This window comes from Myxocyprinus asiaticus, chromosome 21 (genome assembly GCF_019703515.2).
Source record: "Myxocyprinus asiaticus isolate MX2 ecotype Aquarium Trade chromosome 21, UBuf_Myxa_2, whole genome shotgun sequence".
Taxonomy (NCBI): Eukaryota; Metazoa; Chordata; class Actinopteri; order Cypriniformes; family Catostomidae; genus Myxocyprinus; species Myxocyprinus asiaticus.
The window spans coordinates 12,703,279-12,962,446 of record NC_059364.1 but is presented as its reverse complement, the minus strand read 5'-3'; the positions used below and the strand labels follow the sequence as shown (position 1 = coordinate 12,962,446).

The window sequence follows — 259,168 nt, the reverse complement described above, 5'->3', positions numbered from 1 at the left end:
TGTATAGATTTTGCTGTTTTGGAAGGAAATTGGTACTTTAATTCACTAAAGTGGCATTCAACTGATCACAAAGTATAGTCAGGACATTACTGATGTGAAAAAACAGCACCATCACTATTTGAAAAATGTAATTTTTGATCAAACAGGCCCCATTTCCAGCAGCCATCACTCCAACACCTTATCCTTGAGTAATCATGCTAAATTGCTAATTCGGTACTAGAAATCACTTGCCATTATATCAAACACAGTTGAAAGCTATTTGGTTCGTTAAATGAAGCTTAACATTGTCTTTGTGTTTGTTTTTGAGTTGCCACAGAATGTAATGCAGAATGCAGCTTTCTCTAGAAACTCATCAGTCAATCATTGTTTTGAGGAATGAAGGCTATACAATTCTTGAAATTGTCAAAAAAAAAAAAAAAACACTGAAGATTTCATACAAAGGTGTACACTAAAGTCTTCAAAGACAAAGGACAACTGGCTCTAACAAGGACAGAAAGAGATGTGGAAGGCCAGATGTACAGCTAAACAAGAGGATAAGTACATCAGAGTCTCTAGTTTGAGAAATAGATGCCTCACATGTCCTCAGCTGACAGCTTCATTGAATTCTACCCGCTCAACACCAGTTTTATGTACAACAGTAAAGAGAAGACTCGGGGTGCAAACCTTATGGGAATAAATGCAAAGAAAAAGACAGTTTTGAAACAGAAAAAAAAAAAAAAGAAAAGTTAGAGTGGGCAAAGAAACACAGACATTGAACAACAGATAATTGGAAAAGAGTGTTATGGATCTTAACCCCATTGAGCTTTTGTGGGATCAGTTAGACTGTGAGGTGCGTGAGAAGTGCCCAACAAGACAGCCACATCTATGGCAAGTGCTACAGGAAGCGTGGGGTGAAATGTCACCTGAGTATCTGGACAAACTGACAGCTAGAATGCCACGTATCTTCAAAGCTGTCATTGCTGCACATGGAGGATTTTTTAATGAGAACTCTTTGAAGAAGTTTAAGAAGTTCTGAACATTTTTCATGTTATTAATATCCTGACTATACATTAGTTGAATGCCACTTTGGTGAATAAAAGTACCAATTTCTTTCCATAATAGCAAAATCTGTACATTATTCCAAACTTTTGGCCACCAGTGTGTATATATATATATATTGAACCCTGCTGTAAAATGAACATGTAATATTTACAATGACAACTATATACAGTATACTGTATTTATATATATATATATATAGCATTTTTTAAATAGTTCATTACAAATTATATTATCAGCCTTAATAATTTGAGTGAAAATTTGAACTGAACATAAATTTCAGAATTTCTTAGTATCCAGTTTGTACCCCTTTTGCTTTAATGAAGCTGGCATGGACTATATATACAGTATATCTTTTATATACTGTTTTCTGGTCTCAGATAATCAAGACAATATGAATTTAGTCCAGGATTAAATCCAGTTTTTTAGTCAATAAATTAATAAACATTAGCATTGCAGCTATTAGCATTAATGTCATAAATCTAAAGATCATCGTCATTCCCACCACAGTCACATTCATGATTAAGGAGTTGCATGTATCAACATAATCCCATCATAATGAACATTGTGATCTTGTGGAAACCGCTGTACTCATGAGTCAAATTTCCTGCTGTGAAACATGCTGCTTTGTGATTGGCATAAATTTTTGAAGGGAATGTATAGGCTACATTTTTATGAAAAAACAAAAAACAACAATCTGTACACAGTAAAATAACAGTATAGCACTGCATTGTTGGTTATAATGGTAAAATACCCATAAGCCTTTGCACTTGAATAAGTATGTATGCTTTGGCAAATGTAGTTAAGCTACATAAATTGTAAAAAAAAAAAAAAAAAAAAAAAAACACGTACAAAATAATTTATTCAGACTTAATAGAAGTCTTAGTTTAATTAGTGTTGTTGTTTTGTTATCAATAGTTGTGTTTTGATTGAAGTCACCATTGCTGTGATTAGTGATCTCTTGAGCTGGCACTTTAGACCTTCTTTATTATTATATTATGTTCTTCCAGCCAGTCAATTTACATTTAAGTAAAAGACAAGTTGTTGCACTGTGCTACTTGGAAGACAAAACTTAAGGTCAGCCTGAATGTCTGATCCTACCTTGCAAATGGCACTATATGAGGCAATAGTGATGCATTACACATAAAAGCAAAAACAGTAAAAGATATCTCAGCAAAATTATATCAGCAAATTAAGTGTTTGATGTTTTTGATGAAGTTATAGCATAACTCGAGATATCAAGACACACAGATATCAACTCTCAGCATACAAAACGCAACAGTGGTGACAATTAACAAACATACTTTTATGTAAATAAATAAGAGCTGAACATTAAAATCCAAGTAACTTAGACTACAACAAAAACATCGTCAAAATAAACCAGTAAATATTAAAAAATCTAAGTAATTCTTCATGTCACAGTGCATGCTGGGGACATAGCTGTTAATTTCAGCAACAGTAGATGCTATGTAATTTGACAGCTATATGCTGCTAAATTACAGTTGTATACTGTAGCTGTAAAAACAGTATCTAGCTGTTAATTTCAGCAACAGCAAGACACCGTTAATTTTACAGTAAGATGCTGGCAACCCTGCTGCCAGTTCTTTACTGTTTTTTTGACGGGAAAATTTTTAAGAGTGTACATGCATATTTCTGTTGCATTATGGGCAGTGTTGGGAAAGTTACTCAAAAAAAAAAAAAAAAAAGCAATCCACTACAAATAACTAATTATTTCTCTACAGTTGTAATCAGATTATGTGACTAATTAACTTAATTGAGAAAGTAATCACATTACTAATTACTTTACTTTCAAGTTACTTTCTAAAACACTTTCCTGCTCAATAAATTCAAAATAATGTCTATATTTCTTTCTTGTTCATTGTTACACACAAGTCATACACTCAGCACTCACATTTCTTCTTCACAATGACTCGTTACGGGGCCATAATTCATGTGTTCTACATAAATAATATATTACAATTAAGCATAACCCTATAATGTACTTTACTTTTAACTGAAAGTCAGTAACTATAACCTGATTACAATAATTTAAAATGTAATGCATTACACTAATTTTCTGACTTAAAAGTAATTTTACAGTAACAAGTAACAAATTACTTTGGATTACACCCAACACTGATTATAGGAAACCACCCAATATTTCCACTATTTGTCCCTCACTTAAAGTGTAAAACTTGGTTTGGACAAATAAGATCAAATGCATCAATAATATTTTGTAGAACATTGTCCATTCTGGCAGAAAATTTAAAAAACTGTCAATGATAACACAAACACACACATGCACATGGCCATCACTACATGTCTCCAAATGCACATTGATAGTAAACATTGCATGTTGTGTCCTGAATTACACATATCACAAATGCTGTAGAATTTCAACACCTGATAACATGATTTGACTGATTTGCAGTCCATCATAAAACAACAAAGCTTCCAATCAATGAGAGCCATTAAATGCAAAGTGTTATTTCCCCTTGAGCCTATTATTTTAATGGTAAGAGAGAAGCATAAATGATAAGATGAATTAGAGACCATAGCCTGTGTGTTGGGCCAATCTTACCTTGGGTTTTCCATGGTTGCTGAACATGATCTTCAGACCTGAACACACTGGAACACAACTTCAGCTGAATCAGACATATGGAGTTTAAACAGGACTGAAGTTTATGTTTCACATTTTCTTTCTGCCACATCAGTTGTACAGGTTACAGGGGAAACATGTTATATTACAATTGGATACATCTCATTCTTGCGTAACCAGGCAAAGAAAACAATAATCAAACAATGACTGTACAATATATTATGTAAGTAAGGCATGGCTTTCTACAGTCTAAATTTGAAGGATTGTTTTCAGATAAGAACATGTAGGGTGTGCAGAACAACTGGTAAAATAGAGACTCATTTACTTTTTTTACTTTACCAGTACATGTTATTATGTAACTCCTGTCACTTCACCTGTTTTAACAACTCTGCAACAAAAAGTAGAAATAGGATTGAAAAGCATTTAAGCTGAATTTGATCAAATGGTAGCATGAACATTTGTTATACATAAAAAAAATCAGCTCTGATATCCAAGACAGATACGTTTTCAGGAGCAAATACTTTCAGAATATGTCTCTTTGCCAATATTCCCCACTACTACTGAGTGGTTTTGTTGCTTTATGATAGAGAAAATCTATTAAAGGAATATTCTGGGTTCAATACAAGTTAAGCTTAATCAGCAGCATTTGTGGCATACAATTGATTACAACGAAAATACAAATTTGACTTGCCCCTGCTTTTATTTAAAAATAGCAAAAATCTGGGTTCCACTGAGACACTTACAATGGAAGTGAATGGGGCCAATCCATAAATGTTAAAATACTCACTGTTTCAAAAGTATAACCACCTGACATAAACAATATGCGTGTAAAAATGTATTTAGTGTGATAAAACCACTTACAAACCTTTTCTGTGTAAAGTTATAGCCAATTTTACAAAATGTCAACAAACCCTAAAAAAAAAAAAAACTGTAAACATTAAATTACAATTTAAACAACTTTACAGCTCAAATTATACATGAGTTTTTACAGAAGAATTAATGCAGATTATTTTATAAGATTATAAGCTTCATATCTCTGTCTTTAAACCCTCCAAAAATTGGCCCCATTCACTTCCATTGTAAGTGTCACACTGAAACCCAGATTTTTGCTATTTTTAAAGGAGGGGCAAGTCAAAATACATTTTGTGGTAATCAACATTATGCCACAAATGCTGTTGATTGAGCTTAACTTGTATTCTACCCAGAATATTCCTTTAATTTGTCCACAGAATAAAAATATAACTTGGACTGAAATGAAGATAATGCATTTGCAAATTCAATTCAATTTTATTATTTCTTTTATAATCAAGTACAACTCAGTACTTAACAGATTACACATTGACAGGAAGACTGTTTCCAGTTGAATGTATTGTTTCACAGAACTTTTTAGCCCACGTCCCCAGTGCAATCTCACTTTCCCTACAGAGCTGTAAATCCAGCAAACACTCACACATTACACTCCCTTTAAATCAAAGCATCAAGTCCTCAATTTTCTCTAAATAAAGAGCACTTGACATAACCCAGCCTGACAGACCGGCCATTGCGCAGAACAAACCTGCTTATTCAGTGCCCAACCTGCAGCTGTTTTTGAAAGGTGATCTCAGTTATTTAAGACTTTTCTTGTTCAGTATGACCACAGGCTTCAGGTAGACAGATTAGGTTGTATTATTAGTTTGATGTGTACATATTTAGTCAATAAATCAAAGTTTTTGTTTTGTTTTTATTAATGCAGTGAAATTGGGCATTGCCATTGCTTAGCTAAACAGCAGATAAACACAGTAAAAAAAAAAAAAATTAAAAAAAAAAATTAAAATTACATTTAGGACAGCACCACATCAAAAACGTGCAGCAAAATTTGAGCTAGTGTTTTTTTTAAATGAAATTTACTTTACTCTATTAACAGCATTTATTCTCCATTACGAAGAATCAAACCTCATTCATTGACAGAACATTGAAGTTCTTTGGTTTCCAAACTCTCCAAAAATCTTTATTAATGATTGTGACAGAAACTGATGTGCAAAACAATATGCCATGCAAATTTCTGTCATGCCATTCTGAAGATTTACTGCCCAGCCAAAATTCTGTTTGTCTCTTGATGATCGGGCATTTCAAAATAATCCAAAAACAATATAAAACAAAATGTTAACAACCTAACTAGTTTGTCAGGAGTCACTGGGCAGCATCTTAAAGCAGGCTTCTTTCTTTAAAACAAAAATAAACAACAGTAAAACATTCACACAAAATTTAAAAAACTGTGATTCCTCATAAAAAACACATTTCCAAAAAGATCAAAACAAAGTCTAGCATGACACTGCAGTGTTATACAGATTCCTCCCACAGTCAGATTCTTTTGTGCAAAGTAGTTCATCCACAGTAAAAGTCCCTCAGTGGCTCATGTTCACATGTTTCTAATTTCTGAAGTAACACACATGGTCCATTGCCGCTGTGATTCTGTGAGAATGGATGGATATTACAGGGTTGATTTCAATAACACAAAAAATAAATCTGATTTGCCCTTTTATTCACACCCCACAAAATAACTATTACCAGCAACTGCACACAGGGGGCGACATTTTATAATAGAAATACACGTCACAAGAGCTTAATTCCTTAATTGTAACAAATGTTTAAAGCTCAGCATTTAGACGTAAGAGAAAAGAGATGAAAAAGACAAGCAGGATTTTTTACCTGTGGGCCTGGTATCCTCCCTCACACAGGTTGACTAAAGCATACAGGTGTCTTAGAGCATACTCATACTGCAACAGAGAGAACACACGCACGCACGCACGCATTAGATTTTCATACATTTCCTGCAAGAAGAGCTTGCCCATGCGAAACATGCCGATACTAGGATGTTATATGGGGGTTGTCAGGGCATTGCTATGTGGTTGCTATGGTGTTCTCAGTGGTTTTAACCCCACCACCAAGTTTTTAATATGATATTCTAATCCTTAGCTATGGCTCAGGTGGTGGTTCGTTCCTATATTGTAAGTCTATGGTATTTTTGTCATCCGTTTTATTGAATGCCAGGCAAAAAAGTCTGATCGCTTACAAAAGTAACTGCACACCTCTCCTCAACAAGCCGCAAAATTTAATGTCTGTAGCACAAACGATGCAGAACAAGTTACATGTCAAGTTTAATACTTAGGGTTATGGGTTTAGAATTTTGAGCAATAGTAATAGTGAGGTTTGCCCTAGTTGTGCATGCTTATTTTATGGTGTATACAGTCTCTTTCCTAAATCATGAAGATTAAACAGGAAACAGAACCCCTGTTTGACTGGTCATACCTCCTGCTGGTGCCAGTTGAAGCAGTGTTGCTTGTAGTGGTTGACAGCAGTTTTATAACAGTCATACTGTGTCAGATCTTCACGTCCCTCCAGATAATCTTTCACTTCTTCTTTTTCCTGCACCACATGCTCCACAATCTTACGCATAGTGTTAGCAAGCAGCTCCCGCACCTACACACACACACACACACACACACACACATCATCAACATATGATTGTAAACAATACTAGGACACTGTATGCATGAATCAACATGAAATAAAAATTATCCCATGTACTTTCTTAATGCACGTTCCTGGTCATGCATGCACCAGTGCGTTATAAAAAAAAAAAAAAAAAGGTCTTCATAATCTTTTATCAAAATGTAACAACTAGCTCCACCAACATCAAAATTCCCTCTTACTTACAAAACCCCTCTCCTCAATCACCTAGCTCTATTCTGGTTGGAAATGCCCACTTTTCATGATCAAATCAATTTCCAGCAGATGAAATGAAGTCCCACTCTCCATTTTGTTCTCATCAAGTATACGGTTTCACTCGGAAATACATAAAATGGGCTGTGAATAGCGTTTTAGGTTGACTTATATAAAGTATTTACACAATTACAAGACTGCAAATCAAATTTTCTTGCTGAAGTAATATAACAATTTATCCTATTGCATGGTCTGATACAGAGCCACTTGATTGGGTCACTGTGAAAATAAAATAAATGTATACAGCTCTGTAGGTCCATACAGTGCAAGTGAATGGTGACCAGAGCTATCAAGCTCCAAAAAAAAAAAAGATCACATAATGGAAGCATAAAAGTATATTAACATATTTTAAACCACTGGAGTCGTATGGATTACTTTTATGCTGCTTTTATGCTATTTCTGAAGCTTGAAATGTCTGGTCACCATTCACTTGCATTGTATGGACCTTCAGAGCCGAGATATTCTATAACAAAATTGTGTTCAGCAGAAGAAACAGTCATATACATCTGGGGTGGCATGAGGGTGAGCAAATTATGACAATTTTTCTTTTTGGGTGATCTATCCATTTAATTCTGGTCAGAGAGAGGGTGAAAATGGTGATTTCATGATATGAGCCCTTTAAACAGACTGGTAAATGCCTCAAACCAGCATATGTGCATTGATCTTCTGCAGGTGCTGGTGAGCAGCATAGATGTCATTGGTCTTCATGAGTTTTCTCTTCATGATTGCAAGAGGCACATCAGGGCTTCTCATAAGGTCATGTTCAGTAACCACAGGCAAAGACACAGGCTCAGCTGCCTCAAGACCTTTTGAGTTACCCTGGAATGCAATCACCCTCATGTGGGACAGCGTCTGAAATATGAACAAACACAAAATTATTTTATATGGCAGGCAATGCAGACAATCCACATAACAGCATTTATGCTTTTGCCTTTGGCAGACAATTTCTCACCAAAGAGACAAAATATACATCATTGTAATGGAAACTCCTCACAGCAATGCATATAAATTAAGCCTTTAATTATGTTGCAATAGAACTAAAACATATCCAGGATTCCGCAGTACAAATTCTCACATAGTTACAGCTACAGTTTAGGCTCTCTAAAAATGAATAAAGACCATGAGGACATTTGAAGTAAATGTGATAAATTTTAATTTATTTTGAAATTAATAAATAATAATTAAATAAATGATAAAATAATTATAAATATATTTAATAATTAACTGTCATACCTGCCAACAGCTGGGAATTGAGAAAATGTAACTGTAGTTTGCATTATTTTTATTAAAATATCTATTTGGTCCTGACAATGTAATCATTTAGTCATTTTTCATTGCATCTTTATTACAAACAGTGGATGCCATTGTGTCTCTCATAGCATCATTGGTGAGATGATCAAGCCTCTGTAAAACTGCACCTGTCAAACAATTGGAATTGGATTGGACTCCAACAAGATTTTGTTCCTCATATTTTCACTTTGGTGGCTTTAATGCAAGGAATATTTCACGTCTGTAATCACATGGAGTTTTTTTTTTTTTTTTGGAGGCGGGGGGGGGACTTCCTAGATTTTCCACTGAGCTAAGTCACAACAGGTCACTGATGTTTTCTTTATTATATGTGACGCACACATCACTTACGTGAGCAATGGTCAGATTATCATTCCAATGCTTTGACTTCAAAAATATATTATGTTCCTGTTCACAGTATTGTGACTGGCCAAAGCAATTTCTTACTTGCATTTGGCACTTGGTGTATGTTAACTTTAGACCTTGCTTTTCATTCTTTACTGAATGTCCTTCACCTGTCAGACACTGTCTGTGTGTATTACCTTGTTTCCATACTGCATCACATGACTGGTGTTGGTTTTGGCCTTTACAATCTTGAACTGTTTGGCCAAAGTCTCTTTGCTCAGATCCTCCTATAGAAACAAACACACAACACCATATTAAAAAAAGTATGCGAGACACCAGCTCCTTTCATGACTGTTTTCAGGATACCTTCCTCTGAAGGTGATCAGACTGTTCATACTGAATAAATGATCCTCTCTTCTGTTTTTCTTGATAAATGTGTGAGTGTGTATGTTTGTAAACAAGGTACAAGTTCACTGTCAAATTTATGTATTCTAACCACATCCGAGTCCTCCATCCAGTTGACACTGTACCAGTCTCCCAGGTAGGTGTCTCTGGCCTCATCATAGTAACAGGCATATGAGGACTCATCAGAGTTGGCAGCAGTTGTGGCATAGACTAAGAAACAGAGAAAGCATTCATTATTTGTAGTGTATGATTTACACACAGTGTGTGTGTGATGATGTCAGAGAAACTTACCGTCAATGTCAACAGGCAGAGGTTTCATCATGGAGCCAGATTCGCAGGCTTCGATATAAAACACCATCTAAATGTGTGAGCGAGAAAAAGATTTATGAAAAAATTGGATTATAAAATTATATGGATTAGGGTTCTTATGGATTGTAGCTTTATAGTACAACCAAAATGATGAATAGCCATTTAAGAAATAGTTCACACAATATAATTTGAGAGCTCTGACAGAAGTGAAGATTATCAATGAATAATAGCTTAAAATTTGGTCTGTAATTCACACAAAGCTATGGCTAAAGCGAATGGCTTCAAAAGACTTGGAGACTACTTCATAATCCTTTTATGGTGTTTTTTTGTTGTTGTCCTTTTTATGGACTAGCAGCATAAGTCACCATCCACTTTCGTTGTATGGAAAAGAACAGTTCATTTTGCATTCCACAGAAGAAATAAAATTATATAGGGATGAAACATCATGAGGGTGAGTAAATGATGAATTTCATCAAGTCCATTTTTTGGGGGGTTAACTATTCCCAAAAATAACACAAGTAGTAACACAGTCACCTTCTTGTATTTATTGTTTGTATGCATGTACTTGATGGTGTTCATCAGGTCATCTACAAGAAGCTGAAAAAGAGAAACCGATACAAATTTACGTCAAGTTTCTTTAGAGACGACAGCAAGCAAAGTTAATTTTACAAAATTCCCCATCAACTCATCATCACATGTCATTTATAGAGAAGTGAAGCAATAACTCTCCCCAACCCCACTGGTCACCTTTCTGGAAAAGTTGTTGATGTAGCACCATTAAACTTATGAGTTAAATGTGTTACTCATTACATTCTTTCATGTCAGCTGACTAACTGCTGTCAGTACTGATTCAAAAAAAATAAAATTTTTTACTTTTTTTTTTTTTAAAGACACAAAATTAAAACTCTCTCGTGAGTAAGATAAACAGTACTACTGGGTTTGGAAAAAAGTTTATTTAGGATGCTTCAAATTTTGTATCTACTGTAGGGTCCAAAAGTCTGAGGCCACACTGAAAATCTGTGATTGTTTTGTTTTTTTCTTTTATTAAAACCTGGAAATTATTTGTTTTAGTTTTAAATGTTTCAAAATTGTGGAAAAAAAAATAAAATAAAAACTCTTCAAAATTGTAAAACTTTTAATAACTTATTTAAACCTGGAAATTAAACCCTTTGTTTTAAATGTTTCAAAATTGTAAAACTTTTTTTAATTATTATTTATTTAAACCTGGAATTTAAAGTTCTTCATCCCCCCCCCCCCCCCATTGTAAGACTTGCACTAATTAAATAAATAAAAATAAAATAATTAAGATTATGCATTATTTCTAATCTAGTCCAGTAAACAAATTTGTGACACTGGTCAGGTTAATTCCTTTGTATAAAACATCAGATTTTCTTGCTTCCATTAAAACATACAAGATGCTCTTTGGAGCATTCTTAAGTCATGCTGGGCCATCAGGTTTTGTGCAGTATATGTGCAGCTTGTTATTAAAGCAAAAGGGGGCAATTCTGAAATTCATGTAAACCTTTCAACTCAACTTTTCACTCCAAATTGATAACATTTGTAATGTAAATTGTTGTATTTAAATATAAAAATCCAAACGACAAACATTTTCACTGGTGATCTTAGAAATTTGGAACCCATTGTACATTAATTATAAAAACAGAAGTGTGTAGTGTTCAAGAAGAGCTCAAAAGGATCTGACACAGCTAAAATGACCAAAGGAAGTTGACAGTGCTTACGTCATCGTTAGGGAAGGCCAGCAGACCTGGGGCACCGTGATCAGTGAAATACACAAACACATGATCATTTGGACCACTGCCAGGAGGAAGAACCACAGAGAAAAATACTGAGACAGGTCAGTAAATCACAAGACCTGTTTTACTGCATATCTGACTCAGCAACCACAAACACAGATAGAGACAAACAGACAGAGACTTTACAGTAACTGGGGATAATAAATAAGGAAGATACAAAAAAATCCCTAAAAGCTAAATTACATTCCAACTTAAAGGTTTTAACTGCCTCTCTTACAGAAACACCAAAACACACATGCTCACGACCCCTGACCCCCCTCTGTTGTTATGGTAACTTGCCTTTTCAGCACTTTTCCAGATCCTCCCTTTACACCAGCAGCATCACCTTTCAACACCGCCAGGAAATTCTGAGGAGTCACATCCTGTATGACAAACATGCAGTATTAATGAATGGATGGCAAATATATGTTGTTTACCAGCTCAAATCTCAGATTCAGAAATAAATGACTCACACCACCGGTGTAGTCCTTCAGCACTCCTTTGTAAACATCAGTTCCATTAGGTCGATTTATGATCACTCCTGGAGTTGGGTTACTGGACAACACATACACAAAGTTATATTAACATCTGTACTGAAAGTCTGTTTGAGCAAAAGGTGACAAATGTACACTTAAAATCACAAACACTTTACTGCAGTGGGCTAATCCGCAAAAAAAAAAAAAAAAAAAATGTGTTAGATCATACAGAACACCTGACCTACATATACAATCATAAAGACGCCACTAAAACAATACATGTCACAGTTGTGCAACATAGTGAAAATTTCAAATAAGGCTAAAATCTGACCTCTTTCCCAAATTGTATAAATATGCACACACTGTTTTGTCTTTATACGAAATTAAATAATGTCACAATGCCACTTTTTATAGCCACAACAGAAAGAAACTGATGTTACAATTCCTGCATCCTTCCTTTTGGAGCACTTACAGCTTCTGCTGGTTAAATAAGATACTTGTGACTTCTGAAAAGGAACAGTCTCTAAGCTGTGTGTGTGTGTGGTAAAGCTGAACATTTAGTTTATTTACATGTGTGCTCTTGGAAGATACAGCTTCAAATTGACTTAGAAGAAGGAGCTCATATTGATGTTACTCAGCAGTTTATCATCTGAAACAGTTTACAGTACATTCTCTACAACGTGGTGTAATGTAGGTTAAATGCTTTGCCAAAGGGCACAATAGTGATAAAACAACACAGCAACCAGGTCATGGATCACCTCTTGTGAGACTCAAAACAAGGAATTTTGGGTGATCAGGCCAGATCTTAAACCACTTAATTTTAACCAGATTGATTAAGAATCACACTCACTTAGGATCTTTAGCGAGATCATCATACATCATCACCACAATCTGCTCGTCAGGGATGCCGTTCTTGTGGACAATCTGATACGCATGGCAGACGTCGGCCTATATACACACAGGAAAACTCCATGTTAAGCAAATGTTAAAGGGATAGTTCACCCTAAAATGAAAATTCTGCATTCATTTACTCACCCTCATGTTGTTCCAAACCCGTATTATCTTTTTTTACCCGTGGAACACAAAAGCAAATATTAGGCAGAATAACAGCCTCAGTCACCATTCACTTTCATTGCATCTTTTTCCATACAATGGTGACTGAGGATGTCAGTCCCTAAAACTCTGCTCATTTGTGTTCCACAGAAGACAGTCATACAGGTCTGCAAAAATAGGAGGGTGACTAAATGACAGAATTGTAATTTTTTTTCCATAAAGACAACTAATAGATAATCAGTCTGGAAAGCCCATCAACTTCCTCTTCCTCGAAGACCAGCTTTCCTCTCACCTGGTGTCTGTAGTTGTACCAGCCATTGGATCCGGCCACTATGACAACCCAGTTTTTCCCATTTTCTGGCTGTTCGGTGGGAAAACTGCTCACTACCAGCCCCAGGCTCAGGGCAAGGCCTAAAACTGCTACTGTCTGCGGGGTCATCTCTGCAGTCTACTGTACCAGTGAATGGAGAAGGAAAATAATTCAAAAACCATGCATGCTCTTCAAATTTTCATCAGAAAAATATCATGCATGCTTTCAAACTTCCTTGATATGGCAAAATTATCTGCATGTCTAGTGTGACAAAGAGCACAAAACATACTGGCACACAAATACACCATTTGTTGATATAAGGGGAGTATAACTCCCTTCCAAATATTTTTGTAATTATAAGGAAATACTGCTGTCTGGAATAACATAACATAACCAAACACTCAATGCTATACAAATACACTGACAACCACCTATATTGTCTTATTAATATGCTACTTTTGCATATATCTGCTTCAATGGTCTGACAATATTTCTTTATAATCATGCCAATAAATCTGTGTTGGCATTTGACTGGTGCACGCACGCGCACGCACACACACAGAGTGCATTATCGTAATGTCAACAGATGTCCTAAATAGAGTGTGTACAGTAAGACAGAGATAAATTAAAGTGCTAAAAGTTAAACCATGGAAGATGTTATTTAGTGTATGCCACCTAAAAGTTCCCACAGTAGTAAATATGTACTCCTGTGCAGTAATTCACACTATTGTAAAAACAGTTTCTGCTAAAACACCATAGTTACTATAGTTTGTTGTTAACAGGAGTTACGATATGAGACATGCCATTTTATTTAATTTATTCTGTGATGACCAATATCAAATGACTACATCTTTATTTTAATAACTAGTGTTCGAAACTAGGCATTTTGGCGAAAACTATGTTTACCATGGTACATTTTTGTTAAGGCAGTGAGTCCCATGATCACGAGGATATCAGGGCTACAATAACAACAGCAGGCCATTGTAGTATTTAGCTTTACCCCGACTAGATTAATAGTTGTTTTACCGTCTATTGATGTATTATACAAATACACAACGAACAATTTTCAACGATTTATCATAAAACAAAGATACCAGTAGTTTATTTGCGCTTACCTGTTGTTGTATGCGCTCCCCGAGCTGCCTGCGCTGGAGCGACGCGACGATTTATTACAAACTGTGCGATGCGGACGGATGCGTAGCAGCCAATCAGGTCAAAGCGACTCACAGCGCCCTCCTATCAGCGCTAGCCCTTTTCCGGATGGGCGGAGCCTGACTGGCCTTATGACTAGTCGGTCATGTGCCATGTTTCAGAATCAGAATCAGCTTTATTGACAAGTATGCTTACACATACAAGGAATTTGTCTTGGTGACAGTTTCGACAGAAAACAAAAAGCAGAGGAAGCGTTCAATGAATATGAAATTACAAAGCTGCGTTTGTGGTGGTCTGTCACTAATGTGACAATGAAAGTGACTTATTGTTGGGAAAGTTCAGGGGAGATGCCATATATTTATTAGGGGATTTAATAACTGGTTAGAATTTTTTTTTTTTTTTTTTTTTAGAATCATTTTTACTAAGAATCTTCACCATTGACACCTGTCCTCCTTTTTTATTATCACGAGGGAATATTTGACAGCACATGATCTGGTCATTCGTTTGTCAAATGATCGTTATCCACCCGCAAACATTTTATGACAAAAAACTGGCTGATATCACCTGTTTTTACAGGCATCGTTAGGGCAAAAACAGAACAGTGCATATCATAACACCGGTGTCTATAAGCAGCCATGTTTAGTGCTTATTGAAATTTATGGTGAAGGAAAACCAGATCTGAAATCTACTGTCGTTTTTGATAAATCTATAATAATCTATAGGAGGAAATTGTGTTTTCTGATGGTCCTCACTGATAATTTCCCTGCTACATCCTCTAAAGTAATTAACATAAGACTGACACCTTAATCTTCAAGCAAACTCATTGAGAATATGGCTTTCATACAGTCTAATTCCTAATTTCAAATCTGTAACTTAGATTAGACTTCTCTGTCCTGGTACTTAATCACTCACTATGAAACCTTTGACACCAAGTGTGCTTTTTTAACTTATTAATTTATTGCACAAGTATTAAGGTTATAATTGACTGTCTGTTAATCTTAGATTTTCAACACATCTGTTAATGGTTACACATGTTTGATATGTTCTTGAGAAATATCCCTCAGTATCCCACAATATTCTAAAAATACAATCTTACCTGCTGATAATCAGTGTTGGGTAAGTTACGTAAAAGTAATCCTTTACAATGTACTAATTACATTTCTAAAAACTGAAATCAGATTACTTCATAGAAGAAGTAATCACCTTACTAGTTACTTTACTTCTAAGTTACTTACTTACACCCTTTTGACAGAAAAGTTTTAGTTTTTCCACTCAATGAATGCATTGTCGCACACAAGTCATTCACTTAACCCAACATGTTTCTGCATTACAATGACTTGTTAGGGGGTGCGCGCCCTTCCACTGTCACAGAAATGCAAACAGATGTACATATGAACATAATTCATGTTTTAAATGCAGTTGACATAAATGTTATGATGTACTTAAAAGTAATCAACGTCAGTAACTGTAATCTTATTACAAGAATTTAAAATGTCATAAGTTACACTACTTTTGACTGGAAAAGAATTAGATTTCAGTAACGTATTACTTTATAATCGGATTACTCCCAATACTGCTGTTAATTTATATCAAATCTCTTTTATAAACAAAATATCTGGATAAAACCTACTGGGATGCAGCCTTCTACAGAATATTGTCTCTGACTATAAAACTTATAGCATGTATTACTCAAGAAAAGCTATATACACTCACTGAGCACTTTATTGGAAACACTATGGTCTAAGTAGAGTGCCAGACGTGGTCTTCTGCTGTTGTAGCCCATCCGCCTTGAGGTTCAATGTGTTGTGCATTCTAAGATGTCATTCTGCTCCCTACAATTGTACAGAGTGGTTATGTGAGTTACCGTAGCCTTTCTGTCAGCTCAAAGCAGTCTGGCCATTCTCCGTTGACCTCTGTCATCAACAAGGTGTTTCCCTCTGCAGAACTGCCGCTCACTGGATGTTTTTTTGTTTTTGGCACCATTCAGAGTAAACTATAGAGACTGTGTGTGAAAATCTCAGAGCTTAGCAGTTACAGAAATACTCAAACCAGCCCATCTGGCACCAACAATCATGCAACGGTAGAAATCACTGAGATAAAAATTTTTTATGTGAACATTAACTGAAGCTCCTGACCTGTATATGCATGATTTTATGCATTGCACTGCTGCCACACAACTGGCTGGCTAGATAATCGCATGAATAAATAGGTGTTCAGGTGTTCCTTATAAAGTGCTCAATGAGTGTAAGGCTGGATTGCATAGAAAACTAGACAATAAAAAGGTAGTCAATGTACATTTAAATATAAAGGTATATGAAAATTCTGTATGTGAAATAAAATTTCATGACATTTCATAAAATTTCGCTCATTAACTAATGATCTATGAATATAGTGTTACCAGTGTCTCACATAACAAACCCATCGATAACTATCTAGAACTTTACTGCATGTCTGGGCATGTGTAATATATTGTGAAATTACAAAGGAATTCAGATGTTTAGGTCCAACAATCAGTGTCTTACAGAAGAAATTAACAAAAGGTTATCCTACTGAAAAGTGTAAAATACATTAGTTAGAACAAGTTTAGCACACTGTGAGATGTTACATTTTCCCAAACGATTTCTCATCTTTTCAATTTGAAGATATCCATTTGATTTATCTGGTGCCTGTGGACTTATTTCTTTACCCTAAAAAGCTTGCAAGCAGGTAAAGTCGATATTGATTATGGCCTCCAGTGGTCACACCAGGTGGGCAGCCAGCAGGCCTCTGTAGCCAGCCACAGGTCAGAGCCAAAGCATTGAATAACTGCACTTATTATAAATCTACACATTACTGATCAACTAATGTGGGCATTCATTGGTGATCAATAACCATATAAACAGTATGTTTGGGTTTGCTGTTAATCGTCTGTGCCTGTGAACCAGCTGCTGGCTTGAATCATTTCAAGATGGCTATTTTAAAGGGCAGCAACCTTCATCCCCAGATCACATGTATATGAGCACACCCCCAGGTAAAATAATAATCCACTTAAATTTCTCCTCCTCATTAAAGAATGTCAACAGTCACTCAGGTGCAAGACTAAATCAATGTTTCTTCATATTTATGCATTGTCTTTATTTGTCCCGTAAATGAAAAACAATATAACAAAATGTAAATACATTAATAAATATTTAAAGCCAAATCTCTATATATATTCATACATAACTACATGTGGTAAAAACCACTTCTGTCCTCAAGCTAAAGAAAAACAGTCAAAATGGCAGAAAAGAATGTGTCGATGATTTCGCATTTTTCATTCCAAAGGCATCGGTAACCATGGCGATTCAAACCGTGGAGGAATAAATAACAAGTGATCTAAAGTATGTAGTGCACAGCTGCAAATCAGAAAACAAGAAGAAAACAAATCATAGTGCAAGTTAAAGTTTCCCATAACACCTGTCTCTGTTTTTTTAAAAGTATCCACAACAAAATAAAAGAGGATGAAAAAGAGGAATAAGATAAAAGAAGCACCTGCTTCCCATTTTATCATCATTCTCACCGTGATCATCTGTCTGTCTTGGCAGCTAGTAAAGCACAGTTTGTCACATGATTCACTGCACATCCAGGGCAACACTGTGCACCTGACTTAATTTGGCAGAAAATACAAAATAAAACTTAATTACAGCTGTAATAAAAAAACCTCTGTGTATATATTAAGCTCAGCTTAGTGTTCCCTGCATGTTTGCATGTGTTTACATACAGCTGATGAGATGCATTGAAACTAAAAAACAGAATGAGATCACCGCTGCTCATAAAGGAGACAGAGAGAGAAAAGTTTACAGGAGCTGATCTCTCTTGCAGCATATCCGAGCAACACAGAGCAAGGCAGCTTACTGTCCAGATTTAAGCAAGTGTGCTTCTTACTGGGTGTGGGTGTGTGTGTGTAATATCTCCATTTGCACGATTTCCTGGCTTCCTGCGCCCCGATCAGCATCTGGGAGTGTGGCCTTGTTCTCCCTCTGACACGTGCAGAGGTCTGACATTATAAGGGTGCGTAAGTGTGTGTGTGTGTATCGTCACACCTCTGCCCCCAGTTCAATCACTCCTGTCTCTATAATGGGAACCAGTTTATCATCCACCTGGACCAGCAGGATGGTCTTATCAATGTGAGACCGACTAACCGGGTCACGACTGCAAGGCACCCAACGATGAACCACCTACAGAGTAAAATAGAGAAAGAATGCAGTGGCAGAATTAACAGAGATGGAGAAATCAATTTCTATTAAATCTTTACTTAAGTGTCAATACCACTAAAGAGTTGCACCACTTTTGAGCGTGAAATTTCTGCACAAAAAACAATAACTAGTTTTCACTAAACACCTGCAATCCAGTTTAACCAAATAGCTTTGTGTTTTATTACAATTTATGCTTTGTCATTGTTTTCAATGCAAACAAACATGTCTCCTTACTATCTAATTATTCATAAAAATCCTATTTGTGTGGTGACGTTTGGTCTGCTAGGGGCAAGTTGTAAATGGAATTTCAGTTAGGGGTCATAACATGCATTTTTATTATTATTTTTATATGTTCCTTGAGGTTCACTTATAATATTAGTAAAGTTTTTTGCACAATAAACAGTCATATATTTGTAAAACATGATCATTTTCCACCCTCATTCTGACCCTCTGTCAGAAATGCTCTGATTTGGTGCTGCTTCTCCTTTAAGATTGACAGTACACGCCCACTGTTATGATTTGCTCTGTGCTCTTGAATGACCTGCTCTGTCTACTTGCCATCTCACTGCTCACCACTACTGCGCAAGCTACAGAAGTGATAAGGTAAAGTAGGTTTTGTTGTGGAGGCGATCAAATCCAAACAAGTAATATAATCAAGCACCCTTTGGTCAAAAGTATGTCAGATCTCGGTAGTTTTTTTTTTTTTCTCTCTCCCCTTTTCTTCCCAATTTGTAATTCCCAATCCCCAATGCACTCTAAGTCCTCATGGTGGTGTAGTGACTCGCCTCAGTCTGGGTGGCGGAGGACGAATCTCAGTTGCCTCCGCGTCTAAGGCCGTCAATCCTCGCATCTTATCACGTGGCTTGTTGAGCACATTACCGCAGAGACACAGCGCATGTGGAGGCTTCATGCTATTCCTTGCAGCATCCACGCACAACTCACCACGCACCCCACCGAGAGCGAGAACCACATTACAGCGACCACGAGGAGGTTACCCCATGTGACTCTACCCTCCCTAGCAACCGGGCCAATTTGGTTCCTTAGGAGACCTGGCTGGAGTCACTCAGCACGCCCTGGATTCGAACTCGCGACTCCAGGGATGGTAGTCAGCGTTTTTACTCACTGAGCTACACAGGCCCACCCCCATCCCAAACCTAGCACTCACTTGCTCATTGTGCTGTGCAAATTGTGTTAAAAATGCTTTTGCCAAATTACCTAATTTGCTTAATTTCTATAGTAACTAAGATGCTCAAACAACGCAGACAGCGCATGCCAATAAATGGCACTATCAGTGGGAGCGATTAATTTTTAGTGAATTCCCCTGAAGATAAGTGAGTGTAATGTACTCACATGACCCTCCATGCCCTCTAGGGGGTTCCACTCTCTCCAGAAATTGCGTCCAGCTCTCAGTCTCATGCTCTCATCCGGCCACACCAGCTCCTTCCTCTTGGACTGATTCATCATGTCCATCACCTGACTCACATCGACAATCTACACACACAAAAATCAAAAGATGCTTACATTTTGTCATAGCAACAAATTTTACACAATTAAAGGTGAAGTTTGTTAAATCTGCACCACTAACGTCACTTAATGGAATTGCAAAAATGACTGTTTACAAACAGGTTTCCCAACACCCTCGCCATCTGTCATTGGTCAAACAAATATATAGCCGCACACCAAACTGACGGCATTGGTTGAGCCAATGTTTCTATGTTAGGCTGGCTGGGATGTTCAAACAAACAAAGAAATGTTTTGATAGCACCACATAGCAACACTGCATTTACATCTATTAATTTAGGCACAGACACTTTAAAGTTGCTTGCAGTGCATTGTGGATATACATTTTATGAGTATGCGCATTCCCTTGGAATTGAACCCATGACCTTAGCGTTCATAGCGTTACTAGCTTCATAGTCAACCAGTTGATTTCCAGGAACACTGTACATTGTATTTTTATTTCAAGAATCACCCTACGAATGGTTTACTTAAAGTTGTCTCTACATATTAAGCTGGGATAAAACAAAGTATTGTAACATGAAAAAAATTATATAAATTATATATCACAATTAAATGCCATTGACTGTATGAGAAAGACATGCACTGCTCACCTGCACCCGGTAGGAGATGTCGTCCCTCCTCAGACAGGACAGCGAGGGATTGTGATGATGATGGTGGATTTGATGAAGATGATGGTGGGGGTGAGGATGGCGGTCCGTCCCCAGCCCTAAGGCCTCATTTCCCAGCAGACCTGCGAGCGTGTGGGCGTGACGTTTGCAGGGTGGGATGGAATGGGCGGAGAGGGAGCTGGAGGGGCCAGGCGGGTCAGGGGCGGCTGAGGCGTTGGTGCCCAGTCGGAGCTGCAGGGAGGTGGGTAGCGTGCGGAGAGACAGCTGGCTGCTGGAGGAGCGTCTGCAAGGCTCCAGACCCGTTACAGACGTGCGGAGTGAAGACTGGCGGCTGCTGCTGTAGCGATACGAGGACGACTGACTCACGACAGATGCACGAGCGGGAGACTGACGCACCAGACCAGACTGCACAGACTGGGAACTCTGACTCGTACCTGAATAAAGAGAGAGATTTTATAATGTTACTACCTTAATTTATTCAAAATGTAATTTAATTTGACACAATTGATAGACTGATGTACATCGGCCGGGCAGATACACTGGCTGATTTTTGGGCCACTTTGAAATTATGGACATAGCGGGCAGGCCGATAACCGAACCAAAAATAACAGAAACATCAAAATTCACTTGTGTCAGTTTGAAAATCTTCCAACAGCCAAGTCAATGGATATTTCACTCAAATTGTTTGTAAATTTAGAGTTCAATTATAAGTTTTCATCAGTGGTGTAGTAATGTCTGAAGACGTGGGCATACTGTGAACAATTAAATAAAATAAAACATGCACCCATTCTCTAAAATTAATATATTTACATTTATATACAGTACATATGTAAAATGTGTAAGAAATAAAAATAAAAAAAAGAATATTGGCTGTTGTAATTATAGTCCCACATGAACATGAAAATGTATATCAGGGTAAGTTTCTGGCTGGCATGGTGTACGGTACACTACTAAGAACCATGGTAAGGTAACTTGATGTTAAATATGTATTTAAATTAATAGGTGTCATTAATGTTCCTTTCATTAGGCTACTATGAAAATTGTTAATACTTCATAATACATACATAATACGCAATAAACTGTTAAGCACTGTATAGCTAACATGAGTGTAGTAATGTTCACGTTAACACATTATCTAGTATTACCATGTATAGCCTACATAAAAATGAATGGTTATTTGTTTTATTTGTGTCCTATAATGTGCTTTTCTGTGTATAGTGAAATTATTTTCCTACTTAGAAATATAAATTTAAATGATTTGATATCACAAGAAAGGGCACCACAAACAGCAGTAAAAGGCACACACAAAAAAGACAATTGATATAATTATGGGACACAGTTGTGCAAAAACTTGCAGTACTTTCACAAAGTTTAATTGCATACGTTAAATTTAAATGTATGTATTTATGTTTAGCAGGGAAATAAATTTACAGTGCAAATAACTCCAAGGATGCTTGCTGGAAATGCCCCACCCCTTACTAAAATGGAAAATATGACTGGTCAGCAAATATCCCAAATATCACGTCTGAAATTAAATTTCTGATTGGTGGATCAGCTTAGTCGGACTGTCTGTCTTGCTCGTGCCACCAGCTGTGCTCCCACAGCTCCGTGCGCGTTTAGAGATAAGCTCTGTACACTTTTTAAAATAAAATAAACAATTCACTCAATGGTGCTGCACCATCACGTTAGTAGATCGAAAGTTCCGGGTAAAAAGACTACTCGTTGTTCTGGCGGTCATATGTATCATCACTTTTTTTGGGTGGGCATATGCAAAGTCCTAAGAAAGATAGGTGGGCATATGGCTAATGCCTGTGTATGCCCTAGACTACACTACTGGTTTTCATGTAATTTTAGGAAAAGAGAAGATTCACATATAACCAGGTGAGGCCTCATTAGAACACAAAATGTACATTAGACATTTAGTAAAAGTGTCTGTGCAACTGTGTAAATGTGTTAGTGTGTGTTTACCCAGAGAGTGAGCTGTGTAAGCATGCAGCGCTGTGGGTCCTGAGCTGTGCTGGGAATCACTTGCTCCTGTCCCAGAATTTCCAGAGTTCCCACTACCACATGACAGACCTCCTGCATCACAATCTTCTACATTCCCACCACTGTTACAGCCGGCACCACAACCCTTACGCAGTCTAGAGAGAGAGAGAGAGAGAGAGAGAGAGAGAAAGAAAGAGAGAGATGATTATTATGACATCAAAAACAGCACTTTTTACACAGCTCTCTGGAATTCTGCAATCAAATATTCTTGTATAATGGCCACTTAAAACTTTATATTTGACCATTGACCCAGACAACAAATCTCCAACACTGTGCTAATAGCACTTCATAGTCTCACAAATCCAAATGTTATGTCCATATATTTAATTGGAAAGTCACTGTAAGCAGGACAATTTACAGTCAGCCGGTTATGACAACAAAGTAAAAATGTTCCCGATAATACAAGGGGTCCTGATAGCTCTGTCAGGATTTTTTTTCAGTAATGACTGTCTGATTGTACATTATCCCTTACATATACTCTCTCTTAAAACACACACACCTGTACCAAGTATTGACGAAAAAGTTTCGTATGTTGGCAATGCTGATTGGTCCTCCCAGTATGTGTCCAAGCTGTGGGTGTGTATTACAGTAAGAAGTCGTCAGGGGTGACACATATATGGGGTATCCGATTGGCTGGTCACAGGAAGAGTTAATCATGTTGCGTAGTGCTTGTTTTGCATTCTGGATGCTTCCTCGCTCCGGGTTTCTGTTCCGCAAAAACACCAATTCCTGCTGCTGTCCCGCCCACAGGCCGCGCACACACTCTTTATTTACCTGAGAACACAAACACACAGAAAGTCACTTAAATGGTAATAAGTAGAGCAGTCAAAATTAACGAGTTAATGCATGCGATTAAAAAAGTGTAATGTGTTAATTTTCCTTAATCGCAATGAACGCATTTACCGTTAATACAGTATAAACCAGCATAAACACTGGTTGGAAGGGCAGAACCTTTGTAATGTGTCTGCCCGGAGTCATTAAACTAATGTGCACACCACAAACACACACAGCAGTGATTCAGTGTCAGTGGTAAAGTGGTGGTGAAAGGAGCTTTTAACACTATTTGTTGCATAAAACTTGTGACAGAAATCAAGTATTTTTTCAATTTAAGTAAGGCTTATTTTAATTACCACAGAAGCGAGTCGAGTCTAAACTATCACCAAAACACAGATTGAGACGTTTTTGTCTGCAAGGGCTTTCCATGTGGAGTTCAAAGTGCTTGACGCTGACGCCCTGATGCGAATCATGAACGCGGCTTCATGATAGCTGTAACAAAGTCTGCTGGCTGATTAATATTGTGAAGGATGAGATTTTATGCCCATTGCAATGAATATGCAAACTATGTGGGGAATATTTCTTTCAGTTAGTCAAACTCCCACTTAAACTTTGGGAAATGTTTCATGTTAACTGAATTGGTACTATTTTAGTGCATTTATTCTGGTGAGTGTTTATATTCCTCCACAAGTGTGTGTGAGTGCAGCGCTGCAACAGCTGGCTGATCAGATCACAGACACAGAGCACTGATTGGAGTGTTTTTGAAGCTGCAGACCCCAATCTGGACAAGCTCACAGATCCTGTGACATCATATATCAGTTTCTGTGAGGATATGTGCATTCCTACTAGGACTTTTTTAATGTTCAACAATGACAAACCATGGTTTACAGCAAAACTCAGGCAGCTTTGTCAGGCCAAAGAGGATGCTTACAGAAGTGGGGATAAAATCTTGCACAATCAGGCCAGAAACACACTGACAAAAGAGATTAGAGTGGCTAAAAGTAACTACTCTGAGAAGCTGTAAAACAAGTTTTCACTAACAGCCCTGCATCAGTGTGGAGAGGCCTGAAAGACATTACTATCTACAAGACACCATCCTCCAACACTGTAGGGAATCAACAACTGGCTGATGACCTGAATGTGTTTTACTGTAGATTTGAAAAGCCCAGTCTCACACTCCACACCTGCTCTGACCTTCACTTCACACAAACATCAACACCTCCTGCAACCAAACCCACCCTCAACCTGCACTTAAGATCTATGAATATGGTGTGTGCCGGGTCTTCCGGAAACAAAAGACAAGGAAAGCACAGGGCCCAGATGGTGTTTAACCCCTTGTCTAAAATCCTCTGCTGACCAGCTGTTCCCCATCTTCACACAGATCTTCAACATATCACTGGAGCAGCGTGATGTTCCCTGCTACTTAAAATGCTCCACCATCATCCCTGTCCCAAAGAAACCCAAAATCACAGGACTTAATGACTACAGACCCGTCGCTCTGATGTATGTGGTCATGAAGTCATTTAAGAGACTGGTGTTGGCCCACCTGTAGGACATAACTGGACCCTTTCTGGATCCATTTCAATATGCTTATCGAGCAAACAGGTCTGTGGATGATACAGTCAACATGGGATTGCATGATATCCTGCAATGTCTGGACAGACCATAGACATATACAAGGATACTTTTTGTGGATTTCAGTTCAGCTTTCAACACCATCATCCCAGCTATTCTCTGGACTAAATTAAACCAATTCTCTGTTCCCACCTCTATCTGTCATTGGATCACCAGCTTTCTGACAGATAGGCAGCAGTTAGTGAGACTGGGGAAATTCCCTTCCAGCACCTGTACAACCAGCACTGGTGCCCCCCAGTGATGTATGCTCTCCCCACTAATCTTCTCCTTGTACACAAATGACTGCAGTGCCAAGGACCACTCTGTCAAGCAGAGATGAAGTTCGCAGACGACACTCCTGTTATTGGCCTCATCCAGGATGACGATGAGTCTGCTTACAGAAGGGAGGTTGAATAGCTGTCTGATGCAGTCAAAATAACCTGGAGCTGAACACGCTCAAAACAGTGGAGATGATAGTGAACTTTAGGAGGAACACCCCAACACTGACCCCCCTCACCATTCTAAACAGCACTGTGGCAAGCAGTGGAGTCATTCAGGTTCCTGGGCACTACCATCTCACAGGACCTGAAGTGGAAGACCCACATTGACTCCACTGTGAAAAAGGCCCAGCAGAGGTTGTACTTCCTTCACCAGTTGAGGAAGTTCAACCTGCCACAGGCGCTGCTGACACAGTTCTACTCAACAGTCAATGAGTCTGTCCTCTGCACTTCAATAACTGTCTGGTTTGGTTCAGCTACGAAATCGGACATCAGAAGACTACAAAAGGACAGTTTGGTGAATTACTGGTTGCCCCCTGCACTCCCTTCAAGAACTATATACTTCCAGAGTGAGGAAAAAGGCTGAAAAAATCACTCTGGACCCCACTCACCCAGCCCACTACCTTTTTGAACTGTTGCCTTCTGGACGGCGCTACAGAGCTCTGAGCACCAGAACCGTCAGGCACAGGAACAGTTTTTTCCCTCAGGCTATCCTTTTCATGAAAAGTTAAAACTGCCCCAATGAGCAATAATTATGTGCAATACACAGCTTAGTCTATTTATATTTATTCAACAAGTATTGTGCTCCACACCATCTTTTTCCAGAGCAGCCTGTATTTCTCCTCTCTTGTTGTTGTATTGTTTGTGCACTGAAAGCTTCTGTCACTAAGACAAATTCCTTGTATATGTAAGCATACTTGGCAATAAAGTAATTCTGATTTCTATCTTTATACTATGTAAGTCTTTACTTGGAAAATGTTAATAAAGCCTAACATTGTTACGTATTGGTTTTATGTAGTCTTTTGAAAGTCTTTACTTGGAAAATGTTAATAAAGCCTTACATTGTTACGTACTGGTTTTGTTTTTGTGTAATTTTGACAGGAAAATAAGTATTCAACATTTTCAAAATCTGTGATTAACTACGAAAAAGTATGTGATTACCTTTATGACCCTGAAGCTGAGGTGGCGTCTGTTAAGCATGATGATCTTGTATTCGTTGGTTCCCTCGTCCAGCACGTGTCTGAGAGCAAGCAGAGAGGGGGAGTTTGACAGGACAGCACTGCGCCAGGCCGGGTCACCCTCATGAGCAATTACCAAAGTCTGCTCATGAGAAGAGATTGCCTCAAATAACACTGATGACTCCTCGTATTCATCAGGGGATGTGAAGTGATCCTGCAGTGAAAGAGAGAGATTAAAGTGAACATGAAATCCAAACTGACTCTTTTTACCTTTGTAATACATAAATGTTTACTTGTACTTCCTGTTTCATTCAGAAATATGCCACACTACGGAAGTAAAATGGGTTGCGAACAGTTTATCATGTTGACATTAATCTGATTAAAATGTATGAAAAATTTAAATATGCTTCTCTTCAAGGTCCTGATCAACATGTCAGTGTTTATTATGTTATAATTGCCATATAATTACCGCTTATTACATGGTTATTTGCAAGTAAAAAAATTAAAAGCCATGAAGCATTGATGAAAGTTGAAACTTCTTTATTGTGTGAACAGCTATGTAGTCAATTATATAGTTTAGCGTTCGTTATATAAAGTATTCCAGAAAGCCATGTAAAAAGCCTTTATAAAAGATGACATGCGCTCTTGAAAAAACAACATCGCAAAGCATAAAATTTGAAACATTACATATGACAGAGAGAGAACAGCCAAAATACATCACAGATGACAACACATCTCACCTGGTGCAGTTTGAGTGACATGCGTATTCCAGGAACAACCACCTTTCTCAGCAATTCCATGTCAGTAAAAATCCATTCATCTCTTACGGATGAGATCCGGAAATCTCCCTTAAATAAGGCATGCAGCCCGTACAGGAATGACTCCAGATTACTGCAATAATGCAAAAATACATCAGAACAGACACATAAACACACAAACAAAAAAAAGTCTAAATGGGATTATTGCACCCCCACCTGGACATGTGGTGAGATGCAGTTCCCAGAGCTCTCCTCCCCAAAACACACAGACCATAACACAACAGAACCAACAAAGAGTCCTTCTCACTGTCCAGTGGCTAAAAGAGGGAGGGAGGGTGTGAAGACAGATATTTTACTTTACATTCAACAGTCTCACCATTGCCATCAGAGATACTTGTGTGTAAGAGTGTCATGATGCAGTATATGTTTGTGTGTGTGTGTGTGTGTGCTTACCTTCACTCTCCGTGAGTTGCAGTACTGGATCCAGCTGAGGTAGACTGAGCAGAAACTGTCTCTGGAGATTCCAGCCAGTCTGTGGTCATAGTCTTCATCAATATTGGGGTTAAAGGTCGGATCCAGGTCAACGTAGTTCCACTCTCCACAGCTCTTCAGGCCTTCCAGCAGAGCTTCATTCGCCAGCCACTCCTCCAGTTTAGGAGACGCAATGACATAGTAAATTATGCCCTACAAACATACGAAGACACAAAAACCCATGCACTTTTCAATACAGAACAGTTCGAATAAATTATTTGATTCACAATTTTAGGAGTTTTTCAAATTATTACATAACCATGAATCTCATAAATTCTGTCAAGTACATATACGTGTCACCACAAAAATAAATAAATAATACACACACACACACATGTACAGTATTTTGCTGTTTCAAAAGGAAATTGGTACTTTAATTCACCAAATTCATTCAATACTCATCCTTGAGTAATCATGCTAAATTGCTAATTTGGTACTAGAAAATCACATGTCATTATATCAAACACAGTTGAAAGCTATTTGGTTTGTTAAATGAAGCTTAACATTGTCTTAGTTTTTGAGTTCCCACAGTATGCAATAGACTGGAATGTCTTAAGGTCAATATTAGGTCAAAAATGGCAAAAAAGAAACAACTTTCTCTAGAAACTCATCAGTCAATCATTGTTTTGGGGAATGAAGGCTATACAATGCTTGAAACTGCCAAACAACTGAAGATTTCATACAAAGGTGTACACTACAGTCTTCATAGACAAAGGACAACTGGCTCTAACAAGGACAGACAGAGATGTGGAAGGCCAGATGTACAACTAAACAAGAGGATAAGTACATCAGAGTCTCTAGTTTGAGAAATAGATGCCGCACATGTCCTCAACTGACAGCTTCATTGAATTCTACCCGCTCATCACAAGTTTCATGTACAACAGTAAAGAGAAGACTCGGGGTGCAGACATTATGGGAAGAATTGCAAAGAAAAAGCTACTTTTGAAACAGAAAAACACAAAGAAAAGGTTAGAGTGGGCAAAGAAACACAGACATTGAACAACAGATAATTGGAAAAGAGTGTTATGGATCTAAACCCCAATGAGCTTTTGTGGGATCAGCTAGACTGTAAGGTGCGTGAGAAGTGCCCAACAAGACAGCCACATCTATGGCAAGTGCTACAGGAAGCGTGGGGTGAAATGTCACCTGAGTATCTGGACGAACTGACAGCTGGAATGCCAAGGATCTGCAAAGCCGTCATTGCTGAGCGTGGAGGATTTTTTTAATGAGAACTCTTTGAAGTAGTTTAAGAAGTTCTGAAATTTTTTTTTCAAATTGTAATAGTAATTTATCACATTATTAATGTCCTGACTATACTTTGTGATCAGTTGAATGTCACTTTGGTGAATAAAAGCACCAATTTCTTTCCATAAGAGCAAAATCTGTACATTATTCCAAACTTATGGCCACCAGTGTGTGTATATATATAAACACTGATCAGCCACAACATTAAAACCACCTGCCTAATATTGTGTAGGTCCCCCTCGTGCTGTCAAAACAGCGCCAACCTGCATCTCAGAATAGCATTCAGAGATGCTATTCTTCTCACCACAGTTGTACAGAGCTGTTATCTGAGTTACCGTAGACTTTGTCAGTTTGAACCAGTCTGGCCATTCTCTGTTGACCTCTCTCATCAACAAGGCATTTCCATCTGAAGAACTGCCCCTCACTAGATGTTTTTTTGTTTTTGGCACCATTCTGAGTAAATTCTAGAGACTGATCAGCAGTTACAGAAATACTCGAACCAGCCCATCTGGCACCAACAATCATGCCACGGTCCAAATCACTGAAATACATTTTTTTCCCCATTCTGATGGTTGATGTGAACATTAACTGAAGCTCCTGACCCATATCTGCATGATTTTATGCACTGCTGCCACATGATTGGCTGATTAGATAATCGCATGGATGATTGTTGCTCATTAGACTCTCATTACTGGAATACAGTAATACAATTATTTTTGTCATTAAAATCATTATACTGTACACTAAAGGTTAAACAACAAATACTAACATGATAAACGCATTACTAATTTAATAAAATACCATTATTTTTGCACATTACAGTAATGAGTAGGGGCGTTATGGTTTATCGTGGCATGATACATAGCGGTTAAAAAAAATGTGATGATGCGCATTGTAGAGACGTCCTAAGCCTATGTAACGCTGGCATACAAATGGAAATCAATTCATTGCACACAAGGAGCTCTAAAATACGATTGCACACTAGCAGCCACAGGTGTTTTACGATGAGTTTGGCTGACACTGTGGAAACTGAAACTTTAATCAGCACCGGGTGGGTGCTAGCGTGACTGTTCAGCGCGAGGGATCGAGTGTACGTTTGAAGCGTGAGAGTGGTCTGCTCGTGAGAAAATTTAAGTTTACAGAGGTATAATGTCTAGCGTCTAACGTCTAGCACCCGGCATTATTAATCTACTATATATAATGCTGAATATAATGTATAATAATGCTGTTGGGGAATATAATCACAATGTCAAATGTCAAGTCTGATTTGATTTCATAAGTAAATTGTAATTATTTAACATGCACGTCCACAAAATATGTATTTTTGAAAATAATTTTTAGATCAAAATATTTAGATAATCAGAGACAATATTATTTCAGAAAAATAGAATGTAAATTTCAATTTTAAATGTAACCAGTGACGTTGTGTAAGCAGAATATGTATCTAATATAATTCTGTATTTTCAGTAAGCAAAATTATTAGCTGATATTTCCATTTGGTGTCACCATTGCCCTGTTCTGGGCTGATATTTTAGTCCCAGTACATCTCTGTTGGATCATTTAGCACTTTTAAGAACAGTACTTTTAGCTTAAGTTTAAAGGAAAAGAACTGTTTTGCATATGTCTTTAAAGTAGTAATAATGAAAAAAAAAAGAAATGAAATCTTGACTTCTCGATTCAGGATAAGTTTAAAGAATAGTGAACTGAACCGAACCATGAGGTGAGTGAATCGTTACATCCCTGGTAATGACAATAACACTTCTTGCATATCTGTAATGAGAATTTTGGAGGAAGATGTGCTTAAAAGCCAAGAAAAAATGCCACAATGCAAAAATGCAATGGCCCTAAAAATAGATTTCTTTGCCTTTTAGCAACATATCGTATCTTATTTTTTTCTTTTGATTTGTGGGTGAAATAATTCCTGGACAGGTTTTGTGAGATTCACCCAACATAACTGCAACAGATTATCAGGTGTATCATGAACTAGCTGCAGAGTGTCAAAATCTGATCTGAAATAATTCCACCTGACATCTAGTCTCAAGCCTGAAACTGTTCTTTCAATAAATAGGGCAGCTTAGTAAAGAATAGAAAGATTGTCTGCTGACCTTTACGTAATAGGTGGTGAGGATTCGCCGCAGGTCAAACACCTGAAGCATAGATGCAGCACTGTTATCGGTGATGCTGTAGCCCTCCAGGGCATATTTATTTACCAGAACCTCCCAGGCCAACCAGCGCTGGCCAAAAGCAGCGTTAAAGGACAGCAGGTGGGGGAGATGACCAGGCTCACAACAACAACAGCTCTCATCCTCTTCAACTCCCTCCGTTATCGCTTCTACTTCTCTCTGCTGGCAATACGTCCCTGAGAAAGCGAGAACAAGAAAACAGCAAGAAATGAGAAAAGAACAAAAAGGAGGATCACTTATTTGCTTGATTCCTATCCTTACTAAATGAATCACAATGATAGTTTTAAAGGGGACATATTCTACACATTTGTAGCATTTTATTTTCAAACTTGTAATGTTAGTCAAGGTTTCTTACAGCACAAACAGTCATCATTTAGTTTAATTAAATCTAAATTTAACTAAAGCTGTTTTGCTCTCCTCACCCCTGAACTCCAGTCCTCGGAGCTGGAAAGTGACGAGTCCGTTGCCAATCTCCACGAGGTGAACGAGAGCGTTGAGGTAATCAGAAGCCAGGATGAAACAGTCTCCCATGGTGTAGTTTCCCCAGCGACCCAGCTGCAGGTCTCCACACAGAGAGTGCTGCAGGGAGCGTGTGAGATGCTCATAGAAGATGGAGTTTAGGTTATTGTCATCAGAACCTGATAAGATGGAAAAATTCCTTAAGTTTATAGAAATCATAAAAAAGTACATTAAAAAAAAAAGTGCATTCAAGAGGAACAGCAGATCCAGATCAGTTTAGATCTTCATGAGCAAAGTACAGAAATCAAAGTTGTACCTGGGTTTCTGTCAAGCTGAGAAGCCAGTCTAGTGTTGGAGTGATCCACTCGCTTAGTACTGAAACACACAAAATTACAATCTTACAAAAACCTCATTGCTGAGCAAAAAGGAAAAATGGAGACAACAGAAAATGAGTTTTTTTACTTGTATTCTCTCTCCCAGAAGCGCACAGGTCGAACATAGGAGCTGATGAAAATGGCACTACCAAGAAAAGGGTTTAACGGAGTGGAGAACACAGCAGACACGATGGCCTGCACAAACAACATAGCGGAGTCTGGAAGAGGCAGGGTCAAGGAGACAGCCAGAATCACTCATACAATACCAACACACGCGGCTGAATTTGACAAAGCTTGTAAAATATGTCAAATCTATAACACAGTGCATTAAGGATACGTGGTACTGCAAACGGCTGAGCGAAGGCATGGAAGGCGGAGCCCCAGGTGATCTGCCATGGTGCGATGTAGGTATAAACAAATTTCAACTTATAAAAGAGCTCCCATAACTACAAAACACAAAAACACAGCAGCTTGGTAATTGAAAAAACATAGAATGTTAATATAAAGTGTAATTTCATATTGTACCTTCTTATCTGCTATCTATTATCCAGTAGTCAATTTACCAGTTACTCTAACATTTTAATAACAATAATAACTAATGGAATCTTAAATAGTGCCTTTAAAACATCTTAAAATTTAGTCTGGAAAGACTAGACTCAGATAACGACTTCATTAGGTACAGATCTAGGGTATACTCGGCACAAGGGCTGACCTTGCTGAAGAGGATGGACATGATGAAGAGGTCAAGTAGCAATGTCTCAGAGAACTGCCGGTAATCAAATGTGAAGAATAGAACTGTGAAGAGGATAGTGACATACTGATATGTTGGACTACTGAAGGAGGAACGCAGCAGTTTTAGCCCAGCAATAGTTATCATTAGAGCCCCAACCCTGAGAGAGAGAGAGAGAGAGAGAGAGAGAGAGAGACAGAAAACTAATTGATTGCTTGTAAATAATGGTGTAGAGCAGTGGTTCTCAACTGGTTGGTTGCAGCCCAAAAACAAGTTGCAGGCATGTTCTAATAGGGTCATGGACAGCAGGAAAAAGATCATGCTAAATGCAAATAAGAAATTATGCAACTACCGATATAATAGTGCATAGTTATGGTATCAAAATAAATGGGTTTATCAACTTCTAAAAAGAGGAAGCTGTCCACTTCCAATATATTTTGTTGTTGATGTCTAAAATGCAGTCAAATCAAATTTTGCAGTATTTTGGTACAAATTCACCTGTGACCATGTAGAAGCTAGCTAAATTAGACAAATTAAAATGTAAAGAATTTGTGACATATCCTCATCACAGTATTATCAAATCATTTCATGGTTTAATTGACCTTTCTTTAAGCCCCGGTTTAAAGAGTTAGTATACCCAAAAATGAAAATTCTCTCATCATTTACCACCCTCATGCCATCCCAGATGTGTATGACTTTCTTTCTTCTGTCGAACACAAAAGAAGATTTTTAGAAGAATATCTCAGCTCTGTAGGTCCATTCAATGGACGTGACCAACATTTTAAAGTTACAAAAGCATATAAAGGCAGGATAAAAGTAATCCATTAGACTCCAGTGGTTTAATCCATGTCTTCAGAAGTGAAATGATAGTTGTGGGTGAAAAACAGATCAATACAAGTCCTTTTTTTACTATCAATCTCCACTTTCACTTTCTTTTACTTTTGTTTTTGTGATTCACATTCTTTGTGCATATCGCCACCTACTGAGCAGGGTGGAGAATTTATAGTTAAAATTGACTTATTGATATTGATCAGTTTCTCACCCAAAACTTTCATATTGCTTTTGAAGATATGGATTTAACCACTGGAGTCAAATTATTACTTTTATGAATTTTAAATATTTTTTTTTTTTTAACTTTTATTTACTTTTATTTACTTTTAAAATTTTGGTACCTATTCACTTGCATTGTATGGACCTACAGAGCTGAGATATTCTTCTAAAAATCTTTGTTTGTGATCAGCAGAAGAAAGAAATTCATACACATCTGGGATGACATGAGAGTGAGTACATGATGAATTTTAATGTTTGGGTGAACTATTCTTTTAAAAGTGTTTCTGATCAATCCTATCTTAGCTCTCCATTTCTCTGACAAGCGTTTGCTTTATTCCAACAATGGCAGTAATGTGTGTCTGAGAAGTTTCAAGTGGAATTTAGTAGAAATGATAAAAAAATAAAAAATAAAAAAACCTTGTTGCCAGGTCACTTATAACAGTGAGAGGACACATGCAGTGTTTTTTTTTTTTTAATCTTTAATCAAATCTCGAGAAGAGCATGCTATAGATATAATGGTGTCCACTCTCATTTCCAAATGAATATGTATAACATCAGCATGGACACAAGGTAAATTAAAACGAATAACTTAATAACGTTAATTCTTTCATGTATTGATTCAGGTCTTGGTAAATACAGCACCATAGTGAGTGTGTTAGGAGACATTAATGTAAGTAGTTCAGTTTACTTACACTAATCTAATCAGGTGTGTAATCACCATCAAATTATGCTTTTCTCTTTTCAAGTGACTGTTATAATCGTTTACCTCACTTCTGATTCACAGTATCCACAATTTTCAATCAAATTAATGTGTAATTTAAAAAGAAATTATTACAAAGAACATCAGATAAATCTGCTTTAAAATGTTACTCTTCATTCCAGCTGATGCAAGAATATTATCAATTCCATTTATGAGAATATTTAGCCAAAATCACCGTCATTCACAGCAATCTCTCATTCATTCCTATGTAGTAACCAAGGGGGGCGGAGCTTAGCAAAGGGTCAATTTTAACCTGTTGATGCTCATTGACCCCACCCATGGGTTTGACTTTACTTTGCTTAAATTAGTTCACATTTACCATATAGTGTGCTGTTCAAAATTGTTCATAATGTTGACAAATTATACATCTTTATAATATGTCAACATTATTAACTATTTTTTGACTTGACTATATAGTATATGTGAACTAATTTAAGCAAAGTGACATCAGTTCTGGGGGGGGGGTGCATGCACATCAACAGGTTAAGGACATTTTGGTTACTTTTGTATGCTTAACAATTCTGGTACTCTGTTGGGTCGCCACTTGATGTCCAAAGTAAAACCTTGGTCCTGAAGCAAAACCAGTTGAGAAGAACTGTTGTAGAGCAATATTTAGGTAATTCACAAAGAATGTTAAAGGCAGACAGACCATAATGTGCAGATGGTCAACCAGTTAGTTAAAAAAAAAGACTCCTCAAGACAGGAGTTCAGACAGAGGTGGTTATACTGACTCTGTGTTGAGCTTCCTGGGGCTAGCGAGCTCCTGAGCGCTGCCACTCAGCTCATTAAGCACAACGAGTGGATAGAGGATGTTCTTCTCCAAAAAAAGCAGCCACACATGGGCACGCTCAAACCACATGACATGGGCAGCACCTGCACACAACACACACACTTGAGTACAGTCAATTTTGACTGTGGTCAAGCAGAACCACAGTGATTTCTTTATCTGGAATTGTTTGATTGTACACATTAATTTGCGTCTGTGTACAACCTGGAGACTGACTCACCCCGGATTTCAAACTGATAGTACTCCCTGGTTTTGAGCAGCGGGTGTGAAAAACAGTACCAGGGTAACTGCTTCCTCATCTGGGGCAACAGGTAATGAGTTAACATCCCTACTGCGCCCACTAGACCGTACAGGACATAGCTCAAAAATGGCTAGGAGAGAAGAGAGACAGGGTGAGAGGGTAAAGATCAGTTCTAAACAGTGTATATACTTGCAGATTGGTACTGGTGTATTTGCCTAGCTGGCCAAGCTGGTTGTCCAGCTGGTTTTCCCAGTACAACCAGCAAACAGCAAAACAAACCAGCCTAACAAGCTTGCCCATGCTGGGAGAGGTATGTAGCCAATGTACTAGAAACGAAACAAGACAGTTTCGCATGGCAATGGACCTGACAACTAGTAAAATCACACGCTGTTTTTGTGCAGCCAAAACGGTGCTCGCATTGCGGTTTCATTGTGGTTAAGATCTTCAAACCAAGAACTTCATTGAGACAAGTCACCCACATCATGTCTCCCAATTTACTATAAACAACATATCCAAATTATATTTTTTGAAAAATAGTATTAATATTGGGCTATTGAGTTTTTTTAGGCATAATGTATAGACACATGTAGGATCATGTAGTCTCTTGTAGTCCACACAATTTTGTCAGCTTGAAATCGTCCATAATAGCTTGATAAATTGTGTAACTTTTTTAGTCGAATTTTTTTTTTTTATTGCTAAAATCAACATCAACTCTAAACAGATAAACAGCACCTATTTATTTTTGATTGACTATTTTCAAAGCATTTACGAGTTGCTTAAAATATGTTCTTTTACAGCATTTGTCCACCATTCACAACTTTCAACCATGCACAATAAAATATTAGGATATTTTGGACAGCAAAATGTTTTATTTATAATTTAATTATAGACTATAAAAAGTATTACTCGATGGCAGCGTGTGTGCATGAAGCTACATTTCATGTAACGAGTTGAATTTAGTTGGTTATGAAGTTTTGTTTGGGGGTGTTTTATAAACCACTGGGTAACTTATGCACATGTTTTTTTTTTGCCTATATCTCATATATATATATATATATATATATATATATATATATATATATATATATATATATATATATATATATATTCACTTTTTAAAAACAATTCTGTTAAACTTAAGACTCAATATTGTTATTCTCCATGTTTTTACGGTTAAAGATGAGTTCAGTGAAGTTTTCTTTGGTTGGTATTTAAAGATTTCATAATGACTGCAGATCAACGCAGCTGCCGCTCAAATATCAAAGCTGCTGCGAAACGCACACAGACGCATCAGGATTTTAGGTGCACGAGCAGCACACAGAACTGCCCCGAATTGTGCCGTTTTCCGCTAATTAACTATGTCCTTGTTAAATGGCCCTAATATTAGCAGTGGGCTTTGCCAGTGTTTTTGGATGTAGCATTTGCAGTCAAATCGTGAGATGTAACATTTTAGCGAGTGCTAATTACTACTGTGTTGACTCATTTGTATGTATTTTCCCAAACCAGTCAGCAGATAGAGACTCAAAAAGAAATCACAGAACAGAGTATAGATAGGGATAACTTAAGATAAAACTAAACTAAATTGAAAGGACATATTGAAAATTAAGTAGAAGTAAAAACTAAATAAAAATTTGAAACAATAATAACCCTGGCTGTAATGACTAATGCAGCTTTTACTTTCTTTAGTCTATGATTGATATTGTTTTTGTTACATTTACTGTATATCGAAATTGTTTTTCTTAGTTGTGAAGGTTAATAAGTTTAAATTATGATGTTGAGTTTACATTTACAATTTTAATTCAGATTCATGAACAGATTTGACCTGTTATGGCCTCGGTCTTGAGTCCAACTCAGCCCCATTTGGACTCAGACTCGATTGTTTAAAGACTCAGACTTGACTCGGACTCAACTAAGGTGGACTCGACCCCAAAACTAGACAATATTATATTTACCAGCAGTTTGATTATGAAGTGTATACTTGCAGTTTGATTTTCTTTTTTTTTTTACCTGTAAGGCAATGAAGACAGTGCTGACATGAATGGCAAAATACAGAACAGCAATGACGACACACACAATCACATCTGACTGCAGTCTCTCGTTCTGTAACAGAGAGAGTGACAAAGATGCATCATTTAGGACAGAAAAGTCCATGTGTGTCCATTTGTCTATGCTGTCGGTCTACATTTGTGAGTAAAGTGTGAGAGATCTATGAACTGTATGTGTTGCTCACCACAGAGCTGTGGAGTTTCTCTGGTAAAGGATCTTGTACTTCAGACAGTGGATCCTCTGGATTTTTCTCTTTCACATTAGGCAAGACCTTTGACTGCACTAAAGAACTACACACACACACACACACACACACACACAGGGGAAAATACACACACTAAAATGTACAAAGTACAAACTAACCACTGTGCAGTCAAACAATGAAAGTTTCTCAAACATCAAATCATGAGGGATTCATCATCTTATTCATTTTATCAGAGACACTAAATATTCAAACATATCAAAAATATTACAAGAGTTATTTGTCAAAAGCACAAACCCACACACACATGCAGAGAGGCTTACATGAGCACGGAGGGGTCACTGCTCTGCCGGCTAAGATGGTACGAAACAGCAACCAACAGCCCACAAAACACTGAGAAAAGCACAGGAATGTGCTGAGGGTCCCATGAGTCCTGGAAGGCACACAAAATATTCAGAGCACTGCAATAAAATAAAAAATCAGGGCAACACTTTTCCATTTGTTAACATTAGTAAATGCATTAGGTATCATGAACTAACAATGAACAATATACTTTTTACAGAATGTATTCATATTTGTTCATGTTAGTTAATAAAAATAAAATTGTTTATTTTTAGTTCATAATGCATTATACCATAGTCGGTTCGAATACTAGATTCTGATTGGCTGGAATGCGTGCGTTAAGAAGTAGTTCCAGTCAGTTTTAATCACTGTTCTATATTAATGTGCTGACTCTGCTGTCCTCCTTACTGACACATCGCGAGAGTTTTACACCTCTGCTCAAACGACCCCTGGACGCACTATAGTCACAGAGTCAGGATTAACCGACACACAGAAACACAGAAAAGACAACAGTGTTCATCAGCCCCATATTACTCACCCAAAGCACTTGAAAGGAATGTATGGTTTGACATCCAGCTGTTTTGCACAGAGTGGGAGAGAAGTTAACCAGAAACTATTAAATGCGTATTTCACTGTCCAGCAAGATGAGGCAAGACCATAAACATTATCTATTATAGCTGTCCTGCTCAACATGTGTGCCTATAGATGCTAGAGGGCGCCCCATGATAACGCACCGCTGACTGAAGCTGTGAATGGAGACTGTTTCATAACATGCAGCCTATTGCTGTTTTGTAATCATAAAAGGCCATATCATGATTTCATTCTCAATTCAGTCAATCACACAGCCTTAATGGATACCATATGAATGTCTCAGAGGTCAAATTCATTTTGGAACATTTTCCCCTTATCATGTACAGTAAGTGCTGAAAATGACATAAGAATAGGAATTAAATATTACATGTTCTGAGGAGTGCAAAACCTTCTACATTCTGTGGCTATTATTATTTCTGGATTGGGTTTTTAAATCACAGTTTTTAAAGAGTATTTGGTCTCCAAAAAGATTTGGTCTCCATTTTTCCAATTATTTGTACAGCTTTTTAATTAATTCATATAAATAAATGTGATATTTTCGCACTAATTCAGACACTCTCTGTGTCTGATTTAGAATCGGCAGAACTCTACATCTGACAACCAATACATAGAGTTAACCGTTATTGTTTTTCTTCCAGTCGAAATTTGCTGAGTAAAAATCAATGACAGCTGTAACTTTTTAATGCTGGCAAGTGACGCATGGTATAAGCGGGATAATCCACAGCTAGGTATCTGTTAAACGATTTCACTTCGCTTTGTATGGTTCTTCACCTTCACATCGTGCATTAAAATCGTTTAATGCACATCAAGGATTATACCTTACTTAACTAATGTTAACATATAAGTCTACAACTTTTGATCTAAAAAATTTATTATTCTATGTTGAAATTACTTTTCTATGAAATTAACATTAACCAAGATTTAAAAATGCTGTAAAGGTACTGTTTATTGTTAGTTCATGTTAACAAATGGAACCTTATTGTAAAGTGTTACCAAAATGGTATGCTACAAGTTCAACTGAAAGTCAAAGAGAATTAAAAAGAATGGAGAAAAAAAAAGGAATAGAGTGATGTATCACCTTTAAGGCTCCGTAACAGAACCCATAAAGCATCACTACAGTGACAACGCTGCGCAGAACGCTATAGAGAGCTGAGAGCAGACTGGTGCATGCTGGGAATGAGAACAGACAATACAATTACTCTAAATTACCAGATCTCATTACCAACAGAACACACAATTTCATAATTTAATAAAAAATGAAATATTACAGACTTTTTGGAGGTAATATCATGATTATGTCTGCATGTATTGCTATATCATGTCTGTTACGGAGTGTGTTTATTTGAGTGTATGTAAATTAGGGACATGAATGTGAATTCTTTACATCCATGCAAACATTATTTGAGAAGGTATTATACATTTGTGAGTCTATTTTTCCTCCAGGACTAATGTAAATATGTGCTTGTGTACGTCTGAACATCTTTTACCATTTCCTCCAAAGATGTGAATGTCAAGTTGCTCAAGAAGGTACATGACGAAGGTGTTAATCTGAGGAAGCAGCCCAATGAAGAAGATGACTGGAAAGCACAGCGTGAAAACTGGAGAGAAGAGAGATAGATTGTGAAGCTCAAGTAGTTCACTCCCGTCTCATCAGTAGGATTTTTTTTTTTTCTCAGCTCTGGAATGTCTTTTCATAGTTTCACAGTAATGCTGAGATAAACCTTACACTAAGCATATTTCTTAAAGAAGCAAACAAACACTGCTACATATATGCATCTACTGGGAATGTACATGCCATCCTGTGTGTCAGTGCTCACCAATGAGGAGATCTCGTGCCTGGGACAGCAGGACGGAGCTGGTGAGAGAGACTCCATACAAAGACACTGAACTGGATCTGCCGTTTACACTCCCATAATGCAACAGCCAGATCAGCCCACAACATAGACAGAAATAAACAGGCCTGCTGTAGGCGATGATGCGGTTATGACCCTACACACACACACAAATGAGAGAGAAAGAGAGAACCATTGCATCTCTGAATTTAGATCCCAAATATTTAATTTATGTTTCCTTTATCCAGTATGTTTTCATTTACGTATATGATTAGGCTCATGGTAATGGAATATGTGGTACTGCATTTGAGTGTGTTTGCTACTCACATGTCGAGGAGAGGAAGAGTCGGGTTGAACACTCTGAGTGACGAAGAGAAAGATACATTTTCAGTCTCAAGATTAGTGTGTATTTGAAATGTTACATTTTGTGTACCACTAGCATCGCCAATGAAATTGCAAAAACAATTACTTTAATTGGTTGGACAAATAGAAAGTCCTGCCCCAAATTCATGTCATTGATTGAGTCAATGTTGTTATGTCGGGCTCAAACAAAACGAGCAAAGTTTTGATAGATCCCCAGAGCCACAGTGTGCCACAGTTTACACTTTTTGCACTTCTTATGTTACTCTATGTATCCCTTGCATGTATTGTTGCTGTTGTAGTATTCCTCATTTATAAGTTGCTTTGGATAAAAGCATCGACTAAATTAATAAATGTAAATGTGAGTTTGTGTATGTATATGTGTTATTCTCACCTTGAGTAATGAGTACTGGCAGCTGGCGATCACAAGGCAGAACTGAAAGACCCAAATGTCAGTGAAGAACCCATGAACTAGCAGCACAGAACCCAGGAAGGCCACGAGAACCGCCAGAGCCACGGAGAGCACGTTCTCCACAACCTCCCGGTTCCTAATACACATATATGCAGCATTTTTAGCCTCAAAATCAATAACAATAACGCAATTTTCCCAGTTATTTGCAACAATTATATTGGCCACTGATATATTGTTAACTTCTAATTAATGTGTGTGTGTGTACCTGTCAAAGAGGGCCAGTAGTGTAAGTCTATCAAAGTGCAGCCCGACCCACAGGTACGGCAGCAGCCAGAAGCGGTAGTACTGCTTGGTTTTGTGTGCATGTGTGTGCGGGTGTGTGTGATTGTGTGCAGAGTCCTGCGTGCAGTGCGGCGCCTCCTGCAGGTCAGGACTGCCGTCCACATCGTGCTGTTCCAACAGCTCTGGGTCCATAGACAGCAGCCGATTTAGACGTATCTGACGAAACGAGAACTGAACCAGGGTGAGTTTACACACATAAACACACACACACACTGAGCTCATTGTCTCAGCTGTGCTGCTGCTCCAAACACAAGCATCATTGTGAGCAATACATAATCTCATATAGTACGTCTCTATAAATACACACACACAAATGTTATTTTCTCAGAGTATGCTTGTGAATTGTGTCTCACAAAACAAAACAAACCTGTCAGGGAGTGTTTGCAAAAAGAAAACTGTGTGTGTGTGTTTCATAGCACTCACCAGGTCATGAGGGTAAAAACGAACTGAGGTAGAACTGGAGAGATGTGAGTCTGTTTCCCTGCAGAGAGAAATAGATATAGAAATGTGTTGAATTGCTGAATGTTAAATTCATTTATTGCTAAATGAATTATTGTTAAATTTGCAGATTGTTAGTTTACTCATTAGACTGTACACTTTTCACTATTGTTATTTAATCTTATTTGTTAATAGAACATGTTTCAGTATAATTTCACTTTACTATATATTACATGTTTTGTAATATTTTCTTTCTGTATGCTGCTAAACTGCAAAAGCTATGGCAACATAAATGTACAGTTTTTGTCAAAAATATTTTTAAAGAAAAGGGAGTTTTTAGGTCCGTTCATTTAGGACACGTTTTGTCTGCATTCTGTTTTTTTTAAATATTGGGTTGTGTACACATGCCCAGATGGACGTCACTGGTGACTGTGCCCAGTCTCGCTGTTTTTAGAACACTGTTAAATTCAAACAGTTCAATTTTTTACACTAAACTCAGTGGATCAATGTCAGTTTTAAAACAAGGGACCATTTAAATGACTTTAGGGATAGGATAAGAATCTTGAGTGTATTATGTATATTAGCAATGGTGTATGGGATTTCTATAAACACCTATAAACAGAAGCACCTATAAACACTATAAACAATGTGTCCTTTATGAACGCCCCATAAGTCAGCATTTATTTTAAAAGACTCTGGATTATTCAGCAAAGGTTTTTGGGTTCTAGTTGTGGATAAACTGCAACTCACCAGAGGTTGTTGGAGGCTCGTCTGGTTGCAGGTTCAAAGTTCACCAGTGACACGTCACATCCTTCAACCTCATAGAGAGGCGGGGTCAGCTTCCCTGAGTCACACAAACACACAGGAGGTCAGGGGTCACAGAAAAAAAAATCCAGTGGGGACACTCTATTCAGACACTAAAGTAACTGCTGAAAACACTACAGATGCAAGTTACCACTAGTGTAAAAAAAATAAAATTGTCCATGACAGCTCTTTCACACATGTAGAACTCTTTAATTCGCAAGCTTAATAAAACATATATTCGCTGTCAGGACAATCACAGAGCACTGCAATTAAAAGATAAAAATCCTTTTTTAGTGCTCTAGACAGCCTGTAACAGTTTCAGGAATAATCTCACGAAAAATATGCAGTTCACATTCAACCCACAATCTGAAAACGATGAATAAGAAATAATATTTTGGGTAAAACGAAGCCTATTTTAGGACCACTGAGATGTGTGTGAATATTTTCATACAATTAAGCACACTTCCCCCTAAAATTCTCATTAATGTAAAATATCCAGATGCTTTACTTTTTTGTAATTCCTATTATTCTTAATAGGGATACTCATTACTGTAATAAAGTATTTTTTATTGAATGCTTTAAATTGTTATATTGTATGTCAAAAAAAAATTAATAGTCCTTAAATTAGGCTTCAATTTCTTTAAACAAAATCTAATTACTTGATTTTGATTTTGGGTTGAAATGACCAGGACATGTTCTGGACAGGTTTTATGAAATTCACCCATTAACTGTTATGGTTAAATTAATATCTCCTTCAGATTTGTGCACTATATTTGCTGAGATGAACATGTAAAAAAAATAAATCAAAAGACGAGACAGATATATAGACAATCAGATGGATTATTGATCCTGTGGGGGAAGTCATGTTTCCTTTACTGGGAATCAAAGTTTAATCACAGTGAGTCCTGAATCAATACCGTGAGACCACCCAGGAAGAATTCAATTGACTAATGACCACCACTTATATGAACACACATACAGAATGTTAATTGAGATCATGATGTCAGCGGTATAATCGAAAACATCATGATCATTAGCAAAGATAAAATCACACACACACATGCAAGAAATCCAGCAGACCGATTTGAGGTAAATAAAGGTTATTAACTCAAGCACAAACTCCCACAATGCAAACAGTCAATTGGATAAAAAGATACAGATGCACATTGATTAAATATTGATTCCAATAACTGACATGCAAATTTAATGAACAGACGTGGTAGGAGCAATAGACAGCATGCAAGTGTGACAGACAGCAGGATGATGTTATAAAAGTGTAATAGAGAGCATGCAGGTTTGATGGACAGATGTGACTGACAGCATGCTAGTGTGACTGATGTGTGCATTAGGGTGCATACCAAATTCATCCTGCAGGCTGGCCACGCCCACAGTGGAGGCCTTATCCGGACAGCCCTCTAGCTGCGCACTTCCATTTCTGACCAGCAGGGAGGCGCTAGTGCTCAATACCGTCACTTGAGATGGTGTGCGGGATGGCTGACCTCTGACCTGTGACCCTGCGGCTTGAGATACCTGACTCAGAGCCTCCTGCAGACTGGAGTACCAGAAATATAAATGATTCGAAGAGAATGAGATACCGAGCGTGTGTGTTGGGGGGGGGGGGGTATAAAGACAAGGCAGACAAAAATAGAGCAAGATCTTGGAAGGCAATGCAAAGTCACATTTGAAAGAGAAAAAGAGACAGATGGTTGTAGATAGAGGTGGGGGAGATGTTGTGAGAGACAAGAGGAAATGTAAAATGAGAGGGTGGCAGCTCAGCGAGTATTGATGCTGACTACCACCCCTGCCAGGTCTCCTAAGCAACCAAATTGTCCCGGTTGCTAGGGAGGTTAGAGTCACAAGGGGTAACCTCCACGTGGTCGCGATAAGTGGTTCTCTCTCTCAATGGGGCGCATGGTAAGTTGTGTGTGGATCGCAGAGAGTAGCATGAGCCTCTACATGCTGAGTCTCCGCAGTGTCACAACGAGCCATGTGATAAGATGCGCGGATTGATGTCTCAGAAGCGGCGGCAACTGAGACTTGTCCTCCGCCACCCAGATTGAGGTGAGTAACCGTGCCACCACGAGGACCTACTAAGTAGTGGGAATTGGGCATTCCAAATTGGGATAAAAATAAACAAAACAATTAACGGGATGATAAGACGACAAGTTTTCAGATTTCATAGCAAGAATGCAAAAGAGATTTAAAAATGCTTTTGCTGAGGTTTGTGTGTGCAGACAAAACTTTACAAGATTAGCTGTTTCAGAGAACTTTACTTGAGAAATTCAATGGTAAACTGATGACACATTTTTACCAACACGGTGCTAGTGCTGGTGCCAGAGTCCAATCTGGTTCTAAACACCTGCTGGTCTTGATCTAAAATCTGATAACGTCAGAGGTCGAGGGACATATTTTGTCTGAACCAAGTAATGTGTTCAGATGTCGCACCTGTTTAAGCAACAAGCTCCTCTTCATCATCTTGACTTGTTTTGGAGTTGTCCCGTTTGGAGATGTTTTGTTTCAGAGTAAAAAACATTATTTATTTTTTTACAAAATTACATTCCATTACAAAAATCATTACATTATTTTTGAAAACATCCTCAATATCGGAGCACCAACGCCAGCACGAGCACCATTTCTGTGAAAAAGGAGTATGTGAGGATCATGAGATAAAACACACTCTCATTCTTCTCTGAAACCGTCTGTGAAGGCGAGAATGGCTTTGTCTAGGGGTTACACACAGATTCCACAGATTTAACGTGTGAGAGGAGTACGAAGTGACCGTAACTCTCCAAGATATAGTGGCTGAGATTCAAGAAGCAGAATTTTCAGTTTATCAGAACAGGATAAACCAAGTGAAAGCACACAAAAGAAAGCACCCACAGAAAACATGGGAAAAAGTAAACTTACTAAGGAAAAAACTCAAGTAAGAACAACAACAACAAAAAAAAGGAATTAATTGCATGAAACAGGCAACATGCAAGAACGTTGGTTTCCTGTCTCAGAAGATTGATCAGAAATCAGCTTGGCCTTCTTTAAGGATGAGTTAAAAGTCAGTACAGCAGGAGGAAAAGGGTCATTTATAATCAGTAAGCAAATGCAGTGGGGTTAAATTTTCATGCAGTGCCCCACAGAAGTGAGGAAATGACAGTTAAAAGTGTGTAGGTAAGACAAGAAGCAGGTGAAACATGCTGATGAGAAGAATAATGAAGACCTCACATGCTGTTCCCCAACAAAATGGTTGCTCCTTAAGTGAGTCGTACCTGAGTGGGGATCCGATGAGAGAGGCGGGGGGTGTGGAGTTACTTCCTGCATTGTGCCGTCTACGCACTGCTTGTCGACGGAACGTACTACGCTCTCGACGAAATGTGACAGCATCATCATTCCCTGGGGCTGCCATAAGGAGAGAAAGGCAGGGGTCCATCATGAGGGGAGTCAACAATAATTTGTTTTCACTGAACTAGCAACATGTAATGTGTTCCTGTAGCTCAACTGGTAGAGCATGGTGCTAGCAATGCCAAGATCATTGGCTTGATTCTCAGGGAGCACACCTACTGATAAAATGCATACTAGAAACACACTGCAAGTCATTTTGGATAAACGTGTCTTCCAAAACGCATAAAGGAAATGTTGCAGTCGCATCACCAGTTTAGTCACAGAATTCATACCAATTAATCACAAATATACTGAAATATATTTGGTTGAGGCAAAACACAGTAGCTTGGAAGACATCTCTGATTGGTCAGATTAACACTCCAATATCATGTGTTCAATGCTATATGATATTAAATAAACGGTGGAAAAATTAGCTTTAAAAAAAAAAAAATACAGCGCCCATGGGAGATACAGATAGAACTGCTAAGAATTCAGCAAACTATACACCAATCAGCCACAACATTAAAACCACCAACCTAATATTGTGTAGGTCCCCCTCATGCCACCAAAACAGTGCCAACCCTCATCTCAGAATAGCATTCTGAGATGATGAGATGCTATTCTTCTCACCACAATTGTACAGAGCGGTTTTTGAGTTACCGTAGACTTTGTCAGTTCGAACCAGTCTGGCTATTCTCTGTTGACCTCTCTCATCAACAAGGCATTCCATCCGCAAAAACAAAACAAAAAATCCAGTGAGCGGCAGTTCTGCGGACAGAAACACCTTGTTGATGAGAAAGGTCAATGGAAAATGGCCAAGTCTGTGTTTCCCAAAAGCATCGTAAGCCTAAGTAGATCATAGAAACCACTGGTGCCAATGGCCTTTACGATCAACTTAAAGCTTGCAATGCTTTTGAAAAACGCAGCTCAGACTGGTTCGAGCTTACAGAAAGTAACTCAGATAACCACTCTGTATAATTGTAGTGAGCAGAATAGCATCTTAGAATGCACAACACGTTGAACCTTGAGGAGAATGGGCTACAACAGCAGAAGACCACACTGGGCACTTTATTAGGAGCAAAAAGTGGTTGGTGAGTGTATCTCCATATTTGTAAGTCCTTCTTGGTTGTTTTTACCATGTTGTATGTCAGCCTAGCTATGCACTATGTAGACCTATGTGTATTCTGGACTGGATAGGGAATAGCTTAATTTAAAGAAAATTACACAAAGTTGTCCCCTGCAAAGTCATTTACTCATCTGTGATAACTGAAATAGAAATAAAAATAAAAACGAAAATATATTGATAGACTAAAATAAAATGAAAACTAAAATTAATTGAAAAACTAAAAATAAACTAAAACTAACAAACACAGTTGGTGGGGCCTGGGTAGCTCAGCGAGTAAAGACGCTGACTACCACCCCTGGAGTCACGAGTTCGAATCCAGGGCGTGCTGAGTGACTCCAACCAGGTCTCCCAAGCTACCAAATTGGCCAGGTTGCTAGGGAGGGTAGAGTCACATGGAGTAACCTCCTAGTGGTCACCATAATGTGGTTCTCACTCTCGGTGGGGTGCGTGGCGAGTTGTTCGTGGATGCCACGCTCAACAAGCCACGTGATAAGATGCACGGATTGATGATCTCAGACACGGAGGCAAACGAGATTCATCCTCCGCCACCCGGATTGAGGCGAGTAACTACGCCACCACGAGGACTTACAGTGCATCCGGAAAGTATTCACAGCGCTTCACTTTTTCCACATTTTGTTATGTTAAAGCCTTATTCCAAAATGGATTAAATTCATTATTTTCCTCAAAATTCTACAAACAGTACCCCATAATCACAACGTGAAAGAAGTTTATTTGAAATCTTTGCAAATTTATTAAATAAAAAACGAAAAAAAATCACATGTACATATGTATTCACAGCCTTTGCTCAATACTTTGTTGAAGCACCTTTGGCACCAATTACAGCCTCAAGTCTTTTTGAGTATGATGCTACAAGCTTGGCACACATATTTTTGGGCAGTTTCTCCCATTCTTCTTTGCAGGACCTCTCAAGCTCCATCAGGTTGGATGGGGAGCGTTGGTGCACAGCCATTTTCAGATCTCTCCAGAGATGTTCAATCGGGTTCAAGTCTGGGTTCTGGCTGAGCCACTCAAGGACATTCACAGAGTTGTCCCGTAGCCACTCCTTTGTTACCTTGGCTGTGTGCTTAGGGTCGTTGTCCTGTTGGAAGATGAACCTTCGCCCCAGTCTGAGGTCCAGAGCGCTCTGGAGCAGGTTTTCATCAAGGATGTCTCTGTACATTGCTGCATTCATCTTTCCCTCAATCCTGACTTGTCTCCCAGTTCCTGCCGCTGAAAAACATCCCCACAGCATGATGCTGCCACCACCATGCTTCACTGTAGGGATGGTATTGGCCAGGTGATGAGCGGTGCCTGGTTTCCTCCAGACATGATGCTTGCCATTCAGGCCAAAGAGTTTAATCTTTGTTTCTCATGGTCTGAGAGTCCTTCAGGTGCCTTTTGGCAAACTCCAGGCGGGCTGTCATGTGCCTTTTACTGAGGAGTGGCTTCCGTCTGGCCACTCTACCATACAGGCCTGATTGGTGGAGTGCTGCAGAAATGGTTGTTCTTCTGGAAGGTTCTCCTCTCTCCACAGAGAAATGCTGGAGCTCTGTCAGAGTGACCATCGGGTTCTTGGTCACCTCCCTGACTAAGGCCCTTCTCCCCCGATCGCTCAGTTTGGCCGGGCGGCCAGCTCTAGGAAGAGTCCTGGTGGTTCCAAACTTCATCCATTTATGGATGATGGAGGCCACTGTGCTCATTGGGACCTTCAATTCTGCAGAAATGTTTCTGTACCCTTCCCCAGATCTGTGCCTCGATACAATCCTGTCTCGGAGGTCTACAGACAATTCCTTGGACTTCATGGCTTGGTTTGTCCTCTGACATGCACTGTTAACTGTGGGACCTTATATAGACAGGTGTGTGCCTTTCCAAATCATGTCCAATTAACTGAATTTACCACAGGTGGACTCCAATCAAGTTGTAGAAACATCTCAAGGATGATCAGTGGAAACAGGATGCAAATGAGCTCAATTTTGAGTGTCATGGCAAAGGCTGTGAATACTTATGTACATGTGATTTTTTTTCGTTTTTTATTGTTAATGAATTTGCAAAGATTTCAATCAAACTTCTTTCACGTTGTCATTATGGGGTATTGTTTGTTGAATTTTGAGGAAAATAATGAATTTAATCCATTTTGGAATAAGGCTGTAACAACAAAATGTGGAAAAAGTGAAGCGCTGTGAATAATTTCCGGATGCATTGAGTGCATTGGGAAATGGGCATTCCAAATTGGGGAGAAAATCTAAAAAAAATAATAAAAAAACTCAAACACAGTTGGTAAAATAACTGAAACTAAACTAAATAATAATTTGAAAATGAAAACGAAAACTAAATAAAAAACCCAAAACTATAATAACCTTGCTAATCACAGAAATTTTAGTTGCATAGTGAGAAATTTGGTCGCATAAGTGAGTGATTTACTCGCATTGTAGTGGGTTGCCGCACAGAGTAAAAGATCAATCTGGAGATTTAAGAAAAGATATTGAGTTCAAATGAAGATTGCGATGCATCAGAAAATCTATATTTTTACCCAGTCCTAGCCTGGAATACATTAAATTTACTGGCAGCATCTCACTTAAATTAACACCTAACAAGGGGCCTGGGTAGCTCAGTGGTAAAAGACGCTGGCTACCACCCATGGAGTTTGCTAGTTCGAATCCCAGGGCGTTCTGAGTGACTCCAGCCAGGTCTCCTAAGCAACCAAATTGGCCCAGTTGCTAGGGAGGGTAGAGTCACATGGGGTAAACTCCTCGTGGTCGCTATAATGTGGTTTGTCGCCCGGATTGAGGCGAATCACTACGTGACCATGAGGACTTAAAAGCGCACTGGGAATTGGGCATTCCAAATTGGGTGAAAAAGAAAAAAAAAATTAACACCTAACAGTTTCTATAGCTTCAAAGCCATTTTTTTTGGCAAACTATTTTTTCCCCCCATGCCAAGTACTGTGTGTGAACTGTGTGAACTAAATTATCAAATGTTAATATTCTCATATTTAATTAGATTCTCATAATAATTCCAAGAGAAGCTAATGCAAACTCAATCAAAGTGTCAAATAATAATTACATCTAATAAAAACCCTCCAAAGTCTTACCAAAAGTCTTGTGAACATAGTAAGCAGGCAAATACCTCGCATAAAACCTTATTTAAAAAGTAAAGTGTTTTTAAACTACCAGTGACAAACACATAATATGTTATTGGCTAAACTTTTTGAAAATGCTTTGTCATGTTCTGCCTCAAGAACAGTATTCTTTCCAGTCAGGGAGTGTTTAAGTAACTGTGTTACACTATTATTTATAGCTAAAACTCTTAAATATTGATGATTTCCTTTAGGGTACTTCATCTTCCAAAGTAAATGTTTTCAAGTGAATTCCTCAAAATTACTGTAAATCATTTTGGACTACTTTATTGATAGAGAGAGAATGCAGTTCTCGCACTTCTGCAGCACTCGCTTTGTAGTTGAACTTTGACCCTGTTGTGACTTGTGATGACTCTTCATCGAAAGTAAAACTTTATTACAACAATCTCACGCTGGACACATAAACCAGTTTTCCAAAACAGAGTGATTTTCTGAAGGGCAATGCTTTGTCAAGAACAACACAGACATCAAAAACACACAAACAGAGCTTACTTCGAACCCTCCAAGCATCAGCCCAAACACAGGAGAAGAGATATCATATATAAACACCTCTGAACATCACACACACACCTTTGTCTGAAAATCACACACTTCTGTTTATCATACACACTTCGGTGCTTCCAAACACAGAAACAAAGAGGGAAAACTGCAGTCTAAGAGAAGCTGATAACTGATTAACTATTAACCAGCAGTTTCATGACCAAACCAGACAACTAAAGTCCAAAATCCAAACCCTAATCTGCTGACACGGGACGGTGCATGTTCCTTCCTGTAGAACATGTTCTGGAATTTAACACGCATATCCCAGACAACCAGTTCATCATGATCAAAGAGGTGTGATACTCAAGTAACACAGTGAATCTGGTCATTCCATGTTGGAAACCGAAAACTTTTGCTACCTATCTTATTCTGATTAGGTATGCACCGATGTATTGGCTGCCAATATTTATCGGCCAATTACTGACCAAATGAAAACCATCTGCATATTGGTTATAAGCATAAAAACGCAGATGTGAAAACACGATGGTTTATTTATAATTAATTAGTAACACACTTTGTAAAAACTCTGTGAATTCAAATACACAATCCAGATCCATAATAAAAGCCACAGTAAGTAGAAGGGTTGGCACTCTTAAGAACATGCAATATTTAATTTGTATTCTTTCTTGTTTTTAAGTTGCAGAAAAACCACCATAAACGGACGTGACAGTTGTGAAAGCGACACTTACCTACTGACTACATCAGTGGTTCCCAACCCTGTTCCTGGAGGCCCCCCAACACTGCACATTTTGTATATCTCCCTATTCTGACACACCCACTTCAGGTCTTGGAGTCTCCACTAATGAGCTGATTAGTTGAATTAGGTGTAATTGATGAGGTAAACCATCCAAAATGCTTTGAAACCAACAGAGTTTGACTTCTGAGACATCGGTATGATATCCATTAATGCAGCATGATTCATTGAATTAAGATTGAAATCATATGGCCTTGTGCGATTACTAAACCTTAAAAGGCTGCGTTTTAAAATGCAGCCTGCATTCAGCACTTTAGTCAGCGCTGTGTGAGCAAGACCTCTAGCCGTCTGGATGGCATTATCCATTTTACCACTACAGTATATTACAGAATTTAAAAGGTGAGTTTTGTTCCTTTGGCTAAACCTTTTGACATTTCTGTGGAATTGCCCAGCATATGCATAGCATTAAATTAATGTTCTATCAAATACAGTACATACATGTAAAATGTGTTCTGTTGTTTTGAACAGCAAAAACAGAAGTACAAAATAACATTTTATACATATGTTATCTTTTTGTCTTCTATTTATCTTTCATTGAGGCTCTCTTTAAAATTTTGACCTGTTATGTGTTCAACAGATCCAATCCATGTTCAAAGAAAATTATTTATTGTTATAACAGTAAAAAAGCTTAAGTATCTCTTTGTACATTTTTAAAGCAAAATTCCTAAGTAAAACAGTGATCTGATAACAAAATAAGTAGCAAAATGTCAGTATCTGCCTATCTTATTATTTTATTTTTTGTTAAAATCGGCATCGGCCAAAAAAATTTATATCTGTGCTTCCCTAATTCTGATATATTATTCTCTATTGAAATGTGAAATGTGTGTGTTACTGCAAGACCACTAATAGACACTTCTTTACAGTAAGTCACTCTCACACAAGCAGTAGTGCACACACAGTAAATACTGAACGGTCTCTGTGGATCAGAGAACCGTATAAACCCTGCAGATCTCCCAGATATAGATTCAACAGAGTAATATTTCAGTAACACTGCAGGCGTTTCTTGGTCACAGCTGCACCAGCCAAACACATTGGGTAAATATCTCCTTGCCTCTGAGCAATAAGGAAAGTAGCTTATTATCTGACTGGGTGCACACTGTGTCGCACAATCTGTGTCCTTGTAAGCCCTGAATTACTGAGACCTTAAAGGGATAGTTCACTCAAAAATTTTAATTCTGTCATCCCTTACACTTACTTGTGCTGTTTCAAACCTGGTTTAAATATCTTCCACTTCAGACTGATTTAACCATGAGATCACAACTTAATGATCTCGTAGACCTAAATGAATAAGTGCATGTACAAGCTCTAATTACAGTAAAGGCAATAACGTATATTTATGCTCACCCCGTGATCCCGTCACTGTGTCTTGCGTGTGACTGAGGGTGATAGGGCAGGGCAGACTGTTTCTGGACCGGGTCACTGACTCAAGTTGAGACGCCCTTCCCAGCAGGGATGCCGCATCCAATACCTCCCCCTCTTTTGCCTCCAAGTCAGACTTGGAGGTGGTGAGAGGTCTGGAACTTGATGGTGCGCCCAAGTGATGTGGGTCATTAAGGCAGGCAGTAGTGTCCAGACTCAGGACCCGAGCGCGTGTTTTGGCACTGCCTGTACTCGGAGTGCGACGCGCAGCTCTGCGTTTACCCTTCTCTTTGTCTTTCTCCTTGTCCTTCTGACTGTGGGTTTGCGCACTGTGCATTTTGGCCCGTAGGGGTCCACTGCAATCCTCGGGGGAGGGGCATGAGTGGGGCGTGCTGGATGAGGAGTCTGTGCTGAGCTGGTGGGTAGAGTGTAGGCTAGAGGCACAACTAAGTTCACTCTGATCGCTAGAGTCTTCTTCTCCTTTCATGAATACTGCTGAGCGAGGCTTTGCCATGCTTCGTCTGCAAACGTAGTCCCGGTGCCTGCTGGCATCAAAACTGCTTGCGCGCTGCTTATCGCTTCGTTGACGACCAATACGGCTAGCGCCAGATGACGAGGCAGCCCGGTGAATAAGATTGCCTGTTTTGGGTCGCACTTTGTTAGGCTCCGCCTCCTGGTGCTGGTGAGAGTGACCAGTAGAAACATCTACACTAGTCCTTGAGCCCGCCTCCAGAGTGCCCTCTCCATGTTGGCCCTCTGAGATTGAGGGGTTGGGGGCATCACTGGTGGGCAGTTTGGTGGCAAGTTCGTTGGCGTGGGGGTTTTTATTAGCCTCCCCCGAGGCCAGATTAGAATTACATGGATCGCTGTGTCCTGCCGTCACTTTCTCATCCCCAGACAGTGACAGCAGACTCTCTACATGTGTGGAACTGGTCTGCTCACTGTGCAGGCTGCTCAGGGTGCTGTTGGTATCCCGGTCCGTCCCACTGCAGTAGCTCTCAGTGGAGCCGCTACTGCGAGTGCTTAAACTCTGCAAACTTTCAGCACTATGTCCCCCTGTTCTCTCCCGACCTGCCACAACACATGAAACACCCTCTAATTGGTACAGCCCAGATCCCCCTTCCCCGGCACACTCCCCTTCCCCCGTCTCCCGGGAGACGGACCGTGATATCCTGCGGCACTCTTTCGGATGATGTCTGTGACATTCTATACCTGAAGTGCTTGGAGTTCCAGAGTCTGCCTGCTGAGAACTCTCTGGTGCTCTCGGTGACCTGGTGGCCTCCATTTCGCAAACAGGGTCCAGTCCCCCCCTGCGGGGCGGAGGATACAGACTAAACTCAGGCAAAGAAGGATCTGGAAATGCAGATCCTGCAGAGCTTGAGGTGCGAGGCAATCCGCGAGGACGAGATGACTCTTTCCGGAAGGATTGTGAGTGGGTGGTAAGATGGGCGGTAATTTCTGTATCACAAGAGGACAGTGATTGGCTGAAAGGGTGGGGGGTGGAGCCATAGAGGTCCTGAGCCAATGAGGTTGAGGGCTGCATGGAGGCGAAAGAATCATTGGAGACGAGGCAGAACATCTTTGGGTCTGACATCAAATCTAAAGAGGGAAAGAGAAACATAAGACAAAGTGTGTGATTTAAAAAACAATGACTGTTATCCAACAAGTTTCCCAAACACTCTTCTGTCTGACATTAGTCAAACAAACAGATAGTCCTACCCCAAAATCATGCCAATGGTTGAGCCAAATCTGCTGTGTCAGCCTGGTTGGGACACTCGACCAAGAACCAACAAATACATTTTAATCTTAGTGCAACAGAGCCACAGTGTTTGCACTTTGCAGGGAAATAGCCTACAAATTGCTTGCTTATCATTCTATCCATATTAAGCAGGAATAGGAGAAGGTATTTAAACATTACAAAAATACTAACATATCCCTTAGAGGGAGAAAGTTAGCACTTCTTAGTTCTTATTGAATAAACACATGCAGTTTCCTGAGCGCTGACATACTGTAAAGAGCTGATGCAGTCATCTGCCAAACTCTTTTAGAACTGCATTACCAAGAATCCATTCACACTGCACTCTATCCATCTCTCACAAAAACCACATTGTTCAAAAGCCCCTTGTGTTTTACAAAGTCTGAGCCCAGAGTGCTATGCTGACGTTACCTCTCGTACTTATGAGGCATGTTAACAATGGACCATCTCACCACTATCTCATCACTCACAGAAAGCTTTTATAATAGTTCACGATCTTTTAGTTTAGAAAGGCACTACAGAGATACACTACCTATTTTTCATGTCACAGAATAATTTTGGCTCTATTTTAAAGGCTTTGTACTTTTATGAAACGCTTTTCAGTTGAACAAAACCACAGTCAGAAAAACAAGACGCAAATTTTGTCATCAGCCACCAGGTGGCAACACTCACATTGGAGTGGATGCTGTCTCGAAGAAGCTCTAGAAAAAGATATTATCGCCACTAAATAACACAATCCACAACAGTGGATGTGAATGTCAAAAACGTGTGTGTGAGGAGGTCATGAGATACCTGCATTTGTATAACTCATGTCTGAAGGAATATAAAAACATCTCACAGCAGTTGTAGCCCAAAATATATTTGACGAATGCTTTGCGTCTGCGTACAGTCGAATGCTCAGCCTTTCAAAGTATACTCCATCTGACTGTGTGCGCACACACAGGCAGTTGGCACCTGCGTGCTATGAGATACTGGACTATTCTCTCTCTTTTTTATAGAAAAATCAGGCCGTACGTGTTCAGTGTTTGTGCACTCTGCTCAGATTAAATTTGCTTCACGCATCCTGTACGCAGACGTCTAATGTTCACATCTGACCGAAGTTTTGGGTTTTATCCAATGCACCTTGGTTAAGATCCTGTGAACCAGTTCAGAGTAAAAAAAGGCCAAGTCAACATTATCAATCTCATACTGTTTCTTAATGTTGATATTTCTTAAAGGTGAAGTGTGTCATTTCTGTGCCACTAGCGGCACCAAACAGAATTGCGATCTGTTATGTTGAGTTTAACTGGGCTGGATATAACACCATTGACTCAATCAATGACGGGAGTTTGGGGCAGAAGGATCTGTCTCAATGTATCAATTGAAGACAGGTTAAATGTTTGAAACTTGGTTGAAAGCAGTCATTATTTTGCTAATTCTGTTTGGTGCCAACAGAATAAGCAGAAACTACAAACTTCACTTTTTATATTTATACCCAAACTACTGCCATACATTAGTGACTGTCTGGATGTGTATTGTGTGAAAAGAGTTTTGTTTGGCAAGGCTTTTAAGTGAGATAAAACCTGAACTTTCTGTAGACTAATTTGCATTACATTATACTGTAAATTATGTTACTTAAGATTCACACCTTGGTCCTGACTGCAACTCTGATCCAAACTCAAGCTGATGTCATCTGGAATTTTTCCAACACCTGCACCTGTAAAGACACAGGGAGAGGTCAAGTTTTTTCACTTATTCCTTAACATATCCTCTCTCTCTCTCTCTCTCTCTCTCTCTCACTTACCTTTTCATCTTTATTCCAAGACATCCCTGACCTGCTCTGTGCCCACAGTACTGCAGGTCTTCTAACATATCGCTGCTGTCTGCAGAAAACCTCTTCTCTCTGATTCTGAACGCTTCTATTTAAAGCTACAAAAAACCTGGTTCACACCTTTGTGTCCTCGGAGTATAAAACGACAAAAAAAAAAAAAAGTCATAAAACTTCTAGTGAACACAAGAAAACACCTTGTATCCTCTCTGCTGAAAAGGTACTAGGGGTGTGACACATCTTAGGACAAACTGGAGCACCATCAGAGTGGCCCTGGAGAGTTTAGCAGGAATATGTGTAGCCTGCAGGATATCTGATGACTTGGACTTTAAATCCTGCACATTTTATTTCATCCTCAATGCAAAACTATTTTATTGTCCTTCTCTTCTGTACACTAAAGTATGGTGCAGTTCAGGTGCAGTTACCCAGTTCCAGTATAACACTTGCCATTTGCATTGGATTTGTGTTAGGTATCATGATTTATAAGAAATATAATAATAAAGCGCAATTTCTTGAGTCATGACATGATGCATTTCATACTTCACATATCATTTATTTGGATAAGGGTTTATGTTTTAAATGGTTTGAAAAAAATATGGCCTCGTAAATGTAAAATTGCCCCTGTAAATCAAATCCAGGGGGCAAATATTGCCTCTTAATGTAAAAGTTAATTTCTGACACTGATATAGATATAGTTTAAACTCTATAGTCAATTTTCAGCTGTCTAAACAACAGAGGTATTATGAAACTGAGAAACGGCTATCACTTTATCCTGCTTTTATCCCAACATACACACTGCAGTGAGACAAAGACATTTGGAATTGCTCACTAGTTGTGCACAAACACACACTCTCCCTGTTAACACACAGTACAGCCATCAAAACTGCCTTCAAGACATAGTTCACCCAAAAATGATCTCAAATCTCATTTGTGCTTTCATATATTTTCAAATATAGTGTGTCAAGACACGGCAAAACAGATTAGATGTCAATGATGAATAATTTCAGTCAGCACCTAATACAAAGCTTATAAAAGCTGTATATAGTATATCATATGGAATACAGCATCTAAATCAAATATGGACTGCTTTTATGCCGCTTTTTTTTTTAGTTTAACAAAGTTCGTCTACATTAACTGTCACTGCATTGGAAAAGCAGCCAGGACATTCTGCAAAATATCTTCTTTTGCATACTCAAAAGAAAGAACATTTTACGAGTTTAAAACAACTCGAGGGAGAGTAAATGCTGAGAGAATTTTCTTTTTTGGGTAAACTAACCCTCTCAGTTTTATTTTATTAGGCAAACAAAACAAAAAAACAAAAAACAATGTCTCACGTTTGCTTGTGACTGGGCCTCCATGGGATGTTATCTGTAAGGAGAGGGAGGGAGAGAGAGAGAGAGAGTTATTAGATCGATGAAACAAGCTCTGGTGAGTCATGATGTCTGTAACTCCCAGTCACTTTTCCTAATTTAGCACACATACACAAACACACACCTTTGTAATTTAATCACATGACAACAAATTAGACCTCAATTCCAGCCTGAGTTTCTGCTCAGTAACTTTCTGATCCAACACACACCCCATCTGGGACAAGCAGTTTGTCAGCTGTACTATATGCCAGAAAATAACACATCAAATGCAGTGAAAGCCCAAGATTCTGCTCTTAAACTGATAGACTCTAAACCAGGAAATCTTCATTCAGCCAAAACACATATTCACACTAGATTTTATGAATTTGTAGAATCTACATATTACATGCAACTTATTAGGCGCACACTGAATCTGCACCTGCAGAAGCTCCGCTGACATCTGCAGAATTTGATCGCCCATCAAGTCCTGCACATTCCCTGCCCCCTTGCAAGTTTGTTTATTAAATATTTTGGCTAATTTGAAAATGCTTTCAGCTACCAATAACAGCGTAGTACTCTCAGTTCCGTTTAACACATTTTGGTATGTTTACATCTAGAGTTGCACCGATCATGTATTGGCCAAACATCAGTACTGGCCAATAAAAGTAACTATCTACACTATCAGACATTGTGCCAGTTGTTTAAAACTATAATTTAATGGTGCCTTTATGCTTAGTAACGGCTACAACACAATAACACACATTATCGGATCACTGGAAAACGCTCTTCATTAATGCGCTAATAACCAAGAGAGCAATCAATTCACTTCTGGGGATGTGGACTTAAATGTGCAATATAAAGAGTGATATATAGTGAGAGATATAAGAGGGTAAATTTTAAGGTAACTATTGCGTCCCATGCAACAGAGTATAGGTGTGTTTATTCTTCAACATTACTGCATTGAAATAATTTCAACCTTCTTTTTTGGATTTTGAAGAAAAATACCTTACAATAAGTTTATGCTAACAGCTTTGCATAAAAAAACTTCAAAAACATCATTACCGCCACATTTATGGCTGTGGTGGTACTGACATTGTACAGCTGTAATAACACATTTCTGAACAAACATAACCAATGTCAGTTTCATGAAAAAGTTTTATGAACAAAATCAGGTCAAAAGTACCTGTAGTTACAAAATCACTCAAAAACAAAAGAAGTACAAGGGGGTGCACACACCCCTCACATGCATGCAAATGAACATGAACACACACAAACCTGATGGTTGGAGTCAATTCCTACGTAAGAGTTCCGTGAACTGCAGTCAACCGGAGGCGTCTCCTGTCGTGCAAAATTAGACATCTCTATTCCACCTCCCGGATCCCTACACACACACACACACACACACACACACACACACACACACACACACACACAAACACACAGTTGAGGGTTAGTTACCTAGCAACACACTAACACTGGAATGGCCCCTGAGGGTTCGAGGATTTAACAATGTAATTTATGATCAAACTGCACAGGAGTCACAGTAGCTCTGACGCCAGTAGAGAGATCATATCTAGTCCTCTCCATCAAATGTCTGCCACTCATTTAGCAGAGATCACGTTGCCCCACTTTTAGAAATTACTAAATTCGGAAGATAATAATTATATTTTAAAGAGGTTTATTCTGCTTAGCCCCAGTGCAAAGGGGGAAACATTTTTTTGCTGGATGCGTAAAACAAACCTTCAAATGGCGAATGGTAATACTGCGGCAAGTGCTCATCAGAGCTCGCTTAATATTCAGAACTGTTGCAACACAGATTTTGGAATAAATATTAAACTTTATACTTTCAAATAATAGACTGACTGATGTTTTATGAAGTTTAGTTCAAAAAGCTTTCAAATAGTATCTCATAAGAATGGATCTGTTGCAAGTGCAACTAGGTACTTAAAACCATGTCACAGTTGTGAAGAGAAATTTTATTTCATTAAGTACTTGCTTCTACTTGAATCTTATTTACATTCTTAGGTTAATCGCTTGGCTGGTCACATCACTTTACAAATCTCAGAGTAGCAGTGTGACATCATAGGAAGTTACATCATAAAACAAAGGTATCCATAGTATCATTCATGAGATACAGTACATGCGGTTGTCTGGGAGAATTAGTAGCACATGAGCACTTCAGCTTAGGGCATTCGAGCAGAAATAGCAAATATTTTCCTTATTAGTACTGTCTTACATACAGACCCAGACAACCAGGAATGTCCCTCCAGATGTGTGAGTGTGTGCTCACGCCACTGTTTCTCCTTTTAAGAGCCTCTCAATTTCTCTCTCACATACACACAGGAATGTAAGAATAGAAAACATGTTTTCTTGTGTAATGCATGAAAAGTTGTTGATGTCTGTAGAAACTGTTCCCTAAAATGCTTGATTCATGATTTGAGTAACTGTGTTTAGTGTGTTCTGACTATGTCAGCAATGCTTGCTCTCACAGAAAATGTGCAACCTCAAGCAATCTTTTCACCTCTGATAGTTTGCAGACCCTTTCTGTCTCCTCTGAGCTTATGAACAAGGGCACCAGCTGTGTGTGTGCTGGTGTTTAAGGTTCTATTCTAGTTCCCCTGATTAACTCACCCCTTTCCCTCCTCCCTTCTCCTGTCTCTCAGTGGGTGATGAATGGATCCAGTATGACACCAGATTAGCTCTCATAAACATCTCTACCGCTGAGCTCCAGCTCTACTCCTTATTCAGAAATTTCCTGAGCAGAATTAGAACTTTCCTTAATGCAATCTGAACCTTTCCTGAGTGAAATCAGAACCATTCTTGAGCAGAATCAGAACCTTCCTAACAAGAATCAGAACCATTCTGAGCTGCTAAAAATGTACAGAGCTGAATATACATTTTCCTAAGCTGAACCAGAACTTTCCTAAACTGAATCAGAAACTTCCTGACGGGAATCAATACCTTTCCTGTGCTGATTAGAAACTTCCTGAGATTAATCTGAAACATGCTGAGATGAATCAGAACCTTCCTGAGCTGAATCAAAAACATCCTGAGTTGAATCATAACCATTCCAGAGTTTAAATAGAACCTTTCCATGAGCTGAATCAGAAAAATCCTGAGATGAATCAGCACCTTTCTGAGCTGAATCAGAAACTTTCTGAGGGAACCAATGCCTTTCCTGAGTTGATCAGAAACTTCCTGAGATTAATCTGAAACTTCCTGAGATGAATCAGAACCTTTCCAGAGTTTAATCAGAATCTTTCCTGAGCTGATTCACAGCCTTCCTAAATGATTGTGAAACTTCATGAGATGAATAAGAAACTTCCTGTGTTGAATCAGAACCTTTCCAGAGTTTAATCACAACCTTTCCTGAACTGAATCAGAACCTTCCTGAGAAGTATCAGACTCATTTAGATTCAGTAGTTCTGAATTTGGTGTTTTATCTTATGGGTTAGCCATATATGATTCTTACCCAGGCCCGTTTGAGTCCTCCTGCTGGGTGCTGGTACCCTCGTGCTGGCGCTCCACCCCTTGGCCCCGCCCCTCGCTCCCTTTAGCCCGCAGCTCCACCACCTCCCCTTCATCCAGCGTGGTGTGCAGGCGATAATTTACTGCCTTCAGTAGCACAAACATACCTGCTGTCACCCCACAGTAGATGCCTACAATCACCATGGTAGGGGGCAATGCCTACAGAGAAAGCGAGAAAAACAGAGTGAGATTTTTAACTGAGCAGAAAGCAAAAAAATGTTGTTTGTTTGAGTTCTTCTATTAGATCTACATATCTATTATTTTTCAAATCATGGAATTTAAAAAAAAAAACATTCAGACATAAAAGTAAACCATCAGTTCCTCAGAAACATTACTCCGAGGCACTGAGGTGTGATACGCTCACGTTTCCACCCTATCATACATCCTGCCATTGTCTATATCTTGAATATAAATATAGGACTCTGATATATAAAGTTACAAGGTTATGTAGAAAGGCAGCAATATTTAAGTTGCAACCGGAGGACAGCAGCTAAAAACAGCCTGGCACTGAACGAACATCTGTGTCTCCAACACAGCCGCCCAATACAATCTTACCCCAAACACTTCTACATATCTGACACACACTTATTCCAAAATTATATTCACCCTGTATGACACAATGCTGAAAGACACATAAATTGTTTGCTTGTTGATATAGCTAGAGATAATAGCGGTACTGCAGGGAAGGACTTAATATGGTTAGTTTTGTTTGAAAGGCAATAGAAGTAACCAATAAGAACCCTGATAGATGAATGAACTCCCTGGTGTATGCAGGAAGTGAAATATGCACCGCAGTCAGGCCGAAAACACAAAACCTGAGCAACTGAGTAACACCAGTCCCTCCATCTATACTAAAGATGGACCTTCCCTGACACCTCAGCCGGTGGCTATTACAAGTCAATTTTTTAAAATAGACTGCAAACAGGAGTATAATTTTTCGCTATCAAGATGTATTATGATATCCCAAATTTTTCATTCAATTCATACTTTCTTACCGACAGCTGAAAGCATGGTCAAATTAGCCTACATATTTAGGCTAATCAACAAACACACATGGGGAGGGACGTCTAGAACTTTCGGAATTTCAGGTGTTCAAATTCTGTGGAAATCTGCGGAGCTTTCTACGAAGTTCTGCGAGTACTGAATCGGTGTTCGCCTGGGCATCATTGAGGGTTTTAACTGAAAGAAGTTTGAAACATATGCGCTCAGTTTATTCTGGTCAGCTTAATCCACCTGACCCACTGTCAGATGTGGATGAGTCATAGTAATTATGTTGACCTTACAACGCCAGCATACTGTTATTCCACAGACTTTTTTCCTAAACAAAGGCAAACATTTCTAACACTAACTCCTCCTAGAGCTTTCAAGTAGGGATGCAATGATATGTATATGTATATTTTTGGCCGAAATCGATACTGACTTTAACAAAAACCTATAGGCCGACACCACAGTTTTGTCAGTTACCTTATTTTGTCATCAGATAACTGTTTTACTTAGGAATGCTTAAAAATGCATAAAGAGGTACAAAAGCTTCTTTCTTTTTTTTACTGTTCTAACAAGAAATAATTTCCAATATATATAATTTCCGATATCTCAGAAATCAAAGTCTGCTGATTTCAAAGCATTTTGGATGGTTACCCTCATCATGTAGGCTATAGCTAAGTGGCATTTTCACAATTGTCACATCCGTTTATGCCAATTTTTCCACATTAACAAGGAATGGAAAAGATGTAAATTAATATTACGTGTTTTTGGGAGTGCCAACCCTATACATATTGTGGCTATTAGCCAATTATTTCTGGATTGTGCAATTGAATTCACAGAGTTTTTACAAAGTGTGTTACTAATTAATTATAAATAAACCATCTGTTTTTCATATTGGTGTTTTCATGCTTATTACCAATATGCCGATGGTTTTAATTTGGTCAATAATTGGCCGATAAATATAGGCAGTGTATCCCTAATTTCAAGCTACATCTATCAAACTTGGTACAGACCTTCGGTCTGTTCTGATGCGTGCTATGTCTTATCCAACCGATCAGACTTTTGGTTTTTCTGTATCTGACCTTCAAAGTGGCCAAAATCCCATAGACTTATATTGGCATATCTATATGTCTCTCTGTCTATCTATTTGTTTTTCTTTTGGACCTATAAATCCTTCGAAATTCAAGCTTTTTAGACAAATCTTTTTCAACTTTCAGGCCAAGCTATATGATAAACTCATAATTTGTCTAGTTCAATAATAAGTACAGATTAGATTTAAGCACAATCCCACAAAACATGGCAGTCACAAGCAAAACCCACACCAGAACTAAACAGAAAATCCTGCATAAACAGTTAAAACCTAAACAAAGACTTACTTTTAAACAGAACTGAATTGATTCAGCTGTAATAAAGCTGTTCCTACACACAGATCACATAAGAAATACAGTGTAGAGACCAGCATAACTAACAGAGGGAGAGAGTGATAGAGCTGGATAAGAGATGAATAGAGAGAGAGAGAAGGGACAGATGGATGATAAAGAGAAGGAAGAAAAGGGATGGAGAGATGAGACATAAAGAGAAAGATAGTTTGAGTGTGATGGAGAGAAAGAGAAATTGTGGAGAGGACACGGATGGATGGGCAGAGAGGGACTGAGAAAGACAGACGAATGGAGAGAGCAGAAAGAGATGGAGAGAGGGATACAGGAGGGTTAGAGAATGTAGGTAGAAGGATAGAAGAGAAAGACGGACGGCTGCATCTCTCACCATATAGAGTGTGAATGGGAGGCAGAGCAGCAGCAGCCACAGGTAAAGGTGAAGCGCGTTCACGAAGGTGTTCTGGTGCGGGTCGTAGTACCACCCGCCCGTCACCGACGCCCACACGCCCTGCCGCATGATCTGCAGGGTCTGCGACCCCATATTTACCACCCTAACCCCTGTTTAGCCGTCTCGGTGCAGGACGCACGGCGCTGGCCCGTCGAGCCCCGTCGCAGCCATCTTCTTCTCTGCGGTCCTCCGGCTCTGCGCTGCCCGTCCCGTCGTGCTTCGCGCGCCTCCTGTCACTCGCGCACAGCTCGAGCAGAGTGGCGTTGCGCGTGCTGGAGACGCGGGTTATTCTGTAGCGCCTCCGCGTGGTGCACGCGAGAGTCGACCAAGAAAAACATCTGGGGCGACGCTGTTAAAAAGCGCTGTGATTTTTAACAACCTCTTTACCTAAAAATAATATTTAATAAATAATCTTATTAAAATCCTCTTAGTCAATGGTTGGTTATTTTTCTCAATTAAAAAAAAAAAAAAAAAAAAAGATATTTGAGAAAAATCAATTTTATTCATTTTAACGCACCGTTATGTATTCATGCATTGAATCCGGTTACTGTGCGCATTCAGGTGGAATAAATTAGGTCAAGCCTGGTTGTATTTGGGTCATATGCATAAAACTGAAACATTTGCAGAATTTATTTGTTGGGTGTAAATCTGTTTTTAGCGCACCAAAAACAGCGCTGTTCATATTCATGCACAAGCAAAAATGAAGCGCCTCTCCATCTGTCCACAAGAGGGCGCTGCGCACAATATAATCTCAATCGGAGGACCAAAACCCCAAACATCCTAATAAACAATAACATCTATCACAATTATAGCTAAGTTATTGTATCACAAAGGATGTGCAAAGACTGAGCTTTAATCAGCAGAAAAGGTCTGTGAAACATATGCATGAAAACAAATCAGACAGCACAAATGTTCTGAAAAACTGACACCGAATTTAATCACAGCTTCTCTCAGTAGTGTGTGTGAGAGCTCATGGCACAATAATAAAACTCAGCAACACTGAAATACAGAAAATGTAACACAGAAAATTCACTTCCCTTATTAGAAAAACAACTACTATTAAATTATGAAGAAAACTCATTTATTTACAGTAACTGTAACACAGTCCACCTTTAGTTAGCTGGTCTTGAGACTCGCTCACAGGAGTATGCGTGTTTAATCTTTGTGTGTTTTATGCAGTCCTTCAACACTACAGCAAGGCTGTAAGGAACCATCAGCGCGTCACTGCAGGCGAGCACGTTTCTCAGGGGGTGGTTTGTTAGTGTTAGGGTTGGGGTTGGGGGTGGGGGGGCTGGGCGAGCAGGGCCAGGTGGGGCTGGAGGTTTTGTCTCTCTCTCTTCTTGAGGCTTCGCTGTCTCAGGTGCCACTTCTGGCTCTTTCTTTACCTCCACTATGGAGAAAATGAGAAGGAGAGCTATTAAAAAAACTACGCATTTGCACTGAACGCAGGCTACATCTCATGTCACCAAATTTAAAACAAAACTTGTGTTAGTGACAAATGGGGTGGTCATGATAGAAAATGAATAATTGAGTGCTTTCTGTATGTGGTTTTATAGAAGATCCACCATCAAATTAAATTTCAAAACAATTCTATATGGCCTTAAGTTTAAAATGGCTTCCTGTACCTACAGCAATTTTTTGTCCACAGTAATGTCAGCTAGGTCAACCTCTACATGTATTGGGTTGGATATATTGCAAGTCTGGCAATATTGCAGCATGAAGAAAAGACTATCTGAAAATCCAATGCAATATGATACTGACTCATAGCTACCATAAATATGTAATGCCATCTACAATAATAATATAGCAGCTTGTTTCTCAACCCTACAAATAAACAACGTTCATTTTCCATGTGCTACAATGTATTGCTGGTGCGATTTTGAGACATGTTCTGCAAAAATATCCATCATCTCACTGACTTGACACTTTGCCTATAATTTACTGATTCGTTTAAAGGGGTCATGACAAGAGGAATCAAATTTTCCTTAATATTTTGACGTATAAGAGGTCATTGTTCTATAAAAAAACATACTGCAAGTTTCAGAACTCAAAACTTCCTCCTCAAAAACGACACGTCTTCTACTGCCTCCACATTGTGATGTGACATTTGCATCTGACCGCCTCCACAATAGGGCTGCAACTAACGATTATTTTGATAATCGACTAATCTAATTATTATTAGATTGATTATTCGACTATTCTGGCGATAACTGCGACAATTAATCATTTGCTCTTAACCGACAATTCAGCTTGTGCCTTGAGTTAAGAGGTTGTGTTAAACTTGTGCTTACTAAAAAAAAAAAAAAAAGAGGACAAAAGCATCTTTTAAAAATACCACTAAATTACAGGGAAGAAATACTTGATACTTTAATAAAAAATAATTGTATTATCTTCTGCAGTATAGCTCCTAGAGTAAATGTACCTTGTTTTAAAGGATTTTTAGATATTTATATTGGAAAACAAGCCAAAAAAGACTAATTAAAAACTTATTTTGCTTATATAAACTTAGTGTATAATGGGCTGTGATTACCCTCTCTCACCTTTTTGTTCACTTGATTTCGATCCATCTTTAACTAAAAAACAAACTCTCTCTTCTTAATAGAGCTGTGTATCACCGATTTCTTCACAATAAGATACACACTGCGACACATGTATTATGATTCAATATGTCGCGAGCCGTCACATTACCATCAGGAACACCTTAGGCTGTTTGAGTACTTTGGAGTGCACCTGGACAGTGAAACTATGTCTTAAACATGCACTCGACTTGAAGCGCTCCTCTCGCACGTCATCATTCGAGTTTCACGTGATCTCGTATTGTGTTAAATGAGATCAAACAACTATTCGACAACGAAAATTTTTGTCAATTTTTTTATTTTCTACGTTGTCGATAACGTCGACTAAGCTTTTTATCCCTACTCCACAACAACACATCAACGCCTACTTCACCGTTAATCACTTCTGTAGCGCCGCCCAGTAGGGGTTAGCAGTGAGATGGCAAGTAGAGAGAGCAGGGGCACGTTCAGCCCTGACAAAACATAGCGAAACGTTTATTTAAATGTAAACGGTGGTGCGTTGCACACCCTGTTGTGTTACGCAAGCGTTGCAACTATGGCAGCTGAGAAGGCCATTCTTTGCGTTCTTTTCAAAGAATTTTCGGAGCCTGATGAAATCGGTTTAAATACGTATTTAATACTACAAAATACGCTCGATGTTACAGTCACTGCCCTTGCTGTCCAGAATAGAGAGAACATCCCAATCGAGTGAAGTGATTTGTGGAAACTGTGGTTCCTAATTATGGTGATCCAGCATTTGCCTCACATTTGAGGATGACAAGGTAAACATTTCTTCTAATGTCTTCAACTGCTGCATACACCAAGCTGCAGTGGACACATTTGTAAAGGACTTTAGTTGGATCCATTGTGCGCACTGCCTTTTTAATACGGCGAGGTTTATATACACGCCGCTGCTGATTGGGTAACACCTCTGACACACCCACCAAATGAGAGAAAACACCTCAAAGCCCGTCACACACCGTTTCACACCATTTCGAGGAAACATGCTGTTCAATCCGGAAACCATAGCAAAATGGTGCACACCGTTTTGAGATTAAAAGTGCCCCAGGTCAGTCAAGAGCAGAGAGCCAATCATAACAGTGGGCATTAACTACCAAGTTTTTAAGGAGAAGCAGCACCAAAACCGAGCGTTTCTGACAGAGGGTCAGAATGAGGGTGGAAAATTATCATGTTTTACAAATATATGACTGTTTTTTTGTGCAAAAAACTTTACTAATATTATATGTGAACTTTAAGGAACATTTTAAAGTAAATACAAAAGCCATGTCATGAACCCTTTATGCATTTAGAAAATGTAAACTAATTTCCACTTGTAGTGTGTTACAAGGTGTGTGCGTGTATGGCTGAGTTAAGGCGTGTTTGTGTACCTGGAACGGGCTTTTCTCCTGGTTTATGCTGTAACACAGAGAGAGAAAATAACTGAAAGAGAGCTTAACCACAATCTGATGTCCTGACTTAACTACTTGAGAGACAACATTCAGAAAACTGTTTAAAATGTTTATAATACCTGATAGAAAGTTGGGGGAAATTTATTGCGTAGGTCCAGTAGCAGTGCGTCAACTCTCTGCCTCTGAAAAAATGAACTGGGCTCCTCTTTCCGCTTAGATTTAGGCTTTACCCTCTCTATAACCACAAACAACACACACATAGGTTTAGCACTTTTTTAGGGGATTTTCTCCCCTTTTCTCCCCAATTTGGCATGTCCAAGTCCTCGTGGTGGCGTAGTGACTCGCCTCAATCCGGGTGGCGGAGGACGAATCTCAGTTGCCTCCGCGTCCGAGACAGTCAATCCGCGCATTTTATCACGTGGCTTGTTGAGCGCATTACCGCTGAGACCTAGAGTGTTTGGAGGCTCACGCTATTCTCTGCGGCATCCACGCACAACTCACCACACCGAGAGCAAGAACCACATTATAGCGACCACGAGGAGGTTAACCCAACGTGACAATACCCACCCTAGCAACCGGGCCAACTGGTTGCTTAGGAAGCCTGACTGGAGTCACTCAGCCACCCTGGATTCGAACTTGCAACTCCAGCTGTGGTAGTCAGCATCTTTTCTTGCTGAGCTACCCAGGCCCCTGAAGCAGCTGTTCTTGAGAAATGTACCCTGCTGCTGTTTGTGTTCTCACCTTTCTCCTCCTGGTCTTTAAAGTGCCACCAGTACCCTTTGGATGGGTGGTATCTGCAGAAGGACATTGCCTCATCAAATGCTGACTGGATCCCATGAACAGCTGAGAGCTGGCACACATGAAAATAAACACTAAATATAAACATTCTTACAGGGAGAGGTTGAGTGGGGATAGCATTTGAGTACGAGAGACTGTAATCAGGTCAGTGAGTTTAAGTTATAAACACACCACTCTGGAATTGATGACTGATCCCAGGTCAGGCGCCTGATAAACCACTCCAGCTATGATGTAGTAGTCAGCAAGGGGGATCACTACAGGGAAAGTGAAGACAAGGAAACAGAATATAAAGAAGATACACAAGATATGTTTTACAATCTCTTAACATGAATTAAGACAAAAAAGAAGAGTGATTGCAGAGAGGAAGGACAAAGATGTCAAGGTAAACAGCAACAGCCACACAGGCAGTTAACAGAAGAAACAAATCAGCAGTGTGTCAGTGCACACCTTGTGTTGGCGACTGTCTCTGTTGCTTCCTGATGATGTACAGAATCGGTTCCTGAGCGTGAAGCAAAATATATTCCACACCTACCATCTGACTGCGCACACACACAGAGCAGAATTACACACGAAACACACAAACAGTCAGAACAGAAATCTACAAGATTTTCTTAATTGATTAGGGAATGTACCAAAAAAATTCAGCTGTAACAGAATACTACAGAGAAACATATGTGTTACATCTTCTGTGTCTGTGCTTTCAGCCTTAAATACTATTCATGTGTAACAGAGTATAGCCTTTATGCATGCTTGTTACTAATGACATTTATGCGAGTCGTTTTGCTTACTTGAGGTGATCCAGGGTTAATCTCTGCATCTTCACCACCTCGTTGTTGCAGGTGCGATCATAGAAAGGGTTGCTCCTCTCGGAGAAATACTCCAGCACATTACTGGGGTTCAGGATGGGCACCCAGCCACTGTCCACCCATGAGATGCCCAGCAGGTTATCTGACAAACAAAATAAAATCACATTCAAACGAGAAGCAAAGGTTATTTCTGTGCAAAGATGCGAAACATAAATACAACAAAAACAGTAAATTATACAAACTATACCATACAAATGCTGAATGTTTAGATGACACAGTGAGCCTCCGTCCACAACAAACCACAGCAACGCTGCTAAAGAAAATGTTTGCCTATTGCATTTTAATACACAATTTCCATTCGATAACGAAATGGATTCACCAATAATAAAGCGGTGAAAACATATACACACACACACACACACACGCACACACACATATATATATATATATATATATATATATATATATATATATATATATATATATGCCCTCAAAATATGTGGTAAAATACCTCTTAAATCCACCGACATTTTCCAGCACAGTCGCAGGCCGATGACGCAATGATCGTCGATGGTCTATGACAAATTCTTAAACGTTTTAATTGTATGATTCCTGATATTTATTTGAAATTTGTCAATTAAATTCTATGTTTTATACATTATACGAGAGAAGTGTCCGATGTTTTTTATTTAATCAATCTTGTCTTGCTTTTGTTTAAATAATTTTTACATAAGTGTAAATTATTCTTTTCCCCTCCCTGGCATATAATGTTTTGTCTTTTTGTATTTATGAAAAAAATCCTTCAGCTGTTTTTATTGTTTTTTGTTTTGTTTTGTTTTGTTTTTCTTTGCTTTGTTTTGTTATACTCCTATCACACACACACACACACACACACACACACACACACACACACACACACACACACAGAGAGAGAGAGAGAGAGAGAGAGAGAGAGAGAGAGAGAGAGAGAGAGAGATGTCTACATTACAACTAGACACAATATTTTTGATTTTAGGGAGATAATTTATTATAAAAAAAATAATAATAAAAAAAAAAGACTTATATTCTTAAAAAAAATAAATAAATAATAAAATAAAAAAATAAAAGGCCAAGTCAAGTCAACAAGACCATGAATACCATTTTTAGAACAAGGCAATGCTGGTTAAAGATCATCATCACAGTACATTCCAAACTGCAGGCAGTCACTGCCGGCAGACTTCTGCAAGAGTGCACTGCAGCGTAAAGCACCACTGGACTCTTGCAGATTAACAGGATTATATCAATTAAAAAAAAGATTAAGAGACCATTAAATTCCACTTCCACATGAGCCTCAGTCAAACCCTACAACCCCTATGTCAGTGAAATAAAAATGTCACAAAAACTAAGAGATGGCAATATACACCAGTAAGCTGGTCATAGTCAAGTCAAATTTCTTGTGATTTTCTCATTACAATATAGGTAGCAGTACAAATACAAGATATACCAAACAGTAATCTTCAAAGTAGTGCAATAACTGCAGTAAAAATATTTGACATATTTAGATGTTTAGACTTTTTTTTTTAGATATTTATATTTTATTGTTATTTTTTGACCAAATCAAATTATTAAACACACAAAAATAAAATACTGGCAGGACAGAAATAACATCAAAACAGAGAAAAAAATGAATATTATCCAGCCATAAACATAACAAAATACAAAGAATATACTAACCACTGTACAGTAGCCATATTTTGTCAGAACAATTGTAAATAATTGTTAATAAAAACAATGGTAATAACTGTTTTGTAAGGGTGCACAAAAACAAAGCAGCATTATAGAGTACAAAAGGGCTAAAGGCACACCTTATTAGGAAAATTTGCTTTTTTTGTCACAAAGTGTTTCAAGATTGAAATAATGCATTTCTTTTTTTATAGAATATTGATGGAGCAGCATAATTTGTGTGGGAAGAAAATAACGGATGGTTGCAAGGGAGCCTTTTACCCCACACTTGGGGTTAAAGACCCCCACATTTGGGGTAAAAGATAGTGATATTGTTTAAACAAAGTGTAGTTATAGGGCAAAATTTGTCAGCTTAGGGAAATAATTTTGAAACAATTAAGATGCTTTTTTGAGTAACAAATTAAGATAATAATTATTCCAAATAGCCACTTCAGAAAAGGATTAACAATTTTCTGTTCATTTCATTCACATTTGGCATTTTATAATATCTCAAGTATTCTATAAAAAAGAATCTCCATTGTGATTGGATCAGTCAATGTGAGCCCACTTTGAACACACTTTGAACATTTTTCATAACAATAACCCTGCTTAAGAAAAACAATATGTTTTATAGAGACAACAGGGGGGAAACTATCCTTTCCCTTATTTGTTTTAATACAGTTATTAAAAACTTTTGATTTAAACACCTTGAACAAAACTAAATATGTTAAATAAGTATTTTGTTTAAAAAAAAAACATAAATGTGATCATTTCAGGTATTCTCATATTTTACCATTTATTTCCAAGTACCTTGAATCAATAAGTAATTACATGCTTTCAGATGTCCATATTAATAATCTGTTTATATCAATGCGCCCGCATGAGTGTGTGTGTCTGTGTGTGTGTGCGAGTGTGTGTGTGTGTGTGTGTGTGTGTGTGTGTGTGCGAGTGTGTGTGTGTGCGTGTGTGGGTGGGTTTGGGTGGTTTACGAGGACTTTTTTTAGGTTACAAACTGGTAATTACAAGGGTATTATGCTATAAATGTGATTTATGAGGACATTTCTAGTGTCCCCATAATTCAAATTGCTTAAAAGCATACTAAACAATGTTTTTTTGAAAATGTAAAAATGCAGAAAGTTTTTTCTGAGTGTTAGGTTTAGGGTTAGGGGATAGAATCTATAGTAATATATATCTATAGTAATATATATAAAAATCATTATGTCTATGGAGAGTCCTCATAAGGGTAGCCACACCAATGTGTGTGTGTGTGTGTGTACATCTGCACATGTGTTTGTGTAAGTGCAAATTAAAGACTAGGCAAAGCAGAACTCCCAACTCAGTACGATTTACCGCAAACTGCATGACACACCCAGAAACACTCCACAACATCCGTACCAGCTAACCACACACACACACACACACACACACACACACACACACACACACACACACACACACACATACACACACATACACACACACCTGTGGGGGGAAAAGGTTTTAGTTGTTTAAGGAGCAGTTCACTTTTATTTAAATGCATGTGAGTAAACAATTACTTCACCATGGACATAATGAAAGAAAAGAAAACAGATCTGAATCAAGGGAGGATCAAAAAAGAAAAGCGAGATTCATCTGCTATTTAAACAGTGTCTCACAGCAGCTGTTTTTGTCTGTTGTGTGTGTGTGTGTGTGTCCTATGGAGATGGAATTGTTTCATATTAACATACGAATGGAAAGAGATTCACAAATAGAAAGTTGGTTCACAAATAAATTGAATGAGATTTATAAATATATGTTAGGGGTTTCACAATAATAAAGTGAATTCACAAAAAAAATAAAATGAGATTTGCAAATAAAAATATTATTTACAAATATATTTTTTGACTCACAAACACAACACTGTCCAGCATTTATTTGTGGATCAATTCCTGTGCATTTGCGGATCGCTACACGCATTTGTCGACTTTGAAACAAATCTAGCTCAAGATGTGCACACAAATTTACAAATAGGTAGACTCCACCCATCGTCTACTTAAGCCAATCAGATAACGGCCACATTACTCGGATCAGTCGTAGCACGTTCTATCTTCAACCAATCATGCTTCATTTTACTATCAGGACGGGATCAGAGTCACAGTGCTCTCATGGGCATGGAATCAAGCACTTACAGATAAACTCCAAGACCGCAAACGTTTAAAGAAACGCCATCAGAGGAATACTGTGACTTAAGGTTTGTATCATTTTCTCTCGGTTATAAACATGTGTAGTGTCTTGTTAAATGTCGACAGCTGAAAATTGCCCATTTGTAGAGTGTCCTGATCATTAGCTTTATAGCTAACCTGGCTGACTGTGTGAGTCTGCTATTTTAATTTTAACCAAGTTTCTTTACTGAAACTCCTAGCTACATAATGAAAAATGTATGTATGTGTTGTCAAACCCTTTACTTTTAATGTTACATGGCAGATTCTAACAGACACACTACTAGACACTACAAAAGATCAGTAGTACAGATAGTCAATCATATTAGATGATCTTAGGAGCACAAACTATAAATGAATACCCTATATTACGCAGTGTACAAGATCTGCTATGGCATTAATTTGGTTTCACATTATGTTAATGTATTAATTTTTTTTTATTGAAGTAATATTTCAAAGGATTTATATTTTTAGCAAGTAGTGTTATGGCAGACCAGTCCAATGTTACTCACAAGAAATAACCATGTTAACCCTGTAAAACAATGCAAGTTTCACTTATTTACTCAGGAAGTATATTGGCTGTGAGATACAGGAGGACAATAATAATAATAATAATAATAATAATAATATTAAAAGAGTTGCGAGGATACTGGAGAACTGGTGCTCTCTGCTCCACATCACAAAAAGATGGAAACAGTTGTGGGACTTTTGTGCTACTGGTGGCGAAACATCACAAAGCTCCACGGCCTAATCTTGTTTGTGTAACATGTTCATTCTATACAGTAATGGACTTGTTTTTAACGTGTAACTGTTATTTTATCCAATCATTTGTGCAGAATGCTCTTACCCTGACTAAGAGTATCCGTACCAGACAACTGATACAACACCATGATGTGGCAATGAGGATGTTCATGTTCAACACTCGAGCAAAATGCAAGCACTCCATTTGTAATGTTCAATTCCAGTGTTTGTGTGTGTAAATACATGTACACAAATGTATTGTCTTTTGCAGTTACATGCATGACATCCTGTAATTTGTAACCAAAATATCATACATTTTAGCCAACAGACTTGCATTAAAAAGTTTTTAAAAAACAAAAAACAGACACTCTTTAAAACCTGTTTACCTCAAAATGCCTTGATAGAACTCAATAAAAGATTTGTCAACTGAATGACAAAAAATATTTTGTCAAATGAGATGTCATCATTTATACTCACATTCATGTTGTTCCAAACCCAAACGACTGACTTTCTTCTGTGGGATGACCTCAAAAGGATATGTCAGGAATTATGATAGGGACTCATACTGACAGCCTCACTTTCATTTCAGCCTCATTAGCAGAATCTACATTTTACAATGTATTCTCATATTCCACAGAAGAAAGTCAATAGTACAGGTTTTAAAAAAAAGACATGAGGTTGAGTAAATGACAGAATTTTCATTTTTAAGTAAGTCAACCCAAAGACAATGTTACGGTTGATTTAAATTTTGTATTGCACTTTCATTTCAAAACATCACATTGTGACTTAAAAGAAATCAAACATAACAGAAAATAAAGAATCTCATATTAGACATTTTAAAAGGTAAGTAAAAGTAAGTAAACATTAGGGGTGTAATGGTTCGCAGAAGTCACGGTTCGGTACGTACCTCGGTTTTGGGGTCACGGTTCGATACAAGTTCAGTACAACAGGAAAAAGCAACAAATCCCAAATGCTAGTTTTTTTTTAATATATTTATTTTGAACAGACAGTAGTGCAAATTACAGTTTGTTCCACCTAGCGGCATTTAGTCCCCCCTGAGGTTGTTGGTACAATACAGCCTCCTTTAGTGTATTAAGCACTAAACAGTAAACAGAATGCACTCTTACATAGGTCATATTTTTTTGTAGGGCTGATAAATAACAAAAGGTATTTGGTCACAATCAGCTACAAAACTGAAAAGCATCTCTTTTGTTATAAAAGTACAAAAAAATTAGAATAATGAAAAATAAAACTTGTGCATTAGGAGAAGGAGTGTTACAATTTGTTCCACTTAAACTATATGTTGTTTGTGTATATGCCAATTGCCTGGGTAATGACTTTGGCCCTGTCTGCTCTCACATCTAGATGCTGGTTAAAAGCTGCAGGGATAAGTTTTTGCACTCCTGTCATCTTTTTCTGCCTAGCTCCGGTGATTGGCAAATCTGGGTGATGTCGTCTGATATTTGTTAGCATGTTGGACATATTTCCACTCACATACCGTACAGCTGCCTTACATTGTCGACACACCGTCCTCGTCCTATCTACCACTCGCACTCCACTGCTGCCGTATTTCACTGGGAACCCGAAACTTTCCCACACTGCTGATTTAAAACAAGTAGGCGGGTCTTCTAGCTCTTGCGTGTCATCTGAACTCACCATTCTTGTTTTGGGTTGGTGCATAGATGGTGTCTTCTTCTTCTTCTGCTCTTTTTCCTGTTGTGGCGGTTAGCAAAAAGTGTTGCATTAATGTGCGCCCCCTTCTGGATTGGAGTGTGGATTGCCTGTGACTGACTCAGATGTATTCTTCGTCTGACTGCATGCACCGAACCGTGACATCAGTACCGTGACGGTTTGGGACGAATACATGTACCGTTACACCCCTAGTAAACATTATTTATATAGCACATTTATACACAGCTTACACTGACCAAAGTGCTGTACAGAATAATGATAAACACATTATGAAATATATAATGCAATAAATCAATAATTAAGAAACAAATGTAACAACAGATGGGTAGCAAACAGACAACTTTATAATTCAATAAAATACTATTTTTAAAAAACCAGTGAATAAAAATGCATTTTAAGCCTAGGCTTAAAAACAGAGATAGAAGAAGCATTCCTTATGTCAAGTGGCAACTGATTCCACAAACGAGGAGCAGCGGCTGCAAAGCGTCTATCAACTTTAAGCTTTAGATGTGACTGAGGGACATGTAAAAGAGCTTTATCCACAGATCTGAGGGACTTATTAATTGAATATGGAAGAATAAGATCTTTAATGTATGATGGGGCCTGATCATTGAGGGCTTTAAAGAAAAACAACAGAATCTTAAACTGAATTCTAAAGTGAACGGGAAGCCAGTGAAGAGCATGTCCTGTATTGGAGCTGGAACCACTGAGTTTTGGAGCAGGTGAGTCAAGTGCTCAAAGTTGATGGGCAGTACAGAAGGGAAATATCTGAAAAAGATGGCAATAACCAATGAGTCAATTATCACTGTCAGAACATGATACTGTATTTTAGAAAGGGACCCCGTAATAGTACCTCCTAAAATATTCACACAAAAGTGCTAAAATGCAAAATTCTAGTAAATATTACCTTACAACTGTTTTTATTAAATACATTAACATAATGTGAAACCAAATTAATGCCATAGCAGATCTTGTACACTGTGTAATATAGGGTATTAATTTATGGTTTGTGCTCCAAAGATCATCTAATATGATTGATGTTTTATAAAGACACTATCTGTACTACTGATTTTTGTAGTGTCAAGTAGTGTGTCTGTTTGGATCTGCCATGTAATATTAAGAGTAAAGGTTTTGATGACACATTTCAGTCAAGAAACATGGTTAAAATTAAAATAGCAGACTCATACAGTCAGCCAGGTTAGCTATAAAGCTAATGTTCAGGACACAAATGGGCAATTTTCAGCTGTCGACATTTAACAAGACACTACACATGTTTATAACCGAGAGAAAATTATACGAACCTTAAGTCACAGTATTCCTCTGATGGCGTCCGTTTCTTTAAAAGTTTGCGGTCTTGGAGTTTATCTGTATATGCTTGATTCCATGCCCATGAGAGCACTGTGACTCTGATCCCGCCCTGATAGTAAAACGAAGCGTGATTGGTTGAAGATAGAACGTGCTACAATTGGTCAGAGTAATGTGGCAGTTATCTGATTGGTTTGAGTAGACGACGGGTGGAGTCTACCTATTTGTAAATTTGTGTGCACATCTTGAGCTAGATTTGTTCAAAATCGTCAAATGCGTGTAGTGATCTGCAAATGCACAGGAATTGATCCACAAATAAATGCTGGACAGAGTTGTGTTTGTGAGTTAAAAAAAATATTTGTAAATATTTTTTTTATTTGCAAATCTCATTTTATTTATTTGTGAATTCACTTTATTATTGTGAAACTCCTAACATATATTTATAAATCTCATTATTTTTATTTGTGAATTCATTTAATATTTGTGAAACTCCTTACATTTATTTGTGGATCTCATTAAATTTATTTGTGAACCAACTTTTTATTTGTAAATCTCTTTCCATTTGTATGTTAATATGAAACAAAAATAACCCCATACAAACCGGTTCTCGCGGTTTGAAATGCTGTCATCATCATCCGTGATGACAGCATTTCTTAAGGGCAGCGCAAGCACGATTGCATCAAGCCGCATGCTCACTCCCGTTTGAGTCATTCGGTAAGAGCAGGACGTGCCTAGCCCTGTGCGTTCCGTTACACAAAAAGGAGAGGTGGGGAGGGAATATACCATCAGGGAATCCATCTTTTACAGTAAAAGGAAATAGCGTAGAGCGCGCTGAAAGACGCTACACACGAGGATGCGAAGGCGCACAGAGCGGTAACAAGAAGCAGATAGCGAACTCGAGACATCTGCATCCCCATACAGTAGTTGGATCGGTGATGAGTGTGGACAAGGTTAGATCTGAAGCAATGCTCCGCAACAGAAACGGCGCGATGAGCGTCATGAGCAGCTCTACCGGTCAGTCACCGTGCGTCGTGCAGCCTCCCGGTAGCCGAAGCCGCGGAGACGCGCGCCACCCGCCGCACGCGCCCCATCAGAGCGGATCTGTGAAACCACAAAACGAGCCTGCAGAACTGGTGAAACGAGCGCTGGACTTCAAGACGCAGGGCACGCAGTGCTACAAGGATAAAAAATACCGCGAGGCCATCGGGAAGTACCACCGCGCGCTGCTGGAAATGAAGGGTCTCTGTCGCGTGCTAGGGGATCCGGACACCATCAAGTCCCCGTCAACCGTCCTGACGAGCATCAGTAAATCCAGCCTGACGGACGAGCAGAAAGGCGCGGTGGAGAACGCGGAGCTGGAGTGTTACAACAGCCTGGCAGGTGTGAAAGTACATCATAAGCATGCCAAGGGGACGCATTTGGACCATTTTGAGCTTTCCATTCCTGAATATGTGGTTACAGACTTGAATGAAACTAAGGAGTAAGGAGTGGGATTCTGTGTGTAATGTGTCCAGTTCTGCATGCAAATTGACGTCATGGCTCACGCTATGAGGTTAAATTGTGCAAAAATACCATGACTAAGCATAAACTATAATAATCCTAAACCTAAATTAGCAATGGAAAACAGCCCTGTTGGGAAAAACAAAAACAAATAACAAAAAAGCTGGTGATTTGGCTGATTTTAGGGGGGTTTTAGGCACTGTTCAGGCAGGGAGACAAGTTTAAAGGAATATTCCTGGTTCAATACAAGTTAAGCTTAATCGACAACATTTGCGGCATAATGTCGATTACCACAAACATTTATTTTGATAAATAATTTGTCCCTCCTTTTCTAAAAAAAAAAAAAAAAAAAAAAAGCAAAAATCTTGGTTCCAGTGAGGCACTTACAATGGAAGTGAATGGGGCCAATCCGTTAACGTTAAAATACTGTTTCAAAAGTATAGCCACAAGACCTAAACAATATGTGTGTTCATTTAAATATGTATTTTAGTGTGATCAATTCACTTACTAACCTTTTCTGTGTAAAGTTATATCTAAATTTAAAAATTTGTTACCATGACTTCATAACACGTAAACCCCGTATGCCCAGTAAACTACTATTTAAATAACTTTACAGCTCAAATAATACAAGGAATAATAGTTTTAACAGAAGAATTAATGTAAATGATTTTATAAAATTTTAAGCTTCATATTTCTCACTTTAAACCCTCCAAAAATTGGCCCCATTCACTTCCATTGTAAGTGCCTCAGGGAGACTTCAGTTTTTGCCTTTTTAAAGAAAAGGAGGGACGAGTTAAAACATTTTTTTGTTGTTATAAACATTATGCCACAAATGCGGTCGATTGAGCTCAATTTGTGTTAAACCCAGAATATTCCTTTAAACCATCTAATACCATCTTGGCTAGTTTTGCTGTTTTTTTTTTTTTTTTTTTTTTCAGCAGGGAGATCCCCATAATTCCTGTTGTGTGTAGCTTGTCTGTTGCAGATGGAGCTGGTAAATTATGAACGAGTAAAAGAATACTGTCTGAAGGTTTTGAGAAAAGAGGGCGAGAATTTTAAAGCTCTGTATCGCTCTGGTGTGGCGTATTATCACCTGGGAGACTTCAGCAAAGCCTTGCACTACCTGAAGGAGTCGCACAAACAACAGCCCTCAGGTTAGTCAGTTCACACACACACACACACACACACACACACACACACACACCACTACACAATCAGATCTCAAATTCAGTGCTTCTGCTGTAATTATACACTGCAGATTTATCTGTCACTACACTTCCTGTCAGCATTTTCTGTGTTAAAACAGCTGTTTCCTATTTGTCTGTGTGTTTGTGTGGAACAGACACTAATGTCATCCGCTACATTCAGCTCACGGAAATGAAGATTCGCCGAAATGCCCAGAGAGAGAAATCTGAAGTTCTGTAAACAACTCCTGCATTATTAGCTTTCTGCTACAGACACCCCACACTCCCCTCATCACACTCTCTGTGGATGATGTTTTGCATTTCATGGAAGACTTGATTCCAGTGAGGGTCTGTCTCAGCTGACTTCCTGTCTCTGAATTAGACTGAAGAGCTGAATCAGGTGTGCTGTGCCCTTCTGTAGACTGTGGAGACCACAAATGCCATTTACTGAACTTTTTGAAGGATTAATTATTAGTGGCATACAAAGGTTTAGTTATTATTGTTTGATTTTTTTCTTTCTTTCTTTCTAACAAACAAACAAACAGATAAAACTGGTTTTGGTCTCACAGGGTGATTGAAGTCTTAAGTTGTGCTCCACAGAACACACTTTGTAGATCTTTTTGTGGCTGATGTAACAGTTTCCATTTGTAAATGCAGCTTTTTTAGTTTTCATATTGTTTTTTGGATCATGATGATTCTGCTGTCATGATTCAGAAATTCTAAATCAGAGATTCTGATTCAGAACCTAACTGCCAACTAAACAGATGTCACCAGTTTTTCTGTGAACACATGAAGCTCCGACATTTGAAGTGCAATTAAGTGTCACTACCAGTGAACATGATGCCAACACTTATCATATACAGCCTACTCTTCACGTAAAGGAATAGTTCACCCAAAAATGAAAATTCTCTCATCATTTACTCACCCTCATGCCATCCCAGATGTGTATGACTTTATTTTTTCTGCAGAACACAAAGATTTTTAGAAGAAAATCTCAGCTCTGTTGGTCCTTACAATGCAAGTGAATAGTGACCAAAACTTTTGAAGCTCCAAAAAGCACATAAAGGCAGCATGAAAGTGATCCATAGGACCCCAGTGGTTTAATCCATGTCTTCAGAAATTATATATATAGTGTGGGTGACGAACAGATTAATATTTAAGTCCTTTTTTTACAAACAATCACCACTTTCACATTCTTCTACTTTTATTTTTGGCAATTCGCATTCTTCGTGCATATCGCCACCTCTTGGGCAAGGAGGAGAATTTATAGTAAAAAAGGACTTAAATACTGATCTTTTTCTCACCCACACCTATCAAATTGCTTCTGAAGACTTGGATTATACCACTGGAGTCCTATGGATTACTTTCATGCTGCCTTTATGTGCTTTTTGGAGCTTAAAAGTTTTGGTCACAATTGCATTGTATGGACCAACAGAGCTGAGATATTCTTCTAAAAATCTTCGTTTGTGTTCTGCAAAAGAAAGAAAGTCATACACATCTGGGATGGCATGAGGGTGAGTAAATGATGAGAGAATTTTCATTTAACACCACATTCAGATCGCAGTGGGAAAGATCTGTCATGCACAGTGTGGGCTTAGATGTACAAACACACACATACAGTGGACTTAAAGAGTGTAAGCATGTGAATCAAGCACAGTCTCATATGCACTCAGAAGCATGTAGGAGTAAAATACAGTAAACTGTGATCATTGTTATATTTAGGAGTGTGTGTTTTTGTTTGCTGTGATATATCAGTGATTCTGATTCAGTGTTGGGTGTAGTGTGATTGCAAAGTAATTAGTTACAGAACTCGTATGACTTTTTTTTAATAAAAAACCCCCTGATAATTAAGTTAATTACCTTAATAAATATTATTTACCTGTATATAAAACACATATAAAGAATTATGCTAATAATTCATACTTCTGTATGTGTTTCTGTGTCAGAAACAAGTGTATAACTTGCGTGCAAAAAAATAAAATAAAGGGGAAATAAAGACATTATTTTGAATTAGCTGAGTAGAAAATCAAAAACCTTTTCTTTGAAAGGTGTCTTAGAAAGTAACTTAAAAGTAGATTAATTAGTAATGTGATTACTTTTTCGATCAAGCATTCGGCAAAGCAATCTTATTTCAATTTTAGAAGTAATTAATAATTTGCTGTGGAGTGAAGACGTTGCAAGTAGGTGATTGAAAAATATCACTTGATGGACTCAAAATTAATGACCTTTTAAATAATGTTGACTGAGAAAGGACTGTTTTATCTTTAATGTTTTTTTTATATTTCTCTACTCAACTGCTTATTATGGGTTTTACTTGCAGCTAAACAGCAGGTACACAAAGTCCAATTCAGTGCTGGTTGCTATGGTGAGATTCCATGGAAATCATCCTTGGAGACAGATGGGTTGGTGTCCTAGACATGCTGGCTTTGAAACAGCTAGATACAAATCTGTGTAATGGAGAAGAATGAAAGCTTAAACTGTTGAATACATCTGAATGTCATTTCAAATGCTGTTCTTGATGAGGAAGCATTTACTAATTGTGTTAAATTTGCAGTAATGTGGAGCACTGAGGTTATTTTATTACAGAGCATAATCTCACACTGAATAATTTAAATTGAATGTTTATGTTAAGTGACAGAAAAAAACAAACATATCTGGTGAAATGCCAGCCTCCTGTCATTCACTTTGCTGTGATGTCATCATCTCAAAACATTAATAATACTTGCACATGATTTCCAGTATTAAGACATCATTCACAAACCACCACATTTCAGCATTTAAGGGCTTTAATTGAGCTCTTACACAAGTCTAATTTGCTTGGGTGCAATACAAGTTTCATAGCAGCAGTTTCAGAACCCAAAACACTTGCCCAGATCTCAGAGACAGCAGTGATTGTGCTGATAAATGACAGCAGATGCTCTTCATGTTGGCTACACATTCCTTCAAGCATGAAAAACAAAAATATACCACATTCAGAATGAAGCAAGTGTTCCTGGATCCAGAGTCAACTGGTCAGATATTTTAGGACTTTGTTTAGGTGAAATACATGAGAAATTATTTTGAAATTTGGTGTGTTTAATCAGGTTTTTGGCTCCAAATGTTGTTGTGTCTCAAAAGGAATGTTTGCCAGTACAGAGATGAAAGATTAAGGGTTGCGAGACACAGCAGACAACACTGCTGTAAACCCCAATCTAGACATGAGCATGTGCAAAAGAATGTTCGAGAGTACGTGTCTGAGCATGTTCAGAAAGCCAGACAGAAACATTTATCTTCATCAAAGTCTTTACAAAATAACAAAAAAGCAATGTGCAAAATACATACAAAAATAACTTAAATTAATAAATACATTCAGAAATTAGTATCAATGTGTACATGAAAATGTATATATTGCACAAAAGATATACACCTTATAAAATGGCAAAACAAATTTAATGCATCCTTAAAAATTCTCAAAGAAATTCTGTAGACAAACAGAATGGAATCCTCCAATTACATGGAAACACATGCATGCATGATGCATTTACCTCTGTCACTCTCTCTCGCTCTCTCTCTCTCTCTCTCTCACACACACACACACACACACACACACACACACACACACACACTGTACATACACCAAGACTGGAAGACTGCAGTAATACACCTGACTATTGTATAGTTACACATTTAGGGCCAATTAATTAATCTTAAAGATGTTCAATTCTGGTGAATGAGGTTTCATTAGTGAAGAAGTATTAGCATTGTTGTTAAACTAGCATATTATTTGTGAATGTCTATGTACTTCATGCTACAGTGAAAACTACAGAACAATTAGTGATCTTGGACGGTGTAAATATGAGAAATTTGACATAAATATACAGTACATTCATGAGACCAGAAAAAAAGCACTTCTAAAGGTATACAATCGCATCCATGTATGACAAATAATACCTGAAAACGGTCCAAAATTTCTCAGCTAGCCCAGGAGGTCCTAATTCTACCATAAACATGCAGAAATGTGTATATACATACTGACAGAAATTTAAAACTGCGCAAAAGGACACTCAATATGAATAAAACAACGAGTTTGAAATGCCTCTCAAGATCAAAGCTGCAGATCCTGTACTTTTCTAAAGGACTCGAAAATCAGTCCAGCCATTAATGAAGCATCTGGTTTGTATTTTTGAACAATAGCTTATTACATCTGGACCTTAGTGTTTAATGAAGAAGAGCTTATCAAAACTGCACTATTATGTTTATTAGGAGCTGCTATTGAAAACCTTGGTTTCACTGCTGAATCGATCAGCAAAGCACAAAACCAAGTACATTTGTGTGCATAACGTGCCCTTTTCAAGGTATCTGTAAAATGTAGTTATATTTGTATACTGAGAACTTTCCTGTAGGTTGTCAGGTTGACCCTTTATACCTTTCTATTCAGCAGTGGATGTCATTTAGATCAAATCCCTTTCTGAACCGATGGTCTACTTGCTACATCTGAAACCACGTGGGTCTGAATTTGTGAATCATTAAAGGAATAGTTCACCAAAAAATGAAACATTACTCACCATCATGTTGTCCCAAACCCATATGACTTTCTTCTGTGGAACACCAAAGAAAATGTTAGGCAGAATGTTAGTCTCAGTCACCATTCACTTTAATCTTTTTTCCATATAATGAAAGACCTCCGTTGGTGTTCCATGGAGAAGAGAAAGACAGATGGGTTTGGAGCAACATGAGGGTGAGTAAATGATAAAAGGAATTTAATATCCGTCACTGTGTATGAAGTTTTGTTTAGAGTGGAGTCAGGAGCAAAACCCTGGTCGCACTCTGTAAGGAGAGTCTCGGGTTACACTGGGGTCTGATGAAAGAGGCAGTGTACCATCCCTGCATTGTCCCTCATCTTGTTGGTCCAAAAGGCTGTCATTCACCCAAGGGGAACATGGGGTTGGTTCCATTGGAGTGGGCAAGATGGCCACACCTCCTCCTAACTCCACAGTGGATGGGGTTTCAGTGCTGGAGGTGTGAGCGGGAGATTCACCCCACTGGGATCCACAGCGAGCTCGTGGAGAAGGGCGAGGCCTAGCCAGGAAATCGAGAGTCTTAGGACGCTCAGGTTGGAAGCGACGACGTGGTGTAGGTGGAAAGACTAGATTTGGGTCAGGCAGACGGGGCAACTCCGAGGGGTCCTCACTTGAGCTCCACGGGTTCACTGCACAGTTATGTGGTGCTACAAAAACACATGAGCAAACTCAAGACATACAGCCTCATCAGAACAGACAGCGACTTATTTCAGACAAAACAAATTACAGTTTAAATAAATCAATTTCTGAGGCCTGTTTTGCACATATCGCATCTGCAGCATATTCATTTTTACACCCATTTTGAAAGCTTACAACAGTCACAAGCATTATGCATAAGCATTGTAGAGGCAGCGCTCCAAACTGAGTTTTGGTGCTGAGCCTATTTTTACTGTGCATTGACTGCTGAATTCAGAAGAAAATCTGGTTGTGAAAATGCACTATTGTGGCAGCGGGGGCGTGGTCAAGCGTCCGTCCGGAGAGAGAGAAAGCGGTAAGGGCGCTTGCACCTGAGCTAAATTATGTCTAACACCTGTCTCTAATTACAGTGAGCATAGGGAGAGCGGCATAAAAGTGCCACACCGCCAGCAGATGAGAGAGAGAGCCTGGGTCCCCAAAGTTATTATTGTGAAGCTGATTATTATTGTGACACTGAAGAGACTATTATTGTGAAGCTAAGAATTTATTATTGTGAAGCTGAAGCGATCAGTGTGTGGTCATTAAAAGCCTTACCTGTGAGTGGAGCAACCTGCCTCCCGTGTCCTCATTATCGACTGTCCTTACAACTATAAATGTATTTATCAACACAATCTTTTGCCATATAGGCTTTTATTAAGCAACATAAAGTGTTACTGGAGTGAACCAATAACCCATTGTTTGAAATACTGTAAGATATCTGTCGGGCATGATGCAACACCACTTTCTATTCAGTAAGTCTGACTGAATCCAGCCAATATATACTCTGCACTTAGGGGTTTTCTGTGTAAATTAATTTATGAATGTACATGTGATCCCCCTCCTTATGTAAATTAGCTTTCATGATGTTCAAGTATGTAAAAATGATCAATGACTCACTCCCTATAGCCATTTTATCACTATGGTGGTTTGACAAAGCCAACTTACTGTTACTCTACAGATATGGTTTTGGGTTTTTTCCAAATTATTAAAAGCAACTGCTCCTACAACTTTCAAGTTACATTCACCAAATCTAGCACAGAACTTTAGCCTGATTGGACACGGGTTGCTTTATATTTTCTAACTGATCATAATAATGGTATCCTGCAGGAGACGTAAATCTTACAGAATGTAAATCAAACTCCAACAGTGAAAAAATTCAAATGTAAACACATAAAGGCCTACCAAGTTAGCTAGCTAGCTATCTTAACCTTCAAATTTAATTTTAAAACTAACTTTCAGACAAGGCTTTGTCAAGTCAACACCCAAGTTTGTCTTGACAAACTTTACCTATCTAGTGTATCCACAGTTTTTCTAACTAACCAATGGGCACCACCATGATTCTAATTGCCAGTGACTGTTTTCTAGTTCCGGTCACCATAAGAAGCAATGTGAAAACTACCAATACCAGCGTTCCCGATGAAGAACAACCTGAATCATGAGTTCAGGCTCAACTCGTGAAGTTGTTGGCTGTCGTAACAATTGAAAGTAGTTAATGATATCAATGTAACTCACACTGGTTTATAGCTTCACGTCATCCAACCACACCTTAAACATTGACGGTTGAGGACTGTTAAAAAACGGTCATTGCGACTCTCTAAAGTATCGGCACTATGGAGCCACATGCTTTTTATGACAATTTTTACTAAATAAATACACCAAACATCACATTATCCACTAAAAACATATGCCGGTGTGAGAGAAAACACTAGAGACCAAAAAAAAGTTATGAATTGTGGAACATTTCCAAGTTTAGGAAAAGAGTTGATAGTTGGAAATTGACTCTTCTCAGATTGGGATGACATGCTTCCACCTTATTTAGCAGCGTAAATCTACCGAATGTTTTTCATATTTCCTTTCATTTTACATAATTATTTAGAGTATATTATTATTAGAACATTATACTTTTGTAATATTACCCTGGCATTAAGTGAAAACAAAAATAAACAAACTAGTCAACACTGCTGCGATGGGGTTTCAAATACAACTGCTGAGGAAGTGACAGCAATTTTGGGGTCTTTCTCTCTTCTGACTGCCGTAATCCATCTCTCTCAGTTTTTTCCTCTTTTGGTAAGTCCTAAAAATATAAAAGTGGATTTTCTCTTTTGCTGTTGGAACAAATGGTAACGCAAAAATAATGTTTGCTGTGCTCTCTTGTTAGTTAGGTTTCCATGCGAATTTCAGGGATATCGCATAAAAAATGCTAGATGGAAACACCAAAATGAGAATGAAATCTCCAAAATGCTCATTAAAAAAAAACATATACGCTTGTTTGAGGTGGATACATTTTTTATTCAGTAAGAAACACATTTAGCAAATAAATTCCCAGATGCTCATCAAAAAAGTCACCTGACTTTGCCTCAAGTCATGCGACTGAATAATTCACTTATAACTGGACTAACCAGTGGACCGATATTATCGCATAGCATCTCAAATGTTGTTCTGGTTATTCTGGTCATTCTCTGGCTCTGGAGCAAAAGCCTGTCATCAAAATGACTGGCTACATTTACGTCCTAGAACTGCCCGACATGCTTTTGTTCCCAGATATAAAGCACTTGCTGCCAATCGCAAGCAAGCATGAGGTTTATGAGAGTGATTTGTCTGCATGTTCTTAGCCGCAAGTAATGAGACACATTGGCTTTCTCAGTGGCAACAGCTTACATTTTAGGCTCTATTTTCATGAGCGTGCTGTGACGACCCCTGCTGGGCTTGTGGTTTTTCTTCTCCACGGTGTTTGTGGGCTGGTGCTTCGTTTTGAGTTGATGAGCCCTGCTCATTAAGCCTACCCAGATTCACATGTGGGGAGGGCGGTGAGGGCTTTTAAAAAACAGCTTTCTCATTCCTGGAGGGCCTCTCCCCAATCCAGACTTGTGTTGTTTGGCTTTATTCTTGTTTTGATATTATTTCATTTTCTGTACATATTCTTTCCCTTTATTAAATTATATTCTTTGAGCCTGTATCCAATGTGTAGTCTCCCTTATTGTTGCGGCTTACGAGCCTGCTGTGACAGTGCAAAGCGTGCACTACGTCTTATCCGCTTTTCGTGTGAACTTAAAGCACAAGCAGGTTTGGGTGGGTGTATGTGCGCAAACTGTGAGCGTACTGTATGTTAATGAAGTGTCACGAAGCGCAATTTGCTATTTTTTTCTGAGAAATAGGTCATTGCGCTAAGACGTTTGAAAAGGACGTCTGTTTTCAGAGCAAAGTCTAAACTCAGTTCCTGCATTTGCAGATTGGAGATTCCACCAGCAGGAGGTAATAAAGTTCATGTCCAAACTCTGAAAATACATTGGAACAACAAATAATGTCCCTGTTGTAGCCATTTTATTTGTGTTAAACTAACTTTAGGTCATGGTTTAATTTTCAATTATTATTATAATGTTTATATTTAACATTGTATGTATGATCTAATTTGTATTGATATTTTTCCACCTGTTGTCGCAGAGTGATTTTTAAATAAGAAGTTGGAGAAAATAAAATGTTTGGATTAGGTATGATTTTTTTGACCACTTCGTTATTTTGATTACATTTTCATTTTGTTTAAAGTGTAATTAGAATTTTAATATTTTCAATACATGAATTAAATTTTTCAAAATCAAAATCATCCGATAGAAGTTAAGAGTGTTCTGATACAATAACTGTTAATACTAGCCATGATTTGTGTGTCAGAAGATGAAAACTATTTTAAAAAGTCTACTTACATTCTCTATAATTTAACGCAGCGTACATCCAAATCCTGACGAGAACCACATTTTCCATGCGTATATAAGGATCGTGTCCTGATATTCAACAAGGAAGCAGTTAGTGCACAAAAGAACATAAGTCCATATTTCTATTTATCTAATTCATTGCATACAGTCCATTTACACTACCAACTTCTTATGAATGTTCTGTCTTTGTTTATATCTTTGGTGCTTGACAGGGAATGGACTATATAATAGGACCCAGGCAGTGCCGGAGAAGAACCTCAGAATTAAATTGCACTTGACCCAGCCCATTAGTGGACTATATAATAGGACCCAGGCAGTGCCGGAGAAGAACCCCAGAATTAAATTGCACTTGACCCAGCCCATTAGTGCTTTGCACGTGTAATTTTCCCAAACCCACTTGCGCTTAGAATTAGCACATTCTTGCACGAAAATACCAAAACTTTATGGCCATGCCCACTGACTTTGCATTGATGACTTATGGCATAGCGCTGCGCTTATTGCAAGCGCTCTTAAAATAGAGCCCCTAGTGTCAATTTCCTTTATTATTGAATTTCACTTTATTATTGAAATAGAGTCACAGCTCTGTTACACTGAAGACACAGGATTTATGAAACAGGCCCAGAAACGAAAATCAAATTACTGTTCTTGATAGTAAGAGGCTTTCATGAATTTCTCACCTGTGTTATCCTGCGTTGTTTTGGAGGGCGTGGTAGGGGTGTGATTATAGTTGTTACGGGCAGGTGGGCATCCCTTCTTTATCGCGCCATCTGAAGGTGTACGATGAAGCCTGCAGGTTGTACTGTGTGCAGATGGCACATGTGTAGGCGTGAGAGACTGACGAGGGTTCCGTTTAAAACTCTCCAGGTGGGTGTTGACCAGGGGGTTCAGAGGAGCTGGAGTCTGTCCAGGGGGCGTAGGTGGGCGTAGTACGAGTACCTCTTCGCTGTCGGAGCGGAGGAGAGAACGGGTTGAGTTACAGTCAGAAACAGAAGAGAGAGAAAGGAGTGTAAAAGAAGAGGGTGGAGGGGGAGGGCGACGAGGGCTTTCCCGTTTAAAGAGTTTGCGCGTGGGTGGGCTGGTCCCGCGACTTTGACCACCAGCACGGTGAAACAGACCTTCCCATCGTGTACGTACACTCTCCTCCACGTGTACTAGGTCCAGCAGGTTATGGCCCAAACCAATGGCAGCCAGAGCCGCCCCGCAGCCTAGCAACACCAGTTCTGATCTACGACTTCCGCTCAGGCTTCGTCGTGTATAACTGGGGGACACATCAGAAGCCACGCCAGTTGTGCCGCTCTCGGTGCCGTAGCTGTCCGCAGCATGTGCCTCCCTATGGAACGGTATGCAAAGGTATGATTGGCCGGGAGAATCAGCTGACTCGGATGGAAAGCAGCAGTCTTCATTTTCTACAGGGAGAGAGGAGGGGGCACAAAGATTTCACAATGTTGCAACATCACCCACTTTCCCATTGTCAGTTATAGTGTGTAGTTTTTGTGGTGTATGATTGTTTATCAGCTTTGTTGCTTTTATGAGAATGTAAATAAAATCTGTGAAATTTTTTACCCATTTTTTCCCCTTCTAATTTATTTGATAACTTTAAAGGGAAAGCTCAACAAAAAATGAAAACTCTGTCACCATTTACTCACCCTCATGTGGTTCCAAATCTGTATGACTTTCTTTCTTCCATTTAACACAAAGTGAACACAAAGTTAGGCAGTATGTTAGTCTCAGTAACCATTCACATTCATTGCATATTTTTCCATACCATGAAAGTGAATGGTGAGTGAGACTGTCCTTCTCCTTAACATGTTGGTTTGTGTTCCACGGAAGAAAATAAGTCATTTTGGTTTTGTTACTTCTAAAGACATTACGAGAGCATTAAGCTGTTTGACTCTGTGATGTGCGTCCAAAACAAAGTCGACATCCAAACAACCCACTTGTGTTTAAATGTTTCCTTTAATGTTCGTTACAGTTAATTGTTACTCAAAAATGAAAAGAAAAGAAAGAAACATCTATAACTAATCACACATGCACAGAAATGGTCAAGAAACCATGCACTTCCACTCTCCTATCCACTAAACTCCCAACACCTGTGTGCCCTGGTTGATGAGCTGTCACCTCTTAAAGGGCCAGTACCATTTTCAGCACCTGCTAAACAACTCAAAGCAAAATCAATGTAAATCTTGTAAATCAGTGGTTCCCAACCCTGTTCCTGGAGCATATATCAAACAAACATATATGAAAATGTGCAAATATATAAATATTTAAAGGGAAAATTATAAATTATGATATATATGAACTTCAAAAAATACTGAAGTATAATGATTTAACTACATATGCTCCTACAGATAACCGCTCTGTACAATTGTAGTGAGCAGAATAGCATCTAAAAAAGCACAACACGTTGAACCTTGAGGCGGATGGGTTACATCAGCAGAAGACCAGGTCGGGCACATTATTTGGACCATAGTGTTCCTAATAAAGTGCTCAATGAGTGCATGTCATCATACATTTCCACTGTAATACTCCTATGAACTGAACCTGGTTTGACTCTTGCACAATATTTGATCAATATTTTTCTGAGTGGAGAAATATATCTGAGTTGCCTCCCTGATGACACCTCTAAAATGACATTAATTTCGGAGGTGGGGGTGGGGGGGTCGATGGACCCCAGGGGGTCTGTAAAGGTACTGCAGGGTGTCTGTGGACAGATTTATAAAAGATAGAATAAAAAAGAAAAAGAAAAAAAAAAGCCAAATATTCTATAGATTTCAACATGTATTTCTAAATGTAGTACATTAATGATCTTTTCAGCATTATAGAAGGTAATAATGTTTCTTAATGTTATTAATGAAAGTTGTTATAATATAATGTCCTACTCCAAGCACCAGTCCATGGCACACCAGGGTCACAATTTCCCAGATTACAAAATAAAAGCCTCTTATGTGTTTCACCACAAGTTCAGTGTGTCAGTCTTCACTCAGTGCCACTGTACGATGCTAATGTGATTATGATGCATGTGTGATACTATGCCAGTGTTATGACAGGATAATACAGTGTGATGTGAGTGTTACCAGTCTCAGCCAGGCTGGACACTCCTGGTACTGCAGGACTGTGTCTGGGGGAGCGCCGCAGGTTTGGAGCACTGCAGGAACGCTGCCGACTGCCCTCTTTAGGAGTCCTCGAACTGAATAACACATACACACATATGCACACAGAGGTTTGTGATTACATGTGTTAATGCATTTGCTGAAGTATTATGCTGTGCTATGTACTATGCGCACTCATATACGCACACACCTCTCATCAGCGCTGTGCTCTCTGTGCGTTCTCCCTTTTTTCTGTAAAGTCTTCCTCTCCTCCTCTTCATCAAACTGGAAAGCAGTGTTACGACCCCAGGCTTGACCTCCTACTCCAGGGGTCACTGTCAAAATGAATATGAATATGTATTTGAACCTTGGGTCTGACAATGTATACTGTAGATGCGAACAAACATTCACAAATGCATATGCAAAATCAATAAGTTACACAAACATACTTACACTGGATTGCACGGAGGCGTGGCAAAACAAGAGGGCTGTTTGGGGGCGTGGAGTTACTGCCCAGGAGGCTCCGCCTTCTATCCAAAGATGGTGATGCTTGTACCGTGATCTTATGCTGGAAATCTGAAACACACACATAATACCATTATATACCTACACATACACAAGCTATTATAAACTGACACACACATATTTATTAAAGGAAAACTTCGCCCAAAAATGAAAATTCTGTCATAATTTCTTCCATGGAACACTAAATGTGAATTTTTGAAGAATCCAGGCTGTTTTTTTTCCATAATAAAGAAAATAAATGAAAACTGGGTCTGTCAAGCTTAAAAATGACAAAAAAAGCACCATTAAAGTATCTAACATCCATATGACTTGTGTGATGTATTCTGAGTCTTCTAAAACCTTACAATAGCTTTGTGTGAGGAACAGACCAACATTTTAGTCTTTATTTACTGAAAATCTTCAATCAAATATGGCGCCATTGACGTCAATGATGTTTGACCATGAGACACTTAAGAACCAATGGCGTTTGGCATTAAATGGTGTTGAAACTCAATTTTTGGTCCATTTCAGAGCTTCATTAAGGGAAAGAATGGAAAAGAACAACAAAATGTTTATAAAACATTACACACAAGAAAAAAAGTGAAACTTTTTGGAACAAGGATTAGTAAATAATGACAGATATACACAATAATATGAAATATTAACCTGAAGGCAGACTGATGCGGTTTCCATCACGCAGTTTAAGTCGACTGCGCCGGAACTTTCCGTGGCGGTGTTGCACACGTGGTTTCTCCTGGTACAGTTGGTGAATGATGACGTTGAGCTCTCGTTCCAAAATGTGAATCTCTCTTTCCGCCAGTTCCTGCTCACGCCGTCGTAAAGCCTCTTCCTGGTACTTCTGCTGTAGAGCCGCACGACTCAGTTCCTCCTCCCAGGATCTCAACTCCTACAGAAAGAAAGAGAAAGATCCAACTTACTCATCATTCTGCTCTATGTAGGGTGTATAATCTGGTAAACATATCTGACATCCAGTCAATATGGAGTTTGGCATCACCATAGAAGTGAGTTTAACATAGTTTTGACAGAATAAAATCGGTGTAACTGCAATGTTCTGGTAGTTTTTTCTGATTAGTATGAGGTTTCCTGCTGAAATAAAAGAAGTTTATTTATCTTGATTTAGTAAGTGTGTGTACAAACCTATAGTTTGGGGACAAATTTGTCCCCAGACATTAGCTAAATCTAACAAAACCCCCCTTTGAAGACATTTAGGGCTGTTTTAACTTGGAAAAGCAATTCATACATTAAGTAATGTTTATTTTTGTAAGGGTAGTGTTCAGTGTAGGGAGTATCAGATTACAAAGTAATTAGTTACTGTAATCTCATTACTTTTTAGTAAAAAAGTAATGTGTTACAGTACATTTTAAATTCTTGTAATCAGATTACAGTTACTTTCAATAAAATTACTTTTAAGTACATTACTTGCGCTAAAGTAATATGTATAATACATTTACATTAATTCATATTGACAGTACATCTGTTAGTGTTTCTGTGACAGCTGAAGGGTGTGCGACAATGAATGTGGAGAAAATGTCGACATTTTGAATTTGAATGGAAAACCAAAAACTTTTTTTTTAGAAAAAAGTGATTTAGAAAGTAACTTAAAAGTAAAATAATTAGTGATGAGATTACTTTTTAGATGAAGTAATCAGTACAATAATCTGTTTATAGAACTAATGTGTAGTGGATTACTTATTTTGAATAACTTATTTTGAATAACTGGTAGTGTTTGGGTTAGTCTATAGTAATTACAATTAGCTTAAAACAAAGGAAGTCTATGGTCCTAATTTAGATCGCCAAGTAAACGTGTATGTGTGTGTCAGGTTTTGCTAACATCGTGCAGACCAAATGTCCCCATAAGGATAGGAAAACCTGAAATCATCTACACTGTGGAGAGATAGTTGAATAAACATACTAAATAAAATCTTAATGAAAACGTAAAAATGCAGAATGGTTTGTATGAGGGTTTGGTTTAGGAAGGTTTAGGGTAAGGAGATAGAAAATCATCAACTCAGTGTAAAAATAATATAAATACATGGAAATTCCCCGCCATGATTTAAAAACAAACATGTGTGTGTGTTTTGTGTTTATGCAGACCTTCTCTTTGGCTCTGAGCTGGTCGAACATCTCCTGAACCTCCAGCTTCCAGTCATCCTGCAGGGATTGGAATGATTCTGCCGGCATCTCAAAGAAGCCAGACTCCTCGATAGCTGTCAGCTGGTCTAGAATACTGGTGAAGTGGGGGCGTGCGTGAGGGTCCACATTCCAACAGTCTACAGCAGGTGAAAAAAACAAACAACTGGTGTCAGCTGAACAGAATGTCTGGAGAGCACTTGGGGGGTCAGTTTAGCTATTTCAATACAATGAAAGTGAATGGTGACTGAGGCTAACATTCCGCCTAATACTGTATATCTTTTTGTGTTCAACAGAATAAAGAAAGTCATACGGGTTTGGAACAACATGATGACAGCATTTTAATTTTTGGGTGAACTATCCGTTTAAAACTGTAGTCATGCAAAGACTAAACTGCAATAGAACAGCAGTAGATGAGAGGTTTTCTTGCCTTCCATCAGTCGGGCAAATGGCTCGGGGCAGGTGGAGGGGATCGGTAGAGACAGTTTATTCATGGCCACACCGTAAGCTACTGCCAGACTATCAATGCCACGAAACGGCACCTCTCCTGTTAGCAGCTCCCACAACAAAACCCCATAACTGTGAGAGAGAGACGCAGAGTTTAAACAAGACTTTGTTGACAACCACAAGCTGTCATCAGCAGAATTTATGCAGGAAATAGAGGAATGCTAAAGGAAAACAGCCACTATAACAGTAACACAAACACAAGCTTATGAAACAAATGACTGGTATTGTGTTCCAAAGTAAACAAAACTCCATTAAATCTGTGCTTCAGTGGCAAATGGGCAAAAAATATGGCCTTGCTGTCAGTCTTGTGATGGACAGACAAGACAGAAAAACCATCATCCACAGTTTAAAAATGAAAGAAACAAAAACAAAGAAGAAATAAAGAGACAAAGAAAGAAGAATGGTTATACACAGGTATTTTACTGTAAATTTAAATGAGCAAGCTCTAGTTTCTACAGCCGTAAATCATACAGCCAACTGCCAAGTACCAAAAACACAAAGACCAGTGTCAGAAGACTGTGCTCATGGCACCATGTGTTAGTTAATGTGGTTAAAAAAAAACTTCATTTGATGCTACTGTACCATCTGTTATCTACAGTACGGTTTGGCCAACAAAACTAAACTCATATGTTTGTACAATTTGTGTTATCAACCAGCACAATTCGCACCATTTTTATATTTTATAAGACCACCTGCAGCAGACTAGCAGTTATACTGTATGAGAGAACAGACCTCAGTTTTAGCTATGAATTTCTATGAAACATCCTCTATCATGTCACATATATATGCTGTCTATGATATTTTTCTTAAATTAAGCTAATTAAAATGATTACAGACTAACCTTATCTCTAAGACTAAGTTTTTTTTTTTTTTTTTACTCAATTTGTCCTTTTGAGAATATGTTTTTAATCTTTTTATTTATTTTCATTTCACTTATTTTTGGAGATATTTTTTTAGCATAAAAAAAACAAAAAACAATAATAGCCAGGGACTTTAATAGCCATCTGGCTTTTAAAAATGCCTTTATTATATCATTGTAACTGGCCCTGCTTGTCCTGCTCTGAGCAGGATTCGAACCGGCATTTCCGGCATGGGAGGCAGGTGCATTAATGAGGAGGCTAAAGGCTACAGCCCTTAGCTTTAGTCGCTAGTACACCTCTTGAGGTCAGGGGAGTGAGGTTTACACACCGCACAGCTAACTACCAACTGGCTACCTTTACACTCACATATTTGAAATTTCATTGGAATATAATCTTGACAACAGTTTTGTACATTTCTTTTTAATTAAAATAGATATAAGCAATACTTACATGCCTATTGCTTAGATAGAATTTTCTGTAAAAATTGTGTCCCTGTGGAACTATAAAACTTTCTCTGTTTGTTTTTGAGCAACCTGTCCAGCCTGACACACCAATATTGACTCATCCAATGGCATGAGTTGGGGGTGGGGCTATCTGTTTGTTCAATGAATGGAAGACAGAGGGCATATTCGTGTTTAAAAACAAAAACAAACTTTTGGTGACGCTTTTGGCGCTGAAATTACACACTTCAGCTTTAAAGGAACTTTGTTATGGATTGGTCAGAAACAAACACATATCCTCGTGCCCACCTCCACACGTCACTGCCCTTGGAAAAGGTTGAGGAGCGGATGACCTCAGGAGCCATCCAGGCGTATGTCCCCGCTGCACTCATTTTTGTGGTCCGGTGCCACTCTCGAGCCAAACCGAAATCTGTCACCTTTAGCGTCTTGTTGCTCAGATCATCGTTCTCCACTCGTTCCAGAATCAGAACTGTGAGACAATTACAATAATGATGATTGAGTAAATGAAACAGTGGGGTGTCAATTCAATTACACTGTACAGAGATTGTGGTAGGAAATTGTATTAGGTTGGAGTTCACAACATCAGGAAATACAATTAATCAAAAATGAGAACCAGAGATAAAGGATCATGTGAAAATAAACAAGAAAAAAGAGAGAAGAAGAGACAAAGAGGGAGAGAATGAGACAAAAATCACAACCCATATACAAGGGTCCCAAAAAGTATTGGGCACTTGGAACTTTTGGACGCTTAAAGGGATAGTTCACCCAAAAATGAAAATTCTCTCATAATTTCACCCTCATGCTTTCCCTTGCGTATGACTTTCTTTCTTCTGCAGAACACAAACTCAGAGTTTTAGAAGAATATTTCAGTTCTGTAACCCATACAATGCAAGTCAACGGTGGCCAGAACTTTTAAGCAAAAAAAAAGCACGTAAAGGCAGCATAAAAGTAATCCCTATGACTCCAGTGGTTCAATCCATGTCTTATGAAGCAATTCAATCGATTTTGGGTGAGAACAGACCAAAATATAACTCCATTTTCACTGGGCAATGTTGCCATTGCAGTCTCTAGGCACGGTCATGATTTTAAGTTTGATTACACTTCCTAGGGCTTGACGCATTTGCAGACTGGTGCTAGGAAGTGTAATCCAGCTTGAAATCATGATCACCAAGGAGACTGCAGATGTCAAGTTTTATAGTGAAAAAGAAGTTAGATTTTGGTTTGTTCTCATCCAAAACCGATTGGATCACTTCAGAAGACATGGATTATATCACTGGAGTCATATGGATTACTTTTATGTTGCTTTTTGAGCTTTTTGGAGCTTCAACGTTTTGGTCACCATTCACTTGCATTGTATGGACCTACAGAGGTGAGATATTCTTCTAAAAATCTTTGTTTGTGTTCTGCAGAGGAAAGAAAGTCATACACATCTGGGATGGCATGAGGGAGTAAAAGTAAAAGAGAATTTTCATTTTTGGGTGAACTATTCCTTTAAGTCACACTTAAGAATACATTAATTATATTGCATTAGAAAACAAAATATCAAGGCATGTGTCATCTGCATGCAAATGACGCTACAGCTTTTCTCAGAACTGTATTCCCTTTTCTTAGCCATTTTTGCAATTATTTTAACCAACTGCTCCTAATATCACTTTTAGTAGATTCAGTCAGTTCCTTTCAAGTTCTCACATGTGTCTTATCTCAACCAAAAAAAAAGTATTAGTCTTCATTTTTAACAGTATATCTATTGTTATATAATTTGTTTATAACATGCCACTGGGTTTGATATTTTGTTACATAATGCAAAGACATTCATACATTTTTAAGTGTGGCTTAAGTGTGTGCAGATACTTATTTAAACCATTGTAAGTCAAAATCAACATGCTAAGATAGAGCAACAAAGTGAGTATAAGCTGGAAAACATGCTGCAGTCACTATTATTACAACAAAAACGCACTAAAGTCTTGGCTATTTCATTAACAAGCAACTGTGTGGAGGCGCTGTCCACCTTACTGGTGCTGAAATTATCAAACTTCTCACTGCAAAGTAACTTCACCAGATCTAATCCTCTTCAGGACATAACACATTCTCCTTGTGGTTTCATTATGATTTTTGTAGCAGCATGAATGGAAAAGATCATCAATCATATCCAATGATGCTTAAAATTTTAGCAGTTCAATATTAGATTTACACATATTAATTATTCTCTTGTAGAACATAGCCTGGCTATCTGATTCTCCATGTTAGTTTGCATGCGCAATAATGTTTGTGTTAGTCAAGTTTTGCCTACATTGTGGGGACCAAGTGGAAAATGGCTTAGTAAACATACTAAAGGATGTCTTGATGGAAATCTAAAAATGCAAAATGTTTATGTGAGGGTAAGGTTTAGGGTAAGGATTTAGAGCATAGAAAATATAATTTGCGCCATGTACAAAAACAATAGAAGTCAATGGAAAAATTCCTACTATGATAGAAAAACAAATGTGTCTGTGTTGTTAAAATTAGCTGACTTTGTTTACCCACAACACAACCAGTAAAAAGCCTTATAGCCTTATCTTTGAACTACAGCGACCAGTTGTCTGCAAGGTCCTATGATGATCATATCTGAGTGGCCTATCACAGACCAGGAGATGTTCTAAGCAGCCAATCCGGGAGTAGCAGGGAGTGAGGGTAAAAGCAAATCCTCTGTAATAGGCTTTGGGTTTAGAGGATCCAATCAGACAAGTCAACTGCCAAACACAGGATTACAACCCACTTGCACACTAAGAGAGCTGATTCACGAGCCAACCACTCCAACTCCATAACACACACCAACACACATTCCTTCCATGAACAATAGACTTTAGTCAGGGTAGAGGTCATATTAACAAACCACTGACAGAAAACACCTCACATACTGCACACAGGGAAGAATATGCTGAAAGAACAGCCTGTGAAATCAATGTCATATGGTCTAATAATGAAAGTTCTCTTACTGTTGCTGGACTTCAGGTCTCTGTGGATGACAGGTACAATGGCCTGGCAGTGCAGGTAGAGCATGGCACGTGCAATCTGTACCGCCCAGTCCACCAGCGTGTGTGGAGCAATGCGTTTCCCAGCTAGCGCCCGATTGAGAGGCCCACCGCGGGCATACTCCATGACCAGACAGAGGTTGGGCTCCTGCAGGCACACACCCAGAAGGCCCATAATGTTGGGGTGTGTCAGCATGGTGAAGAGCTTGGCTTCCTGACGGACACTCTCCAGTGTCTGAGACACGTCCTCATCCGGGTCCCGGCGAGCAGCCTTCACCGCCACCTCCTTGCCTTTCCAAATGGCACGGTACACCTTACCAAAACCCCCAACTCCAATCATTTCCTCAAGAGCCAACTCACTGAAGTCTATATGCAGCACTGTAGAGAGTGAGAGAATATATAGTGACCCCAGAAGTATCTGGACACTAAAGCCACACTTAAAATTGTATGGATGTCATTGCATTAGACAATAAAACATGAAACCATGTGGCATCTGGAAACAAATTGATGCTATCTCAAAACTAGCTTCACTTTCTGAGCAATTTTGACATTACTTTTAACTAACTGATCCCATGGTCATTTTAGTGGATAGATTTATTTTTTTATCATTTTTAAACCTAACAATCTGGTTTGATATTTGTTATCTAATTGAATTGCATTTTACATTTTTAAAGGAATATTATGGGTTCAATACAAGTTAAACTCAATCGACAGCATTTGTGGCATAATGTTGATTACTACAAAAAATTATTTTGACTTGTCCCTCCTTTTCTTTAAAAAAAGCAAAAGTCGAAGTTACAGTGAGGCACTTACAATGGAAGTGAATGGGGCCACTTTTTGGAGGGTTTAAAGGCAGAAATGTGAAGCTTGTAATTTTATTAAAGCACTTACATTAATTCTTCTGGTAAAACTCATGGATTATTTGAGCTATAAAGTTGTCATTTTTACAGTCATTTTAGGGTTTTAGGGTTTGTTGACATTAGATCATCATGGTAACAAAATTGTAAAATTGGCTTTAACTTTACACAGAAAACGTTAGTAAGCGATGTGAACACGCATATTGTTTATGTCCTGTGGCTATACTTTTGAAACAGTGAGTATTTTAACGTTTGCAGATTGACCCCATTCACTTCCATTGTAGGTGCCGCACTGTTACCCAGATTTTTATTCTTTTTTTAAAGAAAAGGAGGGGTAAGTCAAAATTTATTCTTGTGGTAATCCATTTTATGCCACAAATGCTGTCGATTGAGCTTAACTTGTATTGAACACGGAGTATTCCTTTAAGTGTCCAAATTCTTTATGGGGCCACTGTAGATTTCACATACTATCAAGAGACAGGACAAAACTGACAGATATGTGCCATGTTTCCCTCTCATATAATTATATGCTTCTACCCCTGAGATAAAGAAACAGTGTGAGTGGGCATTTGAAAGATTGAGGAAGTGTGTTTATTTGAGAAAGTTATTTAGAGATGGGTTGTTCATGAAAACAAACAGAAAATCATTCATATTTACATGCTGTTGATGCTACAGAGAAAGACTAGCATTGACTGGTTATTCAGTCTCACTTCAGGCAACTGTTACCGGAATCTTTAAAAATGAGAGAAAATCCAAAGCAGTAAAACAAAGGTGTGTGTGAGCTTGTCTCCTCTCCCCTGCTCTTGCGATTACGGTGTGTCTGGGCCACTGTGTCTCTTATTAATATTGCAGTTGGCAGTAACCACATGATATAAAAAAGTAGGCCAGCAGCCATCCAGGCAAAGCAGACGACCACCAGCAACATAACATGAAACTGACAACACATGGAAACACAGCAGCACAGGAGATATAAAACATAAAATAAGCACATTACACACACACCTCCACATTGTGAAAACAGCACATATCATTTTTAAACAGGTGACCAGACTGCATTTAAACAAAGAACATTCAGTGTCTATTGAAAATCATTATATCACTTTGGAATAGTCATTTATTTTTTTTATTTTTTTTTTTTTGTCTTACAGCCTGAAATCAAACCCATAAAAAATAAATAAATCCTGCTTTATTTACAAATTTGTTCTTATAACATTCAAGTAGCAAAGAAAAAGGCAACAGTTCCAAAAACTTATGACAGCCATCCGTCTGTTTGGATATGTATCTACTAGCTTTGCACATCTAGATTGAGGAATTTTTGTTCAGTCAAATCAAAGTCTTTCTAGAAAGTCAGTCCACTGTTTGCCATCTTTGGAATGCTCTCGGGAAGCTATTTCCAGTCATGACAGTGCAGCTCCTATCTACCTGAATGGGGGAACACCGAAATCTCAAAAACGGTTGGTCTAGATTACGATCAAATAACATTTATAATCAGCAGTCAAATCTGACAACACTGAAATCATAAATTGTGCTTCTTAACCTCAGATAACATTAAAAATGCACATTTCCTGGCTTGTATAGCTAATGCACATGCGCGTTCTTGAGTTGATTGAAATGTGATGTCTATATCTAAAAGGTGATTGGCTCTTTCACCTGTAAGGCGGGACTTCCTTTTGAAATCCGTTTACCGTTGGGTGTTCCAATTTCTCCCATTCATTTTAATAGAAGTGGCCCGTCTCTGCTAAACAGTCTCTGGTCAAATTGTGGGGTGAGCGGCGATGGACTGCTCCCTTCAAGTCCATCCACATGTTTTCTATTGAATTTAGGTCAGAGCTCTGAACTGGACACTCAAGGACTTTGAACTTCCTATGCTAAAGCCACTGCATTGTTTTGTTTTTTGCAGTGTGTTTAGGGTCATTGTTGTGCTGAAAGGTGAACCACCTGCCCATCTTCAGTTGTCAAGCAGAGGGCCACAGATTTTCCTTAAGAATTTGGGTGTACATGGCAGCATCCATTTTCCCTTCAATCCTAACCAATTGCCCAGTCCCCGCTGAAGAGAAACACCCCCACAACGCTTCACAGTAGGTATGGTATGTTCTGGGTGATGTGCTTTGTTTGGTTTTCTCTAAATATAGGCTAGCGCTTGGAGTTCATTCCAAAAAGTTACATCTTAGTCTCATCTGACCATAAAACCTTTTGCCAATGGCATCAGAATGCTCCATGGTCAGATGAGACAAAAATGGAACTTTAAGCAAGAAAGAATAGGCAAATATTCTCCAATCTAGGTGCGCGAAGGTAATAGAGACATACAGTGCTGTGCAAAAGTTTTAGGCACTTGGGAAAAATGTTGCATAGTGAGGATGTCTTCAAAAATAATGCCATATAGAGTTTTCATTATCAATCAACAACATACAAAGTCCAGTAAACATAAAAAAAGCTAAATCAATATTTGGTGTGACCATCTTTGCTTTCAAAACAGCCCCAATTCTCCTAGGTACACCTGGACACAGTTTTTCTTGGTTGTTGGCAGATAGGATGTTCCAAGATTCTTGGAGAATTTCCCACAGTTCTTCTATCTATTTCGGCTGTCTCAATTGCTTCTGTCTCTTCATGTAATCCCAGACTGACTCAATATTCAGTGGGGGGCTTTGTGGGGACCATGCTATCTGTTGCAGGGCTCCCTGTTATTCTGTTCTATTCTATGTGCAAAAGAAATTTTTGGGAGTCTAAAATGTATATTTCCTATTGACAAACTAAAGCTGAAAATATAAATAACCATCTTATGTGCTAAAAAGACTTTTGCACAGTACTGTATCTAAACAGACTGATGGCTGTCATTAAAGCAAAAGGTAGTTTTTCATCTTTTATACATTTTTGGAAATGTTGCCTTTTTTTCCATTTTTTGAATGTTGTAAGGCAAAATTTATAAATAAACTTAGAAACATTTTTTAAATTTTTTTAAGGGTTTTGATTTCAGGCTATAAGACACACACACACACACACACACACAAACACACACACACACACACACACACACACACACACAAAGACTATTCCAAAGGAGTATGATGATTTTCTATAGGCACTGTAAATGAATCCCTTTATACTTTTACTACATGGCCAAATTAATAGATAGGCTATTTCAGCTACATAAGGAGCTAAGAGTTTATGCATTTGTGTACAGTGTTTGATTGTGCATTTGACTCTGTAGGAAGTTCAGTGAAGGCCTACAGTCTGAGAGTGAGCTGAATTGATTATTCATCACCCTCTTTCACATGCTGGCATGTCTTAATTTGTGTAATGATACTTTTAGACCCTCTGACATCGAAGCTGCTGATGTTTCGTATATTTAACCCTCAACGCTGACAGGGAAAATATTTCCTGCCGGTTTTGGATCCATGTAATACATCTAAGCAAAAAAGAGCAAGTTAAAATGCCAAATAAAATGTTATCTGCCTAGTGAAATTGCATAACGTTTTATTTAGATAATTGGACGGTGGGGCACCACTCTATGTAAAAAATAAATAAAATAATAATAATAATCATAATAATAATAAATTATATATATATAGATATATATATATATATATATATATACACACACACATATATATATATATAATATATATATATATATATATATTGCACCAGTTGTTTATATATATATATATATATATATATATATATATATATATATATATATATATATATATATATATATATATATATATAAACAACTGGTGCAATTATTTTTAATTTAGCAACAAAAACTGCCCAGTTTTGCCAGATTTATGTAAATAAGCATTTTCCAGCCTAAAATGTTTTTAAAATGCCACCCCATTCCAATCAACGGGTTAGGCTACTTACAGTGTAACTGAGGCACCGAATAATCGTCGTAGTTCTCTGCCGTGTCCCGGATTTTCTCCGAGATGCCGTTACCGCCGCTCACGTAGTTACTGGGGAAAATACCGACCCGGTCCTCGATCATACCTGTCCACCAGCCCTCATCCCCTGACACCAGCGAGTCCTTGGACAACACCTCTACCCGATCCCCCTTCCGCAGACTGAGCTCATCCTCGGCGGTGGCATCATAATCAAACACGACGGTCCAGTATCCGGCTTTGGACGGGGTCGTCGCCACCGCCGCCGCCAAAGGGCCATGCCCGGTGATATGTGTTCCCGGCCGACTAGAAGGCTGTGCGGTTTCATCGCTGCTGTTAAAGGGGAAACTGAAAGCATCCATGGTGCCGATCCATAGGGGCGACCCGGCCCGGTTCAGCTTCTCACCTTACGCAGAGCTCAAATCCAGACGCGGAAAAACAGCATAAGTACCAGTTACTCCAAACACCCTCTCGCCTCACCGAGCCTCAGACCGGCTGCCCGCCTCATTTCACACGAACGGGACCGCTCGGGCTAGTTCAGTGATCATTCAGTCCCCAACATAAGGCACTTTTGTTTTTATTTAATTTGCTATAACATTGTCCTGCATCTCTCGTCTTTTCCTGAGCCAACACTCGCCCCTCCCAGCACATGATTCCAGCGGTTTAACGTGTTAACAAACCCCTGATTCGTGTGCTTTGATTGGCACAGTGAAGCATCAATCACATTACGCCTCTTCATAGGACCCGCCCTTTAAATCTCTGTCACAGCAAATGCGCGAGAGTCATTTCAGCACCACGAGACGGGACAGCGCACGGGCGCGGAGTTGAAAAGAAAAAAGAATTATTTCAAACTTAATCTGTAAAAAGTGGCTATAATTGATCTGTAGTTTTCTAAGAAGTATTTCCCCCCCACAGAATTTTTTAAAGGCTCGTCAGAAGATAGGCTAAATATGCTAATTAGCTGCAAATGAATTGGTAACACTTTATAATAAGGTTGTAATTGTTCACATAGGTTAACTACATTAGTTAATATTAACAATGAACAATACTTTTTCAGCACTTATTGTTCAGGTTAATGTTAATTTCAACATCCCAGCAAAAAATTTTGTTTCCCAGAACGTTCTGGGAACGTTAGTTTTTGGTTCCCAGAAAGGACATTCGTTCTCTCAGGAAAGTTTATTTTCCAAAAAAAAAAAAAAAAAAAGAACGTTCCCTGCCGGTTTGGAGAACGTTCCCTAAACGTCCTACTAACGTTCCCCTAACCTCTTATATACTGATATCGTCTCTGCAGCCCTGCTGTACGTCAATAAATCTACAATCCATGTCTTGTTTTGATCCATTTTTTAATTATTTAATCATTATAATAAGTTAAACACATAATATAGGCTACTAATGTATTTTTTAAAATGAAATATTAACATTATTAACATAGATGATGTAAACATTATAGTTAATACATTATGAACTCACAATAAACAATTCTATTTTGTATAAATGAACATTAATTAAGATTTAAAAATGGGCTATTGTTCATTGTTAATTCATAATAGGCCTATCTAATACATTAATTAATGTAAAACTAAATAGAACCTTATTGAAATGTATTACCAATTAATTAAATAACATGATTTAAAAAAAGGAATTAAATTACAATTCTGTTATCATTTACACACCCTCATGCTGTTCCAAACCTGCATGACTTAGATGTTAGGCAGAATGTTTTAAAGAAAGCTTTACTTACTTTCTTACTTACTCTGTCACCATTCACTTTCACTGCATATTTTCCATACAATAATGTGAAGGGTGACTAAGTAAAGAAGTAAAGCTTTACAGTAGCACCTTTTAAAACAGTGTTTACAAAGTGCTCTGCATAAAACATAAAAACTTATAAATGTCACGTACATAAAATGAACAGTAAAAAATACGACTTATTTATTAAAGACAATATAATTGTTGAAGAACTGAGAGTAACATTCTGCCAAAAATCTCCTTTTGTGTTCTGTGAAAGATGAATTAAAACATTCTTCCTAACATCTAAGTCATACAGGTTTGGAACAGCAAATGAGTTTGGGACAACACAATTGTGAGTAAATTATGACAGAATTTGAGGGTAATATATGCCTTTAAGAATAAACAATGTGGACTTTATATGTGTTTCTTTTTGAACAGGTAAACATCACGAACATTTAGCACAACTGACATCAGAGGGATTTTTCAAATATTTTTTATTTATTTTTCTGTTGACCAAAATAATCAAAATAAATAAATTAGCTGACATAAATTAATTAAATAAAGGTAAATTCCATGCATAATTTCCTGAAAATAAAACATGACTTTTTTTTTGTGAGAGTAAAAAACAAACAAACAAAAAAGAATGAGTGAAACAACAATAGATGAACATAATCACCATCTGCTTCATCATCAGGCTGAAGAGGAGTGTGTTTGTGTGTTTGTGTGTAAGAGTCAGCCCCCTGGTACGTTTGTAAGACTTGTGTGACTTCAAGATTATACAGTAAGTGACATCATCTGAAATCTCTTTTAAACAAGTTCACCTGCATCTAAACATCTGGAAGTGATAGTTGGCAGTAGAAAAGCTCAAAACTAGTGTGGAGGGGGTGTGCAGACAGCTGTCCACCATGGTCAACATCACATAACATGGAGGCCCACCCACGTCTTTTCATAACAACTCTCCCCAGGCATCATAGTTAACTAAATTGTGCATATGTATGTGTATGTAAATTAACCTAAGCAGAGACGGTAAGAGCAATGCAAAGTCGAATCACTGGCTCCAAAACGCTCTTAGACTGAGCCCAGTGTTGAGATGTAAGTGCCGTATGCTGAATGTAGTTTTGATCCAACCACAGACTTCAGCCTGGGTGATTCATACTCAGATGTGGTGAAGATCTACTATAGTTTAGCCACGCTAGGCACATTCAACCGCACCATAGACAGCTCACTGAAAGTCACTGAATACTGTTTAAATATATACTGGTAATCTTTTCATAAATATATTCTTTTGCCTGCATACAACTGGTTGCATGGCTGCTTATGGAGTGTGAGAGTGGCTATATTCCAAAACCTAGCAAGCTGCCTTGCTGTCTACTGCCTACTTAGGTATCTGCCTTAATAGGCTTTCTCCACTAAAATATGGCACAATAGGTGTCCCATAAGGCAGTGGTTCTCAACCAAGTGGTCGGGACCCACTAGGGGGCCTCAGCACACTTCAAGGGGGGCCTCATGATCTATTAAAATTATTTAAAATAAGGTAGATTATTATAATTTTTATATAATTATTATAATTCAACTTGTTAAATTACTCCCTAACTGTTTGCTTTTTATGAAGAACATATAGTTCTAGACATTTCTGGAATCACAAAATGTATCATGAGTAATTGTTTTAATCTATTTACGTTAGAAATTTCTTACATTAAAAAACTTTGAAAAACAAGCTTTGTCATCTTTACAGTAGAAGTATCTGAGGAAATATCTTATAATAGATATATCTTATAATATTAATATCTAATAGCCTACATTGGGGGCCTTCAAATATTTTCTCAGACAATGGGGAGCCTTGGAGTCAAAAAGGTTGAGAACTAATGCCATACGGGACGTTGTCATTTCGACCAATATACGGGATGTCGTGGCTAATACAGGACATTTGGAAACTCTACTTCTAAATAAGCATCCTAACTAAAATGAAATCTCACAAGTCAAACGCTCTACATAGGCAACAACTCTGTAGTGCTCCTCAGGACAAAGGCAACTGGAGACTCACAATTGACTTCCACTAAGCATAAAAATAATGTTCACACAAATATTGAGTAAAGATAAATCTATTATATGTTAAATGAACCACACGTTAAATAAACTACATTTTAAATGAAACAATTTTTTTGTACTGGATTCATTATATTTATAATCAACATTTCTCTCATTTCTGCCATCTTGGATTGCTTGTTGCAATACATTTGGGATTGCGAAAGATTTAATTGAATTATAAAATTCTCCATGCACCATTTAATATGTAGTCTTAGAATTTGGCCAAAACAAGTTATATAAGAAGGCCATTTACCTTAACAACTTTCGCATTAGGAGTGCACCTATTGCCTTAAAATGCTGTCTATGCAGGCAGCTCACTAGGTTTAGAACTGAGTGTGTGATGAATAAAGTGTGTTGTGTAGCTAATACACACTCCTGCCTCTGTACAGAGAGATAGAGAGGTGAAAGTTCTCACATTGTGTTTGGATCTGACAGTGCCTTCTGTACAAAAAAAGTTTAAAACACTAAACCTCATGAACATGTGCCTGTATGAGTCATAAAGAGTGTGTGTGTGTGCATGTTTTTCTGTGATTTCAGCAAATGGTTCTAAAATGTTTTTCTTTTAAACAGTTTAAATAAAGCACAAAGATTATGAACAAAGTCACTGGAAGCACATAGAAGGCCAAAGTAATGTCGGCATGTACATCTGCGATTTGGATCTCACTCTCTCATTCTCTCTTACACACATAGATTTACATGTATGTAAACATATATATATATATATATATATTTAAAAAGAGTCAATTTTAGCTGCAGGTGCTGTAATCCTGATACTGATAGCCAGGACACAACTGATTTGGCCTCTGTTTGTGATGAGGCAAGATATAAATATGCAACACACAGACACACACACTCGCACATACAGATTGCATGAGTTGTAAAAACATATAATTGTGGAACAGGGCTGTGGCCCCCCCAGTGGCTCAGAGAACCACTGCAGCTTCCGGGTGCCACCTAAAGGTTCTGTTCTTTGGTTCTGGCCTCTGCGTTTTATTGGCCCTCCTAAACAATTCTTTATTGACATCACTTCCCCTCAGATAATGCAGAAACCTCTTCCAAAACCTCCTTTTTATCTCACTACAGCAATAATAGGCACAAAAAACTCTTTAGTCAGTCAGATGAATTAATAATCATTCTTTAAACTGATCCACTGTAAGCTGACGTGTTGCCGATCTGCCCCAAAAACACTGCTCCTTTACAATACTGCTGTGCAAAGGCAAAATTCAGTAACAAACACATTTTATAACATTTTGTCAGGAATCTGGTCTCTTAAGACTATTATCTGTCCTGTGACAGACAGGTTTGGTGTGTTAAAAATAGCAGTAACTAAAAAAAATACACATTTCTTTATTTTATGGTTTTCTCGGTTTTGAAATTGGTTAACTGATAATTGGTTAATCTTACCATGTATGGTGAAAAATTGCATTACATTTAACAAGGTAATACATACAATTTTGTGGTAAAATAGTGTAAAAAATATGTCTTTTAGAATTAAAAAGTATGATTTACCTTACAGTTAACTGCGGAAAATTTAGACAATCTATGTATTTTTACAATAAACCAATAATTTGTTTCTTCTTATTTATGACACATGCATATAGTGAAATGTAAAATATGCAGGCACTAAAATGACATCCTGTAATGCCTTAAACATGGTTACTATATTTTTAATGGTGAATTTCTGGCAACCACAGCTGCCAGTTTTCCCCCATAAATTATACAGGATTTAAACTGTGTAGTTACTACATTTTGCCTTTGTAGGGCAGAATATCTCTCTGCTATTCCTTTAAAACTCAAAAACTCTTTTTTGCAGGTTAAAACAAAACTACAGAACAGTCTAGAGCTGTTTGTCAGCTTGTAATGTTCCATGCTCGCTTCTGGACTGAAGGCATGTAATCATTACAAACCCACCACCTACATCACTGACAGTTCAGACACTGTTTAGATGCACACTTAACGAACTCCTGGTCATGTAATTCTATATAGGAGGACACTCTGGGGTGAGGTGGTTCTATAGCCCCTTTCCCACCTAAAATTCTGGTTTTCACAAAAAGGGACTTTCTGGAAGGACAACTTTTTAGAGGAACTACATTTCACAATAGACTTTTTCCTCTTGCATTCGCACCTGTGATCACGTAATGTAGTGTCAACCGTTTTTCCTCTGACGTTGTTTGCACACGTGATACAATAGCAACAATAAAAACAACAACAATGGAGGACTGCAGGATCCGAGAAATGCTTTTGTTAGGGCTGTTTAACACAAACTGCGTCTGCAGGTTTTAATGGGCTCCTGAGCTGTGCGGTGCTGCGTCTAGGGTTTCCAACAGCAAGATGCATCGCAGCGGTCAAAGAGGACCATAGAGCATGTTTACACGCAACAAATGCATTCAGTTGTGAATGGCCCTCAGCACTTAAAATTAAAAATGCTTTAAACAACGATCAGGGAGAACCAAATGTCTATCAATCTTCACTTTTAATAAACATTACCTTTTGCCAAAAAGAATGAAGCTGCAATCAATGGAGACAATATTTGTCTGTTAAGCATTTTCTTCCTACTAATTATGCAAGCCTTTTCCTTTTCTAAAGCTCAACGAAACATGCTTTCTGTTTATAATTGGGGTCATCAGTATATGATGTGCTAAAAAATAGTACATAGTTAAAGTTATAGTAAAAAGTTATTAAACATGCACTGTATTGTACTTTTGTATTAAAAGTGCTGCAGTTTTTCTCAAAGTCTTTTGGCTGAGTCTCTTCCAGAACGAGCACTGACATATGAATATGTGTTTACTGGTGTTTTGGAATAACAATGGTGGAAAACAATTATCATGTTTTGAATGCTATATTTTAGACTAAATTCTCCCACTTTTGATGGAAAACACGACATGCACTGATTGTCATTAATCTTACTTGATCTTCCCCCCGCCGCTTCTGTCAAGTTGTCCATATAAAGCGACAGCCGATATGTCACACAACTCATGCAACAGGTGTTTGGGTTTAAGGTCCAATTCTCTCATTTTGTGAAATGATCTCAGCAGTTTGGGTGTGAGACACTTAAATACGGGACAAGTGACGGTCCATATGGATTCAATACGGAGCGGTTGGCAACCTTAGCTGAGTCCCTAAAGCCGCAGTGAGATGAGAGATGAGGAGCTTATTTTAACTACGAACTCAGCAGAAAACATGTTGGTGCACTATAAACCTATTTATCAACACAATCCTTTAAAATAAAGGCTTTTATGACTCAACATAAAATAGTGTACTGAACTACTCACTCATGGACTGAAAAAAAGACATCTTGATGCAAGTAAAACACACAGTAACAGGCACTTTCCTGCAACAGCTCACCCCTCGCACACACACACAATGTAAAAAAGGCAATATTCTTTGGATACTTTGTTTTTATGTTATTTCTGCTATGGGAATTCGAAAATTTGCTCAAATTTTTTTACTCGAACGTTTTTGACCAATCACAGGCTGCAGCATCTCCCACAGTTCCTCTTCTCCCAAAAAGTGCCTACCCCGGAGTAGGAGCTAAAAAAGTCCCTCTAAATGGCTAAGAGGAACTTTATTTCCTCATATGCAAAAATGACGAAAAACTAAGTAGTTCCTCAAAAAGTACCTTAAATAGGCTTTAGTTCCTGCAGTGGGAAAGGGCCTTATGTGGAACTCTTTGGGGTGTTTTTCAATGACACTGAAAGACTTAAATACAAACCGATTTAAAACAACAACTACTGTAATAGCGGATGCAGTGTGCTCTCCACGGTGTTATCAGAAAATACACTAGTGATTTGTTTTGATGAAAGTGTAGAGCTTTCAAATGCAAAAAGGCCTCATTTTCCCTCTCTATATACTGTTTTTTTTTTCTGTTCTGCAGAAACCCTCTGAAGCCCAAGTGATGCTCTAAATAACAACACTTGACAGGAAATACACACAAAAAAGAAAAAAAGATGGAAGCAGATTTTATCCATAAATATAAGGGAGAAAATGCAGTGTTCAGCCATAGTTCATGTTCATCTCTCTTCTCCACATTCTGTGTTTTCGAGCCACCCTCCCTAGTCGGGACTTTGGCCTCACGCTAAAAGCTGTAAGCTCATCATCTTCCCAAACTAAATAACGAGAAAATAAATAAACTTTATGGGTCTTTCAAATGTCACTCAATAACTGATTTCATGTAGTTATATATTTCATTTTTCTGTTGAAATATTACTTATTATCCTGGAAGCAGATCTGAAAATAGTCCTTTGAATCCTTTTTATTCTTTTTGTTGTTTTTTAATGTCTTTTTTTCCCAAAATACTTCATTAGAAAAAAGTCGTTCACAGCAGGTGTTGAGAAAAATATAGACTGTGAAAGCTCAGACTCCAGGTTAAGACTGTCCCTCCTTTAAGAGAGATAGGTCAAATAATTCACACTCTTCATCCGTTCATTCTCAGACTGAAGAGACTCAAATCCTTGCCTGTTTAAAACTTTTCAAAACAGTCTGTGTGATTTGTCCTTGGCTCTTACGCAGTCGTTTTTGACTAGAGGTTTGCTTGCATCCATCTTTCTCTCCCCGTCTCTAGCCCCTCACCCCACCCGACCCAGTCTCTGTCTCTTCTCTTCAGAAGCCCTGTATATGACAGTAAGCCTCCAGACTGGAGAAAAGGATGTAGAGAAACCAGAGACTGAAGAAAAAGAGTGAGGTGAAGATACGGTGACTAAACGGGCCACCCAGCTCTCCACCGATATGAGGCCTGCGTCGATACAGCAGGACACTCACAGCCAGGAAGGCAAAGATGGTGAAGAGAGTGACAGAAAACGCCAGGGACCCCGCTTGCACCTCAAACGCACGACCCTGCATGTGCCAATAGATGGCGGCCACCGTCCATGCCACTCCAATTCCCAAGAAAACGTTCACAGCGTTGCTACCTGTCACATTACCAATAGACGCATCTGCATAAGTGTCCTGCACCGCTGCGACTTTACTGGCAAAGGTATCTGGGGAGAGGTACAAAGATAATGAGATGTCATTTTATGTGCATACTATTATCATTTATGCTTCAAGGCCCAGATTCCACATTGGGTGACCCAACACATTTCCAAAATTGTTTACTATACCCAATCAAACAAAAATGTCCTTAAAATAAAATATTTAAATGTATTATTATTACTTTGAACTGCATAGATCAAACAATTTGCTAAATTGTTTGGTTTCTAAATGTCTCAACAATTCACTGTTCAAATAACATTATAGTTGGCACAAATAACTGTTTGGCAAGCAACCTATTACGGTTGACATCTGCCTAATTTGCCTAGAGATAGCTATTTTTCTATTCTATCTATTCACAATTTTATTCTTAGTTGTGTTTTATAATTTACATTTAGCAGGAAAATAAAAGCATACACTCACCAGGGATAGATGTTCCAAGGGCTACAAACACCACAGCAGTGACAGAGTCCTTCAGGCCGATGGTGCAACCAAAGTGACTGGCCAGGTCGCCAATCACAGCCGTCAATAGACCGATTATTACTATGGAAACAACAAAACATGCCCACCCATTCCAATAGTCCGTGGGCGGGACACAGGCGAACAGAACCTTCCAGAACACAGTTAGGAAGTGCATGACATAATCAACACAAGATGGCAGACGTTCTTCTCCACCCTCATCTTCATCCTCATCTCCTGAGGTAAAGCAGAAAGAAAGAAAGAAAGAAAGAAAGGCAAGAATGAAGAAAGAAAAGAAGGAAAGAATAAAGAAGGAAAGGAGGAAAGGAAAGAAAGGAAGTAAGGAAGTAAGGAAAGGAAGGAAAGGAATGTAAGTAAACAAGGAAAGGAATGTAAGGAAAGAAAGAAGGAAGGAAATAAGGAAGGAAGGAAGGAATGAAGGAAAGGAATGAATGCAAGAAAGGAAGGAATGGAAAAAAGGAAGGAAGGAAAGAAGGAAAAGGAGAAAGAAAAAGAAAGAAAGGAAGGAAGGAAGGAAGCAAAGAAGGAAGGAAAAGAAGAAAGAAAGAAAGAAAAAGAAAGAAAAGAAGGCAAGAAGGAAGGAAGGAAAGGAAGTAAGGAATGAACGCAAGAAATGAAGGGAAGGAAAAAAGGAAGGAAGAAGTTAAGGAAGGAAGGAAAGAAGGAAGAAAGAAGGGAAGGAGTGAAGGAAAGAAAGTAAGGAAGGAACACAAGAAAGGAAAGGAAAAGGAAAGAAAATAAAAGAAAGGGAAGGAAAAGAAGGGAATGTAAGTAAGCAAGGAAAGAAGGAAGGAAGGAAGGAAAGTAAGGAAGGAAGGAACACAAGAAAGGAATGAAAGGAAAGGAAAAGGAAAGAAATGAAGAGAAAGGAATAGAAGGCAATTTAAGTAAGCAAGGAAAGAAGGAAGGAAGAATGTAAGGAAGGAAGAAAAGAATGTAAGGAAGGACAGGAATGTAAGTAAACAAGGAAAGGAATGTAAGGAAGAAAAGAAGGAAGGAATGAAGGAAGGAAAGGGTGTAAAGAATGAACGCAAGAAATGAAGGAAAGGAAAAAGGAAGGAAGAAATTAAGGAAGGAAGGAAGGAAGGAAGGGAGGAAGGAAAGAAGGAAAATAAATAGAAAGAAAAGAAGGCAAGAGGGAAGGAAGGAAAGAAGGAAGAAAGAAGGGAAGGGGTGAAGGAAAGAAAGTAAGGAAGGAACACAAGAAAGGAAAGGAAAGGAAAGGAAAGGAAAAGGAAAGAAAGAAAAGAAAAGAAAGGGAAGGAAAAGAAGGGAATGTAAGTAAACAAGGAAAGGAATGTAAGTAAGCAAGGGAAGAAGGAAGGAAGGAAGGAAGGAAAGGAAGGAAGGAAGGAACACAAGAAAGGAATGAAAGGAAAGAAAAGGAAAGAAATGAAGAGAAAGGAATAGAAGGCAATTTAAGTAAGCAAGGAAAGAAGGAAGGAAGAATGTAAGGAAGGAAGAAAAGAATGTAAGAAGGACAGGAATGTAAGTAAACAAGGAAAGGAATGTAAGGAAGGAAAGAAGGAAGGAAATAAGGAAGGAAGGAAGGAAGGAAAGGAAGGAAGGAAGGAACACAAGAAAGGAATGAAAGGAAAGAAAAGGAAAGAAATGAAGAGAAAGGAATAGAAGGCAATTTAAGTAAGCAAGGAAAGAAGGAAGGAAGAATGTAAGGAAGGAAGAAAAGAACGTAAGAAGGACAGGAATGTAAGTAAACAAGGAAAGGAATGTAAGGAAGGAAAGAAGGAAGGAAATAAGGAAGGAAGGAAGGAAGGAAAGGAATGAATGCAAGAAAGAAAAGAAGACAAGAAGGAAGTAAGGAAAGAAGGAATGAAGGAAAGGAATGAACGCAAGAAAGGAAGCAATGGAAAAAAGGAAGGAAGGAAGGGAGGAAGGAAAGAAGGAAAAGAAGAAAGAAAGAAAGAAAAGAAGGCAAGAAGGAATGAAAGAAGGAAGAAAGGAACACAAGAAAGGAAGGAAAGAAAAGGAATGTAAGTAAGCAAGGAAAGAAGGAAGGAAGAATTTAAGGAAGGAAAGAAAAAGAAAGGAATGAAAGTAAGCAAGGAAACAAGGAAGGAAGGAACGCAAGAAAGGAAGAAGTTAAGGAAGAAGGGAAGGAGGGAAGGAAAGAAAGGAAGGAATGAATGCAAGAAAGGAAAAGAATATAAGCAAGGAAAGAAGGAAGGAAAGAAAGGAAGAAAAGGAATGCAAGAAAGGAAAGGAATATAAGGAAGGAAGTAAAGAAAGGAAGGAAGGAAGAAATGCAAGAAAGGAAGGAAAGGTAAAGAAATGAAAGGAAGAAAAGGAAGAAAAGGAATGTAAGTAAGCAAGGAAAGAAGGAAGGAAGGAAGGAAAGGAAAGAAAAGGAATGTAAGCATGCAAGGAAAGAAGGAAGGAAGAATTTAAGGAAGGAAAGAAAAAGAAAGGAATGTAAGCAAGCAAGGAAAGAAGGAAGGAAGGAATGCAAGAAAGGAGGTTAAGGAAAGAAGGAAGGAAGGAAGAAGTTAAGGAAGGAAGGAAGGGAGGTAGGAAAGAAGGAAAAGAAAAAGAAAGAAAAAGAAAGGAAAGGAAAGGAAAGAAGGAAGGAAGAAGGGAAGGAGGGAAGGAAAGAAAGGAAGGAAGGAATGCAAGAAAGGAAAGGAATAGAAGGAAGGAAGTAAAGAAAGAAAGGAAAGGAAAGAAATGTAAGCAAGGAAAGCCAAAAGGAAGGAAGGAACGCAAGAAAGGAAGGAAAGGAGGAAGAAAGAAGTTAAGGAAGGAAGGGAGGAAGGAAAGAATGAAAAGAAGAAAGGAGGCAAGAAGCAAGGAAAGAAAGAAAGAAGAAAGAAGGGAAGGAAAGAAAGGAAGTAAGGAAGGAATGCAAGAAAGGAAAGGAATATAAGGAAGGAAGGAAGGAAGGAAGTAAGGAAGGAAGGAAGGGAAAAGAATGTAAGCAAGGAAAGAAGGAAGAAATGAAGGAAAGAAATACAGACAGAAAAGAGAGTAAGGAAGGAAGGAAGGAAAAAAGAAAGACAGGAAAGAGAGTAAGAAAGAAAGAAAGAAAGAAAGAAAGCGAGGGGTGGGGAAAAAATTTATAAAAATGATGTTAGTATTGTTGTCACCCACATAGTATTGTTGCCTTGGCAACACAGGCTGTTTGATAGTCATGGTAATTGAAGGATACTCACTGTGAGAGCAGCATTTATATTTCAGTACAGGTTAATTAAAGAGTAATATGCAGGTTCAGACAGAATCTACATACTTTCAATAAAAACAATATACATTTTTACATCATATTTTTCCAAATATGCCACAGTGAACAGTGTTGTTTGTACAGGGTTGTGTTCAGGTTGTACTATTGTATTGTCTAGAGAAGTTCAGTGTTGGTAATCACCTGCACTGACAGTTATGGCCTCCATAAATTGTTCTCTCCAGGAATTTGTGCCCACAACCAGAGCCAAGTTAGTCTTCTTAATCAACTTATCTACTGTACTCTACAGCAAATCACACAGGACAAAAGTGTTATTATAAAAATAATTATAAAGAAACATATAAGCATAAAAGGCCAAAAGGCAACAGACTGCAGTAAGATCACATGGTCTCCTGTGCGTTTACCTTAAACTCATACGACTCCTCGATGATGATCTCTATTTTTGCATGCTCGCCTAATACAGGCTTCCCCATCCCTGCTATTCTTCTTGCTTCCTCTTCCTCTGATGACAACTTCCTGTCTGGAATATCTGCATGACAGAGAGATAAAAGTAAACAGTGAGAAACCTGTGTTTGACTGATTGTTTTGTATTAGTGTATCAATTTAAACACAAACACATTAGTAAAGACTTTTAATTAATTTCAGCAAGTGTGTGCAAAGTGTAGTTGCAAGTTTAAACAATCCCACACATGCACTCTGTAATCAGTATCTTCACTCAGGAACAATGCACAATGAAAGGACTTCTGGCCCTTTTAACGGGTGATTTATAATTGTAATAATTATTTGTTCTATTCATTGAATATTCATGAACATTTCTGAATATTTATTGCACATTTATGGTCACTACGATCTGCACTCAAAATCAATCTCCACTGCCCTGCAATGTGCTTAAAATGACAATAAATTTGACTTGAAAAATTCCTTAATTCATGTAAATATTTTGGGTCAATGGGCCTCATACATACAAACACGCACAACATTATTTGACTGAATAGCTAAGTGTGAGTTGTTGATTTAAAATGACAACAGAACACACACACAAATCCTGACAGTTGAGATGAAATTCCAAAAAATCCTATGACTCAAAGCATGAACTCTAGTGCACGTGTTATAACACACACAAACCTGGAGACACACGTGTGTTCAACCCCACACACTCACACACACACTCACTCAGACTTACCATCAGCTAACAACAGAGCTGTGTGTGGAGAAGAGAAAGAGAGAGAGAGAGAGAGAGAGAGGGAGGGGTGGAGTGACATGAAGAAAACATTAGACAGATGAAGGTGGAGTTTATGAGGCAGTGAACAGGATTTATTTTCTCAGATAAACATGAATAAAAATATTCTCAGCCTCCAGCGTTTCATCACCCTATCTAGAGTCCCTGAGCCGGACAGGTGCGACAGGTGTGACCGTGCAGAAGTGATCAGATCTGATAGTGTGGGCAGATCCAAAGCTCAAGAGCAGGTGGTTGCCCTTGGCAACAGGAGTGTCCTGGTAGCATTTGAAATGTAGTGTTGGAACAAAAAGGTGCTAATACTCTTAAAACTAAGATTGTTTTTGCCGTGTATGTGAATGTTGCACTGAGAAGTTGTGCTGTAGAAGCAGAGATGGATCTCATAAATGTACTGCAAAAACAAATTCTTAATCAGTATATTTTGTTTTCCAATAAAAACATTTAAAAACCTTTAAAACATAATCAATTTACCTGGGAATTGTTTTTTTTTTACATATTATATTTCTTGGCAATTGTTTTTATTCCCTTGTATTTAGCATTAATCTAACAAAAGTTTGTGTATTTCTGCTTAAAAAAAGAAAAGAAAAAAAAAAGCAATTTGCCAGTGGAATTAGAGAAATAAACTATTTCAAACATAAATGATCTGAAGATAAGTCTCATTATCTTATGCAATTTTGCTTCTCAAGTAAATGTATCTTCTCAAATGTAAGTGTATGTTCGTAAGGATGTTTAGATATCTTTTAGATATGTTTTCAGAAATATAGATTTATTTTTTATTTATTAATTACCGTGTGAACAGCAGCTTAGTGCATATCAAGATTTATGGGAATATTCTGTATGGTTTTCTGTGTGTGTGTGTGTGCACATGCACACACAATGACTTTAATAGTTCTGTAATCAGTGCTGTAATTTTCTGTTGCTGAGGATGAATGAGATGGCGAACAAACAAGTTGTGATTAAATGTATGTGACTGTGTTTGTGTGCTGGAATGAAAATATCGACCTGTAATGAGAAGCTGGATTTCTAAATGAACCTATCGTTTATTCTTGGATGTGTGGGTGTCTGAGTAGGTTCGTGGTCTTGATACACATTATTAACCTGCAATTTGTGTAGCGCCACCAGCTTCAAACATGATAACACACATTAAAGATGTGTCAAACACACAAAGGGATTCATTTAATCCGAACAACATCTATTCGCTACATGCTGTCACATTTTCTCTCTCACTATTCTCTCCTGGAAGCTCCAAATTCAGCAGTTCATTGTTAATCTATTGCACATCAGTGTTAACAACAGTACTGATGGCACCCTGGCAACAGTTACCGTTGCAGCTTAATTGTTTTTTGTTTTTTTTTGGTCATCAAAATTATGCCACAAATGCTATCGATTAAGCTTAACTTGTATTGAAATCAGAATGTTCCTTTCAAATTTATAGACAGACTAATAACTGTTGAATGTTACAAAATTCATGTTTACTCTATGACTGAACATGGCTGACATCATTTATACACACACTACCACAAATTAACATATCTTTTTTTTTTTCAGGTAACTTCCAGACTGTTGAGGACAGAAAGTGGCACCTTCTATACAGCCTTCTGGGAAATTGCTTGAAGTTCATGGAATCTCCGCTGCTATATTGGGGCAGTTCTCAGCATGACACCGTTCTGCTTTGGGAACTCTCCAAACATATTACATGAAGTTAGTAGTAACTGTATCATTAGTATTCAGAGGGGACAGCTTCTGAATTAGACAGCTTCTGTTTTCCTAAATGTGTACATTTAAGGGACTGGTCTTTATTCCCTCCAACAATAGATTCATAGTGTGAGAAAGACAATGAGGCAGAGAGAAGAGACAGAAATAATTTTTTCTCCCTGCCCTGAAAATAAAGTTTACTAGAACAGTGGTTCATAACCTGGGATCCACAAACTCAACGTGACATACAGTAAGCAAAATCTCAACATAAAATGTAAAACAACTGTCCAAAGACCTTGACACCCTGCCAACTGTAGCAAAACTTCGTGAAATGTGACTCTACCAACAAGAGCCTCTTTGCACAACTGCATCAGGATAAAAGCACATCAAACATATTCTGCTTCTAACAGAGGTGTGCTGGCTGTCACGTGCCCAATTGCTTGAGAGTTTTTCATCTTGGATCTTAAAAATTCATGGAATCTCTGCAACATCCAAACCACACACTGCAAGACTGCAAAAACCTATTAAAACTGCACACCTTGTTGACATTTTAACGCTTTATAACGAGACCACCAAGCAGATGCAGGGCTCTGACAGGGTGGACGATATGCCAGTAGAAATGTGTCAAACGATAGAAATGTTCAAGTATCGTGTTTATACCAGTTAAAATAACGCCGCATGGCAGGGAATGCACATTCCAAAAAATAATTATATTAAAATCATCATATAATTTTTTATCTGTCATTATACTTTTGCATTATTTTTGCATTTCTCACGGCCATGAATGATAGCGCTCTCTATCTCTCGCATGCTCACGCAAGCACACATACAGCACGTGACCAGTAACTGTGTCCAATTGGCCACGTAACAGAAGCTTAACATTAACATTCCGTCTAGTGTGATTTCCAAAATCTATCAACAGACTTGACAATGAAGAGGGCACATTTTTGTTTTCTTTCTTTTTTTTTTTTTTTTGTGCAAACTTTAAGTAAATATTGTGTCAAATAAGTGTTCATTTAAGTTTTGTGCAATTTTAATTGCACATCTTATTACATTTTAAGCTCTGAGGGTATTTTTAAAGATTTCCCTTATTTAGTGGCATACCCAATATTAAAGGCTTATACCTCAACAAAACAAACAAGGAGGGTCAAGTGTTTGGTATCATTTAAAAGAAAAGTTTTCAATTGTATTAATTATATAGATAATGATAAATTATGAGACTCTCAGCCTAAGAAACTGCTGAAAAATAACAAAAAACTTTTCTGATTTGACAGGTGTAAATAAGGTAGCTCTGAAAAACTGCTTTTTGATTTGTTCCCAATCATGTCACTTGTAACTGAGTAAAAATTTGTGTTGATACGACAAAGCAATCAAAAGTTATAGCATTACAAATATAATTTATACTGGTGTCCAAAAACGTCTCCAAGTGTCCAACAGCCTCTCCAAACAAACAAAACCTCATAATTGTACATAAGAACTAATTACACATCAATGACTAAAGGTATGCTCTCTCTCCAAAGCATGCAGGCATGAGTAACAAGATCTCATTCAGTTCCATTCTGTGTCATTTGAGCAATCATTGAGTCTGTCATATACTTGGCGCCATCTCCTGGTGGCCATATATAATTACAGTGAACGATCCTCTCTGCCCATATTTTGATGATGTCCACCTCTGGTTGCAGCAATCTGAATCCTAATACGATTGGTTTAGTGTTCCATGATGTGGGAAAACGTACTACATCATTACCAATAAAGTCATCTGATCCAGGAAAGCTAACATGTTTTTAGCCAGATAGCCCATTATGTGCTGTGTGCACATTGTGCTTCGTGTGGATTATCTAATGATCTTTGCATCTGATTACATTGTGTGCAAGCTTGTTTTAAATATAATCAGCTCCTCTAAGTAATGGTATGTGATATTTTATGTTCCGTTTATTTTTAGTGAAGTTATAAGCAAAAATACGGCATATAAGCAAACGCCTGTTTACATGTAAAATACTGAATATGTCAAAGACATATACTTAGCTATTACTTGCTTTATTTTTGTCTGTGTAAAACAAATAGGATGGTTGTATTCTACTCTTAGAGAGCTTTCCAATTATCTAAGACACATGGCTGATCAGTTTGATGGGTTAATACATTATAATACATAAAATAATATTTTATTGGCCATCCTGCTCTCTAGATATTGGCATTGGCCTAAAAAAAAAAAAAAAAAAAACCTTATCGGTCGATCACAATTATTATTGTGATTTACTGTTTGTAAAATAATTTTTTTGTCATTAATGTGTATTATATTTGACTTTGAGGAACTTCAATGTGTGTATTAAATACTTCTCTGAATATCAGAATTCTTTCTTAACCTTTGTTGGCATAAAACTAAAGAAAAAACAAACTAATAATTAATAAACTGCTTGTTCACAAGTGCACATGTGAAGGGACAAGCTAACATGTTGTTTTGTGGCTTAGGTAAGTTAATAAATAGGTTGTTGGCGAGAGGAGAGCTCAAACAGAGAGGGCCAGCTGTTCTTCATCTTTCATTCTTTCTGAAGGGTACAATACTGGGACAAGGACACATGCATACATTCAAACACACAGACACACACTGTATGCAGCACAGCAGTGTGGGTGCTGGTAGAATTGACCATGCTGGCCTGATTTCTGAGTGATATTGAGAGACAAACTTGACCACTTGAGGTTGCTAGTGATTGTGTTGTGTGTGTGTGTGTGTGTGTGTTTGAATTCTTTTCTCACACTCTTTGAGATTCTGTGTTGATGCTTATGGTCAATGTTAATTGGAATTCCAAAGGAGCCATAAAAAAGCGACAGTGTGCTAACTAATCCTTCACATAGTTTTTCAAATAGTAATTTAGGAAAGCGTGTGTAAAAACTGGAAGACAAAGACTGGAATGTTGCCATTTTTAAAGCATTACAAAAACGTTACAGCAGCATTTCTTGTGTGAGTTGGAGATGAGTCAGTTTTAAATCTGTGCCCTATCGGTCTTTGTGGATTGGACGTGCTTTGAGTCAAAGTACACTTTAAGCCAAGTCAGTCCACTCAGAGGCCATCTTCGAGCTCTGGAAAGGCGCTATATAAATTCAACTTATTATTATTATCTAGGAACCACCCCCGGGCAGCTATTTTCTATCTTGGTAATAGGCATGCAAGTACATCTCCTATCTAAATGAATGGGGACTGACCAAAATCTCCAAAACTGTAGACTAAGCTTGCATTTTAATAACATACATTTAAAGGAATTTTCTGGGTTCAATACAAGTTAAGCTCAATCAACAGCATTTGAGACATAATTTTGATAACCACAAAAAATTATTTTGACTTACCCCTCCTTTTCTATGAAAAAGCAAAAATCTGTGTTCCAGTGAGGCACGTATAATGGAAGTGAATGGGGACAATCCGTAAACGTTAAAATACTCACTGTTTTTAAAGTATAGTCACAAAATGTAAACATTTGTGTGTTAACATGATTTTAGTGTGATAAAATCACTTACTAACCTATTCTGTGTAAAGTTACAGCCAATTTTACAACTTTGTTGCCATGTCGATGTGATGTCAACAAACCTTAAAACCCTAAAATGACTGTAAAAACAACTTTACAGCTCAAATAACATATGAGTTTTAACAGAAGAATTAATGCAAGTGCTTTAATACAATTATAAGCTTCACATTTCTGCATTTAAACCCTCCAAAAATTGGCCCCATTCACTTCCATTGTAAGTGCCTCACTGTAACATCGATTTTTAAGCTTTTTTAAAAAAAAATTTAAGAAAAGGAGGGACGAGTTGAATTTATTTTTTGTGGTAATCAACATTATGCCACAAACGCTGTCAATTGAGCTTAACTTGTATTGAATCCGGAACATTCTTTTAAATCACCAAAATCTGACAAAAAAATGTATCATAAATTTAGCTTCTTATGCTCAAATCAGACCAAAAAATTTATTTTTGGGGGTCAAAGACAAGACCTTTACCAATAAGGTGATTGGCTTTTTTTTTTTTTTTTTTCTAATTTGGAATGCCCAATTCCCAATGTGCTTTTAAGTCCTCGTGGTCGTGACGAAACCCAGTTACCTCTGCGTCTGAGACCACCAACCCACGCATCTTATCATGTGGCTTGTTGAGTGAGTTGCCACGGAGACATAGCGCGTGTGGAGGCTTCATGCCATCCACCGTGGCATCCACGCTCAACTCACCACGTGCCCCACTGAGAACGAACCACATTACAGTGACCACGAGGAGGTTACCCCATGTGACTCTACCCTCCCTAGCAACTGGGCCAATTTGGTTGCTTAGGAAGCCTGGCTGGAGTCACTCAGCATGCCCTGGGATTCGAACTACTGAACTCCAGGGGTGGTAGCCAGTGTATTTTACCACTGAGCTACCCAGACCCCCAGAGGTGATTGGCTCTTTAAACTAAAAGGCAGGACTTCCTCACCGCCATATTTATTGCAATTTCTCCCATTCATTTTTTCTGAGTGGTCCATTTCCTCTTTCTTATTCGGTCTCTGTTTGAGTCTGTGGGGTTCTTTAGGTTGCTCTCTACTGGTTGTACCCATGAACATGGCCAATAAAATACCCTTGTATAAATGTAGTCAAAATCCAGCAGAAGTAGGTGAAGTGTTTATTAATTTGTGTCTATTTTTGTGTGAAAGCACTATATAGTATGTATTATCTGTATTATATAATGTATTATATATAATGTAAGATTATATACTGTATGATCTCATATCACATACTCTGGAACCCAAGAAACATTTTAAACTGTCTTTAAAAAACCTGAAGACAGAAAAATAACATAAAATCTCAAAGTGATGATCATATGCTCTCAAACCTCACAGGGAGCCACTGAATGACTGGAAATGAATAAATGAATGAATGAATGAAGAATGAATAAACAGCAGATAAAGACATCAGGATGTGCTCTGTGTGTGACTATAGTGTGTGTATTGCACCTTTCTGAAGACTCATATCCACCATGCGTGGTTCCGCCAGCTCCAGGTAGAAGTTTTTGTTTTTTTCATACTCCTCATCGTCAATTATCTTAACTTGTATAATTTTACTGGACAAGAAAGAGAGAAAGAGAGAGAAGCGAGGGGTCAACAAACAGTCCTGAGGTCAGAGGTCAAACAGGTCATGCAAACACACTATATCATCTTCGAGGAATTCATTCCCCCAGTTGTCATGTACCATCAATCATATGGGTTCTCAGAAGAGTTATCTGCAAGATAAAACAGTATTAAATGGGTTTCTGGTAAATCAGAACTATGGATGTGTACGTGTGTGTGTGTCCGAAATCGCTCATCGCCCTACATGACTATTCATCTACAGTAGTGGTTCTAAATTGGTGGGTCGCAACCCAAAAAGGGATCTGTTCTGATTGCGGACAGCAGAGGGAGAAAATGCTAAATGCTAATAATGAAATGCAATCAACCACACAATGCAAAAGTGCATTGTTTGGTTGGTAAAATACATAGGCTTATAACATTTTAAAGGAGAAGAGAAAATGCTTCCCATATCTTTTTTTTGTTGTTGCTTTCAATGGCCATGTGTTCAATCAAACTCTAACGTACTTTTGTCACAAATTCATCTGTCACTTAGTAATATGGCTAACACTAAAACAGTATTTGGCCTAGTGTTTGTTTATATTAGATGTTCTGATGTTATTTATGCATTTTGAAATTGTCGTGTTAAGAATTTTATATTTCTTGTTGTTGGACCAACTGTCTGTATGCAGTTCATGATAATATTAATACATTTCAAGGTTTGATTTTAAAAGACATTTTGTTACTTTTATATAAAATTTTGGTATTTTGCTGTTACACTTGACTTTCAATATAAAGTCTGGGTCCTGTTTCTTAACATCTTTTATCTATAACACCCATTTCTCTCTCACACAGGCTCTGTCACTCTTTTCATGTTAAATTCTCAGCATGTGTGTGTGTGTTTATAACATAGCATGTGATTGACGTTGACCTGGTTTCTCTGTGACTGAGTAACACCTGTTTCAGCTATGTTTCAATGAGACTATCTGTGTGTGTGTTTGACCTGTTAACATCCCCCTCCCTTCATTCAAATCAGTTACTCACAGTACAGCTGTTCACAGACCCACACCTCCTCAACTCTCTCTGATATGTCTTTCAGTGTAACATACTCATGTTCTCATTTCCTCCTGCTCTGCCCTGCTTCTCCTCCATTAGCAGACACATTATACCCAAACGTACTCTTACTCACTCGTTCCCTCTCACACAGCAGAGATACAAGGCACTTTCCACAAATAGGGTACAAAATATGGCCTGAAACTCTTATAAAATTAAGTATTTATTTTTTTCTTTTCAAATGGTCAAGGATTACACACTCAAGTTAAAGGAGGCACATAACCTTCAGAAAATGTTGATGTAAATATTATATGGGCTGTTTTATTTTCCATTTATTTTTCCATTTTTTGCAACCCTGACACCAAAATTTGGGACATGTCTAAATGCTGTTTTAAACCTTCAAATAAACATCTGTATTAAATAGACAAATGCATAACAGTAAATAAATAAATGCCAGAATAGGTAACAGGGTTGCAAGTAACAGGTTTGTAAATGTAGCTTAAAATAAGCCTAAATTAAGCTCACTCAGTAGGGACTAGCTAGTTTGGGATAATTTTTCTGATAATAAAAATAAGGTAATACTGTAAGTACAGTAACCATGTATTTTTACAACAATGTATTGATTGTCAGTTCAACAGGGTGGCATCTTGTGGGGGGTACGATGCACCCACACAGACCACATACCCCCCCAACAAGGTCAACGACTTTGGGGGCGTGTTGAAGCGGGTTTCGCCCAAGGTGCCATACAACTATTCAACTATCTATTCAGTAAATTAAATACTTTATAAATCAAAATTACTTCCTCTTAATTTTATTTGGAACATAGTCAAAGTAAAAACTCAATTTGGCTGGTTTGTTTCCTAATATCTAACATCATTTACATTTTATTTAGGTTGATGATGTGTAGTTTAAAAAACCCTATGACACATACAGTAATTGTTGGTACGTGACACATTGTTTTAGCTGTTTTCCTCGTTAGTGGTGGCTGTCTAGACGTCTGAGATGTTTGACTTCCTACATAGTGCTTTAAGGTAAAAAAAAAACTAAGAAGAAATTAAGTAGAATTCAAACGGGTCACGTACGTTTTGTGGTTTGTGCTGCAATAGAGAGAAACCAGACTGAGTAGCGCAACTGATCCTGCTGGACTCGCGCACACTTGCATGCTCCAGATACAGCATGCAACAATCACGTGAAACACAGAAGCATATTTAGAATGCAAGATGAATGTCACTGAATTTGCGAAAACATTTCAGTGCCTGAAAAACCCTGTCTCTTGGCTTTTGTCATGTTTTATTATATTTGTTAGGACATTTTTCCAAAAAACATTTGCCCTCATAACTTAGTATAGCCAAACTTCTACACACACACACACACACACACACACAGATGTGATGGAGAAAAAGAACACACACACACAAAAAAAAAAACAGTGACAGGTCTGCATGTTTTGTCTGTGATCTCAATCTCAGAGCCCTTGCCTGAGCCACACTGTTCACTGAGGTGCAAAATGCCATGTCACGTGTGTGTGTGCCTGGAGTTAAAGATAAAAATGATATATTCATGTAGAGTGAAAAAACAGTGGCATCTCCTCTCTCTTCAGCTCCTGGCTTTATTCTAACCTGCTCTGAGCTCTAGTGACTCGGCAGACTGTCAGAGTTTAACACAAACAGATCTAAACGTTGCACCTGTGCTCACATCAGAAAAGAAAACATTCCTCTATTCTTTTCCCAATCTCGGAGTTAAATGTTATCTTAAAAACATAATCTATGCAAGTAAGTGAGTGCAGACACTAGGTATGCATGCCTGATTTTATGTGCAATTGCATTCAGAAATGTGTCTGAACGTCTGTGACCACATGTCCCGATTTACCCGGCACAGTCCTAATTGCACAAGGTTTGTCCTCATAATTTACTAAAAAACATCTGTACAGGTTTCAGCTGTCAGGCTCACTGACTTAAAATTAAGTACCCTCAATATCCTTCTACCTACCATCTCTTTTGTGGTTCTCAGTAGGACGACACTGAAAAAAAGGAATGCTGCTTCAATGACTGATTCTTCTTCTGTCAGTTTTCTTTTTCAAACAAACTACTATCATAGCAAAGCAACCGTATAGTAAATACAATAGCACACATTCCTCAACTGTCAACATGTTTATAGCTATCTCCCTGAAGAATAACTTTTATTCTTGGTTTAATGGCACAAAAAGGTAATTTTATTGACGACCTTGAGTACTGAGGTTTGTTACCATGCTGCCACAAGTGTTTGCAACGCGTTGGCCAAGCATTTGCCTCTATGTTTGTCTACTTGTGCGGCATACATTTCTGGCCTTAGAGGTGTAAGCTGCCCAACTGCAAGTGCATTACTTGCTAACTTGCCAGTTATCAGGTTGTCTGTACCTTATATTTAAAGCTGAAGTATGTAACTTTTTCTGTGTTAAAATACTTTCTACTATCCCAGCTTAATATGCAAACAATTATTATTAAGCCATTCATAGGTAAATTTTCTCGTGAACGGTAAACACTGTTTTTCTGTTGCACTATGAAAATTGCTCTGATTGTTTTGAGCGACCTGCTTAGACCCGCCCCAACAATGTTACTCAACCAATGGCGTGAGTTGGGGGTGGTACTATCTCTTTGTTTGACCAACGGTACACGGGGGGCGTATTCAGAAAGCTGTTTTGAAAACAAAGTTTATTTTTGCAATTGCGTTTGGTGGCCTTTTAGAGATCCATCAGTCTCAACTCCCTTTGCTTTTCAAAATCAAAATTCAAGACAATCCCCACTGCACATACAGTATTCACACCATTCAACAGGTTCTTCCCACATAGAAACACACATGCCGAGAAAACTGTTTGAAAGGGAATCTGTGACTCTACTGTAAGAAGCCCATTTTACAAAGGTGCCTGGGTTTATTCCTGGCAGGTAGCAGATGCCCTAACCCCGCCCCCATCCCTAATCATAACCTTATTATTATGACTGTTTAACTGAATAATTACTTAATCCCTTATGCCTATGTACAAGATTCTGTACATTAATAATTATTACTTTAATGACTTTGCAATGTTAGTGTCATAACATATGCATGTCTCAAGAGTATTTACACCTAGTGACTATTTGCACTAGGAGTAAATAGCACCTGCCACACAGCACCGCTATTTGCACTCCAACGGTCTGGTGGAAAAACAGAAAATGAAGACAAACTGCACCCACTAGTGTCGCTGCAGTGGTGTGGGGTGTAATGTCCTTGTGGATGTGCTTTTTTCATGCGGACAATGCCTTTTGTCCCACTTTTTCCCATCCTGTTTCCTGTCTCCACTCTTAATTTCCTTTAATACTACATATAATAATGAATAAAAATAAATATAAAGATTGGTTTCCTCGCAGTGATTTGGCCACGGTGAAGTCGGTGAGTTGAGAGAAAGGTTTGATCTGAGTAAAATTTACCATGTTTTTACATGTTAATTTTGTAGTAACCATGTTTTTTGTCAGAAGCCATAGTTTTAATGCAATTCACCATGGTGTGACTACAGTAGTCTAATATGGTGTTAATATAGTAACCATGTTTAATTTTTTTGGTGAATTTAATTTAATTTATTATTTTTCTACAACATACCATGGTAAAACTATGGTTACTGTAGTAAAACCATGGTTAATTTTTGAAGGGAAGGTTAGGGTTATGTTTAGGGGTTGGTGTAGGGTGTCTGTGGGACTATTAATAAACACAATAAACATGCTGCAGTGATGCCCCTATACTGGATGTTAGTATTTAATTTGGGGTGCAAATAGCATCTAGCACTATTTGTAGTTATTGCAAATAAGATGCTTTTTGTTGCTACTTGCAAATAGCCGCTTCCTATTTATTATAGGCCAGGCTTTAAATTTAACACATTTCATACACTATGTAACAGGGCGTCCCTGCTCCATCTCTCTATCCACAAAGGTGTCCATGGCCTGAAAAGGTTGAAGACCCCAGGTATATACGTACACTGTATAATGACTACTATTTTATTTATACATATATATATATATATATATATATATATATATATATATATATATATAATAATATGTGAAATAATAATATGTGAAACAGTATGCAGTATGCGACAATACATGTTTCAAACAGTACAGCACTGTTGAATACAGTATTCTTATTCTTATTGTGCTGTAGTTGTATACAGTACATTTTGTAAAATAAACAAGGTAATTTGAGAATCTGGAAACTACACAAAAAATAATATGCTCTTCCGAACATTCATTCACATCAATTCACAGTCATGTGGCTGAAGAGTGTGTGTTTTTGAATGCACAAAGAAGGTCATAATACTATGAAGTGTATTCTCATCAGGTGCTGGGCTGATGATGGACACCAATTTCATTTAAACAAATATACACTTACATACATTCACACTCCATACCACTCATACTGTTGTGTGTTTGTGAGTTGTTCTGTGTGCAGTGGTTGTATTTGCGCAGCATCTTTTGTCTATAATCAGTAATTCAGAGCTGCAGGCGACACTAGAGACACTCAAGAGCATCATTACTGCACAGAAATATACAACTAAAAAAACCTCTGTCTCATCTGCATACAACACTCACACACACACACACAAATCAAGAGTGAGGAGGAAATGAAGGAGAGAGGGAAAGAGGGAGGGAGAGAGAGAGAGAGAGAGAGAGAGAGAGAGAGAGAGAGAGAGAGAATGAGCGAGAGTGAGTGTGTGTTCTCCCCAGTGTCACCCTGATTATATAAGAGACACGTGCTAAAAATAAACCCTGCAGTAAAAAGTGTGTGCATGTGTGTATGAGTGTGTGTTTGTGTGACTGCATGCATGTCTGCACTGATAGGCAAATACACACACAACCAGAGATACACGTTCATAAAATAATTTGACTCAACACACACACACACACACACACACATACACACACACACACACAAACACACACATATGCCTGCAAGCTCGTGTTCACTATGGTTGCCAAGGAGACACAGCTTCCTTCAGCTGAAAAGGAGCAAAGCTCTGGCTACACAAACACACTCCAGCCTTCCTAGATACTTACACTATTCTGTGTGTTTTGTGTCTCTCTTCCTCTAACACACACACTATTCCGAAGTGGCCGAAAGGATTGTGTGTGTGAGTGTATATACAAGATAATTTACTCTTGTTTGCATTGTTTCCTAGAGCTAACCTCAGGCAACAGCCCACTGGCGGCTATTAAAATAGACAAGAACCTCGTACCCAGAGGTGGGTAGAGTAGCCAAAAACTGTACTCAAGGAAAAGTAAAAAAAAAAAATTGAAGTAAAAGTACTAACATAGATAATTACTTGAGTAAGAGTAAGAAAGTATCCAATTAAAAGAGTACTCAATTAGTGAGTAACTCATTACTTTCACAAATGACATAATAGACGTTAACTCCCCTATATTCCATTACATAATACACATTGAACAGAATTATTATTATTACAGAATTATAATAATTATTAATTATAATTCACCATCATGTTGTTCCAAACCCATCTGACTTTCTTTCTTCCATGCAACACAATAAGGAGATTTTAGACAGAATGTTTCAGTCTAAATGAAAAATATTTATTTGTAAAATATTTCATACTTTCAGTTGTTTTTTTCTCCATATTTTGAAAGTGAATGGTGACTGAGACTGTCAGTCTCTAACATTCTGTCTAACATCTTTTGTGTTCCACAGAATACAGAAGGTAACACGGGTTTGGAACAACATGAAGGTTGGGTATTCAACATGACAGAATATAAAATTATGGCTAAGCTATCACTTTAAAGGGATGGTTCACCCAAAAATAAAAATTATCTCATCATTTACTCACCCTCATGCCATCCCAGATATATATGACTTCCTTTCTTCTGTAGAACACAAATTATGATTTTTAGAAGAATATTTCAGCTCTGTAGGTCCATACAATGCAAGTGAATGAGTGCCAAAATGTTGATGCTCCAAAAAGCACATAAAGGAATCGTAAAAGTAATCCATATTACTCCAGTAGTTAAATCAATATCTTCAGAAGTGACATGATAGGTGTGGGTGAGAAACAGATTAATATTTGTCATTTTTTGCTAGAAATTCTTCTCCCTGCCCAGCAGGGGGCGATATGCAGAGAAGAATGTGAATCACCAAAAACACAAGAAGAAGAATGTGAAAGTGATCTGTTTCTCTGTTTCTCATCCACACCTATCACATCACTTCTGACGATATTGATTTAACCACTGGAGGCTTATGGATTACTTTTATGCTGCCTTATGTGATTTTGTTTAGCTTTAAAATTTTGGCACCCGCATTGTATGGACCAAAAGAGCTGAGAAAAAAATCTTCATTTGAGTTCAGCAGATGAAAGAAAGTCATACACATCTGGGATGGCAAGAGGGTAAGTAAATAATGAGAGAATTTGCATTTTTGGGTGAACTATCCCTTTAAGGGCTCTTGTCAGATCTGGATGAATTTGTCACTATTTCGGGTGTCCGCGATTTTGTAGGAGTGTCTGAATTCTGAGTGAGCCACTCGTTCCCTACTTTTGTTCACTCATTCTTACCCACAATACACTCTAATTTCGAGTGTACATTTGATGTTCGCTCGACGACAGTTAGATAAGTTTAGATTTTTTTGGAAGGGGCTTTTTCTGGCCAAGTATCTCCTTAGATGGGGGAGAGCATCTGACTGACATGTAAAGTGATCAACCACAGATTAAGGAGCAAATTTATCTAAAAAAGATGATAGCACATTGATAAACCTGCGTGAAAACATTTATTTAAATAACAACTGTCTCCACTAGGGATGAGAATCATAAGGAATTTATGTGATTTCGGTTCCGATTTCTCTTAACAATTCCAGTTCCTTAACAGTTCCATTAATTTTTTACTGCCCTCAGTAATCTGTTACCAAATGATGAGATGCTTTCAGATTTGAAAAGAACAGATTCTCGAAAATGGTGTTTATGCAGACTTTTTAAGTCAAATATTTTATTAATTCACTCTTTTATAAAATACCTCTAATTTCAACAAAATGTATAATATGTATCTTGAACTACACACTGTCATATCAACAACCATACAGTACAGTAATTACTCTGAAATTACTATTAAGTAATTGAAGTAACAATTCTCAGTTCATTTTGAGTCAGTATGTTTTTGATTCACTTAAAAGAACCGGCTGATAAAAGTCATTTGTTCGCTAGAAAGCGCTTTATGTTTTGCGGTGTAGATTCAAAAGAACTGACTCGTAAGAGTAATTTGTTTGGGAACCTGCCTGCTTTAGTTTTTTTTAGTGTCACTATATGGTAGCGCAGGAGACACTGCCGAAGTATTTTAGGACAGTGTTAGGTCCGCATCGGTGGAAGAATGTACGTTTAAGAAACGTTAACAAATGTTTCTGATATTCCGGTTCTGAATAAGAGCTGAATCTCGATTCCTAACACTACTCTCCACAAAGAGCTGTACAGACAAAAACCCCAGAAAAATAAGAGGAAAATATGTAATTAAACTTGTTTGTCTTTACAAAAGTAGGTACAGACATTTTTACAGACATAACAAAGTGGAATATACAGTTGTGCCTGTGAATATCTAGTTTACTTGCTACTTGTGCCTCAAAAAAATAAAATAAAATAAAAAAAAACATTAAAAGTGATTAGTTATTCCTCAAAAGTGTTCAGTGTGTCAACCCTGTATCTTGTAAATGTGATTTTTTTCCCCCTTTCTAGGTGGACTATAGAGAAGAAAAAAAAAACTGTGTGCCAGGCAATCAAATTTGAGCTTGTTATATTGATAAGTGTCCTTTCCCACTTTGGGAGCAATATGCATCAGTTAATAGACGTATGAGGCTGAAAGTAAAGAAACTCGTCCAGTAGGGCTGATCGATTAATCAAAATAAAATCACAATGTAAACCGATTATCAAACTGCAAAGGCTGCAATTTAATTAATTAAATAAATAAATAGTCTGCATGCGCAGATCTTTTTAAGAGGATTCAATTGTGAACACGCTATTTTGAACAGTATTTCTATTGGCAGTAGTGCATGTTTGCCCATTACTTCCTTTTGGTCAAAAGGAAACACTTACTAGTTTAAAAAATCACAGTTCAAATCACAATTGCAATATTTTTAAAAATAACTGCAATTTGAGTTTTTGTCCAAATCGTTCAGCGCTAGGGCCCACTTATGTACTCAACAGTGAGGGGCTGCACTACCCTTTGATTAACCTAAAAGTTAAAACTTCTTATGGGATGGAGTGGGTGATCCTTGACACATGTCTAGCTTTGTAAATACAAGTGTTACAGGAGAACTTGGCCTTATACTGCTGAGATTGGATCATTGGAGCCCAGAGAATCATTCCAGTGCACCATTGGTGTGATCCACACAATGTTTCATAGCTGTAGCCTGTTGTATCAAGCATGTCCTTAATCAGCAATTCCTCTGCGGAAAATGGCAGTAGAGGGACTCACAGATGGGATTGTGTTCCACGGTCGGATGGTGCTGTAATTATTTCATTGATCGATCTCTGTCTGTAATGTAGCTGCCAGCATTCAGTCGAACTGTCTTGAGAGTACAAAAGGAATTCCACAGTGCTGCACCTTCTCTTTCTCTGTGTATGTTAATTATAACGGCTCAGTGGTCAGAAAGTCAATGAAACTCACTGATGAATGTGTGCCACAATCTTCTGATTGCGACCCAGGTTTAATCTAACACCAGCTGTAAACGGCACTGGAGGAGGATTACATGGTTTCCCTGAAACTCAGACCACTGACTTTTGAAATCCATGAATCCAATGAATAAGAGTTAATGAAATGTAAAATTCATAAAATAAATACTTTTACAGTCAAAAATATCTCAAACAGAGACAAAGGCAAAACAACATCTTAAATCATCCAAATGTATTTATGATTTGGAACATGTATTCATTCTCGTTGCTGCTCAATCCATTATTTAAGCATCTCTCCTCATCTGCTCCTCCTCTATCACTCTCTGTCATGAGGGATTTTTCCCTTCACAGGAGTTGCTAAGATGTTTGAGCTGATGTGATCAGTGAATGTAGTAATCAAGAGTGAAGTGAACTCAAATTGACACAGACACCAGTACTCTCCCTCTAAAGCTAAAAAAGAGCTCAATGGCCTAAACACAATGTTTTACCTGTGTAACCGTTACACAGCGTGGTTTATTTGTTTTTTGTTTTTTGGGAATACAAAATTGTCAACTTTTTTTCTTAAGTTATAAATTAAGAAGAAAATGATAGCTAAGAAGAAATGTCTTAAGAATATTTTGTGAAGCTTGTGGAATGACTCAATGCTTATTCGATTTTATAATGACTTAACTGCTCTTGATGTGTTTGCCTAAACAAGTTTGTGTTCTATGCTGAAATCAAAACGCATTAAAACATATCCTCTGAAAGCGGCAACTAATTTATCATAATGAATTACTATATTTAGGTATCTAAATGATTCATTAAACTGTAGAGCTCTGCTGTAATTGCAAAAGGGAGGTGAGAGAAAGGAAAACAAGGCAGAGAAGAATCAGATGAGGGGGCAAATTTGGTAGATTCTCTTTCTACGGTTTCTTTCCTGTCATCATTTTACAAACTGCTGACTTAAAGCTGAAGTGTGTAATTTCTGCACCACTACTATCATCAATGAGAATTGGAAAAATAATCACTGTTGTCCAACAAATTCAAGAAAACTTCCCCAATCTTCCATTGGTTGTACAAACAAACAGTCCCCCCCTAAACTCTTACCATTTGTCGAGCCAGTGCTGCTGTGTCAAACTAGACGGCCATTCAAACAGAGGAATTTTTTTTAGATCAACAGAATTACACTTTTAGGTTAAATAAACCTGTACATTTATTATAGTTGACTCTGCATAATAAGCTGGGATAAGGATAATTAGGATAGGGTAGCAGAGGGTAGTAGATTGTCCCGTATTTAAAGATGAAATGATGGCATCGCCACAAAATCCTTCAAGATCATTAATTTCTTTGATATTCATTGTAAATTGTGCCTACCGTGGGTAAGGGACCATCTGAAAAGTCCACACATTGAGCTAAAAAGTGTTGAAACTGTGGAGGGTGTGTTAAGAATTTGTCTGAAAACATCAACAACTCTAGATAGAGTGTCCCGTATTTTACAACTTCAAAAGTGGCAACCCTAGCTTCTGCGCATATCTGGTCCTGAAGCATTTCCGGTAGCAGCATTTTTTTAACCCAGAACTGTCAAAGTAAAATGACTAATGCGGACAAATTACAGCCACTAACTCACAGACAACTGTGACTAATATTACAACTATTAACTCAGTCATAAACTACTGTAACACACATTTCAGCTACTTTTAGATTACAGTGGCTCAAATAACACAAACTCACTAATAAACTACAGTACCCCTACCATATTAATAAACTAGAATAACTGAAGCAAAGCTTCTCACTCACAAACAGCATAATTAACAAACAACAAAAGCTATACAATAAATTAAAACTGATAGCATCTTATTAACTGGGCCAGAAAGAAAGTCATGGAGTTCTGAAATTTAAATACAAGAGAAAGAGAGAGAGAGAGAGAGAGAGAGAGAGAGAGAGAGAGAGAGAGAGAGAGACAGAGATGATTCCTGGTGCATCGTGCTGCAGCATCATGGGAATATAACAAGCACCAGCCTGGGAGGAGATCCCCAACCTGCATACACACGCACACGCACACACACACACACACACACACACACACACACACACACACACACATGTTGGTGCAGCTATCCTTATGAGGACTCTTCATAGACATAATTATTTTTATACTGTATGAACTATAGATTCTATCCCCTAAACCTAACCCTCACAAAAAATGTTTTACATTAAAAAAAAAAACATTGTTTAGTATGTTTTTTTAAGCGATTTGAATTATGAGGACACTAGAAATGTCATCATAAACCACATTTATAGCATAATACCCTTGTAATTATCAGTTTGTAACCTAAAAAAATGTCCTTGTAAAAGGCGGCAGTCCACGGAGAGAAAAACCTGCATTATTGGCTTTACTGGAATACCGTGACATCACCCTAAACTAACTAATTTTATAACGACGTTGAGCATAGTATAAACGGTGGCTTCGTTCGCCTAAGGTGCTTTAGTTCGTCCAGAAGAAAAAAGTTTGGCTTCTTCCAAAGTATAAACCAGGCTTAAGTGTCCCCTAATAAACAGAATTCACTCTCTAGATGTCTTCTACCTTTCTTTCTCAATTTATTTCTCCAGAGGGTTAAAGAGGGGTCACAGTGACATAACACTCCTGAATCTGCTGCTGACCCAGAGGAGAAAATAGGACGAAACTCCCTTCGACCATGTGTGTGTGTGTGTGTGTTTATGAGAGGGAGACAGAGAGAGAGAGAGAGAGAGAGAGAGAGAGAGAGATTTCATATATATCTGCAGTCTGCTGACCTTTATTAAAGCACAACAGAAGTCAGGAGAGCTCCATATAATCTGGTTAGTTAGTGCATTGGTCAGGCTGGCTGTGATTTAAAACCAGCTGGTGGTGACGGCAGCTGTTTAGTTATGAGAGATACAGATGTCTTGACTCAACTTTCTCTCTAGGAGCAGGCCATTTGCTCAGCCGTAAATGAGGAATGAAGTTGTCTATTCATGTACTAGGGCTGTCACGGTAGCTTAAAGCAATATCCTGGGTTCAATACAAGTTAAGCTCAGTCGACAGCATTTGTGGCATAATATTGATTACCACAAAAAATAATTTTGACCTGCCCCTCCTTTTCTTTATAAAAAGCAAAAATCTGGGTTCCAGTGAGGCACTTACAATGGAAGTGAATGGGGCCAATCTGTTAACGTTAAAATACTCACTATTTCAAAAGTATAACCACTAGACAAAAACAATATGCGTGTTATTATGATTTCAGTTTGATAAAATCGCTTACCAACCTTTTCTGTGTAAAGTTATAACACATTTTACAAATTCGTTGCCATGATGCAATGTCAACAAACCCCCAAAAACCCAAAATGACTGTAAAAAATGTCAATTTAAAAAACTTTACAGCTGAAATAATACACAAGTTTTAACAGAAGAATGAATGTAAATGCTTTTATAAAATTATAAGCTTCACATTTCTGCCTTACAACCCTCCAAAAATTGGTCCCATTCACTTCCACTGTAAGTGCCTCACTGTAACTTCAATTTTATTTATTTTTTTAAAGGAGGGATGAGTCGAAATAATTTTTTTTTTGTGGTAATCAACATTATGCCACAAATGCTGTCAACTGAGCTTAACTTGTTTTGAACCCGGAATATTCCTTTTATTACATTTTACGGTACCATACACGCAACATTTTTATTATACAAAGTAGGGATGTTAATGAATAATCGATGATCGATTATTTGAAGTTAATTATTCGATTGATTAAGATAATAATTCGATTGACTAACCGAAATGCATTCAGTAATCATGCCAGCAGATAGAGAAAATACTGTCTATAAAGTCATCCGCCACTAGAGGCTGCACTGCTGCTTGTGCGCTGCATGTCACATCCTGTCAGCAACACAGAATAAAAAACACAAAAGTGCATCCATCACAGCGGGGGTAATGTAATCACAGAGCATTTCTATATAGATTAACATTACGTTCACTGCATAAACTGTGATAGTTTGTTGAAGTACATCATGACAAAAAAAGCCTAGAAGCTAGAATTAAAAGAATTTATGTATATAAAGTATTGCCGTTATAAAGAAAAATACTAGCAAGTGAAAAGCAAGTGAAAAGTTCTGCACCGACTACAGTATAATTATTGTATTTCACAACACACACACACACACACACACAAAGATGTGTGTGTGTGTGTGTGTGTGTGTGATTACACAACTATACATAAACCATATCAATAAAATATCTTACCTGTTGAGTAAGAAAAAAGCCATCTCTGGGTCACTTTTAAATCCTTTCAGATCTCTGAGTTGTCGCCACCTCTGAAAAACCAAGCCGATGTTGATTTGGGTTTTATTGCGGAATCTGTCACTTTCCCTTTTTGTTTGTAGACTCTGCTCTAAGGTTTGCCGTTTTAAATGACCATTGGTCAATTTTTCTCATTCATTGTGACAACAAACGTTCAGCTTCACGCTACTCCCACACCATACACACGCTACAGAAGCCGGAGTTTATTTTCTCTGTGTACGGATATGACGTGAACACGCACGAGCGAAAGATGTATATATGCAATTTCCTGCAAAATCCGTCCCGACAGCTCTAAAATATAAATCATTATTATAGGTTTATCAAAGTGTATTTGAGTAAAGTAAAGACATGGTTTGGAAGATGGATTTTTGTTGCACTCTCTCATTAATAACATTTTGTTCTTTTTTAACAAAAAAAAAGTTACATAGTGTAGCTTTAAGAGGAAAATATCAAACTCAAATTTCTTAAGTGTATTTATTTAAATGTTATTTAAACAGTAGGCTACATGCACATACTTCGGTGGCTGTTTCATGTTGTCACGTTTCTATCTACAGTAAGGAATTTTTCTCCGATTTTGACGTTTTCAAGTTTGCATTAGATCGATTGGTGAGTCAAAAATCAAACTTTGTATAAATAATGATTTTATTAAAGAACAATTTGTGTATTGTATTTTTGATTTTTAAGCTGGTCACCACTTACAGTTTATTATTGTTATTGTTAATGATTAATCGATTTTCATTCATTAACATTAACAATTGTCGATTAAGGAAATATCTTAAAATTTGCAACCCTAATACCATGTATTATCACGATACCACTCATGTTGTTTTTGGATGCTTTGTTGTTTTTTTTTTACAAGTCACACAAAGATATTAAATTTGACATAGATTTTTTAAAATACTACTGCTACTACTACTACTACTACTACTACTACTAATAATAACAATATTCAAATAATAAAAGAAGGTGAAAAAAGATATAGGCATATTTAATAAAAAAATTATACATATATATATATATATATATATATATATATATATATATATATATACTACCGGTCAAAAGTTTTGAAACACTTACTCATTCTTTATTATAATTTTTTTAACTATTATTAGAATAACAGTAAAGTCATCAAAACTATGGAATAACGTAAATGGAACTATGGGAATTACGTTGTGACTAAACAAAATCCAAAATAAGTCAAAACTGTGTTATATTTTAGCATCTTCAAAGTAGTCACCCTTTACCTAGAATTTGCAGACATGTACTCTTGACATTTTCTCAACCAACTTCTTGAGGTATCACCCTGGGATGTTTTTTAAACAGTATTGAAGGAGTTCCCATCTATGTTGGGCACTTATTGTGAAATGCATTAATATGTTGGCACAGTTATATTTTTGTCTACAAAACTAATTTCAAACATTTAAGCATACGCCTTCAGATCAAAAGATTTTTAAGATCATGAGAAACATTTCAGTCAAGTGTTTCAAAACTTTTGACCGGTGGTGTGTATATATATATATAATCACACCACAATGCACCCCACACCACAATGCAATGCAATTACAATATTTTTGAAATACAGTTTTTAGTGAAACTGTATTTCAAAAACATTGTAATACTTTTATAACAACTTTTTAATACAGTTGAATGTGATTCTGACTTTAAAATCCTAAATAACTTGTACAACATATACTCTTCCATATGGCCTCTATAATGTCATGTGGAATATGCTGTGTAAATATTCTTACTGCACTATTAATATCCAGCAACATATCTGGACCTAAGCACCACATGTCTCTCTCTTTCTCTCTCTCTGGTCTGGGTGTTACTGTATTACTGGTTCTCTTCTCAAATCTCAAATGAATGAACTAGATTAATTAAACTCCAACATTCCAGAGAGAAACCTCAGACTTCATCCCCTCCCCAAACCTTAGTGGAGTGACTTTGTATGTAAGAGTGATTAAATTGCATGTTACTGGGAGTCTGTCATTCGCAAGGTCATTTGACTTTTCACTAACAAAACAACAGCGTAAAATGCCTTTGAGGTTAAACTTTAGTCTACACACACTGACCCTGCTAATACCCATTTCATTGAAACTCACAGTCCACACACACCACAATGCAAGAACTGTGCTTATGCAGGCCTGGATCCTCTTACTTGGTGTTTATGAGTATTTTCTTTGGCCCCCTTACACCTGGCATTAACATAGCTGGACTACATTGACACCTTGCAGTGAAATGCGTCTCCACTGTGATCGGATAGAGATCCAATGAAAATTACCAATGCAAAATGGAAAACACTTCTCACATATTATATGTGGTGACTGCAAGTGGGGATTTGAGGTGAGACAAGATATTCCAAATGTATTTCAATGGAGTAGTTAATGGAATTTTTTCATTAAACATAAAACGCATTTGCATTTATACCCTCTTTGAATATGGTGAGAATCTGTCCCTGAATCCGTCCCTGACCACCTCCAAATGTGGTTTCATTGATCTGATCACGATCCGATCACAATGTGTCTTTAGTGCATAAACCTGGCATGATCAAGATCTATCTGTTAGCGATCTGACCACTGAAAAAGCATTTTAATGCCAGGTGTAAATGGGGCCTTTGTCATGCTGAAATCTTTGCTCTAAATGTATACAAGCACTGATCAGTCACCCTAACTGCTGTCTGTAACCTCAGAAAAACAAAACAGACAGAATACAAACAAGATAAAAACACTTTACACCTTTCAGCTATTCCCTGTACATATGCCCTTTTACTACAGTCACTGCAGCACAGCATCACATTCCAGATAAAATTCAATATTTATGAATCTAATAAATAAATCTCAAACCTCAACTCAAGGGACTATGAATATAAAGTTCACACAGAGTGAATCTCACAAACCCTTACAAGAACATATCTGACTCTTATTTCACCCCAAAATCAAAAGAAAGAAATAAGAAAGAAAATTCAAATTTGCATAAAGATTTTTTGCACTGTGACATTATTTTCAATTTTATACATTACCCCCCAAGTTAAGAACATGAATTAAATCAAATCATCTTTACCATGTCTCGTCGTTTTTGAACTCCAGTTCTCCATATGCATCCTCAAAGTCTTCTCCTCCGCCCTTAGCGAGTCCCTCCACTGTGCGGAACGGGATGATGACGGTCCCTCGTGCTCCTGACGTCCGCAGCACTTTCACCTCCATGATCCCCACACTCTCACTCACGTGTATCGACTCACTTTCAAAAGTGAAGATGCCTGCGTGGTCATCATCGAGGATGGTAACCGTGGCAACAGCAGGGAATCCTATCAAGGCTTTTGGGTACGGCAAGCTACTGGGCGAAAGCACCTCATCCTCTGTCTCAAGAACACGCACGTTACTGAGTCGCACAAAGAAATGCTCATCCTCCTCAAAAATGTCGTCATCGATGATGCCAACAGTGATCTCCTTGACAACCTCACCAGGTTTGAACACCACAGTGCCCTCCGTAAACTCATAGTCTGCACCGGCGTTCGCTGATCCGTCCTCCGTTTTATAATCCACATAAATTGTCTTGCCGATGTCGCCACCCTTACGCTCCAGCGTCAACAGAACGGCCCCACAGTTCTCCAGACACTGATAAACAGCGGGTTCAAACACAATCCGGGACACAAATTCCTCTCGTTCTTCTACATGAACTTCTTGAACGCTACCGCTACGTTTGGCCTGTTCCGCCACATGCTTTTTAAGGATGTTCCCAGCTCCGGTCATCATCCTTGTGGCCTGGATACGGTAAAACGCTCTGCTTTTCTGTTGGTGCGACAGTGCATAGTAGTTGGCCATCTCCACCAGCTGGTCCAGCTCCTTCTCTGGGTGTTTCTGCTTTAGGTCTTTCAGGATCCGGATCATATCTCTGCGAGACTCGTCCACCTCCTTGCCTTCAATCAGGCCCATCAAGTTGCTTGCAGCTCCACCATCTACAAAATGAGAATTCATCATCTTTCCGTCCATTTCTATGCCTTTAGAGCAGTCACCCTCAGTCTCGATGATGACGCCACGGTGCTTGTCCGTGCGATATTTCTTGTGCATGAACTTATAGAAAAGCAACCGACGGTCGGCCACCCAGGCCAGAACAACGCAGATGGGGAAGAAAGCCAACGTGAGAAGCCCTTCCCACACCTGCACGACATTGGGTGAGAACACAGCCAGGATCATGTAGAGCCAAATGTAGGCAAACACGCTCCATGCCGCTGTCACAAAAAACACCCGGAGGTGCTTCACCTTTCGTACCTCCCCTTCCGGGATCACCGACACACACAGGCCGATAATCACAAACATGTTGAAGGCAGCACTGCCTACAATGGTGGATGGGCCGAGCTCACCGGCATGGAACTCGTGTCCGCATACCTCGATGAGGGAGAGGAGTATTTCAGGTGCAGAGGAGCCCAATGCCATGAGCGTGAGGTTGGACACGGTTTCGTTCCACACGCGGATCGTTGTGGTTGTCGTCTCGCCGTTTGGCCGTTTAATAATGATTTCCTTTTCCTGGGAGGTGATGACCTCAATGGCAGCCATGAAGCGATCCGCAATAATCGACACACCCAGGAACATGTAGATCATTGCCACAAAATACACAATGACCCTGGCGATCTTGTCACCCAGGGAGGGGTCCTCGGGGTACCAGATAGGTAAGATGATGCCAGGTTGGCACCGACCTGCCTCCCCAACGCATGTGGTGTTGTCAGGGAGGGGTGGGCTTGGTGTGACTCGCGCCTCTGCACAGAGAAATGTTGTTGCCACGGAGACCACGCCCAACCAGAGGCAGGCAGAAGTCTTTGTCCTTGAGCGATCCATGCACCCTCCTTCACCTTAAGGGTCTACTCACTCTAGCTTTCCCTCTGGAATCCAGCACTGGGCTGTGGTTCCACTTGCCACCTGTGAAGGAAAAAAAACAGGGAATAAATTGGAGAAGAAAAATCACTGCCTTACCTAGTGGAAACATTTTGCTCATACGTTGTACAGGTCTGCACGTGCCTTAAAATAAAACCTGAACCCGACCCGTACCGAGACCGTGTGATCCCACCATACCCGGCCCAAACAATACCATCAGATTTTAAACCCAAACCCGACCTGAACCAAACCCGATATCGCTCACTATCTAATTTCTTTTCCAAGCAAGTACTGTTGCAATAGGCTGTATTTTATGTAAGCATTTACGCAACATTCGTAACAGTACTGAAACAGTTAACATACACAGTTTTAACAAGGCACAGCAGCCCCTTAGTACACAAGAGCAGAAGGGGAAAAAAGCATTGCCTTACCGTTTAGTTGCTGAACACTTGGTGCTGAACAATCTGGAATAATATGAAACACTGCAACAGTCCCCTCTAAGCAGCCTGAACTTGTTGAGTTGTTGAAAAACTGCGCTAGATGCAGAACAAAGAATGAAACAGAGTACAGGTGTCTCAACATGCGTATTTGAAAATCTGACGTTCTTTTTAACTTGACACAGTGTTTAAACAAATCTGGTCTTGCATTTGACGCTGAAGAAAAAGCGAGGCGCAGTGCAAATGTCAAAGACATTCATCCAGCATGTGTTTAAACAATGGGAAAACAGAACAGATGCATGCAAAAACTCGTCAATTTGCACGTGTCTGTGAGTGGGAGCACATGTGCAAAACAAGTTCGGAAAGTCTGTTCATTTTTTCTTTAATTACAAACCCGAACCCGACCCAAACCCGAAGTCCTACTTGAAAAACTGACCCGAACCCAGCCCGAAACCCGGGACCGGGTCAGGTTGCAGACCTCTAATACATTACTCTTTTAAAGCTCATGTGACTTATTGGAGTTTTCAGTTATGTCTCAATTAGTGAAGTGATAGTTCACCCAGAAATAATAATTCTGTCATCATTTTCCTTTTGTGATTCAAAGAGGAAATAATTCACATGAGTCTGGAACAATATTAGTCTATATCTTGCGAAAGTTACCATGATTTAGGCAACAGGGCTTACCAGCACTTCCGTCATCAAAACAACAATGTCTAAATACTGGATAACTTTACACAGACAAGTTTTGTAAGAAATTTTAGCACACTAGAGTCATGTTAACACGTATTATGTTTTAGTATTGAGGATGTACTTTTTAAACAGTGTGTATTAATGTTTTGTGAATTGAACCCGTTTACTTTAAGTGCCTTTCTGAATGCAGTTTGTTTTTTTTCTTTAGAAAAAGTGAGATGAGTCTATATAATTGTCTCTGGACATCAAAATTATGACACAAATGCTGTCAATAGAGAAACATTTGTAGCAATGCCACATGTAAGCAAAAGTGTAAAGTGTGTTACACGTTATTTGTAAGAATACATATCTGTGAATTTCTATTAGGTCTCTCAGCAGTCCAGGTTTTAGTGGCAATACCTGCTTTCACTTCATTCCCAAAAGTTTGAACAAAATATCCAGATCTTTGATTTTCAAACTTTTCTATCAGCTTCTTATGTTCATACTTTTATCCCATGATTGATATATAGTAAAGGGCCCCAAAATTCTTTTGTTTCCTCTCTTTTTTTTGATGTTCAGCCATCTCTATCATGTTGTGTCGGGCACCACGGGAGTCCAGCGGGAGTACAGGCCTCTAGTGCAAGGAATTATGGGCCCCCAGACTGTATATTGATCTGGGCCCCTTTCATATGAAAATACAGTGTAAAATTTGTTGTGGGCCCCCCTGGACCTCTGGGCTGCAAGAATCATTACCACCTTTTACCCCATTAGCTACAGCACCCTACCGCCCCCACCCCCAACCCCTCCGCCCCCCCACCCCATTACAATCTATTTCAACCCACTTTTTTACATCTTCTTATGCCCATTTCATGTCCATTTTTTAAGTCTGAGGTGTGAATGACTGGTGCTAAACAAGGGGAGTTTCATGACACTTTAAAGTGTTTTGGATCTTTCCTGTGATGAAACATTGATAAAGAACATCTTTCCAAAAATGTAAAAAGGTAACATAAGCAACTTATCTGAGAATTCTGCAAATAAAGCTATTATATTTTGTAATTTTTGTGAGTAGTGTGTGTGTGTGGATTAACACGGTGAAACACTGAAGGTCCACACAGCAGAAAACCAAAAGGCCTCACTCAGCAGGTGTGAATGTGCCAGAATAAGCAACGTCCAAAATGATGCACTGAAAAACATCAACAACAGAGCAAGGGCAGTGTGTGTGTGTGTGTGTGTGTGTGTGTGTGTGTGTGTGTGTGTAAGTGTGTGTGTGTGCCTGTTCTTGAAATAAAAGTGTGATACTCTCTATAGGGTTCTCCCAGAGACTAATAAGGGCACAGATTATTTCATTACATTTTTAACCTATAGCACCATAGACCAGTGAGTGTGTGTGTGTGGGGGGGTGGTGTGTGTGTGTGTGTGTGTGTGTGTTTACTTCTAAACCAGTAGTTTAATTGTTCTTTTCTAAAGAACAAGTAGTCATACAATATCGAACTCACACATTTATACATAGAAACACACCTATATTTATTACTTATTCAGATACATACAGTTGTTCCATTTTCTTGTCCCTACAAATGGAACACTCTACTAAAATAGCTGACAGACCCATCTCACCCCTAAATATCAGAAGTGGTGTAAATGAAATACTGCTTCAGAACTGCCTTAAACTTCGCCATGACAGTGAGGAAAGGAAAGGAAAAGGAAACGTTTTGTCAGAAAATGTAACCTTTGAACACAATACATTGACTGCGTCTGGCGGACGACATGGTGCATTCTAAAATTTGAAACAATTGTTTTCTATGAAAGTACACCCACCGGCGCAGATGCTTGGCAACTGCCGTCGGCGCCCAGCTACGACTTCGGAGGCTGCTCAAATTTCTGCCGCTCCACGGAGTGCAACTTGCGTAGTTTTCCATTAAATTCAACCCAAATAATTATCAAAGTACATAGATTATTTATTCGATGTGTTTTCAGTTACAAGTATGTCTTTTGTGTTTTGGCAGCTAGAATGAAAGACCAATTCAAGGCTACACACAGAGAAATTGCATAATAAACATCGCCATTTCTAATCGTTCAGTTTGCGCAGTTACACCAGTTTCATACACTAACCTGCAAACTCATCAACATCACTTTGTTCATTCTTGAACTTTTGTGTGTACTGTCTGCCACCTGAATGGCATCGACGTGCCCTGTGTTTGATAACTATGCCATGTCCTACCCTCGACGCGACGCGGCATGACGCTTCTCATCCAGTGTGCGACTGCCTTTACAGAGCTGCCTTGCTGTCAACTGTCTTCATAGGGAGCTGCCTTCTAAGGCGCCTTCCTTACTGAAATGGATACCTCATAAGTGATAAATTTGGAATGCTCTAAATAGGAAGCAAGTCCTTGCAAAAGGTCTTATAGACATAAAAAAAAAAAAACATGGCATACACAAATATAGGGGAAACTAATCCAACTATTTTTTATCAATAATTTTTGGTTTTGAATTAATTATATATAAGTATATTTATTATCAACATTTCTGTCGACTTGTCCCCCATCTTGGATGGATTTTTTCCATCACAATTGCCTCTCTGCTAAGGATACATGTGATGCTGCCTTAGAATTTGGGGGTTTCATTTTACTTTGAATCATGATCAAACTCCCTTAGAATAGAGAGAAAAAATACAGAGATAGACAGTGAGAGAGACAACACTGCAAGAGCTATCAGACCAGGCCTGATTGTAGTAAACACTCTCAAACTCACACTCACTCACACGCACACACACATGCACTGGGCTGTAAGTAAACAGCACAGTGTAGAAACAGAAGGCTTAATGAGGGAAAAACTGTTTTGTAAAACAAAAGGGCCCAGCCTAAAGCCTTGGGCTGCCCCCATCTCTCTCCCTTGCAAACCTTCCCCCTCCTCTTGGTTTCCACTAACACATACACTAAAACAAATGAAGAGAAAGAGGAGGGAAGACAGAGTGGCCTGGAGTCAGATGACCTCTGCTCCACTGTTCTATTTTATTATGTTGTGTTATATTCTTGCTCGGATTGGAGGTGCTCAAGTCAAGTCAAATCAGTTTTATTGTATAGTGCTTTCCCACAACACATATTATTTTAAATCAGCTTTACAGAAAATTGCCCCTTAACATCCAAACTTAGTGATAATGCCAAAGGTAACAAATGCAAGGAAAGACTGTAAGGGCGTTTTCACACCTGCCTTGTTTGGAGCATTTGTTTCGGAACCTGGCGCTTTTTCTCCCTTGGTTCGCTTAGGCATATATGAACACGAAAATCGCACTCGGTTCCACACCAAAACAATCGGTCCGAGATCGCCTAAATGAAGTGGTCTTAAATTAATTTACAATGGAAGTCTATGGGGAAAGTATGGTGAACTAGGGGTGCACAACAAAATTAGCAACACACCGGAAACACAACAGAAATAAACCACAACACAGTGAAGCCACAATACAACAAAATTAAGGCACAACAGAATTATCAGAAAATAATTTATCAAAATAATGTGCTTATTTGTCCTGAAGTGCACTGGACAACACATACCTGGTTGGGTTTCAACCAGAACTTTATTGCATAAAACTTCATCAGCATTTCCAAAGGCAGTACTCATAGTGGGATGGTAGGCATCATAGTACCGGCAGCTATTCTTGCATATTGGCAGTACTTATAAAATGCCGGTATGGTTTACTGCTCCCAGGCTGTATGCAGGCTGTTTTGGGCAGCAAGGGTGAGTACATGAATGAATGTTAATACTTATAATGATAGTGTGATACTATCTGTGATAATATCACACTATGTTAACACATATAATGTTTTGGTGTTGTGGCTATACTCTGGAAATTGGATTTTTTTTTATGTTTATCACAGTCATATGCATTGCCCCATAGACTTCCGTTAAATTTCACTGTAAACATAATTATTGTTTTTAAAAACTGAAGGATGAGTCGAAATTACTGTGGCAACCGAAAATATCACACATACACTTTGAAAACAAATGACTGAAATGTTATTAATCTGAAATATTTAAATATGGGTACTAGGGCACAGAGTTGCTTTGCCACACTGGGCTGCCGTGGTCTGCCATAAAGCTGGGGAGGCCTGTAAGGAGGCAGAGCACAGCACACCAGCTTCACCAAGTAGATGTTCTGGAAGTAGCAAGTTGATTGATTTTAGATGTCATCTGTTTATAAATGGTCCATAACTACCACTACATTTATGTTTGTTGTTGTCTTGTTTTGTCTCTGTAAAATCCACTATTGATATGATAAGTTTGAGGCTGTGGGGAAAAGTACTCACAGCAGCAGGAGGTTGTGGGTAATGTGGGTGATAGCTTGGCATAACTCTAATTTACAGCAACACATTGTCATGTACACAAACACACTCAACAAAAGTCAATGGAAAGTCCAATCATGATAAAAAACAAATAAACGTGTGTGAGTGTGGGTTATGAAGTGGCACTGTGTAGCATTATACAGTACTGTGCAAAAGTCTTAGGCACATAAGATGCTTCACAAAAACATTTGTCTTAAGATGGTTATTTATATTTTCAGCTTTAGTTTGTCAATAGGAAATATACATTTTAGACTCCCAAACATTTCTTTTGTGCATAGAATAGAATACAATAACAGGGAGCCCTGCAACACATAGCATGGTCCCCACAAAGCCCCCCACTGAATACTGAGTCAGTCTGGGATTACATGAAGAGACAGAAGCAACTGAGACAGCCAAAATAGATTTTTGGGAAATTCTCCAAGAAGCTGGGAACATCCTATCTGCCAACAAACAAGAAAAACTGTGTCCAGGTGTACCTAGGAGAATTGGTACTGTTTTAAAGGCAAAGGTGGTCACACCAAATATTGATTTAGCTTTTTTATGTTTACTGGACTTTGTATGACATTAATTGATAAATGAAAACCATTTATGGCATTATTTTTGAAGACATCCTCACTATGCAACATTTTCACAAGTGCCTAAAACATTTGCACAGAACTGTATCTGAATCTGAATAGCCACTGAGGGTCTGAAGCTTAAGATCTGTCGTAAACCTGCACATAGACTCAGCAGTTGTTACCATAGCAACACACTAGAACGCGTGGGACAGAAATATTTTTATGAATCTCTGAAATCAGGCTCATAAAAATCATACAAAGCTTGGATGAGAATGTGTGCGTGTGGGTTGGGCTCAGTGCAGGTTTGTGTGAGAAACTCTATGAGATCCACTGGACCACAGCGACCAGACTGTTTATTTACTGCCAAAGAACCAAAGTATTACAACACATTAACATCACAGTATAGTAAGAGTCACCACATATAAATCTACTGCTGTTTCACCAGGACTGATGGATTAAAGCTGTTATGTTTTTGTTTCGTTTTTTTAATGATTAAATTCTTTCTCATATCCCATCTTAATAGGGTCGGTCCCACTTTATATTAGGTGTCTTTAACTACTGTGTACTAACCGTAAAATACATAAATATTTTTGGGGTAGGGTTAGGGGTAAGGTTAACAGTGTAACTACAAATGTAATTAAATGTAAACATAATAAGTACATTCTATCAAATGCATAAATACATGTTTAAGGAGAGCATTTTTGTGTGATAACTTACTGTCCTTAACAGTGAATAACAGTCGGCACGGAAAAACCCTCTGCAAGAAGTTTTGTCTCTTTATTGCTTTAGGTTTAGACCTTTTATGTGATGCTATTAAAACAATCAAAGTGGCAAATCAAAAATACATTTCAAGACGACCACTGTCAGACGTTAAATCCTCTGCTGTGAGTAATGTTTTGACATTTTCACATCTATATTTAAAATAATAAAATTAAGTGAAGCTGCATGTTAAATGGAATGTTTAAAGGAATATTCTGGTTTCAATACAAGTTAAGCTCAATCAACAGCATCTGTAGCATAGCATTTGTAGCATAATGTTGATTACCACAAAAAATTGTTTCAACTTGTCTGTCCTTTTCTTTAAATAAAATAATAAAAACAAAATAAAAAAAATCGAAGTTACAAGGCATAAATGTGAAGCTTATAATTTTATAAAAGCACTTACATTAATTCTTCTGTTAAAACTTGTGTATTTATTGAGCTGAAAAGTTGTTTACATTTTCATTTTTACAGTCATATTAGGGTTTGTTGGCTATAACTTTACACAAAAAAGGTTAGTAAGCGATTTTATCACACTAAAATCATGATAACATGCATATTGTTTATGTCTTGTGACTATACTTTTGAAATAATGAGTATTTTAAAGTTTACGGATTGGGCCCCAAGAAGAGCCTCACTGGAACCCATATTTGTGCTTTTTTTAAAGAAAAGGAGGGGTAAGTCAAAATACATTTTTTGTGGTAATCAAGATTATGCCACAAATGCTGTCGATTGAGCTTCACTTGTATTGAACCCGGAATATTCCTTTAACATTTTGAATGCATTAGGCCTAGAGCAGGCCCCAGAGCATGATATCATTTCCTGTTGCCCATATTTGTTGTGGGGTCCAGAATAATTTCATAATCAAATTGGACCACTACAGTCCATCCTCTGGAGGAAAGTATGGGTTGTTTTAAACTTAAATAATAGTTCATCCAAAAATGTAAATGTTCATAATTTGTTCACCTGCTTTCTTTCGATCCTTTCGATTCAACACTGTAATATTTTCTTTCTTCTGAAAAGAAAATAAGACATGTAAGGCAGAATGTCAGAGTGTTTAAGAACACACATTTAAGATCTGTTCCTCACACAAAGCTATCATATAACTTCAGAAGACTTGGAAAAGAGTTCCTAGTGCCTCTTATGGACTGCATTTATGACACTTTTATTATGCTCTTTTGTCCTTTTTGGTGAAAATCACAACCGGGGCGGTGGGGGGAATTATATACAGGGTTAGAACGAAATATTGGTGAGCAAATAATAACAAAATGTTCATTTCTGCGTGAATTAGTCTGATAAATCTTTGTTTCCTTGCTAACAATTAAAACTGACGGTCAGGCCATAATATGCCAATTAAAACAGACAACTGGACAGATTATTTTCCCAGATTCTTCAAATTCTCTTATTTATCTCTACTGACATTAAAGTGGACCAATCAGATTCAAACAGTAGTGAAAAGTGAAGAAAGCCAGATTTGATGCTTTCACTCAAAATGTCTTCCCGCCCAAGTTTCTCTTTACTATCATATTCTGTGCTGTGTGGTCAAAGCTAAAACTCTGAAATCAAGGTAAGACTTAAACAACATCCTTATTAGTAAAGAGTCTAGCTTCCTTTTTCCGATAATAAAGGTAATACGTGGATAATCCTCAAATCATGGTGTTGTATTGTGTGTTTGGAGTAACTGCTCAGAGCAATAGAGAGAAAGATCTCACTGCCACACACCCACACAAGAGACCTCAGGAGATTTGCTGCTCTGTGGTCAGATGCATGGCACGCAGTGTGCGTGTGTGTGTGGATGGGTTTGGGTTTGGGTGGTTTACGAGGACTTTTTTTAGGTTACAAACTAGTATTTACAAGGGTATTATGCTATAAATGTGGTTTATGAGGACATTTCTAGTGTCCCCATAATTTAAATTGCTTAAAAAAACAAACTAAACAATGTTTTTTTGAAAATGTAAAAATGTCAAAAGGTTTCTGTGAGGGTTAGGTTAGGGTTAGGGGATAGAATCTATAGTTCGTACAGTATAAAAATCATTATGTCTGTGGAGAGTCCTCATAAGGATAACCATACCAACGTGTGTGTGTGTTTGCAACAGCGTAATCCCAATATGACTATCCAAAAGCACTGTGTAAAAATGCCACAATTTCATTCTCCAGAAAATTGTAGCAGCAGGACTCCTGTGTGTGTGATGCATTCCTGGAGGAAAGTATACACACTTAAGAACATGAAAAAGATCTTATACATTATTCCAAATACACCCTTGAGACGGTGGAGTGCTGACAGAGAGGACAACACACACACACACACACACACACAGTCTCTCTCGCACACTCTCTCATCATGGAGTCAATGCCATCAAACAAAGATGATATGAACAAAAGATGATAGACGACACACACTCTCACACAGCCTGTGTGCCTGTGTTCCTCAGAAAGCCCACACAGAGCAGGCTGGAGAATGAGGAGTGCTTCCATTCTTTCAATTACACATTTTTCCTTTCATTCTTCTCTCGCTCTTGCTCTGTTTTTCTCAGTTTCTCCTTTGAGCTATGAATCATCAGATCAGATTTTCAGCTGAGCGTTTGAACAGTCAAATGCAGATTCATATGTTTAAAATGATTTGACTGGTTGAGACTCATTCAGCACTGCTTTTTAAAGCTAGCCATATGTCTTTTGGGTGGGTAATGGTCATAAATTGATTTACTAATAGGATTTTTGGCAATTGGATGCAGCATCACACAAAAACAATATTTTTTTGGTTTAATATAAATTTTTGGGTTACAGATTCCATTGTAGAAATATGCTATTCGCAGTAAGCCATGTTAATTATAGCGAACATGTCTGATAATAGGGGGGTTACTGAGATTAAATGAGTGGTATTCAGTTGGGCATGTGACCTCAACATGGTGGCCCTCTTGAGGCAGCCCAGCTCCATGTAAAATAAAAAAGCTTTTAGCCAACTGATATGACTAGATTCATAATCTCGGTTCAGTGTAAATTATTTAAACATATTATAATAATTAATTATATTTATTTATCACACATATACAGTGAAATTATTTTTTTCCCCCCACATATCCCAGCTAAGCTGGGGTCAGAGTGCAGGGTCAGCCATGATACAGCACCCCTGGAGCAGATAGGGTCAAGGGCCCAACAGTGGCATCTTGGCAATGCTGGGGCGTGAAACCCTGACCTTCTGATCAGTAACCCAGAGCCTTAACCACTGAGCCACCACTGCCCTTATTAAAGTGTACTGTTTGGCAGGTATTACATCTCAGAATCTGTCAAAAAATGTATTATACATAGCCTAATCTTACAGAAGGAGAACTCCTAAGTCAGTTGAGTCTGTGATTTCTCTGTTGTTCACCTAAGATTAAGCTAACTCTTGGTTATTTGTGACTGAATGAATGTAATGAGTGGGTGGAGGACTCCAACTTAACTCAGCAAATCAATAGGTTAAACTCAGAGTCATCTGGAAGCACATTAGATCTCATCACACAGATGGTAGGTTTGAATCTCAGTCATACCATGATCAGGTCAGACCTCACATGAAACATAAGTGGCAGTGTTTCATGGTGGTGAGCCAATCATGGGTAACCTCCTTTCCACCGCCTCAGCTGTTCCCATGGCAATGACATGCCTGTAGGTTGCAGGCTAATATGATCACGTTGATCTCACCAAGCATTAAAGTCCCTTATTGGCACCTGTAAGCGAAGCAATTAGCTGCCTTGAATCTACTCAGAACTTTTTTAAAGGGATAGTTCACGCAAAAATTTAAAAACATTATTTACTTTGCCTTTCCAACCCAGTTTGACTTTCTTTTTTCCATGGAAGGAACGCTTTACTTTTTTCCATACAATGAAAGTGAATGGTGACAGAGGTTGTCAGTCCCTAACATTCTGTCAAATAGTGGTGGGTAAAAGTAACGATTTCCCAATGCATCTTCATTTGAACAATCTCATATCGATACTTAAATCCCAGGATCAATCTTTTACTCTATGTGCAACCCCCCACTACATTGAGAGGAAATCACTCGCATTTGCAACCACATTTTGCACTATGTGACTATTAATATATATATATTTGGCAACTGGCTGGTAATTGTTTAGATTTCACTCACCAGTGAATGAATTGTGTAGTATAGTGGTGAAGTATTCAGCAGCGAGATCCTTTCACTGCATGTAGAGTAAAAGTGTCCAAAGACGAGATCCACACAAACATACATTTGTCAATGAATAATGTCACTTGTAATAACCTTTCTGTTCTTTACAGTCAGCTGTTGATCAAAAACAATAAAAAATAAACATTTATTTCTAATCATGCATAGCACAGATGAGATAAAGCCATTCAAGTCTCTCTCGTTATCATGCGCTCATTTACAGATGCTGTTTACAGAAATGACGGTTTTCTTAAAGAGGCAATGCTGGTTTTTAGCACGTGTTCAACAAATCAATGTAAATACCTGTAAATAGTACATATTATGCAATTAAACAATAAACTTTTTACAAAATATAATATATGCAATATAATATAATATTTATTGATTGAATACATTGATTTGTTCAATTTTAAAAAGATAACATGCGACCAAAATAATGAAAAATTAAAAACTATAATTAGTCAAATTAATATTTTCATTATGTACCAAGTTAAAAGCTCCCCTGTATAATTAACAGCATTAGCTGGGAGAGCAATTATTTCATATGTGAGAAAAAGGGACAATATAACTGAAATATACCCATATGAATCGATAACGAAATGAATCGAAATCGGAATAGAATCGAGAGCTTGTTAATCAGAATCGAATCAGGAAATCTGTATCAATACCCAGCCCTGCTGTCTAACATCTCCTTTTGTGCTCCATTGGAAAAAAAGTCATACAGGTTTAGAACAACACGAGGGTGAGTAATTGAGCGTATTTAAATGCACACCAATACGCTGATAACTACCAGAAATCAGCTTATTCCAAAAATCTGACAACGCAAGAAAACCGTTTTAACATGAGGCTTCATTGGGTCATTCTCGCATTTTGAGAGCAAAACGTAAACAGGCATGCGCACAAACTTGCGCACATTGGATAAGCCTGTAAGAACACCAGTGAAGGTTTATTGGCCTTTTAAGTAAATTGGGGTAAAAGGAAAAAAGCTGCCTGTGTTGATTGTTTTTTTGCTTAAACCATTTATGACCTTCCACGATAAAGGAAACCCGTTTAAGGCTTTTACATTAACTTACACATTGTCTGCTTATTAAGCATAATTGCTATAAGATTGGGCATGTAAACGCCCTCATTGACAGAATTTTTCAGTTTTCAGCTTTAACTGTAACACCTCAAGAACTTCATTGTATACGGGTAACAAGTTAGATGTAAATTGTGAGGAAAAGTATGTTTGGAAACTTTATTCGTTGCACCTCCTCTCTTTCCCCTCTCGTATATCACACCTCAGCCAGCATACCAGAACCCTCAGCGAATCCGTTCATATGCAACTGCTGACAACTGCTGCTGAGAGGCATCTTAGTTTTCTCACATCAGACTATTGAATAGACTACGCATTCACACACAAGGCCCATGAAAAACACAGGCTAATTAACATACTAATGAGGCCTTCAAGCTAACAAATTTTGTGTGTTCATTAGAGAAAGAAATTGGAGTCAGCCAATCAGGTCTGTGAGTGTCTATCCATATTTATATCTTTTGTTGTACTAACACATTTTGTTGTACACACATGCACAAAAGGAGATGAGTTAGAGGGAGCACAAACATCACGCCACTGTAAAACAAAATCAAGCTGAATACCAGACGAAAGCACAACAGCTTCAGAGCCAGCAAGTTTGCCGCCAACAGCAATATCTGTTTCCAAGAGTCCTGAATCTCTCTGGCCTGCTGGAGAAGAGGTGCTGGAAGTCTTTCAGGGTAACAGGAGACAGGGTGAGCTAAAGACACCCACAAACACGAGATGAGTCCCTGCCTCCCCCCACCCTATTTTAAGAAATGCGCAGTTGGGGCGACACCTGATAGGGCTATAAACAGAATGTAGGAGAGTGTGGCAGGTGGTAGCTGTCCTAAATTAATCACATATCTCAGCAAAGGCTCCTTTACCTGTTCAGAGAGGAACCACATGAAGAACATCAGTAACAAGCACTCTAGCAATCTAACCTCCCCAAACCCCATCCTAACATCTTTAAAAAAAAAACACACAAAAAAAAAACATCTTTACCACCATAAGACTGTTAGACAGAAAATACCAAATATACCAAGTTGATGTGTAGGATGCTGATATTGTGTGAACCCAGCAAACAATTTTTGGTCCACAGAACATTTCCAGAACATAGTTTTAAGGTTCTTTTTGGTTAGCAATGTTTGTTTTAGTTTGTGCATAATGGTTCCCCTAACATTCCCTTAACCTCTAAATTCTGGAAACCTTTCTGCAACAAAACTGCAACATTACATCGATAATCGGTATACAAGTCATGTCTTGTTTTATTCAGGAAACACTGAGGATTCATATAATCTATTAAATGTTCTTTAAAAGTTATTTTAAAAGAATATTCCGGGTTCAATACAAGTTAAGCTTAATCGACTGCATTTGTGGCATAATGTTGATTACCACAAAAAAAAAAAATGTTTGGACTTGCCCCTGATTTTCTTTAAAAAACCAAAAATCTGGGCTACAGTGAGGCATTTACAATGGAAGTGAATGGGGGCCAATATGTAAACGTTAAAATACTCAAAAGTATAACCACAAAACGTACAGGATATGTGTGTAAACATGATTTTAGTGTGATAAAATCACTTACAAACCTTTTCTGAGTAAAGTTATAGCCAATTTTACAACTTCATTGCATTGACAAAGTAATGTCAACAAACCCTAAAACCCCGTAAAAATGACCATTTAAACAACTTTACAGCTCAAATAATACATGAGTTTTAACAGAAGAATAAATCTAGCCTAAGTGCTTTTATAAAATTATAAGCTTCACATTTCTGAATTTAAACCCTCCAAAAATTGGCCCCATTCACTTCCATTGTAAGTGCCTCACTGTAACTACAATTTTTGCCTTTTTTTAAAGAAAAGGAGGGACGCATCAAAATAAATTTTTGTGGTAATCAACATTATGCCACAAATGCAGATGATTGAGCTTAACTTGAATTGAACCTGGAATAATCCATTAGTTTAAGGTTGTAACAAAAACGTCCCCGCAACGTTCTAGGAAGGTTAGTTTATGGTTATAAAACATTAAACCCAAAAAGAATGTTTCTAGAACGTTAGCATTTGGTTCCAAGGAAAAAAAAAAAAAAAAAAATGGGAACCATGCACTAACGTTAGGGGAACGTTCTGTGTTTATTGGGAAAGCATCACTTTGCATCCATGCCCGAGCGTCCAGTGTTTCGGCAAGGCTCGGGAGGGCCAAAGGGACGTTCAGACACGTAGATAGAAACGCAAGTGATAGCCAAACGCACATCCTCCGTTAAACAGCAAACGGAGGAGGAACAGTCAAAAAAAAAAAAAAACTCTAATCACAGACTCTGTTCATAAATGATCTCATCCCCGCCCTGACAGACACTTCTCTTGATAAATGATCCATATATGAGTCTCACACTAAAGCAGCATAAACTAAATTTAGATACAATTGTTTGATATATATATATATATATATATATATATATATATATATATATATATATATATATATATATATATAAATTTAAAAAATGAAGGCATCGCTTTTCATCATTTTTGTAATAATTATAAAGATTAATTCAGCACTGGCAGTGATTATTTCTCCGTATTATGGTGGAAATGATCGGAGACCACTGACGCAAATTTGGAGACATCCTCCACGTTCATTTCAAAGTGCTGATGGTCACATTCAATCAGAGCAGCGTCAAACGTTTACCCATTCCAACTATCCCTAAATAAAGCCGGTGGCGCCTCAAACAGCACTAATTATCATGGACTAACCAATAGCGACGCACAAACGCATTGAACGGAAGGTACGTACCTGTGATTTAAGCAAAAGAGGAACTCCTAAACGATGAAATAGTCCAGACAGGTAGGTTCCCTCGGATGTCTTAGATGATTTTATTTCCCGAGCGTATCACTGGCTCTCCGTTATGCGTGCGGGTGGCTGCTCCTCGGTGGCAGAAATACCTCAGGGCCGCTTTCGCCCTGCTCGCTCACGCGCGCGCGCACACGCGCACACGCAAAACGGTGCCTGGCCAGTTCCGGCAGATCGATGGAACCGGCGAAGTGATACCTCTTTCCCTCGCCGGGTCTGATGGATGCGCCGGTCACCGGGGGCTGTCAGCGCGCGCTCAGATCGAAGCGCCGTTGAAAAATGGAAACTTGGAATCCATGTGAGCGTTTTTTACGCGAGCCCCGAGCAATAGCGGCGCACCAACGCTCGCGCCCCCTCCTCTCGCGCTCTCTCTCTCTCCAAAGGTCTCACGTTATAGCGCAGGAAACAAGTTGGAATTCTCACAACCGAAAGGGCCTTGTTTCATTTTTTGACCAAGCATCCCTACTAAGCAGAAACCATAACGGAATCCTCCGTGTTTCCAGCATCTGTAAAATTCATCCGCGCGCATCACACAGCGCGAGCAAACCCGCTTGCTTAATTACCGACTCATTTTATTATAGTTGAGACTCGCGGGGTGGAGTGGGGGTTAAGGGTTAAGATGGCTAAATATTGAGAATTAAAGTCGTCTCGCAATTTCTCACCTCTCCCCTCTCTATCTCCGCCTCCCTTCTCAGATTTAGCCTTGGAAACACACCCTCCGCCGAACACACGCGGACACAAGCTTCTACGTCATCGCATCAGCTGGGACAGAGAAGATGCACCATAATTAATGTGCATGTATATCACATCTGCACGCGTGGAGTCCGGATGATAACGCTTAAATACCACTAATGACCATATATGGTATTATTGTTTCAAGCAAGAGGTCAAAACATATCTCTTTTTGGACCATAGAAAGCATGAACACTATACAGTGCTGTCAAGGAATGAATAGTGATGCCCTTCAGCAGATAGCTGTTCACATAATATCATACACATTTTCAGGAGAATTTTACAGAGCATAATCTCAATTAATCCCTTTTTCTGTGCATATTTATCAAGAGATACCTTCTTTGAGGTTCAAGCCATGGGAACCGTAGTGTTTCTGTTATCCTGGTTGCATTCTCTCTCTTTGTACAAACTGTTAAATTTTCTTTTCACTGGTAAAAAGCTGTCACTTTAAAGTCAACATGAAATCAAAATTGACCCTACACAGTCTTATTGTGAAAAATTCATCAGTGCATGCTTTTTTAAAGAAAAACAATGTTTTTGTAACCTTTCATCAAAATTAAATGACTTTCCTTTTTGAATGTCACCAAGCCTTTTATTTCTCCACAGCGTTTCAAATGGCAGTAATAATGCCTTCGGAGGGCACTTAAAAGGTAGAACAGTCATGGTAGTCATGCTGTAATAGAATTTCCAATAAAAAATCACTTCTGAGTTACTGTTATTTTTGAGTCCTCTCACAGTGGATGGTAAAGTCATCGAAGGGAATAGGGCATAGGGATGATCACTTCTGAATGGAACACATGCTTCAGCCCCTCCCCTCCAACCACCTGTCATACACAGACAACATTTCATGATCCAATCAATTCTGATAAATAAAGTCCTGACCTTTATTTATTTTTTTCCGTCATTGAATATCCTGTTTCACTCCACATACACTCACCGACCACTTTATTAGGTACACCTGTACACCTACTTATTCATGCTGTTATCTAATCAGCCAATCATGTGGCAGCAGTGTAATGCATAAAATCATGCATATACGGGTCAGGAGCTTCAGTTAATGTTCACATAAACCCGTGGCATGATTGTTGGTGTCAGACAGGCTGGTTTGAGTATTCCTGAAACTGCTGATCTCCTGGGATTTTCACGCAAAACATCCAGTGAGCAGCAGTTCTGAGGACGGAAACACCTTTTTGATGAGACAGGTCAACAGAGAATGGCCAGACTGGTTGGAGCTGACAGAAAGGCTACGGTAACTCAGATAACCACTGTGTACAGGGCTGGATTGGTAATCTGGCATACAGGGCATTTTTCCGGTGGGCCGACACACTTTGGGGCCGATCAGGGGCGGACTGGCCATCGGGAGAACCGGGCGGGCCGGTGGGCTGGCCGCAAAATGGGCCGAATGGGCAACGATAAGCTGAAATGAGCTGCCGTGTTATGCAGAACGGGCCACAAAATGGCGCCGCGATATGCCGAAGGGGGTAGCGATATGCAGAAAAGGACAGCGAACAGCCCATCAAGGTTACAGAAAGGCACTTACAATGGAAGTGAATGGGGCCAATTTTTGGAGGGGTTAAAGGCAGAAATGTGAAGCTTATAATTGCTGTTCTATAGAGCTTTGGAACAGCTGTGGCTTTGGGGAGTCAGGGAAGAGGGCGGAAACAGATTTACCTCTTTTAAAGATGATAGAAGAGGTAACTGTGTTAATTTTCCATCATTGTGCATTAGAGACATCGTGTCGTCCCTGGTAGGTAAGATGGTTGAGGGTGGACAGACACGCTGATTCAGCTGATGGACCTTTCGCCTGCCACGCACCTGTCTCACCACAGGAGGAAACAGACAGCTGAGGTCTATATCTGCTGTTCCCTGGCTCTCGCTGCATCAGCCACTCCACCACTGCCGTGGGCACAGAGTCTGCCTGCTGTATTCCCACACGACAGGGAGATGACTGGCTCTCAGCTCACAATGGAGGTGATGGGGAGGATTCATTCTTCACTCCTCAGCTGATGTGTCCTTCACTGTAAATACACACAATCTCCTCCCCAACTGAACAGCTGGTGAATGTGTGTGTGTTAACAGGTCATTATGTGCATGTGTGTCTTTGGTCATTTGTTTTAGCTTCGTTATATGTGTAATAAATGATTTGGTCATGTGAAGGGCAGCCATAATTAGAAGAGGTTGGTACAGTGGGCTGATTAAATTAGGGCTGCTCACACACCACACTCACTCTTTCTCACTCACACACACACACACACACACATACACATACACACACACTCACGCCTTTCTTTGCTGGAGCTAAGCCTGATAATATCAGCATTAATGAGTGCGTTTATATGCACAATCTTACTCTGATTATGCATAATAAGCTGACAACGTGTAAGGTCATGTAAACATCTTAAAATGTGTACTTTTATCAAGTAAAGGTTATACATAAATTAAGCAACACCTGATCTGCACACTTAGATTTTTGTCTGTTACCTTGATTTTGCACAGCATGTAAGCACCATTAGCAGCGTTCTGGAGGCTTATTCAAAATGCATGTCTGTTTAAGTTTTGAGGATTTCAAAATCTCATATAAAACGCTTCTTGCATTGTTGGGTTTTTATAAATAGCTGATTCTATTTTAAATGTATTATTTATTTATTTGATCCCCTTTTCTCCCCAATATGGAATGCCCAATTCCCATTACTTAGTAGGTCCTCGTGGTGGCGCAGTTACTCACCTCAATCCAGGTGGTGGAGGACAAGTCTCAGTTGCCTCCGCTTCTAAAAGAGTCAATCTGTGCATCTTATCACGTGACTCGTTGTGCATGACACCGCGGAGACTCCCAGCATGTGGAGGCTCATGCTACTCTCCGCGATCCACGCACAACTTACCACGCACCCCATTGAGAGCGAGAACCACTAATCACGACCACGAGGAGGTTACCCCATGTGACTCTACCCTCCCTAGCAACCAGGCCAAATTGGTTGCTTAGGAGACCTGGCTGGAGTCACTCTGCACACCCTGGATTTGAACTTGTGACTCCAGGGGTGGTAGTCAGCGTCAATGCTCGCTGAGCTACCCAGGCCCCCCAGTAGCTGATTCTTGATAGTTACGAGCAATGTTGAGTAAGTTACTACAAATTACAGTAACACTTTCTATGAAGCCCATATTTATAATGCACTGTAAAGTCATTATAATTGCATTATAATGCTTTCGTAATGTCTCATAATAAGCCTTCTAATATGTTCTAACTTCTTATAGTTATAAAATGAATATCTTTTTATAAACATCCATAATTATTTATGAGAAGTTAGAACATATTTGAAGGTGTATTATGAGGCATTATAATGCATTTATAATTCCTTTACAATGCATATGTGATGAGGAGGAGGGCGTGGACGGGGCATGAGGATGCACGCCCAGCGCTGAGTTGCCTAATCAGTGGGAGGGAGATAAGGGAAGAGAGGCCAGAGAGAGAGAGAGACGCACACGGCCGCTCTGTGTGTGTGTCGTTATGTTTCAGTTTTATGTTGGTGTCTCATTAAAGTTTTGTTGATTGTTAATTCGGTTCCCGCATCCTCCTTTCCCAAACTGTTACAGCATAATAAATATGGACTTCATAGAAAGTGTTAATCTAATTGCTTCTCCACAACTGTAATCTGGTTACATTACTGATTACTTCATAGGTAATCACATGACTAATTACTCTACAGTTAAGCTACTTTCTAAAACACTTGTTCATTGACACCCCATTCGGCTGTCACAGAAACACAAACATATTGACACAGATGTTCATTTCAAAGGGATCATGACATTACTTTTTTTTACTATTTTAAAATATTCCTTATGGTTCGCCTTTTTTCATTTATTTATTTATTTATTTATTTATTACAAAAAAACAATCATATATTTGTAAAACATGATAATTTTCCACCCTCATTCTGCTCCTCTGTCAGAATCACTTGGTTTTGGTGCTGCTTCTCCTTCAAGACTTGACAGTACACGCCCACTGTTATGATTGGCGCTCTGCTCTTGACTGACCTGCTCTCTTCTTGCCATCTCAATGCTCACCGCTACTGGGCTGGGCTAAAGAAGTGATTAAAGGTAAAGTGGTTAAAGGATGATGTTTTGTTGTGGAGGTGGTCAGATGCAAATGTTTCCCACATCACAATGTGGAGGAAGTAGAGAACAAGTCTTTTTGGCAGCTTGTTTTCAACAAATGCTCTTTTTGCAGTGAGGAGGAAGTTTTGAGTTCTTAAACTTACAGTATGTTTTTATAGTACAATGACCTCTTATCCACCTTTTTCCTGAATGTGGAAGTATTCCACGGTTCGCCTGCTTTCAATTTCTGGTCTCCAGTGTTTTCACCTGCATCAGCATTTATTCTTAGCATGTAAAGTATTACATTTGTCGAAGTTGTCAAAAAGCATGCAAATCTAGAGCGCAGATACTTCACAGAGTTGAGATGACCATTTTTTTTTTTTTTTTTTTTTTAACAGTGCCTACCTGAGTTGATGACATGAAGCGATCGTCCGAGGTTAGTTACGTTGATATCATTAACTACTTTGAGTTGTTATGACAGCCAACAACTGCACAAGTTGAACGTGAATATCATTTTTACTCCAAATAACACTTACACTATATGGCCAGAAGTTTGTGGACACCGAATTTGGTTACTCCATTAAATCCAGTAAAGAAAAATCTTAATGTTTCTTTATGTAATGGCTTGGGCCTTGTGTGCTTCCAAATTTGTGGCAACTGTTTGAGGATAGCGCTTTTCTGTTTCAGCATGACAATGCCCCTGTGAACAAAGTGAGGTCCATAAAGAAATGATTTACTGTGTCTGGCGTGGAAGAAGCTGACTGGCCTGCACAAAGCCCAGACCTGAACCCCACTGATCACTTATGGGGTGAACTGGAACAGCAACTGTAAGTCAGGCCTCATCGACCAACATCAGGTCCTGACCTCACTAATAGCCTTGTGTCTGAATGAGAGCAAATCCCTGCAGCCATGTTACTACATACAGTATAGTAGAAAGCCTTCCCAAAAGAGTGGAAGCAAAGGGGGAAATTGATGCAGATGAAGGTTTTGAAATCAAATGTTCATCAAGCACATATGGTGTACACAAACTTTTGGCCATATAGTGTAAATGGTTGTTGTTCTCTGTCTGGATCGCATTGTTTCAGTTAGTATTACATTGCATCTTGAGACCAGAAACAGAAAACAGGCAGTTAGAATCATCAACGTGCTGTCCAGTGGTTACTCAGTAAAACTGTGGATATGTCAAAATATCAAGAAAAATTTAATTCCTCATGTCATCACCCCTTTAAATCATGTTTCAAATGTATTTGACATAAATAATATTATTTTAGAAATATGTGTAACCAAAGTAATGTACTTAAAAGTAATTAACTTACTAGAAAATCTGTTACTGTAATCTGATTACAATAAAAATGTTATGTGTTACACTGCTTTTTTATTTATTTAAAAGTAATAATCAGATTACACCCAAAACTGGTTATGAGCATGTTGTTGTAAATGTAAAAGCCAATGATTACAAATTACATGACTCATATCCTACAGGTCTGTATGTCAGTAAAAGTCCTTACAGATTTTCACTTGTAAACAGCAGATCTGAGATCATTTAATAACCCTGAACAGTGTGTCCACAAAAGAGAGCATAAATTCATGCCAGTGTTTAAAATAAGATTATTCTTAAAGGAATAGTTTACCCAAACATGAAAATTGTCATCTTTTACAGTACTCACCTTTGTGTTGTTCCAAATCCATCATGTTGTAACACAAGTTGAGATGTTAAACACAATGAAAGCCTCAGTCACCATACACTTTCATTGTATGGAGAAAATAAAATAAAATGCAATGAAAGTGATTTATGACTGAGGTGAAAATTTTGTCATCATTTACTGACCCCCATGTCATTCCAAACTCATGTGACTTTCTTTCTTCTGCGAAACACAAAAGGAAATAATTTAATGAATGTCCCGCTTAATTAAATAGAATGGCAGTACGTACTGACTAGTGGTCAACCGACATTATATCACAGAGACCGATAAATCCGCCGATATTTGGTATTTTTAAATTATCAGCATCGGCTGATACATTTTCCTGGCCAATTTTGGCCGATTAGTTTATGAAGCTGTGACGTCGTATGTATATTTAATTTACTATTACTGTATATTAAATTATGTGATGTATCGGCATTATATCGGCCTATTGGCCACCCTGCTCTCTGGATATCGGCTATTTAAAAAAAACATATTGGTTGACCTCTTAAATTGACTTGCTTAATAAAGTACCTAAAAGTGTCATAAAAGTAGTTCATGCAACTTGTACATCATATACCAAGTCTTCTGAAGGCATAAGATCACTTTGTATAATAAACAGATTGTCATATAAGGCATTTTTTACTCTCAAATTCTCCTTTTGTGTTCCTCAAAAGAAAGAAAGTTAAATGGATTTGGAACAACATGAGGGTGAGTAAATTATGACAGAATTTTCATTTTTGGGTGAACTGCTCCTTAAAAAAGTAAACAGGTAAAAAGTAAAAAACTTTCTTAAGAGTACAGTGACATCACAACATACCTGTTTATTTTTGCTGTAACATTACCACAATATTGTGTATCTGTGTAGTATTGTCAGAGAGTAAAGGGATGGATTAACACCTATGTGTGTGTATGCCCAACTGGCTTGTTAATGGCAGCATGTTTTTGTGTGCAAACATGATTGGCAGCTCTGTGTGTGTGTGTGTGTGTGTGTGTGTGTGTGTGTGTGTGTGTGTGAGTGAGTGCTGAAGTATGAATGAATCTGAGATTGTGTCCACGAGATAATGCATTCATGTGTGTTCTATGTAGTAGTTATGCCAGAGGGTGTGTATGTGTATGTATTTTCTGCCTGAACAGTCCTTCTGCTGCAGAGCATCAGGATATTTATAGAACACAGAATTATGATGAAGAAAAACAATATGCAACACATATATGGCAATACACATCCATAAAATGGAGTAACAGTCACTAATGGTGCAGTGTGAATTTAATTTTGTGGAACATAACAGTGTGTATGTGTGTGTGTGTGTGTGTGTGTGTGTGTGTGTGACAGAAGGCAGACTGATGTTATCATGCTGAAGGGTGGAAAAAACTTTTGGAGTTCCAGCGTGGAGGTATGTGTTTGTCACGTTAATTACATGATACGATTTTTAAAAGATAATTACAAGACTAAGAGTTCATGTGGGGGTGTGTACTTTGAGGGGGGAAAGGGGGCTTCTTTATTCGTTGTAGATTTCACAGTTGGGCCCCTTGTGTAACATACACACACCTTTCTCTCCTCTCTGCCATGTGATTTGCAAGCTCAGGAAATATGCGGTAAATGTTGAATTTCATTTTTTCTTTTCTAAGAGCTGTGATAAATAATTGATGCCATTTTCTTGCAGTTTGTGATAAAATATTGAAGCACACGTGTGAGGGAGTCCCAAACCACCACACTCACAAATACAAAATGCTTAAACATACACTCCATTGCAAACACACTGTATATCCCTGGCACATGACTCCCTGGAATAATTGATTCTAAATGGTCAGTCACACAATTTTGTGGTCATAAAGTTTTGTATATTGATTGCTAAGCAATTGACCCAGAAAGGCACCCTATTTCTTGTATAACTCCATAGTCTCTTTCTTCACACAAAATAAAGTAATTATACTCAAAATAACTCAAATCAGTATTTGATTCACAGTTATTTATTTATTTGGTAAGTAGTGGGATGTAATAAACAGAAAATATAGGCTACAGTCAGCAGGTCACTCCGCTTCAAGGTTTATTGTGCGAAATTGACCTATTATGCCAACATAATCATATTCTATCCACACACACATGATTTAGGGGTTTTCTCAAATCTATCTATCTAGACCTCTGAAATTACTTTCTGTAAAAATGGATTCTTTTATGTCACCATTGTAAAGGGCCACAAATCGCTGTCTGACCTTTGAACTTCAAGAGGCTTGTCACCAGTCCTTCATGGATTAGCCTAATTTTGAAGAACACATTGGAAGGAGGAGAGCCCTCAACAACATCTTGATACCTGTACCAGTTGCTTTCAGATCTCCTCTTTTGATTGCTGACACTCAATTAGCCTCCTAATGCAAGTCTTATAATAATTTATATGTTTATCAAACGTATTATACAGATACAAACAACAATCAACCGACCAACCAAGTGTTAACTAAGGTAGAACAGAGTGAAATATATTAGATGTATTATTAGTGTGCTATTACTTTTTTAAGAAACCAGACTTTAATGTAAAATGATAGACTAACCATTTTTTACCATTATTTTTATTTTTTTGCCAGAATGATTGATTTTTACCATAGTTTTTGTTTTACTGTGTTATTTATTACTATGAGTTCACCACAAATATCATGGTTGAAAATGGTTACTGTAGTAAAACCATGGAAATTGTTGTGGTTACTATGGTTTTACTACCAATACCATAGTTCAGCAGTGGTTATTATAGTAAAACCATGGTTATTCTTCGTAAGGGATGGATAAAGGTATTACGAAGGAACCCAAAGTAATTGTAAGGGAATGCAAATCTTATAGCAAGGGAATGCAAAAGTATTTCAGAAAATAAATTCCCTCCCTGTCCTCTAAGGGGCTCCATATATTAGTAGACTTCGCTTTCACCAGGGTGCTTTATTTCAGCTGTTTAAGTGTTTAGCTAATTGGCTAAAAAGTGTGAGCAGTTCCTTATATTGTTACTATATTGTTTGCTGTTTAAAGAGACTTGGGCAAGTATGATTTCTCAGGACACTCGTTTCAGTGATATCTGTCAGGTTATTATTTAAGTATTTGAAAATAATTTTAAATTGTGGTATTTTGCCTTGTTCAAAGACCATATCATGGCAAACACTTGGTTATTGTGCAAATTACAGAACAAACACCTCATAATACGACTAAATTAATAACACTAATTAATAATTAATGAAGGATAAATTAATAATAAATTGAACACATTCAACCCATAGTAATATGGCAGCTTTGGGAGAAACGTCAGTGGAATAAAAGCACTTCTTGTGATAAAGTCTCTTTATTCAGCCAATGCATTTCAAATGTTTATTGAAACATAGTAGAGGCTTTCCCTGTCAAATCCGTTGGATTTGAACTGGACACAGTAGTGGCTGTGAAGCCCCTGAGGATATCTGGACTCCTGAAGCCAGTTTTGTTGACGTGTCCCCCTCGGTCCTCCAGGGTCATTCCCACATGAGCAATTAAAGTGACAGAACACATGATGTGACAGTGCTTGAATTTCCAGGAGAGTGACGAGGGAGTGAGGGAGAGTCAGCAGGGGCTTGTTAAAATGTGCCTCGGAACAAAAGCTTCACATCACAAAGATGAGTCAGTGCTGGCGTTAACATTAACCTGAGAGCGGCAGTCTGTGCCCGTTTCCTGTTGGTAATACACGTACACTCCAGGACTGAATCAAGACAGTCTGCAGCTTCACAGTTGGACACAGTGTATCCTAGAGATCAAACCCTCTAAATCACACAGCCATGGGTGTAGCATTGATTAAAATAGTGGTTGGGGATATTTTATACACACACACACACACACACACACACAATGAGCAGCATTAGTGTTTCAGCATGGTGTGTAGCATTTCACAGATTTTTCTATGTAGGATGTGTGTGTTTGATGACGAACAGGTCACGTAGAAATTATCAACATTAACTAGCATTAACAGCACCTCAACCACACACATAAGCTATATTTTTAATAGCATACTGCCATACTACTCTTACTATTTCTGCAGTATATAGATAGATACAGCAGTAGTATGGCAGTATGCTATTCCAAACATAGCCAGTGAGCACACTCCACAATACACAAAGTGAAAGAACAGATTAATAAGGGTTCAATTTATTGGCACATTTAACAATTTTATTTCTTGTAAATCTCATTCATTTCTAAACATTATCTTATAATCTTAAAGGTATAGTTCTCCCAAAAATAAAAATTATCTCATCATTTCCTCACCCTCATGCCATCCCAGATGTATATGACTTTCTTTCTTTCTGCAGAACACAAAGATTTTAGAAAAAAATGTCAGCTCTGTAGGTCCTTATACAATGCAAGTGAATGGTGAACAAAACTTTGAAGCTACAAAAAGCATATAAAAGCTGCATAAAAGTAACACATAAGACTCCAGTGTTTTAATCCATGTCTTGTGAAGTGATCCAATCAGTTTTGAGTGAGAACAGACCAAACCAAAATATAACTCTTTTCACTATAAATCTTGACATCAGCAGTCTCCTGATGATCATGATTTTTAAGCTTGATTACACTTCCTATAGCACCATTTAGTGCTCTGTGCATGTGTCAGGCACTAGGAAGTGTAATCGAGCTTCAAATCATGATTGTGCCTAGAGACTGCAATGGTGAGATTTACAGTGAAGTGAGTTATATTTTGTTCTGTTCTCACCCAAAACCACTGGAGTCGTATGGATTACTTTTATATTGACTTTGTGATTTTTGGAGTTTCAAAATTTTGGTCACCATTCACTTGCATTATATGGACCTACAGCGCTGAGATATTCTTCTAAAAATCTTGTGTTCTGAGGAAGAAAGAATGTCTTACACATCTGGGATGGGATTAAGTCAAGTAAATGGTGAGAGAATTTTCATTTTTGGGTGCACTATTCTTTGAAGATGTTGCATAATTATTTGCACCACTAGCACCACCAAACAGAAGTCTTGCCCAAGACGTGCACAATTGGTTGAGCCAAAAGTTGGATCGCTCAGACAAACAGAGCAATGTTTTAATAGAGCTACAGAGGCACATTGTTTACACTTTTTGAGAAAGTCAACCTTCAAATGTCTTACTTACAGTTGTCTCTGCATATTAAGCCGGGATGGGAGAAAGTATTTTAACACAAATAAATTACACACTTCACCTTTAAATTATGATACAACAAACTCATTCAAGACATCTAAAATGATTAGAAAATATTTTAAGTTAAATAATTTTAAAGGTGTAGAACTGAATGTTTAAAATGTATATTTACAGCCACACATTAATAAAAAAGTTTATATTTCCAAGTCTCAAGAAAACAATAATAAGTGGCTTTCCACAACCGTGCAATCAGAAATAGAATCCAAACTGGAAGTATTTGGTCAAATATCATAACATATAATAGAGCTGATTTATTTTTCAGTCACGCTTACGCAGGAACACTTCACAGGTTTGATGAATGTCTTACACCTCTAAGCCAGCAGGGGGAGACCTTTTTTATAGTTCTATGTGCCTTTATTGAATCTAGCTCGCTGTTGCTCCTGGTACTCTTTGGAATTCTCCCAGCGCCACAGGGCCACGAATGTTCTTCCATCCCTCCAAATCCAGACCCTTCAGTTTCTGTAACAGCACAAGGAATTGCATTACATTATGCTCTCTTACCAGATGCCATTATAAAATGAAATGATTCATGTTAATGGAATAGTTCACTCAAAACTTTTTCCATTATTTACTCACCCCATGTAATTCCAAATCCGCATACTATTATTTTTTCGATATAACACAACAGGAGAATCATCTCACAGCTCTTTGCCATTCAACAACAGTTTATAGTGACCATGGCTTTCAAGCTAAAAAAAAAAAAAAAAAAAACATGCCATAAAAGTACATACAATTATTTTATATGACTCTTGCACTATAATTCTGTTTTGTTTTGTTTTTTTGTCATAAGATAGCTCTGTGTAAGCAAAAAATAAAAAATAAAAAAATGATATATATATATATATATATATATATTTATACTGGTGGCCAATGGAATAATGTACAGATTTTGCTCTTATGTAAAGAAATTGGTACTTTTATTCACCAAAGTGGCATTCATCTAATGTATAGTCAGGACATTAATAACATGAAAATTACTATTACAATCTGAAAAAAATTAAACTACTTCAAAGTGTTCTCATCAAAAAATCCTCCACGTGCAGCAATGACAGCTTTGCAGATCCTTGGCATTCTAGTTGTCAGTTTGTCCAGATACTCAGGTGACATTTCACCCCACGCTTCCTGTAGCACTTGCCATAGATGTGGCTGTCTTGTTGGGCACTTCTCACGCACCTCACAGTCTAACTGATCCCACAAAACCTCAATGTGGTTTAGATCCATAACACTCTTTTCCAATTATCTGTTGTCCAATGTCTGTTTCTTTGCCCACTCTAACCTTTTCTTTTTGTTTTTCTGTTTCAAAAGTGGCTTTTTCTTTGCAATTCTTCCCATAATGTCTGCACCCCGTGTCTTCCCTTTACTGTTGTACATGAAACTGGTGTTGAGCGGGTAGAATTCAATGAAGCTGTCAGCTGAGGACATGTGAGGCATCTATTTCTCAAACTAGAGACTCTGATGGACTTATCCTCGTTTAGTTGTACATCTGGCCTTCCACATCTCTTTCTGTCCTTGTTAGAGCCAGTTGTCCTTTGTCTTTGAAGACTGTAGTGTACACCTTTGTATGAAATCTTCAGTGTTTTTTTGGCAATTTGAAGCATTGCATAGCCTCCTCAAAACAATGATTGACTGATGAGTTTCTACAGAAAGCTGTTTCTTTTTTGCCATTTTTGACCTAATATTTACCTTAAGACATGCCAGTCTATTGCATACTGTGGCAACTTAAAAACAAACACAAAGACAATGTTAAGCTTAGTTTAATGAACCAAATAGCTTTCAACTAATATATATATATATACACACACACACACACACACACACACACACACACACACACACACATACATATATATTTTGTGTGTGTGTGTGTTGTTACTTTCTAAAAACCTTCCTTTCTGCATGCAACTCTCAAATCTCATTCTCCATTCCGCATATCAGACTGGTTTGTCACATTCCATTACAACACACTTACAATTCAAAGCTATTGCATGGCTTCAGAATGCATGGAAAATAGCTCATAAATTGTATGAACTACTTTAATCTTTTTTTTTTTTTTTTTTTTTTTTCTTTTTTTCTTATAGGAGTCTTTGTATGGATAAAAGCTGCTTAAAGATTCTTCAGAATTTCTCCTATTGTGTTTCACAGTCAAAATAACAACATATGGGTTTGGAACAACATTTTAATTTTGAATAAATTATGGGTAAACTATTCTTTTAATGGCAACTACAAGATCAGTCAGGTGAGAACACAACAATTGCAAAGTTAGGCTACAACAGCCAATAGTAAATCCATAGTAACAGCAAATTCATTAAACTTCTAATCATGTCACTGCAAAACTAATAAATGGCCTGGATGATACAGTACAAGTGCATACAGATGAGTCCCTAAAGTGTCATAACAACTAGATCAGGTCAGTTGTAGTGCAGGTGTCTAATAAATGTTAGGTAATTTAAGATCTAAAAGTCTAATTAAAATGACACATGACCCAGATGAATATGCACCATCTAATAAGCAGCTGTGTAGTGGCTTAATGCTTAAGTGTGTAATTTCTGTTACACTAGCATCAACTAGTGCAACAAAATTACGATTGTTTTCAAACAGGTTTCCTAAAAGGTCCCTCTGTCTCTGCTATTGTTGACCAAACAAAGTCCCGCCCCAAACTCATGCATTGATTGAGCCAATGTTGCTATGTCAGGCTGGTCATGATGCTCCAACAAACAAAGCAATATTCTGATAGCACCACAGAGCCACAGTGGTTACTATTTTAGGGGAATTTAATTGACGATATTTCTCATTTCTCTATATTTGGCTAAAATGAGATAAAGTATTTTGTATTATTATTATGTTTTTTTAATAAACTTCCCTGGTTCCACTAGAGGGCACTCTTCTATTAATTGTCTGGTACTGACAGATACAATTTAATGCACAATTATTTACTGCTGAAGCTCAGGCACTGTAACCCCTGATAATGGCTCTGGGGCTAAAAATAAAGCTTTTAAATATTTTCACCAGTGCAGTATAATGACAACCTGATAGTGTCTTTTTTTTGCAGTGCTGTGGATGGATTCAGCCACCTACAGACAGATTAACTAAGGGCCATCAATTGTACTTAGCTGGGACTAAACAGATAAACAGACACTTTCATTTAAAAAAATGTGGAGAACTCAATAGATTGAATGTAGCAAGCCAGATCTCTAACCATCAGGCTTTCACAGCCTCACTACTGAGTAAACACAGGTGGACAGATGGCTAATCTCCCATCTATACATTACTCTCTCTCATTACCTCATACTCTTCTTCAAGGATGACAGACTGTTTTTGAGAATTCACTTTGGCAGGGTCCATCTTGAACACGCACAACAAAAACATAAGGTGATAAATAGGAGAGAAGATTTGTGAGAGAGGGATTCAATTGTTTGCTCAAGAGTACAGTACAATAGAGAGATTATGTTTCAGAAAATTCAAACCATCCACCTCCATATTCTATCTGAGGCCTTCATTTTATGTCTTACTCAACCGCTTGACAATTAATGCTTCTCCAGCAGTAAAAGAGAGACAGGTGCAGAAGTTCATCATGCTTGCAGGGAATCAGCTGTTATTATGGATAATGGACTCTATCATAGTTTTAAAGATACAAAGCAAGTCTGTGAACTTGCCTTATTTCTTATCTTCTGTGCATCATATCCAAACTGTGTGAATTCTCTCAATCCAAACGACCCTCCCATGATCAGCAGCTTCAGACAAACATTATACAACTTACATTACAGAACATTAACACTTATCAAATATAACACTAACATTATGCAAATAACATTGTCTCATTATGCATGCTCCAAAGTTTTACATGTGGTTAAAGAAACCTTAAACATTGCGATTCGCAAAGAATGGAAAACTCACACACACACACAACAAAACATCTTTGTCAAATTCTGTAACTCAGTGCTGCTGAATTACCCTAGATTGTAACAGACTAACATTCTTATATAAGAATTAGCTATAGTATTTATTCAATTATTCATATACTGGGAGTGTGACTTAGTTTTAAATTATTTTATTTACTTGTTGTTCCCTCATTATGCACAAGTGGCTTGATATGCACAATGCATTCTTGTTTTTACTTATAAACAAATTAATTGTTCTATTGCTTTTATTTCTGGCCGTCGAAGTATATGTTAAGACCTTAAACTAAAGAAAGAAAGAAAGAAAGAAAGAAAGAAAGAAAGAAAGACATTCATCATATGACATAACGCTAAACAAGCTGACATTACACACTTTTTACATATTCAGATTACCTCTCTACGTAGAAGCATATCTATATAACGGGCAGCAATTTGTATTTAAAGCAGAACTACTAAAGCACACATTTCAACATAAACACAAACATTAACACTACATCAGTTAATTTTGACAGCTGATTTAAGACACACCACATAGATTTTAAAGCACTCCCCAGCATCGAAATGCCATATCTCATTGTCCCTTGTTTTTTTAATAATTATTTATTTATTTATTTATTTATTTTTTTGCAGTTTGCGAACCTGATTTCACATGTTTAGATCATGAACAGCATCCTACAATTTCATATTAAATAGAAAAAGGTCCGTAAGTTAGAATTCAACATGACTCGTCTGGGCGCCGCCATGTAAACCACAGTAGATCTATTTCACAGACTGTGTTGACGCGTTTCCGCCTTATTTATCAGCGTAAATCTCGCAAATTTTTTTATATTATATATATATATATATATATATATATATATATATATATATATATATATATATATATAGTGTATATTTATAACATTATGCTACAATTACAGCTGCTGAGAGAGTAACAGTAAATTTGGCATCTTCTCCCATTTTAATCCACCGCTCTCAAAACAAATTTTTTCCTTCTTCTGGAAAGTCATTCAAACTTAATGAGTATTTTTTTATTTTATTTTTTTATTTTGGTCTTGGAGCAAATGGGTAAGTGAAAATAATATTTGCTGTGATCCCCCATTCACCGCTGTCGAAGTTTACTCTGCAAACGTTTACTTCCGCGTTCCAAAACCCCGAGTGTGAAAAAGGACGGCGACGTGCAATATCTATTTCTTCCGTGTAAAACAAATAAGTGTAACTGGTTCCACCATAATATCATTACATAAGATGATCAGTCCAATAATAAGAGATATATTAATTACTGTGAGCGATGTTTCAAAACTTAGTGTGCTGCCTCGCTGTCTCCTGCCTACATAGGCAGTTGTTTTCAATGGCAGCATCCTTACTGAAATGACCCCTTTAAGAGACCGATTTGGAACGCTCTATATAGCGACAGCTCCGCGCCTCATTTAAATAGCGCTAGTCAAGCGTTTCAAAACAGATGACGCCAGATGAATGACAGGAAACTCTAATGAGCATACTCACAGTACACACACATTTTTGGTAAAATTGTCATATTTTATATATACACATTTAATGATACTTTTCAGCATTGAATGGATTATAAGTATATTTATAATGGAAATTTCTCTCACTTCGACCGCCAGCTTGGATTTATTTCTCCGCTGAGCTCATCATGGTGCATTACGGGGTCGCCTATGCGGGGAAGGATACATATGATGCTTCCTTAGAATTTGGCTAAAACCAGATATCTTATGAGGCAGCATAATTAAGATACCTACCTTTTGGAACAGCCTTCGGAAGCTCGCCTATGATGCCTTAAAATGCTACCTCCAATAGAAGCACACTAGGTTTTGGAACATACCTGATGTCTTCAGCCCAGCTGAAATTCTCAGTTTTAGTTCAGTTTTAATAACAAAATATTGCAACATAAATTTTAATTTGTGTATTTATTTTCATTTTAAAGTTGAAGTATGTAACTTTCTCCTATCTGTGCTTAATATGCAGAGACAAGCCATTAATAGGTGAATTTTCTGTTTCTGTGGCGCTATGAAAATTGCTCTGTTTGTTATGAGCAACGCGCTTAGACCCGCCCCAACAACGTTCCCCAACCAATGGTGTGTGTTGAGGGCGGGACTATCACTTTGTTTGACCAACGCCAGATGGGGGGCGTGTTCAGAAAGCTGTTTTGAAAACGAAGTTTATTTTTGCAATTCCGTTTGGTGTAAATTACATACTTCAGCTTTAATTATATTGTTATACACCAGATCATTCATATTATATGAAAAAAAAAAAAAAAAAAATCAAATATTTTCTTTGAATTGTAAATGACAATTATGAAAATATCAATTGCTTTTTTTCAACTTTTCCCTTTTTTGCATAAAGTAAATTATTTTAATGATTAATAAAGTTCTTCTAATCGAACACATCACTTAGAATAGTAACATTTAATCCAAGGTTAAGTTATGTTAAGCCAAGCAATTAAAAACAAATACACACAACTGTGATTTTTTTCTTTATTTAAATTTTCATAACTTTTTAAGGTTTTTTTAATCAGGTGAAGAAAAATACCTTTTTTGTTCTGTATAATAAAATATCTTAACTTTATTCCTTTATGAAGAGGGGAAAAAATACAACAAACCAAAAAAATTGGAGTAAAAATACAGAAAACATTCCTCCCGGGGGGAGTTTTACAATATTGCGCTTGGAAGCAGAAAGATGATAATCTGTTCATGATGTCTGACTCTCCATCGCGAGAAGTTCAAAAACTACAAGCATTTATTTAAAAAAAGTTAAACAATTGGAACCACATGGTCATGCAGTTTCACACGGGTGACAAGTGTGACATGATGCTCTTAAACTGCATTTCTGAAATTCAAGCAAAGACAGGGGTGAGAGATTTCCCCTCTCTGAATCGACAATCTTGAAGATAGTCTAAACAGACTTCATGAAAATGGCTGGAGAAAGAGCAGGAAGTTGTATATGACACACAGAATGGGCCTGGGCTAACAGGAGGATACAAAAATGATGAATGTCATTGAGTGTTGCTGAAGGAAGCTGCTCTGATTGGCTGATCTGGGACCAGTCCTGCTGCTCTGCTTGTTGGTGCTAGAACAGCACTGAAGAACAATTTGTACTCTCATAGTGTGCAAGCAATGTGTGTGTGTATGAATATGAGCATTTGTGTGTGTTTATATCAGAAGGCAGGTTTAGCACCCCACATTCAGGAGTTATGGTTCAAAGGTCACTCTCACCGTACAGGGCGGTGGAGAAGGACATATAGTCGAGAGCTCCCGGGACAGCGCCAGGTCCAGTGTAAGGCGTCATACGGGCGATGCAATATTCGGCCTGATCAGGGGGGAGCTCACGTCTCAACTCATCTGCCAGGATATAGTTCTATGCATAGAAAGAGTTCAAATTCAGATTTTTATAGAAAGTTACTATTAATATATTTTTTTATAATCTTAAAGGTACAGTTCACCCAAAAATTATGTCATCATTTACTCACATTCATGTTATTCCAAACATGTATGACTTACAGGAAACACAAAAGGAGATGTTAGGCAGTATGTTAGTCTCAGTCACCAATCACATTCATTGCATCTTTTTCCCACACAATGAAAGTAAATGGCTGTCATTCTGCCTAACATCTCCTTCATGTGTTATTTGGAAGAAAGAAAGTCATACAGGTTTGGAACAACATGAGGATGAGTAAATTATGACAGATTTTTTTCTATCCCTTTTAATCTAGACATTTTTAATATAAAACACATCTTTGTTACTCATTCAAAAATGATAAAGGAAAATGACTCTGGATGTTTTAAATGTGTTGTACCTTGTCTCCAGCAAGAACTTTAAATGATGCCATGACCTGATCAGCAGTGTCTGTGTCGGCTGTCTCACGAGACATAAAGTCAATGAAAGCCTGGAATGTGACCACTCCTAATCTGTTAGGATCCACAATGCTCATGATGCGAGCAAACTCCGCCTCTCCCTACAGAATAGTGAAATGGGTCTCAGAAATTGCCAATTTGCCATACTTTGCTTTACCAGATTATAATCCATGAAAAGTGTAACTGTTTTTCAGATTATAATACATGGAAATTATAACTTTCTGCTTTCATAGATTACAGTCTATGGAGAATATAACTCAATTTAACCAGGGTTGCATAAACATTGCCATTAACTTAAGAATTCGTCAAATAATTAGTCTGACTAGCAACAGATGCCATAGAAAGCCTGTTGCATAAAACAAGCTCACAGTTGTCTTTAGTAAGACAGTCTAATTGGCATTGCATTGTGGGAAAAGTAAGACACTGAACATCTTAAATAAAATGGCCGACAGTGGGCACTCACAACAGTTATCCTTTGCTGGAAAATATTTGCCTATTAGAAGAATGCAATGCTTCAAAATCTATTGTAATTAACAAATTTGGTGATTTTAACATAAAAAACAAACAAACAAAAAAAACAAAAATAAACGTAAGGAATTTTGTTTTCATTGTAGAAGTCAAATCTTCTACAAAGTCTCAACTCAAGACCTTTTAGCCCTCAACTGAAGCCCCCACAAGCTCAGCTGACAGTTATTTTAAATGGCAACATGGAATGTAAACGAAAGTTAGTCTATGGGTCTGCAGTCTTACATTTTTGTCTTAAATTAGAACGATCTAAGTTTTTATGCAACTGACTGAAAAAGTTAAGACCAAAATTTTAGACAAACTAACTTGTAAGACTAGTCTAAAAAAGTTTTATGCAACCAGCTCCAGATTACAATGTATGGAGATTGTACAGTAACTCCCTACTATCCCAGGTTATACCCCATGTATGTTCAAACTCTGTGCTTTACCAGATTATACCCCATGTAGATTAAAACTATTTACTCTACCAGATTATACCCCATGTAGATTTAGATTATCTGATTTACCAGATTATACCCCATGTAGATTAAGATTCTCTGCTTTAACAGATTATACACCAGATTAAATCTCTTTAATTCATCAGATTATGCCCCATGTAGATTAAGATTTTCTGCTTTACCAGATTATACCCCATGTAGATTAATATTCTGCTTTACCAGATTATACCCCATGTAGATTAATATTCTGTTTTACCAGATTATACCCCATGTAGATTACAACTCTCATCTTCAGATTATAGCCCATGTAGATTAAGATTCTCTGCTTTACCAGATTATACCCGATGTAGATTAAAACTATTTACCAGATTATACCCCATGTAAATTAAGATTCTCTGCTTTACCAGATTATACCCCATACAGATTAAAACTCTACTCATTACCAGGTTATACCCATGTAGATTCAAACTCTTTACTTTATCAGATTATACGCCATGTAGATTAAGGTTCTCTGCTTTACCAGATTATACCCCGTATAGATTAAAACTCTACTCTTTACCAGGTTATACCCATGTAGATTCAAACTCTGTGCTTTCCCAGATTATACCCCTTGTAGATTCAAACTCTTTACTTTATCAGATTTTACCCCATGTAGATTAAGGTTCTCTGCTTTACCAGATTATACCCCATGTAGATTAATATTCTCTGCTTTACCAGATTATATCCCATATAGATTAAAACTCTAATCTTTACCAGGTTATACCCCATGTAGACTCAAACTCTATACTTCACCAGATTATAACCCATGTAGATTAAAACAGTTCTTTACCAGATTATACCCCATGTAGATTAATATTCTCTGCTTTACCAGATTATACCATGTAGATTAAAACCCTATACTTTACTAGGTTATACTCAATGTAGATTAAAGCTGTCCTTTACCAGATTATAACCCATGTAGATTGAAACAGTACTTTACAATATTATACCCCATTTAAATTAAAACTCTATACTTTACCAGATCATACCTCATGTAGATTAAAACTCTATACTTTACCAGATTATACCTCCTTTAGATTAAAATTCTCTACTTTACCAGATTATACCTCATTTAGATTAAAACTATCCAGATTATACCCCATATACAATAGATAAAAACTCTGTCCTTTACCAGATTATACTCCATGTAGATTAAAACTCTATACTTTACCAGATTATACCTCATGTAGATTATTACCGGCTGCTTTACCAGATTATAATCCTTGAATTATTTAGCTCTCTGGTTTACTAGATAATAATTCACGGCCAGTACAACTCGCCGTTTTACCAGTTCATGACCCATGGAGATTTTAACTCTCTGTTTTACCATATTATAACCCATGGAGATGAGGCAGGCTCGGAAATCCTCTGCATCCATCATGCCTGTTCTCTTCTATAGGAAGCCACGAGGGACACACAGAACCAGGAAGTAGTAGAAAAAAATGTGGAAGGCATATAGAGGAGGTATAGGCAGTCATTTTAGAGTAAAATGTTTGGAAAGTGGAAAGAATGAAAGAAAGAGAGGAAAAGAAATAGAGATAACACATGGGAAAAAAAGTAGAAAGAGTGGGGGGAAAAAAAGAGTGTGGTTAATGACAACACTCCCTGGCTGGTGTTGGTGTGTGTGTGTGTACCTGTGCGTCGTAGCCCAGACTGATAAGGCAGGCTTTGAACTCTTCAGCGCCCAGCTTGCCCGAGTGGTCCTGAGCGTTGATACGTGGGCAGGGTCAAAGTTCAGCAGCATGGACATGCAGCACACGCATGGGGGGGGATTGGTGGGGGAATGTCATGCAGACGTGTGGAGGGGTAGAAGAGGGTGTTGATCCATGCAGAAAAGAAGAGAACAGTGCACAAATGTTAGGACAAATTGTGCAGTATTGTGCTGTGACTGGGGGTGAGGGGGAGAGTGACTATGAGAATAGATCTGACATGTGCTGTTCAAAACTGGGCTGTGCAGTGCTGTATTACAGGGCTCTTTAAATCTGCTGTGTTGTTTTAACAATGTTAAGGTGTTGTGCTTCAGTGTCTTGTGTGATACTGTGTGGGCTTTTAGTGCAATATAAGGTTTTAGCATGGCAGCCTGGAATCTGGGGCTTGTGTGGGAGAAATATCACATAAACATTCCGCTCACATAAGGTCAATTAAACAAACCCATCACTATGAAAGTAAAAACTCAGAAACTTAAAAACTGCAGACTAGGAATGTGTATAATGTTCATTTTGAATGCTTGAGTAACCCAGCTGTGGGTTGTAGGATGATGGAGTGAGTTGTGTCTTTGCTATTTTCTAATTGTTGGTCAATGTACAGTACATATGCATCAGAAAATCTTTGCACTTTAGGGCTGAAATGATTAGTCGACGTTATCAACAACGTCGACAATAAAAAATTGTCGACAAACATTTTTGTTGTCGAATAGTCGTTTGATCTCATTTAACATAACATGAGATCATATGAAACTCTAATGATGGTGTGCGAGAGCAGCACAGCAGTTTGCGCCTGACTGAGGAGAGTAAGAAAACAGCTCACAGTCCAGATGCACTCTGGAAATTATACAAAAATACCAAATAAGTAAATACAGAAGCACACTCATTATGGAATAAGTGGAGCCAGAGCTGCCGCTCCTCTGAAGCGAAACTTGCGTGTCGAGCGTCTTTATAGGAAACACCCCGGCATTACATCTTTAATGTAGTTATATTTAATGAGTAATAGCTTTATTAAAGTTCAAATAATAAGGAAGCAGGTAATGTAAATAACTACAAACTCCGAAACTGGCATTTCTCTGTGCGGTCTGCGCCTCTTCTATGAGTTGCATGAAGTGTCCCGATCGAAGGGGGAGAGACTGAAACTACACCATCCCTCGAGCGTGCGCACTTGCTGCAGCTAGATTATAACGTGATGGCTCGTAACTTATTGAATCATAATATATGTGTCACTGTGCATTTCTTATTGTGAAGAAAATTGGCAATACGCACTTTATTTTTATTTATTTATTTATTTCCCCCTTTTTCTCCCAATCTGGAATGCACAGTTCCCAATGTGCTTTTTTTAAGTCCTCGTGGTCACGTAGTGATTCACCTCAGTCCGGGTGGCGGAGGACGAATCCCAGTTGCCTCCGTGTCTGAGATCATCAACCCGCGCATCTTATCACGTGGCTTGTTGAGCACGTTGCCACAGAGACATAGCGCATGTGGAGGCTTCACGCCATCCACCATGGCAACCACGCTCAATTCACCACGCGCCCCACCGAGAACGAACCACATTATAGCGATCATGAGGAGGTTACCCCATGTGACTCTACCCTCCCTAGCAACCGGGACAATTTGGTTGCTTAGGAGACCTGGCTAATATGCAGCTTTATTAATAAGAGAGAGTTTGTTTTTTTGTGAGTTAAAGATGGATTGAAGTGAACAAAAAGGTGAGAGAGGGTAGTCTTCGCCCTATTATACACTGCAACAAAATACGTTTTTTATTTGTTTTTGTTTTGGCTTGTTTTCCAATATAAATATCTAAAACTCCTTTAAAACAACTTACATTTACTTTAGCAGCTATACTGCCTAAGAAAAAATTGTTATCTGAGAATGATGAACATAATATTAAAAATACAAATATGGGGGCCTGGGTAGCTCAGCGAGTATCGACACTGATTACCACCCCTGGAGTCACGAGTTCGAATCCAGGGCATGCAGAGTGACTCCAGCCAGGTCTCCTAAGCAACCAAATTGGCCCAGTTGCTAGGGAGGGTACAGTCACATGGGGTAACCTCCTCATGGTCACTATAATGTGGTTCTCACTCTCGGTGGGGCACGTGGTGAGTTGTGCGTGAAGCCTCTACACGCGCTATGTCTCGTGGTAACGCGCTCAACAAGCCACGTGATAAGATGTGCGGATTGACGGTCTCAGACGCGGAGGCAACTGAGATTCGTCCACCGCCACCCAGATTGAGGTGATTCACTACGCCACCACGAGGACTTAGAGTGCATAGGGAATTGGGCATTTCAAATTGGGGAGAAAAAATAAATAATTATACAAATATTTTAAAATATCTAAAAATCCTTTAAAAAATTACACATTCACCTGAGAAGCAGCATATAAGATATTTAGACTTGCTTTTAGAGAATAGATCTTGAATATAAGTATATTTTGTCTTTACTGCACTCGCAGAAGTATAACCAAGTGAAAAAATACACTTGTATACAAAATACACTTATATTTACGAAACAATCTCTTAAAGGAATAGTTCACCCAAAAATGAAATTTGCTGATAATTTACTCACCCTCAGACCATCCAAGATGTATCTGAGTTTCTTTCTTCATCAAAACAGAATTTAAGATTTTTAGGATTTCATTTCAGGCCTCCTCATTTAAAGAAAATGTTTTTTGACAGTCCAAAATGCATATTTAGGGTGCATCAAAATAATCCACACAACTCTAGTCGACAAATAAAGTTCTTCTGAACCCAAACGATTGATTATTTTTAGAAACAAAACAATACTTATATAATTTCTAACTACAAGTGTTCACTTCCGTACATCTCTGAGATGCGCGCTCATGCGTCACGTGGAGGAGGCAGGAAGCGCGTCATTGTTTACAAGAGAAACTTGCACAGACCACAGACCAAGCGCCGTTCACAAACCAAAACAGTCTAAAACAATTTCAAACACAGAAGAACTTTATTTGTCGACTGGAGTCGTGTGGATTATTTTGATGCACCCTAAATATGCATTTGCATTGTTTAAAGTTTTGATGAAGAAAGAAACTCTGATACATCTTGGATGGCCTGAGAGTAAATTATCAGCAAATTTTCATTTTTGGGTGAACTATTCCTTTAAAGCAAGTCTAAATATCTAATATGTTGCTTCTCAAGTAAATGTATCTTGTTTAAGGTTTTTCAGACAATTATAAATGGAAAACAAGACAAAAACACCTTTTTGCAGTTAATTTTTTACTGAATTAAACTTAAAAGTATTTTTTCCCTTTAATTCAGTGAATGTTATTTAGAGGTATTTTTACCTCTATTTTGTCCTCTTTATTGTTAGTGAGCATGTTTAATACAACCTTTCAAGTCGAGGCACAAGCTGAATAGTCGGTTAAGAGCTAATGATTAATCGTTGCAATAATCGCTCGAATAGTCGAATAATCGTTCTAATAATTGTTAGATTAGTCGATTATCAAAATAATCATTAGTTGCAGCCCTATTGCACTTGTCTCAATGTTTTTACAATGTCTTTTGTATCAAAAGAAAGCATGTTAGAAATAGATAACATTTTTAAAATGTGTTTCAAGACCCATGTGTTTTATTTCATTACATTCTATCAGTTGTGCTCCATGTAGCTGATTTTGAAGGCTCTGAGCTGGAGTACCACACTCAGTAGTACTGTCTCTGTCTTGTACTTTTTTATTTGATGGGTAGTGGTATGATTCCAACACACATAAAATGTTTGAGTTACGGTCTCAGAGTTACAGTCTCAAAAGTCCTAATGTTCTGAATGATGTTAAACTGCTGTGTGGTGCTGGACTGTGTAGTGTGATACTGACTCGGTCGAAGTGATTGAACGAGGCTCTAAACTCATTCATTTGGTCCTGGCTGATGCCTTTGGCGTCACGGGTCAGAACCTGGTTCTCAATTTCATTAATGGTGCGAGCAATGGTGGTGAGAAGCTGCTCCCAACCCACACGGATGTGCTAGAGAGAGAAAAGAGACATCAGGAACACAGAAGCAATAATGTGATTTGTTCATTTGAGAGTTTGTGTGTGTATACCTCCATGGTGTAGTTTGTGTGTTTGTTGTCAAATATAAGTGCTTCCTGTATTAGTTGGTGGTCTCCCTCGAGCTGGTCAATCTTTGGTTTGTAGTTTACGATGCTCTTCTCATACTGCCGCAAATGGGTCAGTTGATCCTCCAGGGTCCCGTGCATCTCGATAGAGATTCGGCCAATTTCCTAAACACAAAAGATTAAAAGAGCACTATAAGATACTATAAGATCTCTGCTTTTCTGTTAGTTTAGTTTTTCTGTTGGTTCTCATGTCCCACCTCCATCTTGGTCTGGATCCAGGGACCAATGACATTTGCCTGATTACCAAACTGTCTGCGCAGTCTCTCGTTGTTCTGCTGACGGGCGTGTTCCTCTATCAGGGCCTGATCTCTCTGGGGTACTAACTGCCTCACCTGAGAGGATAGCAAAAAAAAAAAAGAAAAAAAAAAAGAAAAAAGAAAGCAGACGTGGATTGAGAGTCTCTATCTGTCTCCATTTTCTTATTCCCAATTTTATTGTACATATATATACAATATATAGTACATTTTGGCTGTCAGGAGATAAAAAATTAATTGCATAATTTTTTATTGTTAACAATAACACATTCTACCATTCTGAAGGTGCTGATCAGTTTTTAGAAATCACACAGAACAGAATGAAACAGTTATAATGTCAAAATGTATAAATGCATATTTTATTTAATCGCATACATTAACATGTTACATTTGACAACTATAAAATATATAGTAAAACATGGTTACACATTAAAGGTCGACAAAATATATATTTATTTTCTTTTCCTTTCTCTGATTCACTTCACAGCTATATGTTCTGAGTGTAATTGAGCTCAAACCTTATCCCATTTGGCATTTATTTCCTGTGGGTTTATGGTGGTGTAGGGGTTGGTGCCAGCCATGTTGACGTGGTATGTCTGCACAATTTTAACAATTTCATTATGGATGCCCAGGATGGCCTGTCGTTCCTTATCCGCCTCAGGCAGTGTGGCTTTAAACTGCTCATGGGCTGTGCTGAGACCCTGATATACACACACACACACAAACATTTCCCCTCTGCATATTTTAAACTACTTTTAAACTTTTGCATCAAAGACCCCAGAATGAATGAATGAAAGAGAGATTAATGTACAATACCTGTATCTCCTCAATGGTGTGGACAATAAAAGTGTCCTGCAAATCTTCCATGGCTCCCTCCATCCAGTTGTTAAAGGGCGCTGCCCTTTTGGCAAACTCCAGGTACAGCTGATCAATCGTTTCCAATAGTTTCTCAGTCCTCTGAGGAAAGAGAAATAATGAGCTAAGGAACACACACAAAAAAGTGCCAGACACAGCATGTCACCACAGAGGTGGGACCGCTTGCTGCCGGTCAGAATGCCATGCATGGAAAAGGATTAATTTCAGGTGTGTATATGAAAGGTGTTTGTGTGTTCATGGGGTGTATTTTCAATAGATGTTTTACCTGCAAGGCCTCACTGCGTTTATGAGTCAAAACTCCCAGTGAATCCCACTGATCACAGATCCGCTGACAGCGAGCATTTACGCTGGGAGAGTCATAGTACTCCAACTCACTACAGAGAGAGACAATAACAAGTCTGCCTTATGAGTGTAAAGATTCTTTTTTCTTCAGATTTACAAACATACAATAAAGTTGTATAGGCATTTACATTAGCAAATAATTAATAAATAACATAGCCTATGCTAAATGTAAAAAAAAAACAAAAAAACAATCTAAATACGTATATGACAGCAGGTACATTTTGGCCACTTATTTGAAGTTTTATCAGGTATTTTCCTCTAGTGTAATATTATCACCACTGATGATTAATAACCTTTAATTAAGTCTGACAGACTCATTCGGCCAATGCGTTAAACACTGATGCATGATTAACAGCTATACTTGTTTCTATTAATAATATGTACTCGTATTCTGCATTATTTTTTATTAAAATTTCTGGTTTGTCCTCATGACAATAGGATTACTTAACTGTTTTTAGCCTATATCTGTGATAAACTCGCAGCACACAAGCCAATCTCCATCTCTATGTGAAACTGCACCTGTCACAAACACATGAAGACACATCGAGCCGGTCTCATGTTGAACTCGTAATAATGGACATGCGTGATTTTTGGATTTTCTGTGCCCCAGATAAACTTGTGCAGCTGTTTTCCACTGAGGTGACAGAAGATGTCAGTTGCAATAGATGTTTAGTTGACGGTTTTATTTGCTCACATCACTTACATCGTCAGCGAGCATCAGAATATCATTCTTACAATCTGAATTTAACCATGTTTTATGCATTATGCACTTTCTAACAAAAAAGTTACCAGCCAAATGGCGAGTTGATTACTCAAACTCCAGTATCGTTTCTCCCTTGAAATAACATTTCTGCAGAGGCAGAATATGAATGAACAGAGGTAGAGCTGTTTGGCTTTATAATAAATTGGCGAATGCATAGGACATGTTTTGAGGGCACACTGAGCAAGAGCAGGGAGATTTCAGAGCAGCGTAGTTTATTTGGGAGCACGTGTCCAGTTTTGAGCAAGAGCCAAGAACGTCCACGTGCGAGCGGATATTCACGCTGGCGCAACCGGGTACATGGATGTGGTGCTCTTGACATTAACAGTATTACAAAGCCATAGAGCTACGGTCTATTAAGCTGGACTATGGTCCATTATGCCAATAACTTTTATTTATCTTCACAGTCAATTTTTATTGTATTTATGTATCTTTTGATTTTACTTGGTGAAATTATCATCTGTCAACCCCCAGGGGAGGCGCACCTCCCAGTTTGAAAACCGTGGAACACCATCTTTCTTCCGTGAAACACAAAAGGTGAAATTCTGAATATCTCAGCCACTCTTTTCCATACAACGAAAGTGAAAACTCCAAAAATGACCACACCAAAAAAGCTCTATAAAATAATGATAAAAGTGGTCCTTATAATTGCACATAAAAATATGGTGCCTAGAGATGCATTGCGTCAGGTTTGACATCAATGACAACAAATATCATTGGTTCTCCATGTCTTGTGACCAAACCTGACGCAACACATCTAAAGGCACCATGTTTGATTTTAGAGCTCTAGCGGATGGCAAGACTCACAGTGAATAACAACTTTTGGTCTGTTCCTCATACAAGCTATCATGTGGCTTCAGAGGACTCGGAATATAGTGCACAAGTAATATGGATCACTTTTATGATACCTTTTATGATTCTTTTTTGTCATTTTGGAGCTAGATAGCACCAATGGCCATTCACTTTCATTATATGGAAAAGAGTGGCCAGAATATTCCTTAAATTTCGGAAGACAGAAAGTCAAAGTGGTTTAGAATGACATGAGGGTAAGTTGATGATGACAGAATAACTATTCCTCTAAAGCATGAAATTGCATCTGGATCAGGTTTTCGGTGTGTTAACTGACTTGAGCTCCTGTGCGATGGCAGCGATCTGCTCCACTCTGTCCTGATGAGCTGCGAGGTCACTCTCAAATGCCTCGTGCTTCTTCAGCAGAGCTTTGATGTCAGACAAGGACGCTGTCTCGTAGTCTCTCTGCTGTAACATCTCCTCCTTACCTATAGGGGGCCACAAAGATCAGACAAACCAAACAGAGAGAGAATGAAAAACATCTTATAAACAAAGAAAAAGTATGTTTTTACATGTATTCACACAGATGTGTGACTTGTGTGTTTGTGTGATGATACCTTCAGTCCAGGCCTCGTGGATGGCGGCTTTTTGACGGAATTTCTCCGCGAGATGGTCGAGTCTCTCCAGTCTGCGGATCTCATTAAGTAGCCACTCTTCATAACCCTTCTCTGCTCCCTCCAGAGATCCCCAAGCATTAGAGATATCCTGCACATGCAGACAATAAATTACTCCCCAATATTGAATATCCAGTTATAGTTCTCTAAGAGACTCCGATGCTCTGTATCCTGGGAACCCTGCTGAAAAAAACCCAGCTTAACCAGACTGAGCTGGTTTGCCTGTCTAGGTGCTCTTCCAGCCTCACCAAGCTGTTCTTCAACTGGTCTAGGTGCTCTCTTTGCCTGGCCAAGCTGGTGCTCAGCTGTTTTAGCTGGTCTCCAAGCCTGTCCAGCTGACAAGGGCCCAAAACCCCTTTGAAACCAGCAAACAAACCAGCCTGACCAGGCTGGGAGACATCAGCAAACCATCTTAGGCTGGTTTAAGAGTTTGTGTGTGTTAAATCCTCACCGACACCATCTTCCCCTCTGAGGGCATGAATGCAGGTCGGTTGCTGAGGCGGAGTTTAGTCTGCAGTGTGTTAAAGTTGATCTCCAGCTGACATTTCTCCTGAACTTTGGGCGGTTTGTGAAGTCGCCGGTAGTCCCGGAAATCCTCCAACTTCTGCTGCATGGCCTGCATAGTGTTCTCAGGAACACGGTTCTCCAACCACGGGATGGTTCTGCGAATCCACTCCAAGAGCTGGATAGAGCAGGTAAGAGAATACACCAAAAAACAAGAGGAAAAAAAGAGGAAAAAATGCACAATTGGAAAAAATCGGGAGCAGACAGAATGAGCAACACAAGGGGAGGAGGTAGAGAGAGAAAGAGAGAGAATGAGATTGGATTGTTAATATGGTATATATAAATGTTTTCATTCTGAATTACTCACAGGGTTCCCACACTATTTGACTAATACATTTCCATTTCTTTTCTGGTTGTTCCTCAATACTGGATAAAGATTTAAAAAAAATAATTTTATAGATTTTGCACTCACAAAGCACAAACAGTAGCAGACTAAATATTTTAGGGATGGGCCTAACTACACAAATGTATATTAACTATAGAAATGTAAAAAATTTTCTAGTTCCACAACTTCTAAAATATATATATATATATATATATATATATATATATGTATATATAGAGAGAGAGATTGCGGTCACAAAAAGTAATTTGTGGCAGATGCAATATTTCAGCACTATGCATACCTAGAATATAAATCTCCATTGCATTTTATTTATTTTTATTTTTTTATTACTTTCAATTACTTTTTCAAATTGAGTTAAGCTAATAATCAAAAATCTCATTGGCCTTAAATGAGCACAGGTTGAGATGGCAGGAGGGGGAGAGACAAGGAGACAAGAGGAGAGGAGGACAGGAGTGTAGAGGAGAGAACATGAATGACTGTGCTCACATACATCACTTGCTAGTTTCTCATAGTCTTCCATCAGCTGCTCATTCTCTTGATTGACAGCCAACACTTTGCAGATCCGATTTGCTGCTGTCTCGGCCTGAGGGGGGAAAACACAGAGTGAATCTGCTTCGTTTCTGTGGAAACCACATCAGTGCCATGGCAACACTATTAAGGTAATCTGTGTGTTTAAGTGTGTTAAGGTGCTCAAGTCATTACATTACTATTACCAAAAACAATCAACTGCTACTGTGCACATCAAATAACACTTCTGCTTAACTATAAATTTAACTATAGATGTGTTTTGTTTTTTGGAGGGGGGTGGGGGACGGAGATAGGGAAGTGAGTTGCAAGTCTAAAAGCCAGAAAGGAAGAGGAAAAAACAATGATAAGCTCAGTTTAGCATTGTCAATGACAGACAGAGGTCTGCACTGTGCACAAGGGAATAGCTTTGGAATAAGAAAAAAGCCCCACCACTGCGAGTGTCTTATGAATGCTTATCAGTACTGTTGCTTATATATTGGCACAAAATAATGATGAATAGGGGATTCAAGTTGTGAATTTTTTTTTACTGCATTTTCTTTCAACTTGATTTCGCCATTTCTACAGAATAGTGTTTTATAAAAAATAAAAAATAACATTTATTGAAAAATAATCAATGAAAACATGAACTGCATACATTATTTCAGTTTTGTTGAATAATGAGCAGCCAAGTTACAATCCTCATTGAAGAACATTATACTGAATTAACTTTTTGTCAATAGGTCTATATCGTTCTATAGACTTTCTGTTCCAATGAAAATTCCAATGGATTTTTAAAAATCCAAAAATAAAAAATAAAACAGAAATACTTTACATAAGTAATATTAAAGTTACAGTTCACAAATAAAATTAAAATTTTAACATCAATCTACTAATACTCATGTCACACCAATATTGATTTTTGATTTGATGTTTTTCTTCTGTGGAACACAAAAGTAGGTTGTGATCTTCAAGACTGTTTTGTCTCCAAAATGGACAAAAACATACCATAAAAGTATTCCAAATGCCTTGTGTGCTATACTCCTTCTATAACACGTCTGAAGCCATTCAATAACCTTGTGTGATGAGTCATAAATCTAGCACATTAATGAATGTAACACAAACTTTAATCAAAACAACAGGTTAAATATGATTAGGTGCATGAAATTCAGCTGGCTTGCTTGACACTAGCGACACGACATAATGCAATAATAATGTAATGCATTTTAATTATTTGAAGTACCGGTATTATAATTATTTAATCATTATATATTAAATTATTGTTATTTGAGGGCCTTTCACAGCAAATATTTATACATGCGATTAATTGCGATTAATCAGCACTTCATTTTCAATTAAAATTTTGCTCTTACACTTTCTCTGGAACAGGTACTGGAGTTTGGGACATTAAAGCAGAGATCTGATTCGCTGCCGTGACTTGACTGTGATTGTGATGTGGAAGCTCTGTTCTAATTGGCTGATGTTGGTCTGCGCTCACCTTCTGTTTGCCTGAGAAGGCATGGTAGTAACATGACACATACGTCATGATGGCCTTTTCATCTGGACGCAACGTACTAATGATATCTGCCCAGGGAAAGAGGGAGTAGGAGAAGAGAGAGAATAAAAGGTGGAGAGGAAGGGAGAGAAAAAAGCACAGAGTAAAAGACTGCATAGACACAAAGGTGAATGGAGCACAGTTCCACAGGAATGATAAAAGGCATGTAGAGGTCTCCAGAATATCTCATCGGTACCGTGAATGTAGGGCTGGGTGCTACAGTAGCTAAAAATTATCTCGATATTTGCCAGCCTTTTGACAATATTCATTTGTTCTGAAATGACTTAAAAGGGCGCTTTTTATTTCAACCAAACAGCCATTGTTGGAAAGTAGATTGAACATGTTTAATATAAGAACAAAACAAAAAACTGGTTAAAAATAATCAAGGCATGTTTTTCACTGAATGAGCACAAAGAAAAATGATGCGTCATATTTTTATTTATATGCACCAATGTAGTAATAAACAGCAATATTTATCTACATATAACCTACATCCTACATTTTAATATATGAATAATGAATCACACACAGAGGCTTCTATGAACATTTTTAAGTGATGACTTTTTGATGAATTGCTGAATCAGAGTTCTGCATCGATTCATTAAAACATTTTTGTCGTAACACTCTCATTCTCCCAAGTCGCAAGACAAGGAAGGATGGTAAAACTATTGATTTTCCTTCTTTCTTTCCTTCTGTGGAACAGCATGAAATGAAAATTGACCCTATTTATTTTATTAATGCATGTTAATTGTCTTATTATGAATGATTCATTCATGCATATATGCTCTTTTATTACAAAAAAACTAAAAATAAATTTGACCATAATCTTTAACTAAAATGTCATAACTTGCTCTTTCGATGATATGACTGACTCTTCTCTGCTGACGTTCAACAGTCATGTAAACAAACCTGGCATCAAAGCAGCTAATGCAGATATGAAGACAAGGTGTATATACAAAGTGTATTTTTGGCTGTTTTCCTCCAAAACTTCCTTAGTTACGGGCAAGCTGGCTTGAAATTATATTTCGGAGGAAGAGGCAAATTCGTGGTTGTGTTTGAGACATTTCAAGCATGATTTTTTGAGGTGATCACTACTGAATACAACAAGAGTAATACAACAAAATATATCAGACTGAAATGGGAAAGAGAACTGGACATGGTTATCACTACTGATAAATGGGACACAATGTGCACGACTCAGCATACTTCAACAAGTTCGAAAGTGTGGCGTGAGTTCTGTTGGAAAAACGTTACATGTTTTTTATAACCTCAAGAATTAAAATGTTACTAAAGTCCCTAACTCATGCTGGAGGAATTGTGGCACAGAGGAGGCCCATCACACTCATGGCCCGGCCCCGCCCTCCTCCTCGTCACACATACCAATTTTTGAGAGTAAATGGAAGAAATGGATTGTTTTGTTTTCAGATGATGATAATGTCTTATAGATGTATATAAATATTTAAAATGGTTTGCAAGATGTAATTATACTCTTGGATATATTTGCTTTGTGATGTCTGGCAAAAAAAAAAAATAGCTAATTTCTCAATGCTACAGCCTCGTCGTAAGCAAAGACCAAGATGTGCTTGTGCGTTTATGTTGTCAGTTTGATCATCAGTGTGATCATCAGTGTTTTTAGATCGCTGCTCAATTTCCCCAGTAGAGCCGGTGCTCTGGCTCGAGCAGCATGGTGGAAGATGTGTTTGTTTGTGTCTGTGAGTCTACTGCAAACTCACATTCAGATCTGCCTCCATTCCAGTATGCAACAACCGATGGATAAAATCAAGTCCCCACCCTACATTTTTTTCTTGTTCGAAAAGCCATTTCAGTCGAAAATACATTTCAATCCCGAAGTAAATTCGGTCGCAACTTCCGTTTCACGCCAGCTTTAATTATATATTATATTTGATATATCACCCAGCCTTACGTGAACATTTGGATGTCTCTGAAAGTACTTTAAGGAGACTGGAGACACACTCATGCCTTCATCATAAAACGTATTGTCCTTCATGCAACAGGTGGAAAGTCTCATACAACTGTAGGAGAAGCATGAGAGCTTAGCACTGCAAAAAGACAGAGAAAGCCAGACTGTTAGGAAAGTAGTCCCGGTAACAGAAAACCTCGGCAACCAGTGATCACTGCTACTGGTAATCGCAAAAACCAGTTAGCAGAAACAGAAAGAAAGGGGCTTTTATGGTGAGTGCAGAAGTTTATGACATTGGGAGGAGGGGGTGCCCTGCGATACCTTCTGCGCCCCAGAAAAGGCATGGTAGAAGCTAGAAACGTAGGTCATGATGGCCTTCTCATCAGGACGGGCTGTACCAACAATATCTGGAGAGAAAGAAGGGGGTGAGCACATTACACACAGTCACACAATTCAGAGGCCCATCTGAGGTGATGTCCTGTGTAAAATAAGAGTTATCAATGTGAATGGAGACATTAATCCATTATAATAAAACTATAATGTAAAAAAGACACAAAGCTGAAATGTAACCACCTTCAAACTTTTTACAAAAACACCAGTGCTTGCAAGGCAGGAAAATAATAGTTTTTAAGTTCTAGGTTTGGTTCTGTATATAACACTTTGCATCAATGCCACTTGACATTGACACGACATTTAGTACGTGTCTTGTTTTCTGTCCGCTAGGCACGAGAATCAACATAAAATGAAACAATGTCTTTGCAGTATAAAGGCAGCTAAATGCTTCAATGGATGTAAGAATGAAAATATCACAATTTAGTATGCAAATACAGGGATGCAAACTCATAAGCGGTGAAAAAGGTGAAAGTCATCGCAGGTTTTTCAGATGTATAATTTCTGCTGATTTGTTTGTTGTATTTAAAATAAAATAAAAAATCTTTAGGTTTTGAAGCTTAAATTAACCCTTTCAAGAGATTTTAATAAGGAAAATGTAGAAAATATCACCAAAATATTTGGGCAAATTAGCTTTAGAAAATGTGACTGAAAGGTGAGTAGTTTGAATCCCTGCAAATAGATGTAAGACAGAAGACCAATCAGAATTCAGTGTGCAAATATTACGATAACCCCATCACTGTCAGTTTGAAAGACACATTCTATCAGTGTAAGTCAAAAGGAGACTTTCAAACTTTAATCTTAAATTTCTTAGATAGTATAAAGTTTGCAAAAGCTGAAAATAGATACACCTAAGCCTGCGATTAGCTACAAAACAAAGTATGAAGTCTGTATGTTAAGTGGTCAGGGCTGAATTAATTACAGATGTTTAATTCTTAAGTTTAGGGGTTTAGAACAAAGCCCTAACCAGTATGTTTGAGTACTATCAATAGAGTGAGTTGCTTTGCAAGCAATGTAACAAACTCAACATGAAGCATCACAGACCATAATTCTAAAAATCCCTCCAAACAGGACAACTGTAAAGGAAACATCCACAATCATGTCTGCAGAATTGGGGTGTAATTCAACCTACACACATATACCTGCATGCCTCCTACAGCTCTATATTTAGATCGGTCTAACCTAGTTTTACAGGGAAGCAGAACAGAGAGGACAACTGTCCTTCTCTACATGTCTTACCTTCTGCATCCAGCATCTTTGGTATGTCCAGGTATTTCTCAGCAACGTCAAAGGCTGTGTTCAGATTAGTCATTGGGTCATCCTGAGTGGGGAAGCAAAGATCAAAGCATGTGACATAATCTTTTAGAGTCAGACAGAGATAGATAGATAGAAAGATAGATAGATAGCTAGATAGACAGACAGACAGACAGACAGACATACAGACAGAAATAGATAGATAGATAGATAGATAGATAGATAGATAGATAGACAGACAGACAGAGATAGATAGACAGACAGACAGACAGACAGACAGACAGACAGAGATAGATATATAGATAGACAGATGGACAGACAGACAGACAGACAGACAGACAGAGATAGACAGACAAACAGACAGACAGACAGAGATAGATATATAGACAGACAGACAGAAAGACAGAGATAGATAGATAGACAGACAGACAGTCAGACAGTGATAGATAGACAGACAGACAGTCAGGCAGAGATAGATAGATAGATAGATAGACAGACAGACAGAGATAGATAGACAGACAGACAGACAGACAGATAGACAGACAGACAGAGATAAATAGACAGACAGACAGTCAGGCAGAGATAGATAGATAGACAGACAGACAGACAGACATAGAGAGATAGATGACAGACAGACAGAGATAGATAGATAGGCAGACAGACAGACAGACATAGATAGACAGACAGAAAGACAGAGATAGATAGATAGACAGACAGACAGTCAGACAGAGATAGATAGATGACAGACAGACAGAGATAGATAGACAGACAGACAGACAGACAGACATAGATAGACAGACAGAAAGACAGAGATAGATAGATAGACAGACAGACAGTCAGACAGAGATAGATAGATAGATAGACAGACAGACAGACAGACAGACAGAGATAGACAGACAGACAGACAGACAGACAGAGATAGATAGATAGATAGATAGATAGATAGATAGATAGATAGACAGATAGATAGATAGACAGATGCCTCACCTTGCGCAGTTTACCGTAATCAATGAGCTCTGGACGATGTCTGTGAATGAGTGCACAGAACCCCAATCCATCCTTCCAACTGACAGAGAGAAAGAGAGAAAGAAAGAGAAAGGTAATATATGACTATGCAACTCAGCATTCAGTTGCAGTACCTCTGTCACTCACGGTCTGTTCCCATGCCTCATTTCCTGTCTTCTCACCTGATATGGAAATTCTGAATGTTAACGTTTTTGTAGGGAGCTGTTTTTCTTTGGCACCACAGCAACAGGCCTTCCTTAGCTGAGGTCTCTACATGCACACACACACACACACACACACACACACACACACACACACACACAGTGTATTAAACATAAATACTAGGGGTCAATAATAAAGAAGTCAGACTACAGTGTGATAGAGTTTCGGGGCAGTTGACGGAACTGTCACTTTCCCTATAAGACCTTACATTTGTTGATCATGTGTTTTTATGCCTTTTAAACTTTAAAATTTGGTTTTCAGTTTTGAACGTTGTTTTATTGAATTCTGATTTAATAATGTCTCAAAGTTAAACTTATACAGCTGGCCAAATAGATGAGGTTTCGTTTAAATATGAAGAGTGACTTGTGATAGTCTTGGAAGTGGGGGCCAGTAAAAATATTGAGGGCAAGAAAAAAATCAGAACAACTAGCCCAACAGAAAAAAATCCTTACTGTTGAGTCTGGCATACTCTCATATAAAACAGAATCCCATCTAAGAAGAGGAAAGATGAATGTGCCATTTAAATGACTCAGACATTCCTGATGTTATGTTTTTATTTAACAGGAAATATTTAGAACTCCAAAAGAGGCTATTTACCAAAAGTAATTGTAGTTTGTGTGTGTGTGTGTGTGTGTGTGTGTGTGTGTGTGTGTGTGAGATTTACCCTCCACTGAGATGTCCTGGATGGCAAAGCGAAGGATGATGGTCCAGATCATTCCCAGAGTCATTTTTGCATTTCCATCAACAATCTCTGAGCAGAACAAACACACACCAACAGTACATTTAACAACTCAACAATAAGATCATGCTTCATGGAAAATCCCCATTACAATCAGAAAGCAGGTTATTGGCCAAATAATTCTGCATTAACAAGAAATTAGACTGGCAAGCTGCTCCCAAGACACAAGTATAACAAACATGCAACGTAAGGAGAAATGAAATTCTCTCTGGGTTCCTTTTTAACTGTAGGCTATATAAGTGTGAATCTCATGGAAACATGACCAGGTTACATTTCAACCCCAAAATAAAAATAAATAAGATTCTACAATATTTAGCATAAAGGTAATAAAAATGTTTTTTAAAAGAAAATAGACATTTGAAGAGCATTAGAATTTTTTGCATTGACATTAATTTCATGACAGCACATTTCACCACAAATTCTCTACACTGTATTGCATTTAGCTATTTTACTTCCCTTAAAGGTGCAATATGTAACAATTTTCATATAATATTTGCCCTTTTTTTGCCAAAAATGAGCCCTTTCTGGACTTCCTATGTTGCCTATTAAAGCCTGTTGACTGATTTTCATGGGAAGGGAGCAGGTCGCTTTTGCCGGGAAAATCCAAAGGATGTTACGTTTATGTGCGCTCCTTAAAATGGAGCGCACATGGAGCGCACTGATAGCTTGAAAAGGTCTTGCCTCAGCGCTTCTCTTCCGCTATTCAACAGCAACAACTGTCTGCAACACTAGGTAACGTTATCTTAGAGATGAAATCCAGTAAACGTCCAGCTGCCAGCACAACACTGACTCCTACACAAACTCAGAGTAAGCCAAAAAAATTAAAATGTATCTACTGAATCCTGTTTGGCTAAGTGGGAATGTGATCGTGGTCGAGCGAAAACTAGAGTGAACATCGGCAGGGCATTTGTTTCCTGGAGGGACCTTCGTTCGGTTTTGGGGATCAAAACCAACCCTGAATTGGCGTTCTTCTTATTGGACAGGTAAGCTTACATAACTGCAAAGCATGTGAAATATAGTGCCATAAGGATTGATCTGTGTAATTTTAGCTTAAATTTAAACTATAATAACACATGAAATGAATGCTAGACAATGTTCAAGATAATGCAAAAAGACCCATTCATTAGTGTAACATAACTTGGTTATACAGAAAATATATACATTCTATTTTTATAAAACAATAGCGCATCGATATATATCAAAATGACAGTTGTGATGGAATCACATCAATACTGAATTGTGTCAACATATTTATAATGTACAGTCTATTTTATAAACAGCTACTGTCATCCACCAAATTTAGCTAACAGCTATTGATAAAGCTGGCTAGCTAGCCAACGTCGACATAGGCTATCGTATAAATGCAGTCAATGTATCATGCAAAGAAAAGTGATTACTTCAAACTACAGTCTTGCATAGTCAGACCTATATCCACACTTTGTTTTAGCCCTGTTCCAGCACTGGAGAGTCAAATAGGATATGCAGTCTCAAAGTTTGTTGTAAAACAATCATAACTGTGTAATTTTAATTATGCTACCTCATCTGTCAGCATGATGTCGGTGAATCATGTTCAGTCTCTTTGTACGTTACGTCATTGTTTTGGTCGATGCTCCCGTTCCTATGGAGTGTGTGCGGGATCACGAGCAACAGGTAGATGGCTGCAGTTCACTTAACGGCCACAGGTGTCATTAATAACAAGGGTTTCTGAATATTACATACTGCACCTTTAATTGTCATGAAAATAATCTCACAATGCAAAAAATCTTAAAGGTCCTAAAATATTACTATTAGATATGAACAACTATACTGTAGATGTGATTGGGAGTCCCTATCTAGATATCTAGGTAAACATATGTCTATGTGTGTCTGCCTACCTTCTTTTCTTACACTAATCCCATAATACACTCTACACACACCCTGCTGGACACACACACACAAACTGGTAACAGTACGTGACTGAGGCAAAGGGTTTTGTAGAAGGCTAATCTGTCTGGAATGCTGCTCTGGATTATAGAGCGAGAGAGAAAGAGAAAGAGAGAGAGCAGGTAACAGGAAAAGTACACAAACACACTGTCAGAAAGGTCTAATATATGTCAGATGTATACTGTATGCTTAACCCATTTAACTCTGATGCTAATGGGAGGGAGAGGGGCTCAATGTAACATGAGCCAGAGATATATGCACATATCACACACAAAAAGAGCATCAGATAGCCACTGATCCCACATAAGCCATTGATCCCACATACTGGAACACTGAACTCATGACCCTGGAAGCCTGCAGGATATAGGTCACTGCTGGGGGGGGACCTACCCTCTGCTCCAATAGAAACCAATTTGACTCCTTTGCTGGCGATGAAGTCCAGAGCTTTATTCACATTGGAAATCTTATGGACTCTCATTTTTCCTCTCTCTGGTTTGGCCAATCGTTCTCCTACAGAAAGAGAGAGACAGTCTGAATGTGCAGGATCCCTAATATTATCACACATATAAGTCACACACAATCCTCTGTCGTCTAAAACAGGTACTGATAGCTTGAAGTGTGCAAATTCCATTTTATGGAAAAAAGTGTTTTTTGGGCCTACTGCAAAAATACGGGGGGAGGGGGGGTCAAAGCACAATGCATGCCAAATTCAAACCTGTGGCTATATTCAGAAGAGCATCCTACCATACTACTATAACTACTTATGAAGTATAGTATATATATACTATGCATAGTATCCAAATTTTCTGTATGCATGGAATGTCCGGATGACCAGGATGACCACCTGAGATGACCTCTAGGAGCAGCATGAGTTTGAGCCCGTCTCTAAAATCCTCCTCAATGTTTTCAATCTGCGTTCCCGCCTTCCGTAGATGAGAATTACACCATGCTGTAAATGTCTGAAAGAGAGAGATTTAGAACATGAGAAATGAAATGAAACTAAAACACAATGCAAATTTAAATGCGACAAATGACCCTGATGTGGAAATTCTGGAAACCAAACCAGAGTGAGAAACACGTGCACTTTTTTCTTAAATGTGGAAAATATCCAGTAAGCACTACAAAAATACAATACATACTTCTATTCTATTCTTTTCAAATCTATTCCAAATCTCATAAATATAGATAATGAAAATACAAATGATTTTTGGATATAGTCATACTGCCCCCAAATCAGCTAATTGTGTGATTGCACATCATGGCCAGTCCATCCATTCATTTTCTTTAGCTGCTTGTCCTATGCAGGGCTGCGAGTCATGCTGGAGCTCCCAGCTGTCTCGGGCCGAAGGTAGGGAAACACCCTGGACATATGGCCAGCCCATCACAGCCAGTTTATAACCTATTAACTCTTTTAAATGGTTCATTTAATTCATTATTTATTCATTCCTGTTTCCTCAGGTCCACTTATAACATTAGGATTTTGTATTTTTATTTTTTTGCTTTAAAAACCAAATTTGGTTTTCCATTACCATTTTCCACCCACTCTCTGACCCTTACAATTTCATGGGTCGTTCTGCTGCTGTGACTTTAAAGGAATATTCTGGGTTCAATACAAGTTAAGCTCAGTCAACAGAATTTGTGGCATAATGTTTATTATCACCAAAAACTGCAAATTTTTACTCATTTCTTCTTTTCTAAAAAAAAAAAACTTTCCACTTTCAGTGGAAGTGAATGGGGCCAATTTTTGGAGAGTTTAACTCAGAAATATGAAGCTTATAATTTTATAAAAGCACTTACATTAATTCTTCTTTTAAAACGTTTCAATTATTTGCGCTGTAAAGATGTTAAAATCATAGTTTTTATGGTCATTTTAGGGTTTTAGTGTTTACATCGTTACGTTGTCGTGGCAACAAAGCTGTAAAATTGGACTTTACACAGAAAAGGTTAGCAAGCGATTTTATCACACTAAAATCATGTTAACATGCATATTTTTCTACATTTTGTGGCTATTCTTTTGAAACAGTATTTCAGAGTATTTTAATGTTTACGGACTGGCCCCATTCACTTGCACTGTAAGAGCCTCACTGTAACTCAGATTTATTGCTTTTTTTTTTAAAAAAGAGGGACGAGTCAAAATTAACTTTTGTGGTAATCAACATTGTTCTGTCGATTGAGCTTAACTTGTATTAAACCCGGAATATTCCTTTAAGACTTCAGTGTATATGCCTTCTTAACATGTGAAATGAGCAACAGTGCTTTGTTGTGAGCTGCGGGTTTGCTGTCGGCTTCAAAAAAGTTTTAACTACCGCATCCTTTCAATAATAGCCTCTTTGCAAAGCCTGCAGTACATGTTCACAAAACAATCCATGGAGAAACAAGCTGCATAAACAGTGGAGGTCATACTGAAATGATCAGGGTCCCAGATACACTTGAGCCACTCATTTCTAGTGATAGGGTCTCTTATAGAAGGATATGCAAAGCAGCAGGTGCTACATATAGCCAAGAAAACAGACTTTCCCACATTTTATGCTTATCGTTAGCTCTCCTCATGTTTAGGAATAACAGTATATATACTACTTCTACAGTATTACCTCAATGTGACTAGGCAGGCCAAGTTTACTTTCAATAAATGGAAGTTTCAAATTTTGAAGGTTATGGTATGAAATCCTCAGGACTCCCCCTTTTTTACCTGCTTTATTTATTTTATACACCTGTACTATGCAAATACATGAATGCTTTTGGTAAAACTGTAATCCTTTACGATCATGCCTGACTGTGAGAGTGTATGGGAGTGTGAGTGTTCTCCACGGGTTGTCATGGCAGCGCTGAGTATCCGTGGTTTCAGGATTCTTCGGTATGTTAGCGAGCTGATGAGGAACAGCTGTGGAGCAGAACAGAAGCTAAACACACACACACACACACACACACAAACACACACACTTCTACAATTGATATGCCGCTTAATGCAATCAGGGACATTTCAATTTACACAACTAAAGGCAGCCAGGAACGACGGCTAGAACTGTGTTCTGATGTCTGTTCCAACTTCTAGAAAGTTCTAGATCAGAAAGCGAGGTGGGCCTGCTACATAACAGGATATAACCAATCTCATTGGGTGGGCTGGAGTGTGCAGTTCAATGATGGATTATGGGTAACAGGGGGCAGGTCAGGTGAGAAACAGTGTGGAATTTGGCAGCTACTAACAGGAAATGCTGTAACATGGGAATGTCTGGAGGCAAATGTGAGTCAAGCAGCAGTGTTTTGGATTCATTTAAGAGGCAGTTAGCAGATGCTGGTTTAGTAGCACACACATACAGCAGCTATTACTGTCAATACCACAGTAATGTGAATCAAAATGTAAAAGACAAAAGACTAAGTTTGGGAACAGATAAGCCGGTTCTTTTTCTGAACTGGTTCCATTTTTCAGGAACCATATGCTTTTCATGACTTTCGGTTCTGTTAACGGCTCTTGAACGTCCATTTTTCTGCTAATATGGACATCGTGCTTAAATACTCTGACAGTGTTTCTCAGCGACAGCACTGCCTTTACTGATTCTACAGCTAAAAAACACAGCACTACCAGTGTAGACCTGAAATATGACTTCCATCATGTCCAACTCAAAATTAACCAAGAACCGTTCTTGTGTTATGTAATCCTGAGACATAAATCAGGCAGTGCAATTACTGATTGGTTGTTCATTAGACAATGTGTAGTTAAAGACAGGCCTATACATTATGATTTTTGTGGAAAACGCATAATGAGAAATGTTTTAGAATATTTGTTTATATTTAGGAACAATTATTGGATTGCATATATGCCTCTAAAAAGTATTTGAAAAATCATTAAAAAGTCTGTGTAAGTTCGCCTTTTGAAAGAATTGTATTTATTTTATCTCCAATATGTTTTATCTGCTCAGTTGAAATCTGAAATGATCTAGTCATTCGGGAACACACTGCTGAGGGCACTTATGCAATAAAAAATGTATTTCTTATTTCAAAATATTTCTTCCTAAAAAAGTATAATCATTAATGGAATTGTTAAGCAATCAGAATTGTCAAATTCCTTATGATTCCCACACCTAAAAAAAGAGCCCCTGTGTCGGGTGTGAAAATCTAAATGAAAATGTAAAAATGCAAATAGGGTTGTGTGAGGATTAGGTGTGTATCAAGAAGAATACAGAACGTGTAGGAATTGCACAATGAGCACATAACATGCACAAATGCACACAAAAATAAACACAAATACACCAAAACAAAAAGACACATTCACACACGGCCACATAAAATATGCATAGACATGTAAACGGACACACACATATACAAATGCATGTAAATATAGCCACACAGACAGCAGCCATCTCTGCTCACTCAGAAGGAATGCTGCTAGATTTCCTCACACCTACATGAGAACAATTCTTCATTGCAGCTAAGAAGGGGGCTCACTCTATAACCTCTATTTCCATCTATAACTCCGTCCCTTGCCTATTTTTCCTGCTCTTACTCTTTCATGCTCTGGTGTGAAATACAGCACAACTTGTTGTGGGGTTGCTATAGCAACTACGTATGCCAGAAAAACTACAAAACAAATCAGCCATTCCGAGTCACACACATACACACAAACAAACTCCACCATATGCCAGGAAAGAGACCTGTGCATTTACTGCTATAGGGAAAACTCACAGTTGCCTCAAAAAGTATTTGGACACCCTAAAATGTATGAATTTTACTGCATTAGAAACAAAATATCAAACCAAGTGGCATCTGCAATACAAATTATGCTATACCTTTCCTATCTTATATTGTTTTATAACTTAAAACCTAAAAAACGTCTTTTTTTATGTTTTGCTTGAAAGGTGTTCTTGTGCTGTCTTTAAAACAAACACCTCCTGGTTTGATATTTTGCTTCTAATGCAATCACATTTATTATACATTTCTTAGTGTCCCTTTTTAAATTTTTAGGGTCACTGTACACACATTCTTAGTTTTACAGATAGAAAGAGACACAGAGAGAATGAGCGAAGCATCTACAGGCCTCTTGTATCACAACACAGTGGCCTGTGTACTCATATTAGCTCTGTCTGCCTACTCAGGTGTTTTTGTGACAGGTATAACAGCTGTTACCTGTGTACACAAAATGCTGACTGCACACACACAAATACATACACACAATGACATAAACTCCTGCAAACAGACCCCATTATTCTCATATTTGCACTGATGAATATACAATATACCAGTGTAATATTTGCAGTACAGTAATGTTGTGTTAAAATATCTTTACAATGATGAAATGCCTGGCTTGCCATCTCTCCATCGGTGCATCTTTATAATTAGTGGTGCTTGCTAAGGCATCGCTATTACTATTGCTCATACTGTGGTCTAGGGATCTAAACAAACACCACACCTAAGTTTTAAACTGTGGCATGTAACCGCTCCATTTGTGCTTCAAACAGCAACCAGCTAGCAGTACCCTAACAACCCAGAACTCCTCAACAACCACGCACAACAGTTTAAAGTGTTTTTATTTATTTTTTTTTTCAGAAAATGTAAAAATCTAGTTTTGTTTCTATCTTTCTTTTTCTGTCTATTAAGACTGATTACACTGTGAAATTGGCAATAGGAGGCTGAAAATTCTGCTGCTGAAATCGGTCTTTGCTTACCGAAATTCGAACTCCTGTCCCCAGTGGCCGAAGATGGAAGTGTTGAGGTGAAGTGTCCACAGAGTGGCACCAAAAGTGCATTGTATTTTTAGTTGTAAATGATGTAATAGTCAACAGGAATGCATTTTTATTAGCCCTACAACCTCACCCAAGCCCTAAACCTAATTGTCAGTTGAGTAAAAATATTTAACCTCTGAATACCGCTTACTAGGGATGTAGACGGTTACCCAGCATTAATAATTGTTCGACTAATACTACTGTTTAAAAATTAACCAAGAGGTTAATTAAAGGAAGAACAGAGAGCTAATTTGATGGGTTTAACATGTAGGGCATATTATGTACACATGAGGGAGCTGATAACACATAAATCACTGTCTTCCTCTCAGTCTGAATGACAAGGATGTGGGACTATTTTGTCCATGAAGACGACATGTTCCATTGCAAATTGTAAAATAGGACTTTAAAGTTTAGTAGTAGCACAAGTACAATGTGGTACCACATAAAAAAAATTTAAAAACCTGCAAGCCTCTACATCTATGAGCATATGTTTACAGCCCCGCATTTAACTTATGTTGCACAGGAGACGGGATGGGTGCTGCGATGCACGACGGGATGTCAGTGCCTTCTGAGCGGGTTCTCGGGCTTACCGTTATCTGGCTGCATACCATAATGACCCATGCCCATGTAGAAATGTTGATTTTTATAAACAAAAATTATTAGGATTGCCCAGCAGCACAATATGTGGGTAGGCTATGTTTTTATTCTTCCATTGTTAATCTGCCAAAAGTTATCGCCTCCTAGGTTAATTAGGCGTGCAAGCGATCCATTCCAAATTTATTTGTTACGAAATATACTGTTGTTCATTCAAATGTTGATGTATTAACTATTGCTAAATATGTACATCTGTCATGTAAGCCTATTTTGTTTCAGCCAGTATAGACCTTTGTCATACCTGTTTGGTCACTTGTTTGATTCATGGCTAATCGGTTACCCGGTTATTAACCAGTTAATGCTGGCGGTTACTCGGTTAAAATAATTTGCCAAAATTTGCATTCCTAGCGCTTACCATTGTTTATGTGAACACAATTACTTCCTCGTGGTTCCCATGGGACCAGAACCCATGTCATGAAGATTGTACATGCAACATACTTTCAGTAGCGCAAATGGGAAAGGAGAATATGTTTGAATTGATGCAAAAATGTCTGATGGGCATGGTGCTTGTCTGTAACTCGGCAGTATGGGGTCGATTTCAGGGTACATTAACTTTGGGAAGCAGATGTCTTTTTTCTGTGTGATTATTTTGGTCTGGTTTGCTTTCTCTCTCTATTTGTGGGCTGTTTGTTGGTGTCTGTTGGTTTTCTCTTCTCCAGACAGGAAGTGCTAATCAGCCTGAGATATGCAGCCCACTGTCTACGTTCCACACACATTCCACATTTGCCCACATACACACACACACACACACACCACCACCACCACCTTCTAAGGTGAACTTGTCCCTTATTTTTACATTTACAGACACACAGTTTAATTGATCATTAATTTAATTAGCAACATTCTGTCAACCATGAGATTGAGTTAGAGCTGACTCAGTCTGATCACTGTTTTCACCTTAATTGAAGTTAAAAAACACGCTGTATATGTGCGGTATAAAGTCTATTGGCTTTGGTAAGTCAGCACTGCAGCACAACAAAGTCTGGGGCAATGTTTTAAAATAAAAAAACTTTTATCAGAGGAACAATAATACCTGTTTCTCAGTAACTCTGCAGTCAAACACAAGGAACAAAGTCCATGTTTTGAGCACATCATCATGTTAGGAGCAGCTCGTGATAAATTATTTGCATGAAGAGCTTGACTTTCACTAAGATAAAAAGCCTGACTTGACATATTTGACTCTTTAAACTGCACAGCCTTCATACCATGATTAAATGAACACACAAAAAGATGCACACACATCAACAAACTGTATCCAACAGCATCTTGGTCTGGCTCGAGCACACACTCACAGTCTCAGTAAATGAGGCGACAGCATTTTCATTCAGCATAGATGTATTCAGACTGTGCTTTTATTGGCTGAAAGAGCACAGTGAGGGATAAAGTACCTCATCACGTCCTGCATCAATCTCCAGGGCAGAAAATGGCAGAAACAGAGTCTAGGACATCTGTATTGGTTATAGATGTGTTATATGTGTAAAGATACACTGTGCATGTCAGTATGTCCACAGAAAGATCCTTCTTAGCTAAAAAAAAAAAACAGCCCCCGAATCCCCCATGGGACACTAAACTTACCCTCTCTAATAGAGGAAGAGAGACAAAAGAGAACAAGTGAGAGAGACAGAAAAAGGAAGAGAGAACTGATTGGGACCAGCAGACTTAGTTTAATTCTTTAGACTGACTAAAAGCAATAGGAGGTTTATCTCCTACTACATTAACCCTTTAGTACCCTAAACACACACACACACTGGGAAAATACTTACTGCAAACAACATCGCAACCGTAAACATTGTATGTATAGACAAGAGTAGATTGTAAGACAGAAAGTAAGACCCTAGATTCATGGGAAGACCTCTAGATCTCAGATCCCAACAGTGGCTACGTTTACATGTAGGCCTACACCAATAATCTGATTATTGCAATAATCCGAGTATAAGGAATAATAAGATTAAGATGTTTACATGATTTGGGCAAACCTCTTCAATCCAGTTTACATGCTACTTGCCAATACTCTTTATTGCTTGGAAAAGTGATGTTTTAATGCTTTTTATTAAATAATATTACAAAAAATATCTTGTTGCAAATATGTATCTTTAAATACAGTTTGACATAAGGAAAATTAGTCAGTCAGTTTGTGAGTCTGAACGATTTATTAAAAGAACCGGTTATTAAGAGTCATTTTTGACTACACTGGATGAGCTGTCTCATTTGATTCACTAAAAATAATCGGTTCATATGAGTCATTTGTTTATCGGATTACACTGGTTGCTCAGTCTGTTTCGATTCACTAATGAGAATTGGTTCATAAGGGTTACTTGTTTGTGAATCAGAATACACGTGCTGGATGTTGCTGTGTTCTGCCCGCGAGGACAAACTCGTTTGAAAGACATACTTGCCATTTTTTGGTGGAATATGGTCTTTTTATCTCACCAAAATTCAATTAAAGCAGTATTCGGATGCCAATTATTTTACATGGGGACATGAGGTAATTCCAGCATTTACAGGGGATAGTCAGTGATTTTATTGCCGTCCGAATCCGAAATGTCTGTGTTTTTCTCCCACCTCCCGCGAGAAAATTCCCAGCCAAATTACTTACTTTTTAGACAAACACCAAGGTTGTGTGGTAATTTAATTACCGTCCAAATCCACATTTCTGAGTTTATAATCCAAAAGCCGTTTTGGAAATCCTTTTTGACCACTGCTAAGTGCCGTACGTTTGCGCTGCACGTGGTAACAGCTCTGGCGGTAATGGACAGTTGTGAAAGTTGGGAGGATTGTGTAACAGAATACTTTTAATAATTCACAATAACAAAATGATGTCACTGCTCCACCATAGTGAGTGGGAATTCTTAAGTAGAAGGGAAAGAAAAACGAGAGCCAGATCACGTAAACTTTTTAAATGGTCCATTATTATGGCAGCAATGTAATAAAATTGTAATATATCACATTTTAATGTAGAAACGTTTACTAAATACATTTATACACAGAGCTAGCATGACTATTTGTTTATACGGGTCGAGTAGTCCCAGAAAAGTTGCCGGGTTAAAGTCTTATTTTAAAGGTTTAATTTCCACCTCCACTTTTTAAACACTGACAGATAATTCCAAATGAGGTCCGTCATTTTGATAGATAAAACATAAGAAAACCATTTTTACTATAGCTCCTCAAATTTCATTTGAACTATCTTTACTGCAACTGGCGCAACTGAGGTGATGCAGGTGACGAAACAGATTTATTTGGCTGCATTGATAAACAGTCTTGTCCCTACTGTTTCTTGATTTGTTTAATTGCTGTGCAAGAAACTGCCGTTTCACATGAAGCCGAGAAGTACAGCTTCTTCTGTTTCACGATGTTTTCGCACATTGGTCAGACTGGAAGAAATGCGATTAAAGAGTTTACATGCCAGAATGAAGCGATTAAAATAGGAGTACTCCACATATCTTACTGCGATTATCATTACTCTGATTATTAGCATAATCCCAACATCATAATCCCAATATTCTGTTTACATGAGCAACAGTTTAATCGCAGTATTGCTTTAATCACATTGTAATCACATTATGAGGGTGCATGTAAATGTAGCCAGTGTGTGGCAGGTGTGGCTGACTCACATTCAATAGAGCTAAATAGTTTTTCCTGTTTTTGAATACTTCCTTATTAGAGAAGTCAGCATCTTCAAACAGAACCACTTAGGCTAAAGGCCTGCCAGGAGAATTAAATTACTGCAGGAGTGAAACATCCAGTAACACAATGGAACTGTCTGCATGCTGCATGGCACAGCAGAATGGATTTCAGTATTTATTGACCTGTTTTAGTGACGTCACATTTTCCTCGCAACCTCCATATTTGTGACCATCAGTGGGAAGAAACAATGGCAGTGAATGGAAAAACACCCATGAAACGATATAAAGAAAAAAAACCCAGTTAGCACAAATATTGCCAAATTTGACTTTCACAGACATTTAAATATATTTTATCCACGATTTATCTCTGTACGCCGGCAAGTCTGATGTGTGACCAGCGAGTACATCACCATTAACATCTCTCATTCAGAAATGTTGTAATCTGATTTGGTCACAACATCACAAAACTTCTGTCTGTATAAATGTAAGAGCTGCTTTCAACTTAAAGAATACACAGAAAGCAATTGAGGCATATTAGTGCACAGTTGAAATCAGAAGTTTACATACACCTTAGCCAAATACATTTAAACTCAGTTTTTCACAATTCCTGACATTTAATCGTAGAAAACATTCCCTGTCTTAGGTCAGTTAGGATCACTACTTTAAGAATGTGAAATGTCAGAATAATAGTAGAGAGAATTATTTATTTCAGCTTTTATTCCTTTCATCATATTCCCAGTGGGTCAGAAGTTTGCATACACTTTGTTAGTATTTGGTAGCATTGCCTTTAAATTGTTTAACTTGGGTCAATCGTTTTGGGTAGCCTTCCACAAGCTTCTCACTATAAGTTGCTGGAATTTTGGCCCATTCCTCCAGACAGAACTGGTGTAACTGAGTCAGATTTGTAGGCCTCCTTGCTTGCACACGCTGTTTCAGTTCTACCCACACATTTTCTATTGGATTGAGGTCAGAGCGTTGTGATGGCCACGCCAATACCTTGACACAACTTTGGAGGCATGCTTGGGGTCATTGTCCATTTGGAAGACCCATTTGTGACCGAGCTTTAACTTCCAGGCTGGTGTCTTGAGATGTTGCTTCAATTTATCCACATAATTATCCTTCCTCATGATGCCATCTATTTTGTGAAGTGCACCAGTCCCTCCTGCAGCAAAGCACCCCCACAACAGGTACTATTGTTTGTACAGATGAACGTCGTACCTCCAGATGTTTGGAAATTGCTCCCAAGGATGAACCAGACTTGTGGAGGTCCACCAATTTTTTGTCTTGGCTGATTTCTTTTGATTTTTCCATGATGTCAAGCAAAGAGGCACTGAGTTTGAAGGTAGGCCTTAAAATACATCCACAGGTACACCTCCAATTGACTCCAATTAGCCTATCAGAAGCTAATTGGCTAATTGGCTAAAGGCTTTACATCATTTTCTGGAATTTTCCAAGCTGCTTAAAGGCACAGTTAACTTAGTGTATGTAAACTTCTGGCCCACTGGAATTGTGATATAGTCAAATAAAGTGAAACAATCTGTCTGTAAACAATTGTTGGAAAAATTACTCATGTCATGCACAAAGAAGATGTCCTAAACGACTTGCTAAAACTATAGTTTTGCTAATATGAAATCTGTGGAGTGGTTAAAAAAATTAGTTTTAATGACTTCAACCTAAGTGTATGTAAACTTCTGACTTCAACTGTATATGACTAATATGTTTACATTGTAGTTTGGTGGTGTAAATAAAGTCTGTGCTTCATAATCTTATGTGTTGTTTATTGACTAACATTATTACATACACATTAAATATATAGAACTGTATGTTGACAATATAGTGCTTTTATTTATTTCAATGTGTTACAATTATGACATACTGTACCTTTATACAGTCTGGGTGTTATGAATTTAACATCGTCCTATGTGCTTTTCCAGTTTAATTGTATCCGACTGGATTATTTTATAAATTTAATTGACACATGTAATGACAATAAATGTCTGAATAAATTATTAGTGTTATCCGTGCTCTCCCCATTCATCACTGCTTGACTTATAAAGATAAGGTTTTAATGAAAGAAAAAAAAACATGGTCACATTTTATATTAGGTGGCCTTAACTACTATGTACTAACATTAAATTCATACAAGACTACGTATTTACTGTGTAACTACATGTTGTTCTGCAAAATATCCACATTTGCTGCTACTGAGGTTGAGGTAGGGGTAAGTTTAGGAGTAAGGGTTGGGTTAGGGTTAGGATAAGGGGTTAGAGTTAGGTTTTGGGGTAAGGCTGGTTTTGGGGTAAAATAAAGAGTGTAACTACAAATGTAATTAAATGCAGGTACTTTAAATGTAATTACAATGCAACAACAAGTATGTACAAAAAAAGTACATTGTATCAAATGGTTATGTACATAGTAATTAAGGCCACCTAATATAAAGTGGGTCCAAAATCATTTTGGCTCTGGTAAGTAAACAGCAGTATCACTTTTTCAAGCGTTATAAATAGAAACAAAAATTCTGCCGTCTTTTGTCGCATCCCACAGCGCGGCACACTGAAGGTCTATGGAATTTTGGTCACAAACATGGTGACGCCGTCATACAGTGACGGTCTACAGAAACAAGTCAATATTACGGTTTGAAGACATTGTGAGAGGTGCTTGTCTGTGTAAAACTTGCCACTATGATGCTAGGGTGTTTTGGGTGGTTGCTTACTGGTCCAAGTCAATAAAAAGCCCACCCTCAATTCTCTGTAATATTCTGCTCCCTATATATGACTTGGGTCCTACTTTCATGTCAGTCTTTGGGATTTTTTGTTTGATTTATGGACTACCTGACAAAAATCTTAAATCTGACCACTGCTTAGAAAAGTAAGGGCACACCTCTTCTCAGTTAGCCACATAATTTGAGGTATCATTAATGTCCGTAATGACAAACATTGTGGGGCATGTTACGAGTTGCTGAAGTTTAATACTTACAGTTAGTTGTTAAGAAAAATCTTAGCAAGGTTTATGAAGCAACACTATTTAGAATCTCTTTATAATCTATTTAGAATAGAGCTGTTCACATTGTAGTCCAAAAACTTTAAAGAGAATTAGCATTTTCTAGTGCTGGGTTCCCTCTGGATTTCCCTATGAGTTTGTATAATGTCAGTTTTGGATTTATGACTAAAATAAGGTCTGTGGTAAATATTACTTGAAGATACTTGGATGTTTTTTTCTACATCATAGATTACACAGTCATACCTCAAACCTATATTTTAAGGTTGCCATTTAAAAAAAGAAAATCAGTTTGCTAGGTAAGAACTACTACGGTTTTCCGTATTTATTTGTAGTCCTTATCTAGCAACTCCTTAGCACCATACCTTTTTTTACAATTTACATTTGAGGTATGAAAGTGTGTAATTTATGTTGTAGAACAAAACATCCAAGTATCGTCAAGTACTGTTTACCACAGACCTTATTTTACTCATAAATGTAAAAACCCATTATAAAAACCCATAGGAAATTCCAGAGGGAACCCATGGCGAATTAGCCTTCCAGGTTTGCCAACAAATGAGTGCTGCATGTCATGTCTTGTCCACATCACAGAAGAAGACACGCAGATGAAGATGAAGTGGGCTCAATGTAATCAGTGTTGGAGCGTTTCTCTATAAATGAACATTATGTTTTCTGTATACACCATGATAGTATGTTAAAGTACAACATGACAACAAGCACTTTTGTTCTGCTGGTCTACTTGTTTCATCTCAACCTACAATTATATCAGTGATTGCAGGGAAAGCATTAAGGCACATTCAGCTAACATCTCACCAGCACCAGAAAAACTGTTTGTTATGAAGGCTACTGTGTTTATGCAGCGTGTTATGGTTTGACTTACTTTCAAATAAAAAAATCAGTTCAAAGGTCCGAAATTTCCCACAATCCACAACGTGAAGTTTTAATGAATCAAATATGTACTGTATACAAGTGATATATCTTGAATACAAGTTATGATTAACAGTTATTCATTAACAGTAATTAAACAATTCACAAATTTGTACTAAACATAGCCTATGTATTAAAATACACTGAACTAAATATATTTTAAAAGGAAAATGCCAATACTTGCATTTATTAAGTGTATTAATTTAAATTATATTTAAAGAGTAGGCTACATGCACATAATATCTGGAGTCCTCCACATGCATTTTGCGGTATTAACGTTAATGATTAATCAATTAATTGAAAGTTAATTTCCATGACGATCGATTATGAAAATGTCTGAAAATTGCCCCTAACCTGGAACATTCCTGTAAGTATGAGTGAGAACAGAAGTGTAAATCAATGTAAACTGACACACAAATCAATACACAGGATGGTCAGTGAGACTAGTTAGAACTCTGTCTGGTGTCATTTGATTTTTAAGTGGGGTAAATAACAATTTGAAACTGCCAAAACACTGGATACCATCTGTCCTCTCTGATTGGCCAAGTAAATGGGGGAGGGACACCTAAACAAAACAACGAACACCTGATCTCTCATATGAGGACCGGGGGAAAAGAGAGAAAAAGAGTTTACAAGAGGTCTTGCTACTGTTTAGTCTTCCTGTTTTACAGTGAATCACTTCACACCTGTCCAGCCCAAGGGGCTTTTCCTCAAGATGCACACACACACACACACTCACAGACCAACACAAAGGTTGATACACTGTAAAATGTGTGTTAATGATTCTTTTGGTCCAGTCTGAACTTGCTGAAGTACTTGAATGCATAAACATTCTGATGGTTCCTCAGATATTTTTGTAATTTGGAGGCCACGGCTGCCCCAGACCTGCAGTGTGTACGTGTGTGTTTACAGAACAGATTTTTCTCATTTTACTACTGCCCTTTCAGCCCTGTCAGAATGCAGAACAATAAACAATTTGTCTGGCACACATTTGCATCATTGAAATCATAGAGTGTATTTAATGAGCAACACTTTGCCTGTTTAAAGGGTAGTTCACCCAAAAATGAAAATCATTTTGAGAGAATTTTTAGAAGAATATCTCAGCTCTGTGGGGCTATACAATGCAAGTGAATGGTGGCCAGAACTTTGAAGGTCTAAAAAGCATATAAAGGCAGCATAAAAGTAATCCAAACGACTCCAGTGGTTAAATACATGTCGTCAAAGCGATATAATAGGTGTGGGTGAGAAAAATATCAATATTTTAGTCCTTTTTTACTATAAATTTTCCTCCCTGCCCAGTAGGTGGCGATATGCACGAAGAATGCAAAGCAATACAAACAAAAGACGAAGAATGTGGAAGAGAAATTGGAGATTTATAGTAAAAAAAGGACTTAAATATTGATCTGTTTCTCACCCACACTTATCATATCACCTCAGAAGACATGAATTTAACCACTGAAGTCATACTTATATGTTTCCTTTAAGTGCTTTTTGGAGCTTCAAAGTTTTGGCCACCATTCACTTGCATTGTATGGACCTATAGAGCTGAAATATTCTTGTAAAAATCTTTGTGTTCAGCAGAAGAAAGACATCTGGGATGGCATGAGGGTGAGTAAATGATGAGACAATTTTCATTTTTGGGTGAACTATCTCTTTAAAGCAGTATGGAGCTGACATGTGTGGTTATTTATGAACAGTAGTGAAAGTGAAAAAACACCTCAGGGCTTTTTTTATGGTTGTGTGTGTGTGTGTGTGTGTGTGTGTGTGTGTGTGTGTGTGTGTGTCTCTCGCTCTCACTTCCATTTGACCAAGCACACAATCACACCAAAACATATGGTTCATAATAGCAATTGTGTCATAACATTCAAAATATGATGATCCTGAACTACTGATGCATAACTTCTTTAGGGGGTTCGTCTCTCTTAATATTCAGTTACGTAAGTATGATCATGGCTAGTCTAGTATAAAACTCTTGCCACATGATTTTGTAAGGGGTTTATAGCAGTATGAGTTGACCTGAAGGACTCTGCCCCTGCATACCTGAGCATGAGTCTTTCCCGCCGGTAGCTGATGACATCATTCAGGAGCCTACAAGCTCTCGAGGAAGGAAAAAAGGGAACGGGTGAAAGTTTTCCAGCAGCAGTGTACGGGGTCTGTTATTACCATTTTTGGGCAGACTCGCTCCCTGACAAGCCCAGCCCAAACCGCAGCAGATTCCAGTACTTGTTCGCTTTTTTTCCCTCCCCCTGTTTTGCAAAGGGGAGGAAATACACTGTGGGGAACTCATATTTCACATATTTTTAAGACTTCTCTGTAAAAAATCACCACAAACTCACATTTCAACCCGTCCTCCCAACAAATAGCTCCGTTAACGGAACTGTCATGGGCCACATATTCGTTAAAGCGCCAGCCAGACAGCGTCTCCGCGCCGTGACTGGAGCTCGAGCTCTCCGCGCGCACAGCGGATCATTTATGAGTCGCATCCAGAGCGCGTGTCACTGACATCTGTTGCTCGCGGTGTCCAGTGATCAGGGTTCCGATCGTTTGAGTAGGGGCGGGCCCGTGACAACGCTCGAATAAATGGACAGACGGACGGGAGAACAGGAACATGCGCAGTTCGACAACAGATGTTCCTCAAGTTTCTTATGCTAAATGCTTCTAATGCCTTATAAACATTTAGAGTGTCGTGCAATAAAACCTTTTGATGGTCTTCTATCTATAAACACACATGCTTGAGACGTGTGGCGTAGTGATGAATAAACAAATCTAACACACAAAATATACACATTCATGCATGAGTTGCTGTGCAAAGCCAGTTTCTGGACCAACAGCCCCTATAAATCCCCACGGTATCCACATTTCGACATGTTATTTTTCTGCTGGTTTGCAGAAAGGTTACCCGTTAAACCGGAGGCTAAGATACTATAGTATACCTTTCGTTGCTGTTTCTCCCAGGCGGGGTCGAGTAGCATATCCCGGTCCCAATCGTCTTCCTGCTGCATGTAGTCATTTTCTCCATCGTACTGATGATGATAATGTTGCTGATGATGGTGATCCATGCTAAACTACCGTTCCCGTCCCTCCGGTCTCTCTCTCCTACAGAGCGCTGCCGCGGCTCAGTAACACTCTCGTGCGCACTTAAGACGATGTGCACAAAACTAACGGCCCGGTAAACGCGCTGCCTGTCGCTGCCTCGCTTATCCTGCCCCGTTCACTCGCCCCAAAGTCCGTGCCTCCTTGTTCTTTCTCCTTCTGTCCGTTTTTTCCACCGCCGCTATCCAGAATGGCGAGTAGGCAGAACCTCCAGCACGAGCATCGGCAGCAAAAAAAACTTAGCTGTGTCAGAAAAAAAAATAAAAAGAAAGACTTGGAAGGGCGTCTGATTGGCGATTGCGAGAAGTCCTAGAGCCCGCCCACTAGCAAAGGCTCGGTGATGATTGGCTAATCTCGCTGTCCATTCATATAATTGGTGTAGGTTGTCTGCATGGACGTAGGTTGAAAAGCTTTTAGGTAGGATTGTGGTGCTTCAATTGATTACAGGATGATTTACTCTGTAGTGTTCAGTTATTTAATGATATGTAAATAATGGCGTAGGTGGTAGCCTGTTATGTCTATTATGTCTATTATAAATCCATCAATGGTTTCCTCCCTGCCCTTCAGGTGACCACACCCTTGTGGTTGTTATATCTCACCTTGTCTCAGGTAACAGTACTCAGGTTCCTCTTTAGGAAGTCGAAAAGTAATGGGGGGTGGGGTGTACCACGGGGGGTATCACAGGGGGTACCACATCCATTAAAAAACCCTACATACTATATTTTTTCATCACCAATGTGCTTGTGAAAAATGCATTTCGTCATAAAAGATGGGAATGAAAACAAAGTGAAAGTGGAAGCTGGCTTTGTGGTCAGATATGTCACAGATCAAGGCAACCTGTGGTCAGACCTTATCCATAAAGATGTCTGCCTAGACTTGGCAGGGGATATCCCTCACATCCATCACATCCTACTTTGGGGAAGAAAGGCTATGAATCTTAAGATGAAGAGATTTCCTCCATTGAATCCCTGAGAAGGTAATTTCTGGAGCAGGATTGAAATGATTAGTTTTGTTTATTCAAAGCATGTTTGTACAGCTATTAGGCGCTCTGGTGCAAACATAAAAAATGTTCGCCTTATAAATACCTGTATGATTATACTGTGAGTATCTGAGGCTCTAGTGTCTTGTGATTAAACAATGGACAACAGTTAATTTGTGTTAAGCCAACACTGAAAAAATTATTATGTGGTGAAGTAAACACAACAGAAAAGATTAAGTACTTTCCACATTGAATAAGGTAGTTTAACATGAACTTGAAAACATTAAGTAAATTCTACATTTGTACTCAATTCAAACATGTTAAAATGAATGCTCTTGCTTATAAGTAAATATAATTTATGATTGTTTGTTATTTTTATCATGCATAATCATGTCCTAAAGTAGAAAACCATGTCATATTTATTTGCTAATTTGAGTAAATTTCACAGGTAAATGAAATAAGTAAATTTTACTTAACTTTTCAAAGCTGGTGTTCCCAGCATGCACTGATTAATGAGCTTGCTTGGTTTCACTATTAGCACGTTTTATTTAAACCGTTTTTATTGTTGACTTTGTTGTTCTGTTAGGAACTTGTTTTGTGAAGTCTGAAGTTCATTTTCTACTCAAAATGACCTGTTCATAATAAAAAAATTCATATGTTGATGTTACCGTCATCGTGTTTTGTGCACCAAATGTTAAGGTCTAGGTGCAGCTCTGGATCTTGTTTCTATTGCCATTAAAGCTAGGTGATGGTGTCTAATAGACTATATAGCATGCATTAAGCTTCCCAGGGGAAGGCTTCTGAGTGTCATATGCTACCAATATGTTAAAAACGCATTGAAATGTTAGTATACTTTTAAAAGCATGGCTTAATTCAGTGTTACATAGCTTAAATAAAATGTACAAAGAATGAGCAAAAGTTACTTAAACAGAGTATTACCAAGTAAACTTTACTTGAGAATTTCTAATTAAAGCCACCAAGAACTGTGTGTAGCTTTACTTGAAAATATGGTCTGTTAAATTTACTAGCAATTTCTGCGTGGAAATTAGGTTTTTTAAGTAACCCTCTCCAATTGTTTTTCTTTTCACACTTTCACTCCAAACACTCTGCAAATGCATTTTATTTGGACAACTAATCACTCTACTGCATATTTATATAGGGTTCAATGGGGCTAAAGGCACACCTTAAGGAAAATTTGTTTTTCTTTTTCAGGTCACAATGTTTATCAAAACTGAAAAAAAAAAAAAAAATAAATAAATAAAAAAAAAAAATATATATATATATATATATATATATATATATATATATATATATATATATATATATATATTAAATACTAATGGAGCAACAACATAATTTGTGTGAAAATAAATTAAGGTTATTTTGATAAAAAAAAACTATTCAGTGGCAAAATTTGTCAATTTAGTCAAATACTTTTGAGACAGCAAAAGTAATTACAAGTTTTTTAAGTAACAAATTACGTAACAAAATAACCACTTCAGAAAAGGGTTAAACATTTTCTCTTGATTTCAATCACATTTGGATATTCTATTAACAAATGAATCTCCATTGTGATTGGATCTGTCAGTCTGAGATTTAGCCCCGTTGTACCCTAAATAGGCCTACATAATTATTCATAACAGTTTTATTCTCGATATTTTTATTTTATACCGCACTTATACTAAACTATAGTTTAGCTATTAATTGTATTGTACTGTTATTGTATAATGTACAGTTATCGGTGTCAGCTGTTTTAGTACATGCAATTGCAATGAAAGATCAACGTGCATAAAGGGGCAGTTCACATCGAAGGTGTTTTTTTCCAATTCTATTCTTTTGTAAACATGCACTAGACGGATGTACTGTAGAGCTCTAAAATACCGGTTGCGCCGCGTCTCGAGCAAGAGCGCCTCGTTAGTTAATGTTACACTTCAAACTGTTAAAATGGGTTTCGACTCTTGAGATACTTTGCGAGCGCAAGAACGCATTCGGTCTGAACGGCTCCTAGAATTTCATTGCAGCCTTTACTTGTATGACTGTTATACCGGGCGTAATGACACGTTTCATGTTTGTCAGAGCTGTCAAACTTCACACCGTTACTTTACATTCCCAGAGCATAGAGACGGTTCAGCGTCGCCTCATGCCTCCCTTCTTCAACTCCGAAGAAGGGCCGTTTGCGTGTGATGGAGCGCAGCGTGTCGTGTTTGGTTTGTTGGGACTGAAAGCCTCTGCCATGTATGGTAATGATGTGTTCCGGGTAGAAAGAAGTCACCCTCTTCAGATGCTGAAGCGGCTGCCTTAAACACACATACACAAACACCTAGATATTTTTGCTTTTTTAAATATGAGGACGTACCTACATTTTTTATTTTTATTTATTTTTTTATTTTTTTTTATTTTTAGATTTATAGCAAATGTATCCCCAGAAATAGATGAGAAACACACAAGCGTTAATGCACTCTGCACACTGTACTCTGGATTGCTGGAAATGGAGCGCACTTCCTTGTATGGACAAACTTCCAAGCGGTGAACGTTTGGGAAAGGACGTCACATGTCAGGCGCACAGACAGTGAGAAAAATATTTAACTCTGAACACTGCTATTTAGTCACAGGAGTAAAACATTCTCACCAACATAAAGAAAACTTTTATCCAACTTAATTATTATACCAACGTTTGTTTGTGTTCGCCACCATTGGGCGACATTTCGTTCACACTTTAAGTTTTCCTTTGGGTCTGTGTTGTAATTGGACACAAGGCTTATGAATATAAAGAGGCAAATACGACTTGAAACAGCATCAGTCTAGCTACTGCAGTTTGCAAAATCTAAACCACCAAACTTGGAAAACTTTAGCCAAAGGTTATGTAAACAGGAAACACTGCCCTCATGAAGCAGTTTAAAGGAGCAGATCATTAAGAAAAGCAATAATCTGGGAGTTTCAGTCTCTTTTTGAGTTGAGTGGTGTCAACAATATAACCTTCTGTATGTTTAAAATTTTCAATCTCTATACACAAATGTCCATATATTCTGAGTGAAACAGAATGAAACCCTCGTATGCTTTGTTTGAGAGAAATTCATAATTTATTTTATTTTTTTAACATTTTTGGACCTGGCTCGGTTTTGGTAGGCAGTGGTGACGTGGGTAAAGAAGGCTGACATGGAGGGATGCTGAAGGATTCTGCTGATCTTGGCTTCAGCAACTGCCTTAGGGATGCTGCTCTCCTGCTCTACCATAAATGTCTCCTAAAGAACCCTGAGCAGCATCAATTCCAGGCAAAATTTTTAAAACAAAAACAACAGGGCACACTCAAAAATGTAAACGGATTCATATGAAAATCACTAATGTATGCAGGGAGTAAAATTACCTGTCCTAAAAACTACTCAAGTTTGAGTAAAAGAGTAGCTCATGTAAAAGTACACATGAGTAGTGAGTTGCAAAAGCATATGTGTAACTGATCCTGCTTGACCCACTCTGAGCAGGATTTGAACCAGGGTCTCTAATATGGGAGGCAGGCACACTAATGAGGAGGCTAAGGGCTACAGTCTGTAACAGCAGTCGCTAGTGCACCTCTTGAGGCAAGGGAAGTGAGGTTTACACACTGCACAGCTAACTACCAGCTGGCTACCATTACACTCACCCCCCTAAACCTCACTCCCATCCAGGTCATAGCACCACTGTAACTGGTCCTGTTCGACCTGCTCCGAACAAGATTCAGACCAGGGTCTCCAGCATGGGAGACGGGCGCGCTAACGAGGAGGCTAAAGGCTACAGGCTCTAGCGTCAGTGGCTAGTGCGCCACTTGAGGCCAAGGGAGTGAGATTTACACACTGCACAGCTAACTACCAGCTGCCTACCGTTACATAAGCCCCCTTATAATAAACACTGTATTCTGCAATTTAAAAAATGCAGCATAGCCTACATACTGTAATTCACTTTCCCTTTTATGGCTGTTTGTCAGAAAGAATGAAAAATCTAGGTATCCTCCAACAATTTTATTTTGGACTGCCAACTTTTAAAATACATCACTTATGATAAACACTATGTATCTGATTAAAAATAACAATAGGGAGACAATGAAAGAATGATGAAAAAGTTATTTTCAACACACTGATCACCATTCTAAACCATGTTTCATCATTGTCAGTGATCAGACCTACCACTGTCGTATCATCAGCAAACTTAATGATGGCATTGGAGCTGTGTGTTGCCACAGTCATGTGTGTACAGTGAATACAGGAGTGGGCTGAGAACACAGCCCTTCTGGGCTCCAGTGTTGAGGGTCAGTGATGAGGAAATGTTGCTGCCCATTCTAACCACCTGGCATCTGCTTGACAGGAAGTCCAGGATCCAGCTGCACAGTGAGCTGTTTAAGCCCAGAGCCCGGAGTTTCTCATTAAGCTTGGATGGCACTATGGTGTTGAATGCTGAGCTGTAGTCTACAAACAGCTTTCTCACATATGTGTTCCTTTTTTCCAGGTGGGAGAGAGCAGTGTGTATTGTAGATGCAATGGCATCATCAGTGGAGCGGTTGTTGCGGTATGCAAACTGCAGTGAGTCCAGTGAGGCAGGCAGCACAGAGCAGATCAGACGTTGTACAGAGATGAATCATGGATAAAATATATTTAAATGTCCATGAAAGTCAAATGTGGACATTTTGTTCTACAACATAATTACACACGTAATGAGGTATTTAAATGTGATACCTCAAATTTGAATTTTGAAGTCGTATTGAATTATATACTTTTTTTTTTTAAATGCACAGTGGCTTCAAAATTTACGTTTGAGGTATGACTGTGTGTAATTTATGTTAAAGAACAAAACAAGCATTTATTTTACTCTTAAGTTCAAAAACCCCATTATAAAAACCCATAGGAAAATCCAGAGGGAACCCAGGCAAATTCTCTTCCGGGTTTTTGGACTACAAGATGAACAGCTCTATAATATCAGTGATCTACAGTTGTGCTCAAAAGTTTGCATACACTGGCAGATATTGTGAAATTTTGGCATTTATTTTGAAAATATGACTGATCATGCAAAAAAGCTGTCTTTTATTTAAGGATAGTGATATTATGAAGCCATTTATTATCACATAGTTGTTTGGCTCCTTTTAAAATTATAATGGTAACAGAAATCACCCAAATGGCCCTGATCAAAAGTTTACATACCTTTGAATGTTTGGCCTTGTTACAAACACACAAGGTGACACACACAGGTTTAAATGGCAATTAAAGGTTAATTTCCCACACCTGTGGCTTTTTAAATTGCAATTAATGTCTGTGTATAAATAGTCAATGAGTTTGTTAGCTCTCATGTGGATGCACTGAGCAGGCTAGATACTGAGCCATGGGGAACAGAAAAGAACTGTCAAAAGACCTGCGTAACAAGGTAATGGAACTTTATAAAGATGGAAAAGAATATAAAAAGGTATCAAAAGCCTTGAAAATGCCAGTCAGTACTGTTCAATCACTTATTAAGAAGTGGAAAATTTGGGGATCTCTTGATACCAAGCCAAGGTCAGGTAGACCAAGAAAGATTTCAGCCACAACTGCCAGAAGAATTGTTCGGGATACAAAGAAAAACCCACAGGTAACCTCAGGAGAAATACAGGCTGCTCTGGAAAAAGATGGTGTGGTTGTTTTAAGGAGCACAATACGACGATACTTGAACAAAAATGAGCTGCATGGTCGAGTTGCCAGAAAGAAGCCTTTACTGCGCCAATGCCACAAAAAAGCCATGTTACAATATGCCCGACAACACCTTGACATGCCTCACAGTTTCTGGCACACTGTAATTTGGAGTGACAAGTCCAAAATAGAGCTTTATGGTCACAACCATAAGCGCTATGTTTGGAGAGGGGTCAACAAGGTCTATAGTGAAAAGAATACCATCCCCACTGTGAAGCATGGTGGTGGCTCACTGATGTTTTGGGGGTGTGTGAGCTCTAAAGACTTCTTGTGAAAATTGATGGCAAGATGAATACAGCATGTTATCAGAAAATACTGGCAGACAATTTGCATTCTTCTGCATGAAAGCTGCGCATGGGACGCTCTTGGACTTTCCAGCATGACAATGACCCTAAGCACAAGGCCAAGTTGACCCTCCAGTGGTTACAATGTATTTCAATTGCTGTTGTGGCACCTGCTGGGTCATGTCTTGAAAGGATCCCTCTTTCGTCAATCTCGTGAGATTCTTACACGGCGTTATTTTGAAGTCGCACAGCAATGAGGAGCGCTCGTAAAATATTATTTAAAATTGTCTGTGTAAGGGGGTTAGAGTGAAAGGAGAACACAGGGAAGCGGGTTTTCCAGGCTCAGGTATGACTTTTAATCAGCCACCTCAGCGCTTTACAACTTCACAAACTCATCAGCTTCACAGGCACGTAGTAACTTCAACTCATTAGCTACACAAACATAACAGAATAAATGTAACTGCTTCAGGAGCACCGTGGCCTTCCTTGTGCCAGATTCTCTCTCTCTTTTCTGCTGGTGGCGTGGCTGCTTATATGCCACTCTCCCCATGCTCACTGGAATTAGAAACAGGTGTTAAACATAATCTAGCTCAGGTGCAAGTGCCCTTACCGCTTTCTCCGGACGGACGCTTGACCACGCCCCCGCTGCCACATATCCCCACCGCCCGACTCAGGCCGGGGAGGCATCCAGCCTGCCTACCACTCCCTTTTTCCTCTCATTTCTGGAGAGATAGTCAGCGACAGCCATCTGCATTCCCGGTCTGTGGACCACCTTGAACTTAAATGGCATTAGGCATGAATCTCCTATAATAGCCAGCCAGCCCCAGGAACTGTCTCACCCCCTTTTTGGTCTTGGGCCTCGGGCAGCCGCAATCACCGCAGTCTTGTTAATTTGGGGACGCACCTGCCCATGGCCTAAGTGGAACCCCAGATACCATACCTCCACCCGCCCAATCACGCACTTCTTGGGGTTTGTTGTGAGTCCCGCCCATCGCAGCGATCTCAGAACCACCCTCAGATGCTGCATGTGCCGCTGCCAATCATTACTGTAAATGATGATGTCATCTAAGTATGCAGCGGTGTAAGCCGAATGCGATCTGAGGATTCGGTCCATGAGATGCTGAAACGTAGCCGGGGCTCCAAACAAACCGAATGGAAGCCTCACAAATTGGTGTAATCCGAAGAGTGTGGAGAGGGCTGTTTTTTCACAGGAAAATAGTGTCAAGGGGATCTGCCAATAACCCTTTGTCAAATCCAGTGTCGAATAAAATCGAGCAGTGCCCAACCGATCGAGTAACTCATCAACGCGAGGCATTGGGTATGTGTCAAATTTAGACACCGCGTTGACTTTTCAGATCCGTCACTCTTAGGAACAAGAACAACCGGGCTGGACCATTCGCTGTGGGATTCCTCTATTACCCCCATATCGAGCATTGCATCCAATTATCCCGGACAATTTTCTTTTTGTGCTTGGGCAATCGGTAGGGATGGCTTCGTACCACCACCCCCAGCTCAGTCTCGATGTGGTGTTGGATGAGGTTCGTGCGACCCGGTAGAAGGGAAAATACATCTGCGAATTCTTGTTGTAGTTTTGCAACCTCTGCGAGTTGGTATGGTGAGAGGTGGTCTCCACAAGTGACCGGGGTGAAATGAGTGTGTTTTGTATTCACCTCCGGCCTGAGCTCCGCCCTCTCTGGAACTACCATAGCCAGCGCCACAGGGACTGCCTCCCTCCATAATTTCAGGAGGTTAAGGTGATAAATTTGATGTGTGCCCCCTCTATCGGTTCGCTTTACCTCATAATCGAGATCCCCCACTCGTCGTGTGACCTCAAAGGGTCCTTGCCACTTGGCGAGTATTTTGGAGCTTATACCTTATCTCCCGGTGCAAATTCCCGCAGCCGAGTTCCCCTGTCATACAGCCGGCAAGCGCCCTTACCGCTTTCTCTCTCTCCGGATGGACGCTAGACCACACCCCTGCTGCCAAAGTCTTTTTTGATGAACAGTCAGTTTTGATGATCAATTCAAGCTCTAAAATAAATATTTCACATAATAAATTTGATAACTTTAGCTGTACATCTGATACTTTCAGTCACGCGATATTGTTGGTCATTGGAGAAGTACATCAATCCGTTTAGCTGTTGTGAGTCTGATTGGGTGGTAAAGTGGTAAAAGATTTACCCTTGAAAAAAAAAAAACACAGGTTCTAATCCATTCAGATGTAACTTTATATTTTAATAAACAAAGATTGCATCCGCACCTCAGTGGACGTATATCTTGAGTGGGGATACATTTGTTTGCATTTTTCTTTGCGATTTGACTGGAGAGGAGCGCGAGCTGTGGAACACAAAACAAATCTGTGAAAAAGTATTTTTCTGATTTCTTCTATTTTTGTGTATTTTTCATACCAATTTGTTTTAGATCTTCAAACGAGATATAACATAAAACAAAGGCAACTTGAGTAAACACAAAATACAGTTTTAAAAAATATATTTTTTTATTGAAGCAAAAAAGTTATCCAACCCATGTGAAAAACTAAATGCCCCCTTAAACTTAATAGCTGGCTGTGCCACCTTTAGCAGCAACAACTGCAACCAAACGCTTCTGATAACTGGAAATCAGTCTTTCACAATGCTGTGGTGGAATTTTGGCCCACTCTTCTTTGCAGAACTGCTTTAGTTCAGCCACATTGGAGGGTTTTCGAGCATGAACTGCTCGTTTAAGGTCCTCCTACAAGCATCTCAATCGGGTTCAAGTCAGGACTTTGACTAGGCCGCTCCAAAACTTTAATTTAGCTTCTTTTGAGCCATGCAGAGGTGGATTTACTCCTATGCTTTGGAATACTGTCTTGCTGCATAATCCAGTTGCGCTTGAGCTTTAACTCACGGACTGATGACCGGACGCTCTCCTTTAGGATTTTCTGGTAGAGAGCAGAATTAATGTTTCCCTCAATTATTGCAAGTTGCCCTGTCCCTGAAGCAACAAAGCATCCCCACACCATCACACTACCACCACCATGCTTGACCGTAGGTATGATGTTCATTTTATGGAGTTCTGTGTTCGATTTACGCCAGATGTAACGGGACCCCTGTCTTCCAAACAGTTCCACTTTTGACTCATCAGTCCATATAACATTCTCCCAAAAGTTTTGAGGATTATCAAGGTGTGTTTTGGCAAAATTCAGACAAGCCTTAATGTTCTTCAGGGTTAGCAGTGGTTTTCGCCTCGCCACTCTTCCATGGATGGCATTTTTGACCTGTGTCTTTCTGATAGTGGAGTCATGAACAGTGACCTTTATTGATGCGAGAGAGGCCTGCAGTTCCTTGGATATTGTCCTTGGCGTTTTTGTGACTTCATGGATGAGTCATTGCTGTGCTCTTGGAGGAATTTTGGAAGGACTGCCACTTCTGGGAAGGTTCACTACTATGCCAAGTTTTCTCCATTTGGAGATAATGACTCTCACTGTGGTTCTTTGGAGTCCCAGAGCCTTTGAAATAGCTTTGTTACCCTTCCCAGACCGATGTATTTCAATCACCTTTTTCCTCATCATTTCTGGAATTTCTTTCAACCTTGGTATAGTGTGAAAGTGGGTGAGACCTTTTAGCCAACTTCATACTGCTGAAAAAGTTATATTTATGTGTTGATTTGATTGAACAAGACTGGCAGTAATCAGGCCTGGGTGTGTCTAGTCGAGCTGAACCCCATTATGAATGCAGTTTCATAGATTTTGGGATTTAGCAACTAAATTTTCTTTTTCACACAGGCCAGTTGGTATTGGATAACTTTTTGCTGCAATCAATAACATTATCATTTAAAAACTGTATTTTGTGATTACTCAGATTGATTTGTTTTATGTTAGATTTAGTTGGAATTTTTGAAACTATTTAGTATGAGATATACACAAAAACAGAAGAAATCAGAATGGGGGCAAATGCTTTTCCACAGCACTGTACATTTTCCAGTTCTAAAAGAGATAAACGTCTTTAAACAGCAGGTCGTTTTTTTTTTTTTTTTCAACACAAACACTTTTTATTCATGAATTACTATTAATGTCAATTAAGTCACAATAACAGAATCTAAGATTTAAAGTAACATGTGCCTTCACATGATCTTATGTCAGAATATTACTTTATCCAAGAAATATGGGATGCTACATAAGATTTCAAGAAGACAACAGGATTTCTTAATAATAATAATAATAATAATAATAATAATAATAATAATAAGACAGATACTATTTGCACCCCTAATTAAATACTAACAGGGCATCACTGCAATGTGTTTATTTAGAGTCCCACAGACACCCTACACCAAGGAAATCAACCTTTATATTCATTTTATTTATTATTATAAGTAGTATTGAAGAAAAATATTAAGAGTGGAGACAGAAAACAGGGGGAAAATTGGGTCAAAATGAGGATTAGAATCCAGGTCATCTGCATACAAAAAGCACATTCATACCATCTTATCACACTAAGCCACTGCAAAGACACTCAAGGAGCAGTTTGTCTTTAATTTCTTTGTTTCCACCAGACTATTTCAGTGCAAAGAGCCACACTATTTGACAGGTATTTACACCGAGTGCAAATAGTCACTCTATGATAATGATAATAATAATAATAATAAAAATGTTATATTATTGATATTATTGAAGTTTCTAATGCTTTCCATCATTAATACGCTGAGATGCGAGCAAAAAAGCACAGGCGAAAGTATCCTTCTAGACACAACCTGCCTGCTGCCGTTCAAGTTTTTTATGTGTGTTTTGATTTGACGGGAGTCACAAGACTCTCTGTAGCCAATCACATTCATGGATAAAAATAAAATCAGGACTGGAAAATAGCAAACACCGATGGAGGGAAAACAGCGCAGTAAAAGTACAGTTACAGCACTTAAAATGTACTCCATTTAGTACACCATTTTTAAACTACTTAAAAAAGTACAATTCCTGGAATTAAAATAATTAATTACAGTAACGAGAGTATTTGTAATTCATTACTTTACACCCCTGAATGTATGACACTTCAAAAATATAATCTTATTGCAATTCCTTTGTACTTGATCTAGTGAATCTGTGGATTTGTGCTAAGCTCAACTGTCAGTTTTTAATCCACTGAGAAATTATTGAAATGATTCATGTCATCTAAATACAGTGTTGGGTGTATCCGATTACAAAGTAATTAGTAACTGTAATCTATCTTACTAAATCTAAATCTTACTTTTTAGTCAAAAAAGTAGTGTAACACATTACGTTTTAAATTCTTGTAATCAGATTAGTTAATGACTTTCAATTAAAGTAATTACTTTTAAAGGTGCACTATTTTTTCCTCATTTAAAAAGTTTGACTTCTAAAGAAATTAATTGTAATTTTAAAATATATGTACAGTATAATATCATAACCACTCACATGAAATGAAGACTCCAGTCATATCAGTAACCTTATTAAAGTTTTTATTCTGCATGGAGAGGGTCCCCTCATAGCGGCTGCCATTTTCCAGTTGATTACTACTCAATTAATCTCCGCCTTGTTATTAGACACTTTCACTCAGGGATTAAATTAATCCTGGCTGACTGTGAATTGCGAATTTCTACAATGACATTGATAATTGAAAACTATTGCATTTGAATGATGCTGCTTCCACACCGCTAGGTGTCAGTGTAAGTCCAAGATGACAAGAATTACTGAGTGCACCTTTAAGTACATTACTTGTACTAAAGTAATAGGTATAATACATTTAAGATATGAATTCATATGTACATCTGTTGGCGTTTCTGTGACAGCCGATGAGTGTGCGAATGAGGAAATGTAGACATTCTGAATTTGAGCGGAAAACCAAAAACCTTTCTAGGAAAAGTGATTTAGAACGTAACTTAAAAGTAAAGTAATTAGTGATTACTTTTTATATGAAGTAATCTGATTATATTTTAAGAGAAGTAGTAATTTGTAGTGGATTACTTGTTTTAAGTAACTTACCCAACACTGTCTAAATATCTACATAACCTCTAACAGTATCAATAACATCAATAATAAAAACGGTAAGTCTTTGAAACATTCTCTCTCTCTTTGTCAGGCAGGTGTTGCAAGTTTTTTAATTTCACTTTTTCCTAAAACATTTCACAACCAGAGAAAGAAAAAGATATCTGTAAACATCTCATAATAAAACAAACTTCATAGAATCCACTACATCCAGATACATGTGCACATTGGATGATATTTGGTAACAGAATGTCTAATTTACATGTATGCATGACACAGATTATATATCTCACTCTCTCTCTCTCACACACACACACACACACTCACACACTGCTGAACACATTATTCAAACTTTGTTTTGTTTTTACATTCTAGCTCTGTATTCTCACCCAAACATACTTATTCTCATTGCTTTCCTATGTGTGACATTAATAAAGCAAGACAGGTGTGTTTGTTCATATGGACTGCAGTAACAGAGTTTGAAAACACTCTGGGTGTATTGTGGCACAAGCTGGCACTACTACCCCCTTCCCCCTAAAGTGTGAAACTCAACAGTATCTAGAGCTGTTGTCACAGTGTTCCTGATAAGATGCTGCCTGTTCAAATGAAGGCAAAGCCTGTGCAATATTATCTTAGATTTTTGAGTAGCCTATTTAATTCAAAACTTTATAGGTACAACCCTTCCACTCATGACCACAAGGAATTTAAGGAGGTGTGAGAGCACACAGTATTCATACATTTCCTGTTGATAACAGTGTGTTACAGCTGGTTCAGACAGGCTGAGAAGATTAACGATGTTACGGGAAAGAGACAAATGTAAAACTAAGCAACATAATCAGATGCTTATAGCTACAGAAAAACATTATCATTCTTCTGTCGGCTCAGCCCTCCCACACAGAAAAGGATGCAGCTCTTACAAATGACCCATGAATTAAATAAATACAATGAATTCTAAAATTCTAAATTCCATATTTAAAAAAAAACATATTTCCCGTTTTTAAGGCCCAGTATTTGTCCCCTGGAATTGCCTCTGCATAAGGTCACCTTTATGAAGGCATTTAGTTTTTTTAAACCATATATAAACAGTGTGATGCACAATTATATCAAATACTTGAATAAATTAATTTAAATACATTTTCATTATGCACAATTATGGCAGATAATAATTTCTGTCTTTGGTCATGATGAATACCTCAAGTTAAAGTCTTGTGCGTGAAACCTTGATTAGGCTGGTGAGTAAAACTGGACTGGCCCTTGTATATTTAGAGGGCAAGAACACCATTCTACGTATTAATCACTGCAAATGACTGAACAGGTTTCATGTGAGGACATTTCACACCTCTAAATGAGTAAGAACTCTGCTCATCATGCTGCATAAAATCAGGTGACACCATTTCCTTGGGAACCGATGTGTGAGCAGAAACTGGGTGTCTTTATAACTACACTGATGAATGACATCACACAAATAACTGTCAAGTCAACTATTTAAGTTCCTTTCTTACCACTGGGTGGAGTTTCCTTATCGAGAGCTTCAGGGAGAGATGATTCCATTTATGGCTGGCTTAAACTGCTCATCGGAGCAAGCACATATCTGACTATGTGTTTGTGTAGTTTTCTCATTCCCTAAGAGAAGACCTGTTCCCCACCCACAGACTTACATTAAACAAATTATACAGTGACTTTGTAAAGTTCCATAAAGGCTATGAATTGAATCTGTTAAACATCAGCAGCGAGAAGTTCTCATAAATCTATAGATGCCTTCTGATTTCAAGTAACACTTTACAATAAGCTTCCATTCATTAACATTTGTTAACGAATGGAACCTTATTGTAGTGTTACCATATTTAAGTTCACTTCACTTGACAAAATTCATTCATTTGTATGGTAATTAAAAACAGACACCACTTGAGTCACACATATTTACTATAATATAAATTACTATAAAATATCATTTCAAAAATTTATCAGAAACTTTATTATTAAATATAAATGTAAAATATCTTGAAACACCTATATTTAGTCAAAAGCTTACTGTTGCAATGTTTAACAATAAAAAACAAATGTGCTTTAGTAAACTTACAATATAACTGGGATAGTTCCCCCAAAAATGAAAATTCTGCCATTTTACTCCAAACCCGTATTACTTCCTGTTGTGGAAGACGTGAGACATTTTGAAGAGTGTTGATGCTGCTCTTTCTCATGCAATGAAAGTGAATGGTAACTGTGGCTGTAATTCTCCCTTATATCTCCTTTCGTGTTCCACAAAAGAAATAAAGTCATACAAGAATGGAACAACATGAAAGTGAGTAAATAATGACAAAATTATAATTTTTGGGTGAACTCTCTTTTAATGATTACGTATATAACCAAAGGTCATGATAAAGGTTTTGTAACACAATTTCTTAGTAACCACTCCTGAGGTGAATTATGTTTTTTGTTTTTGGCACCATTCGGAGTAAATTCTAGAGACTGTTGTACGTGAAAATCCCAGGAGATCAGCAGTTACAGAAATACTCAAACCAGCCCATCTGGCACCAACAATCATCCATGTGATTATCTAATCAGCCAATCGTGTGGCAGCAGTGCAGTGCATAAAATAACGCATATACGGGTCAGGAGCTTCAGTTAATGTTCACATCAACCATCAGAATGGGGAAAAAATGTGATCTCAATGATTTGGATCATGGCATGATTGTTGGTGCCAGTGGAGATTTATAGTGTAGGACTTAAATATTGATCTGTTTCTCACCCACACCTATCATACCACTTCTGCGGACATAGATGTAACCACTGCAGTCATGTGGATTACTTTTATTACTTTTGTGTGAATTTGAAGTTTTTGGACTATGCCTTTAAGTTGTCTGAAAATACTGTGTAGTCCAAATTGCAGGGTGCTATCAAATCAGGTGATTAAAACATACCATTGAGTACAGTAAGAACATTCATGCTTTTATAAAGCTTTCATTTGGCCGTGTTTCACAACAGCTAAAGCCTGTCCATTGGACAGATGGAGAGCAGATACTGATGCATCCCCATGGTGATGATTCTCACATCGGAATATCTTACTGTCAGATTCTAGAACACTCATCCAAAAATTCCAGTGAGCTACTTCCTGTCTGTTGATGATTATAATGGCATATGTATGGTTATAATAAAGAGACATGGCAGAGTGTTTCTATGGAAACACTGGAACAGAACTTTAATGCACAACTCAAACAGCTGCTGCTCAATGAGGTTACCATGGAAACACTGTTTCTCACCCCCCCCCCCAAATCCCACTGAAATAGACTCATAATAGGCATAACTGTAGAAATCTTTAAACCCCTTTCTTTTCACTGCCTCAAAACAAAGCAGAAACCTTAACATAAAGGTTACAGGTTTAATGAAACTAAAATATTATGAAACCAAAAACACTGCAGTTATTCTTTTTTCATACCATATTAATATCAATAATATTTTTTTAGTGTCATCACTGTGGCGTGACCCCAAAATGCATGACATTGGAGAAAGAGAATGAGGGAAGTTGGTTTAGAACTTAGAAATCAAAAGATGCTGAAAGAGTCCAAAAGTGAATAAGTCAAAATAAGTTTCACTCCGAGCCAGTCTGTCTGTGCGGTGACATCACAATATTTTCGCCTTCTTCTCCAAAGGAGAATACCCCTCATCTCCGGAGTCTGAACAAGTCCGTTTCCCAGCAACACTGGCTGCCTCCCATCCAGAGGGCTCTCCTGAGTTCTTACTGAGATCAGTGTCTGCCATAGAGCATTCTGCGTGAATTGAGTCTGCAGGGCTCTCACTCTCCACATCCGTATGTGGACGTCCGTTAACCCCAGAGCCTACTGTGGTGTGACTGCTGAGTGTTTCAATTACTTCCTCCTGTGCACTGTGTGTCACATTTAAGTCTTCCCCGCTAGTTCTCCCCCTCTCTAGTTCCTCTGTGGACTCTGCACACAAGCCAACCCGCGATTTTGCCCTCTCAACAGGGGCATCGTCACCTGAGTGGGAGGAAATGATGCGGCGTCTAAATCTGGACTGTGATTGAGCAAGTCTGTCAGATAAGCGTGTGGGACTTGAGATGTGTCCGCTTGTCTTTTCTTTCCCACTATTCCTGATAGGACGACCTTCGTCACCCGAGGTCGAAGAGAGTGATGACAGATCATGAACAGATATGCTTGGGTAGTTGGAGGCATCTGTTGCTGTGTGAGGATTGAGGGCGGAGTCTCTGCCGGAGAGGCCTATATGGCGCCTCCATCTGGCAGCATTGCGCTGTCGCATCCTGCTTCTACGTAATTCCTCATCAACGCCGTCACTGCTGGAGGAGGAGCTAGAGGAAGAGCTTGGGGAGGAGCTAGAGCTAGAGGCCACACCTTCTGAGGAGGCGTGGCTCGAAAGGCTCGAGTTTTCACGTGGACTAGGAGATCTCGGACGGGGCATTGGGTCCAACCAGAACCCACTGGAATCTGAGTCCTCATTCACAAGGTCAAGTAGAAATGCAGATGCACGTGGCTCCGCCTGGCTCCTCTGCGACCCACCCCTATCCAGATCAGTCCGCTCACTCCCCGATGCGTTTGGCCCGGCCAACGAGGATGAAGAGGAGTGGTCAGAGTCGCTGTGATGAGTGGCGGATGCATTTGCAGGAGATCGTGCTGTGGATCGTGTAGCGCGTCGCGCTCTTGCATGCAGCTGCAAAATCGCTCCCTCGCTCAAATCGCTGTCCGAATCTGAGCTCCACCCCTCGATCTCACGGCGAACCAGAGAGTCAAAGAAAGCCATCATCCTTGGGTCCTCCTGCACAGATTGGCTGACGTAATCATGTGACAGTCCACTTCCACTGTTGAGGACCAGGCTGATGTATTCCTCATGAGTGTAGAGAGAGCGAGACTTGTCCTCCACCAGACCTTCAAGATCTCCAACACTATCTGGCTGCTGATAAGGACTCCAGACCTATCAAGAGAGACAGAGAGAAAGAGAGTGAGACGGGTCAGAATTACACCCCCATACATTAGTGGTCTTTAAGTCTGAGACCTCACTAAAAATCCTGAATTCAAAATCTAATTTAATCCTGGAAAAAAACAAAGTTTGAAGATTTTTAAATATTCAAAACATAAAAATAGTGACAAAAATGAAGACATGTTTAAGATTATGCAATGTTGAGAAAATGACCATGTAAACTACTCTGTACAAAAGATCAGTTTTCTTTGCTTCCACTGAAGCACACCATTGAAGATACTCTTTGGAATTAGTGTTGTCAAAAGTAATGGTACTTTGGTACCAAGTCGGTACTAAAATAAAAAAGATGTAACAATGGACTATTAAGGTAGTTTTATGGTGCTTTTTAGTTATTTTTAGAGCTCGACAACATTAGTCCTCTTTCACTTTCATTGTATGGAAAAAAGCAGTGTAAAAATTCTGCCTAACATTTCCTTTTGTGTTTTGTGGAAGAAAGAATGTAATTCTAACTCAACACAATATGAGTTTGAGTAAATGATGACAATTTTCAGAATTTTTGGGTGAACTATCCTTTTGAAGTACCTACTGAAATCCTTCTGTATATTTTAATAGTCAATCACAATGTTTTTATAATGCTGTTACAATGAAAATACCGACTGACCTTAATGACCTTCTCCACCCCGGATGAGCAGATCATATATGTGTGAGGGTTAAAGCGGACTTGATTCACAATGGATCGATGACCTTTCAGAACCATAAAGGCCCCGTTCACCACTCTGCCTACACCTCCTGCAGACAGAGAGAGAATGTGCCCATAAATAATAACAGATATCTACGAGCAAACAATACCATTGTTACCCTGTGTGCATTCTGTTTACCTGCTTCAGGATCATTAGGGATTCTCCACATGTAAAGGTTAAAATCATCTGAGCCAGACAGGATGTACTGAAAACACAAACATTTATTATTGTCATGAGGTTATTGTCACTATGATGTTATCCTCTCTGAGAAGATTCTAGAATGGCATATTCACATGCAATACCCTCTGGCTTTGCAGCACTACACAAACACACTTGCTTATGTACAGGGTTGCTGCAGGGTTTTTCAAATCAAATCTAAGACTTTTTAAGACCCCTTTCAAGACCAGAACAATTCAAATTAATACTGTATCCCCATCCCAAAATAAACCCACACAATCACAAAACAAATCATGTATCACAGACTCTTAATTAAACAGGCAGGGGCACACATTCAACATGTCCTTAACATTACTTATCAGTAAAACAGGGTAGGATATATACAAGTTTAAAATACTCAAGACGTGTTTTCCACATATATATCACATTAAAATTGGTTTATGTACCATTGTATGAATAAACACAAATTAGAGGTTGACAAATATTTAATTTTGCTGATACGATAATATGTTGAAAGAAACGCAATTAATCTGCCAAGTTTTTAAAATTAGTAACCTATATTAAATGTTCTTAGTATTTTCTTCCTGTGATGGGGAGGACCAGACAGAGGCTACAAAGTTCAAATTCAATTAAATCTCAGATGCAGTTTATGGTGCAACCAAAATACCAATAAATAGGGGGAAAAAAGAAAAAAAAGATTTGATTCATAGCGCAGAACTTTTAAGTTTAAAGGCTGAAATACACCGGGGACTCTTATTTTGAAATGTTTGCGCTTCACTGCTTCCAGCAGTTCATTCAAACAGATAAGGGAAATAAAACGTGTCCTCCAATGATCTACAGTATATTACAATATAAACAACTAAAAGTAAGCATTGTTATATTTAATCAACAACTACTATATCATCATCATCATCAACAGTTGATCATTAGCGATCGCTTGTCATAAATTTCCGATATAGCCTAATGATTGCGAACTGCTCTGCAACAGATGGAAACACTCACAAGCCCCCGCGTGCTTGGAGAAAATACAACAGTGTCGTGTTTTCACTTTGAAGGATGCAGCGTGTGCACTTATATAATAAATGGTATTCTTTTGAAGTTTGACACTCACACTAGGTCATATCACGATTCCTGTCTCTCCGCGTAGTGACTTGCCTCAATCCAGGTGGCAGAGGACGAATCTCAGTTGCCTCCGCATCTGAGACCATCAATCCGCGCATCTTATCACGTGGCTTGTTGAGCGCGTTACCGTGGAGACGTACTGCATGTGAAGGCTTCACGCTATTCTCTGCGGCATCCACGCACAACTCACACACGCCCCACCGAAAGCAAACCACATTATAGCGCCCACGAGGTGGTTAACCCAACGTGACTCTACCCAACCTAGCAACTGGCCCAATTTGGTTGCTTAGGAGACCTGGCTGGAGTCACTCAGCACGCCCTGGATTCGAACTCGCGACTCCAGGAGTGGTAGTCAGCGTCTTTACTCGCTGAGCTACCCAGGCCCCCATATAGCTTGGTATTATTTAATATCTCACAACTTGTCCCGCTGTCCACATATGTTGCTATAATTGTTTAGAAAAAGGGAAACTACTTGCTCTAGTATTTATTTTTTGTGCATGTTTAGTAGGTGCTACTAGTTACAAATAAAAAGGCAAATGGAAAATTCACAAAGCAGTCAAGCTCTAAAGTTTTAACATTTTTAAAATTTAATTATTTATTGTATTTATGAATTGTTTTTCCCCATCGAGGGTATCTTCTGATGTCCCAAAAGGAAGGTTATATTTAGCTTACTTCTGGGGACAAAAACTATATAATCTGTTAAGCTGATATTTCTATATGGATCGACAGATATCAGACAGCAACAAGAATCACAGCTCTGTAGAATGAGGCACAAGACAGTAAGAACGAGAAAGGAGTGACAGCTGGAGAAACACAGCCAAACACAAAACATACAAGCAGTCAGACAGATAGTCCAGCATCTGCTCAACTTTAGATTCAACACTGATTTTAAAACATGCTTCTACAAGCCTTAACCCAACATTCCCTCACTCAACATACCTGACCACACACACTTTCTCAGAAATATCTATCTTATAACACACACACAACAAAAATGCATAGAAATATATATAGATTATGCATGCACACACACAAACAAACAAACAAACATACCCAGACACACAGAATTTAATTCTTCCTGGCAATCACTGATCAAAGTGTTGTATACTTTACACTGTTATTACTCAGGACAGGTTAATTATTAAATGGCGGCTGGAAGAGCCATTTGTTGACACTATTCTGTTTACATACATCTGCAATATGACTGTAGATACAGTATATAGATAAAGCATGTCATTTTGCACATCCCTAGTGTTTGACGTGTTGGCTTGCGCATGTCATCACGGCTGTTGCCTATTCTTCGAAAGGCTCCATTTCGCACATTCTTGCACAAGGCCAGTTTTTGTGCAGTGCTTCAATCCCACTGGATGGATTCGATGAAAAGGGCAAGGCAGATAAGCCTGCACTTCTGAGCCAGCATAAAACTACTGCTAATAATGTTAAAAAAAACAGCATTTTAACTGAATTGATTACATTTTAAAAAAATTGATTAATTGTACAGTTTTCTGTGATTAATCGCAATTAATCTTGGTGCATGGTACATTAAAACAAACATTAAATTATAATCATTAATATATTAACTTTATACTTTCAAAGTACTTGCAAGAAATTGGTTAGTCACCATCGATTTTAATTAAATATTTACATATTAAAATGTTCAGTTTTGTTTTTTGCTGATAGAGTTACACAAATTTTTACAGGTTTAAATTTTTGATACAAGTATATGTATACACATGCCATAAAATCAGTGGACATGCAGTAATTAAAAGTTTGGCAAAATCTTCTGGTGTTTTCCAGTGGAATTTTTTTAATAATGGGATCAAATGAGCAGATTCAATTCATATCAAGCTTTCTTGCCAAGATAAACTTAAGTGAACATTTCCAATGGATTATTAGACATTATACCAACAGATAAAAACAAATTGATTGTAGAAGTTTAATTTGCTAAAGTTTAAAATCTCAAAACTATTATTTTCTCTGGCTGCTTTCAGTCTTTACCGCATACACGCTGGGTCTCTCTCACACGGTTTCGCTTTTGACACAGGTTCAGAGCATTTTCAGGCAATGCGAAGGGATACGGCCACTTGCCTGTATTTCTCCCACACCTGGCTCACCACTTGCAGGTGAACTCTCCATTCTGTGTACAGTAAATTCGATCACGTGTTTATTATTCCCGGGACATGTGTCGCTCGTAATGAATAAGCGTGCACTGTTCCACACAATCAGTTTCTGTGCTAAGATGTGCAGTAGAAATTTATTTATGCCAATTTTAGCCACCCGAAGTGGGGGAAAAATTTATGAAGTTTCAGGAAGTGAAACCCCCCCCAAAAAACAGATACTGCATCTATTGCGTTATTTTTTTTTTACACGTTAAACCATCAACTATTAATCGCAGAAATTAATGCACGAAATTTCCCAGCCCTTGTTTAGAAAGACATGTAAGCCTATTTATGCACTAACATTTGTACACTGAATAAAAAATTCTAAAAAATACACTCAAGTTTGATTTTACTAATATATACTTGAACAGCTCATGTTTATTTTATATGGTGTAAAATAAAAAGCATTTTTATTAATGTGTGTTTAAATGTAACTATAGTTCATTCAATTATATATTAATAGACAGTGTAAATGGCCTACCACTGGTTCTTAAGTGTTTTTGTTTTGTTAACCTCTTGCATATGACCAGCGAACATGAACTATTATTATAATATCTGGCTAGGTAAATGTAAAGTTCAACAAAGTGCTTCGTCACTGCTGTTTCTGACTGTATTAGCTAATATGATCTCTGCACTGCCATCTGTCGTTTGGAGAAGAGTGCAACCGCGGTGCGAGCCAAGTATAAATGCCGTAGAAAGCTGCGTGCAGGACGCGTTGCGATGCCAGGTGAAAGTGTAAACTAGGCTTAACCTGATCTCGGTCTCCAGCAAAGCAGCAGCTCTTCATGGTGCAGGAGTTGAAGTAGCCCTGGTTATCAAACTGGAAGCTGGGCAGACGTGAGTGTAGCTCATACAAGACGGGAGGCAGACGTCTGCGCAGAGCCAACAGCTGCGTCCCCGTACTGTTAAAGCGTACGCTCATGGCACTCTGGAGAGACAAACTTCCTCCGTACCTCAACAGAGAACTACAACACAGAGAGAGAGAGACACATCAACTAATGCATGCAGAGGAAAGCAGTTCATTATAAAACATCATCATATCAGGATATCAAGTGCTGTGGTACTAAAACTGAGAACATCTTTACACAAACACACTCTCTGCTGTCCTCTGCTGGTCTTAGAAAGTACAGCAGACAGCTATGATGACAGAACAGGTCTCATTAAATTCAACTCTGGACTGTCAACCATTTTTATAGTCGACTCTCTGGTTGATTTAGATGAAAACGCTGCTGTTCAGAGTCTGTAATGCTCAAAAAAGGGCTGACACAGACCGCCACAGGAGCTGCATACATGCAAAAATTCTGGTTCAACATACATTTAGCATTCTCAACCATGAACATCTATAAACAACTTTGTTCTGTGCTCACTGAATAAATACGTGAGACTTGCACTGGCTCCATTTGTGACCAAGTTTAAAATATTTGCAGGACAAGGAAATGCTTCTTTTTCCTCACAGAATGGGAGTTTTAAAACATGAGGAAAACTAGATATTTTCTTTTGTTCAGTTATAATTGTGTTATTCAAGTAAAATAACAGTTCTGCATTAGACAGTCATTTCTTCATTACGTGGGAAGCTGATGTCAAATATATGGGCTTAGCACATCTTCAAATGTTTTCTTCATTTGACATATCTGAGAACAGATGCCCTTAAATATAAAAAATATATAATATTCATATAATGTAAATTAACACACAGTGTTAAGGCTGTATAGTTTTGTTTTGCATCTTAACATTTAAAGATTTCCTGTTTCAGTGGCACACCCAAAATTAAAGGCTCATAACTATACAAAAAACAAAAAAAAATCTCATTCAATTCTATTGTGTCATTTGAGCCATCGAGTACTTGGCGCCATCTCCTGGTGGCATATGTAATTACAGTGAACGATCCTCTCTGGCCATGTTTGGATGACTTCCACCTCTGGTTTCAGACAGCGATCTTAATCCAAATGCAATTAGTATAGCGTTCCATGATGCTGGACAAGGTACTACATAATTTCCGATGCAATCATCTGATCCAGGAAAGCTGACGTATTTTTAGCCACAGATAACACATTATGTGCTATGTGCACATTGTGCTTCATGTAGGTTATCTAATGATCTATGCAATGGTATATGATATTTTATGTTCTGTTAAGTTTTTTGTGAAGTTAAAAGTGAAAATGCGGCATTTAAGCAACACCTGTTTACATGTAACATGTATGTCAAAGACATATACTTAGCTATAACTCACTAGATTTTTTTCTGTGAGTAAAACAAATAGGCTGGTTGCATTCAACTCTTTGAGAGATTTCCATCAACATATGGCACATGGCTATTTGATCTGTTTTTTTTCAATTACAATCTAATTTGTCTGCAAATTTTAAAGTACTTGTTCAGTTTTGCTTATAATGCCTACATGAACTGTAAAGTAGAGCTTCTAAGCTTTAAAAAGATACCTATTTTGCGTTTGTCAAGACTTGTACTTGTATTGACGTTGTATTTATTAATATTTTGATGATGGTTTTTTTCTGTGCGGGCCCAAGGGTTAAAGGAACAAGTAACCCAAAAATAAAAAACATAACAGTTTTCAGTTGAGGGCGCTATTTTACTACTGTTGTTTTTAACAACCGTTTCTGCTCGCAATAAAGCTCATTTTGGTATCTTTGGAGTTTGAGGTTTTGGAAAGAGGGGGCGTGGCTAATCCAATGGCTCAGTCTCCTGGAAGTAGAACGCCTGAAATCGCTTACAGCACCTTAAATATGCACTAATAAACTAGAAAACACCCTATTTTATAAAACTAAATCAAACATGAGTTCTTGCATGAACACTGTGTACAAGCTTCTCTCATAGCGCTCATGAACACACAACTGTCAAGATTTTGACAGAACAATTAGTGCATCCGGAAAGTGTTCACAGCGCTTCACTTTTTCCACATTTTGTTATGTTACAGCCTTATTCCAAAATGGATTAAATTCATTATTTTCCTCAAAATTCTACAAACAATACCCCATAATGACAACGTGAAAGAAGTTTGTTTGAAAGCTTTGCAAATTTATAAAACAAAATAAAAAAAATTTTTTTTTAAAAAAATCACATGTACATAAGTATTCACAGCCTTTGCCACGACACTCAAAATTGAGCTCAGGTGCATCCTGTTTCCACTGATCATCCTTGAGATGTTTCTACTAACTTGATTGGAGTCCACCTGTGGTAAATTCAGTTGATTGGACATGATTTGGAAAGGCACACACCTGTCTATATAAGGTCCCACTGTTAACGGTGCATGTCAGAGCACAAACTAAGCCATGAAGTCCAAGGAATTGTCTGTAGACCTCCGAGACAGGATTGTATCGAGGCACAGATCTGGGGAAGGGTACAGAAAAATGTCTGCAGCATTGAAGGTCCCAATGAGCACAGTGGCCTCCATCATCTGTAAATGGAAGAAGTTTGGAACCACCAGGACTCTTCCTAGAGCTTGCCGCCCGGCCAAACTGAGCGATCGGGGGAGAAGGGCCTTAGTCAGGGAGGTGACCAAAACCCGTAAAGTAAAGGGCACATGACAGCCCGCCTGGAGTTTGCCAAAAGGCACCTGAAGGACTCTCAGACCATGAGAAACAAAGATTGACCTCTTTGGCCTGAATGGCAAGCATCATGTCTGGAGGAAACCAGGCACCGCTCATCACCTGGCCAATAACATCCCTACAGTGAAGCATGGTGGTGGCAGCATCATGCTGTGGGGATGTTTTTCAGCGGCAGGAACTGGGAGACAAGTCAGGATCGAGGGAAAGATGAATGCAGCAATGTACAGAGACATCCTTGATGAAAACCTGCTCCAGAGCGCTCTGGACCTCAGACTGGGGTGAAGGTTCATCTTCCAACAGGACAACGACCCTAAGCACACAGCCAAGATAACAAAGGAGTGGCTACGGGGACAACTCTGTGAATGTCCTTGAGTGGCCCAGCCAGAGCCCAGACTTGAACCCGATTGAACATCTCTGGAGAGATCTGAAAATGGCTGTGCATCGACGGTCCTGCAAAGAAGAATGGGAGAAACTGCCCAAAAATAGGTGTGCCAAGCTTGTAGCATCATACTCAAAAAGAATTGAGGCTGTAATTGGTGCCAAAGGTGCTTCAACAAAGTATTGAGCAAAGGCTGTGAATACTTATGTACATGTGATTTTTTTTTTTTTTTTTAATAAATTTGCAAAGATTTCAAACAAACTTCTTTCACATTGTCATTATGGGGTATTGTTTGTAGAATTCTGAGGAAAATAATGAATTTAATCAATTTTGGAATAAGGCTGTAACATAACAAAATGTTCTTTTGTGTTCCACATAAGAAAGGCATAAGGGTTTGGAACGACATAAGGGTAAGTAAATTATGACAGAATTTCTATTTTTTGGGTGAACTATTCCTTTAACATATAAGACTTCTAATGAAAGTGCTAAGATCTCATAATTACTCTAATTACATTTGGATAACCTGACTCTCAAAAGAAAATGAAGAGCCTTGCGATAGGTTGTGTCTGTGCTATGTTGTGTGTTTTTCGGTCAGATCTCCATCTCACCTGCGGGGTTTGCGGATGTCCCATAGCCCCACTCCCTCTTTAGAGTTTGCGGTGGCCAGCAGACGGGGTTCTACAGGGTTAAACATCACACTGTGGAATGCCGAGGGGTAGTTGGCCAAACAGAACGGTTCTAGAATACACAACAGAATAAGAGTCACACACAAGTTCTATAACAAACAGTCCAGGCTTGGGCTGGCACAGAGGCTCTGGAACACAGAATAAAAATGAAACTGCATGTCTGATTTGTCTCCAAACAAGGATCCTGATACATGTCCTGTATTAGTGACTGAACAATCCTACACTAAAACTTCAACATATCCCAAAACATTTTAGTGCACATAGAAGGGTACATGGCATGTGTGGAACACACTTAGCAGATAATCTCAAAATAGCCAAATTTCAGCCAATTAATTGGCCTGGCCAACATATCGGTCTATTTCTAGTATACTAAGTGGCAGATATGTCGGTCCATTTCTAGTCTACTATCTAAATGTGTGTAATTTGTGCAGTGCATGTGTGTATACATCAATAGCAGTGTTGGGGAAACTACTTAGAAATTGTAGCTTCCCATGCTACAAGCTACTAGGGCTGAAACGATTAGTCGATGTTATCAACAATAGAATAATAGAACAATAGAAATTGTCGACAAAAAATTTCGTTGTCGAATAGTCGTTTGATCTCATTTAACGTAACAAGAAATAACGTAATCACATTAAACGTTAATGATGACACGTGAGAGCAGCACCATAGCTCGCGCCAGACTGAGGAGAGGAAGAAAACATGGATGCACTCTAAACTTTCCAAACAGCTTCAGGTGATGTAGATCGCAAAGTATGATGGAATTATAATGCAAAAATACAAAATAAGTAAATACAGAAGCACTCTTGTTTTGAAATAAAGCAGAGCCGGATCTGACATTACGCTTAAGCAAAACTTGCATGTCAGAGTGTCTAAAAAGCAAACAAACTGGTGTTATAGCTTTAATGCATCCTTTATTAAAGTTCAAATAATAAGGAAGGGGGTCATAAACAAACTCCAAAAATGGCATGTCTCTGTGCGGTCAGCGCCACTTCTATGAGTCGCGTAAAGGGGAAGAGATTGAAACTACACCCGGCTGATGCACACTCTGGCGTGTGGACGCTCATCCCTTGTGCGCGTTTGCGGCAGCTAAATTATAACATGATGGCTTGCAACATACTGAATCATAATATACTGTATGTCACGGTGTGTATCTTATTGTGAAGAAAATCGGTGATATACAGCTCTATTAAGAAGAGAGAGTTTGTTTTTTGTGAGTTAAAGATGGATTGAAGTGAACATAAAGGTGAGAGAGTGTAGTCTTAGCCCATTATACACTGCAACAAAATAGTTTTTGATAAGACCTTTTTGGCTTGTTTTCCAAAAATAATATCTAAAACTCCTTTAATACAATGTACATTTTACTTTAGGAGCTATAATGCAGAAGAAAAAATTGTTACTGGAGAATGTTGAATATAATATTTAATATTTAAATATTTTAAAATATCAAAAAATAGCCTACTTAAAACAAGAAACACTTACCTGAAAAGCAACATATTAGATATTTAGACTTGCTCTTAGAGAATATATCTCGTGTATCAGTATATTTATTCTTTACTGCACTGGCAGAAGTGAAAAAATACACTTATATACAAAATACACTTATATTCAAGATACATTCTCTGAAAGCAAGTCTAAATATCTAATATGTTGCTTCTGAAGTAAATGTATCTTGTTTTAAGGATTTTTAGATCATTTAAATGAAAAACAAGACAAAAACTCTTGATTACAATAGCATTTTTTTTTTTTTTGCAGTGAATTTTTTTACTGAATTAAACTTAATTTAAAAAAAGAATGTTTTTTTCCTTGTAATTCAGTGAATGTCATTTAGAGATATTTTTCAAAGATTATTTTGTCCTCTTTATTGTTAGTAAGCACGTTTAATACAACCTTTTAAGTCGAGGCACAAGCTGAATAGTCAGTTAAGAGCTAATGATTAATCGTTGCAATAATCGACCGAATAGTCAATTATCATAATAATCGTTAGTTGCAGCCTTACAAGCTACACATAACCTAAGTAGTTAAACTACAGTCAAGCTGCTCTTTTAGAAAAGTAGCTAAATACATTGAAGCTATTTAAAGAAATGTTCTTAGATATATAACAATCAGATTATATTATTTAATACTTTGCTAATATTATATATTAATAATGTGTTAATAATATTTATATAATATTATAATATTATTTAGTATTATATAATATTGTTGAGTGGCCTCCTAGCTAACACAACTAAGCCACTGCAGATGTTCCAGAATGTAGCAACATGTCTGGTCTTCAATCAGCCAAAAAGGGCTCATGGCACTCCATTGGCTACCTGTAGCTGCCTGCATCAAATTCAAGGCTTTGACTCTGGCTTTCAGGACAGCCAATGGAACCGCACCCTCCTACTTCAATTCACTTCTACAGGTTTATGCTCAAACTCGCTCTCTGCGGTCTATGAATGAGCGGCGCCTGGTGGTCCTATTTGAGAAATCTCACCTGTCTCTGTGACAGCACTAGATTTTGTAAACAGCAAAAAAAAAAAATGTGTCTGTGGACCGCGGACAGTGACACTTTCTGCCTGTAATTCATTTTGCGCGTTCTCATAGTGTTGTAGTTGCAGCGAATTGAGGCATCATGCCATTTTTATGCAATGTCGTTCATAACAGTTTTCAGTTGAGGGCGCTATTTTACTACTGTTGTTTTTAACAACCATTTCTGCTCTCAATAAAGCTCATTTTGGTATCTTTGGAGTTTGGGGTTTTGGAAAGAGGAGGCGTGGCTAATCCAATGGCTTGGTCTCATGGAAGTAGAACGCCTGAAATCGCTTACAGCACCTTAAATATGCACTAATAAACTAGAAAACACCCTATTTTATAAAACTAAATCAAAATATCGTGATAAACAGCAGCAATGCACTTAATACTTTGCTTAAAAAAAAAAGAAGGTAAAGTCCCTATAGAAGCCCCGTTCACACTGTCAGCAATTTTGTCGCTGGATGCGACAGGAGACCATTCATTTTCAATGAGAGCTGGTGACTTCTGGTGACACGAGCGACCGTTGGCGACAGGATGGGAGCATGTCAAGAGACACGACAATGTTGAGAAAAGTTTAACCTAATGCAAATGCAGAGCGATATCACGCAGCAACTATCTCAACTATGAGCTCAACGCCATCTGTCTCCTGTGAATAATGGAGCACAGGAAAGGAGTTGTTGTTGTCATCGATTTCACTGTTCTATATCATGTTTCTGTAACAACTTACATGGATATCATAAACAGTGATGCACGGAAAACTGTCAGAAATTGTCCACATTCTGAGTAAGTTTGATTGATACATTGAAAGATCGTTCATTGATATGATTGAGCATTGAAGAAGTTTATAACACTTTCCCCTCCAGAATGCTCTGGAACTGATTTCTTATCGAATTGGATTATGTACCAGAAATTCATATTAAATTCATTTATACATTAATAGATTGCTCATCTTGTCAATGATATGATGCACTGAACACTGCTGCAATTTATATAAAAACACTCTCCCCTGCAGAATGTTTATTATTATAGGCAAAATAAATGATTCTTACTCAAATAAGAATTATATCTAAGTTTTACCGGCAGTAAATCTCATCAGTGATCAGATTTTCTATAGCTAAAGCCATTTGTGCAGCCGACCAATAACATTAGAGCGACAGAGTACAGAGACTAGCAACATTTAGCGAAAAAAATCTCTGACAGTGTGAACTGTCTGTTTGGGGCTCAAATGAATCAGTGAACCATTAACATGAACCTTTCAAAAGAACAGACTAACTTAAAGGGATAGTTCACCAAAACATGAAAATTGTCTCATTTACTCACCCTCATGCCATCCCAGATGTGTTTGACTTTCTGTCTTCTGCTGAACACAAACAAAGATTTTTAGAAGAAAATCTCAGCTTTAGAGGTCCATACAATGCAAGTGAATGGTGGCCAGACGTTTGAAGGTCCAAAAAACATTAAAAGGAAGCATAAATGTAATCCATACGACTCTTGTGGTTAAATCCATATCTTTAGAAGCGATATGATAATTGTGGGTGAGAAACAGATCAATATTTAAGTCCTTTTTTACTATAAATCTCCACTTTCACATTCTTCTTTTGTTTTTGGCAATTTGCATTCTCTGTGCATATCGTCACCCACTGGGCAGGGAGGAGAATTTATATTAAGAAAGTCCTTAAATATCTATCTGTTTCTCACCCACACGTATCATATCGCTTCTGAGTCGAATGGATTACTTTTATGCTGCCTTTATGTGCTTTTTGGACCTTGAAAGGTCTGGTCACCATTCACTTGCACTCTATGGACTTACAGAGCTGAAATATATTTCTAAAAATCTTTGTTTGTGTTCTGCAGAAGAAAGTCATACACATCTGGGATGGCATGAGGGTGAGTAAATGATGAGAGAATTTCCATATTTGGGTGAACTATCCCTTTAAATGGATTGGTTTTCCCAGTGCTACATGAGAGCGAGGACGGTATAAATGAGAACATTTGATTACTCACCTAGCTCCACTGCTGCGTTGGCAATACAACATGACAAATGTAGCATTCTGTGATGCTACAGCACTACTCGTTGGCAAATGTAGCTTGTACCGGAAAAACTACATTACTGTGAAAAGAGCTTGAACTACTGTCACGCTACTGAAAAAAGTTAGTAGCATCGCTACATTAGTTACTAAACTACTCCCCAACACTGATCAATAGTGTGTACCTCCATGTGGCGGCTCTCGTGTGTCCCATATGAGAACTCGGCCATCATCAGAGGAGCTGGCGAAGACGTTATCATTAACAGGGCTGACAGACAGACCGTAGACAGCGTCATCATGTAGGAAGACATTGAGCGTCTCACCGCGTTCGACATCATGCAGAATCACCTGCTCATCGTTTCCTGTGGCAACAGACAAGAACATTACATACTGTACATCTTCCTTCTGCTCCACCTGGAGCTACAGCATCACGAATCTGAGCAGCTGCTTGTTTTACCTCCAGAGAAAACACGCTTGTTGGTGCTGTCAAACGCCAGGCAGAAGATGTTGGACAGGTGCTCCCCCTTCAACTTGATTGGTTTGGCACGTGAGTGTATTGCTTTCTCCATGTGCCACAGCAACACTCGGCGGTCATCACCACCTACAGCAGAAGACAGGGGATGTCAACATTTCATTCCTAATTAAGTAACTAAAGCAGAAAAGCAGATGTTCATTCTAATGGGCCACAATGAGCCACCAAAAACACAACATGATATTTAGATTCAGAAATATAAGGGCATCTCTACTGGTCTATACATAAATTACTTGCTGCTTTAACAAGAGACAGCCAGAATTACTGTCTACAGGAGGAGATTTGTTATTAGTATCTGAATTTAAAAAAGCACAACTGCCCTGTGTTTCACCAATGACACGTTTCCTGACACCATCTTACTTCCATATCTTACTAAAGACATTTTATTTTTAGACTAAACAGACACTGTGGACACATTTTATTCAAGCTGATGGATTTAACTTAACTTGTTGCAATGCAAACCAGTTGTTTTCTTTATTAAAGATTCTGACACATCAAACTGCTATTTCAGTGTCACACATCTGTTGCACAAAATGAACCTGAAACTTTGAGGAGACTTCTGCATTCAGTTTTGCACGGAAAGGTGACAGCAGACATGATCTATTTTACTGTACAGAAACTGTGCAAAGTAAAAACGCACCACACTTTAGCTTCTCTGCTGCACATTTATCTCATTTTACATGCCTGATGTAAAACAATTAACATGCAAATGTAAAAAACACTCCAAAAGACAAATAATAAAGGAGTCTAACGGGGATGAAGGTGTCACCCCAGAAGAATCAGGAACAGCTGCAAGCAATTATTGAGTCAGCAAAAATACTAAAGAAACTATGGAGGAACTTTGAAGACAGAGGGCATTAACAAACATGTTTATGTCTACAGGCAGAAAGAAAGAAAAACACTCTTGTTGTGCAATGCACAGAAAAAAAAAAAAAATGCATTATCTTTTACATGAAGATGTCAAATCTGTTCGGTTTAAACTAAGGCCGCACTCTAGTCAAAGACTTCATTTGCGAGATTGTGAATGCGTTTTATTTTGCATGCATAAGTGTATGTTTATTATATACTCCGTTAGAGACTTGTGTGGGCCTGGCTGTCTCCCTCACTCGCTGACCCACATTTATAGATCAGGGTGTAGAACCGGAGGGTACTGAACGGGCTCTTACCGGACACCAGCCACTGGCCTCCATTGTTAGAGAACTCGATGGCGTTGACGCAGCCGAAGTGGCCGAGCATGTCCTTCTTGAAGAGGGTGGAGCAGCCGGCCAGCCTGCGCCGCTGGAACTCCTCCTTCAGGTGCGGCTGTCCGCCGAGTGTCCTGCGGGAGAGGAACCCGACGGCGCTCCGCATACCACAGCCCCGAACCTCTTTCATCTCTCCTCCGTGAAACGAGTCTCCACGCCTCCGTTAGACAGTCATTGGTTTGAACTCGTTGATTCAGTGCTTTGCTAGTTCTGGTGAATAATGTGATGTTACATGTTTGCTCGTTACAGCGCGAGAGTGCGCATGTTGTTTTTGCGTTGTTTAGAATCCCACCGACGACACTGGCACTTCCTGCTCCGGTGCGAGCGTAATGACGTCACTGAACCGGATCATTCACCAAACTCACATAACCAGAACCTGTATAATAAAAATCTTTACATTTATCTCTTTAAATCTCTAAATATTAATTTGTTTTTTCTTGTCACTGCAGTCTTTAGGCACAATTATGATTTCAAGCTCGATTACACTTCCTAGCGCTGGACACATGCGCAGAGCGCTAGATGGTGCTAGGAGGTGTAATTGATTTTGAAATCATGATACCAAGGAGACTGCTGTCAAGATGTACAGTGAAAAAGGAGTTATATTTTGGTCTGTTCTTACCCAAATCCAACTGTATCACATCAGAAGACATGGATTAATCCATAGAGTCTTATGGATTACTTTTATGCTGACTTTTATCTCATTTCTGGAGCTTCAAAGATCTGGTCACCATTCACTTGCATTGTATTGATCCACAGAGCTGAGATATTCTTCTAAAAATCTTCATTTGTGTTCAGCAGAAGAAAGAAAGTCATACACATCTGGGATGGCATTAGGGTATGTAAACGATGAGAGAATTTTTATTTTTGGGTTAACAAACCCTTTAAAACCATGAATACTTTAAATGCAAACTTACAAAAATACAAAAGCTTGAGGAAATTAATACAATAATAAAGCACTTTAATCTCCACAAATCTGCTCCTAAATATAGTGCAAATATATATATATATATATATATATATATATATATATATATATATACACACACAAATATATATACTTTAATTTAGCTTCTTTGAGCCATTCAGAGGTGGACTTACTCCTATGCTTTGGATTATTGTCTTGCTGCATAATCCAGTTGCGCTTGAGCTTCAACTCACGGACTGATGACCGGACGCTCTCCTTTAGGATTTTCTGGTAGAGAGCAGAATTCATGTTTCCCTCAATTATTGCAAGTTGCTCTGGCCCTGAAGCAGCAAAGCATCCCCACACCATCACACTACCACCACCATGCTTGACCGTAGGTATGATGTTCATTTTGTGGAATTCTGTGTTCGATTTACACCAAATGTAACGTGACCCCTGTCCTCCAAACAGTTCCACTTTCAACTCATCAGTCCATAGAACATCCTCCCAAAAGGTCTGAGGATAATCATGGTGTGTTTTGGCAAAATAGGTTAAGCAGTGGTTTTCGCCTAGTCACTCTTCCATGGATGGCATTTTTGACCTGTGTCTTTCTGATAGTGGAGTCATGAACAGTGACCTTTATTGATGCGAGAGAGGCCTGCAGTTCCGTGGATGTTATCCTTGGCTTTTTTGTGACTTCATGGATGAGTCGTCGTTGTGCTCTTGGAGGAATTTTGGAAGGCCGGCCACTTCTGGGAAGGTTCACTACTGTGCCAAATTTTCTCCATTTGGAGATAATGACTCTCACTGTGGTTCTTTGGAGTCCCAGAGCCTTTGAAATAGCTTTGTTACCCTTCCCAGACTGATGTGTTTCAATCACCTTTTTCCTCATAATTTCTGGAATTTCTTTCGAGCTTGGCATAGTGTGCTACTGGGTGAGACCTTTTAGCCAACTTCATACTGCTGAAAAAGTTACATTTAGGTGTTGATTTGATTGAACAGGGTTGGCAGTAATCAGGCCTGGGTGGTCTAGTCGAGCTTAACCCCATTTATTTAGTAACTAAGGGGGCAAATACTTTTCCACACAGGCCTAGTTGGTATTGGATAACTTTTTAGCTTTAATAAATAACATTATCATATAAAAATTTGTGTTTATTTTGTGATTGATTTGTTTTATGTTAGATTTTGTTTGAATTTTTGAAACAATTTAGTATGAGATATACACAAAAACAGAAGAAATCAGGCACAGCACTGTATATTAAAAAACTTTGAACTTGCATAATGAGGACTACTATATATATATATATATATATATACATACACACACACACACATTTATATTTTTGCATTTACAGTAAAAATTACATTTGAAAATTGCACCTTTTCTAATGCTAATTTAGGTAAATCTGGCAAAACTGTTTCTGTAGTGAAGTCTGGCCACATTTATCTAGCACACTACATTTGTCACCCCAAATACACACATATCCTGTATATGTATACATGCCTGTATATTTAATGTTTTTTATGGTATTGTAATGTTTTTATGAAGTGATATGAAATCCTTGAAAACCTGTTTTTGTTAAACTATTCAGTATAAAAAAAACACAAGCAGCAACCAAAACAAAAACATTTTAGTGCGTGTAGTTTTATTAAATTCCAGTAAAGGATTTACAGTGGTAATATTTTTTCAACAGTTTTCTTACAAATACGAATTTATTTTGAAGCAGAACATTTAAATTAAAAAGCTAAAATATTTTTAAATGACACTTTTTTAATAATAATAATAATAATATAATAATAATAATAAAAAATAGTGGCAGGTATAAATTTAAACAGCAAACAGTTCTTTAGTACAACTTTAACTACTGTATTAGCTGACATCATCAGCACAGCGCCTTACGCACAGTGTTTGATAAGTTGTGAATTTTCTACACTTTGGACAAGCATGAGATATTTCCATTCAACCTCAGATATAGAACAATACTGATATCGTTACACAAATTTGCCATTTACTGATATTAATCATGAGAAGTGCGAATCAGTGAGTTGAATTATTGGACAATTTCCTCATAGGCTGGATTTGTTTGTTTTGACATATTTTCACTAAGGAGCAAGTGAGGAACAAATATAATTGGAGTTTAAAAATGCTTTATATGCGTAATGAGGACTACACAATCTCACAATCCCGTGGATCAGAGACTGACAGAATGTTCAGAGCCTCTATAAAACTTTATAACACTGAAACAATAGCATCTACGTGTGTTCATGTTGCCTAAAGGCAGGCATATGCACACAAGCAGTGAAACATAGTCATTCTTATGCTACATTTAGTGAGATTATGGAGATATTAATGTGGCTTCCTCTTAGTGTTTCAAGGTGCATCTCACACACACACAAAAAACAAACAAAAAAAAAAAAACCTAGTTAAAATTTCAAATAGAAAATATAAAGAAATTATATTTATAGTCAAGAAAACTAAGCCTATTTGACCATTAAAAAAATAGTTCACACAAAAATGAAAATTCTCTCATTATTTACTCACCCTCATGCCATCCCAGATGTGCATGACTTTCTTTCTTCTGCTGAACACAAATTAAGAGTTTTAGAAGAATATTTCAGCTCTGTAGGTTCTCAAAATGCAAGTGAATGCTGACCAAAACTTAGACGCTCCAAAAAATACATAAAGGCAGCATAAAAGTAATCCATAAGACTCCAGTGTTTAAATCCATGTCTTCAGAAGCAATATGATAAGTGTGGGTGAGAAACAGATTAATAGTTAAGTCCTTTTTACTATCAATCTTCACATTCTTCTTTTGTTTTTGGCGATTTGCATTCTTCATGCATATCGCCACCCACTGGGCAGGGAGTAGAATTTATAATAAAAAATGACTTAAATATTGATCTGTTTCTCACCCACGTCTATCATATCACTTCTGAAGATATAGATTTAACAACTGGAGTCATATGGATTACTTTTATGCTGTCTTTGTGGTTTTTTGGAGCTTCAAAATTTTGGTACCCATTCACTTGTATTGTATGGACCTACAGAGCTGAGATATTCTTCTAAAAATCTTCGTTTGTCTTAAGAAGTCAGTCAGTCATACACATCTGGGATGACATGAGATTAAATGAAGAGGGAATTTTCATTTTTGGGTGAACTATTTCTTTAAGATTTTTTGCATTGTGGCATTATTTTCATGACAATTTCCCTTCCCAAATTCTTAATACCGTAATGCTTTTGAGTCTTATAATTCCCATTATTCTGAGTTTTGATACTCCTTTAATTTTATGCATTACAGTAAAAAATTGCAATAAAAAAATCCACTCAAATGTAAAAAACAATTTAAACCAGTATCAAAGGCATCAAATACTACTATGACATATGTTATATATATATATATATATATATATATATATATATATATATATATATATATATATATATATATATATAATTTAAACCACATTTAAATATATATTTTTCTTTACATTAAAGAGAATGAGAATTGGGGGAAATGTACTGAACTGTCATGAAAATAATATCAATGCATACAGTCTTAATAGTCCTAAAAATGGGTTTCATTTTATTTAATACAAATATAATCTCTTATTTGTTCCTTTTGATTTTAGGGGTGAAATATGACCTGGAGATGTTCTTGACATGTTTTGTGAGACTCACTTTTCTAATGATTCTCCTGGTCTCAGGAGATAAAGTTTTAGGCACAAAATTCTAAAATCAAATACTGCATCTGGGGAAAACATCGAATATCTAAAACAAGCCAACAAACAAAATAAAACATACATTTCATTCTAAGAAACGGTTACATAAAAGAGTGCAGCACACAGTATGACAGTGGTCAGTCTAATGTAGACAGTCACAGATACTCAATCCAGTTTCTGTCAGTTCCTGCTTTGCTGCAGTTTTAAGCTGGAGTGAACAGCGCTGTGCACCACAGGAAGGATTATAACAAAAGCACAATCTAGTAATGTTTTAAAAGTGCTTTAGCATTCAGTACCATCAGCAAATACATTCACACACACCTACAGAAAAAAGTAAACCACACATAAAAAGGGAGAGTGTGCAGCAAAAAAACAATAACCTTTAAGATACTCTCTGAGCTTGCTGAGGTTATACAGTGAGGGAGAGGACAGAAGAGAACAGAACATCAGGTTTTTACACTGCAAAATAATTTTCTTAATGAGAAAATGTTCTTAGTTTTCTTTTTTCCTGTGGAATATCTAAATATCCTTTTAAAAAAAGATACATTTACTTGAGCAAAACTGCATAAAAATTGCAAGAGAACTTATTTTAAAATAGGTTTATTTTTCTTATCCCATTGGCAAATATTTTTTTCATGTTTTATGCATAAATCTAACAACATTTTGAGACATTTATCCTTAAAACAAGAACAAAAAATAATTTGCCAATGGGGTAACAAAAACAAACTTCAATTCAAAATTCAATATATATTCTCTGAAAACAAGTCTTAATATCTTACACAATTTTGCTTCAAGTAAATTTATCTTAAAAGGATATTTCAATATTTTTATCGGAAAACAAGACAAAAATACTGATAAAGAATGATTTTCTTCTACTGTTTCCAGGAGCTGTACATTCTGAAGTCTTCAAGAACAAAGCCAAGACATCCCATAGGAACTTCACATGACCAAATATTTAATCCAGATCAAGAATGCACCATTCTCCTCTTGCTGATTAGCTCTCTCATGAGTGCGCCGGCTGTTGAAATGATGCTGGGATGTGTTGAGAAAGCTTTGTAGAATAACACAAACAACCCAATAACTCACAAGTTAATCAGTTAATTAGTCTAATGTGACAAGGAGGAGGGCGTGGCTGGGCCATGATGAATGGCCGGCACTGAATCGGCTGATCAGCGAGATAAAGGGGAGCCGGAGGCGCTAGTTTGAGAGAGAGAGAGATGCACGCGGCCGCGTTGTTTATGTTTGTTGTTGAGTTTCTCATTAAACATTGTTTACTGTTCAGCCAGTTCCCGCTGCCTCCTTGCCCGTCCTTGAACAGTTACATTGGTGCCGAAACCCGGGAGCCCGTGGAAGGAATTACGTCATCATGCAGACTTCACCACTGGCTGAAGTGATCCAGACCCTCGCCGGCATCCAACGGAATCAACACCAGGCCCTTGTCGAGCTGCGGCTGGAGCAGGAGCAGTGTTTTCAACTCCTGCTCCAGGCCCAAGCGGAAGACTGCCAGGCATTTTGGAGCATGATCACACATGAGGAGGCTGCAGCTGTGACCCCTGGAGCCCACACCAAACATCTCACCGGTCACTCTGGTTAAAATGAGCCCTGCTGACGATCTGGAGGCCTACCTCGATCTGTTCGAGAAGACGGCCGAGGACTGTTACAGATAAAGGACGGGCAAGGAGGAGGCAGGAACCGGCTGAACAGTAAACAAAGCTGAATAAGAAACTCAACAAACATAAACACAGACACATGCAACGCGGCCGCGTGCGTCTCTCTCTCTCTCTCGAACTGGCGCATCCATCTCCCCTTTATCTCGCTCTTCCATTGATTCAGTGCTGGCCGTGCATCATCACGGCCTGGCCATGCCCTCCTCATCACATCTTCGTTTCTCTATAAACACTGGATGGTTTTAAAAGTTCAAAAATATGCCCTGTTGCCAAAACCACATCAAGTCTTTCATAAAAGAAAAATCAATGTCAAAGTAATTTAAAAAAGCTGACGCAAACCATGAGAAAGCAGATATTTACAATAAATAAAACATATCAGGCAGCACTGGGTGTAAAGGCAGCTGTAGCACAAAGAGGTGAAGATGTGTGGCTGTAGGTCAGTAAGGCCCTTTGGAGGGTCCGAAAACGGCAAGGGGAAAATGTTTGACGTGAGATGACCACTGAGCTGCGAGCTGGAAAAACTTCACATCATTCCATTCTACTCCATCTATCAACACTGCAAAGAGGGAAGACACAAACATGTGCTCATTATTTCCACAAACTCAAATTATACTTGTACATAAATTGATTACTTTTAAAGTGGTCATTTCATACTTTATATTTTTTTTCCTGAAGTGCACTTTATTTTCATGACCATTTCAATTAAACAGTTTTTTGCTGCTGTGCCTTTAAAGAAATGTTACGGGTTCAATTCAATTTAAGCTCAATCGACAGAATTTGTAGTATAATGTAGATTACAACAGAAAATAATTTAGACTCGTCTCAAAATCGCAATTACAGTAAGATGTAAAATCTTAAATTGCATAAGACGCACCCTTGCATCTCTAGATGTAGACTTGACGTTTTTAGAATCCTAGCCCACACTCCTTCCTCCAATTTCAAGTTGAAATCTTTCTCCCATACTCTCTTGAGAGAAGTTAAAGCTCCATCCCCCAGACACTAAATTAACAGGGAGTAATACACTGATGCCTCATGACCGTTTCCAAAAGCAGCAATCACAACTCCCAGAGTATCTGCTGCTTTAGGGGGGTGTATGCTACTCCCAAAAATAGTACAGAGCAGGTGGCGCAGCTGTAAATACCTAAAGAACTGAGATCTGGGAATCCCAAAATGTTGAACCAAATTTTCAAAGGATCTCAACACCACTCTCAAATAGGTCACCGAGTGTATTAACCTCCCTCACAATCCACTCTGACCAGCAGAAAGGGGACTTAATAATACATAATTTTGGGTTCAGCCATATCCTCGAGGCAACATATAAAGAAATGTCAGAATTAAACACTCTGGATACTTTGTCCATACCGAGTGCAAATGCGAGATAACGGGGTGCAACATAACTTCTCCGATTAGTTTGATAGAAAGACTTTGCAATGGTGAAATAGGGGCAAGAACTTCCTGTTCAATACAAAACCAGGGAGGGGCTCTCTCACGTGGAAACGACCAATGAGCCAAATGTCTGAGACTGAATGCATAATAAAACAAAATCTTGGGTAGGCCTAGCCCACCTTTGTCAATCAGCCTGTGCAACTTACTGAAATGTAATCTGGGACGTTTACCACTCCAAATGAAGGACTTCGCTATGCTATCAAATTGCTTGAAATAAGGGAGAGGGACATCTATAGGGAGAGATTGCAGCAGGTAGTTGAATTTTGGAATACAATTCATTTTAATAACATTAACCTTCCCAATCATAGATAAATGTAATGAAGCCCACCTGCCCACATCGCTCGAAAACCTTTTTATTAAAGGGTCAAAATTAACGAACTAAATCACATAAATTTGCTGGAAATAAAATACCCAAATACTTAATGCCCTGTTTGGGCAATGGCCTGGACGTGATGCCATGCGAGGAGCAGACGTGTGAGCGACAGCTCTGCGCACTTTGCTAATTTTTTTAAATTATTTTCATGTTATAATCCGGTGAGATTCGATACACCCAGCTACATATTTGTTCTTTGAGGTAAACATGGCAAAGAAGTCAAAATCTTCAGGCTCTGGAGACATAAAAAGTCACTTACATGCTCAAGATGAAACCTCTGTCTGGCCTGCTGACTGGGGACTCGATTTGGATGGCATGGCGGGAGAAGAAATCTGGCGTCAACTGTCCAACATGTTTGTGATGCTGACGAAGGTTGTTTCTGACTTGGAAGATCTCGCTGTAATACGTCGATCGATTATGGCGATGGAAACAAAATTCTCTGAGTTGGTTACCAGAGTGGCAGATGTTGAGAAGTGGATCAATAATCTGAAATCATTGGAGAGGGAATTATCTGATAATCCACTGGCGACCAATGTTGATTTGGAACATGTTCTTGAAAAACTTGATCTTGAGAATAGGAGCCGCAAGAATAACATCCAAATTGTTGGAATTCCTGAGCATGAGAAGGGCAGAAATATGGTGAAATTCCTAGACAAGCTCTTCCCGAGTCTGCTCGACATAACAGGCCATAAACTGGAAATCGAGCGAGCTCACAGAGTCCCGGCTCGCAGATCGGCTGAGGGAAACAGGCCCTGATCAATTCTGGCCAAATTTTTTAGATCATCCGATAAAGGTCTCGTGTTACGTGAGGCGAGGAACAAAGGAAAGCTTTCTTGGAAGAATCACAATATTTTCTTGTTCCCGGATTTTGCGAATTCGACAAGAGAGAAACGCGATCAATTCAAGGAGTGTAAGAAACTCTTACATCAACGGAAGATCGCTTTTGCACTGATGTTTCCGGCCAAACTGAGAATAGAAGTTAAGGATGGGTGCAAAGTATTTACGTGTCCCAAACAAGCACTGTCCTCCATAAATACATTGGAGTGAGTAAGCCATTTGGTGTTTCTTATGTGAGTGGATTTACTCACTGAACATTAACTCGATTGTCGGTGGAAGCTGGGTGCCATTTTTGTTTCTGTTTGTGTTGGTTCCGCCTAGCGGCTGGAGTTTATTTTGTGGAATAACACTACTCCTTCAAGAAACTTTTGCATTGACGGAGGATCGCTTTTGCACTGGGGTTCCCGGCCAGATTGAGAGTGAATGCTGGGGATGGCCGCAAAATATCTACATGCTCACATAAAGGATGTCTTTTATAAAGCTGACAGACTGAGTAAGTCATGGTGTATTTTTTCATGCGGCCTCCGAGTGAATTTGACTCTTGACCATCCGAGGAACCGGGACGCCTATTTAATTTCTTTTTGTGCTGGTTCCACCTAGCGGCTGGAGTTTGTTTTATTGGAATAACACTCCTTCGGGACAGTTGTGGATGAATCTGTTCATTCCTTGTGCTTATGCCTCCTGTTGGCTGGAGATTGTTTTGTGGAGTACTTT

At 38.2% G+C, this 259,168-nt stretch overlaps 8 protein-coding genes, 1 long non-coding RNA gene and 1 pseudogene across 21 annotated transcripts in view; 1 reads left to right on the top strand and 9 right to left on the bottom strand.

Moving 5' to 3' along the window:
• Positions 1–4,904: 4,904 nt before the first annotated feature.
• Positions 4,905–14,588, bottom strand: LOC127411656 (legumain-like). The gene is made up of 14 exons (XM_051647370.1): positions 14,493–14,588; positions 13,360–13,518; positions 12,865–12,962; positions 12,012–12,093; positions 11,839–11,921; positions 11,485–11,560; positions 10,280–10,342; positions 9,728–9,794; positions 9,528–9,646; positions 9,229–9,318; positions 8,045–8,251; positions 6,926–7,096; positions 6,326–6,393; positions 4,905–6,088 (listed from the first exon to the last, which is right to left on the bottom strand). Exons 2-14 carry the CDS (start codon positions 13,504–13,506, stop codon positions 6,046–6,048), a joined length of 1,314 nt encoding a protein of 437 aa, XP_051503330.1. The 5' UTR covers positions 13,507–13,518; positions 14,493–14,588; the 3' UTR covers positions 4,905–6,045.
• Positions 14,589–17,618: 3,030 nt separating this feature from the next.
• Positions 17,619–64,987, bottom strand: LOC127411629 (pecanex-like protein 1). Of its 5 annotated transcripts, none has more exons than XM_051647318.1 (36): positions 64,725–64,987; positions 61,921–62,135; positions 59,724–59,829; positions 58,434–58,467; positions 56,920–56,988; positions 53,522–55,135; positions 46,510–46,639; positions 44,608–44,801; positions 43,196–43,289; positions 42,431–42,488; positions 41,931–42,178; positions 41,648–41,801; positions 41,221–41,253; positions 40,879–41,050; positions 40,549–40,659; positions 40,140–40,231; positions 38,452–38,561; positions 38,111–38,216; positions 37,888–37,980; positions 35,860–36,010; positions 35,584–35,725; positions 33,025–33,202; positions 32,650–32,758; positions 32,401–32,530; positions 32,255–32,313; positions 31,902–32,117; positions 31,402–31,655; positions 27,974–28,204; positions 27,737–27,837; positions 27,503–27,653; positions 26,746–26,976; positions 23,418–23,692; positions 22,841–23,013; positions 20,855–21,306; positions 20,094–20,234; positions 17,619–18,725 (listed from the first exon to the last, which is right to left on the bottom strand). In XM_051647318.1, exons 1-36 carry the CDS (start codon positions 64,875–64,877, stop codon positions 18,585–18,587), a joined length of 6,921 nt encoding a protein of 2,306 aa, XP_051503278.1. In that variant the 5' UTR covers positions 64,878–64,987; the 3' UTR covers positions 17,619–18,584. The 5 variants fall into 5 exon arrangements, with proteins under 5 accessions (XP_051503278.1, XP_051503279.1, XP_051503280.1 ...); XM_051647319.1 differs by having other exon boundaries at positions 41,931–42,163; XM_051647320.1 differs by lacking the exon at positions 56,920–56,988.
• Positions 64,988–65,306: 319 nt separating this feature from the next.
• On the bottom strand, positions 65,307–70,905 carry LOC127411666 (mediator of RNA polymerase II transcription subunit 6-like; annotated as a pseudogene).
• A 7,690-nt stretch (positions 70,906–78,595) lies between these two features.
• LOC127411667 (tetratricopeptide repeat protein 9A-like) lies at positions 78,596–81,638 on the top strand. Its single transcript, XM_051647380.1, has 3 exons — positions 78,596–79,369; positions 80,461–80,643; positions 80,832–81,638. The coding sequence occupies exons 1-3, from the start codon at positions 78,925–78,927 to the stop codon at positions 80,912–80,914; spliced, it is 711 nt and encodes a 236-aa protein (XP_051503340.1). The 5' UTR covers positions 78,596–78,924; the 3' UTR covers positions 80,915–81,638.
• A 106-nt stretch (positions 81,639–81,744) lies between these two features.
• On the bottom strand, positions 81,745–105,562 carry LOC127411636 (mitogen-activated protein kinase kinase kinase 9-like). Its single transcript, XM_051647335.1, has 11 exons — positions 104,919–105,562; positions 100,162–100,575; positions 97,475–97,655; positions 95,789–95,937; positions 95,323–95,498; positions 93,874–94,114; positions 93,157–93,279; positions 92,915–93,038; positions 92,689–92,801; positions 90,292–91,020; positions 81,745–85,879 (listed from the first exon to the last, which is right to left on the bottom strand). Exons 1-11 carry the CDS (start codon positions 105,292–105,294, stop codon positions 85,455–85,457), a joined length of 3,051 nt encoding a protein of 1,016 aa, XP_051503295.1. The 5' UTR covers positions 105,295–105,562; the 3' UTR covers positions 81,745–85,454.
• Positions 105,563–107,146: 1,584 nt separating this feature from the next.
• LOC127411637 (sodium/calcium exchanger 3-like) lies at positions 107,147–159,339 on the bottom strand. Of its 4 annotated transcripts, none has more exons than XM_051647337.1 (9): positions 159,017–159,339; positions 144,688–144,792; positions 142,449–144,301; positions 125,289–125,395; positions 118,570–118,587; positions 117,791–117,915; positions 117,570–117,669; positions 114,140–114,412; positions 107,147–113,727 (listed from the first exon to the last, which is right to left on the bottom strand). In XM_051647337.1, exons 3-9 carry the CDS (start codon positions 144,218–144,220, stop codon positions 113,351–113,353), a joined length of 2,772 nt encoding a protein of 923 aa, XP_051503297.1. In that variant the 5' UTR covers positions 144,221–144,301; positions 144,688–144,792; positions 159,017–159,339; the 3' UTR covers positions 107,147–113,350. The 4 variants fall into 4 exon arrangements, with proteins under 4 accessions (XP_051503297.1, XP_051503299.1, XP_051503298.1 ...); XM_051647339.1 differs by having other exon boundaries at positions 114,140–114,409; XM_051647338.1 differs by lacking the exon at positions 144,688–144,792 and having other exon boundaries at positions 159,017–159,068.
• Positions 159,340–170,451: 11,112 nt separating this feature from the next.
• Positions 170,452–176,665, bottom strand: LOC127411677 (uncharacterized). Its single transcript, XR_007892327.1, has 4 exons — positions 176,416–176,665; positions 176,269–176,329; positions 171,333–174,487; positions 170,452–171,215 (listed from the first exon to the last, which is right to left on the bottom strand). It is a non-coding gene; the product is annotated as an uncharacterized LOC127411677 (long non-coding RNA).
• A 471-nt stretch (positions 176,666–177,136) lies between these two features.
• Positions 177,137–216,737, bottom strand: LOC127411638 (alpha-actinin-1-like). Of its 4 annotated transcripts, XM_051647344.1 has the most exons (22): positions 216,332–216,737; positions 200,325–200,439; positions 199,871–199,990; positions 197,483–197,569; positions 196,779–196,866; positions 196,579–196,657; positions 195,577–195,658; positions 194,269–194,354; positions 190,458–190,550; positions 189,509–189,739; positions 189,001–189,148; positions 188,721–188,871; positions 186,758–186,866; positions 186,433–186,573; positions 186,135–186,317; positions 185,560–185,694; positions 185,288–185,467; positions 185,064–185,210; positions 181,163–181,231; positions 180,856–180,921; positions 178,470–178,628; positions 177,137–178,030 (listed from the first exon to the last, which is right to left on the bottom strand). In XM_051647344.1, exons 1-22 carry the CDS (start codon positions 216,455–216,457, stop codon positions 177,872–177,874), a joined length of 2,754 nt encoding a protein of 917 aa, XP_051503304.1. In that variant the 5' UTR covers positions 216,458–216,737; the 3' UTR covers positions 177,137–177,871. The 4 variants fall into 4 exon arrangements, with proteins under 4 accessions (XP_051503304.1, XP_051503301.1, XP_051503302.1 ...); XM_051647341.1 differs by lacking the exon at positions 180,856–180,921 and having other exon boundaries at positions 216,332–216,736; XM_051647342.1 differs by lacking the exon at positions 181,163–181,231 and having other exon boundaries at positions 216,332–216,736.
• Positions 216,738–232,779: 16,042 nt separating this feature from the next.
• On the bottom strand, positions 232,780–249,852 carry LOC127411643 (DDB1- and CUL4-associated factor 5-like). Its single transcript, XM_051647351.1, has 8 exons — positions 249,430–249,852; positions 248,189–248,332; positions 247,917–248,093; positions 243,110–243,239; positions 239,314–239,527; positions 235,243–235,309; positions 235,026–235,153; positions 232,780–234,358 (listed from the first exon to the last, which is right to left on the bottom strand). Exons 1-8 carry the CDS (start codon positions 249,635–249,637, stop codon positions 233,036–233,038), a joined length of 2,391 nt encoding a protein of 796 aa, XP_051503311.1. The 5' UTR covers positions 249,638–249,852; the 3' UTR covers positions 232,780–233,035.
• Positions 249,853–253,839: 3,987 nt separating this feature from the next.
• LOC127411639 (phosphofurin acidic cluster sorting protein 2-like) overlaps positions 253,840–259,168 on the bottom strand; it is a 70,127-nt gene continuing 64,798 nt past the window's right edge. For all 3 annotated transcript variants that reach the window (XM_051647345.1, XM_051647347.1, XM_051647346.1), the window contains one exon: positions 253,840–256,354. In XM_051647345.1, coding sequence (XP_051503305.1) covers positions 256,236–256,354 — 119 coding nt within the window. In that variant the 3' untranslated portion in view covers positions 253,840–256,235. The remainder of the gene's footprint in view (positions 256,355–259,168) is intronic.

Coding starts and splice junctions, on each gene's coding strand:
- LOC127411656 (XM_051647370.1), bottom strand. CDS start 13,506: ATGACCCCGCAGACAGTAGCAGTTTTAGGCCTTGCCCTGAGCCTGGGG. Junction 12,094..12,864: donor GATCTCGCTAAAGATCCTAA/GTGAGTGTGATT, acceptor TGTGTTGTCCAG/TAACCCAACTCCAGGAGTGA. Junction 11,922..12,011: donor TGAAGGACTACACCGGTGGT/GTGAGTCATTTA, acceptor TTTGTCATACAG/GATGTGACTCCTCAGAATTT.
- LOC127411629 (XM_051647318.1), bottom strand. CDS start 64,877: ATGGGGTCGCAGACCCTGCAGATCATGCGGCAGGGCGTGTGGGCGTCG. Junction 58,468..59,723: donor GAATTGACTCCAACCATCAG/GTTTGTGTGTGT, acceptor CTCTCCTTACAG/ATAACATCCCATGGAGGCCC. Junction 33,203..35,583: donor CCCAGGAAGCTCAACACAGA/GTCAGTATAACC, acceptor TCTCTCTCTCAG/GGTTGGGGCTCTAATGATAA.
- LOC127411667 (XM_051647380.1), top strand. CDS start 78,925: ATGAGTGTGGACAAGGTTAGATCTGAAGCAATGCTCCGCAACAGAAAC. Junction 79,370..80,460: donor GTGTTACAACAGCCTGGCAG/GTGTGAAAGTAC, acceptor TGTTGTGTGTAG/CTTGTCTGTTGCAGATGGAG. Junction 80,644..80,831: donor GCACAAACAACAGCCCTCAG/GTTAGTCAGTTC, acceptor TGTGTGGAACAG/ACACTAATGTCATCCGCTAC.
- LOC127411636 (XM_051647335.1), bottom strand. CDS start 105,294: ATGGATGCTTTCAGTTTCCCCTTTAACAGCAGCGATGAAACCGCACAG. Junction 93,280..93,873: donor CCGCATCAGTCTGCCTTCAG/GTTAATATTTCA, acceptor TGTGTGTTTCAG/ATTTCCAGCATAAGATCACG. Junction 91,021..92,688: donor GTCCAGCCTGGCTGAGACTG/GTAACACTCACA, acceptor CTCTCCCTGTAG/AAAATGAAGACTGCTGCTTT.
- LOC127411637 (XM_051647337.1), bottom strand. CDS start 144,220: ATGGATCGCTCAAGGACAAAGACTTCTGCCTGCCTCTGGTTGGGCGTG. Junction 114,413..117,569: donor GGCCATAACTGTCAGTGCAG/GTGATTACCAAC, acceptor GCTTTACCTCAG/GAGATGAGGATGAAGATGAG. Junction 113,728..114,139: donor CCTTGGAACATCTATCCCTG/GTGAGTGTATGC, acceptor ACCTCTCCCCAG/ATACCTTTGCCAGTAAAGTC.
- LOC127411638 (XM_051647344.1), bottom strand. CDS start 216,457: ATGGATCACCATCATCAGCAACATTATCATCATCAGTACGATGGAGAA. Junction 181,232..185,063: donor CGTTCAATCACTTCGACCGA/GTCAGTATCACA, acceptor ATCAACGCTCAG/GACCACTCGGGCAAGCTGGG. Junction 178,629..180,855: donor TCTCCATGGGTTATAATATG/GTAAAACAGAGA, acceptor ACTATTCTGTAG/GGAGAGGCGGAGTTTGCTCG.
- LOC127411643 (XM_051647351.1), bottom strand. CDS start 249,637: ATGAAAGAGGTTCGGGGCTGTGGTATGCGGAGCGCCGTCGGGTTCCTC. Junction 248,094..248,188: donor CAAGCGTGTTTTCTCTGGAG/GTAAAACAAGCA, acceptor CTGTTGCCACAG/GAAACGATGAGCAGGTGATT. Junction 235,310..239,313: donor TTGCTGGAGACCGAGATCAG/GTTAAGCCTAGT, acceptor TTGTGTTTTCAG/TACATCCTGTCTGGCTCAGA.